At 37.1% G+C, this 267,500-nt stretch overlaps 6 protein-coding genes, 1 long non-coding RNA gene and 1 other non-coding gene across 18 annotated transcripts in view; 3 read left to right on the top strand and 5 right to left on the bottom strand.

The window, feature by feature from the left end:
* atp11a (ATPase phospholipid transporting 11A) overlaps positions 1 to 63,898 on the top strand; it is a 94,760-nt gene extending 30,862 nt beyond the window's left edge. For 2 of the 7 annotated variants that reach the window (XM_046837046.1, XM_046837044.1), the window contains exons 2-30: positions 14,453 to 14,575; positions 16,604 to 16,693; positions 16,810 to 16,890; positions 17,186 to 17,293; positions 18,741 to 18,869; positions 19,171 to 19,274; positions 20,714 to 20,764; positions 21,067 to 21,131; positions 24,438 to 24,519; positions 25,007 to 25,157; positions 25,467 to 25,664; positions 25,900 to 26,073; positions 28,261 to 28,427; positions 29,377 to 29,448; positions 30,066 to 30,139; positions 31,204 to 31,307; positions 36,484 to 36,665; positions 38,167 to 38,418; positions 38,848 to 39,022; positions 39,805 to 39,907; positions 41,485 to 41,630; positions 43,504 to 43,563; positions 43,670 to 43,797; positions 48,222 to 48,357; positions 48,933 to 48,956; positions 50,966 to 51,031; positions 51,121 to 51,224; positions 51,653 to 51,818; positions 59,381 to 63,898. In XM_046837046.1, the coding sequence (XP_046693002.1) occupies positions 14,453 to 14,575; positions 16,604 to 16,693; positions 16,810 to 16,890; positions 17,186 to 17,293; positions 18,741 to 18,869; positions 19,171 to 19,274; positions 20,714 to 20,764; positions 21,067 to 21,131; positions 24,438 to 24,519; positions 25,007 to 25,157; positions 25,467 to 25,664; positions 25,900 to 26,073; positions 28,261 to 28,427; positions 29,377 to 29,448; positions 30,066 to 30,139; positions 31,204 to 31,307; positions 36,484 to 36,665; positions 38,167 to 38,418; positions 38,848 to 39,022; positions 39,805 to 39,907; positions 41,485 to 41,630; positions 43,504 to 43,563; positions 43,670 to 43,797; positions 48,222 to 48,357; positions 48,933 to 48,956; positions 50,966 to 51,031; positions 51,121 to 51,224; positions 51,653 to 51,818; positions 59,381 to 59,650 (3,585 nt within the window). In that variant the 3' untranslated portion in view covers positions 59,651 to 63,898. Of the gene's footprint in view, positions 1 to 14,452; positions 14,576 to 16,603; positions 16,694 to 16,809; positions 16,891 to 17,185; positions 17,294 to 18,740; positions 18,870 to 19,170; positions 19,275 to 20,713; positions 20,765 to 21,066; positions 21,132 to 24,437; positions 24,520 to 25,006; positions 25,158 to 25,466; positions 25,665 to 25,899; positions 26,074 to 28,260; positions 28,428 to 29,376; positions 29,449 to 30,065; positions 30,140 to 31,203; positions 31,308 to 36,483; positions 36,666 to 38,166; positions 38,419 to 38,847; positions 39,023 to 39,804; positions 39,908 to 41,484; positions 41,631 to 43,503; positions 43,564 to 43,669; positions 43,798 to 48,221; positions 48,358 to 48,932; positions 48,957 to 50,965; positions 51,032 to 51,120; positions 51,225 to 51,652; positions 51,819 to 54,915; positions 55,006 to 56,045; positions 56,137 to 59,380 lie in introns of those variants that run through there. The other 5 variants (XM_046837047.1, XM_046837048.1, XM_046837049.1 and 2 more) reach the window with 5 other exon arrangements.
* A 35,772-nt stretch (positions 63,899 to 99,670) lies between these two features.
* On the bottom strand, positions 99,671 to 101,783 carry sox1b (SRY-box transcription factor 1b). The gene has a single exon (XM_046838201.1). The coding sequence runs from the start codon at positions 101,386 to 101,388 to the stop codon at positions 100,357 to 100,359; it is 1,032 nt and encodes a 343-aa protein (XP_046694157.1). The 5' UTR covers positions 101,389 to 101,783; the 3' UTR covers positions 99,671 to 100,356.
* Positions 101,784 to 102,364: 581 nt separating this feature from the next.
* On the bottom strand, positions 102,365 to 200,274 carry LOC124378507. Its single transcript, XR_006924260.1, has 2 exons — positions 200,216 to 200,274; positions 102,365 to 102,800 (listed from the first exon to the last, which is right to left on the bottom strand). It is a non-coding gene; the product is annotated as an uncharacterized LOC124378507 (long non-coding RNA).
* A 2,523-nt stretch (positions 200,275 to 202,797) lies between these two features.
* On the top strand, positions 202,798 to 202,869 carry trnak-cuu. The gene has a single exon. It is a non-coding gene; the product is annotated as a tRNA-Lys (tRNA).
* An 867-nt stretch (positions 202,870 to 203,736) lies between these two features.
* On the bottom strand, positions 203,737 to 234,198 carry arhgef7b (Rho guanine nucleotide exchange factor (GEF) 7b). Of its 2 annotated transcripts, XM_046837091.1 has the most exons (22): positions 233,867 to 234,198; positions 230,290 to 230,373; positions 222,041 to 222,125; positions 221,732 to 221,862; positions 221,338 to 221,539; positions 219,085 to 219,173; positions 215,664 to 215,758; positions 214,267 to 214,362; positions 213,772 to 213,894; positions 212,924 to 213,062; positions 212,529 to 212,588; positions 211,089 to 211,235; positions 210,226 to 210,312; positions 210,057 to 210,126; positions 209,793 to 209,920; positions 209,251 to 209,457; positions 208,593 to 208,683; positions 208,377 to 208,466; positions 206,577 to 206,756; positions 205,904 to 206,003; positions 205,555 to 205,609; positions 203,737 to 205,090 (listed from the first exon to the last, which is right to left on the bottom strand). In XM_046837091.1, exons 1-22 carry the CDS (start codon positions 234,029 to 234,031, stop codon positions 204,968 to 204,970), a joined length of 2,547 nt encoding a protein of 848 aa, XP_046693047.1. In that variant the 5' UTR covers positions 234,032 to 234,198; the 3' UTR covers positions 203,737 to 204,967. The 2 variants fall into 2 exon arrangements, with proteins under 2 accessions (XP_046693047.1, XP_046693049.1); XM_046837093.1 differs by lacking the exon at positions 206,577 to 206,756 and having other exon boundaries at positions 233,867 to 234,197.
* A 3,838-nt stretch (positions 234,199 to 238,036) lies between these two features.
* On the bottom strand, positions 238,037 to 256,396 carry eif5b (eukaryotic translation initiation factor 5B). 3 transcript variants are annotated; one of them, XM_046837089.1, is made up of 24 exons: positions 256,147 to 256,396; positions 248,473 to 248,595; positions 247,994 to 248,072; positions 247,112 to 247,751; positions 246,773 to 246,984; positions 246,299 to 246,449; positions 245,182 to 245,274; positions 245,009 to 245,095; positions 244,851 to 244,919; positions 244,357 to 244,661; positions 244,163 to 244,270; positions 243,929 to 244,039; positions 243,770 to 243,837; positions 243,466 to 243,607; positions 243,245 to 243,376; positions 242,872 to 243,054; positions 242,603 to 242,764; positions 242,373 to 242,504; positions 241,946 to 242,077; positions 241,666 to 241,742; positions 241,375 to 241,539; positions 240,406 to 240,544; positions 240,152 to 240,313; positions 238,037 to 239,050 (listed from the first exon to the last, which is right to left on the bottom strand). In XM_046837089.1, the coding sequence occupies exons 1-24, from the start codon at positions 256,188 to 256,190 to the stop codon at positions 238,943 to 238,945; spliced, it is 3,624 nt and encodes a 1,207-aa protein (XP_046693045.1). In that variant the 5' UTR covers positions 256,191 to 256,396; the 3' UTR covers positions 238,037 to 238,942. The 3 variants fall into 3 exon arrangements, with proteins under 3 accessions (XP_046693045.1, XP_046693044.1, XP_046693046.1); XM_046837088.1 differs by having other exon boundaries at positions 244,851 to 244,922; positions 256,147 to 256,395; XM_046837090.1 differs by lacking the exon at positions 256,147 to 256,396 and adding an exon at positions 251,979 to 252,115 and having other exon boundaries at positions 244,851 to 244,922.
* lipt1 (lipoyltransferase 1) lies at positions 253,373 to 254,713 on the bottom strand. Its single transcript, XM_046837094.1, has one exon. It carries the CDS (start codon positions 254,512 to 254,514, stop codon positions 253,399 to 253,401), a length of 1,116 nt encoding a protein of 371 aa, XP_046693050.1. The 5' UTR covers positions 254,515 to 254,713; the 3' UTR covers positions 253,373 to 253,398.
* A 3,478-nt stretch (positions 256,397 to 259,874) lies between the features above and the next one.
* On the top strand, positions 259,875 to 264,283 carry LOC124377806 (serine/threonine-protein kinase pim-1-like). 2 transcript variants are annotated; one of them, XM_046837095.1, is made up of 8 exons: positions 259,875 to 260,007; positions 261,690 to 261,896; positions 262,027 to 262,121; positions 262,554 to 262,604; positions 262,932 to 263,310; positions 263,482 to 263,652; positions 263,816 to 263,910; positions 264,100 to 264,280. In XM_046837095.1, exons 1-7 carry the CDS (start codon positions 259,932 to 259,934, stop codon positions 263,902 to 263,904), a joined length of 1,068 nt encoding a protein of 355 aa, XP_046693051.1. In that variant the 5' UTR covers positions 259,875 to 259,931; the 3' UTR covers positions 263,905 to 263,910; positions 264,100 to 264,280. The 2 variants fall into 2 exon arrangements, with proteins under 2 accessions (XP_046693051.1, XP_046693052.1); XM_046837096.1 differs by lacking the exon at positions 262,554 to 262,604 and having other exon boundaries at positions 264,100 to 264,283.
* Positions 264,284 to 267,500: the final 3,217 nt, after the last annotated feature.

Here is a 267,500-nt window from a genome sequence, read left to right as displayed (position 1 = left end):
CATTGATTGAGGTTAAAACGTTCAGATCCTGATTATTTAGATTCATTTCTGACACTGTTTTACACCTACAGCACTCCCTCCCTCCAGCGTTTTCTTTTCAGTCACTTGGCTTCACATTTATCCAGCTTCATAAACTCTTTATACCCTTTTTAACCTCACTGTAAACCAGCAGTGGCGTGTAGCGATCAGCATTTTCCATCGACTGATCTCCCTCAGCCTCCATTTTATGTACAGCCCAATGAGAAACCTTTAAAAAGACGTCGATTCTTTACGATAATGGACGCCAGATCTGGGCACTTCAGTATTTCATGCGCACTTAGAAAACATCAGTCCAACATACACCACCTCCCCCTCAAATAGAGCGAGCATGCCCTCGACCTCCTGAGAGTTAGCATGCTAATTGCATCGAGTTAGGACATCGACAGAAGTAAATGGCAAAGAATGCTAAAAGGGGGACCATTATAGGTTGGGAAAGCAGGATCAATTAAAGTTGGCGTGGCTTTTAGACGTTCTGTCTTCTGACTCTTTCTCTCTGTCTGTCTGGTAGAGAGCACAGCTGGAGAGTTCTCAAAGTCTCGACTTCCTGTTAAAAGGCCAGAAATAGAAAGCCTTTGGCTGTTTTAGCATTAGATGCAGGGATTCTAGTTGTTAATATTCTGCAAATTTAATACACTTATATAACCAGGAAACACATTATGGACAAACGTATTGGGACACCTGACTTTTCCAGGCATATTGTGGTTCTTTTCCAAACTGTTACCACAAAGTTGGAGACAGACAATTGTATCGGACGTCTTTAGATGTTGTAGCAATACATTTTCACTTCACTTGAACATGAAGGGATGACAATACCCCAGCGCACAAAGCCAGCTCAATATAAATCTGCTTTACATGAATTGGAGTGGAAGATCTCCTCATATAGAGCTCTGGGCTCAACCCTACTGAACACCTTTGGGATGAATTGGAACGCTGACTGCACCCCAGACCTCCTCACCTCATCTTCATCAGTACCTGACTTTACTAACAGCCTTGTAGCTAAATGACAACAAATATCCACTAGCACACTCGAAAATCTAGTGATTAGCACTGTGCAGGATATTTTTTTTTCTTTTGCTTCAGCTATGTGAGAAACAGTCAAAAAGCAGGAAATCTGGAAATAAGTCATTTTTCCGCTCTAAATGATCACCCACTTGTAGTTATAACATTTGAGGAAACACTGATTTTTTTTTTTTTTTACGAATTCTTTAGTTAAAGTTATTTATAAAATTAACTCTGTTTTGAGATGACGCTGTTTTTTTTTACTTTGGAGGAAATTACGAAAGTAATGGAAAGTTGGCTAAAACTACATAGGTATTATGTAAATAGTCACGTGAGCATCATTTTAAAATCCCTTTTAATTGTATGTTTTCATTTTGGTTGTTTTAAATATTGTTTGCGGATTTGTTGTCAAAAAACATTCTCGTTTCCAGTTTTGTGCCTCAAAAGATTGTTTGTTTAGTTCACATCTTTTGTTTGGCATTTTAGAACAACTTTTTCTTTGATCAAGTTTTTTTCTTTTTTGCTCGTTCTGATTTTTTTTGTTTGTGTTCATGTCTTGTTTTTGGTGGTGGTGGTGGTTTGAGTTTGATTTGTGTTGTCTTTTGTGTTATTTGGAAAGATATTTTTCATCCAGAATTCTTTGCCTAAACTCCCTCGCTAGTTGAAGCCCTGTTCCTACACACATTCTTTTCCACAATGTACCACACTTTTGGCTCAGAAGATTGTTGGCCCGGCGACGTCGCTAAAGACTTGCTTTCATTTACCGCACCTGCCTTGAAAGCCTATTCAGATGTAACCTAGGCTCTGGTCATTGAAGAGTAGTTCACTGGACAGTGGAGATATCGTTTATCAGCAGTGACTGTAGAGGGAATAATGCAACAATGAGTCACACATACACACACACACACACACACACACACACACACACACACACACACACACACAGAGAGACTGGGAGAATGCTATCAGGGCTCTGGTTGAATCAATGGCAGGATGTGTGTGGGTTGTGTTAGAACAGGCCTATATTTTATGCCAGTTATCAGCGTGTAGGTTGGAGCAGATGCTGGTCTGTTTTCAGTGCCCGTGCTCAACGACCGTTACAATGGGTACCGTTTAAAAACGTGTTAATAGTCTTGAGGTTCAGGTTGAAGCTTGTTGAGTTTTTCTGACCAGCATTGCCTGTGCTGAAACGCTATCTTTAGCCAATGACGCCATGCTCGTGGTGCTGTCTGACTTCACTAAGATCAGACCTCTCGCCTGACACTCCTCACATGAAATATTAATTCCGTTACCATCTGTTTTCACTGTGCCCTCTGCATAACCTTGTATGAACCTACAGTATAATCACTTGTTTACTAAATGCAGACGGGTCCTTAAGATGTTATTTAATCCTAATCAGTTTTAAAAGATCAAACGGAACCATTAAAGTTATTCTACCATCCAGTCCACATCCTAGAGACTTTTATACAGGCTGAGACTGAAGGGTTTCTGTTAGCGTGTGGTAAAAACTGTTACCATACAGTGAAAGCTACAAGAATTTCTGACAGTTTGTTACAAATCATGTCGTCTTCATACACGCATGACACCAAATAGGTTTTTTTCCCCCTAAATGTCAGCAATATAAACACTTGCTGATGCTACAGAACATAATATATAGTGTGTATGTTGGGGCTAAATTACACTGTTATAGAAAACTAATCATCAACAGGCACATCTCAATGTTTTTCTCTCCACAAAAATGTGATTTTTTTTATTTATCACATGAGAAAAACAATCCATCATACTTTTTTATACATACTCTTTATTTATTTATAGTTTGTAGATGATTTGCAAAACAATTCAATTCCTTTTCAGTATATGTAAAGAAATATCTCTGTTGTTCCCTATTTTAACATTGAACAGACATAAAAACAGTTTTTAATGTGTGAGAAAATCGCAACTTGACTTTTCCAGGGAAAACGTAAATTTTGCAATTGTCTTTTTGCAGAATACTTTAGGAAGTCATTGATTACCCGGTTATAGTAATAATAGTACCATGCGCAAATTTATTGCAGGCGTAGTTTATGCAGAGCTTTTAACATACAAGTTTTTGGGACTTATCAGTTACCAAAGAAACAATCATTATTAGATGTATTAAAACTGGGGCTGTAGCTATCGAGTATTTTAGTGATCGAGTATTCAACTGATTATTCCATCGATTTATCGAGTATTTGGAACCGAGGGTACTTTTTCTTTATTAAAGAGCAATTCTACATATACAAGAGAAAATAAGACAAGACTGTTAAAATTAACAAGTAACTTTGTATTCTTTTTAGAAAAATCTACATTTTTATTGCTGAAATTGCATACAAGAATATATGTGAAAATTAAACCCATTTAGTGCATTCAATTGCCTTTAAACATCAAAATGCAAATAATTATATATATATATATATATATATATATATATATATATATATATAAAGAGTTGGGAATTGATTAAAATATTCAATCATTATTAATTGCATGATTGTCATGAGTTTAGTTTGTGATTAATCGTATCTTAATCACATATTTCTTGTCTGTTCTAAATGTACCTTAAATTAATACTTTTAAAGTTTTAATAAGTTTCAAATATTCATGCTTTATGCAAATGTATGTTTATTTTTAGTCAAAACCAATTTCGCCATAGATCCTAAAGACAAAATTAAATTACATGAAAATTACATGAATCATCAGGACAGCAAACAGAACTTTTGCTGTTTCCACACGGACGGTTTTAATTGCCGGTTGTGTGCATCATGGCGGATTTTGGTGCTTGATTTGAGACTTGGCAAGTTAGTAAAACAGATGTTTAGTGATTAAAATATTTTTGGTGCAGTATATTTATTTCTTTTTTATATCTTGGTAAAGAAAGGACGTCGTGAAAAATGTGTTGCCTTAAATTGCGTTGAATTATTTAACCCCATAATCATACAGCAGGTTGTGTGTAAAATGACTATTATTCTAGCTATTAAAGATTTGTAGCATTCTTAATCCATACATAATGTGACCCTGTGTTAGAATAATTTAGAAATTCAATGGAAATTAGGTAGTTTATCGATACTGTAATGTTCAGTGCATGTGTATCAATGATCTGTGCTGCTGCCATCTCCTATCACAGCAATCCATATATCCTGCAGACTGTTATTAAATTCCACATGACTGGTTCTGCAGCAGTGTTTTGATGCAATGAATTAATATTTTACTAGCACACTCTGAATATTGGATTTTGTTGTACATGGGAATGCAATTTTGACTAAAAGCATATAATCTGGGTTCTAGCAAGTACAAGTACATGTATATACATTGTTTGTAAATGTACTTAAACAGTCATGTAATATAAAAAACTATTATTTGTTAATATTAATATTTATTTTGGAGGAAAACAGCAGAAGGTTTTTGGCAAAACTTTACCCAGGGGATGTCTGGCCTGTTAATTCTCATCAGTTCATGGATGGCCACAAAACCAGAAAAGAACAGAAGACATCAGGTTTATTGATGTGGTGAAGGTTGCCAGATCTTTGCTTCTACCTCATAACTCTGCTGCCAGACACATGGCACCGTTTTTGTATTCGGAGGCTCAGCCAAGTCCATTTCAACACAACACTGCTCTGAGATCAGCTTTCAGCTTTTATCCATATGAACTGTGGCTGTTCAGCTTCAGCATCCAGTCTGACTCTGTATCAGTTCCTGCAGCTCTTTTGCACTGCACTGACCTTGAACACTCGACAAGATGAGATTATAATTTGGTCAAGGATGAAGAAGCCATGTTAGATTAAGCCACACAAATCTTGAAGCTTGGTTAAATAACAAGGTCATATAAAAAAGGATAAAAAATAAAACGTCAATAAATTTTGTAACATTTGCAATATGAAAGTATAAAAAAGGATAAATCGGGTTAAAGACTAACTTGAATGAACTAACTTTACCTTTTTTTCAGTTATTAAAATTTTTTTAAATAGTTTTTTTTTATTACTTTAGTGATAAATTGAGTTATAAGTTAAGTGTAAAACAGAATAGCATAAAAAGTTAGCATGCATTCATTTAAATATCATATGTGGTTAATTAATGGAGCTGGCTTTGTGCACAGGGACATTGTCCAAAAAGTGTATTTCCATATACCTCAATGTGTGTATATATACAGTAATCCCCGCTTTACCGCGGTTAAATCTCACGCGCCCGGTTTATCGCGGAATTGCATTTGCCACATAACTCATTTGCTATTCTGATTTTCCCGGTGTTTCTTCGAGAGCACGAAATACCTAAAAACTTATAGGGAATTGTTTTTATTAAGTTTTATGTTGAAATAATTAAATTTATAAATAAAAATTTTATTAATTATAAAATTAAGTGAAGTGTTAATACAGTACTTTGTACAAAAAATAACATTTTTGAGGTGGCATCCGTTTATCGCGGTTTTGAAATGTAACCACCACAATAAACGGGGGATTACTCTGTGTGTGTGTGTGTGTGTGTGTGTGTGTGTGTGTGTGTGTGTGTGTGTGTGTGTGTGTGTGTGTATCTTTTTTTTTTTTTTTTTTTTTATAATTAATTTTTTTGTTTAGTTTTTACTTACAATTTTGTGGCTCTTCTTGCACACCATACCAATACAACTAGTAATTTTAAATAAAAATGTCTGCCAGTAAGCATAAACTAATTTCTGTAAATTAATCTCCACCAGCTGTTACAATCGCAGCGCTGTGTTTACATCTTTAATATACTTTTAATCTCCCATCTTTCATATTTCATGTTGGTGATCAAGCACAACCAGGAAAACAATAGTGTATGTTTTGATTAATTGGACTCACTGTGTTATTATTTTTTGAGATCTCATCAATTCATTGACTCGGTGTAAACTTATACACTGGCATATTCGCTCAGTGTGCCAATGATCTTCCATTAAATCAATAAATGCTCCTATTTCCTTACCGTGTTGTTATGTAAAACTTTGAACTCAGGTCGAACTTTAGTGAGTGTGTAATGTAATGATATGCACGAGGTGTGTTTGTCAGGGTTTTCACAATGAGAGGCAACAAATCAAAAAATTTGACGGTACAAGTGCTCGCTTTTTTTTCTTTTCTTCTTACAGTTCTTCTCTTCATTCATCCAGTCCTGCATTTTCACTGTTTCTAAGATGTTTACTGCACTAAGCTCAATTCCTAGCATTAAAACCTCCGGCTAAAACAGAACAGTGAGCAGGTGATTTGGCTTCTCAGCAGTCATTTTCATTTTCGCACACTCAAGGTATGAAAGTAACAACCAACACCTTGCAGATCTTCGGTGGTAGCCAGTGATCAAACATTTTATCTAGCACTTTTCAAGACAATCATTAAGAATGAAGGCAATGCGCCAAAAAATTAGACCTTAACCCACAAGCAAAGTTCACGTTTTAGCACTCAGTGCTCGCAGAACTGAACTGCTCTCCCAAGTAACACACTTATTGCATGTTTGTTTCACTATATAAACACAGAAAATTAGAAAAATCTCTCTGAAATTTATGCATCTTTCTGTGAAGTTAAATGTGCTTGCTTGCTAGCTCTTTGCAGGCTGGACTGAGTAAACTGAATATTTCTGGATATGTCCTGCCAGATCTGCGTGATGAACTTTAAAAATATGGATTTTTACTTTTGAGTTTGTTTGAATGTCGAGACTTTTTGACTTTTTTCCTCAGTTTGAGTTTTTCTGACCAAACTTTCCATGAATATCAATATCATCTAGACTGTGGAAGTATGGCATTTTATTTTAGTTACGCTTGTTGGATAAGCATCTTTGTGTTTTATTCAACTTGGCAAAAATCCCAGTACGTACACTGATCACATCCTGGAAAAGGACTATTTCACAGATGGTTTTTCGAAAAGGCCACACCAACGCCTGAGGTGTGTGTGTGTGTGTGTGTGTGTGTGTGTGTGTGTGTGTGTGTGTGTGTGCGCATTAGCTACTGAGAGCGTGGGTGTGAGGTGAAAGGGCCACCATGCTCTCTTTGTGGATGTGTGTGCACTCAGATCTGGCAAGACTACAAGACGATTCCGTTTTACACCTTGTGCAAAAAAAGAAGAGATGGATAGATACTACGACAGTGAGATAATGGACAGAATACAAATGTGCCCAGGCTTGAGCCCAGTCCCAAAAGTCCTCTAGCTGTGCAACAGGATTAGAAAGTGTCCTTATTGTCTTCCAATAGTCAATAAGTGTATTAATTGATCTATTGGTACAATTCTGATTTTGTGACATGGTGCAGTATCCTGCTGGAAGTAGCCATTAGAAGAAGGGTCAGTTGTGACTATAAAGAGATGCACACGGACAGCATCAGCACTCAGATTGGCTGAGGCATTCAGGCGATGCTTGATTTTACAGAATGTTTCACTTTAATAGCAGTAGAGCTTCACCTGGATATGGTGTGAAACAAACAGTCCTCACACCATTACACCACCCCCACCAGCTTGAACTATTCACCCAATGTAGGTTCAGCTCAGATCATGTTTATGAAAAATCATAACAAAATCCGTCTGCCTGTTAAAGTGGAAATCAAGATTCATAAGGCAAGGCTGACTGACTAAAAGCAGACTAAGAGTGTAACATATCTAAGTGTCTAAGATAATATTTTTTTATTTTAACAGCTATTTAAATGTTCAATATATTTTTGCGTTTACTTATATTTTTTTGAAACATAATAATATACTTATTAAATAATTTGGTTTAATTTTCGTAACAAACTCCATTAAGAATGTAGTCTCATCTTTTCTATGCAACAGTAATCTAAAATGTTTTGTTATGTATCAAGTATTATATCATATATATAATTAAATTTTTGTAATAGCACTGTCAGATAGTCAGTATCACAAGGGGCTTGGGTACGATTTTGACAAAAGGATTTATAGAAAGTTTCTCAAGTTTCTGAGGTCTCATGGTGGTTCTTGAAGTGTCACTTCAAAATAAAATGAAAAATCTAAAAAATCACAAATACTAAAAGACAATTAGTTCCATTTTCCCATTATGGTTAATAACCTGATTTACTTTCTCAGGAGAAAAAAAGGAAAGTTTATCCAACACTCTTTTTTTGGCCAATGAAATTTTGCAATCTTGTGAGCTTGTTTTTGTGTTTTTGGTCCTCAACTTAAGATATAAGTCCCTTATTAGTCCCCAACTTATGATGGAGATGTTTTACAGTGACCCCATCGTAACTTTAAAATATTGTAAGTTGAGACATGGCCTAACCTTCTTCTGTGTCTTAAAGAATGTTGATCAGTATGGGGTAGTATCTTGTAATTTGTTAATATCTTAACAAATTACAGTACATAATATAGCAAAACAGAGCAATTTTCATTACCGTACTGTATAAACTATACAAGTATATATGTATGTGGCGGCCGGCGTGTGGATGAGCATCGGTTTGTAAATAGAGGGCAGAGAATATGCTGGTAGATGTAAAATATTTGTACAATTTTGAAAGTTTTAAGATTGGAAAATTGTAAGCCGAACAATGGTAACTCTGGGACCATCTGTACATTTATGGCATTTGGCAGATGCCCTTATACAGCGCACCTTATAGTTCTTGTCTTACATTTAAAGGTTAAGGACCTTGCTCGAGAATGGGCCAGCTTGGCAGTGCTGGGATTTAAACTCCTTATCAGAAATACAAAATCCTACCCACTGAGCTCTCTCTTCCTTCCTCGGCAAATGTGCTAAGCCTGCTTTAAATATTTAAAATAATTAATGGTCTGATTGATGTTTGTTTAGTGATCTTATTTTTTTCTTTATAGGGACTGGATGATCTACTAAAATGAATTGTGATGGTGATTGTGAATTGTGATTTTAATGCTTGTGTACTGGCATTGCAGTGATGCAATCACAAAATTTTAACTGACGAGATACTAATTTGACTAAAGATGACAAATAATTGAAATAGTTTTTAGTAATTAGCTTCCCTTAGCTAAATAATTCCCATAAATACAGCTCAACTAAAATGAGTGCACAGGTTTCAGGCTATAATAGGTTTTTTCCCACTTATAGCTTGCTGCCAGATTTTGTCTCGCCTTATGGCACCATGAGCTGAACATCAGCTTTCAGTCTTATTCACAAGTTGTCAAGGGAAAACCCCTCGGAATTTATTTGTAGAGTGTGAAGCTGTGAACTCGTTTGCCTTGTGTTTGCAGAAATATACACTTTACTTGCAAAAGTTTGCGGACACCTGGGCATAAGTATGGTATGTGCTTTTTGAGCATCGTATTCCACATTTAGTCCCAATTTGTTCTTATAATTCCCTCCACTCTTCTCGAAGATGTTCCACTAGATTTTGGAGTGTGCTTGTGGAGATTTGTTCTTATTCAGACACGAAGGGGTTAGTAAAGTCAGGTACTCATGTACGTTGAGGAGACCTGGAGACAAAATCTTCTATTCTAAACCATGTAAACCAAATCTTCATTGAGTCATTGCGCCAGCGGTGAGTGAGTAAAGGGGGGAGCGGGATGAGTCAGGAAAAGGCAGGTGCTGGAAGCTGGATTGGCGTGAACCGAGTGTGTTGGTAAAAACGAGAGTAAATAAATAAAGCTCTGCTTGGTGAACATTTGCCTATCTCTCTTTCTTTCAGCACGGAACCAGTGAGTTCGCCACCGTCATCCAAAGACATAATTTAAATTGTATGCTTCCAACTTAACAGTTTGGCGAAGAACCACATATGGCAGGAAAAGTCAGGTGTCCCATTACTTTTGTCCATGTATTGTACATTAAGCTTATAAAGAATACAACTAATAAATAAAAAACAATGCTTTTATGCTTATTTCTCTCACCATTCCTATGCTGTTGTATTTTTTTTAAAAGAAATTCTTTTCAGAATGATATGGTCTGATCTGTCCAAGCGAGTGCACACGTTACATCCTTGCTACTGAGACACGGCCAGAATCCTGTCAGTGATTTTAAAAACCTTAAAGCAATTTGTAAAGCTTAAACTGCTGAGAGAGTTTGTCATTTTTTCATATACTGTAGTGACTGTAGAGTATTCTCATTCCTTTCCAGAAAGATTAGAGGAAAGAGATGGTTTAATGTAAGCAGAGGCAGTAAGGGTTAGATGTAGTAAACCTCACACAAAAACATTTCTACATGAAAAAAACAGCAGCAAAAGATGACCACGCATGTTTGCTTTTGCCATGGGACTCGATTACACCCATCTGCTGATGTTTATATGTAACGCGATCCGCGTGGTTCTCGTCATCTTCGTGTTTTGCTGATGTAAGCATCTATAGTCTATTAGTAAATGGCCTGCTGTCTGTGTGTTAATGCATGTATGCTTGTGTATCCCATTTCAGCCATGACTGTCTGCTAAATGTGCTGTCTTCAGTTTTGTTGTGTTTGGCTGTGTTACGGGAATGATGTCTCGATGTTATTTAGTGGATGTAAATGCAGGGCAATCAGTAGTTAGTACAGTAAGCAAAATAGAAATGGAAAGAGAGACTGAAAGCGATTGACGCGTGTCCATTTTAACGTCATGCTTCTCAAACTCAATCTCAAGCCCTTTTCTAATCTTTCCTGAATGAATGAAAATTTGAAGCAACTCCACCTGCTACTTTTAGTCTCTTTTTTTTTTTAAAAAGGCCACACTGGAGCTTCTGACCGCTCATCAACTGCTTATATACCGCTCATCTACTGCTCATCAACTGCTTATATACCGCTCGTCTACTGCTCGTGTACTGCTCATTTACTGCTCATCTCCTGCTCATCTCCTGCTCATCTACTGCTCTACCTTAATCTAATAAACGCTAAACAATTAACATCTAAAAAAACAGTAAGTAAAAGGTTCTGACAGAGGTGATTTCAAGCATGTGCATCATCAAACGCTGTGCGTATTTGCTTTTCTGCTACAAATATGTATTTTAAAGAATGTGTGTGTGTGTGTGTGTGTGTATGTAAGCTTGTTTACACCACAATAAAACCCAAAAGTTTGCCTAATTAATTTCCTCACAATTCCGACCTTATTTCTCGCAATTTATTTACATTCTCACAATTCTGACTTTATTTCTCTTGCAATTCTGACTTTTATTATCCAATTGGGCAGCGTCACCCCCCTGTGGTGAAAGCTTTATACATTGAAAATGAAATAGGCTACAATCAATAGATCGATCTTTGAAACAATGGAAAAAATCATAGAGGACTATTTCAGGCATGGTTTCACAAACTGCTCTGTCCAGCACCTGAACAGAGCAAATGCAACCATTGTAGCTTTAGCTCCAGCCTGCTATGTACGTGCATTTAGTTGTAAAATTCAAGCAGGAGCAGTAGTAATAGCTTAAACTACCTTTTGGTTGTTAGAAAGGAACTTACACCTGTGAAAAACGGGCTTCTATAGTCTCTGTGTTGGTCTGTGTGTTTACTTCAGTGATGTAGTGAATGTTTTTAATTGGTTTATTATGCAACACAGTTTATTACGATAGACTTGTGGTGTAACAATGACTAAAAGATGAACTCTAAGATGGCAACGTGTGTGTGTGTGTGTGTGTGTGTGTGTGTGTGTGTGTGTGTGTGTGTGTGTGTGTGTGTGTGTGTGTGTGTGTGCATGGGAGGTTGAAGGAGCTGGCACCCAAGAGGTGTGTAAGTTTAGATGCTCGGCTGGTCAGTTGGTAGATAACGTGTGTGTGTGTGTGTGTGTGTGTGTGTGTGTGTGTGTGTGTGTGTGTGTGTGTGTGTGTGTGTTTGGGTGAACGTGGCGCACGTGTAATCTGAGTGCCTTTAAAACTAGGGCATGCTTCTCCCACAAGACAGCTCCATTCCCATCTCCAGATTAACCCCACCTTTTATTAGTGTGTGTCTGACTTACAAGTGTGTGACCACACAGTGTGTGTGTGTGTGTGTGTGTGTGTGTGTGTGTGTGTGTGGGTTGAGTTTATTTTTCACTGTAAAAGAGGATTAACTTTGAGACATGCAGTTATAGGAACATTTTAGTAATGTTGTCCTTCCTGACATCAAGCCAGATCACATCGTCACTGGAAATCTTTATAGCACTTTTATAGTCATGTTTTATTCCTGACTCAACTGACAGTCTAGTAACAGCTAACATCTCTCTGTTCTCATTGGTTAATATGCTTAACCAATCCAGATCTTCCTCTCTGCTGTGTAGCATTTTACTCTGCCAGTGTGTCAGACTCAGACAAAACAGCATTAGACTGTCTGTGTAAACAATAAACATGTATGTTTATATGTGTAGGTGTGTGTGTATTTGTATGTCAATGCTTAGATTAAACCCTGATTATAAGGCTGGAGCCTCACTGACTAGATTTCTTTCATCAGCACACTTATATACACAAACATACACAATGTTAGCTGACTGCTCCGCTGCCTTGTATTTTATTAGTTGTAACCACTGTATCCTTAAATGTTCATCTCACATCACAAACAATGATGTGCATAGGACACACTGTTCCTGAGTCACTTCCTGTCCAGCTTTTCAAGCTTTTCCGTCCTCCTTTTGCGGGAATAGGGTCAAATAGAGTAATTTGAGAAACGTGACGTCACTCAGTGAGGAAAAGAAAGACTGCGAATGACAGGAACTCAAATGACATAACCTTAAAATCATATAAGATTAATATGCAGGAGGACCGTGAAACATTAATTATGCCTGTTTCCCACCATAACGTGCAAGTCTTGAGGTAAGCTTCACTGGATGTAGAGAAGAGGGTGAAGATCCTTATGAAAACCAATAGATAATCTTTCAGTTTTAGTGTGTAATCCAAATGGAGCTTGATTAGCTTGGAGTGTATGAAGTGAATGCCTTTCAAATTTTGCTCTAAATTAAAGCCATGACAATGAAGAATAGAACAATAGCCTTTATTTGTCACATATACATTAAAGCACAGTGAAATTTGTTCTTTGCATATCCCAGCTTGCTCAGAAGCTGGGGTCAAAACGCAGGGTCAGCCATTAAATGGCACCCCTGGAGCACAGAGGGTTTAGGGCCTTGCTCAAGGGCCCAAGAGTAGCAGCTTGGCGATACCAGGGCTAGAACCTCCGACCTTCTGATCAGTAACCCAGCGCCTTAACCATCACGCAAATTTTCTTTTTATTTAAGCTGAGGGGAAAATGTATACATGTCTTTCTTATGAGGTGGTATCAAAAAGTTTAAAAAAGATTTTAAAAAGTTAAAAAGAGTAAAAAGACTAGCTGTATTTACAAGAAAGTACTTTATTGATCTACTTTTACACATTATCACCTTCAAAATAGTCCAAGCGTTCCTGCAACTTCTGGAATATGTCCTGGAAGTGTTCAGACACTCACCATTGATTGACAGAATTGTAGTCCCTTATTCTTTCCATTTCTTTAACATATTCAATATGATTTTATCATATTGAAGTCATTTTGACTTATTTCGTTCCCTGCAGTTTTCACTAACCTGGTCACTTCGCTAATTCCTGGCCAGTAGCTCTAGTATGCGCTCCCATATCACACCTCAGCTTCCAACCAAGGAGGATGAAGTGTGATGTGCACAGGGCTGCTGAACGCATTATGAAGAAAGTGCTATCTGCCCTCTTTTGCATACATGCGCATGAGAGAGTCTCTCTTGTCTAGTTTTGCTCTTTTGGGCCTCTTGCCATGAATGTCAAACCTTGTGAACTCAACTGTAAGGATGACACTTTTCTGTTTACTTGAATACTTTTGAGGACTATTATTTCTTTATAAAGGCTATTGCAGAACACAGTTGGTACATGAATATTGGAGAATGTTTAAGATTCCTGGCATGTATATTCCCAGAGAAAGCATTTTAATAAGCAGGTTATAATTATCTGGTAATTGGGTGCTAGGGGGTGTTGAAAAGTAATGTAAAGCACTGCAAATCTGTCTTTTGTAATTCTGTATACAGTTTTGTTAAATCTTTATACTTTGTGGGAGAAAAAAAGTTACACAGGCATTTATGAATGGCGAAAGTACATTTGGAGTGCCACTGGGATCGTCTGAGCTGCTGACACTGACTAGATTGTCAAGCTTTCAGAGACTAAAGTTCAGAAATAAGTGTCTGATTTGAGACCACCAGAGTCTTTAGCGAGATACTTTAGGGCGAATATACAAGAGGCATCAGGTGTGGCACTAAAAAGAGCACTTCAGAAGCAGTATGATTTAAATATAGCTTTTTAATATAATTAAGCACTTTATTGGTAATTTGATAATCTTAGGCTTTTTAGACATAAATGTTATCCAGTCTTTAATTGGTTGAATTCTATTTTGTAGAAGTGCAGCTGTGTAGGTCAGAGCTTTCATTCCCCATAAGAGCTTTAAGAGAGTCGCTCTCAGACTGGGGAAGAAGGGAAGAAGATGAATGGAAGAAAGATCCTCTTAGCTACTAAGTAAATGAATAACCCTCTCTCTCTCTCTTTCTCTCTCTCTCCCTCCCTCTCTTCATCTCTGTGTACAGTGTGCAGGGGAGGAGAACTGGGTGGACAGCAGGACAGTGTATATTGGACAGAAAGTGCCACCCCCTGGCACTGAGGCCTACATCCCTCAGAGGTTCCCTGACAACAGAATTGTCTCTTCCAAGGTCTGACACAATATTAATCATTTGAACCTTTAACAAGATTGGCATGAGAATAGTCTGTTCTGTTCACAGATTAAATTTAATCATTCTATACTGAACACTGTATCAGTTTTACAGTAGTCACGTTTTCTAAAGTATTTAAAAATCCTATCAGATAGATCCTTATGGGGTTTTTATTATTGTTGAAAATGAACTTGAGGTTTTCAACTTTTTTTTTTTTTTAACTAAGATTGTTTTTTTTTTTTGTGTGTGTGTGTAAACTTTGTGTAAATATGAGACTGCAGTTTAAAGGGTAAGTGGTGTAATGTGGGGACCAAAGTAGCGGGGTGGGTAAAATGGGAATGATGTATACAATTTTGGTGGAGAGAAGTCATTTAAAATGTGGAAAAGTTGAAAAATAAACTAAAAAACTAGTGTAATATGCATATGTGTGGTAAATATTGAAAGTGGTAAAGGGTATAATATATATATATATATATATATATATATATATATATATATATATATATATATATATATATATATATAGACCCAGCCTCGACCCATCTTTAATGCTCTAACTGAGGGAAGGAGGTTGTTCCCCAAAATCTCGCAATACATGGCCCCGGTCATCCTCTCCTTAATACAGTGCAGTCGCCCTGTCCCATGTGCAGAAAACACCCCAAAGATGATGCTACCACCCCATGCTTCACAGTAGGGATGGTGTTCTTGGGATGGTACTCATCATTCTTCTTCCTTCAAACACGTTTAGTGAAATTATGACCCAAAAGTTATATTTTGGTCTCATCTGACCACATGACTTTCTCCCATGACTCCTCTGGATCATCCAAATGGTCATTGGCAAACTTAAGACGTGCCTGGACATGTGCTGGTTTAAGCAGGAGAACCTTCCGTGCCATGCATGATTTCAAACCATGACGTCTTAGTGTATTACCAACAGTAACCTTGGAAACGGTGGTCCCAGCTCTTTTCAGGTCATTGGCCAGCTCCTCCCGTGTAGTTCTGGGCTGATTTCTTACCTTCCTTAGGATCATTGAGACCCCACGAGGTGAGATCTTGCATAGAGCCCCAGTCCGAGGGAGATTGACAGTCATGTTTAGCTTCTTCCATTTTCTAATGATTGCTCCAACAGTGGACCTTTTTTCACCAAACTGCTTGGCAATTTCCCTGTAGCCCTTTCCAGCCTTGTGGAGGTGTACAATTTTGTCTCTAGTGTCTTTGGACAGCTCTTTGGTTTTGGCCATGTTAGTAGTTGGATTCTTACTGATTGTATGGGGTGGACAGGTGTCTTTATGCAGCTAACGACCTCAAACAGGTGCATCTAATTTAGGATAATAAATGTAGTGGAGGTGGACATTTTAAAGGCAGACTAACAGGTCTTTGAGGGTCAGAATTCTAGCTGATAGACAGGTGTTCAAATACTTATTTGCAGCTGTATCACACAAATAAATAGTTTAAAAATCATATATTGTGATTTCTGGATTTCTTTTTTTAGATTATGTCTCTCACAGTGGACATGCACCTACGATGACAATTTCAGACCCCTCCATGATTTCTAAGTGGGAGAACTTGCAAAATAGCAGATTGTTCAAATACTTATTTTCCTCACTGTATATATATATATATATATATATATATATATATATATATATATATATATATAGATAGATAGATAGATAGATAGATAGATAGATAGATAGATATAGATAGATATAGATATAGATATAGATATATATGGGTAAAAAAGGGACAAGTTGTGTAAAAGTGGTGAAACTTGTGTGTTTTGGTTTCGTAATTAGAGGTAAAAGGCATATTTGTTAATAAGGGTCAGGGTAAGGGGCAAAATAATAATAATTGGATACGTAATATAAATGAAGGTTACATTTGTGTAAAATGCGTAAAAAGTAAAAATTTAATGTTGAATGAAGTCTGCATTTGCCAAAAGAAATTTTAAGCATATTTCCCTGTATTTCCTTTAGGTTGCTTTACTGTGTTTTTTTGTTTTGTTTTTTTTAATCTGTCTTCCTATAGTACACTTTTTGGAACTTTATTCCGAAGAACTTATTTGAACAGTTTAGAAGAATTGCAAATTTCTACTTTCTCATCATCTTTCTTGTGCAGGTGAGTCTTGGTGAAATTGAGTCTTTTTTGATAGCAGTGTCCTGTTTATCACAGGTAGACTGAAAGAGATTATTATTTTTTTTTTTTTTGTCCTTTCTCTTTATCGCTGTCTGCAGTTAATCATCGACACTCCCACTAGTCCCATCACCAGTGGTTTACCACTTTTCTTTGTCATCACTGTAACTGCCATTAAACAGGTAAGCAAGTGAAATATTATTTATTTCAGATTGTATGTATGTTATAAGTTTTCCAGGCCCTTTGGCAGCAGATCTAAGTAATCTTATAAGTTATACAAGTTTTATAACAACATATATTGTTAAATGTTCTTCAAGCATTATGATATCTATAGTATTTTATACCTTTTCTCAGAAAGCAGAGTTAAATAATAAAACCTATTCTTGGTTTGCATGTAACTAACTCTATGCATTCCAAAATTATAATAATTGCATGCTTTTGTTATATTTCTTCCTCTCTCCGTCCTTCTCCATGCAGGGCTACGAGGACTGGCTCAGACACAAGGCAGACAATGCCATCAACCAGTGTCCTGTTCAAGTCGTCCAAAAAGGCAAAGTGGTGCGCAAGCAGAGTCGCAAGCTCCAGGTGTGTTACCCAGAAGAAAGCGTGCACATTTTTACTTTTTACAAAGGGCATTGACCTGTGCCACTGACATGCCCTCTGTATAGTCCTGTTTATAAAGGAAGTCATGATGTTCAGTACTGAAGCTTAGTGTGACAACTAATGCGGGCAAAAACTAGCCGCTTTTCTATGTTGTAATGCAATTCAGCTGACAGCATTGTCCCAGTTAGTGTTTGGCAGCAGAGGGTTGGCAGGATGACAGACTGAAAAGTGGTGCGCTCCCACATTTGAGGTGAAGGTACTGTAGTGTTATTTTAGGGAGCTCGCTATGCCACTTATTGAAGGTCTGCTTTTGGAGAGGAAACTTTCGAAAGCTTGTGCCATACCTAGAAATGTGACAAAAGGTATTTGAGCTTTAAATAATTCTTTTGTCGATTGTGGAAGGTGTTTGGAGTCGTTTTTCTCAGTACAATTCTTGGCGTTTGCTTCAAAGAATTAAAAGACTACTAGTGTGTTTTATCTCTGTGTGACATTGTATTTCTGTGCAATGAAAGTCTGATGCAGCGGTTGAATTCAATTAAAAAACTAAGTGGAATAATACAGAAATTGTTGCATTCATAACATTTTTGAACGGTTTATTATACATTTTAGCAAACGATTTAGAAAAGCATTTAACTGACAGAATTCAACAGTCATACATTATAGAGCTTTTTCTGTTCTCCCGCAGTACAAAGAAACATGCACATTTTTGTTTGTGGGAATTACAAATTCACTACAGAACAGCGAATAGAGATTAGGTTGAAAAATACTGCCGTTTTCCTGTAGCACGTGTTTGACTATAATACAGATTACATTTGTTTAAAATTCCACATGAATGAACGAGGAAAATGCATCATACAGCACTTATATTTCTAGTCTGAAATCTGCAGGTTGAAACCAAAAACAGATAAAACTCAAGGAAGCAATTTACACGCAGTTTGTCGTTCATCCGCATAAACCAGTCATCGTCTGCAATCTATTACGTAACATGCAATCTCTGCCGGTGCCAAAAGCCCCTTGGATCGGCCCGTCAGCAGAACGATAGATTTATGTTTGCGTTTGTATTTGTTTGTTCCGAAATGATGTATTTAGGACGTTAAATTACAGTGTTTAAACATCCATTGTCCATGTCATTCTCATTACAGCCGGCACTGGCTGCGTTCCAGAGTGGCGCTCTGTGTGAATAAGGACTGTGTTGGGTAGCACATTCTCGATGAGAGCGTGATAATGACATCATGGCTTTGTGTAGCGAGAACAACGAGTTATTGTTTCTTCATAATATGACTGTGGAGATGTGGTCGTGTGGATGTGTACATTAGAACATGGATTTTTTTTCGAACACGTTGCACCTGTATAACACTTGGTTTTGTAATCGGTAATGCAGACTGCTGTGGGAACGGTGTTGACAACAGTGTCTGTTTGTGCACGGCAGGTGGGTGATGTGGTGCTGGTAAAGGAGGACGAGACGTTCCCTTGTGACCTGATCCTGCTTTCCACCAGTCGAGACGATGGCACGTGTTTCGTCACTACGGCCAGCTTGGACGGCGAATCCAGTCACAAGGTGATTAAGGCACAATGCAGTGTGTGTTACATTACTTCCAAAAGATCTAAGAGGAGGCGTGAAAAGCGACTCACTGCTGAGTCTGCAGGAAAATTCCATTTATTGTTGGTTAGTTCTTTTTTGTCTCGTAGGTGTAGTTGTAGTTGAACTGAACTGTAATTTGAGCTGTGTATTTTTTAGTTCATTACAGGGAACGTGTGTGTGTGTGTGTGTGTGTGTGTGTGTGTGTGTGTGTGTGTGTGTGTCTTGGCATGCTGACTGCTCACTGTTGCTCTGCTTGTGCTCTTCTCCCCACACAAAGACCTATTATGCAGTTCAGGACACCAAGGCCTTTAATACAGAGAAGGAGGTGGACCAACTGCAGGCCACTATAGAATGTGAACAACCCCAACCAGACCTCTACAAGTGAGTCATAACCCCTGCAAATACACTACTGAACCCTCAGCAACTGAAATGTCAAACATGTATGTTGCTAAGACAAACTATTTATTCAATATATCCAAGCCATTGTGCATGAGCTGATATTTAATGCGGGAGCAGCTGAGAGATAAATGCAGACAGAATGAATATGGTCATGTGCTCTAACACAGTAATAATATACCTTGGTTCTTACTAGTAACCTACGTACTATTAATCAATCAGAGACATTTTATTTCAATATTCAAATTTTTTTTATTTGTCACAAAACATAGATATACACAGAATACAACTATAAGATAAAAATATATATATATTTATATTTATATATATATATATATATATATATATATATATATTTTTAAAAACAAACCTTTGAGTATGCAACAAACAGTTGTGTAAATCAACTGTAAAGTTGACAACCAATCTTAAAATAATTAATATAAAATATACAGTAAAAAATATTTTTTCCTGCTTCTAGCGCATCAACTTTAAGGACAAAATGATCACTTGCTGCCAAATATACCCCACCCACTAACAGGTGCCATGATGAAAAGATAATCACTGTCATTCATGCTCATAATGTTCTAATGTCATAATGTTATACCTGATTGGTGTATATTTAGATGTTAAATTTATATTTGGGTGTGTTTGATTAATTGCATCAAGTAGTGCAACTGCGTAGGCTAAATGATGTACGGAAGTAAGTTCTAGTTCTAGTCTTTCTCAAACAGAAAGTTTCAGAGACTCACTTGGCTATGAATACACTACTGAGGTACCTCTAGGTTTGTTCTTTATTTCAGTAGCTGGTTAAGTTTGATTTAGCTACTATTGGATCAAGTAGGGCTACTACAGTATGAAGAAAAGCAGGGACTGTTCCACTTTGAAAAACGCAGCTTCTTTTACAGCTGTAAGTCGAGTAGATTTTTGCACCTGAAATGTTAGCAGCTGATCGTAAAGATCCATATACTGGGTAAGAGCAGTTATTTTTTATTCAACAAGCAACATTTCTTTTGCCAAGCCAGTGCCTTTACTGCTTGTAATGAACTCGTCGTGTCGGGTTTTATGTCCGAGATGTTTTATGAGCTTACTTGTACCTTCGGGAAAGGTGCTTAAGTTCTTCCTCTTGACATTTTCACAAAGCAAGGCTTGCAGTCTGCTCTGCATTGATTGCCATCATGACATCAATCCAGACTGCTGACATTTTCGATCGATTACCACAACATAACATAGTACACATAGTTTTCACTTACGTAAAACATTACAGTCATAACACACCTCTCATAGTGCAAAGCCTGACATGATCCACACCTCATACTGGTATCAGAGCTTTGTTTTTATTCATAGTTAACAAGCATCAGACCAATAGTGATACCGGTATCAGTATTGACTTCATACTTTGTGCATCTCTCGCTCTTGCTGTCTAGATTTGTGGGACGCATCAATATTTATTTGGACCGAGATGAGCCCATTGCAAGGTAAATCCATACACAGGAAGCTGACCCCTAATTAAAGGAGTGTGTGTGTGTGTGTGTGTGTGTGTGTGTACAAGAAAGATTGAATGTGCAATATAGAATTTTGCGAAACATTTTATAGCGTTCACGGAGCACATCTCTATTGGAGTAAAGCCTAAAGTTAACATATCACTGAGCCAGCACTTTGCCATCTGCTTTGAGAGATGCAATCTATTTCACTATATTCTCTCACCTTTTTAAAATTCAGGCCAAGCGCTTGTGCTGTGCGATGCTTCTACTGTACTGAATTTAATCTCTGCTTTTAGACCTCTTGGCTCGGAAAACCTGCTGCTCCGAGGGGCCACGTTGAAAAACACAGAGTTCATATACGGTAATAAAAAATCACTACATCTTATTTAATCTCTTGGGAATAAAAGGTACTTAAGTTAACCAGCGTAGAAAATGTTGAGCTGATACTCTATTGGAAAGGTGCACTTGATGGTAGATGTTTTCTACTATATTAAAGATTATTTTCCTCACATTGAAGGATTTTATTCCTCATATCCCACAGCAGTTTGCCAACGATCCGAGTAATGTTGTGGAATGTCTGCGCGACGAGTCTGTTCCCGTCATTCCCTATAAAATGTCAGGCTTGTTACCTTGAACGTGTTAAGCACTCTGTCATGAGCACTTACCTGTGGCTGAAAACTTACTGCTACAAAGCACTGGACATTAGAGACTCGCTCCATACTTTATGTTTAATTCATTTCAATTTTGTTCATTTTTATTTGTATAGATCTTTTAACAATTGTCTCAAAACAGCTTTACACGGGATAAAGCGGTAATAAAAGATGTATTAGTTTGTTCTTTATAACTGTGTGTTTATGCCTAATGAGTGAGCCAGTGGTGGCTGGTGAAAGAAAAAACTACCTGAGATGGTATGAGGAAGAAACCTTGAGAGGAACCAGATCCAAAAGGAAACCCCGCCTTATCTGTGTGGCTTCAAATATCCCAGTTCACCAAAACACTCTATATTCATGATCCCTCCAGATCTGCTCCTTTACCTAAGAAAAACCACCTGACAAAAAACGTGACGAAACAAATGTTTTTTCAACCTCGACTCGACACTGAGATGGTGTCTTAGTCCTGAACGCTATTTGGAAGGCTGGTCTATAACTGTGGGGATATTTAAATAGACATATATATTTTTTATTTAATGATTATTATAAGCCTTAGATCATATTGTTGTTACTATAGAAACAACAGGGTATTTGAACAATGCATTATTGTTAGAGCTGTTTCAGAAAATGAATGAACCAAAATCCACTATTACACACCACCGTGATTAAAGAATTCGAAAAGGTAAAAGCAGTTTAGATGCACACTAGATTTAAATACACACAAATATATTGTATATCTTCTGTGGCTAACATTGGTACATTTTTCTCTGAAAGTTTTTGCCAGTGCTGTGTAGTTTTAAAGACATTTGTTTTTGCTCAAAGTGTGCTATGAGAATGAAATAGTCTAGCCACAGCAGAAATCCCAGTCAGGCGAAGAAGAAAGGTGTAGAGGGTGAGAAAGCCAGTACAAAAGGGCAAATTCTGAGTAAGAATAAGAAGCACTCAGGAGAGTAAAAAGGATTAAGCAAGAGAGTTTGATTTGGCTCGTTAAACTGTTCTCCTGCTCCATTCCCACTGTAATTACATGACTTTTTGAAGGAACTGAAAAGTCTGAATTAAGACTTTAATTGGTCTTAATTCAGAAATATTAGGTCTTTGTGGAAAAAAAATTAAATTTTTAATTTAATTAATTTGAATGAAAAAGGGTCATTAAGTGGTAATAACATTATAATATAATATAATTTTTAATATCCAGGTGCTGTTGATCTGGTATTTTCACACACTGTACAATGATTTGTATCTTTGTTCTATGCAAATTAGCTACGTATAAGATTTATTTATTTATTTATATAATATGGTTTGGAATGTGTGCTGATTTCTGTGTGATGTATACAATATAAAAGAGGACTTTTAAAACTGATGTATTCATGAAGAATTTATTTTGAATGCAGTATATTTTTTCATCCACGAAAAATCTGGTATAAATGATTTAATAAATCCTCACACAGGATATATTCACTACATTTGAGATCCAGCTTTTTTATGTTACTGTATGAACTACTTGGTGAACTAACTGTAATGTGCTCTGACAGAATATTGATGCTTTAATATTGAAGTAAATCTAGTTTAATCTAATCTAGGGTTAACCCTAAATCTAATCTACCCTAAATCTAAAATAGTCTAATTAGAAATTATGTTTAGGCATATAGAGTCTTATCTTGAGGATTTAACAGCAAGTCTGAGGTAAAAGTTCAAATTCCTGACTTTTGTCTCATTTACACAATCACGAATGCTTCACTTTGTCTGACAGCTAGGCCTAGCCTTGAGGGTTAAGATTATTGGCTTTACTGAAACCTAAGACTCTTCTTGTCCTTTTTTTTTTTTTTTACTTTCTAGCTAACCACTTATATCATGCATTAGATGTTAACTAGAGTTTGACATTGTTTTGTCATTTTTTATTTTTATGGATTTCATGTAACATTAGGACATAATAAATAATAATTGTAAACATAAAGCAGAAGTAGGAAGAAATGTACTGTACAATAGGATCATTATCTCTTTCTTCTATGCTGAAATAGATTACAGGTAATCATACATTGAGATATATGGAAATACAATATATATATAACAAATGTATTGGGACACCTGGTTTTTGGAGACAAATGTGCTTCTTCCCAAAACTGTTAAAGTTTAAGGCATACCATAGTGTATGATCTCTTTGGGTAAAGCAGCAGTAATTTTTCCCCTTGAATTAGGAGACTCAAACCTATTCCCCCGTGACAATCCCTCTGTTCACAAAGCCGGCTTTGGAAAAATATTGTTTACATGGGCTGGAGTGAAAGATGCGCTGAAGTAAAAAAAATGTTTGTTCGGAAATTTTCCGGAAAAGACTTTCGGTTCATTGCAATACTTTTTATGTGTGGAACATAGTGGCGGCCTGCAGGTTTGTTTAGTCTCTGCCTAATATTTAACCAAACAGGCATTTTATTTCAAATTGTTTAAAAAAAATGTAAACTGTTTTTTTAAAACAACAAATGTTAATAATAATTATAATCTGTCTTAATACAAAACGAACACCCAGCCCCAAACGTACTGAAATTTAACCACACCATGACATTAAAAGCCGAGGTACGTACCGAATCGTGATAATCAGTACCTAACTTAACTATTGCCCTTATGTCTAAATGAGTTCAAATCTCTACAAACACACTCACATTAACACTTAGAGGAGCATTTTAGAGGAGCATTTTCCATGTTTTAGAGGTTGTTATAACGGGGACGCTGGGGACGAAATGTTATATTCAGAAAGCACATAAAATCTTCCAGTCAGGTGTCCACAAACATTTCTCACATAGTGTATATCAAAAACTGTACAAAATGCTTGAGGTGGGGTTGGGGAAAATGGGGGGGCACATACAGGGGGTAGACTTTTGGCCAGAAATGTATATAAGATGTATATTATTTTATCTGGGTGTAAGCACAGGATCTCTCACACACACAAAAAAAAACACTACCTTATTACAGTGTCACTCTGGATTTCACAACATGTTTTATTTATTTATTTATTTTTTATTCAGCCGTGGCAATCTACACTGGCATGGAGACCAAAATGGCCCTGAACTACCAGTCCAAATCCCAGAAACGTTCTGCTGTAGAAAAGTGAGATTTCATTATTTATTCTTCTTAATGTAGTTCAATTCCTATTAGTGTTTTCTGAGTAAACCATGCTTGACTGCGGTTTCTAATGCATGTTTTACCTTGTTAGGTAAGCACCGCAGATTGCCTACATAATGATTTGTAATTACTCATGCGGAGACATGCAATATCCAGTTTCACTCAGAAGTATATAGAAGGCAGTTAAAAGTCTTTAAAATCGGATGGGACATCATTTGGGGACACTGAGATCTTTTTTTTGTACGTGTTATCCGTTCCTGATTTCCTTAATAGCTCCTAAGATAACTGTTGTGATCTAATGAAAGTACAAATCATCTGAGGCTGTACAGCAGGAGATTTATTAAAACTTAGTTAACAGTCTTTAAATCTGTATACAAGCACAAAGGGCTGTTTTTTTTCTATATTATCTTGCCTTTTACAATAAATCAGAGGAGCTCTCGGTAATGGCTCATCAATTCTTCTGTGCTTGCAGGTCTATGAATGCGTACCTGGTTGTTTATCTCTGCATCCTGATCAGCAAAGCTCTAATTAACACTCTCCTCAAGTACGTGTGGCAGGCCGACCTGAACCGAGATGAGCCCTGGTACAACCAAAAAACCGAAACCGAGCGCCAACGTCATGTAGTATGTCCAATACTATAGAAATCCATTTGCTGTTCTTTTAGTCAGTGTTTTATAATGTGATGGATAAAAATCCTCTGATTAAAAATGATACAAATAAAATATTCTACTTTTCTGTTTATGTAATAGTACAACAGTATTTTTTCTTATTGTAAAATTGTACTTAAGCATCAGAATGACGTATCTGTAAGGATTTAAGTGCTAGCTAGCTAAATTGCTAGCTTTGTGTGTTTTTTTTATTGTGAAGCACAACGTGTGCAAAAAGACATGTTTCATTGATCAGGATATATATATTTTTTGTTCTCTCTTCAGTTAATACGAGCGTTCACAGACTTTTTGGCTTTCATGGTCCTCTTTAACTACATCATCCCGGTGTCCATGTATGTGACTGTGGAAATGCAGAAGTTCCTGGGCTCTTATTTTATCACGTGGGACGACGAGATGTTCGACGAAGAGCTGGGGGAGGGTGCGCTCGTCAACACGTCCGATCTTAACGAGGAACTCGGGCAGGTTAGAGTTGAGATAGTAGAAAGTATTTCAATTCCAAATTTTTGCTTTTTTTTTTAATAATAAGAATAATAATTTATGAATGTAAATATTGTATTTTTTAATGAATAAATCTAGATTCTTTTAATGATAATTTCATATAAATCAAATAAAATGTGTACTATCAAATTTTATTTTATTTTATTTATTTGTACAAACTTTGCAGATAAACCCTCTCATTTGTATACGTTTTTCTCAGGTGGAGTACGTCTTCACTGATAAGACAGGTACTCTGACAGAAAACAACATGGAGTTTATCGAGTGCTGCGTAGACGGTCACGTGTACGTCCCGCACGCCGTCTGTAATGGCCAGATCATGTCCGGAGCCGACAGCATCGACATGATCGACTCCTCCCCCTGCGCAGAGAGGAAGGTGAGCCTACAACCTAAGACTAGAAACGGGAAACATCTCACGCTTTTGAGGTTTGATTAGTTCAGGTAGTGTTATTTTCCAGTTCATATAAATCAAGGCATGACATACTATTTATTTATTTATTTATTTAGAAATCTTGATGCAAAAAAACCCACAAATCTATTAAAAGGTTATTGTTCATATGTTTTTTTTTAAATTGCCTATTTCATACATTGACAGCTTAGGTGGGAGAAATAATGATGTCTCGCAGAAAATGTCGTGGTTCCTTTGTAATATATTTTAAATACATGAAAATTTAAGCACATGACGTTTTTCCTAATGTCGAATCTCTTACATCCTACACAGAAGGAAAATAAAATCCACCTTTTATGACTTCCCAACTGGTCACGTTACGACACAATCCATTAAAGTTCTGAATCCTCCAAATTTCAGCAGTCTGTTTAAAAATAACCTGTTTTTTTTGTGTGTGTGAAGATTTCAGCTCTCCGTCTAGTTTAGAGGAACAGAAATGAATTGGCGATCTCTACCACTCTAATTCCCGAGACGATAATTAATGAACTCGAGTGACGCATGACAAATGAATGTCTGATTAAGAAAATGGCCTATTGAAGAACGCATTAATTACATCTTCTCCTTTCCTGTGCGGTTATACTTTTAAATGTAATCTCTCACACCATCGTTACGTCTTTCAGCAGAACAAAATTTTGACAGACTCGTCTGTTATGTCGCGCTCGGGTTTGGCATGCGTTTGGTAGTTTTAGCTAGGTATTGTCGCCTTTTGTTTTCGAAGATGCATAATCTTGCTTAAACACTTTTATTTATTCCGCCACTGACAGCCTGTGTCCTAGCAATCATGCATCATTAGGGCAAAGTATTGTTTACCAGAGAAGAATTCAGGCTCAGAAGATAGGGGGCGGGGCCATGGTGTCCTACACACTCTTTGTAATTAGACCCTACGTCGAGATGTTAATCTATTTTGGCTAAAACTGTTGGCACAGAGTTCAGGTAATGGAGGTAGAGAAAATGGATGACATTAGGAGGGAGCTAGTGGGTGGTATTGTTTATTTTCCATGTTTAAATGCATAAGATTTATCAGTCCTGCGAACAAAACCACTAATTCTACCTGTCGTGATTACACATGCCAGCCGTTTTTTAAGGAATTTTCGAATCATCCGGCATCCATGCAATGTATAAAATTTTAAACGGATATGGGTCAAGCGCTTCAGCTTTGAAATTAGAATTAGAAATAGTGGGGGGATGTTTGAAGGTTTTTGCATAAATAACTTTAAACTGTGATTTTGCGTAGATAATTACGGTGTAATAATTCAGGTATACTATTATTAAAAAATGTGGTGCTTGTGTTACTACATATGAAGCTGGTTTTCAAAAGAATTAGAAATGAATGGGATGATAGACAAAGTAAAAACACAGATTTTATTACAGTACACCCTTCCCTTTTATGGGCTAAGGTGTATTTGGTACACTTTCCAATGTAAAATTCATAAGCCATTCAGAGAGGTTGCAGTTTCCCAGGCTGCCAGGAACATACTGTTAAAACACGTTCTCTTTATAAGGAAGACCTTGTGCCAAATCTCATTTCTTCTTGTGTAAATACATACAACTGTAGTGGATGCAGGAAAATAAAGTTTCTTGTTGAAGTACGTAGTTAATTTGCCATCTTTAAACATGGAACCAGACAATCAGGGGTTAAAATATGAGTGCTGTCTGTGGCGTCTCCGGAGTCCATGGTTGGCTCTTGAGCTCAGGTTCCTGTGTGTATGAAGTTTTTCACGTTCACTCTGTGTGTGTCTGAATGGGTTACTTTTTGCTAGCTCACGTTTCCACTAACTTCCCAGAAACATGTCGGATTTGCTAATCAACACACAATAAGCGGAATTAAACACAGGAAGAGTCTGGATTTTCTCCACGTTTATAAATCTGTGCCACTATATAAATGCATGTGTTGCTAGATAGAAGAACTCATGGTTCGTCACAAGAATCTCTATGTTGGTCTGACCTCAAGCATGCGGTTAGTCAACATAAAAACCTTTACAGGCTTCACATATGTTTAGCTCAGCCCACATTATTTCAGAAAGTTCTGGAAATATTTGCTCATTTTGTTCATATTGTGGAAGTGCATCACGATCGAAATTTTTCAGCTCATGTGTATAATTATTTTGATTTCAGGAGCATGAGGAGCTGTTTTTCCGGGCGCTATGCTTGTGTCACACAGTGCAGGTGAAGGAGGAAGAGACGGTGGATGGCATTAAGAGGGGAATCCACCAAGGAAAATCTTCATCCTTCTACATCTCCTCCTCTCCTGATGAGGTGGCACTGGTGGAGGGCATGAAGAGGTGAGAGAACACACACACACAATCTGATGGAAAACGAACACACAAACACAAGGCGTTATAACACAGGATTTAACACTCACTCCACTTTTATCTCCATTACGTAAGAAATGACTGTGCTATAGCATTCAGACCTTCAGAGTACACTGATCCTCCTGAGGCCCTGAGATCAACAATCCATTTTCTTCATTCTTACCCTGCGCTCATACTAACAGGCAGCAAAGTGGGAAGCAGCTGTTCACTTACTGTATAACTAACACAAAGCTGGGACTCCAGTGTCAGTGAAGAGCAACATTTAAATAGTGATTTTCTCTAATTTATGTAGTTGAGTCATGTTATGATAATGGAACAAGTGATTGGTCATGGACACCCAGTTCTGTTTAATTCATTTTTATTTCATACACTTCATTTGGGTTCCAACTCCTTTATTAACCTGACAAGGTTGCATTTATATTGTCAAAGCTATACTAATAATGCTGCTGCTGATAATAATAGTAATAATAATAATAATAATACTGCTGCTGATACTAATAATACTACCGTAATCATGCTGCTGCTGATACTAATAATACTGATACTAATAATATTAATAATGCTGCTGATAATAATAATAATAATAATAATAATAATAATAATAATACTGCTGCTGATCCTAATAATACTAATAATTCTGCTGATAATACTACTAATAATACTAATACTGCTGATAATACTACAGTACTACTAATAATAATACTGCAACTGATACTACTACTACTAATAATAATACTACTATTAGAAATAACCTAAATTATGTTTATAATACAAATACTGCTTTTGTTACTCATGATCATTGGACCTACGTGCAATGTACATTATACTGTTTGTCATGTTGTAACACACTTCACACACCTGCACACTAAACCTGGGTCACTGGTCACTTCTCAACATCCTTTTTTCATATTACTGTCAGGCTGGGCTTCACCTACCTGCGGCTGAAGGACAATCACATGGAGATCCTCAACAGGGAGGAAGAGATCGAGAGGCAAGTTTCCTGGAATAACACATTAAACTAATACTTAATACGATTTGACAGCTACTGTCACAAATACACTGGTGTGTTATTATCACTGCTGTTTGTGTAAGAGTGTGATGTAGTGTTCCGTGTGTTCTGACTTGATGCCCAGACTTTAATGATGAAGTTGTCTAGACATACAGCTGCACCCTAGGTTAATTGGGAGGTGTGTAGGAACAGGTGTGCATGTGCGTGCATGTTATGTGTAAGCCATGCAGACATAATGTGTGACCTTCGCTTCTTCCCTGGAGGACAAAGTGCATGTCTGAAACGGCTGTAATTAGTTCAGCAACATGATGCCGTACAGAGAAGTGCGCAAGGGGATGCGCACACACACAACACACAAACACATACATTGGTGTTTGAATCATAGATCACATATATCTCTAAGGGCCTAGTGTACATTACCTATTGTTCTATGTGTGTGATGCAAAGCCTACAGTGTGTGTCATTTCCTTGCCTCCTTTGACTTAGGGATGTATATTCACACTGAAACCGTACTGGTGTGGTGACCATTTGCTCACGTGTGTGTGTGTGTGTGTGTGTGTGTGTGTGTGTGTGTGTGTGTGTGTGTGTCGTTTTTCCAGGTTTGAATTGATTGAGGTGTTAAACTTTGACTCTGTGAGACGGAGGATGAGTGTTATCGTCAGATCCAGCTCAGGTAAAAGCACTAAGTATTAAAAATCGCATGACTAAAACAATTGTGATAACTATATATATAGTAATATGTACTTTAGCTAACTAAGTGCTTGTAAAACCACAGTGAAGTGCTCAGATTTAATGAATTTGTAGTAATAAATATCAGGCAGTCTTTGCTGAGCTCACCATGGAATTAAATCCTCATTGAGGACACACTATCCTGCTGCCACAGATTTGTAAGCACACAATTATACAGGATGTCTTTTAGATGTGGTTGTGTTACATTTATTTTACTTGAACTACTGTAGGAGACCCAAACCTGTTCCAGCATAGAAATGCCTCTGTGCACAAAGAGAGCTTCATGAAGATATGCTTTACATGGGTTGGAGTGGAAGATCTTAGGTGGCCTGCTACAGAGCTCTGATCTCAATCCCATCAAAAATCTTGATAGGATTGAGATGAAGTCGAATGCTGACTGCACCCCAGGCCTCCTCACCTACATCAGTACCTGATTTTACCAATACCCTTGTGTCTGAATGAGCACAAATCTCCACAATCACACTCCAAAATCTAGTGGAACATCTTCCCAGAAAAGTGAAGGTTATTATAATAGCAAAATTAGAATAAATATGGAATGAAATGTTTAAAGGACATATAAATCTTGTGGTCAGGTGTCCACAAAGTTCTAGCTGATCTGTTTAGGTGAGAGTGCTGGACAGACTCAACATCTTCTGACAGTATCCACAGGTAGTTAATGTACGAAACCGTTACCTAAAGTGAAACAGACCAACATGTAGAGATCTTCCTTCCATGATTAAGAATTCCTAGTGAGCTCTGTGCTGTGTGTTTGTGAGTGTGTTCCCTTGCCAACACACACACACAAATCGATTCAGCACATTTTACTCAACTGGGTCAGTGTGTGATAAGAATGCTAATGTGACCTACATACTCCTGATTTTACACACAACAAGCTGTAAACAAAAACAACAGAACCCGTAGATAAAATCAGTGTCAATTCAAATCACTTGTAGTTTTGTTCCCTTTGATTGTTTTCTAATGATCTAATAATCAAAATTTTCACCTCAGGGGACTTCTACCTGTTCTGCAAAGGTGCCGACTCATCCATTTTCCCCCGAGTCATCTCAGGGAAAGTGGACCAGGTCCGAGCTCGGGTAGAGCGTAACGCTGTGGTGAGCAAAAAATGTTCCTCATTTATCATCCCACCTGAAGTTATTTCTAGCTAGAACACGTAGTAATGCAACTGCCTTCAAGAATCTTGTGTTTCTCTGATGTTTTTTTGCTTGGTTAGGATTTTTTTTTTTACTGCACCTTGGCATCAGAACTATAGGAAAATAAAGCTAAAATCCTATTAGGATTTCAAATGCTAGGGACTTTTTTTTTTTTTTTTTAAATCTATGAATCACTGCCCTTATATATTTAGCCATTTCATAACACAGGTTTATACTGATGAGTGCATTTGTTTGTACCCTTATAGCTCCCATTATTAGGAAAAATCTTACACACATTTTCCGTTGTTTAATTATGCAATCAGCCAATCATGAGGCAGCGTGAGTATAAAATGAAACTCATGATACCAATCAAGAACTTTAGATCATGCTCAGGATTTAGAACAGGGATTCAATGTGGTCTCACTGACTTTGACTGTGCAGCCAGATAGGCTGGTTTGAGTATTTCAGAAACCACATCTCTTGAGAAATGTTCATGCAACACACTGTCTAGATTTAACACAGAATAATGCAACAAACAACCCAATGAGCAACACTTCTTGATGCGCATGAACCATGTTTATGAATTCTAAAATCACTATTTACAACCATGGTGAGCGGAAAAGCAACCCTTGTTCACTGGTGGACGGTAAAGAAGTAAATGTAATTCGTTACTGTACTAAATTATTTTGTGTTAAGTAGCCTTTTTTCTGTATCTATGCTGTATCTGTTAGTATTTCTATTTGGGGAGACTTTTGTTTTAACTTTACTACATTTTAAAATTCCAATTTCTTACCTTTTTTTTTTTATTTTGTGAAATCAGAAGTTCCTTTTTAATTTTGAGTGAATAAAAGCGTAACTGGTCCAACATGCAGCAAACCTCCAATCAGTGCAGAGCGTGTGTTCTGTTTTGAACGGCACTTGATGGGATCTACATATCACCAACATACAGTTCAGCATCAATTTAACAGCAAGCAGAACATTTAGAGAGGAATAAATGATGGAAGAAACTCCTGACTCGAACTCGCCAAAACACCAGTATCCTTATTTTATATATCCAGTTTTTTTAGCTGAAGTAACTGAAAAGAAGGTTTTGGGCTCATAATAATTTTAATATCAATCGGTGTTTGACTCATTAATATTATTTTATTAATAGATCGGTGTGCTGAGAGGAACTGAGAGCTTTTTCACATAAACTGTGTTGATTAAGTAAAGAGTCTTATGACAAAAATGATAATAGGAACATTATAGCTGTAATAAATCATAGTACTTTGGATACATAAGTTGATTTGAAGGAAAATACTTTTCTACTTTTACTCAACTGAATAATTTTTGCTCAGTGTATCTTTACTTTAACTCAAGTATGGTTCGTGTACTTCATTCACCACTGCCCTTGTTAACATTTCTCACATTTTTTTGATGTTTTATGTGAGAACATTACCTGAATCTCTTGACTTACATGATTTGATGCATTACACTGCAGACACATGAATGGCTGATCAGAGGCTTGCATGAAAGTCTGCCAATAATACAGAATACACTTTCACTTTTGTAATTTGTAAAGCATTTTTAAATCTTATTGTCGCTATTTTGGGTTTGGGGAAATCGGATCCCAAGTCAGATTCATTTTGTAAAGTATATTCAGGCTGACACTGAGCTGCTGGGATTCTGACTGTATCTTTCACTCCACCTTGGTGATGACAGAATCACCAGGCCTGCAGACAAGAGATGATGTAAATTTGGATGCTGTTACTATTATGAGTCGGATAAAAAAAGAGCAGTCACAGGGCTGAATAGTGTTGCACTAAAAACAGTGTCACATGTGCTGTAGTAAAAAAGGAAACACTCAAGCCCTAGCAGGTGCACTAGTGGACAAACTGCTAGCAACATTATTTTTTAAGGAGATTTTTTTTGTTCACATTTGCTGGGTTTGTGTGCTATTTATGTAACAATCATCTGCATCCAATGTTCAGAGAAAAAAAAGAGCTCCACCTTCTTTTAACTTTCTCAGAAGAAAGTTGAAACATAGCACACCACAATTCCAGTGTCCTACCTGAACCAATCCATCTCTTAATACAGTGGAACCCACTTATCTCGACCTCGGTTATCTCCACAACCCTATTAAGTCGACGTTTTTGAAGTGGAACCGACAAATTCTCGCTTTGTCTATGCATTTTTTAATCGGTTATGTTGAATTTTTTATGTCGCCGAACCCTAATATCTCGAGCACAAGGGGGGGAAAATTTGCCATTTAACGTCAGTCATGTCGATCGGCGCTGTGCAGCCGCAGAAGGATTCGCGAAAGTGGCGGAAAAATCAAGGCTTAAAGCTGCTACAGGTGTTGTATTGTATACTGGTGAATCTCTGCTGTTAGTTAGTGCACATATGCCTTTTGTTGTTAAATGTTATGCGATGAACGGGAGGCGAAAGCCGCGCTTGGCGGCACGGAACGTGGGATGAGCAGCAAAAACATAGAATGAACAACGGCAGGATCGGGGGGAATCCGCGATGCGCTTTGGGAAGAAAAGCGCAGCCGTTGAGAGAGTGCCGGTGGGAAGGCACATACCGGGATACGCATGCGAGATAACAACGACCGCCGTGAATCAACATGTACCAACAATAACGGACAGTGAGAGTGTGGAAGTTTAAATAGGAGCTGGTGATGATGCGAAACGAGCACAATATGTGCGCGATTGAAGCCGGGAGCTTCAGAGAAAGCAGCCGAGAAAGCCGAAGGGGGCGTGGCAGGTGGATTCCTGACAGTTAACAAACATTTATTGCTTTATATTTATCAATATATGAAAGTATCTGTAAGTATGAAAGGGAAAGTTTATACGACTGTGGTGAGACCTGCAATGTTGTATGGATTAGAGACAGTGGCATTGAGTAAAAGACAGGAGGTGGAGCTGGAGGTAGCAGAGCTGAAGATGTTGAGGTTTTCGTTGGGAGTGACAAGGATAGACAGGATTAGAATGAGTTTATTAGCGGGACAGCGCATGTAGGATGTTTTGTTGACAAGGTGAGGGAGGTGAGATTGAGATGGTTTGGACATGTGCAGAAGAGGGACATGAGTTATATTGGTAGGAGAATGCTGAAGATGGAGCCACCAGGAAGGAGGAAAAGAGGAAGACCAAGTAGGAGGTTCATGGATGTGGTGAGGGAAGACATGCAGCTAGTTGGTGTGAAAAAGGCAGATGTAGAGGACAGGGTGGTATGGAGACAGATGATCCGCTGTGGCGACCCCCTAATGGGAGCAGCCGAAAGAAGAAGAAGACAAACTGATCAGGCATAACAATATGATTACCTGCCTAATATTGTGTCTGTCCCTTTTTTGCTGTTAAAACAATTTTGAACCCATCGAGCCATCACAATTTATGGAATCGGTAGAACAGAGCCTGCATCACATACAGCTTTTTCATACAAGACACCCAATGAAGTCTCCTTTCACTGCAGCCACAGCTGCACCAATCACGAACATCATCTCTAGCAGAAGCATCAATATGAACCTGATAAAATGGCCCCAGGTTTTCAGGTCATTTATGTGCATTTTATCCACTCAAAGAACGTGATATTTACGTTGGCAGTGACGAGAATGGACAGGATTAGAAATGAGTTTATTAGAGGGACAGCGCATGTAGGACGTTTTGACGTGTAGGTGAGGGAGGCGAGATTGAGATGGTTTGGACACATGTGCAGAGGAGGGACATGGGGTATATCGGTAGGAGAATGCTGAGGATGGAGCCACCAGGATGGATGAAAAGAGGAAGACCTGCAGGTAGTTGGTTTGAAAGAAGCAGATGTAGAGGACAGGGGGTGGGGGGGGGTATGGAGACGGATGATCCGATGTGACGACCCCTAATAGGAGCAGCCGTAAGAAGAAGATCCACTCAAAGAACATGAAATGCTGACTTCTTTTTTGCCTTCTAGCATCTAATTGGTTAAAGCAAGAGCCCATACTGTTTATTACCGTAGGCCTTACGGCAATACTTGATGTGACCGCAGAAATCTGATTGTATAGATACTCTAATCTAAACTTGCAGCAGCGCATCCGAGAGAAACGTTATGAAATGAAGCAAATTTTTTATTTGCATACTGCAATTTTGCTTTTACTGTATTCAGTATTAACATTTAATTTAATAAAAATATAACTAACATTTTTATTTTACATTTTATTATTTAAGTATTTTAACGTCAATAAAAGAGAACAATAAGAAAAAAATCTTTTACACACACACACACACACACACACACACACACACACACACACACACACACACACTGAAATAGAAAAAATACTCATTTATGCAATCAAGCATTGCAGAAGGAACGTTCAGTATTGCTATACTCAGCCTTAATTTTAAGTATCACAACTTAAACCAGTAAAGTATGTATTTGTTCTAATGAGTTGTTTCATATTGTTAAGGCATTTAAATCACACACTTGATGGATGAAAAATTCATAGATAGCACGCCACCTATAGATTTCTAAATAAAACAGAAGCAGTATGAGATTTTTGCTCGGCTAGCAGAAATAGATTCCGATAAAGCCATACTCAATTTCTAACGTGATTGCTAGCTAGAACGCATTGATTTGTACATTCCGGTTAAAGGTGCTTCATGTAGAATTGCTGTCCCTTGTTAAATTTTTATCTTAAATTGACAAGCTTTTATATTTTACGACATACCAGCAAACGATCGCAATGTCTGCTGATGACGATAGGTAGTGGAATTATACGTGGCGAAGTGATACTCTACTGCTGTTATAGAAAATATAGGAACCCTTAGGATGTGTCTCAGCCATCAAATCGATTGAGTGGACCAGAATTATATTATATGGGGCAAATTTTTTTTTTTCTTCGATTTCTTTAGTCATATTTGGCTCTTTGAAAAACTGTTAGCACATAGGCACACAATTGTATATGACCTTGGAGACCCAAACCTGTCCCACACGCTAAAATGTAGCAAATCAATGGGGAATAGGATGTTAAAAAAATCACAAAAAAATCTTGTGGTCCAAACATTTGTCCATATAATGTAACTTTGCAGTTTAGACTTTTACTATCTTAAAAGGTTATTTAGTATATTGCCTATTCGTCATTTACTATTTATGTGAGAGTTTGACCTTCTTGCTTCCACGTTAGGAGGGTTTACGTACACTTTGCGTAGCGTACAAGAAGCTGAGTCGGGAAGAGTATGAGGAAGTGTGTCATCTCATAAACAGCGCTAAACTAGCTCTGCATGAGCGGGACAGGAAACTGGCTGAGGCGTATGACATCATCGAGAGGGATTTCATCCTGCTGGGAGCAACAGCTGTGGAGGACAGGTAAGTCAAAAGGACCCAAAAACAGATTGTAAATCAGTTTCGGTTTGACATCAGCATTATCGCTCCATCTTGTACATGTGTGTGGTGTATGTACTGGTGCAGCAGTCATGCGTGCTCAGCCAGTCGATAAAGTCTATCTGTTAGGCTCCGCTGTCAGCAATTAACGCAGGGCTAAAGTCATTAGAGGCCCTCTTGAATCAATTTGTGGCCAGCAGTGTGGCATCTTGATGAAGTAGGGAAACAAGTAATGCTCTTAGAAGTCTGTCGAACCGGAAGTCATGTATAAAGTTATTAGTCGAGCATATTAGGATTTATGAGTCAGTGTTGATGCAGTTGCACCTTTACTTCTTATTAGTTGCTATACAAAGCATTTTTTTCCTCGACGAATAAGTTTGAAAGGGTAAAAGAATACAATACATTTTCTGTATATCACATTTGTGGGCTAGAAACCTGAGTGTGCATTTATATAAACCCCCTCCTTCGCCCTCTGTGGGACTACACATTATATTTCTCCTCAGGCTTGGCAGCTCAGAAAATGTAAAAGTACATGCAGTGCTTGTTGAATGCCTTTGACTTTGCAGCGTAGGAATACAGCAAACAATTCCCCAATCCCCTTCTGGAAGATGTATAAACTAGATGAAATGTAGGGTTAAAGGGCGATGTAGAATCAAAAAAAAAAAAGACTACCACACTCGGTTGTCTGAGCGCAAGTTAAATAAAGGCTTAAAATCCAAACAGCAGCAGCAGGAGTATAGGATTGTGCAGGAGTGAAACGGAACCAAATGAAAGGCGTCGAGCCTGGAGCAGAATGAGTCCTGGCAGTTCTTGATGAGTCGCAGTGCAGCGGGCGATGCTCAGCGGGGGGTTTCGTGCAGTAATTGTCTGGCAACGGAGCAGGACTGCGACTCCTTGCTGCTGTGCGGCTTAATTATCGAGTGAAGCAGCCTGTGACAGGACGACTCAGGATCAGCTCCTTTCACCACTACTGAGAGCAGAGAACTGTTACTGGACTGCTAGTGATAGTGTAACTTCAGCAGTATTGTATACACTACCTTAGACACCTTTTAAAAACAATGTATTTGTGTTAAAGGTTTGGACTCCTGACCAAAAGATTTGTATGTAATTTATGAAGATCCCATTTGCTCTTGAATATGTTCCACTAGATTTTGGAGTGTGCGTAGAGGTTTTTGCTCATTCAGCCACAAGGGCTGTAAGTACATGTAGGCACCAATGTACCAAAGTAGGCACTTCCTATACAATTGTATGCCTCTAACCTTGTGGTAACAGTTCAGGGGAAAAAGCACATCTGGCTTGGTGTCCCAATACTTTTGTCTATATAGTGTATAATTTGCTGATATAGATGATAAACATCCTGTTATATGACGTTTAATCTTTAAGGAAAAAAACATACTGAAGTTTTTTTAATTCAGGTATATACACTGCTTTTCATTTGAAATGCGACAGTATAATCATAAAAACTTTTTTGGATTCTCGTTTCCAGGCTGCAGGACAAAGCAGCCGACACCATCGAGTCCCTGCACAAGGCCGGCATGAAGGTGTGGGTCCTTACAGGTGACAAGATGGAGACGGCGGCCGCCACATGTTACGCCAGCAAGCTGTTCCGCAGGAGCACGCAGATCCTGGAGCTGACTACCAAGAGGACGGAGGAGCAGAGCCTGCACGATGTGCTGTTCGAGCTGAGCAGGACTGTACTGCGGCAGCACGGAACCATGAGTCGAGATACGTTCTCTGGGTGTGCACACAGACACACCCACACGCGCACACATATAAAACATGAAACCTGTCGATAGATTCTATGCTCTAAACCTAGAGATGGGTGGACACACACACCGTATAGATTATATGTAACGCATAAGACATGCGGATGCGGAGACAAACATAGTAGTTTAAATATATTAGAAATCGCAAATGTTTTCTAATCGGTTAAAGGGATAATAGCTCATATTTACCACAAATAGTAACAAATGTAGTATAAGAACCAAGCGTCAAATCACAAATCGATTATGGAAATGCTACATATGCAACAAAAATAGTGATTAAATACCAAGCTCTTTGTATTACTATTATTATAGTTAGTACTTTTATAGAAAATACATACACAGCTCTTAAGCCTGTATAATTAATGTATGTATGTATGTATACGTATATATGTGTTCCGCAGACTGTCTAATGAGTTCCAGGACTACGGACTGATCATTGACGGAGCCACTCTGTCTGCAGTGCTGAAACCGGCGCAGAACGGCAGTACAGGAAACTACAAGGAGATCTTCCTGGAGATCTGCAGAAACTGCAGCGCTGTGCTGTGCTGTCGCATGGCCCCGCTTCAGAAAGCACAGGTAACCCGGAAAGTTCAGTTAACGTGGACCTGGGAAACGTTCCTGATCCGTATCGCTGGAACAACTTGCCTTGTAGGCCCTTACTTTGATCTAAAATCATGCAACGAGTTCATCCTTTTTCCTAGGGAATTCTCTAGAAACAAAACTGCTATTATTTGTAGGTTGACATTTTAGATCCTAAAATTAAGAAGTCTCTCAAGGCTCAGGAGTGGGAGGAGTCAAAGGCAAAATGCCATTGTATTGATAGGACTGGATGAAATGGACATTATTGTAGAAACAATGAAGACTCTGTATTGATCACAGATTCTCCACTTTTGGAAATAATCCAGTTTTTCTGTTCCATAGTTGGAGGTGAGACACTGTATTACTTCCTGTGCAATAAGACCTTGTTCAATTTGGTCCTGGTTATAGTCACTCTCTTTAAAGGCCACTCTGAATTTCTTTTACCGATCTTTAGTTTGCTTGGGTGCATACGAGATTCTGCTCTTACAATTTTAAAGTAAATAGATGTTTTTGTTCTCTTCTTGTCACTTCATCATATCCAGTGCATGACCCCAATCCAGACTGTCTGTCACATAGAGTTTGTTTTACCAACTTTTCCTTATAGTGTTTCACTTCAAGCTGCATCCGAGTGCCTCGTCTACTACTGGTGTTATATTTGATCTTATACAGTTTTACAGTGTGACAGTTTGGATTGCCCCAAACTTATGAGAAGTACATTTCATTTCCCAGAATAAAAATGTACTATCATGTTAGGACTTGATATGGTTTTGTTCTTCTAGATCGTTAAACTGATTAAAACGTCCAAGGAGCATCCCATCACTCTGGCCATCGGAGACGGCGCGAACGATGTCAGCATGATCCTGGAAGCTCATGTGGGCATCGGTAAGAACCCACCCTTCACTTTTAAACACCGTTTCAGTAAATCTACAAACCTTAACTGGGCTTAACTGTTACATGTTACTTGTTGCAACACTGCTGGGCATCCAGCTTGCCACTCAGCAGCTCCTCCATCAGCTTTACTGCTGATTTATCTGTTTGCTGTCGTAATTTTGTGTGAAGCACGGCAGAAGGGAAAAGAGCTCCCTGTGATCAAAAAGTACTTACTGTTATGATGCGGCCCCTCGTGACTTTCTGCTTTAAATTAGGCATCGTGTTAAGTTACCATACGGTAAAACAGATGGTTATAGGTCTCTTAAACACACACAGTAAACTCTGTGAGGATGTAGTGCTGGAAAAGTAAATAATGAGTTTATTTCTTAAATGATTTATGTGCTGGTTGCATTAGAAGAGCAAGTGTGTTAAGGTATTATTTTTACACTGCTTCTGGCCTGGATGACTGCACAGTACTTTGTGATTGTTTTATGTATTTGTGTTCTGCCTGATTTATTAGAATTTACAACAAACGTTGCTCAAATTTTATATGCGATACTGTACCTTGAATTTGAAAAATGTATTTAGAGCATAATTTATAATGTTTTTTTAGGTCAGCAATGTACATTTTATGTGTACAGTAATCCCCCTATTATCGTGGCGGTCACGTTCCAAAACTGTTCGCGTTAAACGAAAAAACGAGATAAACGGACGCTACCTTAAAAATGCTATTTTGTTTTTTGTTTACGACGTAAATCATCCTCCTACACACTTTAAACACTCAAAGAAAATATTTGCAAGAAAATAGCGAGATGAATTTCGTGTAAATTCGTAGAAATACATTACACTGTATCCCATTTATAGTGAGTACATATACAGTATATACATGTACAGTATACAGTCCGTAGATTTTTTTCTGCTTGTTTATTGGTTGAAGTGTCCTATGACATCCAAAAAGTGACTGAGACAAATTTATGTGGCAAAAAAGAATTCCACGATAACTCGGGAGCGCACGATTCGAACCGCGGTAAAGCGGTGGATTACTGTACATCTTCAACATCCATTATAAGTAACCATGAGCACATTATTTCATTAGTAGCTTGGTTAATACACACCTTCGTGGACCGCAAAATTCGCATGTGCTTTTTGAACACACTTCACATTTAGTCCACATTTGCTGTTATAATAACCTCCACTCTTCTGGAAAGATGTTCCACTAGATTTTGGAGTGAGCTTGTGGAGGTTTGTGTTCATTCAACCACAAGTGTGTTAGTAAAATCAGGTACAGATGTAGGGTGAGGAGGTCTGGGGTGCAGTCAATGTTCCAGCTCATCTCAAAGTTGTTCAGAAGGGTTAAAATCAGAGCTCTATATCAGGCCACTTAAGATCTTTCACTCCAGTGTAAAGCATATCTTCATGGAGCTGACTTGTGCACAGCTGCATTGTAATGCTGGAACAGGTTTAGGTCTCCTAGTTCAAGTGAATAAAAAATGTAATGCCTAGTGTGATGTTTAAAGCTGTCAGTTTGCTTCTTTACCTATCTTCTCTGCTTTGGCCTCTAAAGACTTTTCTGTTTATTCCATTTCCAGGCATCATGGGTAAGGAGGGAAGGCAGGCAGCCCGCAACAGTGACTATGCAATTCCAAAATTCAAGCATCTGAAGAAGATGCTGCTGGTGCACGGCCATTACTACTATATCAGAATATCTGAGCTGGTGCAATACTTCTTCTACAAGGTACAGGATTTTCTTTTATGTAGTAAATGCAACATTTATTGTTGTATATTTATGCGTGTATGTTCATTGTTGTGTAGCACTTACAGAAAACTGAACACTGTACACCCCTCACATTTCAGCAAACATTTATTATATGTTCGCAAGGGACAATACGCAGTCAATGTGCAGCTTTGTGTAGCAGTACAGATTTACTGTTCTCAGAAAACAACTCAACATACAGCCATTATTGTCAAAATAACTGCCAACAAAAGTGAGTACACCCTAAATGAACATGTCAAAACTGTGTCTAAAGTGTTAATATTCTGTATGAGCACTATTGTTATCCAGCACTGCCTTAATCCTCCTGGGCGTGGAATTCACCAGAGCTGCACAGGTTGCCGCTGGGATCCTCTTCCACTCCTCCATAATGACATCACACAACTGCTGGATGTTAGACACATGGCGGTGCTCCACTTTTCGCTTGAGGATGCCCCACAGGTGCTCAATAGGGTTCAGGTCTGGAGACATATTTGGCCACTCAATCACCTTCACCTTGAGCTCCCTCAGCAAGTCAGTGGTCATCTTGGTGGTGTGTTTGGGGTCGTTATTATGTTGGAAAATGTCGGATCATTCGGCCCAGTTTCTGAAGGGAGGACGTCATGTTCTGCTTCAGAATGTCATAGTACATGTTGGAATTCATGTTTCCCTTAATGAACCGCAGCTCCTCAGTACCAGCATCACTCATGCAACCTCAGACCATGATGCTACCACCACCATGCTTGACTGCAGGCAAGACACAATTTTCTTGGTACTCCACAGAAAGACGTCACCACTCATGCTGGACACCATTTGATCTAAGTTATTCTAAGCTAACAGGTTGTCTTCAGCAAACTGTTTGCAGCTTTTCTTATATACCAGCTTCAGAAGAGGGTTCCATCTGGGACAAAAGCCATATAAACCGACTTGTTGCGGTGTGTGGCACATGGTCTGAGCACTTATAAGAAGACTTTCCGCTTCTGCAACTTTTAGAGGAATGCTGAAGCACTCATGCGTCTGTTTTTTTTATCCAGCTGGACCTGCACCTGTCGCATTTTAGAGGACTCAACTTCTTTGTTGGACCCTTGCGAGGCCTGTTCCAAGTTGAACCTGTCCAGGAAAACCTCAGTATGACCCTGACAACTGTACTGTAACTCAGTTTCAGGGTGTTACCGATCTTCTTACATTTCTAATTCTTAATTCCTCAGAGTTCTTTGCCATGAGGTGCCATGTTGGACATCCAGTGGTCAGTATGAGAGAATTGTACTCAAAGCACCAAATTGTAACTTCTTTAATACAAGATACACAAATCTGTATTGTCCTGTCAAGCAAAAACATTAACATGATGCATAGGACATGGGGCTTTACATGGTTACACGACATACAGCTGTTATCACTTAGGGTGTACTTACTTTTGTTGCCAACTATTTGGTCAATAATGGCTGTATGTTGAGTTCTTCTGAGGACAGTAAATCTATACTGCTATACAAGCTGCACGTTGATAATGTTTTTTTTTTTTTTTTTTTTATCAGTTTCATTTCAATAGTATTGTTCCTTGAGAAGAAATTATAAAATTGTTGCTGAAACGTGAGGGGTGTACTCACTTTTGTAAGATACTGACTGTCTTTGATTTAACATGTACAATGCATTTCTGTGGTATGGCATTTTCTATATGTTCTATTATGAGAAACACAAGGTAGGAAAATTTACACCATACAGTCTTGGAGCTATTTTTAGTCTGTGAGTTTCACACTTGATAATGTGTGGTGGTGTTTTTTTTGTCACTAGGGACTGCAGCAAGAAAAAAAAAATGTGATCATTTTTTTTTTATTTTTCTTTCTGTGTTTTTTCTCCTCAGAATGTGTGCTTCATCTTTCCCCAATTTCTCTATCAGTTCTTCTGTGGCTTCTCCCAGCAGGTATGCATTCAACTCCACCCAATATTTACTGCTAAACATCCATGTGTCCATATCCATGTGACATTTCTTTGCATTCTGGATCTTTTTTTCTCCTTTCCACTTACAGCCACTTTATGACACGGCATATCTCACACTGTACAATATCAGCTTTACCTCGCTGCCCATCCTGCTCTACAGTCTGATGGAGCAGCACATAAATATGGACATCCTGAAACGGGATCCTTCGCTTTACAGGTTAGTGTTTACACACCAGCGTCGCTGGACGATGTAGCGACATTACGTCAGTACTTCAGCAGGTAAAGTTATGTGTATTCAGAGTTGAGTTATGCACATTCTGTAATTAACACCTGCATGGCTGCCAGATGTTTTTACATGAGAGGATACATCAAATTTCTCAGAAGTTTCTGGAATTAAAATGCGTACTGAGGACTCGTACAAAGACCCATCTCTTTTTTTTTTCTATCTAATGGCATTTTAATATGATGTAATGTAACAGCAAGAGATGATTGAAGACTATATGAATATAAATAAGATAAATGAATGAATGAATGAATATGTTGGAAAAATAAACATATAATTGGTGATATGTTGCTGCTCGAATAGTCATAGTTGGGATTATTACATTAATGACTGCAAATGGGTACAATAGCACTTGGTCCAGCATATCATAATGTTCAGCATGTTTACCGATTATTTTATATCGCAAACTGACATCACACAAACGATTGTAGCTAAAGGATAGAAAATCAAGGTCATGCAATGTCCAACTTTGCATGGAAATGTGGATAGAAGCTTTTCTTTTGTACTTTTTGTGATGGTAAATTGATTCGCTCTGCAACAAAGAAAACTTTAAAACATTGGCACTATGGTTTAAAGCATAATCTGGTTATTGATTTATCTGATGCACTCACTTAAAGTACATTCATAGATCCATGTTAGTAGAACTGGGTTAAAAACTAAACCCTGGTAAACAGGTTAAAGCCCTGAATATCCGTAATAGGCTTCGGGCTTCATTGTGTGATGTTAATTGTTAGTTAGGTGAGCTGAAATATTGGGAAATTCCTTTAATATGAGAAATACTGAAATAAAAGCTCAGTATTTATTTTAGGCATAGATATAGTCTAAAGATAAAGATTATTGGTCAGGAATTTACTAAGAATGAAATAAATAGTGTAGATCTCCTTCTGCCTTATCAATCCGGGCTCTAATTTTGAGCTGGTTATCAGGCCTTTAATGTTGCACATCAGGTAGCAGTTAACCGAATAACAACTGAAAAGAAGTAAGCTAAATATTCTTTTGGAAAACACTGGAGCGGATATAACGTTTGATTCTGCAGGTTAGTGAACATTGAAATGATTTATTTTTTCCTAATCATGTGAAGGCTTTTGACATTTTATAGTTGTTTTGAAGAACTATATATAAATTATGTGGTACATCCTAGCTATCTATAGTATTGGTTGTCTTCTCACGCTCACACACACACACACACACACACACACACACACACACACACACACACACACACACACACAGCTCAGAATTGACCAGAGGGGGCAAGCAAACTGTCCAGGACAGGTTGAAGAGTAGATCTTGGCTGACTGAAGCTGGAACACCAATAAAGGGAAACACTGATGAAAGGTTTTACAGCCTCTTAGCCATCTCACGTCACATTAAACTATACTTACAAAAGACTTACTCATGATTGTGTGTCATTAAACAGCACCGATTAACTACTTTTATTCACTCATTCTTTTTGCTGAGGCTGAAATTATTCAAACTACCAAAAATGCTTGGATTAGCACAAAAATAAAAAAAGCACCATCTCAAGGGTTCGATTTCCCCTCCGTAAAATATATTCGATAAAACTTTATTATTCCTTTTCTATTTATGGGGTTTCTGCTTTTTTATGTGCCTCTCTGGTCTGCTACAATCTGAATTCTTGCAGCCAAAAGGAGACAATAATCTCGTGAGCTTTGTCACACCGCTATCATCTCCCTATTTCGGGGAAGCGCAGTGCTGCAGAAATGAACCTGGGCGACTATTAGATTAGCAGCGCCAGTGCACACACACTATAAATCCCTTCCCATAAATAGACTGCAAGAAGATGTGGGAGGAAAACAGAGAGGTACAGCTAGGACAGGAACAGTAGTCACAAAGCAACCAGTCACACTATGACTCAATATAATAATAATAATAATAATAATAATAATATAGTAGTAGTAACTCATGATGCCGAAATGTTTGCATTACCAATTCATATGCTGCATTGAAATAGAACTGTCCCAGCTGTCTATCACCCCCATGTCCCACTCAAGGATTATGCAACCAATATTTGTTTGCAATAGAAAAAAGGAACCCACTGTTTTTTCTCTGGTTACATGATAACCAGTGTAATATATCAAAGACAGATGTATAATTTTTGCCATAGTAAATTTTTCTGCAGAGGTTTTTAGATGGGGTCCAGTGGGTGCGTTTTTGTAATGCCAATGGGAAAGTTTTCAAGAGTAAGACGTTTAAAGTAATGGTTACCAATACTACACCACCCTGGCATTATGATGTAATATAATAGATCATCCAAATAACTATTTATTATAATTAATTTCATTAATGAAGCATAAAAGAAGTGCACTGATTCGGATCGGACGGAATTCTAGATCTAAATACACATACAGTGGGATAATTCACAGCAAGTGGCACAATATTTATGCAATCCCCAGAGGCCTTTTTCTCCGCAGAATGCATTGGAATTGTGTAATACACTTAGTGAGGACTTATCCCACTTATACCATGGTCACCTGCCAGCACTGACATGATAAAGCGGTAATTTTCATTAATTATTTTGTTTATGGGTCACGTAGAATTTAGTCCATGCTAAATCATACACAGATATAAAGAAGTGTAATAAGATTGCATTTATAAATAACTAAAAATAAACGGTTATTCGAGAGGGAAAGAAACAGGGGGAGAGCGGGAGAGAGATTGCACAATTGAATAATTGAAACGGTTGGTGTTTGAAGTCCTTGTGCTGTTTGTTGTTTGAATTCCCAATTTAACATAATCTCATAAACTCAGCTGGTAGCTCAGTGGTTAAGATGTTAAAATTCTGATCGGAAGGTCTGAGTTCAGATCCCATCACCACTAAGCTGCCGCTGCTGGGCCCTTAAGCAACTGTCTCACTCTATATGAAACTGTATGTTACTGCAGTTACAATAATTTGTAGGCAGAATGATGCCACAGACTGCAACTACGTGTGCTTTTAACGGTTTGAATGCACATCTTCCAGCCAATCAGAATCGAGTATCCAATGAGACTATGGCGTCATTTTCTATAACAATAATTTTTTTATTTGTTCTGTAACGTTTAGATCTTTTCCTCTCCTCCAAACCATTTTTTTTAACCCCAAAATTTAAAAATAGGATAATAATAAGAATAAATAATAAATAATAAGAGCAGTAAGTGGCATCAGTGAAATGCTTTCAGCTTGCTATTAGTCATTCAGACATGGTTTTCAGCTGTATTTTATTAGATGTTCTGATGCTATAAGGAATTGCTCAAATGTTGGTGTGAATCTAAACTTTGGACGTTGTTATAGATTATATTTCTGCATTTCAAACTTTAATCGAATGCATTATTGTGTTGCGGCTCAAAAACCTCTGGCCCTCGCAATTTCAATTTGGCAGCGGACGACTTTGTTTGTTCAGCTTTTTTTCATGTTTTTTTTTTTGCTTTGTTCCAGTAATCGATACTCTGTTTTCCTCTGGCTTGTGGATGTAATTGCACACAAACTATTTTTTACATGGAGCCAGGAAAAGCAGCGTTGGCTCTCGGCCTTGTTTGGATCGTTGCGTTGTAGCGATACTGTTAACTAAGTGCTTAATCAATCTATAGTTGTGCTTTCAAGAGCACAGTCCCGAAGGCTTTAAGCCTACACAGCTATATTAGGGAGCATATAGTTGGACAACATTTAAGAGTGGTTAGGGGTTAGGAGCCTGGTGTATTAAGGGGTTTAACAGGAATATAAAAAAAGTCTTGGTGCTGTAATGCAAGGCCGAGGGGATGTAAGCAAGCATCCATTCCAATCTTCAATTAAAGGAATATGCCAGAGTTTTTGTTTTATTCATTTATTTATTTATTTTTCAAAATGAAACCCAGAGTTTATATAATGTGTGCATACAAGAATAATAAAAAAATAAATAAAACTTATAATTGAGGTCTAAAGGCAAGGAATAAATAAATCAAGGAAAATAAAATTAAATAAAATAATTTTTTGTAAGATAAAAAAAAAACATTTATATGCAAGACCAGAGTATTGTATCTGAAAGACTTTCGTGTGGTGGACAATCTACTGACTGTCACAAATCTGACACTAGAGAATTAATGGATATGTGTTGGCTTGCCAAAAAAAAAAGAAAAAACACTTTTAAAATGTATGTCTAATGATATTAACTGTACATGTTTAGTGATATTTGTGGTCAGTCATGTAATGATTAACGCAAGGTTGTGTTTTTGATTTTAGAGTTTGCTCTGAATACAGGCATTTGCAATATGGTGCAAATGAAAGTGTAAAACTATTTATTTCATTTATATAAAATCATGCAAATGTAATGATTTAAGTTACATTATAACCAAATCTTTCATTGTTTTTTCTTGTTTTTCAGAGACATTGCGAAGAACTCTCTGCTCCAATGGCCTATTTTCATCTACTGGACATTTCTAGGAGTCTTTGATGCACTGGTCTTTTTCTTTGGTGCTTTCTTCTTATTTGACAACACCAGCTTTACCAGCAATGGACAGGTACCAACCTTCATCACATCACAATCCACCAACCGGGTTATTTTCTCATGTGTGTCTTCTCTTTCTTTTGTTGTCCATTGTTTTCATCATTAAGTTCTTTTCATTCATTGAGTAATTTTAATTTAAAAGGCAGAGCAAGAGAGACGAGTGTGTGTGTGTGTGTGTGTGTGTGTGTGTGTGTGTGTGTGTGTGTGTGTGTGTGTGTGTGTGTGTGTGTGTGTGTGTGAAGTGGTAAAAACGAGTCACACATTTTTAACCATTACAGGTGCTTCTTCATTCATGTATTGCACAAAGCATGCAGGGACATCTTTCTCTGTGCCATCAAGTTTGATCATTTTAATCTTTTCGGATTGCCTGTTTCCCGTTTGATTTGGTTTCGGGGATTTTCATTTGTGTTGTTATAACATCCTAATTTTTTCTAAATTTTTTTGCCCCTCCCCTTTCTCCTTTCTCTGTTTTTTTGTTTTGTTTTTTGTTTGTTTTTCTATTTATTTTTCTCTCTTTCTTTTTCTTCCTCTTTTTTCTTGCTCTCTCCTGTCTCCCTCCCTCAATTTCCCCCCTCTTCCTTTCCTCAGCTAATGGCCACAAACACGCAGATGGTAAGCCTGTCCCTGTCTGTCTCTCATCCTCTTTTTAGTTTTAGTTTGGTCTGTTTCTACCCTTCTCATCTTCCTCCTCCAACACTGACCCTCAGTCACATCTCATTTAATCCTAAAACTATCCCTCTGTTCACTCGTTCATTAGGCTCGGGTGCTTCAGGATTAATCCATCGCCTCCTCATGTTCCCCTCTCATTGTATAGTGCAATAGAGCCTGTTTTTGTGTTTGTGTTTCTGTGTGTTATGTCCAAAAACATTCCCAGAAAGGTGGCACTGTAGTCATCCTCATAGGTTTTGTTGGACTTCCTGTCCGTCATATCGCACCTCACTGCAAGGGCAAATAGGGAAACTAGAAGACATGACCCTTTTGGTCATGTGACCCAATAAACATAATGATCATGATATAAATGATTATAATATGCTATACATTCAGGCTGGGCAATATGGCAGTAGAATATGGATATCTTGAATACTGATGGACACTGAGATATGATCATTTTTACAACTTTACAACAAAACTATTTTGATATAATATTTAGTTTTTAATAAATATACATTTTAATTTATTCCAATAACTTAAATTTTTTTTGTTGTTCTCTTTTTAAAATCATTACATATATTATTATACACAGGTTTTATTTTGCTTCTGTTTACTAATGTACTCTATTATGTATTTGGTTTGTTGTTTTTTTTTGTTTGGTTAGCAAACAAAATGTATGTATTTATTTTTAAATGTTAATTACAATTTTCTTTAAGTAAATGTTTTTTTTTCTTGTCAGTATTAGTAGTTTTGTTTTAATTAAAGTGTCCTCAAACGCCTCCCTTTTTTATTTACTATGTTTATTTTATTATTTATTCATTATTTTTTGTTATATATATATATATATATATATATATATATATATATATATATATATATATATATATATATATATATATATATATATATATATATATATATATATATATATATATATATATATATAAAATCTTAATGCATATCATTTATCATTCAAATGTAGGTATGATCTTTTTGCTATATTGCCCACGCCACTATACATAACCATATACACAACGATACTAATAATTTGAAGCAACAGTGCCTTTTGTGCTTTCAGTGGTTATAACATTGCATTTTTGTCCTCTCGCAGTGTGGTTAAGTTCACCACGTGCCTGCTTTGGTATTTACTTCGTGCCTCATATGTTTTACACCAGCATTAGCAACTCATCGGCATCATGTGTTCATTAAAACGCTAAACATCATGTTGCATTTCTCCATGTTTGCTGTTGCTTGTTTTTCATGTTTATTAACTTTTGGAGTCTGTAGTTGGAATTAGAGAACTGTTAGTAAATAGATGCCAGATGAACATATTTGAGATGCATATTACAGGTGCAATTTTGGAATAAAATATTTAAGTGTAAAAAGTTGCTAATAAGCTGATTATTATTCTAGTAATTCTAATGGCCACACACAACAGTAACACAGTATATTACTTGCTGGTTTGTTGCTTCCTGTTTTACCAGTTTGTAGCAGAAGAATTTGTATAGTTTTTCTGGTTTTGTGTTTGTTTGCTGCTGTTGTAGCTTGTTGAGGTCAGTTTAGTTTCGTCTGGCAAATATAGTGCGTCTATAACACGGGTAATCAGGTTAGCTAGTTAGATAATGGGCCCTGGAGGTAATGACAGTTGTTGAGGTAAATCTGTGCGAAAGACATAAATCACTAAGTAATATATATTTTGTATAAATACATATATATGTTATATATATATTACTCAGTGATTTATGTCTTTCACACAGATTTACCTCAACTGGCTATTTCCTGGTTTTAAAAAAAAAAGTTTAAGGTAAAAATAAATGATTCAGTCCAGGAAATGGCAATGACACGAAAATTTCATTTGTAATGAGTATAAATAAGACAATATTGGTTACAACCCAAGCTTCATTTTTTTTACATTTGTGTTGTTTATATTAAATTGCTTTTATTGCTGTATTACTGTGTTTCTGATCCAGATGTTTGGAAACTGGACATTTGGAACTCTGGTGTTCACAGTGCTGGTATTTACAGTCACATTAAAGGTAGTCCAACATACACGCTCACAAATGAAATGATGTAATTTTATCTTTTATTGCATATGGTTAATATTACCTGTGTTCATGTTCTGCAGCTCGCTCTGGACACACACTACTGGACGTGGATCAACCATTTTGTAATATGGGGATCTCTGCTGTTTTATGTGATCTTCTCACTTCTCTGGGGTGGCATCATATGGTACGTCTGACATCCTTCCAGGAAGTAACGCAGTACACTTTAGGAAATATTTTTTACCAGATTAAAAAAATGGATTAGTCCTCAAAGATTTTAAAGAAGCACAATGTTTTAGATGAAAGTCCTTAATCACTAATATGAGTAAAGGTTGTGTGTCAGAAGCACTTTTCTTAATGAAGGACCTGTTTCTCTTGCTCATTTTAGATTTTTTGAGAGATGATTTAAGACTTTTGTTCTGTTCCAGTGCAAATTTCATGCAATATGTTTGCTTTATACTATATTATAGATATTCAGAAATATTAAGTTAACTTGGATGATCTCCTGTATTAAAAATATTAATACCTCAATAATTTTCATTGATTTGAAGCTTCTCTATGTTTAACAACTTTATTAACTTAAAAGTGTACGTGTTTGTGGTCTCCCTACAAAAGGCCCTTCCTGAACTACCAGAGGATGTATTACGTCTTCATGCAGATGTTGGCCAGTGGGCCCGCGTGGCTCAGTATCATTCTGCTCATCATGGTCAGTCTGCTGCCCGATGTGCTTAAGAAAGTGCTGTGGAGAGCGCTGTGGCCCACCACCACTGAGAAAATACAGGTACACTTCCTGCTGCTATATTCACCTCTTCTACTCATATTTTGGTTTTCAGATTTTTTTATGAAGGGAATGGCAAAAACAAAACAGTTTATTTTACATATCCTGCCAAATTACACTCAGTCCATTGACCGGACTGAGGTAAAAAAAAATAATAAATAATTATAAAGTATTCCAGTTTTTCAAACAATAACACATCAACACTAATGTCTTCAATGTGTTCATTTATCAGTTTTTAATGGTAACGGTACATTCTGAGCACAGAAAAAAACAGAATTAAACATATAGGATCTAGAAAACATTAAGGTTTAATTAAATATACAGAATATGTTGGGAATTTACACAAAATTGTCGACCGGTGGACAATTTACTATTGAGTCGATTAAAAAAAGAAATAAAAAGAAATAAATAAATGTTGTAATTGTATAAATATTAACCATTGTTACAATTTCAACCCAGCCATTAGTTCAGTCTGGAAAGAGACACATTGCTACGGAGCCAAATCTTCTGGTTGCTCAATGAAATTATGTTTATTGCTATATTTTGCCCCTAGTGGAGTCACGTTATAGATTTTTCCACATAGCTTTTAATTCAATTACAGTCCACAAGCTGATTTTAGAATAAAGTGCAGTCGGATTAGAACCTGCATCACTGGTGTGCTTTGCCACCAATTTGAAAGCTGGAAAATGAGCACAACTCGATCCCTGTTTTATAAATAACACATTTAGGATTTGTATTTGTATCAGATAGACAAGTGAAGTTAAAAATTAGCTCAGTAAATAAAATCAGAATACTATATTGATCCCCTAGGGAAATTGTTCGGTTGCAGTTGCTCACAGTACATTTAAAGTAAAACAATTTATTTAAATAAAATATTCATTTAGTTATATTTTAAGTGAAATTTAATTAAATGTGTAGCAGCGATAAAACAGATGGCAAATAAGTCAGACTGCATTATAAAAGTTATTGCACATTTATTATTAATACATAATTATAATATAATTATAATAAATAATGAATAATAATGAACAAGTTTTACTATTATTATTATTGCACTGAAATGATTGCACTTAATTATCCAAGATATTAACATTATATAAGTGTGGCAAGAAAACCTATAACTATATATCGTCCCTATCTAAATCATGGACCAGATGTTGAACACATCTGGGAGTGTTATCTTAAGATAATGTTATTATTATATTACTGTACTTATCTTACTAGTAAAAGAGCCACTAGACTAGATGACGAGTTTAGTGATGTGGTCACTTTATTACAAATTACCATCAAAGACAGCAGGTGACCTGAACAAACAAAACAAGGAAACAAATCATTCTATATATATTTTAGCATTCGACCGAATAAATCTTTATATCAAATTAATTCTTGAAGTAATTTTGTAAATAAAGCAATTAGAATAATTAATTTGGGAAATATGATTGTAGAAATATGATTATTGTCATAACATCTGAATCATGAAGAAACGGGTTACTATGGCAACTTTGTCGTAAACAGATATTTTTGTAGATAACCAACTGTATCTATATCATCTTTTCTACAGCAATGTATTGTTTGCGCTTTTTCCGCCTTTGCATTACAGTGGCCTAAAACAACCCATTGGAGATTTTATTGTCCTAATTTATACCTCCATTGTGCCACTGAACATTGTATTGTTATGACTTTTTTGACCACATTTATGGTCTTTAGATTTACCTTTGCTACGGATCAGTCTCGAGAATGCTGGATGTAAGTGAATAAGCGTATGCAGCTCGGGAGGTCCTCGGCTGCAACGTTCTAATCCTTCTTGCTTCCCTCTTTTCTTAGAAGTTTTTAAATGTTCAGTTTGTTGAACAAAAAGCAAGTGTTTTCTGCTTGTTTTTTTTGTTTTTTTTTTTTTGTTTGAATGCTCCTGAACTGAAAATAAGTGTGCTGGTGTGTTTTGAAACAGAGAGGATGTACAGTACGCATCTGTGAAGCAGCAGTGTGTGTGTGTGTGTGTGTGTGTGTGTGTGTGTGTGTGTGTGTGTGTGTGTGTGTGTGTGTGTGTGCGCGTTTTCTAATGAACCTTTTACTTGAACTTTTGCAGCTTCGCATTCCACTTGTCTGTATGCTATAAGGGAGGATCTGGCCACCGCTGTTTGTAGCTACTAGGGCTGATAAAGATGCAAACTTGTTTAATTACTGAATAAGATTCAAGATTTTATTCGTCACAAACATAGTTATATACAGAATACAACTTGCAGTAAAAACTGATCCGCTGCTCAGAACAATGTGCATTACATAAAAGGGTCTATAAATCTAAAATAAGATGAAATACATCTAAAAATGAATTATTTCAATTTTGTTTCATTCACAAAGGAAATCTCTAAGAGAAACATCATCATTTTATCAGACTCGTCTATGTTCAGCATTTCAGATTGTTATTTTTAAATGTATATACATGTATATAACCGTATATGGTAACTACATGAGCTTTTCAGTGGCATTGGTATACTCTATATAGTACACTTGATGATCATTAAAACACATTTAGGACAGAGTTAATTGTGTTATTTATAAACTGAATTTTAATACACATAAATTGTTCTTTTAGGTTTTAAGTCGATGCAACATATACAGTATATACACCAATAAATGAGGGATATTTTAGGGTATAACCTGTAAAAAAAAATTTAAGTTGTTAATACCAGACAACATTAGTTTTCTCATGTTAGATTAGACTAATGCAGTATTATAGTATTTATGCAGTAATTTTTACACGATTACTCGATTTTACACAGAAAACTTTAGCTATACAATGATATCAAATACCAACCTTGTATATCGGTTGGAAGCACCTAAACTAGTTTCCAGGATCAGCTTTTAATAAACTAGAATTATACAGCAAACATGAACAAGGCTGTGCAGCTTAGCTCTAATCCCTCCCTCCATGTTCACTGTTCTAAACCTGTTTTGTCTTTTTTTCTTTTCTCTTCTCTCCTCATCTGCCTCCCCTCCTGTGATGTATGACATCATCCATGAACTTGCCCTTTTCCCTGTGACTTTAACCCCTGATACTTCACCTTTGCCCTCTGAACCCACTTGGCCGTGGTAACGGCAGACAAAGCGCCAGTGCCTTACCGCCGAGCAGTCCACCATCTTTATGCTCTCTCAGACCTCCAGCAGTATCAGTTTCTGAACTGGGCAGGAGGTGATCCTTCCACTCTCTTTGCATGTGTGTGTATGTGTGTGAACGACTGAGAGTGTGTATGGAACTTAAAGTCACTGAAAGGTACCAAGAACTTCTTAGTAGTCGCTAATTTTTGTGTGTATGAGAAGTATATTGGCCAAAGATACAAAAAGATTCTTTTTTTTTTTTTATAAATATTTGAAGTAAATCTTTTATGCGGGCTGATAATTTGAAAGACAATTTCTAATATTTATTGATATACATAATTATTTATATATTTATATATATATATATATATATATATATATATATATATATATATATATATATATATATATATGTGTGTATGTATGTATGTATGTATATGAGAGAGAGAGAGAGAGAGGAGAGAGAGAGAGAGAGAGAGAGAGAGATTCTTTCTTTCAGCATGAAAATTTGAACCGCTTAATGGAAATCACTTGCGGTTTACTAACACATGCATATTTAATTGCGCTTGCATCACTCTAATAGCCGTGTTCTTCCGCGCTGGGGATGACGGACAGGACTTACTGATTTATCGGAAAGGCATTAGTTGAAGACATAAGCCTGCTAAGCTCCCAGTGATGACTGTAAGAAGAGCTCTGGTACTCGAGAGTGACGCACCGTTCCATTTCTGCTCCCGTGCCTTGTACAGTAACTGCATGCGCTGCTACGTGGCCTCACATGCATGAATGCGGACGTCCGTGTTTGTGGGTTGGATGAATGTGAAATGCGAAATGCCTCTATTGCTTCATGCAACACAGGGCTGCATGGTTTGTTACATGCAATGTTTTATGTGTCACATGTGTCCTATTTTTTTGTTTGTGTTTTATGATTAACCTTTCTGAACAGGAACCAGGTGATGTGAACTTGTGTATCGAAGAAACACTGAACAAGCAATGAGGGGGAAAATTCTCCACTGTACACATTCATTTCCTTTAGGCTGAGTCTGTGTGTGTCTGTGTGTGTCTGTGTGTGTCTGTGTGTGTCTGTGTGTGTGTGTGTGTGTGTGTGTGTGTGTGTGTGTGTGGGGCTGTCCACAGAGGATGAAAGCTGATAGGACCTTTCTAGCGCATGGTGAAGACTCCTTGTTACATGGGGTTCAGACCACCACTGAGGCTTAACAGCAACATGGTAAAGAGAACAAACAGGGGCTTGTACTAATATCCAGTCTACCATCAGACAGATCAAATCTAAAATTTTCTCCAAGATAAAGCAAGAAGAACACTTCATTTAATACCTGCAGTATTTACTTTGTATTTCAGTACATAGATCTGGAATGACATCTGGTACACACATTGCAGGATTCAGGCAGGTAGAAAGTGTAAGGTGTTTGGTATGTTGCATTACTGAGTTATTTCTTCTATATGGCTTGTGATGTCACACCTAGGATGGGAAGCAAGCAGTCATTCAACAGATAGAGAAAAGTGGACCCATTTTGCATATATAATTATGCAAAACATTAACAGGCAAACCAGTTGCTACTTGACTTATTCCTTAATAACTTCCCTATTCGATTTTTAATATACAGAATGTGCAGAAAAATACATTTCATATTCATTTTATCCTGTAAGCAAAAAACAAGCTATTTCAAATTTACTTTATTAAAATACATTCCATTATAATGGTTAAGAAATGCTTACTATTGGGGGGAACTTTTAAGGGACTGTGTAAAAAGTGCACCGAAACTAAAAACCAGGTTTAATTCCTTTCTCTTACATTTGCTGAAATCAAATCTCACACTAATTTATATAAAAAATAAAAATAATGTAGTCATTTATAGTCATTTATATTTCGTTAACTGTTTTGATTTATTTCATGATTTTATGGAGTCATGATATCATGCACTTTTTTGTCTCTTAGACGTATTAAATATATATTAATAAATATATATGAAATATTTCATTTATTAGAAATAAATAAATAAATCTATATTAAAGTAAATGTTTTCTATCGATAATTTGTTTTGTGAGGACACTTATTTTAATAGGAGTTGTTCATGTCAGAGGTAAAGCTACCCAGGAGACTTTGCTTTTTAACAATCTGCATTTTTTTGGCCTTATGGCTTAAAAGATTGAAAGAAAAAAACAAAACTGGTGATGGAGTGAAGGTACAGTATAAAGCTGCCATAAGTGATAACAAGAATTCACTAGTTTTACATACATTTCACAACATTAAATGTAACCCTGAACCATAAAGAACTCTAAAGTGCCATTCTTCAATGAATAAGAAATAGTAATTGCTGGCAAATTGCTGTGTTTGTCACGGATTAGTTTCCTAAAACTGCACAACTTTTAGTGTGAGATTTCATACTTACATATACAATTGCCAAATGTTACTTAATTTAAATCGATTTTCATTATATACTTTGAAAGTCCAACATGCAAAGTGTACCAGAAGCGATGTCATATTGGGCATTTACCACACTGTCAAACCAAGTTCCTGTAAAATATTCTGAAAAGGGAGAAGTGATGAAATTTCTTCACATTGTCTTCAAAATCGTTTCTTTAGCATCTCTATAAAAAGCCCACATTAGCATTTATAGCTGTTATTAATTCTAGATTTGATGAGTCTGATGGTGACGGTAGTGAAAAGCCCCTGGTGTGGCAGCGTGCTGTGAGTTCTGCTGTGAGAACCGAAGGGCTGCGGTGTTACCGAGACTTATTACTGGCGTGTAGACATTACAGAGCGTAACTGCTCTGATGTCACTGCGCACTTGTGTACACACACACATACACTCACACACTTTTCCCCTTCCACTGATTATATTTCTCCTAAATCTTTTCAAGGTAATGCATCACTGTATAAATAAAAGCCTGTTCTGTTCACCAACCGCACACAGTCCTAGAGGGTCCCGATGATCAGAGCTTCAATATGAGAATTTTATGAGAAATAAAGGCTATCATTTCAAACATTTTCTATCTACTAGATATAGGAGATAGAGTGCAGATAGAGACCTTGTGTATAGTGGAAATATAGCAATCTGTAATTCAGTTGGTTTGAACTTCTCTGAGGCACTCTAGTGTCGAGATGTGGAACTGCAAGGTCCTCTAAAATGTCTTCTTATGTAACAGGCCATTTTTTATTTATTTTTTTTATTTTTTTTTCTCTTGCATGCATGCAGTATCCTCTGAGTGCGATATGCTGCCCTGTAGTGCAGCAGAACCAGAGGTTTGAAAGGACTCACATCTTTCTAAAAGTGCATGTGTAAGGCTTCACATTCTTTGCTTGGTAGCCATCAAATGATAGGGGAGGTGTGGGAATTGGCAAGACCAAATGGGTGAAACAATGCCCATCAAGAAAAAAGAAAACTCTACACTGACGAATTTCAAAAGGCAGAAACTAAACCAATACAAAAAGAAACATCTGTAAATATACCCTTTTCATCACATAGAGCACTAAAAAGGAAGGATAAATAAATAAATATAGTTTTATTACAAAAGTCACTGGAAACCCACCAGTGAGTAAGTCTACAATTTTAACCCTGAGCTGCAACTTATGAGCCGTTGTGAGAAAAGCAGGCAGCTTTCACATTTTTTTAGTTATAATATAGTTAGTGTAATCCAGATGTTTTTGTGCATAATGACATCAGAATTGATACGGCACGACTGAAGTGATTTGTGTCATTATATCTGGATGTGTACTAATCTCACTGCATAGAGCTCACTGGCTCAGGGAATGTGGTGACAAAGGCAGGTGACAACTTGAAAAAATCTGTCACAACCACGTCCACATTTACTTTTCAGTGTTTAAGCATGCACACACATACACACACACTGATTTGTGTGCAAGTCTCTTTCCCACGGCTCTCATCTTGCTCCTTTTTATATTTACTTCTCGGTCCTTTCGGCTCCACCCTCCATTTACAAATCGGAGCTCAACGACGCCCCCTCCTCCACGTTCACAAATTTTCACAGTGCTACAGTATTCAAACCACAGTAACAAAAATTAAAAATAGCCTGAAGTAATACTTGGTAATAGGTAAATAGGATTAGTTGCCCAATATAATAAGAACAGGAAGAGTTAGACACACAGGAAGGAACTTCAACAATCATGGGATAAAATCCTAATGGTTAAATAAGCATTAACACATATCAGTACCTTCTAGGACTGTACACTCGAACCTCTCGGCTACTGAGTTTCATCACTGCATGTATTTTGGCTTTTGTTTTTGCACGTTCACATTTACAGAACTTGTGTTTGGGGCCTTTTGGGTGTTTTTGGTTTAAGTTGCGATCGTAAATGATACCGTGTGTTTGTTCAGTGCGTGTGCATTTTGCGTTCTACTGTGACAACCCGCTGCCATGTCTCATACATTTCTCTTTTTGTTTTCTATATTTCTCCCCTGTTCTCCCCCCCACTTTTGTTCTCTCTACAGAATGCAGACAAGTTGTATAAGGGTCAGCTGTCGGAGTTTACCCCTCTGTCCTCTACTCGCACTCCACCTGTCCAAAAACGGGGCGGTGATGAGGATCAAAGCCACGTCCATCACAGGTCTGACTCTTCCCCTCGTAAAAAAGTGATGTACACTCGCTGGGGGGGTGGCCCCGACTACTGCACTTTCCGCCCTTTCTTCCGAATCGGGGGCAACCCCAGACTGTCCGGTATGGCGTACGCCTACGCACCCGGGCGCGAAACTTCCATCTGAAATGAAAGTCTAAGCAGCTCGCACGCACTGATCCCGAAATTGAAATTGTTAAAGGCTTGCTAAAGTTTTCCCTCAAAATACACACTCTGTTCGCCAAGGCAGCACACAGCATCAAGGCTGCGTGTTGGTTGGTGGTCTGGAGCCAGGCTTAAACGGGCCAGCAGATCCATAGGAGTGTTCAAAGTGCTGTGTTCAGGGGCCTTTTTTAAGCCTCGTTTCCCCTGTGTGTGTGTTTGTATGTGTTTGTGTTTGCTACCCTGAATCACAATTCCCATGTGAAAAAGACTTGAAATTAACATCCTGGCACTGAGCAGCTATAAAACAGCATACAGCATTCCCTTCTTCATGGAAAAAATCTGAATGTGGATATCTACACACCACTCACTACTTTATTAGGAGCACTTGTACACCTGCTCAGTCATGCAGTTTATCCAAACAGCCAATCACATTGGCAATCACTGGGAAAAGACCAGGTGGGGTGAGTGCTTATTTGAATTGCATAATTTTCCTGTCGGCTCCAACCAGCCTGGCTATTCCTTTTTTGTGTTTGTGTGTGTGTGTGTGTGTGTGTGTGTGTGTGTGTGTGTGTGTGTGTGTGTGTGTGTGTGTGTGTGTGTACACACTAGAGACTGTTGCATCACATTCATGCTGATGTCTGATGTGAACGTTAACCAAATCGTTTCAACCGTATCTGCATGATTTGATGCATTTCACTGCTGCCGTGCGATTGGCTGATTGGATTATTGCAGGTGTACATGTCCGGTGATTGTGTCTGACATTTTAACATGAAGTTGCATGATCTGTATGCAGATCCTCACTCTTGTTTCTTCCTTTTTCTCTTGAATTTTCTTCCCTTCCCTTCTTTCATTTATTTATTTATTTTTTTAGAACAAACCGGTGTTGCTTTTGCGCAACTCTGTTTTTGAGGAACACTCCGTAAAGACGCCGTTATGTTGAATTGTAAGTGGCTGAACTTTCAGCCATTGTTGCATCTTTACTGTATTAGATAGAGCTTGTCTACAATGCCACCTATGAGTGTGTTTGTGTGTGTTGAAAACCTGAGACAAGCTAGTACTTGGGTACTGTCATTTGTACTATAATTGCACCGGTAGAGAAGTTTGTTCACTCTTAATGCTAGAAAAAAAAGTAGTCTAAAAACCAGTGGTCATGGCTGCTTGGTAGTCTGGTGTAGGTGCTTTGAGATGTGCTATAGCTATTTATGTTCACAATTCCCTTCCTCCCAACCCATTAATTTAGCTTTTTTATTTTAGTTCCTAAAGCTTTGCTGACAGATCAGATTATCTACCTTAGCATCCATGTTCTTCTGCCTTAATGCCATAACATTTCCAATGCTTCATACTGTGGTCCGGACACCAAAGGTTGTAAAATAAGAGATAAACGGAGTAAACTAGTGTTTTTCTTGCCTTACACTGTTTTGAGGGGGGCGGCGACCAGGGTGCATGAAGACGGCATTAGATGAATCCCACCGCACTGCCTTAAGTTTACACGCTGCACCAGCAGATCGCTATATGGTGTAGACGGTTCCCTTTTAGGCTGATTCCAGATCAGTTTTTCCTCTATTACCGTTCTGTCATTAATATAGATACAGTATTACAATATTTTTGGTATAGTATAAAAATCTGGGCTTGGATTGGTAAATGGAAAAGCTGGTTAAAGATCAGTGTAAAAACAGAGACTTTATTATCTTATTTATTTATATTTTTGTGAGATTAATAGCACTAATGTGCTTCTCATCACATCTGCTACAGCCAGCTAAGCCACACAAGACTTCTCAAAAAATCTTCTTGAATTTCTTTCTCTTACAGTGACAGCAAGCTACTGTTTGTTTGGCCACTACCTAACATATGCGTTTGGCACTGTAATTCGGAGTTGAGCCCGAGTTTGGAGCCTTGTGTCACTAAGCTAGCTTCATATAGTCATCCTTAAATGTCTGATCATCTCTCAGAGTCTTCGTCTGTTTGTTGATTGTGTCATTTAATCTGATGGTTCACTGGCAACATATCAGATGGCTCCTGTTCACTATGTAGCACTTCCCTTTAATTCATTTAAATCATAGTAGGCAGCCATTTTGGATTTTCAAGCATCCAGCAAACATATGATGATCTGATGGATAAAATAGTGTGTGTATGTTAATATTTGAACAATAGTTGAATAAAGGGTAATTTTCAGTGGCAGGATTTGAATTGAGTAACAACTGAGCATTACGGTTCTGTTGTCTTTGTAAAACTTTGACACATACATAAGGCTTTCATGACAACTGATCTAAAACAGATACAACGGCTAATTCCATGTGTCAGGTGTCCGCTTATATAAACTTATAAAGCTTTTGTCAGTTCTGATGTCGGGTTCACACCTGAATTGACATCTGGAATTCATGAGATTTGTTTTGACATACGCTCTGTTTAAAAGTCATTCACAGTCAGACAAATCACTTTGTAGCTCAGTCTACTTCTGCTTAATATCACTCCAAAGGCCTGAAGAAAACCTGTAATGTAAAAGACATAATTTTCTCCTGTGCTACAGCAATGAATATAATACAATATATTTTTAGAGTGAATGCTACAACGCAGGCAACACAATACACGGCGACACCATGTATGCATTTTGCACAGAGATTTTACATTGTAATGTCAGAGTACACTGCTGACTTATCACCTGAAAATCACTCACAAAAACAAAGTACAGTCCTCTTCCTTTTTTCTCCACAATAAGAACACACTCAACATAATAAATGTAGAATGATTGACATCTAAGTGGGTGCTACAAGTCAATATCTTTATATTTTATGGCCTTTGGAAGCCCCGCCCTCTTTCCCAGCCCGCTCTTACATCTGGCCTCCATTCTGCACTTCTCACTTTTGCATTTAGATATTTGTGTTGAAAATGGTCAAAATTGATATATTTATATTATATTATATTATATTATATTATATCATATATTATATATTATATATTATATTATATTATATTATATTATATTATATTATATTATATTATATTATATTATATTATAAACATTTATGCCTTTTAGATAGACACCCTTATACAGAACGACTTAAAAACAAAGCTTGGTGGTGCTGGGATTTAAACTCACGACCTTCTGATCAGAAATCCAGTGAGCTGCCACTTTTAATGTCAGCGTTATATAATAAACATTCCTTATGCATCACTCTTCTTGATGTTTTATCGGTCTGACATAACAGACAGTACACTGAGATACAAAGTCAGCTGTCATGACAAACATATATATTATATGGTCAAAAGTATTGGGACACTTGACGTCTTCAGCTATATGTGGTTCTTCCCCAAACTGTTACTACAAAATTAAAGACACACAATTGTATAGGATAATTTTGGATGTGGTAGCATTAAATTTTCCCTTGAACTAGGAGAGCCAATCCTGTTCGTGCATGACAATGCCCCTGTGCACAAAGCCAAATATTTGAAATTATGGTTTAACACATGGGTTGGAGTAGAAGATCTTGAGTGGCCTGCTATAGAGCCCTAACCTCAACCCTAATGAACACAGACATCACTCCCTGACTTTACAGAAACCCTTGTGGTTGAATGAGCACAAATCTCTACAACCACACTTCAAAATCTAGTAGAACATCTTCCAAGAAGGATGTAGGTTATTCTAACAGAAATAAATAAAAGCAAAAATCTTGTGGTCGGGTGTCAACAAACATTTGTCCATGTTGTATTTCAACATCAAAAACATCGCTTTATTTTTTCACAATGATAATGCTTGGCAGAAAATAGGAAGAGATTGTATAGATTTATGTCCTTTGTCATGAAGGGTTTATATACAGTAGGTGTCATGTAGCTCAAGGACCACTGCCTTACACTGTACAGTTCTAATCTAAGATATGTATAGATGTCACTTCATTCTTATATATTAAAATGCTTAGAGATAATTCTTGCACATTTCTCACATCTCAACACTTTCTATTGACTCCTTTCCTTTTACATTCCCTTTTTTTTTTGTCTTTTCTCACATCCTCAGACGTTGTCGGAATCACAGCCTCTCATCTACTTTCTCAACGCACTTTTACTGTCTTTGTGTCCAAAAATTCTCATGGCTGTTAATCAATCTCTAAGCTTTTAACCGTTACCCATGACGGAGTTAGAGAACGAGAGAGATATATTAAGAAAGAGAGAATATATTGATTGCTTAGAAGACCAATGTTAAGATAGTTATCCTATTATTATTAAAAATCGAATATTATTTGGCTGTTGTATATTTCTGTGTGTAAAATTGTCGCTGCTTGTGAGTAGGTGCCTTGTGGTTGATGCTGACGCACATCCATTGTGTTCGAAAGATTAAAAAAAGAGTCCAGGATCCTTTGTATATATATATATATATATATATATATATATATATATATATATATATATATATATATATATATATATATATTTTCCTCCAATCCCTTAACAACATGCTATAAAGGCCAAGGTCAGTAAGTTATTTATTGGTGTCATGTGACGATATTTTAGAGACACGCAAGAGTTGCCAGGTGTTACTCTGGAAAGATGTCAGTTTTTCTTTTCCTTTTTTTTTTGGGGCTTTTGAGAGTTTAAATAAACATCATGCAATATCCGAATAGAAATGCTATATATGAATGTGTGTCTGTGATAATGGTTTACATTTCTCGAATGAACTTTAGGAACGAATGCACTAATGAACAATCTAACTTGATGAATGAGTCACTTTCGCTTCTGGTCCAAAGCTGCATTGCTCTACATGTTCTGAATGTAATTTTCATTCATTCTTTCATTACTCAAAACTCCGAGCTAAAAACACACATCATGATCAGTTATTTTAGAAGGGTTGCATGTTAACGTTGTCTACGCTTCATGTATCTTTTTCTTTTTTACATTCTGCTAATTTATATTTGTATATTAGCGTGTATGTGATGCTAGGTTAAGGGTTAATAGGCGTTTGCTCAGTGATTCTGTGGCAGTCCTGTGATTAGACCCCACACAACCGAGGTGTAAACACGGAATTTACTGTATATATTGTGATGCATTTTCCTTCGTTTTAATTCGTCATTCCTAAACATTTTTAAACAGAAAACCTGAAACCAAACAAACTGCATTCTACATGTTGTGTCCCATTTTTGAGTTGCAATTATACGGGTCTGTTTTTACAAACACTATGTCAGACGTTGATCATTAAGAATCCACTTTGATTCATTTTTTACAAAGATTTTGAATGTATTAACAAAGAAGTGAGATCTTTTGGGGGAAAAAAGCTCAAAAGGTTGCTGATGAGGAGTGAAAGGAATATTTAGGCTGATCTGTCATTTATATCTTCCCCCAGTAGTCAGCCTCTTCTTTCGCGTCGTTGTGAACACTGATGATGAAATCCGCAGCACATTTCTGTGAACGTTACTTCAGGAAGGAAGTGTAGGAGCGAATCCTTCACATATGCGTTATATCAGGGGGAAGACACTCGCGTTGCTTTAGATATTTTTCTCATTTTGTTTTCCGACATGCCACTGTATCGTGTAGGATTTGTTTCTATATACGCCGGGAATCAGATGATCACTGGACACTGGTCTCTGTCAAAACACTGGATATTATCCTATACAACTGTCAGATGTATACAATATTTTGTAAAAATAAAAAATAAAGTCTTTTTGCTATTTTTTGTATTCAGATGTTTAAAAAGATGTACCACTCAGTTATTACGCTATTAGTTTGTTTTATACCAAACAAAATTGGAGACGCGACAGACGACGCCGACATCAAACTGGTACACAGAGAAAGGTTTTTCTTTTTTCCGGACAGCTTTAATCTTGTGCTCTTTCCACGATTACCGTTCAGAGTTGCGTTAATCATGTCAATGTGCACGAGGACGCATCACACTGACTTTCAGAAAAAAACACACTGACGTCCGTTCGCTGCTGTTCACAACGTGTGACCAAATACTATTCTAGATGTCTATACTGTTGTAAAAGGCTTTACTGACTCTAGTCGGGCAAATTCAACGCCAGCCTATTCACGTTAACACGAATGTCTATGTGCTTGTTTTTCTTTTTTTTCTCTCAATATTGTCAGCACAAAGCGTGATGTTGCTCTTAACCAAGTCTATAATGTATATTTAAAATGTATGTATACTACTGTAAACTACAGAATATATGTAGTCAAAAATGATTTACTGTACAGTTTGGGGGGTCTTTTTGTATACAGTTTTTAACAGATTGGTATCTGTAGATATATGTGGATTTTTGCCAGCTTTTCTGTAGTTATTAACGGCAACAAAAAAAAGCTGTACAATTGCTTGTAATAAATAAACAAGGAAAAATCTTTATTTTGTGTGAACGTGTTTTTATATTATTACACTTCTACAAATGACAAACATGGTGATGGTTCTGTGAGAAAATGTTTAATGTTTCATCTCTTATTTCATGGAAGGAGTCTCCAGTGTCTAACAGTTATGGGGGAATCTTCAGGACTTTTATGGCTTCTCTGTAATATGACAAGCTGCCTTTTGAACCTCATTACATTTAAAAAAGAAAAAAAAAAAAGAAATAAAGAAAAAAGGAAGGTTTAAAGAGGGAAGTTTCCACACCATTAATCAATTAATTATAAACCTAAAAAAAATGTCTGTGTGTGTGTCTATGTATAATATATATATATATATATATATATATATATATATATATATATATATATATATATATATATATATATATATACACACAGTACAGACCAAAAGTTTGGACACACCTTCTCATTCAAAGAGTTTTCTTTATTTTCATGACTATGAAAATTGTAGAGTCACACTGAAGGCATCAAGGGCTATTTGACCAAGAAGGAGAGTGATGGGGTGCTGCGCCAGATGACCTGGCCTCCACAGTCACCGGACCTGAACCCAATCGAGATGGTTTAAGGGTGAGCTGGACCGCAGAGTGAAGGCAAAAGGGCCAACAAGTGCCAAGCATCTCTCGGGGAACTCCTTCAAGACTGTTGGAAGACCATTTCAGGTGACTACCTCTTGAAGCTCATCAAGAGAATGCCAAGAGTGTGCAAAGCAGTAATCAAAGCAAAAGGTGGCTACTTTGAAGAACCTAGAATATGACATTTTCAGTTGTTTCACACTTTTTTGTTATGTATATAATTCCATATATAATTCCACATGTGTTAATTCATAGTTTTGATGCCTTCAGTGTGAATCTACAATTTTCATAGTCATGAAAATAAAGAAAACTCTTTGAATGAGGTGTGTCCAAACTTTTGGTCTGTACTGTGTATATATATATATATATATATATATATATATATATATATATATATATATATATATATATAAAACACACACACACACATATTAATCTTTATAATTCAATAGATTGGTGTAAGAAAGTTCATTGTACAATTTTTTTGATTGCAGCAGAAAGTGGAGGTAAGTGATGATGATGGTGATTGTAGCAGTAGAAGTTTACCACCAACATATCGCGTCATATAATGTAGTGTAATAACAGGTAATAACAACATGGTGGCAGCAGAGTTGCTGATTTGACACTGAAACGCCCCTTTCTGAATCTCCACAGTTTCTTTGATTAATTCAAAAATTCATTCACTTTTATTCTAATACTAAAGCCATGACAGAACATCTACTGATGTTCGTCTCTCACTCAGGACCACTGTGCTCACTGTCAAACTATTAAAATAATAAAAAACCAGTTGAGTGATGACTCATTCAGGTGCAACATATTAGATTTTGTTTTGATAACTTTGTTGTCTACTTTCATAATGCAAACCATTAATACAAAATATAAAATAAAACAGTTCAAAATGCAAAAAAACAAAAAAGTAAACAGAATGCAGTAATGAGGAATGATCAGAAGAGGGCAGTATAGTCTAAGAATTAATGAATTTTACTGCTTGCTGTGTGTGTGTGTGTGTGTGTGTGTGTGTGTGTGTGTGTGTGTGTGTGTGTGTGTGTGTGTTCCTGTCTGATTTCCTCTTTGTAAAAAAGTGCTTCCAGTGTGAGATGCTTTACATTAGATTTAATGAAATAATACAGGCAAAGCACAAAACTGTTGCAGACCTGATGCAAATGTTGTAAAAACAAAAAGCTGCAAACGAACTGTTAATAATGTAATAAATACTAGTCATAAAACAACGCTTCAAATATAAATATTGCAGTCGATGGTTTAAGTTAGAATCTCCATTACATACATTTCTACTAAAACGCTTTTAAATGCTCATTTCTGATTAATCAGAAGATTCTAAATGTCTGCTTTTCGAGTTTTTTGTTTGTTTGTTTGTCTGTTCTGTTCTCAATTTATCAGCACAAAGTCTGTATACTTATAATGTATGTACAGTAATCCCCTGTTTATCGTGGTGAAAAACCGCGATAAACGGACGCCACCCCAAAAATGCTATTTTATGTTTACGGTACTGTACTGTATTAACATTATATAGTTCAATTAATAATTATATTTGTACTAATAAATGTCATTATTTCAACATAAAACTCCATAAAAACAATTCCCTATACATTTTTTGGTCTATTGAGACCGGGAAAATCAGCCAAACAAATGAGTTATGTGGCAAATGCAATTCCGCGATAAACAGAGATTCGAACGGCGGTAAAGCGGAGATTACTGTATATTACTGTACTTTTTACACTATATATGAAGTGAAATGAATCATGGGCTAGTACCCCAACCCTGTACCAAAACTAGGAAAACTATGCTATGCTATAAAAACGGCAAGTAAGCAGCCAGGCCCTTGCCACCCAATGCGTCTCATAGCATGGAAGGAATAAAAAAAAAAAAGTAGCAAAAAAAAAATCTGTGGATTTTTGCAAGGTTTTTTGTAGTTATTACATTAAAAAACCTGTAAAATTGCTTGTAATAAAAGGAAAAGGTGTTGATTATTAAAGAAGGTGATAATTATTTTTCAGAATCTTGAACAGCAGTGCAGCGCTGAGGTTTGTATTAATGCAGTAGTGTAACTGTATGCACAGACTTGTATAGTTGAAACTCCACATGCTAAATGCATGTATGTTTATTTCAGAGGTGATTTCTATAGCTTTTTTTTGGTGTCCAGTGTCAGCGTTTTGTCAAAGGTAAGGATGTAAAGATCATTGTTTTATTGGATTTTGTGTTGATAAATTGCTATTTATAAAAATCTTGTGGGATCAATAAAGTATTCTAAATAAAAATATATATAATATAAATAATAAAATAATGAGTAATAAAATGTTTTTGTGGCTTTGTGTGAGGCAGCATCCAGGTGTAGATGATTTCCGTGTTACAGCAGGGTCTGTAGTGTGTTATTTCAAACTTAGGAATACCTTTCAAATCTAAAGGTATAACGCCCGTACAGTTTAATACTAAAAAATTAATTCAACAGGCAATAAAACTAATGTCAAGAGCCTCGTTCTCATGCTATATGAAGCTAAAGCTTTGTATCTTGTCGTTTTTGACCTTCGAGTGTGCAAACAGTAAAGCAAAATGAAGCTCCTGATTATATTATATTAATTGAAGCTCCTGTTGATATTAATACGGTCATACCCTTCTGTTGTTAAACATGTTCGTTGGGGCTGTTTGTGGTGTGAAGGTTATAATTAACCATTTTTTCTAAATTAAGATTAATTAGGTTTGGGCCTGATTAAGGGTGCTAATTAAAAATGGCCACGAAAGCACACAACTTCTAGAAACTCCATGTTGAGAGCTCTGTAAAATTTAAGCAAAGCTACTATTGAAAATGGGTAATGGAGCGTGTGTGTGTGTGTGTGTGTGTGTGTGTGTGTGTGTGTGTGTGTGTGTGTGTGTGTGTGTGTGAGAGAGAGAAAAAGAGTGCGTGTGCATGCGTTCACTCAGCTGTGAAATCTCCATGAGGGCTGAAATTGCAGTTATTTGCTGAGATTATTTATGAGTCATTTGGCTTTTATTCTCTCTTTGTCTGCCGGACGGCCCCTTTTATTAACGACTTAAAATGATTCTTAATGGTTCATGAAAACACTGAATTTGCCGTCTGATTGGCGTCGAGCATCCAATATGTTGCTCTAAGGTCTTACTGAATAGGGTTGGATCTGACAGTGATTGAAAGATAGTGATACGAGGGGATTTTGGTGCTCACGTGGACACACGGGCCTGGATGTTGGGAATGTTGTCCACTTTTCGGTGTGTGTGCTAAAAAACAACAACAGTCCTGTCTGGCTGCAATCCTGAGGAGCTGGCTAAGATTCCAGTTTCACCAGTAAAACTGGAGAAGCAGTATCAGGTCCAGTTTCCAGGATTAAAGTATTAGAGTTTGGACAAAAAGAAATCATTGAAATGAATGAGTGATATTTGTTTAGCATCCTTGTTCTGATTTACTGAAAGGTTATCGTAAGGTTGTGGGTACAAGCACCAGTATTGCTAAGGTTTTGACACTTCTGACTTTTGACCCTGTGCTATGATCCAGCTTCCTAACATCACTGGGATATATGAAAAAAGAAAGTGCTGTAAAGTACATGTGACATGTATAAAGCATTTTTTTTTCTTTCTTTGTTCTCTCAATAATTCATGAAAAATTCAAATTCAATTCAATTTTCAAAATTGGTTTATAAATATTACAAGCACCAACCCTGTCCTTAAAGAAAAGCTCCATTCTCAGCACACTTTTTCAAGTATTTGTGATATATTTAGTAAAATTCATTGGTGTATGCTGTGATATATATATATATATATATACACAGGGTGACTGATGGGATTTGGACGTAAAAAAAAAATTGTCTTTATTTTTCTCACAAAAACAGAGGTAGCGACATGGCATTTGAATTACTTATACAGTTATGAAAAACAATGTCATTTTGATGAAGACTGTTCACCTGAACGCAGCTTTCAATCCTTCCTTGAAATTGTCCATCACTTTCGATCAATTGTGAGCACTTCTAGTCGGATGGCATCCTTCAGTTCATTCAAATTACAGGGTTTGTGAGTGTACACACTGCTCTTCAGGTACCCTCATAGGAAGAAATAATACGATGACAAGTCAGGAGACCTTGGGGGCCATGGCACATCGGCGAAATGTGAAAAGAGGCAACCAGGGAACATTCGGAGAACTTGCATTGGTGCGTTGGCAGTAAGTAAACAAACAATGTTGCAACGTCCACTGCTTATTTGTGACCGAATTGGCATTCCAGTGGAGGGAAGGGGGGCTGGGGACCTAGCTATTCCCCCTTCTATCACCACTTACCCTGTACTACCTTGGTATAGATAGCACAGTTACAGTGGTGTTTAAAAGGAGAAAGACTATTTCAACAACCTCAATCATAATGGAAAACACTCAGGTTTAGCTCCTAAAATAAATCAAAGTAACAAAGACCAAGACAGTCAATTTTATATTAATGATAAATCCAACCCAGAAGCAGTGAAGCCAGTGGTGCAAAGGTTTCCAGCATGCAATTTAGATATAAGTTAAGATTCTGCTCGATTAGTTAGTTATGATGAGTGTGATGGTTTTAATGATGATTGTGTTAGTGTGACATTTGAAGCTATTGAAGCTGATCTGTTGCAGCACAGCGTACAGATTTATGTGGAAAAAAGATAAAACAGCCTTTTTAGAGCAACACCTTTGCAAGAATTAGAATCTGAATTTGTAAAGAAATGTTCATTCGTGCTTCACAATCCCAAAATGGAGGCACGAGGCATGAAAGTTTGTCTCTGTCCATGTGCATGGGTAGAAAAGTTATTTTTTTCCCTCTCCTCCAATCAAAAAGTGCTTTGGAAACTGCTGGGTCATCCGCTTATTCCAGCAGTCATGGTCGAACAGCGTCTCTTTGTAATAGACAGCAAGCACAATGCAGCAGTGCCAATGGCTTAAACGCATTGCACACTCAATTTCCTGCAAACTATTTCCTGCACAGTCACATCATTCTAATTAGCTAGCGAAGTACACAACCGAAGAACGAAGGTTATGTCGGCTGTCAGGTAAATACACAGTAAAAAAACGAATTTGAAAGAGGAAACTGAATGATGTTGTTCTGTCTTGTTTACTTTTGGTTTGTTTTGGTTCCGATGGATTTTGTTCTGTTTTGTCTTCTCAAACGAAAAAGCTTTATTAAAGCTAACAAATTATTGTAGTAATGATGGTAGGGAATTCAACAAAGATGTGTTAATGAAAGGAACTAAAACTCAACTCACGATCAGAGGCACTCAAACTTTTTCAAAAATGTTTTGAAGGCCGAGGGCTGAAATTAAATGGTGCATACCAAACTGTATCATATTAAAGTGAAAGTTGTCATATTTCTTTTTATTTATGATTTCATAATTTTTTAGAAGTAAAAATTAAGTAGAAAGCATTATTCTGTTTCTTTTCAAAGTTTTCTAGTTCAGTGAAACTTAGTACGATGGAAAACATAGAAACAATCCCAATTATAGTACAGTAGAGTACAATGCCTAATATGCTTATAATATTAGTGACCTCTAATGAGAGACATGAAACTGGTCCTTATTTTTATTTATTTATTTATTTTAAAGTTTTTTTGTTCAACATGGGTTGCATCCTTGCAATTGAAGGCTTATTGTTGGAAACCAAATGTCAATCGTCGATTTATAAAGCAAAGCCAAGATGACCATTGTTATAACCAGTTTGGTCTGACTTTAATGGATCTGAAGCTGGACACTATGAACACTAAAAGACTTTACCACAGAGACTTCTCAAATGTTTAAAAAACATTTTTGCCAAATTGTTACCACAAAGTAGCAGACACACTTGTATAAGACGTCTTTGGATGGAGCAGCATTAAAATTTCCTTTCACTAATACTAAGAGACTCAAACTAGTTCCAGCATGACAGTTCCCCTGTACACAAAGCCATCTCTATGAAAATATTATTTACATGGTTTGGGGAGGAAGATCTTGAGTGGCCTGCTAGGAAGCTCTGACCTCAAATCTATTGAACAACTTTGGAATGAATTGGATCACTGACTGCACCCCAGACCTCCTCACTTCACCTACATCACTACCTGATATTACTACCCTTGTAGCTGAATGAGCACAAACCTCCACAAGCACATTCAAAAATTCTCCCAGAAGAGTAAAGAATAAAGAATACATTTGTACTCTAATGAGGGTTGCTCAAATTTTGCTCAGTCTAAATACATTTCACAATTGTACAAATAAACTCCATAATAATGTCTTCTGAAATAGTTCTAACTTGTTAAACAGCCAAAAAGACCCAAAGTTTACTATTATTATTATTATTATTATTATTATTATTATTATTATTATTTTATTATTATTATTATTTTTTATATATTAATAATGATGATGATAATGATAATAATATTACTATTTAATACAGTACCCAGGGGTGATAAGGTCCATTTTAAGACACTTTAATATTAAAGCTTGACTAGACAAATCCGATTAAGCTACTCATCCCTGTTACATATCATGAAAGAGCTCCATTTGCCGGTGGCTCTTGGGTTTCAGTCTACACAGCAAATGTGGTACGTTTTTACAAAGAAATGCTGCCATGGGTTTGTGCAAGAATGGCTTGAAGCTTAAAACTTGAAAGACATCTTGATTTAAAAGCCTCGATTTGCATAAGCACTCATCTAAAAGACTGAATATCAAAAGAGAATCTGCCGTATCGTTTCTGATCATAGTAAAGTGCTAAAGTAGCAGAGTGATGCGTGGTTTTTTTTTTTTTTTTGTGGGTCAGTACTGAGAATTCATCAGCATGTACAACACCGAGGGAGGAAGAACAGTCATGAATGTGTGTATATGTATTTTCGGTAAGAAAATTATTTTCAGTTTTTTGTTTTAATTGCATTGAAAGTCTATATGCAGACGGAGGCAGACGGTGCCTGATTAAAAGGATCAATCTAATTTCAAAATAATAATAATAATTGTTTCAGGGACAATCAGGAAGTATTTTTTTTACTGTTCATGAATATTGAACTCAGCAAACAGAATGAAAAAAAAGGTTTTGCCCTCCTAGTGAGTGCAAAAAAAAGAACATTTGGAGGGGGGAAAAAAAGAACTTCCCTCCTGGGTACCTTCTAACCTTCTGCTTTTAGCTTCCACTCCACAAAGGTCTCTCTCTCTCTCTTTTCTCTCTCTCTCTCTCTCTCTCTCTCGCCCTCGCCCTCGCCCTCTCTTTCTTTTCTCTCTCTCTCAACCAATCAGAGTAATTGATTTTATAGCTGCTCTTATCAGACACAGCAGGACTCATCAATGACAATGTGCAGAATATCGCTCTGTCCTCTGTCTCACCCTAACTAGCGAGTGAATAAAAAAGAAAGAAAAGAAAAGCAGGAAAGATCTCACCTATCCACGAAGGCAGATTATGGGGTTAAAATGAGATTTCTACTCAGCTCTGTGTATGTATCTGGAGTTAAAGCATTAGTCATGCTTGGTTAGAAGCTACACTTCTACTGCTGCACTGCTAAACAGTTCATTAAGACTCTTTACACACGGTGCACACCTTCCTCCAGCCGTGTTATGATCTAATGAAAACATCTGTCTCATTTTCTTATAGCACATCACACTCTGGGCCACAACATCTGTCTTCATCTAGCAGAGTGGATGAGTGGGTTTCATGTTGAGCGCTAGCACTCATGGGTAATTGGCTGCTCATTTCAGTTCAAAGCTAAGCGCTGGTTAAAAGCCTAGAGGAAAAGGGTGGCATATCATTAAAGATGTGCTAATGAGATGTAGTGTAGGATGGCACACCTTTGAACAACTAGAGTTTTTAAATCAAAGGTTTTAAAGTGTAGGGATGTGTGTCAGTTAGTGCCAGGCAACAAACACCTGCCAACTGCTGCAAAGACAAATGTGTGCACTACCTATGTCTTCTTCTTCCTAAAAAATCCTAAAAAATAGACAGGTGAGGGCCCCAGGACAGAGCTTACAGAGCATATGTAGAGCAGTGTGTGGTACTAAACATGTCTAAAGTGGTGTGAGGTATAGAGTATGTATAGAATGAGGTGAGGTATTTAGTACATATAGAGCAGTGTAAGATATTGCGTACATATAGAGTGGTTTAAGGGATTGAGTATGTATAGAGCGGTGTAAGATATTGAGTGCATATAGAGCGGTGTTAGATATTAAAAACGTATAGAGATTTGTGAGGTATTGAGTACATACAGAGCGGTGTGAGGTATTAAGTACATACAGTATAGAATGAGGTGAGGTATTGAGTACATATAGAGCAGTGTAAAATATTGCAAACATATAGAGTGGTTTAAGATTTAGAGAACGTATAGAGCGGTGTGAGGTATTGAGTACATATAGAGCGGTGTGAGGTATTGAGTATGTATAGAGCGGCATGATGTTTACATATAGAGCTGTGTGGAGTATTGAGTTCATATAGAGCAGTGTGCGGTATTGAGTAAGTATAGAGCGGTTTAAGTTATTGAGTATGTATAGAGCAGTGTGAGGGATTGAGTAAGTATAGAGCAATGTCAGGTATTGTATATGTATACAGCGGTTTAAGGTATTGCGTATGTATAGAGCGGTGTGAGATATTAAGAATGTATAGAGCTGTGTGAAATATTGAGAACGTTTAGAGATTTGTGAGGGATTGAGTATGTATAGAGCAGTGTGAGGAATTAAGTATGTATATACCAGTGAGGTATTGAGTATGTATAGAGTGGTGTCAGGTATTGTGTACGTATAGAGCAGTGAGGTATTGAGTACGTATAGAGTGGTGTGAGGTAGTATGAATGTATAGAGGGGTTTCTTCTTCTAAGTGTGCAACTTCTCATACAGCTCCTCATATGCCTTTTCTTTAGTTTTCACCACATCCCTCTTTACCTGCTGCCGCATCTCCTTGTACTCATTCCTACTTTTCTCATCACTTTGTCGATCCCAAATCTGTTTGCCAACCTTTTTCTCCTTATGCTTTCCTTCACTTCCTCATTTCACCACCACGTCTATTTGTCTCCCTTTCTAGCTGTCTCCATTATCACTTCTGCAGTAGTTGCCCAATCATCCAGCACTTCTTCACCACCACCGAGTCCCTGTCTGACCTCTAACCTAAATCTCATACTACAGTCTTCCTCCTTCAGTTTCCACCATCTTATTCTTTTCAGTCTTCACTCTCCTTCTCTTCTTCTTCACCATTATAGCCATCCTACAGACCACCATCCGATGCTGTCTTGCTACACTGTCCCCTGCCAGTCTCCACACTCTTTCAGGTTGCATCTCCTGCATAGAATGTAGTCCACCTGTGTGCACCTTCCTCCACTCTTATACGTCACCATATGCTTCTCCTTCTTCTTAAAATACGTGTTCACCACTGCCGTTTACATTCTTTTAGCAAAATCTACCACCATCTGCCCTTCTACATTCCTCTCCTTAAAGCCGTGCCTACCCATCACCTCCCCATCACCTGTGTTCCCTTCACCTACATGCCCATTGAAATCTGCTCCAATTACCAATCTTTCATTTATCCGTGCTTGGGACCGGCACTAAGAGTGCACTGGCTTGTGCAACCCTAATGGCTGAATTGAGTACATATAGAGCAGTGTCAGGTATTATGTATGTATAAAGCGGTTTGAGGTATTGATTATGTATAGAGTGAGCTTAAGTAATGAGCATGTACAGAATGGTGTGAGATAATAAGCACATACAGAGTGGTGTAAGGTAATGAGCACATACAGAGAGATGTGAGTGTATAGAGCAGTGTGCAGTAATAAGCATGTATAATGTAGTGTGTGATAGTGAACAAATATAGTGCAGTGTTTGACTGTAAAAACTATGATAGTGTACATGTACAGTGCAGTGTGACACTTGTATAGTTCAGTATGTGACAGTAAACACTATGATAGGGATAGTGACATTGACATAGTATACATTGGGATAGTGAACACATACACGTACACATGTAAAAATGAGCATGTATAGTATACTGTTTAAAACTTAACACATACTGTATAGTGTAGCATGTGATAATGGACATTATGATAGTGAGCACGTATAGTGTAGCGTGTGATAATGAGCATGTATCGAGACGTGTAATTATCATGTATAGAGTAGTGTGTGGTAATGAACCGTGCGACATGCTGCTGTTCTCACAGATCCTCTACACATGTTGCTCTGCAAAAAAACAGAGTTTTGTCTAATTAACTGATAAAATGCATCAGCGGGGGCGGGGCCAGGCCAGGCATAGAGAGGCGGTCTATTGTACTATAGAGCTTTTCTTCCCTTCAGGCTTTTCAGTGGAGGGCTCAGCTTTGAGTGTGTGGGAACCAGGATGGGTCGACATCATTACACGGCCAATTAAGCTTAGGTCAGCAGAGACTAAAGAGAGAGCAGAGCCAGCGGGATAGACTCTCTCTTCCTTTTGCTTTCCTCTGAGCTGTACTCCCATGTACTCTTCTTTTTCCACCTGTTCACTTCCCCATGTGCATGTGTGCACATGAGGCTCACTTTGGTTTCACGCCGTAAAAGTGCAGAAAAATTGAGTTCTCAGCTTGACAGTTTGATGAACACGCCCTGGATTTAGATTGTTCTTAGTGTGTGATTCTCCACCTGAAATAATGATGGTTATGCTTTATTAACAACTTCACACGAAGCCTGAAGGCGACGTGTTTTTGTCAGATATAAAAACGGCAAAAGGATGGAGCCAGCTGTGGGTCTTACATGAACAGCTGCGGTGGGACAATGAAACAGGTGAATGTGCAAGCAGTGTTACCCATGCAAAAGGGCCTAGTGGGGTTTGGTGGGCATGTGTGGCAAAGGAGTGTGTGTGTGTGTGTGTGTGTGTGTGTGTGTGTGTGTGTGTGTGTGTGTGTGTGTTTGTCTGTCTTTCTCCCTCTCTCTATGTCTCTCTTGTAGCCAAAACCTGCACCTGGCCTGGAGCTCTCGGCAGTCTTGCAGGTGCTTGACTAGCTTTTGTGGTGGTCCATGCGGTGGTTCCTCTTCAGGACAAAACTCCACAGAGGGTGGGGGCCGTGCCAGCTGAGCCCTCAAGCAGAGGATTACGACACCCCAACTCCTGAACCCCTCCCCTACTCACACACACACACACACACACACACACACACACACACACACACACACACACACACACACACACACACGCACTTTCTCCAAAGTATGAGAGGGCACTGTCAGAGAGGGTAGCTTCACTGGTAATTGTATGTAATTAGCTCTTTTAATTAGCCAGCCAGGTGCCTGGGGTGCTCTCTCTCTCTCTCCCTCTCTCTCTCTCTCTCTCTCTCTCTCTCTCTCTCTCTCTCTCACTCACTCACTCACTTGCTCATATACACACTATAGCAATGATCGTCTATCCCAGTCCTGGTGTTCCCTTTATAGCGTATTCTGGTGCTTTCCTTGCTTAATTACCAGTCACTCCTGGGGGTGTCTTAAAGCAGGGACAACACTAACATGTGCAGGACGGGAAAACTCTGAGACCAGGTTTAAAAATGAAAAGCATTAAACACACAGCTCAAAACTGGCCCAATATGTTTTCCTTAATGTACACCATGTACAAAGTTATCTTTACTTAACAATTTTAGTTGAGGTTTGTCATTACATAAAGTTCTTCAGTCATAACAATTTTGAATGTAAATTGGTTATGTCTTAGTGCAGCACTGAAAAATAGATTATCCTACATTAATGCAGTTCTAGGACAGTTACAGTTTCAAAAGACAGACCTTTCTATTTTGTTCCTCAAAATGACTTTTCAACTGCAAACATGCTCAATAATGGAAATGCCAAAGAAAGTACTTCATACAACATATTTTCCAGTGTCCGTCTCATCCTCATTACATAGTTTATAGTTATGTTTGTAGTTACATTATAAAAGAGGGCTGTCGAATCGAGTTTATAAAATAAAAAAACATACTCCCCTTCTACATTAATACATTACATTTACTTATCCCAGGGTTTACATAATGCCTGGAAAGATTTGTCAGTACACCTGAACCAGCCTAGGACAACCTGCTTTCCTTTGTTACCAGGGATCCACTACGACTGGGAATGTCACTGACAGACGTACAACCATCTTTTAAATGTTTACACCATTCATTTGTCTTATAGCGGTTGAGCGTCTCATCACCGTACTGTAATTGAAGTCTTCTGTAGATCTCTATGGGTTTTATGGCTTCATTCACAAGAAAAGTCATCACCACAGTTGTTCCATGCATCACTGCTGTCTGCCATGTTCATTAACGGTCTCTGGACTGGCATGTGTGTACCACCTATCGGTAATAGGACAAACTAGCCACTTACTACTATGATATGTATATAAACATAAACAGAAATTTAAAGTATCTATCTATCTATCTATCTATCTATCTATCTATCTATCTATCTATCTATCTATCTATCTATCTATCTATCTATCTATCTATCTATCTATCTATCTATCTATCTATCTATCTATCTATCTGCAAAATTTAATATCTATCCTATCTTAATAAAATCATGAAGTATTCATTTTGCTTTCTGCTTTAACTGATGAAACTGTCATAACATATGCTGTATCTACAGTGAAATCCACAAAACACTCAATCTTGATTTATGTTTTGCGTTTTAAAAAGCAGACTTAATAAATTCTTCAAAACCTTCCAAAAAACCTTCAAAAGCCACAAAACTCCAAAACTGAATAATATGTAATAATGATATACTCATAACTACTAATGCAATTATTTCAAAATTGTAATTGAATTCAAAATTGTAATAATTACCTAATACCTTTTCTTTTACAGTGTTTCTTAATGTTCCCTCAAAAATTAACTGCATTTTGTTTTCACCAGAGAGCAAATTTCTGTGAAAAAAAAGTAACAGCAATGTTCACACAGTGAGTTTTCATTGCATGAAAGATTTAAGGACTACAAAACACTTAAGCCCTGAATTCCTTGTTTTGACCACGCATGTGTTGATGTGGTTTGTGTGTATGCCTGTGTGTGCGTGTGTGTATACGGTGTGCTTGCTGAAGGGAGTGTCCCTCTTGGGATCCAGCCTGCTGAAGCGTTGTGCAGTTACCTGATCTAAGATGAAAGCTGCCCTCTGGCTCTCTGATGGACAGACTGAATAGCAACACTTACAGCACCGTGATAGATAGAGAGTATAAGGGGAACAATACCAACCAAATTATAGCCTTTTGGTGTGGGAGTCAGTGATCCCCACACACACACACACACACACACACACACACACACACACACACACACACATGCAAACACTGGAATCCCCTTCTACACACATCAGGCAAATCTTACCATGGTATGATGTATGTATGTGAGATGTGAGTGTGTAGATGTACCTTTTTTCGACAGCATCTTCGCTGGACACTCTCCATTGTCTGTGCTTTGCACTTCCACTTTTGGAGTCTTAATACAGATCACATTACAAAGAGGAGCACTGAGAATGTGTTCGGAACAGGATTATTACAGGATTATGATGAGATTAGTGGGATCTCTGCTTCACATGACCCCCCAACCTGAGAAAAAACATCTCTAGGATATCATTTTGGAAGACTAGAGTGATAGAAACACATCTAGAGTTGTAAGTTAATTATAATTATAAAAATATATTGTACAATATATATATATATATATATATATATATATATATATATATATATATATATATATATATATATATATATATATATATATATATATAAAACCATGTATTTATAGGTACAGTATAAATAAACATACGGGTCTAAGTATTTAGCAGCATCAAACAATTACTCTATAATATAGATAAAAATATAATATAAAATAAGTAATAGCAAACAGTCACAAAGCATCATTGTTTATTTACTGGAAATTTCCACTATATCTTGTTGAACTGAGAAGCAAAATGTTATTAAAAAAGGCAAAGCTGCAACTTTTTACTTTTTTAATTCTTTTCATAAATATATCAAACTTTCCAGAATATTTTTTGCATGATACAGAATAAACAATATAAAATAGAAGAGTAATCGTGATATCTTGGGTGTGAACGTCCCATAAACAGTTAAAAAATAAATTAACCACAGAGTTTCCAAACTGACCCCAACTGGGTTATTTTAAACCACATATTCCAGTGTAAAAATATGACTGTAGTACAGGAGGGCATATAAAAGCGGTTTGGTGAAAAACTGTGTAAACACAAACTACTATGAGATTAATACCAGAGCAAATATAATCACTTTTGTCACAGCCCTCTCTCTCTCTCTCTCTCTCTCTCTCTCTCTCTCTCTCTCTCTCTCTCTTCCCTCCTGTTTACTAGCCGTGGCTCTTCGTCAGTTTTATCTGTCCAATCAGCAGTTGAATATGAGATGTCTGAAGTTCAGGCCTCAGAGGAGCTGAAGGTTGATTGGTGCCACATTGATGCATGGAGGCCCAATTAAGCAGAACATGATCCTCAGTCCCTCCCACTCACGCGCAGGGTTGGCTTACGGATAATTGATGAGACTTGGCTGACCTCCAGGACTGTGGGGGGCTGGACAGGTAAGGCCAGGTACACACCAGTTCAAACACATGGGAAAGGCTAGTACACTCAATGTCGTATTTCTCAAATAACAATTGTGTGTTTCTCAACTTCTATTAACAAACCTCAGGTAACAATAAAAAATACAATAGATTTTATAATCCCCCCTATAAGGTAAACTAACATTTAGAAAACAGGCAGAAAAAATAAGTATACCCTGTAATTCACTAACATGGAAAATCACTTTGAAAATATGACCTAAAGAAAAGCTTTTTACATAGGAACTGTTATGTGTTATTTTGTTTTCGAGACAATTTTGTAGAGTAAAAAGAATCTCAACTCAAAAGGGGGCAGTATGACTACACTACAAATCGATTTAAAACACGTGGATTTAGGAGTGTTTTAACTCAAACTGGTTTAGCTTTTTATCATGCTACTGAAGTCATCAAATGGACTTTACTAACGAGGAAATCTCCACTGTGAATGGATTTGAGTTTCAGCGAAACGTAAACACAGAAAATTACAGCATCCGATTTCAGTCTATAAGAAACATTTTTATATGATATTAGTCATGAGGTCATTTTTTTCTGCACACATTCTGCTGGAGATCTGCTAGCCATGGTCCACGTGAACCTGTTTGATAGAGAACATAGAAAGGACAATGCAAATTAAATGTTAGTAATAAGTGTATGTTTTTAATCATTTGCATTTTGAACATGTCATTTGTTTTTAATGTTCCTGAAATTGTTTCGAAGCTTGTTGTTGATGCTTCTTTTAAGCATTATGAAAAACGTGTGGAAAACAGTAGAGAGGATGTAAAAATATTTGAGTATTAATGGATTTGGAGTCTATGATGTTTTTGTTTTGGATTATTTATTTATTAGCTCCACTTATTTATTGCTGTACCACTTTTTAAAATCAAGAGTGATGAAATTTTAATAAGGAACATTGAGAAAAGTGGATAATAGTAATTTATTTAAAAGTATTTTACTTTTCAGACAGATTGATGCTTTAATGACATAAAAACATAGAAAGATTCTTATCTCATTCAAGCACATGACCAAGGACCATGAACAAAGAATATCTGGCTAAAGTGTAAAAAGCGATAAAGATAAAGAAACACAGATAAAAAGTGAGAGAGAGAGAGAGAGAGAGAGAGAGAGAAACGGGAGGCGAGAGTGGGAAAGAAAGGGAAAGAGCCACAAAAATGTAACTAGGAATTTTACAAAGCAAGAACACTAAGGAAGTCAGGAAGTCATGAAGATGCAAGAAAAGAATAATTTATCCAGATGCACCCTTATGGCCCTGTGCCGCCAGCTGTGGTACGTCCTCCATCCCTCAGCACTCCTTTCTTCTCTCTACGTATTCTGGCAGTTGCAGTTTTAGGCGGTTGCTCCATCCCGATAGCCCTCTCACCCCTGCTGAGCGCACCCCATTACAGCTTCGCTCCCTGCACACACTGCCTGACACACTAAAAGCTGGGCCTGGGGAGCGGCCAGGTTAAGAGATGGAAAATGGGGCAGTGGTGGAAGAGGATGGGGCTATTTAGGGCGCTGATTGCTGATTTGGCAGCAGGGGGGAGAGTGTAGTAATAACAATTGCTTGTTCACCTTTTCTTACTTCTTCTTCTTTTTTTTTTTTTTTTTTTTTTTTTTTTAGAAATAGAGGAAGATGGAAAATTCAGATGGACAGAGGGTAAGGCTGTGTGTGTGTGTGTGTGAGAAAGAGAAAGTGGAATAGCTAGCTTGGTATCTATCCATCCATCCATCCATCCATCCATCCATCCATCTTTTTTACTATACTATACTATAGTTTTGGGACACCGGACCTTTCCTGAAGGGTTTCCAAATCTAGAAAATTCATTTGTTCATTGCTGTCATGAAGAATTCTTCCACTTCCTCCATCCCCTAGGGTTTATCTGAACGCATGTGACACATTAAGCAAATCAATTGAACCTCTGAAGACTTCAAAGCTGGTCTTTGATCTCTATGACCCAGGAGAGCTCCGAGACTGGGTCTGAGATGGATCTGTTCATTAGATAAATGAGTTTATCTACTTTGAACAATAAGGTGATTCTTTATAAAAATGTGGTGTGGTGGATATGACAGGTTTCTGCTTTACAAAATCCTGCTGCAAGTATAAGCTGCCCCAGCCTGAGGTAACTGACATTGGGAAGCATATGTGGTGTATTTGGTGGCAGATTCCCTTACAGGAATGTCAGGATGTGCCTGAAAAGAATGTGTCATCCAAGATGGCTACTGGATTCTTTTCCCGCATGTTTTACTGCCTGGGCTCTTCCTGCCTGCTTTAAGATCAAGTAATAGGAAGAAGAGAGGAAGTGACAGAGGAGAGAGACAAATTAGAGAGAAATTCTTTTCTTCAAAAAGCATACAATGCATTGGTGAGATTCCTAGAACAATAGGACTTAACTTCCCTTTAGTGTTATCACATTGCATGCTGTGTTTCTTTTCTCTTTACATACCTTTTGAGAACAAAAATGGAACCTTTTTTTTTTTTTTTTAAGATTTAATCAGATTAATCCTATTAGTTTAAATGTAGACATGTGTTGTCTTTGGGAAGAGGTACAGTTGAGATCAAAAGGTGAAGTCTACATGCAGACAATCAGGATGTTAAAGAAAAACTCTTTAACATAGTGTTTAAAATACTTTGAGAAGTTACAGGTTCCTGCATCTAGGATGTCCTACATAAATTGTTAGCGCACTTACAATGGATTTTAACAGTCTTAAGATTTTAACAATCTCATGTCATATGAATGAGAAATCCATCATGGATGCAGTGTAGTGAAAACAGCAAACGCTGACTCAGCACTTCAGATGGTAAGATTTTTAGTTTTAGAGTATACAGACAAAGAGATGAGATAGCTTACCGAAGTGCTGCTGCCTCACTCTTATTAGAAAGAGTTTGTTGTTGGTTATCAGTGGGCACTTGAATGGCATAATGGATAATGTAGTAAAACCTTTAACCATAGTCAAAATTAACTAACATATACACAAGGAAAGCAATATCAATACAAAGTAACTGCCGAATATTAGTGGACATAGAGCCATAAATTATTATTGGTGAGCCATTCAGGGAAATGTTTATGGAAAATGGTCTCATATGTTGAATCTGGAATAAATGACATTAATTTATCAAAAGCAACTAGTTTGGCATGAAACCTTGTTTGAAATAACAAGACAATTAAAGCAACAGCCAAGCAGGATGAAACCTTGATGGTTCCGATTAAATTATCCAGAGAACTCATGTGAGAACAGAATCTGTGACATTACCGGAAGAAAAGGCAAATGTATTGATGGCTATATATTTTACAAAGTGCTACTCTACAAGGCGTTTGAAGATGGCTGATTTCACTACAAGAGGAAGTGGTTAGAGTCAATGAAGGAGAAAAACAGTTAGAGTGTCTAGAAGTGAACTGTTTCAGAAATAAAGGAGCTGTTGCATATGAGGATGAAATTAGATGTTAGATAAAAGCAGTCCAGGATCTGGTAATTTTATGGGCAAATGATCAAGAGACTCCATGCAGAAAATGCTAACTTTAGTGTAAAAAAATTTCTCTTTTGCTCAATTTTGAAGTTCGTAGCAAATGTGTCTGTGTTTCTCCACGTATAATACAGCTTTAAAAAGTGCAGGTATGAATGATGTAAAACCTGAACATTACATGAAACACTATGCTGATATGTTGGATTCATAAACTCTCTCCCTCTCTCTCTCTCCCTCTCTCTCTTTCTCTCTCTCTCTCTTTCTCTCTCTCTCTCTCTCTTTCTCTTTCTATTTTTTCTCTTTCTCAGAGGTCACTGAGTCTCACACAAAGCTGAACACAGCCTCCCCTGTGCAACGAGCCCTGAGAAATCGTTTCAGCGCCAGCCAAACTTCCAGAATCCCACATCATGGAGAAGAGCCAAGAATTGGGACAGGACATAGAAAAGGCAGCAGAATGAGTAAGAGACTTAAAGGGGAAGAGAGAATGAGAGAGACATGGGGAGAGAATTTGAAATCTGAACAAACCTTAATTGCATTATACATTAATAAAGCAGAATTGTACAGTTCAAACATGCATGCAAATATATAAAAAGGAATATAAACTAAAATAAAATAGCACACATTTGACTGTACTATGCAATATTAAAATGCTAACAATAGGAAGGAAGAATTGATTACTGTGTAATGTTTACTTTTTCTTTAAGGGCAGAGCACAGAGCTTTATTCTTATAATACATTTACATTCACATTTGCACCATTTAGCAGACGCCCTTGTCCAGAGCGAAGTACAAAAGTGCTTTGAGTCTCTAACAATGAATAAATCTAAACTGGTACACTAGATTACAACTTAGGATATATCAGCCTGCAACTCTGTTGGAGGCTGATATACAGGCTGTTTACTTTTTTTATGTAAAAGAAAAAGCAAACTTGGAAAGTGTTAGTTGAAGTGTTTCAGGGAGAGGTAGGTCTTCAATCAAAGCTTGTAGATAGCCAGTGACTCTGCTGTTCCACCATCTAGGGGAAGTTCATTCCACCACCTTGGTGCCAGAACAGAGAAGAGCCTTGAGGTATATTTACCTCTTACCCTGAGAGAAGGTGGTACCGATCGAGCAGTGCTGGAGGACCTCAGACAGGGTGGTGCAGTGCAAAGAGTGATGAGGTCTCTGAGGTAAGAACACTGGTCTATTTTTGGCTTTGTAGGCAAGTGTCCGTGTTTTGAATCTGATGCATGCAGCTACTGGAAGCCAGTGGAGGGAGCGCAGAAGTGGGGTGGTGTGGGAGAACTTGGGCAGGTTGAACACAACATATCACCTTGTCTTACATGTAGCTAAAAAATTCTCCAGAGACTTTTAAAATTAATAGTAGCATGATTTTAATTCGGACGCCACATTTTTTCATCCAAGAGTCCTGTCAGTTTCAAGAATCTCGTCCGCATAACAATATTGAAGACCTGCATTATTATTATTATTATTATTGAATACTTGCTGATTATTAGATATTGAATTCTTAGCCAGCTTGATGCCCAAGCCAATAAACCTCAAAAGACTCAAATGTATCAAATTCATCCATAGAATTATTACAACAAAAGTGAATCAGCATCTAAATTTAAGGAAGTAGATAAATAACTCAGTGACATCTTAACTAAATCTTTTCTATTTTGTGTTTTCTGCTCACCTGACAAGTCAAAAGATAGATAGATAGATAGATAGATAGATAGATAGATAGATAGATAGATAGATAGATAGATAGATAGATAGATAGATAGATAGATAAAGTGAAAGGAAAGAAAGAAAGAAAGAAAGAAAGAAAGAAAGAAAGAAAGAAAGAAAGAAAGAAAGAAAGAAAGAAAGAAAACAAGAGAGAAAAAAAGTCACTAAGTTTGGTGCATAAACAGTGTGTATGTGTGTGTGTGTGTGTGTGTGTGTGTGTGTGTAAAAGAGAGAGAGAGAGAGAGAGAGAGAGAGAGAGAGAGAGAGATTTTTCTCTTGCATTTGTGTACACAGATATTTTGTATGTTTGAGGTTGGTTTAAATCTTGTGATGTGTCTGTCCCTGTGTCCACTGGTTGCCAGTTGTGGCAGAGCTCCAGATGTGATTTCCCCATGCCTTGATCTACCATGAGTGATGTGTGTGTGTCTGGCTCTCTTTTGGAGCAGTGTGCCTGCTGCTCATGTTGATGGCGGCGAATTTGTATGATCATTTTGAGTGGTCTCGGGACTGCTCAGTGCTCTGTGCAGCAATGGGTCTGTGCTCACTTTGTGGCTCCATGGCACGATGTACTGAGTGGTGCTGCCTGCTGCTTTACACATGCCTATGTAGGACTTCATTGAGACTTTGGGCAGCTGTGCCATTGAAATAACACCCTGGAAGCCTATAAGGAACCCTGTGTTTTTGTTTTGATAGAAAAGCTGATTTTTCTCCTCTTTCCATTTTTAACAGTTGCTATAACAGCAAAATTTAAACTTGAACATGTGCCTCCATCTGCCACCTCCCATTCCCCTGCATCAGCTCAACACTGAGAATGTTCTCAAAAGTAAATCATTCTCCACTCAAAAGAAATATTTACATGTGTTTATGTGAAAAATGTGTTAATCTAACTATGTAGCAGCTCTGAAAGTCCATTTTATCAGGTAGAAAATATGTACATTATATTTTCTTTATTTTTGTTGGCAGTATGGGGAAATTTCAAGAAGACTCATCTCAAAATTATAAGTTTTATCTAAAATAGTAAGACTTAGTATCACACAGTTCTGAAGTGAAACATTAAAATATGTTTTATTTATTTCAAAAATCTGTTTCTTAAAATCACCTCACAATTTTTACCTTTGAGAATCCTTTTTATCCTTCAGAAATTTGAAACTTCTCAGAATTTCAACTTATCTCAGGAACATCAGAATCCAATTATGCTGAATAAATACAAGTGCAGTTCCTCACCACCAGAAATTATACACAGCTACAAAACCCATTTTACCATTTTAAATATAAAAAGTGACATGTAAAATACTTCTAAATGAAATGTAGACTTAAATATCAGACCAGCCAACTGCAAAGATTTACCAAAAAAAAAAGAGGTAAAGTTCAATTTTAATTGGTGAAGGTAAAATGCACTTTTATAGGCATGCTGACTTTAATTAGGTGATCAAACAGTGCTGGGAAGAAAAGTGAAGTGCAGTGAGATGGCAATGCTTTTGCAGTCAAGTAGGAATCAAGGCTGGAGATCAGTGGTCTAAAATGCCTTCTAGAACTGCCTGCACACGGGGAACAAACGCTGCTATTTCAATTTCACTTCCTGCGAGCTACAAAAATAAAATCTCACAAAAAATATCTAAACCAAAATATAACGACCAGACCAGATCCACTGACAATCCCTGCTTTTCTATTAATAGTAACATGATTTTTTATTTATTTATTTAATTTTCACTTTTGATTTTTATTGCCGCTCCGTGTCTCCATCCAAGTGTCCTGTCCATTTTATTAATTCATCCAGCATGACAGTTTCTAATACCTGCATTATTATTATTATTATTATTATTGAGTACATGCTGATTTTTATAGCTACTGTATACTAGCCAGCTTGATGTACAAGCCAATAAATCATTAGAGGATATGGGCCCTAATGTGCATTGACGTAAAAATAAAATGCCTTTTCACGCTTACATAAAGTCCAGAAGAGAAGCATTAAGGCACACATGCACGTGTGCATTCCTCTAGCTCCTCACTACGCTTGCCTTCTCCATGGTGACTCAGGTCGATAGCAAAAACAAAGATCAAAACAGATTTTTTATTTTTATTTTTTCCTTCCTTTTCTTTTTTTTTGTCGAAATGTCACTCACTCTCTCTCTCCCCTTGACACTTAGTGGTTCATTTGGCCTTCTCTCGGTGGCCCGTCGACACTGAATAAAGCGCAGGAGAAGGAGGAGGCCGGAGCAGAACTGCAGGGCGCCATTGTTGCTTTTCTCGCGCTGCAAGCTAAGCGGGAGACTGCCGGACTGCAGGGGCCAAATAAAACCGCACAAACACGCCACAGCTGCTGTCCCATGGACTAAAATTGGGCTTTTTCTTTTTTTTTGGCTGATTGGCATGATCAAATTACTTGAAGGTGTTTATAAAGTATTACATGTATATCTTAGATCACTCAAATAATATATAATTTAAGCTATTTGACTACACACACCAATCAACCATAAGATTAAAACCACTGACATGTGTAGAAAATAACATTGATTATCCCGCTTCAGTGGCACCTGTCAAGGAGTGAGAGATATTAGACAGCAAGTGAAAAGTCAGTACTTGAAGTTGATGCTTTAGAAGTGACTCTAACAAAAGCCAAATTGTGATGGCTTGATGACTAGGTTAGAGCTTCTCCAAAAACGACAGATCTTTTAGGCAGTTCCTGGTGTGCAGTGGTTAGTACCAAACAAAAATGGTCCAAGAATGGACATCGGTGAACCAGTGACAGGGCCATGGGCGCCCTAGACTCCATTATGCATGTAGCCTGGTCTGATGAATCATGTTTTCTTTTACATTATGTAAACAGCTGAGTGTGTATCACTTCCCTGGTGATTGTGAGAAGAAGATAGGGTGGCATAGGCAATATGGTGCTCTGAGCAATGTTCTGCTGGGAAACCCTTGGTCCTGGAATTTATGTGAATGATATAAACATTGTTGTAGACCAAGTACTCTCCTTCATGGCAACCGTATTCCCTAATGGCAGTGACTTCTAATAGGATAATGTACCATGCCACACTGCAAAAATTGTTCAGGAATAGGATGAGGAACATGACAAAATGTTCAAAGCGTTGACCTGGCCTCCACATTTTTCCAGATCTCAATCTGATTGAACATTTGTGTGATGTGCTGAGCAAACAAATCTTAAGTCATGTTTTAGTTTCCTAGCATGGTTTCTTTTGGAACCAATTCAGACAGGGAAGTACTAAGGAAAACAATTAATTAATATTATAGAAATATTAGGGCTAGTAGTAAAACTGCCTAAGAAGCTGAATATGAACTTTATTCAAAACAAACAAATATGGAAAATAAATGAATACATGTAAATTTAACAATTACACAGTTGTTTATCTTAACTGAATTTCCGATTTCTCTATAGACATGAGCATTTCAGCATGAGGTTGTATCTACTTTAGTTCAGTGCCCTATTGCCCCCCAGGTAGTAGCAGGTTGATCGGATGATTATTTCTTTGAGAGAATAAAGTGGCTGCTAACTGAGCCACGGCGATTACCTACAGGTAATCAAGGCTGGGACTGGACAAAGCACCCGACCTGGAGCTCCATCGCCTCTACTCAGATTCTGTTACCTGTTGTCTATTCACATGGCATAATAGGGAAGTAACTGGAACCAGCCACTAACCAGCTAAATTTGGCTGTCTGTCAAGTTCATTGTTTTCCTCTGGGCTGAAACAAAACACCACGGGAGATGTGGGTATCAAAGGTCTCAAGGCCTTTAGCCATGACCCTGGAGTGGTGGCAAACCGTGACCTGTACTGCCTCTCTACAATTTCAGTGACTTCAGTGCAGCGATGGTTGTAATAATAACTTGTTCAGAACAACTGAAAACAAAGTACTGAAGATTTTGTGAGCTGGGTTCTGCTGTAACAGCCCTGAGGAGGGGAAAAAAATCAAAAGAAATGCAAGAGATGTCTATTTATAGGTAGAAATAATAATAACAACTCGTTCATTCTGCCTACTTGCTTTTTGAGAGAGAGAGAGAGAGAGAGAGAGAGAGAGAGAGAGAGAGCAGAAAAAGAGAAAGGGTGAAGAACATGTTATAAATAGAGTGTGTGCGTGGTGGATCAGGTAAGTAAATGTGGAGCCACAGTGACAGTTTGTTCACAGTCGGAGGTGATGGAGACAAAGCTCCCTTCCCCAGAGATAATTACAGTTTAGATCTGCTTTCCCCTTCTGCTCTGGTCATGTTTATACAACCTGTTATAACCTTTCCCTTATTTTCCAGTCTTCTCCTCTCACAGCTTTTTATCACATCTGACTAGTAGGGGAAATAAAAACAGCAGCACTTCCAACTAATCCTGTCTAAACTATTGAGGCAATAAAAAAGCCATATACTTCATACTGGCTGTGACTGCTGCTTTACCTACAGCTAAAACAGCTTGAAAGTTGTTTCAGAGATGTTGTGTACTCATTCTAGAGCCTTGAATTAAACCTGGCTGGCTGTTATTTTACACTAATTCAATCACTTTTAAACATTTTGAAGTGCTGGCTTATTATTCACTTTTTCATCTTCTAGCATATTGCTCAGCAGTTACAGTATGAGTAATATTTTGTATCTTTACAGAAACTCAGCAAAACCATCATACACTTGTAAATACCATGATCAGAAAACACCACAGCATTACCTGATAACCTAAAAGGTAAGATCTTATAGAACATCACATTACTTAATTTGCTAGTGTTGCATTTTCAGTTTGCTTTTTCAGTCCACCATAGACACATTTTCTACATTTTACATTCTCACAAATATATCACTGTGGAAAACATACATTTAAAGGCCACTACAGAAAAAACAAAAACATATATACGTGCAAACCACAAATATAATCTTTGAGAGATTTGCCTTCCAGGCAGTGCTTAATCTTTAACATTGTTCTACTATGTATTGTTTTGTACAGAAAAGTGTAGCGCAGCAAAAGAATCTAAAAAATGGTACATCAGTGAAAGCTGTATTCATGTGGTTTTCACTTTCATTATCTGACAATTATAGGTATAAAACTTGGACAGTTTCATATTGCAATTTAATTGACCTCAATAAATCTATTTATTAAAATGATTGCCTAATTTCCAATCCAATGGTTCTTAGTTTTTCTTCTTATTCTCAGTGTCGGAGAAGTTCAACCCTCCTCCTCACCAATTGCTTTGTCAAAACACATTTCATTATTTACTCAAGAACTTATGAGAAGGCCAAAGCCTTCAAGAAGAAACATGAAAGGTATTGAATTAAATCGAACTTAAGTGCCATTGCTTTATTTTGGATTTTTTTCTGTGTGTATGCACAAGCATGCAGTCAGATCATATAACAGGAAGTTTAAAATATCTTTCTTCTCTTGTGTTTTAATCCTGGATCTGTGCTTCCTCTAAACCAGTTTAGCCTTTCTGCAGTGTGGACGGTGTAATAATCAGTGTAAAAGTGGATCAGAGTGGTGGGAGTGTGTGCATGCGTGCTTGTGTTTGTGTGTGTATCTTGAGCCAGGGTATCACTAACATGCATGGTTCCCTGGTTAAGCAAATCCCTGTCTAGGATTTGCATACTTCTAAATACGTATGAGCACACAAACGTGAGAGAGGATTTGGAGACACACATATATGTACACATGCACATCACACACACACAAACACACACACATACTTGAGGGCGCAATGGCAGTAACTCAACCGTTTCATGAGACCTTGTCATACCTAATTGAACACATACATCTCATAAGTGGTTCTGTATGTTGGTTTGTTTGTGCGTACATTCACATAAAACAACTGTACATACTTGCTCAAAATTTTCAGTTTCAGAACCTTTTCAGTAAATGACCTGATTTTCCAAATTATCAATACAAATGAACAGCCTACAAATGTGTAATTTCATAATGTGTAACAAGTAATTCATGGAATTCATTAGTCTGTAGCATATCTTTATTCATAGCAGGTCAACAGAAGTTTGCACTTATTAATTGCTCCATGGGGTAACCAGACTGTTTGGACTGCTTCTCTGCGTTCTTATATACTTCTCTCTACATGGTAACTGTTCCACAATACACAGACATTAATCACATTAATTACTCATTTTGCAAGCAGTCATGTTAGAAGCAGGGCTTTATTTAATTCAGGAGGACAGTTCTGTTTGCCACTTGTTGGTTTTCCAGTGACACAATTTTTGTGTATTTTCTAGTGTATGACTAGAGTGCAAACACATATACATTGTGTACGCAAGTTACATAATTGTCATGAAGTTCTTGCACATCTGGACTTCATTCTCTGTTAGCTCGCTTTTTCATTTCAGCACCTGGACAGCTCCTGTGCTCCAATCCCTGATCCTGGTTTGCACATTTTAATGCTTTTCATTACATACCTGATGTAATGAATTAGCTAATTGACACTGTTTACTGAATTAAGGTGATAAAGCAGGGGAATTGTACAGAACACATGGTACTCCAGGACCAGGGTTGTGAGATTGCGGTCTAAAGTGGTCTATTAAGTGATTTCAATAAACTTATGTTAACTCAGTTATTTTAGCGTAATTAAATTTTATTTGAATAAGTTAGCTAAATGTATGCTCTTTTTTTTTAAATGATGTCAATTAAAATTGTACTTCATTCAAAATAAAAAACAGGAGAAATGGTTGTTGATAAATAACAAATTTAAATTTATTAATATGATTGTTTATCACTTTGGTTTGGGTACTGTGTGTAGAAACCTGGAGAATTCAGAGCACTAATGGCTTCATTACATAATTATGATTGTCTTCAGTGTTTAAAATTTGTATTGTTTGGATGGTAAAATGTAAAAGCTTCCAAAGTATAAACTCTCAGAAAGAAAGTGTACTAAGCTACTATGTACCTTCACTTGTGACTCTTATACCTGTGTCATGTATGTTATACCTGAAGCTATGAATATAGTGAAACTTTTAAAAAGACTTATGATTAATAATTTGACTATATTTAACTCTTCTAATTAATTTTCTCATAGTCTTTCTGTCTATATCTTTAACACTAAAAACCTTTCCTCAACAATCTCATGAAATTCTCAAAAATTAGTAATTATGTCCAAGTAATGTATTATATAATAGGAAAACCTAAACCCCACCCTCTCTTTCCCACACAAATCACATATATTGGCTTGTGCAGATTCCTTCACATTTGCAATCATGAGACCATACTGGCCCAGGAGAATAAAGGCCTCCAAAACAGCTAATGAATGTGAAAGGGACAGAGGTGGGAGGACAGATAGACTGGGCTTCTATGGGCGGGTGTGAAATGGAGCGTCACAGGGCAGTGACGGAGGTGCAGCTGCGCGTGAGGCCTGTGAAACACTGAGAGAACAATCGCGCTCACTGTTCACCAACCGTGCGCTCTCCAAAAGCCCATTAGCATAGGCCGTTCTGCCTGATTAACTCTCATAGCCAGCCAGGGACACATCCTTTGTCCACTAATCAGCGTAAAACATTACATTAAAGATGGCCGTCAAGGTTGCACATTGACATCGAGTGACACCTTTTAGTTTGTCCATAAAATGTTTTTATTATTCCAGACATCTTATAAAGCCTGTAGTACTGGGCAACTAGGGTTGTCTTTTCATAAATCTGTTTTTATTTAATTTAATTTATATTTTATTTCAATTCTGATTGAATTCACTTTGGTCAAATGTGCTCTATAAACTGGACTTCAAAAGCACTCACTCACAAACCTGTTTATTTGAGATTTAAAAAATGGTTAATTAAACTTTATAATGAAAATGACAAATCCTACACTCACACATTACATCCAGCTGATGGTAGCACAAGAATGAACCATGCATTGGATGCCAGTCCATCATTGGATACTATGCACACACAGATTCATGCACTAATTTACACCTAAGAGCAATTTTTCTAAACCAATCCAGTTCCAGGTACAAGCCAAATTTGAAAATGTTGGGATTTTTTTTTTTTTCAAATGAAACATATAAAAAATAACAAATGTTTAAACTGAGAACTGTAACACTTTTATGCACAAAATAAATTTTAATATTTATTTCAGATTTGATACCTGCTACAGGTCTCAAAAAAGTTGGCATGGGGGCATGTTCATTGTTGTGTGGCATCTCCTCTTCTTTGCAAAGCAGTTTGAAAATGTCTGTGCATTGAGGTTATAAGTTTCTGCAGTTTTGCTGTTTGAATTAAGTCTCATTCTTGCCTGATATCGGTTTCCAGCTGCTGAAGAGTTTGTGATCGTCTTTGGCATATTTTTCGTCAAATGATGCGTCAAATGTTCTCTATAGTTGAAAGATCTGGACTGCAGGCAGGCCAATTCAGCACCTAGACTCTTCTACTACGAAGCCATGCTGTTGTAATAGCTGCAGTATGTGGTTTTGCATTGTCCTGCTGAAATAAACAAGAAATAGAAATGGATATCGTCTGGAGGGGAGCATATGTTGCTCTAAAACCTTTATATACCTTTCTGCATTCATAATGCCTTACAAAACATGCAAGCTGCCTTTACCATATTTACTTATGCACTCCATACCATCAGAGATGCTGGCTTTTGAACCGAATGCTGATAACACACTGGAAGGTCTCCCTCCTCTTTAGCCCAGTGGACACATCGTACATGATTTCCAACAAGAATGTCAAATTTGGACTCGTCTGACCATAGACACTTTTCCACTTGAAATAGTCCATTTTAAATGTGTCTTAGCCCACAGGACACGACGGCACTTCTGGACCATGTTCACATATGGCTTCCTTTTTGCATGATGGAGCTTTAGTTGGCATCTGCAGATGGCACGGCGGATTGGGTCTACCGACAGTGGTTTCTGGAACTGTTCCTGGGCCCATTTAGTAATGTGAATGACACAATCATGCCAATAAGTGATGCAGTGTCGTCTGAGGGCCTGAAGACCACTGGAATTGCTTTTTCAGCAACTTTTTTGAGACCTATAGGCATCAAATTTGAAATTAGCTAATTTTGTGCATATAAATGAAACATTTCTCAGCTTAAACATTTGTTATGTTCTCTATGTTCTTTTGTGAATAAAATACTGGCTCATGTGATTTGAAAGTCTTTCCATTTTCATTTCATTCAAATAAAAAAAAAAATGTCCCAACATTTCAGGAATTCAGGCTGTATATTATTGGGGTGTGGGACCATTTCCATACTATTAGAATATAGTGTCTTCTAAAGTACTTCCTTGTATAATAAGCTCCACAATAGGGCTCTATTTGGAAAACTCTGTCATAGGAAACCTCTCTATAGCAGTTTTGTGGGGTGTGGACTTTGTAATGGTTATCCATTATAATCTTTTATTAGTTTGCTACTACTATTGTGATTTAAGTCAGTAAAATTATTAGTGGAATTCATAGAATGCTAATAGACAAAATAATAGTTTCCCTAGGGTTCCTTGTACATTGAAGTGTTCTCGATTATAGCAGGATTCTACTTTGAGAAAACAAAAGTTAGAGTTCTACACTGGTGGTTGCATTGAGCTTAAAGAGTTTTAAGTGTTGTAAACTAATTGTAGAAATGTATGCTTCATATGCTGTAGAATTACAATTTCCCTTCATTGGAACTAAGAGCCTCTAACTTGTTCTAGCATGACAATGCTAATGTGACCATGGTGAGCTCTGTGAAGACTGTGTGTGTCCTGCACAGATCCCTGTCCTCAGTCCCACTGACCACCTGGAATGCTGATGGCAATCCAAGCCTTCTCTTCCACTAATTATCTTGTGGCTGAATTAGCAGAAGCCCTGCAGCCACACTCTAACAGCTTTACCAGAAGTGTAGAGCTAATTTTATTTATTTATTTATTTATTTATTGTATAATAGCTAAATGAAATACATTTGAATTAAAATGATCAATAAGCACATGTGGATGTGGTTGCCAGGTGTCCACAAACTGATCAGTCATCTATTCATTAATTTCTAACATTATTTACTTAAATACTGTAGGAACTTAGGAATCTATTTGCAGTGTGCCACTGCCTGGAGAGCTCAAAATTGTGCTGTCCTTTGAGCATTTATTGCATGCTATTGGGGTTAAGGGTTGTTCTCTGCTTTATAACAAAAAAAAGTGTTTACATAGAAACCTTAACAGAGTGGCACCTTAACAGAAAGAGAAGTTGGGAATAATCTATTGCTCATAATGTATGCAGTAAAGCATTTTCCAGAACTGGAGGCTAAACTCCAGGAACTTACACGCTTTGTTTTCTTCTGCACCTGCACCACTTTCTGTGTTGTGTGTTCAGGAATTTGTTTAAGTCTGTAATGAGCGCTGTGAGGCCAAATGAAGAGAAAGTTCCAACTGTGCCAAATTCCACAAGGGTAGGGGTGTGTGGTAGAGACAAAGAGAGTGAGAGAAAGAGAAAAAGAACGAGAGAGAGAGAGAAAGAGAGAGAGAGAGAGAGGGAGAAAGAGAAAAGAAAGAGAGAGAGAGAGATAAAGAGAGAGAGAGAGAGAGAGAGAGAGGGAGAAAGAGAAAAGAACGAGAGAGAGAAGAGAGAGAGAGAGAGAGAGAGAGAGAGAGAGAGGAGAAAGAGAAAAGAACGAGAGAGAGAAAGAGAGAGAGAGAGAGAGAGAGAGAGAGAGAAAGAGAAAAGAAAGAGAGAGAGAGAGAGAGAGAGAGAGAGAGAGAGAGAGAGAGAGAGAGAGAGAGAGAGAGAGAGAGAGAGAGAGAGAGAGAGAGAGAGAGAGAGAGAGAGAGATAAAGAGAGAGAGAGAGAGAGTTTCTAGGATGAGGGATGCAGAGAATAGAAAGATAAGTCAGGATGAAGGCAGACAGAAAGAAGTTGGGAGGAAAAGGCATGTCCTCAGCTCTTGAGTTTGAAGGAACGACAGATCCTCTGACCTGACCATCAATTTGTGTTTTTAGAAACTTCAGAGCTCTGGATTGAATGTTAAAATGTAATATTGATGGATAAAATCCAGCACCTTCCTGTTCAGTTTTTTATATTTTTTCGTCATTTGACATTCAACAAGATGCTAAAATGAACTGGAGCAGGAGGGGTGAGGGGCATAAACCGGTCTCTCGCCTCACTGTGAGCGCGTGGATTAGGCAAGAGGCTGCGAGATTGCGAAACACGCCAACGTGTAATTGCACGATAAGGCTCGCGCGGAATTTATTGGCCCGGTTGCTGTTTCTGCTCCGCGCTAATCTCGCGCCTCTCCAATCTGTCTTCGTAATCTTCCGTGGCAGAACCGCAACCAGTGGCGTCGGGAGCGAGGGTTTTTTTTGGAGAGCTGAGAAAAATATGCAGGGGAGTGATAAAGTCGATGCTAATTAGGGACATTTAGGACAGGGTTTACAAACGGATGGTGGTGGTGGTGGGGAGGTGGAGCAATACGGGCCAATGATGGCTGCTGTTTCTCACTGCTGAAGTGGGTCTTAGTGCCAGGAAGGATTGGCATGTTTGGATTTTCGTGTTATTGTTCCGAAGTTTTTTTTTTGTTTGCCTTGGTGTGCACAGGAAAAGTGAGCTATAGTGAACTTTGCCAGGAAACACTTGTGTCACATGCAGCCTTTCACCTTTTTGAAGCATTACCCTCATCCTTTTTTTCCTTTAATATTTTATTCATCACCTGAAAATGAGAGTTTATCCTACTAAAATGCAAAGCATATAAACGTTTAGATATACAATGGTACTAAAGATTTAACCCAAAGACAAGGACTGGTACAGTTGAGTACCATTAAGGAAAAGAGAGTTTAAAAAAATCATGTACTTAATGAGAAATGTTTGGTTAAAAAAAATCCACAAAAACTGGACAAAATTTGTTTGCACCCTATATGGTCTAAATTTCTATATAGTTTAGTTAAATCAACAATTATATTATTTCTGTGTTATATTATATTCTGTATTTCCTGTTCAATAGAATTAGATGAGACAACAATGCATACATAAATAAATTCACATTTGCTTTACACTTCCAGGATGTATCTGTATAAATCAAGGTTTGACAAAACACACACAGACTATTTACCTAAATATTCCTACAGTCTATTTTATTCTATTTACATAAAACATACAACCTAATGGGCTGAAAATCCCCGGATGTGGCCCTTCCACTTTCACTTAATTAGTATTCAAGTATTAGTGGTCTGTGTGGCCGAGTTGAGGTCTCCTGGCCTTCTAATCCTTCTCCTTCTCCTCTGCATTCATCACAAATCCAGCTTACATCCTTCCTCAATAACAAACTCAAACTGTCATTTTTCCTTAGGGAGGAAACATTAAATTAACAAGCGAAAAACAGGCAAATGTGCGTTATGCAAAAAATAAATAATTAAAAGAAGAAAAGAAGAAAAAAAGAACAAAATAAAAAATATCCGAATGTTTTTGGAAGCAAATTAGATTTTATTATTTTTTTTAATTATTGGAAAACATTAAAGCATTTTATTTGGTGAAGTGAAAATGTGTTTCCAGAGAGATTTAGAGTGTGAAGTACAGCTTGGCCTTTGCGTATTGGACTTGAATGTGTTTCTCTTTCTCTGTGTTGCGTTTTGTTTTCAGTGGATGCTTTTATTTAAAGAGGTCCCGATCTTTGACCGACCCCGTCTATCAAACCCCTAAACACCCATCAACCCCCTAAAACACGCAACATAAACAAGCCCTGAACAAACCCAGGGTTTAATCTTTTTTTCCCCTGAAAACTGTGTAACTCGCTTTCTTTTTAACTATAAAAGAAACCCAATACTGTTAGTGTGTATTCTGCGCCACGTGACCTTTTTGTTTGCACTTTTCTTTTGAATAATGGATTCAAATTATGGGATAAAATTCACGCACTGTGAATTGTCTATTTCATTCCCGACACATTTACTCAATCCCATCTGTATCATTTATGTCAAATACATGTACAGTAAACAATCCGACACCAAAATTACTGAGCCTATGAAAAAAATTCTGATTGCAAGAAATAAAAAAAAGAGAGAAAAAAAATCTATGCATAATCAAAATAAAAATAAAAACAACAAATCTTCTTATTAATGCAATCTGAACAACTACTGTACTTATTACTACATTATATTTATATTGAAATTAAAATTGGCAAGAAAATTAGTATTAAAATCTTTTTACTTTTTTCTTTTCTTTTCTTTTTTTTTTTTGGTATAATACAGTATGGGTAATTTGATAGCTTTAGTATGCCAGGTGACATGGAATAAATCATTCATTGTTAGGAAAAAATGGATTTGATGTGTAGCCTACTCTATTAAGAAAATAATGTAACACTCAATTTAATATTTATAACAGCAATAATAATAATAATAATAATAATAATAATAATAATAATAATAATGTATGTTATAGCCTATAGTAGACTGAACATATTTCACAATATATATCTTGTCTTGGACTCACAGCGGGGTTTTTATATAGATATTCGATACAAAGACCAAATTAACACCAAATAAGAGCAACAGCTGAGAAATTTATTCGTTTCATCCCAACGCAAAAAAAGCTTTTCTATTTGCAATAATAATAATAATAATAATAATAATAATAATAATAATAAAGTGGAAAAAAAAATAATCAACGCACTATTTACAGTTTGTTCAGACCTATCACTTTTTCCCTCTATCATTTGTGCACAATTTACAAGAATGAAAAATACAACTGCCCCCCCGAACAAAATAGAATAGATTAAATACACAGGCTCAGTCACGTGTTTACAAACCAAACAATTGCAGATTTGGGACAAATAAAATAACCTTTAAAATGCATTAAGCGTTTTCACTCTGATTTTGTTTCACTGGTGATTCCTATGAATGAAAACTTTCACAGATAACGATCATTAAAAACATTTTAAACTTTTCAGTTTCCACATGATTTCCTAGAGTGTGTAAAGAAAGCGGTTCTCCGTTTTGCTTGTCATAAAGCTATGATCTGTACCGTAGGCAAATCGGAGATCTGGATTTCTGTTGTTATGACAGTAGCAATGAACCAAAGCTTAAATAATAATCAACTTTAAATTTACAAGAAAACATTCTGTACAAAAAAAGCAGGTATTTATAGTCTAGAAAGAGGTAAATATTTGGTTACTTGTTTGTGAATATATGTGGTTCAGTTTTTTTATGATTTTGCTGCTCTTTTTTTTTTAAATGTGCGTCAGCGGGACGGTTCCGTTAATAGCAGCTGCGGTGCTCTGGTAGTGCTGCGGCAGCGCATGCAGTCTGCTCTGCACAGCCGCGTCTCCAGCCTCCGCCCCCGGTAAGTACATGCTGATCATCTCGCGCAGGTCGCCGGGACAGGGCGCGCGGGACGCGGCGCCGAGTGGAGGGCTGGCGCTGGGCTCGGGCTTCACGAGCGACCCGAGCGCGCCGACGCCCCCCGCCGCCGAGACGGAGCCCTGGTGCTGCGTGTACGGCATCGCGGCGTAGGTCGACGGCGAGGCGCTCACGTAGCTCGGCGAGTTCGACATGGGGCTGTACTGCAACGCGCTCATGTCGTAGCGGTGCACGGACTGCGCGCCGGCGGTATGCTGATGGTGCGGGTGGTGGTGTCCGTGGTGATGCGGGTGGTGTGCGTGATGGTGTGCGGCCCCGGCGCTTGCATGCTGCCCGTAAGCTAACTGAGCCTCCTGCATCATGGCTGCGGCGGCGGCAGCTGTGTACGCGCCGTTTGCCCAGCCGTTCACGTGCGCGTAACTCGCCGCGCCTGCGCCGCCGCCGTGACCCGCAGGACTGTCTAACCTCTGCGCCGTGCTCATACCCAGTGTCACCCCACCACCACCGGCAGAACTTGCGAGCAGCCCGCCGGCCAGGGAGTACTTGTCCTTTTTCAGAAGCGTCTTGGTCTTCCTGCGTGGCCGGTACTTGTAATCCGGGTGCTCCTTCATGTGCATTGCGCGCAAGCGCTTCGCCTCGTCGATAAAAGGCCGCTTCTCCGCCTCGGACATGACCTTCCACTCGGCCCCGAGCCTCTTGCTGATCTCCGAGTTGTGCATTTTGGGGTTCTCCTGTGCCATCTTGCGCCGCTGCCCGCGGGACCACACCATGAAGGCGTTCATAGGGCGCTTGACGCGCTCCTGGCTGAGTTTCCCCGCAGCGTTTTGGCCCGTGTGCCCCGCACTCGTGTTCGTTTGGGGTACCGGGGAATGCAAGTCCGTCTCCATCATCATGCTATACATTCACCTGGCTTCTTTCGATCCTAGCACGCGAGAAACATTCACTCTTTCGGAGCCAAGCAGCGGCGTCTCTGACCTGTCCTTCCTCTGGACACGCTGGACGCGTAAAACCAATGGATCCCACCCGAGCAAGGAAACAGGTGTACAATCCCAAACGACACAAAGGCGCTACTTACTTTACCTTTTTCTGTTTAGCTTTTGGGGTTTCTCATCCGGCGGTGAGAGTGGGAAGCCTGCACGCTAGTTTTGGGAGAAGCGGAAGAAAAGTTAGTAGCAGAGCGACCATGTGATGCGCTTTGACAGCCGCTAAATGAGAGCCGGGCGACCAATCAGCGCCGAGATGGGGACCGATTTGCATGGCGCGCGGTCACGTGACCCGAGCTCAGCTTCCACTCCTCGGCGCTCTGGAGGTAAACAGTGTTCCACACCGCCGTGCGCGTGCAGGACAAATCATATTTCAATTGATAAAGAAATAATAGCCAAAAAAAACAACAACATACACTCCATCTCTCTTGAGACACAAGAAGCGATGCCGGATATGCTTTGCAATGTCTCCTTACTATTCACTAGCATGTAATTAATCAGTAGTTTGAGATAAAAATTAAATCCTCAGTGTCAGTATACAAATATTTTCTGTGATTTTACACGTGATTCACCAAATAAATTATATATAAAATGGAAAAGGGGGTAAATAAAAATTAATAAAAGTTAATGCAACACTGTAGAATGTTATTTAACATTAAATGTTTATGTAAATTATTGTTGCTGAAAGCGTGTTATTTTGGCGATGATTTTTTATTTTATTTTTTTATCTAAAGTGAGTTTTCTTACTAAACTGAGAGTTATGTCATTATGATACAAGATAACTTAAATAAGAAAACAATTCTCAATTGATGATTAAACATCTCCAGGAGCTACAGAAGGTATCAGTGAGTTATAAAGCAAACATTTGTCTGTATGAAACACAAAACACAAAATAAATAGTCAGGATTTGTTTATTTAATAAAAAAAAATACAATACATAAATTCTATTAAAATTGTAGGCTACATGCAACGTTATTATAGTAGAACTTGTTTTCCATCATCTAAACCCAAAGGTCACCATCCAAAAATAAAACGTGCATAAGCAAATATCCATGGCTATTTCGGGGTATTTGTCGGTTTTTGACACTGCATGTGATCAGATATGTGCTCGCACAGCTTCGGGGTTTCTCACACAGCTCGCAGCTTTTGTTTCGAGCTGCTTTAAAACCCGTGAAAGACTCTTTTCAGTAAATTGGTGCCACAGGTGCTTCCCTGTTGTGTCAGTTGCTAAGGAACAGGTGACTGACGCCCAGCACACGTGCCACATCAGACCACTTTGTCCACAAGTGGCTTTAGGGCATGATGGAAGCTGAAAGAAGGGTTTTCTGCAACTGAAAATAGAAAAAACCCTCATATTACCCTCATGATAATAACAAGTGTGTGTTGTATTAACTACTGCATCGGAAATCATTTGATAAATAAATGTATAAAATGCCCTTTTTATGTCCTTAAGCTAAACAGCACAGTCAATATGCCTATAATGAACGCACAGATCGCTGATGATGAAGGACGCGGTCTCTGTTTTAGATGAAATAAATTGGGTAAAATGAAAATGCTTTCCACTAAATTGGTTGAAATAAAAAGTACATCAAACTCGTGCCATTCTTAATGCAGTTGAACACCTTTTAGCCATGTGGGAGAGCGACTACTCCAAAAAATATCCATCTTGTATTTATTTCAATAAATAAAATACAGTTATATTTGAATCCGATTCATTGATGTTGTAGTGCCGATTTGTTTCTCGAGTATCAAAGCTCTATGAGAACTCTCGTATATAGGCAAAATAAAATCATTCATTTATTCGACTGATTATTTATTTATTTATTTATTGCGACAAAACATGGTTTTGTTGTTAGAGATGCACATTTAAAAAAAACAATATAACATTTTTGTTTTTGACGGTGTTTGCTTTTTTATTTATTAAGAGCTTATTTCATTCAAATAATTTATTATATGGTATTGTTTCAATCTCGCCCACATTAGTACAGAGTCAGTTTAATAGTGAATATTACTGAGATTAAAACTGAGATGATAAAATCTTGAGATCTAAAGAGACGCCTAAAATAATAAATGTAATTGGTACAAGGAATATGAGAAAACGCATGCTCGATTTGTTTGTTTGTGAGTTAATTATATGGTGTTGTTGTTTTTTATTTTTAATTTTTATAATAACCCAATATATACATAATTACACGTGTGTGTAGAGAGATCTTAGAGCTGAGGACCAAAATCGTTAAGAATATCTCATATGTCTCAATTAAATGTTAGTTGAGCATGCATATATATATATATATATATATATATATATATATATATATATATATATATATATATATATATATATATACTGTATATATAATAGTGAAACCCAGTTAACAAGTTAATCATCACACTCATCACTGCAAGAAGAATAGACATAGCCATTATGCAATTAGACGTTATTTGTGGAATTGCACTATTCATTTAACACAATGCTCACAGTATTCCAGCTGGCCAGTAGAGCTAATAAAATACGATAATAAACAATGTGTGTGGTAGTGCAAGTAAACAACAAACAGAAACAAAGGCGACTACACGGCTATTGTCTTCAATCAGATATTCAGAGTAAATCCCATGCAGTGTACCTCTCATTTCCTTCAGTCGAGATTATGTACATTTGCAAGTGACTCTGTATCACATGTTTCTTTGTAGCTCTAATTAAAGTGGAATTAAATAACATTATATTGTTTATTTGAAACAGGCTATTGACCGTAAAAGCTTTATCAGTCATTATAATTGGTTGCAATATAAAGTTATTTGTGCATATTTAACAGTAACAATTTTGTTCTATTACTACTAATATTACTACTACGTATACTAATACTAATACTTTTGTTATTATAATTGTTGTTGTATTTAAATTTTTAGTTAATGCTACACCCAACTCACAGTTAGGTACAATGAGACCGAAGTGAGATGTGTGTGAGATGGCAGTGAGACAAAATAAGAAGAGACTAAGAGTAGGATGAGAGAGATAAAATTGAGGTGGTACAGACTCGAAAGTGGAAAGAAAGTGATATTAAGTTTAGATGAATGAGATGAAAGTTAAATGAAAGTGAGATGAAAGTGAGATGAGAATGAGACAAGATTCAGATTAGGGATGATAGGGTGAGATGGAATGGGGATGATAGTGAGACAATATTTGGATAGGAGTTACATGCAAATGAGGTAAGAGTTAGGTGAGAGTAAGGTAAAATGGAGATACGAGTAAGATGGAGATGAAATTCACATGGGAATGAGGTAAAAGTGAGAGAAGTGTGAGGTAAAATGGAGATTATCTGCGAACGGGGTAAGAGTAAAATAAGATAGAGAGGGAAATTAAGAGTGAGATGGGAGAGAGGTAGGAAGGAGTTCAAAGTGAGATGAGAGTGAAGTAAGATGAAAATAAGAGGTACATGGAAATGAGGTAAAAGTGAGATGAAAATGAGGTAAGCTGGGGATGACAGTTAAGAATGAGATGAGAGTGAAGTAAGATGGAGATGAGAGTTACATGGGAATGAGGTAAAAGTGAAATGAGATGGAGATGATAGTTAAGAGTGAGATCAGAGTGAAGTGCGATGGAAATGAGATTTAAGAGTAAGATCAGAGTGAGGTGAGATGCAGATGAGAGTTAAGAGTGAGATCAGAGTGAAGTGGGATGGAAATGAGATTTAAGAGTGAGATCAGAGTGAGGTGACATGGAGATGAGAGTTAAGAGTGAGATCAGAGTGAGGTGAGATGGAGATGAAAGTTACATAGGAATTATTTATAAATGCGGTAAGATGGTGATGAGAGTTATAAGTGAGATCAGAGTGAGGTGAGAAGGAGATGAGAGTTACGAGTGAGATCAGACGGAAGAAAGATGGAAATGAGAGGTACTGTACATGGGAATGAAGTGAGAGCGAGATGTAATGAGAGTGAGACAGGATGGATATGAGAGTGAAATGAGAGGGGACAGGATGGGGACGCAAGTAAAGGCTCTATAGAGTCTTCAAGGATAGAGAAGTGCTTTCTCTTGAACCTGGGAGCGCGAGCACCTGACAGATGTTGACCGTGTGAAAGCGCGCGCTGCAGCTCTTCAGACTGTTTTAAAGCGTAATTGGGCGCGTGGGGAGAGAGAGAGAGAGAGAGAGAGAGAGAGAGAGAGGGAGGGATCGCGCGCCGAGGGCCAAACTTCCATTTTACGCCCATTTTCCAGTCGCGCGATTAATTTCGGCGTCATTTTCACGTCGTTCACCGACACGCTGAGTACCGAGCAGGAGGAAAATGAAGCGTGAAACCAGGAGGAGAAGGAAGAGGAAGGAGGAAAATAAAAGGCGCGCCAGAAAATAAACGAATAAGCAGAGAATTCAATGCACTGTATGCTTTATGCAGCTCGGAGCATAGCAACAGCTAAACAACCTGTTGATGCCACGGTATGCTCTGATTATTGAGGCAACAAAATAAAAAACTTGCCATCACCATCAATTGCCTCCACTGTTATTTTTTCCCACAATATACGTTTTTAATTTCTTTTTCTTGTTATTCAGAGGACCGGGCTGCGTGATAACACTCACTCTCATCTACATCAGCAGTCAAAAAAGAGGAAACGGAGTGTCACAACTCTGAGTGAAGCGCGCGCCATTCTCACCTCCACCACCGTGAGTGCAGGAACCTCAGCACACTATAAGCATGGAAACTTTTACTAATGCGGCCTAATGTGAACCACTGGGGGGGGGGAGCTTAATGAAAGATTTGTATCCATTCATGAACAAGATAATGTGCATGCAGGAAACATGAAGAAAAAAGTTCTCAACATTTTACGCACGGTAGATTCTTCTTCATTTTGTGGTCTTGATATAAACAGCGACATGTAGAATTACATGTACAAGTTCAATAATTTTAATAGAAAAAGCCACACACATACTGTGAATCCAATCAGATTAGTGGTACCATCAAGACAAGATCAAGACAGAGAATGGAATAACTTTACACACAGTATGGAAAGAAATCATTCCCATACTTATACTGTAAAACTGCTTTCCTTTGTGTTTGAGTGACAATGCAGTGTGCCATTATTTGATATGTAGATATATATTTTGCTGTTTCTCTTTTAAAATCCCATTGCATGAAGATGCATTTTTATACCATATCCAGATCAAACTGGCCAAGCATAAAAGAATTCTTTAAATATTTCAGCCTGAACCACTAATACTGAGTGATCTCTCATGATAAACTTTCTATTATTTTCATTATAAAACATTTAGGGATTTAGATTTCTGTAATTTCTCACAAATTCTCAGGTGTATATAATACATTGTGTAACATACGGATGGACAACAAATTCAAATCACGGCTGAACTTAAACACAAGTGCACAAGATACATATAATTTGCATGCATGTTGTTACTAACTATGGACATAAATATAGAACCAAGTGTTATAATTTAATAGTAGATACGTAATTACAAAATCACAATGACCTGAAAAAAAAAATTAAAGTGTAATTTCTATGAAAAATCTTTTTCAGTGCCACGTTGGTACTGTTTATTAAACCTCATGTGTTGTTTTACATATTCATGCCTCATCACTTGTATATTCGAGCATCAATATCCAGTAATGTTTAATGTTTTTCCTAACTAAGATTACAAAAAGACTATTAAACATGTTTTTTTAAATCTTCTGTTTCTTCGATTTTATTACAGGCATAAGAGATGCGTAGGGCAATAACGTCATCATATATAATGGGTGGGGGGACTGTTACTTTGCTACACAATAATAAATAGAAATAAATATTAAGTTTAAAGCAATTTGAATATACAGTAAATATCCACCAAACATGCTCTTCCCTCTTCCACACAAGTATAAACTGCATACACAAACACACACACACTTCTATTTGCAGCCAAATTAGCATTAGCAGCTCATCAGAAGATCAAAGGCCTCAGAGATAAACATGCACTAAACATGTGCTCTTACACACACACACAGGGATGTGTTCGCAGCGTGTTTCCACCTGCCTGCGCTCCTATCCCTGCTGTTAGCTTGGGAATCTCTAAGCCCACAGGCCTCTCCTACCCAACCTGCCAGCAGGGTCAGCTTCACAGGATCAGCTGAAGCTTCTAGAAACAACACGTTAGCGCACTAGGGGGGTTAACACTATCAAAGGCATTTTTTCTCTCGCGCAGGCGATTCGTGTAAGCTTTCTGTCACAGCAGCTGTCAGGTCTACTGCACGAGCCCTGATTTGACAAGGCTGCCATCGCTGTGACCTAGCCAATGTCTTTCAGTACATTCATGATGTTTGATGCAAGCACGGATGTGAAGGGCGAGGTGACTGAGCCGATTGGAGAGAATGCCTTATCTTTAATTGTGTATACAGGAGGGTTTCTAGGATGCTTTAAATTTGTAGATTTTCGTAACTTTAAAGTTACGAGTGACAGAAACTTTATTTGAAGAGACAGCAAGTGTTTTGAAGAATAGACAAGGAAATGGATCAGCTTAACCTTCAAATATAAAAATGCAGTGAAACACATGCTCAAGAGAAAATAAACGAATAAGCAGAGAATTCAATGCTTTATGCAGCTCGGAGCATAGCAACAGCTAAACAACCTGTTGATGCCACGGTATATTATTGGAGCAACAAAGTCAAAATTCCTACACCTTGCCATCACCATCAGTTGCCTCCATTGTTATTTTCTTTCACAATATATGTGTTTTTTATTCATCAACAATAAAAGGTGTTGTTATGACCTGAATTTGTTTCTCTTGGTCTTGGCCAAGGCAATAAAAACATAGTCTCCTTGCAAAATTGTAACAATTGTTAAGGTTAGAACTATTGGCAGGGGTCCGGAAGAAGACTATATATTTTTTTATATTCTTACCAATTTATTTATTTAAAAATCCGAACACATTGTCATCATTTCCTATCATTAAAAAAAAAAAAATCTTGTCGCACATCTTATCTTGCTGATAAAGATTCAAGAAAAGGTGCTAGGAATGGTTCTCTAAAGTGATGCAAACAAGGTCCTTATGGATATTGATGGACTGTTATTGTTTGTGCCACAGATCTAAATAATGTTTCCGTTTCAAATGTAATAATATTAATGAAAATATTAACACACCACTAATTACCATGATGGCCAACATGTACAGAACCATATAATCAATATATTTATTCTTAACAACAAGTGATATCCCATACCATATACCATAAAGAATCTGCGGTTTACAAGTTCCAATATTAATAGAGTAAATTTGTAAATTGTTACAATTCACACTTCTTTATTTGCATGAATAATTATTATCTTTTAGATTATGGTAAATTAGGTTAGGGTTACATTTTTGCATGTATGAATTACATCTATTCATGGAGTCCTGAATAGAATTTCTATGGTTTTGTTGGAAAAAGTAAAATCAGGTCACAAAATTCTTTACCATTACACAAATAATCACCAAAATACTGTATATAGGTGTGTGTATAAAACCTCAATTAATGGCCAAACGCTTATTTTAATCAACTATTGGACTAGCATGATGTGCGTTTAGAGTGTATGCTTTTCATCTAATGCTTTTACTAAGAAATCTGATCACCATATGTTATAAAGACGTCTCTCTTTGTCTAAAACAAGAGAGCCGCCTCTTCAGACCCCCCAAATATCAACATATAACAGATAAATAAAATTGTTTCCTTTGTCAGTTAATCATTACACCATTTCTGAATGATAGCTAATGAGCAGGATGGGATTTTGGCAGCTTGTATGACCACTTACTAAGAACAGCAATGTTAATGGTCCCAACAGCCTTATTGTATTCAACTACATCTGCCTCCTGGAAACACATCTATAATTAGTCCCTGTGTCACACATTAGGAGGCTAATGGACTTTGGCTCTAATGAGCATTAGACAAGGCATAGGCCCTAGCTCAGGTCTTAATGTAAGGGTCTAGTAACCCTGGGACAGAAGATGGTCTAAAAAGAAAAAAAAAAACAGCCTTTTGCAGTAAATCCTTTGCACAATAGTTATTATGTAGTATGAGAAAAAAAAGGGATCATTGGTCAACCACTTTGTAGCTCATATTGGTAACCTAATTCAGATGTTAATCAGGCTACCGGCTTGTGCCTTTAAGTGTGTGTTAGAAAGCAAAAAAAAAAAAGGAGTGATCAGAAGCCTTCTTTCACATGGCCCACTGAGCAAAAATCTCACATCCATTTCTTTGCCATTTAATAAATGAGAAGTGAACAGATGGAACAGGAACCATGTTGCTCTATATCAAGATGATTTAGTCCCCAGCCACAGGTTGTTAACTAGTTGTACTTCAGTGGCTCTAAATGAGCAGATCTAATCATTCTATCAAAACTGGCTGTAGTTCAGCAACTCTAGATTTCTGCCCATGAGCCATCTCAGGTTTTGTAAAAGAGCCTCTGTTGTGGTTTATCCAATAATTTTTCTTGATATAAATTAAAGCAGCTAATAGAGAGTGGAAAAAGCTTTAAAAGACTTTCATTGGCATGGCATATGAAATAGAATAGAATGTTTAAATAGATTGAACAATACTATGTCAATAAATGTATGTGAATGTGTGACCATTACAGCAGTATGGAAGCGCACAATTGTTCAAGATGCCATTGCACATTGTAGTATGATTTTTGCAGATTTCCTTTACAACAACTGACAAAAACCACACTGAACACGTTTAAGATTAAATCAATCACCAACTGTGTGCTTTGTCTTCGTACCCAACATCAGAGTCTGATCTCCCTAATACTCTTGTAGTTTTAAAATTTGAATTGCTGCTTAGCCTGTTATAAAGCACATCCTCTTACCACGTACATGAACCCACAGATTCCTAGGAAACAGAAGTGTTTCTGTGATTCACAAGGAATAAATATGATGCCATTGCTCCACCGAGAGAATTAATATATCTTGTTTATTAATATTAATCAAAATGGCTACCAAGCATTAAAGTGTAACTGTTGTCACTACACAGTCAGGTTAGTTGCTTATTAAAAAAAAATGCATATCTTCATAAATTTATTTAACCATACAGCCATAACTAAATCTGATCTGGAGTAACTTTTTTTCACCTCTTCTCCCAACACCAGCTCTTCACAGATCAGCAGCTCTCGACTTCTTGACTATCATCGTTTATAATCTTATAATCCTCATAATCCGTCTACAAGAGTCGGCCGCCCTCGTCCAAATAACCATAATCTCATTACACCTCCTATGAAAGTTTCATATTTATCTACTGATTTCAAATGAAAGTAATAAGGCTTCTTAGCCACCCAGCCCTTCTGATCCCTGCCACCAAAAACCCTAATCATATTTCTCTGCTATCTGAAAGCAATCAGTAATTGTGTGTGCAGCACCAGAATGAAGCGCAGCGGCAATAACGGCCAGCAACAGCGAAAGCTGCCAGTTCAGCTGGGCTAATTAAATTAAAAAAGATGCTAGCCCTGGTGCTATAGGCGTGGTGCATTCATAAGTATTTCAAAGGGGGTGGGGGGTGGGGGCTACATTGTAAATGACATTTAAGGTGTTTAATGTTGAAGAATCTTTAAAGAGGGTTGCTATGGGATTATTGCTGAGATGGTTGGTTGGGGTGGATTGGAGAAAACCCTTAATAAGTAGTAGTAAATAGTCAGTTTGGGTAGATATATCAACCTTTCAACAAATGTTGATACACATGTTAATAAAGACCTAAATCACAACTCACATTTTAATTATTTTTTATTGCTTCTATTTTTCACTAATAACCTTTTTAAGTGACAAGTGATTAAAAATCCTGAAAGCCATAAGATGATATTCTATTGTAAAATATTCTAACTGCAACACTGCCTAATAAAGGCCCATAGAGACAGGAATTACACAGCCCCATGCTCAGAGATCAGATTTATCAGTGTTCAGCATTTAGATTAAATTAGGCTAGATTTGAAATTTATATTTTGCTTTCAAAATTTGTTTTGTAGCAGATAATCTAAACTAAATGTAATAAATGGCCAAAAATAAAGCGAAAGTATATCTATGAGGTATAGAACCAGTTCCAATGCAAATATATCTCAAAGATTGGGAAAGAAAATGAGTTATTATAGTGAAAATATTTCCAAATACACCTGCAATGTCAAATATAGTTGAACAAACATATGATAAACCCCCTAAAAACAAGCTTCTAGTCTGGATTACTGTAATTTGTGATTGCCTACTACAGTAGAATTGCCATCCTGTACCACCAAACATACTGTATATAGTTACAAGCCACAGCTGATTATAACAATAAAGGTTGTCATGTGATCTGTTATGTAATTTCTTTTTACCTAAATTTCTAAATCATTTCCTTTTGTCCATTTCCATTTATTCATTAACTCAGCATTAAAGAAATAAAAGCAATGTGAACAAGAAAGGAAAAGAGCTGGCTGTCAAATGCCATATGGCCAGCGGCAATGTGAAGTCTGTCTGTTTGTGGTGCGTAAAGCCGCTAATCTTGTTTTTGCCCTGTTCTGACAGCGCTGCAAATTAGCGCTGACATGCTAACAACACATATGAAACGCTTTTTAGCCCCCAAAGTCAAGCCACACTGACTCATGATGACCTCAGCGCTCTCTCTTTCTCACTCACTCTCACTCTCCCTGGGGCCACATTAGCCATCAATGACATACTCCACTTTCTCCTCCCTCTCTCCTCCCTCACTCTCCTCTTCTCTCCTCCACCAGGAGAACACCCCAGGCCCCTACTCTTTTCCTTTTGAGGATAAAGGGCAATGGAGAAGGGGAGCTTGCCGGCAGTTGAGAGTGAGGCCTCTCAGCTGGGTGGCCCTCCTTCAAACCCTTGCTCTTCTTCCTCCAGTCTCCAAGCGCCATAAATGAGGTCATCCAGTTTATTTCCTTTTCAGACTGACAACCAGCTGCGTTCAAAGTCTTAGCCCACCATACCTGGCCTTTCCTTTTTAGCCGCTTCACACACACACACACACACACACATACACACACACACAGACACACACACACACAAACACACACAGCTTTTGCCCATTTTCATCCCTCATTAATGCTTGAATGAGGTACCTCAGCTGGCTGTTAGAACGCTTTTCACCACACACCAGAAAAAGGAGGGAAAGAAAGTAGTAAACAGGAATGAAAAGATGGAAGGTATTAGAGAATGACCAACTGGTTCAGACTTTCTTATAAGGCTATACACTTTGAACAATCAAGCAATGCAGCTGTATTTCATTCAATTAATGCCAATTATGATGTAAGAGTTGATGGAGTTACCTTCAAACTTTTTCAATTCTTTCTGCAGTCATGCGAATTATGTAAAAAAAAATTCATTCATTTACAAAATGAAAATAACTGATATGATGCAAAGTATAAATGAAAACTACTTATATTTAACTCTTGAAATTTAGACCCCTCAAACATGAGTATAAAAAGATGAGACGCATTTCCAAACAATCTAACTGAAAATCTGGCTGACATTTAAATACCCAAAACAAGCATTTTTTTTTTTACTAAGATCTTGGAGATCTCTATCTTCATAGTCATGTTGCCTTACGATTTCGATTTGAAACATAAAACAAAAACACCAAAACTAAAGCCAAAAGTCACAAGCGTTTATACACTGCTATTAAAAATAAAAATGCATACACATAACAAAATACATAAATGAGACATGCTGATATTGAGCGATGAAATTGTGTAAATGGAAACCAAATTGGATAAAATAATAGTCATATAACAAGCAAATGAATCCGAAAGGCCAACATCAATACGAACTAATTATTTAATTCTGCTCTCTCAGGACCCTTTGCATTCAGTCACGTCGCTAATAGGATTTCTCTACTGTGATGGCCGCCTTCTTCCTCCCCACCCCCTTGGCATTTCTTGAACCTTCTGATACGTCATCCTCCTTCGAACAAACAACATTCCCTACTTAGAAGAGGTCTTCAGGTCTCTCTGACTAGCTCCCTGTTCTGCGACCCACCTTAGAAAAACTTCAAGACCCCTGTGCTTCTGGAGGTGGGGCTGAACAGGAGAGAGAAAAAGAGAGAGAGAGAGAGAGAGAGAGAGAGAGAGAGAGAAAGAGGAAAAGTAGAAGGTTAGAGATCTTTCGTTCATTTGCTTCCCTCTCCAGAGGATGATGATGGCTCTCTCTTTTCTGCCTCTCTCAGCTCCTCCAATACACACACCTCTTTACACCTTCCTCGTCTTCAGCTTTGCCTCCGATCCACACCAGCGTTCCAAGCCGCACAGGATCGATGAAGTTCCATGTGTAAAGATGTATCCTTACTCGTTCACTCCGGAGCTCTAAGATGATCCCGCCCAGACCCCAGTCTCTTTAGGCAATGGAGTGGTTTATTTAATTTTCCCCTATAATAGCAAACTCACTGAATGAAAAGCTGGAGGTGGAAAAAAAATGAGGTGAGAGAGAGACGGAGAGAATGCGAGGCAGCATTGATCAACAAAAGAAAAGAGAATGTGAGGCAAGCGAGAAAAAAAGAAAAGAGTGAGCCCAGAGAAACAAAAGCTAAAAGCTATGACTATTTTGCTATTTTGATTCACCCAGTACCTCCCGCCTCCCCTATTTCTTTTTTTTTTTTTAAATTACATCCAAAGTGTGATATCTATTGTGGTGGGAAATGACAGTGAACAATGTAAGCAGGGTCTTGGCAATTTTCACCGGGGCTTATTCACACAGGGCCAACTGCTGCTGTACATTCAAGCCCACGAAACGCTTTGATAAAAGGCGCATCGGAGGGGGACGATGGGTGCTCATTGTGAGGGACAGTGTAAACAAAAAGGCAGTGGAGAACAGGCCTGGACTGGGTGAGAGGATAAAAAAAATAGCCGTGCTTTATTCTCATCTGGATGGGTGTTTTTGGAGAGTGAGCACATGTTGGTTTTGCCTGACCGTGGCCCAGCCCTCTGTGATCACACCAGCGTCAGACTGGGAGGCCCGGTCAGAGTATTAAAACCAATAAGAGTGTGGTTTCAAAAAACGAAAGAGAAGTAAGGATCGTGATAGATTAGAGAGCACCATTTTGTTTCTTCACTTCAGGCCAAAATTGGACCTTCAATAGCGAATTTAAATTGAACAAATAAACTGTTGTTCATGCGAACAGACTCGAATATTCTCCATATACATGCTTCATTTTTATTCACCGTTCCTCTTGTAGAGAATGTTTTCCCAGACTGAGTTTGGTCTATTCAAGCAACTCCAATCACACACAAACACACAGCTCTACAAGACTGCTGTGTGTCCCATTCATACACAGACTCCACCTGGGAGACATGCTCAGTGTTTGCACAAGATTATATTCCCTATGGGCAACCATTACACACACACACACACACACACACACACACACACACACACATGCACGCACACAGAGAGAGCAGCAGCAGCCACTATTGCATCCTCCTAAACAAACAAGTCCAATGCACAGGGAGAAGCAGACATATCATTATACCACATAATAGAGCCAGGCTCAGACATCAAAAGTCTGTCTGCTGAGAATGTCAGTCAAAACCGATTATACAAGAGTTTTGTACATATTTACACAAACTCCCAAGTCATTTTATGTATTTTTTTTTTATCACAACCAAGAGCCAGAAGATGCCCAGGGCATATCATGTTTAAAAAATGCAATAAAATCACACTAGCAGGACTAATACACAAGTCATTATCATCAGTCACTAATTTGAAACCAATGAACTTTGTTCCATTTCCCTTCAGCAGATAACTTACAGTAAAAAATCTCATCAAAGTCCTCACGCTATAACAAATAGGCCACAATCTTTAAATAATATTAAACTACAACTCTGTAGAGAGAGAAAAAGCGAGCATACTAAGTTGGTACTGCAGCAACAACAGTGTAATTAGTTATGTTTTTATATTGTATTGTGTAAAATAAAAAACAAACATTACTATTTTTGGTTTGAAGAAGCCACAGTGAAACTAACTTGTACAATGTACTATTAATAACACTTTAACCAATGAGGCAGTTTACAAAATGAAAAGAGTGCAATTCGACATGATTTGTTTTCTAGCATTTTTACTGTCAGCTAATGTTAGATGCAGACAAATAAATAAATGAATAAATAAATACATTTAAAATAATAATAGACATTAAAAATTAATTCATAAGATTTTTCCTACATTTTCTTGCCACAGGTTTGAGCTTTTTGTGGTAAATGAAAAAGTACCATTATCATATCATATTATTATCATACACACAATCACCATTATCATATGGCTGTAAAAACCCTGAACCAGCAACAACACCACCTGATGGAAAGCCAGTCATCAAAGAAAACCTACGATGTTTTTCTGATTACGTATGCAGTTTTTTTGCCGGGCTCTATTAGGCTTTAGTGGCTCTATGTCCAGCATACAATGAGGACAAAAAAACAAGGCTATGTGACACAGTGCTGTCACAGCAAAGCAGGAGAGCCACCCAGCATGCAACAGAAGGGACAGCTCAGCTCAGAAACATGCAGAAATACAGGGCACATTAACCTCAAATGGGAAACATCTCGGCAAAGCCCTAAAAATAATTATGCTTATAATATAAAAGTGTTTGTCAGATATGTTGTGTCAGAATTTCAAGCCTATGTACTACTACTTAACAAAAAAACAAGCATTCATAATCTTTATTTGGACAGGTTCATTAGGACCTGAGACAAAATGCAGACTAACTTTTTGCAGGCAACTGTTTTTGTACTCACTCTGTAATAGTCATTTAATCCATCCAGATTTACACATGGTCCAGATGCTTTCTTTTGCGTTGGAAAAATGTTGGCTCTTCTCCATATTAACTGAATTAGCATACATAGCTACATGCAACACTTTTGACATTGTGTAATTTGAAGAGTAATTCGTTTTTTTTAGCTAATAAACTTTTGGCTCATTTATAATTTTATAATGGTACATGCAAAGAAACAAACAAACAAATAAAGAAAGAAAAAAAGAAACATTTTGTATAATGTCAAATATGCTAAATAGGAAAATAAAGAGTTAAAGCAAGAACTAGCGTTTGCAGAAGTATTGTGAGCTGCTGTTTTAGCTAGCATGTAGGCTACAAAGTTAGCTAAATATATAAACTTACTTCAGTGATCTTTTACTTGCAATAAATTATAACTGTTGTTGGTTTCTAATAATGCTGCATTGTCTGGGCAAATAAAGATATACATTTCTAGCTAAAACAAAAGCTGGGTTTACCTTTTACACTTTTTGTTTTCATATACAATTATTTTTCTGTATTATGATGAATATAACTCTCCAGTGACTAAAATCAATAATAGGACAATGAAGGAATTTACAGCATAGCTACAGTTAGCCTGCAGAAATGGCAGTGGCATAACAAATCAAACATGATTATGAACAGATAGAAAAATTACTTAAATTCTTCAAGCTTACTTTCTATGAAACTTTTTTTATTTATTTATTTATTTTTTTATGTTTGCTCATGTAAATGGTTACATGAGCAGTACTTTTTACACTGGGGATCAATCATTAATGGATATTCTGTATCATCTCAGGGTATCATGGAGCCTGTTACAGAATTTGCCCCAAATGTTATTGGGATAATGTTATTCAGTGTTACAGGTAAAAATCTTGAAAAGTGGCTGGAGTTACGAGTCTTAAATTAAATGTAATTTGAAAGCGAAAAAAGTTAATAGCACAAAGAGAAATGAAATAAAAGCTTGTCTGGCGTATTAGCTTTTTTATGTCACCATGGCAACAACCAGATACAAGTTTGAATTCATTTTTGAATCAACAAAGATATTTATTTTATTACCGTAAAGTTTGTGAGCTCAAACATTTTGAATGTAATATTTGGATTGATTTATCCTTTTTTTTTTTTTGCTTCTAGAACATCATTAATTGATCAGAGTAGTGTGACTGAGCCCCAGTTTGAGTCCTAACTGGAGTGTTAATAAAAGACTCAGTAATATTCAGGGTCCCTGGGCAGAAATATGACCAACATACATTAATAATGCACCTTTTGATTTCCTAAGGGGCTCCCAGTTCTACTCAAATGGCTTCCTGCTTACAGTGGGGTTAATATGAGGTTAGTGAAGTGGGGGACAGGGCAACAGGTGGAGGATATCAGCAGTGTATCGTATGATTCCGTAGTGCTCACCGGTGCATTGCCGGGGTCTTTAGATTTGGATAAGGCTGACTGGCCAGATATAATTTGCCCAGTGTTTGTTAACTTCAACATATGCTAGGCTATGAAACCTTTTCTTCTTCTTTTTTTGCAGGACACTTTGCAGGAGAATATACTAATCTCCTGTTTTTTCACATTCTCTTGAAGTCTCAAAAGTCTTTCCAGTGTTTGACTTTCAACTAGATGCCGGTCAAGTGGTTTGTCAATGACACAGAGCGTTCATGGGCTCCAAATAGTTTGGTGTTATGAATACTGCATCATACTCTCTCTCTCTCTCTCTCTCTCTCTCTCTCTCTCTCTCTCTCTCTCTTTTTTTTTTCTCTCACTCTCTCTCACCCTCTTCTACAAACACACAAACACATACACAAAGAAACCCAGTTCAGAAGCTCAAGGAGAATTTTCAACCCTGCTATTTTATAACAAATGGTGTTTTTATATATATTGTTGATGGAGAATTGGTCAGCAGTACAAAATTTCTACTCCCTCAAATTTCTTTTTTTTTTGTTTGTTTACCAATAATGTGTGCTGTATATGCCATAAAATAATTTCTAATATTCTGATTCGCTTTGTTTACAAGAATCATTCTTAGTACCTATCTAAGAAAAAGGTAAGAAAGGTGCTTTATACTTGTCAAATGTACATTACAGCACAGTGAAATTCTTTCTTCACATATTCCAGCAGTTATATAGCTATGGTCCAACTATAAATGTAAAACTGTAGTTCCCTTATATTAGAAAAATCAATAAAAACCAATTTGTGAACAGTAATAATAATAATAATAATAATAATAATAATAATAATAATAATAATAATAATAATATCATCATGCTGTATTTAACTTTAATTAATTAGTATATAATGACATAATAATGTATAAACTAACTTAATTTTATTGTTTCTGCCTCTTGTTTAATTTTAGTTTAGTCAACATCATTTTGTAGTGTTTGCCTTTTCTAAATATTTCTATTATGCTGTACATCCAGTAAATTAATCCAGAAGAGATGATGATGATGATGATGATGATGATGATGATGATGATGATGATTATTTCAGGTTTAGATGTTGGACAGTCGTAAAAAGCATTTTAACTACATGTCGTACACTGTATGAATGTGACAAATAAAATTTGAATTTGATGACAGATTAATGCTATGTTTTGTTTGTTTTTTTACTGCAGGATGGCATCATCTTACATTCCATCTTAAATCCATCATTGGTAGGAATACATAGATTTCTAATATATAAAGACTCTAGTTGAAGAAAAGGGCAGTGCGAAATATGAAACATTTTCATAATATAAAAATGTTGGCTTTGTGCACAGAAGCATTGTCATTCTGGAACAGGTTTGTGTCTCCTAGTTCAAGTTAAGGGAAAATTGTATTCTACCACATCCAAATACATCCTATTCAATCGTGTGCCTCCTACTTTGGGGTAAAAGTTTGGGAAAGAACATACCGTATTGTGGGAAACATCAGTTGTCCCAATACTTTGTCAGTATAGTGTATGTCTCATAACAGTTATTTAGGGAGATTCTTAAATAAGGGTCACCACAATAGCTGCATTAAATCTCTTAATAATGAGACAATTGAATTCTGATCAGAATTCAGAATGGTCAGTGTTGCTAACAGCTAATTCATAAAAACTTACATACTGTATACTCCATGTACTGTGACCCATAAATAAGATGAACCCATTTATTTCAATTCATTTATATACTACCTAATAGAGAAAAATGAATAAAGATTTGATATGCTGCTTTATTTGAAAAAACATTATTTTAACATTGAATAAATGAAGTCTTTCGTGTCAATACATTGTTTTGTCAAAAAAGTAAAATTTTTGCTCTTTCCTGTTTGTTTGCAACATTGTTTTTTTGTGTCTTTTTAAATCCATAAGTAAGAAAAGAGGAACAAAACCTTTCATGTATTCTGATAATGGAAAATAATCTACAATATGGTAACAGAAATATCATCACAAGGCCAGTTTAATTGATTGAACTATAAGTAGGTAAGTCATGTGCTCACTTTTTTTTTGCCACTGTTGTTGTTGTTGTTGTTGTTGATGGGTAATTGAAGAGTAAGACATTTCAGCATCAAAATCTTTTTATCACTGAAACTAAATGCATATATTTCATGAAAAACTGAATGGATGCTAAAAAATGGTAGAGTGGACCTTTTGAGAACGAGAGAAAGAGAGAGAGAGAGAGTGTTAGACAGTGAGAGTAGCAGAGTGGTAGGGTTGCAGTGAGTGTTGTCTGTAATCGTTGTGATTATAGCCTTTACATCCTCTTCACCCTCTGAAGCTGCGAGAGTCGATAGAAAATTGAGACCCTCCCCAGATTGAGACGAAGACCTTATTTTATCCCATTTCTCTCCCTCTTTCTCATTCTTATTGAAACACACTGATGCACAACAGTGCATTTGTGGTCCTGCCAGGGATCAAGTCTTATGCATATTATCCACTAAAGTGTGGGGAGTGTGTCTCTATCTCTCACTCAGACTAAATCACACAGGCAACCATGCAGGAACACACCTCTTCCTATTCACACAAATCTTGTTATTGGATCTGCCAAACCACAGGCCTCACTGCATTACAAAGCCCTCCGACAAACTCAGAGTAGCCCACTAAGTGCTCGGTCTTGCCACAAAACCATGTACATGTCCGTGTAGAGGAACCCTATCATCTTTACATCCAAGTAAGCATCCATTTGGTGATAAAAAAAAATGAACACATCCTGTTTACTTTGGATTTCATGCAATAATTCCAGTGTCCAAACCATTTACTTAAAGTTCATACAAAAAAAGTTGTTAGAAAAACTATGTATATCCCAAAACAAATATGTATATATATGTAACATAAATCTTAATAAATCTGTAACTCTTAATTACAATTTGAAAAGTTCCTGCACCCTCAAAGCTAGTGTTTATTTATTCATTAATAATAATAATTTATTCATATTTATTGTCCTGTGAAGAAAATGACATCACTGAGCTTCTTGCTGTTATGTCATGCAATTGATCATCGCAAAACCTTGATTTTGAGTTCGACATTCATTTCTGTGTTTTTATTGGATGGATGATTTAAAATCAGTATGTTGTCAAACAATCCATATAATCAAGCCATACCAATGTTGCAGAGAGAAGGCTCAGTAAGCAGAGATAAACTCTCTTGGTGTCATTCTCAAACACACCTAAGTTGATTTCTTTCAGTAGATAATTGTTTATTATTGATTCAATTAATCAGTAAATTATTCTCGTTCAATCTTCATCAGTTAACCATTCCAAATATACAATATATTAAGAAAGTGGGAAATTGTCACAGTTGCTGCTGTTCTAATCCAGTGTTGCTCACGACTTTAGCAAAGAAAAATCATAACATCAGTCAGCAACTGCTGAAGTTGTGAGAGTATGTTGGCTTGACACTAACCAAGAAAAATATAAGGCCGTGATTCTGAAGATATCATGAACTTATTAAAATAGTGAGTAGAGGTAACAGAAAGAAGAAATGCCCCATAATGCTGATGTTATCAAGCTTTAGGATGATTATTTTTTTCATGACACCAACAAATATACCATGGTAAATGAGTGAAAGTGATAGAGAAATAATGCTATTCATTGTTATATTTCTTGCTTTTTTACACAGGTGGTTAAAAAACAGCACGCTTTCAAATCCTCTAAATAAATGTTTGGCCCCCTACCCATAGAGTTCAATTGACACTGCTACTATAGTTGTTCCTCAATCTAAAAAAAATAAATAAATAAACAAAAAGCCCTGCTTATTTACTGAAAAAATCACCTTTAGATGTGATACAAAAAATATTTCTGAACTGGACCCAAAGTGTTGCCATGTACAAAACCTCAAAGCCAATACTGGAGAGGCTGAGGAAAATATATCTAGCTGGAGATCAAAGTGTGGCATAATTGGATGTAGCATGATGTTCCTTTGTCTGCTAAAACACACACCCAAGCAGACAGCTACAGCTTCACTGGAAAAATTAGCTGCAGCCACAAGAGCGTTCCAGAAAAACGTCGTGTCTGAGACATTCCTCTGCATAGTTCGGTCTAATGATCTGTGCTGAATGTTGGACTGCAAAGATACAGCGTCTGCAGATGCCAAGCGTTTCGAGGCATAACCAAGCACTAAGCTCCTCAGGTTTTGCATCAGACGAGCCTGAGGCGAGTCCTTCATCTTTCCTGTGAGCGCAGATCCCTGCAGCTCCGAGATCAGTGATTATTCTGCCTCGACAAAGCCAACCGTCTTCAAAGTGGGACACATCGGTAAGAGAGGTTTGAATGAGGCTGTAATGAGTAATCTGGGACAGGAAGGAGAGCTAAGCTTGTACACGGTTTGGAGGATGACTGGGAAGATTAGGGAGCTGACACTACTGCTTGAGGCAATGTGTTTGTGTGTGTGTGTGTGTGTGTGTGTGTGTGTGTGTAAGAGAATTACAAAGACTGGAAATAAATATGGAGAGCAAAAAATAAGACAGCGGGCCCTTCACATCACACTCATAAGTACAGCTACACATGCACAAATGAAGCACTCTCATTTTCCCCCAAACACCTCTGAATCCATGTGCATACACACACACACACACACACACACACACACACACACACACACACACACACACACACACACACACACAGGACCTGCAATCCTTTGAACTTCCACTCAACAAAATGCTCTATTGAATCAATGAATAATTTGGCCAGGTGTCCGTAAGGATGAGAGAAAGAAGATAGATTATGCGTGGCCAAATCTTTGAGGTTGTCTTCACAACAGCACTGAGCGTGATAATAAATTACAGACTGTACACCTCCATTTCCAGAGTAAAGATCTGTTCTTGGTACTTAGATTTTTCTTCACTTCCCCATCAACAATCAGCAATGCTACCTGTGATCTAACAAATATTACGTCGACAAAAATTGCAATCAAATCAATGACCATAGTACATTTAAAAAAGCCTTTGCATCTATCTATCTATCTATCTATCTATCTATCTATCTATCTATCTATCTATCTATCTATCTATCTATCTATCTATCTATCTATCTATCTAGTTTTATATAGTGTTATATAGTTTGGGGTAATATATAATCTAATATAATATAATTACAACATCATTGCTTTGTTGTGAAAAAGTAGAATGTTTATCATTTTAAATTGATAATATATTTCTTTGGAAATTTAGAATCACAATAAGAAAAAACTGGCAAATCTGTTTCTCATAGTTTGTTTTTCATGCCATTAATTGTGAATGCTTCAGCAATTCATTTTAGCACTATAGAAACACAGCAGCTTTCTGACCTTAAATAAGGGTACAGCCTTCTTCATTGGTGCTCTCTGCAAATTAAAAGTTGTGGCATTTGAAATTTTAAGTTGGAGAGTGAGGATTGTTGAAAGGCTGTTGGATGGATGTGGATGTCCTTGGGATGGGAAATTAGTAATTATAAGTCTGGGGGAAGTGGATGAGTGTGTATGTGTGTGTGAGTTTGTCTGAGGGTTTCGAAACGGAAAGGTTGTACAATGGCCATGACAGTCATATGATTTAATGAAAGAGAAGCTTCACTAGCTTTGGCAGAAAACAGGAAAGAAAATAAAAAACAGTTAGTAATAAAATGGTTTATTCCAGATGCTGAATCAAATGTATGGAACAATTTTCTTTTATTTTAATTGATTTGGATTTAAGAATTTCGGTATGATGTAGAAGTATATTATGGAATAGGTGCTACATTTTGATTTATAATATGAATAGGAATTATTAGCAATAAAGAATATCTAATCAATCATTTTTATGATTATGGTGATGTTTTTGGGTTTATGAATATGTTAGTGTTATTATTATTATCTATCAAGTATCAAAAATAACAAAAATGTAATGCAAAATTAAAAGTGAAAAAAGTATTGTTAAAATCTTTCTTTAAAAAAGTGTATAAAATTAGACTTTTGTGACCAATTATTATATAATCTTCCTCTACTTCTTATTCTTCTTAATATTATATTATCTGTGTTATGCTGTGTTGTTCATGTTTTTATTAATATATGTATACAGTAAAATAAATAATAGCATTCATTATAGCATTGACAGCAAATATACTGTGTGTATGTGTAAATTTTAAATGAAATAACAAATTTGTTTTTTAATAATTAACAGCCTATAAAATGTCAGACATGGCTTAAATTTTTTGGAAATCCTCTAAATAAGATTAGGGCTGAAGTAGGATTCGAATGAAGACATTTTCTTATGAATACATTTGTGTACATTTACATTTTATATTTTAATAGTACACCCTAAGTGAACATGCCACAGTGTTAATATTTTGTGTGAGCACCATTGTTATGTAGCACTGCTTTAATCCTCCTGGGCATAAAATTCACCAGAGCTGCACAGGTTGTTGCTGGGATCCTCTTCCACTCCTCCCTAATGACATCACAAAGCTGCTGGATATTAGACACATGACACTTCTCCACTTTCTGTGTTAGGATGCCCCATAGGTGCTCAAAAGTTCAGGTCTGGAGACATGCTTGTTTTTTATTACCAATCTTTTTTAACTGCTTCTCTGCTGTTCAGAGTACAGTGTGTACATATATATATATATATATATATATATATATATATATATATATATATATATATATATATATATATATATACACACATACTTTATGAAATATTTTAATTAATCGACAATCTTGCGTAAGATTCCAGACTTTAAAATTGTATGTTTTTATATAAAGTGAATAATTACACTTAACCTTACTATACTACAGGTCTTAATGCTCTTCTTCTTTAATTCCCTTCTTGGTGTAGTCAAATCTTTGCTGCATGGACTAAATGTGTTTCAACAGCTCAACAAGAAAATGCCACCCAATGCCTAGCTCACTTAATAGGCATCATGCGGCATTTTTTGCCATGTAAGCACTGACAGGTTCATTGTATTGGTGAAAAATTTTTAGTATTACATCTCGGGGCAATTTATCTGGATTTTCAACTCTCGTTTTACCTGCCAATATAAGGTTATGACAGTTCATTATAAACAGTTACACAAACATCTATCCCAGATGATGCGACAAACAAACCATTTTGCCTTTAGTTTGTGGTTTACCAAATCTTCTGGTATCCATGCCAAAGCTACACATATTGATTTAGCTAAAAAAAAAAATTTCACACAGCAGTGCACTACAGCCAATAATTCTAATCCCACATCCTTGGCTGACTTTATGGAACTGTCACTCCCACGCAAACAGCTACCCTGATAGTACTGCATGACAGGCAGCTGTATTGATCATCAGTCAGAGTGTGTGTGTGAAGGATCTCATGTCCACTGAGGGGGAAAAGAAATCACAAGCTCTCCACTAAAGATATTGGGGATCTCTTTGTAAGACAAAATGTCTGACGACAGATTGTATGCAACTAAACAGTTGAGTTTAATTTTCTTTCGTTAAACTTCACAACAATTGTGGCACTAAGCTCACATTATGGGTTGAAGGTGCTGTTTTTATCTTTCAGCCACACCACGTGAAATGTTCATGCTTGGCCTTGCAGACTCGTCACAGACCTCGACAAAAAAGGAAGAAAATGTTGAGCTTCAAACTGAGTTGCAGAGGCAGCAACAATAACCTTGAGATAGAAGCAAATCCTCAACCTCCCTCATGAGGTCATTATTCACCGAACACTTGCGAACAATGAGCACACACACTCAGTCTCTTTCACCTAAGCACAAGACCAATTTGTATGTATTTTCCTGGACTCCTTTTATTTTAGTCTTTCTCTGTTTCCTTTTGCTACCCTCTCTACCTTTCTCGATCTCATTCGATTCTTCTGCCCACATTCCCCTCACCCTCTTTTACCCTTTCATCCTCTTTTGCTCAAGTTCTCTCTCTCTCTCTCTCTCTCTCTCTCTCATACTACCTCTTGCGGTTTGCACTCGTCTCCTCCAAGGTCTGCCAGCACAATAGCTGAACGTCAGATTTGCATTTTTGCCTGCCGCCTGTGTCTGACATTGTAAGAGTGAATAAGAGTTCACCCTCCAGGCCACTCACCTCTCTCTACACAGCTAATTACAGCCTTCACAATTAGCATGCTAATGCTAGTCACAGCATGAATGTCATCCGCCGTTAATAAAGCCTTGGCCTTGCGGCTAACTGCCTGCCAGCTAGTGTATTATCCCATATTATCCATTCATTTGTACATAAACCCATTTTAGGCTAATTAACTTTGGCTTATGGTTGCATTTAAAGTAAAATAAAAAAAAGCTTGAGTGATTTGGTCAAGCTGCATAGCTTAGCAAGCTAGTCAAGTCTATCATTATTTAAAGTTCAGCAATCAGCTTTGCCTAGGCTAGAGGGAAAAAAATTTATATACAGTCCAGACAAAATAAGTCACATATTGAAAAAAGATTTCCTTTTGTCAAGGCACTAAAATCTTTTGCTGGTTAGGACTTATACACTGTGATAGTTCTATTGTAAACTGAATGAGAGCTATGGGTTAAACTATGACAGATTGGGATTTGGTAGGGTTAAACTGTTTATATAAGACTCCCTGTGGACCAATTTCGTATTACTACTGTGCTTAAATCACTATCATATGGACAATTTGTCTGTCTTCCCACTCAATTCTCTTTTCCAGTTAAGAAAACAAGTCTGATATTAAAACACTTGTGGAGGATTTTATGCTAAACGATAGTTAATCTAGTGAGTTTTTAGGGTAATTTGCAGAGAGTCAACAACAAACAGTCATCAGGCATACAGTCCTGCCGATGCTGCTAAAACATTTTAGATGTTTGAACGCATTGCATGCAGCAGATGTTTACATGCAGCACCAGTTTAGGCAAAATTTACAGCCAAACAACAACTAAATATCACACAAAAGGACTGAAAACCTGAGCCCAAACCTCAGGCATTGAAAAAAAATAAACATGTTTCGTAGCTTTTTGGTAGGTCACCACTGTGTTACACTTTGTCTATGTTTCAGAAATGCGCTTTATTTATTTATTTTTGCTATAAAACGATAGGCTTGACTTGACATTGCTATAACGTCATGCAGACTAGTGAACATCAGCCTGTGTAAATGCTCATAAACTGGATTATGGCATGTTACTCAACCATATGAGTAGTGCATTTTAATAATTATTTATGAGAATATTTAGAATATTATTTAATAATACTGTTTTGTGCTCCTATTGATTATAACTCCATGTTTTTTTCATATGACATGAATGCATAGGATCCTAAAAGTATGCTAACTGTTTATAAAGTTTGCTTTGTTTGGGGTAGATATATAAAACAGACATAATAATACAATCTAATTCTAACAGCAGGTTTTTCTTTTTTATTCAGAGCCACATAGCTATTTGATCAGATGATTTTGGCTGTCAGGTTTGTGCTATCTTTGTAGATAACACTGGACATACGATTAAATGGCAGATTATAATAACACCTTGTATTTGAATTATCATAACTCCAGAAGATCATTCATTTTGCTCAGTGAGATGCACATGATGGAGAAATCACTCTAGCATGACATATGGTGAATTTATTAGCAATTTATTACAGTAATTTACTTAAGACTTAACCTGTTCCATTTAGACACAATTATGGAAAGCGTTTGCATTGTGTGGTTTTGCTGGCTGTCTCTGGGCTAAGTGGAATTTTGTGTTTTGTACTATCACAACTCTATTTTTACATTACCTCCTGGTGGTCAATTTGGTCGGTAAAGTAAACATATTACTAAATGTATAATGCCTTTCATTCAGCCAAATGTTACTTAGCCTAAACCACCGACAGCTGTGGTCAAGACTACTCTCTTCTATGACACTATTGTTCCTTCCTCCCCTAATTCTGCCTTAAGTTACAATGGGCTTCAGGACAACAAGGAGGCTCAGGTGACAGTGAGACAGAATGAACTGTCATTTGTAATAGAATAAAAAAAAATCTGTCACCCAGCATTTGTAAACCTGTCACCAATTGGCCAGATTAAGTGAGATGAACCTGAGTCTGATGGAGGGTGAGAGCAGGGTATTAAGAGTACGCTGGGCGTGTGTTGCATGAATAGGAAATTAAAGTGGCAGAAGGACTTTCATGTGATTGATGCATTTTTGATGCATTTCTTAATATCCTTTCAAAAAGGCCAAAGAGCCTGTTGAGAAAGAGGCAAGCAAAGAGGGGAGGGTATATGTGTGTGTGTGTGTGTGTGTGTGTGTGTGTGTGTGTGTGTGTGTGTGTGTGTGTGTGTGTGTGTGTGTGAGCTAGAAAGAGAGAGTCAGAACAAGGGAACACGAGAGAGGTTGTGTGTGTGTTTTTGTGTGTGAGTGTGTGTGTGTGTGTGTGTGTTACCAGATGGAATTATAATAACATATGCACCCAATGCCTCTGTTGAGCTTCACCATCAAGGGCAAGGGTGAAGAGTATGTAACAGCATGCACTCATAATAGCTCGTATTTTCATGTTGACGCCCACTCTCTAACTCCAATCCAGGAAGCGGCTCCCACTTCACAGAAGGCTTCTTATAAAACTTCGAACAAGCGAGAACAGCCTAATGAATTCATTACTGAAGCTTTCACTCAGGTCAGGGGTTATATGTAGTGTTTTTTAGTGTTTTCATTTAATCCAAACTCTGCAAGGAGACAAATAATTTTTTTAATTTCTTACATTAAAGTGCTTTAAAGTGACTTTTTTTTGCTGCATGAATGAAATAAAACACACTTTAGCATCAATGCACTGTAGGTAAGATTAACAAAATAATCAGCAATGATATTAATTGATGTTAGTGAATGGATAAAAAATTTGCTGAATAAATAAATGTGTGTAATTACATTTATAAGTAAGAGCAAGCCCATGACTTGATGTTCTGTCAAATCTGTCAAAATTATTATTATTATTATTATTACTATTATTATTATTATCATCATTATTATTATTATTAATATTATTATTATTATTATTATTATTATTATTATTATTATTATTATTATTATATTATTATTATTATTATTATTATTATTATTATTATTATTATTATTATATTATTATTATTATTATTTTGTATTACAGAGTTATTTATTATATTAATCTGCAAATTCCTATACATTATCTTTTTATATTAACATCTAACTCATTTCAAATGAATAATCCATTTACTGGAAAACACCAATCTGCTATTAACATGTACTGAGACATTGATTATCCTGTGACAGTGGCAGCTTACTAAGGGTCAGATATATTAGGCAGCAGGTGAACTCCAAAGAGAACTCCAAAACGACAGGTCTTTTAAGTTGTTTTTAGGACAAAGTAGTTAGTGCCATTGATGCCCAAAGCTCACTGATGTTAATGGGAGCAATGCCTAGCCTCTTTGCTACAATCCCAGACAGAAAGGTGTAACAGAAAGGTGTCAGAACTACATAGCTGCAGAGCAGTCAGGGTGTCCAAAGTGCCTACAACAGGCACATGGACATCAGAGCTGGATCATAAAGCAATGGCAGAAGATGGCCTGGTCTGATAAATAAAATATTATTTAATATTAATTAGATTCATTTGTTTGTGTATCTTGGCTTGGGAAGAAGGCACCGTAAGAAGAATGCAAGCTTGCATTTTATTGTCTCTCTACTTGTATCTGCACAATAACAATCAAGTTGAATTTAATTTAATCTAATCTTATAGATGCAGTCTCATCGTATGATTCTCTGGACAATGTTCTGTTGGGAGACCTTGGGTTCTGGTTCTGGCATCTATATATGTGTTACTTTGATACATAACACCTACCTAATCATTGTTACAGACAGTGGCCTCTTTCAACAGTATAACCTGCACCCTGCAACAATAATTGTTGAGGAATAGTTGACTTGGCCTCAAAATTCTTCAGATCTCAACCCAATCAAGTCAAGTCAAGTGAAGTTTATTTCTTTAGCGCTTTTCACAACAGACATTGTCTTAAAGCAGCTCTACAGAATATAAGAGTTAAGGTGAACAATGTGTATTTACCCCTTGATGAGTAGTCATGGTGACTGTGGTGAGGAACAACTCCCTTAGATGTTATAAGGAAGAAACCTTAAGAGGAACCAGACTCCAAGGGGAACCCATCCTCATTTGGGTGATATCAATCGACCATCGATGGGATGTACTGGACAAACAAGTCCCATCCATGGAGGCTTTACCTTTCAGCAATTAAGACTACATCTACACAAATCAGATAAAATTTGAAAACAATGTTTTTGGCTAAAAACACCCCACGTCCACACTTTAACCTTTCACCTGTCGTTTATTTAATTTCCAGCTCTTTGAAATGTTGCAGCAATGACTAAAAACGAATCATCGTTTTAAAACTGATCTGTTTTTACAGTCCACACTGCAATGAGAAAATGTCATAAAAAAAAAATTCTGAATTGGAGAGCTTTTCAAAAAGCTACGGTTTTCACTGACTGAAAACGATGTCTCAGTGTGGACAGAAGGCCAAAACAGAATTTTGGTGCCAAATCTTCAGAGGATGAAATATTGAATCTGAATCTAAATCTGAACTCAGCTGAGCCTGAACTGTACATACATATTTTTTGTTCTGTTTTTGTTTTTTCTTTTCAACCTTAAAAGTTTTCAATAGAAAGGTTCAAAACTTGTTATATTATAATGTTCTTCCCTTTTAAATATAATTTTGCTTTATCCAGGGAACTGTTGTGTAAATATTGTAAAACTCACACAAATAAAATTCACAGCCACAAGACTCCATGAAATAAAACAATTTGCAGCAAATAGAGTAGCTCAGACCAAGGAGACACCACTCCCCTTAGATGCTACCTACTGAGAAACAACTTTCTTTTCTTTTCAACATGATTTAATTAGTCCAGCGCTGCACCAGCAACTCCTGTAAGATTTCAGCAGGACTAAATTAATTTTACTTTCTCATGCAGTGACACAACAGTCTGAACTGCTCAGACACCCTGTGTTGTGTTTCTCAGCATGAGAAATGATTGTAGCATTATCCAGACTAGTGAAAACAACATGCCTTAGGAAACACACACAAAAAAAAAATCATTTCTTTGCCATCTTATTGCAGAATTGCAGGATAATTGCTCTACATTTCAGATGTATGAGAATTTTCGAAATTTAAAGCAATTCTACAAAGTGGGACCAGCTTTAAACAGAGTATGTGATTGAAGAGATCTTGTTCTAAAGCAAATAATTGGAATTAAATATTATCTAATTTCTGGCTTATCTAATTAAATACACTGGCTATGACACAATGGGAAAGTACAATGCAAACAATATACAGTGTCACACAATTACTGCTGTAATATGTATATAATGGTTGTAACATGCAATGAAAAAAATGTGGACTACATATCCTGTAAATCAGAAACAAGTACTGAACTTGTTGTACTTGTTACTCACTCAAAGCCTAAGAAAATTAATAAAATGTCCGCCTTTATTAGCTAGTTTCAGGTCTTCTGTGAGCTTTGTGAGATCAATCAGAGTTGACACCTGGTAACTCTGCACACATCTTTTATAAAAACAGTGAATTCATGTGAATCCTTTCACATCGTAACATCATTCTGATGTTGCTGAAGTGCTACAGGAAGTATCTTTCCTAAACACTGAGCAGTGAACTATTAAACTGAGCGTTAAATATTCCTATATGAATAATTTGTAATACAATTCATAACTTGTTAATTGTTAACAAACAAACGTTGATGCTTTCTTCAAACATTTATCTGTGCTGGTCTAACCCTAACCCTAACCCAATTTCTCTTTTTAAAATCATGAGTAGAATTTATTCTATATCAAGTCAAAAAACTAAACTGAATGAAAAAAAGCACCAACAAATGACCAGCGGTGCTGGTTAAAGCGAGAGAGCAAAGCGAAAGCCGTCTCATCACCTCGTCTGTAATGAAACAAGCCCCGACGGAATCCTCTCAACATGGTATTAATCAGAGCGCCGTCTACCCCCCACCCGCACCGCCCGAAAATATCAGCCCTCTGTGTGACAAAGGCTCCCCTCAGCTTCAACAAGCAGATCATTATCTGCTCCGGTAGGAAATTAAAGACGGAGGGATGGAGGGTGGTGAGGGGGTGTCGGGCCTCGGCCCCGTAATATGCGGATATGCAGATTGGCAGGTGGAACGGCAGGACGAGACTGGCTAGCGCGAGGGCTACTTGATTAATATGCGACTCTGCCGGATGAATACCAAATCAGACACCACTGTCTTGTGCTGTTGGGGGTTGGATGGGGGAGAAGAGGTGATGGCGGTGTTGGTGGTGGTGAGGGGGAAGTACTCGCAGTAAAATGTCAACATTGGCGTTCCATTCTCCCGTGCGTGTTTGGTCACAGATATATAAAAAAAAAGTGATCAGTGTTCAAAAGAGGCTCAGCAAGAGATTATAAGGTCCTCGTTTTTAAAGAGCAGGGAGTATTTGGGATCATGATGGGTTTGTTTAAGGAGCAAGAGCTGCAGGGGGCCTGATTAGAGGATGTAGAGACGAAATGATTTCTGTGTCACGCTGCTGGAGGGAATGCCTGGTTTCCAGACAGAATGATCCTTTCAGAGAACCTGGTCAAACAAGTGTTTACGGATATTGAGTGGATTATGTAGAGGCAGGGGCCTTTTGAACTATAATAGACAGTTGCTTCTGCATGTAATTTAATTCAAGGTTGTTTTATATTACTGCATAATTGAACAGTATATTTAGTCTCCATAAATATAGTCAACATCTATATACTCTGGATGACATACTTATAGGCACAATTACAAATAATATACTTTATATAGTAGAAAATATATGGACACGTTACGCTTGTACTTGTTAAACATCCCGTTTATGAGTTATTTCTTCTTTTTTGTTATTTTAAACACCACTCTTCTGGGAAAGCATTCCACTAGATTTTAAAAAGTGGCTGCAGGGATTGGGGCTCATTCATTTTCAAACTTTTTTTTTTTTTTTTGTGCTTTTTTTTAACTGAAGACATGGCAATTGGAAAAAAGTAACACCAAAATAACCAAAGCTGCCTGTTTAAAATTCACTGCACTGCACTACAGTCAGGCTCACTAATCTGTCTATAAATCTCCACAATGTGCAGTATAGCTGTATCCAAAAGATTTGTTGGTGTATCTGCAGCTTGGTCAGTCTAAGTTTTTATCAGAATTCTAAATATCACAAGCCCTATTCAGCTTGCATTATACAAATAAATGCACTAACATATTATGTACTTCAGTATTTAACTAACTTCTAATTTACCTTAATTTAGAATTTTCCATTATTGTACTTTTATTTCATTATTTATGATTATTTATGATTGTCCCAATGATTAATATATATATATTTATTTATTTATTTATTTATTTATTTATTTATTTATCTATTCATTCATTTTTATTATATGCATTTACTGAAAGCGTTTTTGAAAACTTGCTTTATGAGACATAATTTGGAGGCCAAATCCAAAGACAGAAGTAAAAAAATTAAGAATTGAAAAAGGAAGGAAGGAAGAAAGAAAGAAAGAAAGAAAGAAAGAAAGAAAGAAAGAAAGAAAGAAAGAAAGAAAGAAAGAAAGAAAGAAAGAAAGAAAGAAAGAAAGAAAGAAAGAAAGTTTCTGTGTCAAATAAACTTACGCAAAACCTGCTTGCATCCTTTTAGACTATTGCTCTGTTATCGGCCTCTGTTTGTAGGGCATGTTATTTTATTCAAGTAGCTCTCATACTCATTGTTATAATTGGGGACTGAGGTGAGAACCTTGGCTGTGTCTGATTGTGGGTCTCACTGGCACTGTATGGAGAGAAGAGGGGCTCTGCAACATTACCAAAAGCTATAATTTCCTGCAATATTATTTCGCATTTGTTCGCTTTTCTCCTCTCGCTCTCATCCTCCTCCACCTCTTGTGGCCATCTCTGCGTTGTTAGAATGTAATTAAGAGTCGTGACCCCTTGACCTCACGGCTTTTACAAGCTGCTTGGAAAATGCTCTGAAATAGCAGATCTTTAACACAATGTGCTCTTTCTCTCTCTCTCTCTCTCTCTCTCTCTCTCTCTCTCTCTCTCTCTCTCTCTCTCTCTCTCTCTCTCTCTCACTGTGTGTGTGTGTGTGTGTGTGTGTGTGTGTGTGTGTGTGTGTGTGTGTGTGTGTGTGTGGAGTCTTTCTCTCTTTGGAGGTTCAGTAATAGAATAAAATGATTAATCCAGTAATTGTATGGCGAGTGTACTCTGCATTGAAACTGGGGTATTTCTCATTTTGAGCATGATAATCAGGGGGTGGTGAGGTGAGGTGAGGTGGGGGGTCTGGGTTTGCTTCCGTTGTCGGACCTTTCCCTGAGGAACAACCTGTGCATGTATGATTAGGATGAAAGCAACACCCTGAAAAGACGACTGAAAAGAACAGACAAGCAAAACATACTGTAAATCAGTGGTGAGATTTTTAAATGTAATGTGAAGTTTTGGCTCTCACTCTGTAGATAAAGTTATTTATAGGATACATTTACCTATTTATTATTAGCTTAATGTGTTGCTACAGGATTCTGTAAAATTCAGTGCATTTTCCCAAATCCTGTAATATCAAGTGTATTTCTTTATCATTTCTGCCAGACAAGGTGTATTTACCTGTATAATATTGCATAAAAGTGTCTCTATAAGATTATGCGCAATTATTTGAAGCATTTTTATACAGTACAGAATTATTTTTGATTATGCATGTATTACTTTATAAGGTTTAGAAGAATGAATATACTCTATAGGATTCTATCAACGGCAGTGTTTATTCATATGACTTACTTTTGTCTATTTTTCTATTAGAAACTATTGGATTAACTGTACTTTTACCCATAAAATACCTATATATTTGTACAGCACATTCCAAAAAAAGTGTAGCAAAAAAGAAAGCATTTCAGAGAGAAAGGACATTTAAAGAAAAATTGTATATCAAGGATAAAAATCTTTAGCAATTATTTTTTGGTTTGCTTTATTGAAACGAATTCTGCATTGAGTCGGGAAATTATCCTTATTAAATAAGCCATTGTGAATAAGGAAGGTTGATGTGTGTGTGTGTGTGTGTGTGTGTGTGTGTGTGTGTGTGTGTGTGTGTGTGTGTGTGTGTGTGTGGTGGTGCGGAAGATGGATCTTCAGGTATTCTGTTTGTAAAAGAAGTGGGAATGGAAGACTGACTTTTGTTATAACAAAACATTCGCATCTGCAATATAACTGCCAGGAATGGCAGAAACACAAACACCCAACACACACACACACACACACACACTCACACAGATATAGATACACACACAGACACACACACGTTTGCCTTATTATCTCTTGTTTAGAAAGTGTGTCAATTTTTTTTCAGATTAAGATTTGGCACATTGAAATGACCAGCAGCTTGGCCTGAGTCGTACCGCTAGTTGTTTATAGCAACGGTTACCATGGAGTCAGTCTGAATAGACAGCGTGCTGTGTGTGTGTGTGTGTGTGTGTGTGTGTGTGTGTAAAGAGAGAGAGAGAGAGAGAGAGAGAGAGAGAGAGAGAGAGAGAAAAGAGATAGACAACCAGCACTTCTCTGGAAGATACTGCTTTTGTGTGTGTGTGTGTGTGTGTGTGTGTGTGTGTGTGTGTGTGTGTGTAAAGAGAGAGAGAGAGAGAGAGAGAGAGAGAGAGAGAAAGGGAAAGTAAGAGGGAGAGGGAGAGAGGAGAGAGGGAGAGAGGGAGAGATAGACATCCAGCACTTAGAGCCGGAAGATACTGCATCGTATTTACATGACAAAAAGCTGCAAAATAAGACACATATCTGCTGATTAAGCCAATAAGCCAAAAGACATATTAGAAAATGTTTGAACTGATCTGAATCAGCAGAGAAAAGAGATGAAATGAGCAGCTTAAACCAATACTATTATACTAGATTTAAATTATTGTTATATATTTACAGAAACACCATGTATTGTTACATGATCTGAGATGTTTACAGCAACATTATGTTCATATCATATTGTCAGGATATTGTTTCTATAGTATCACCTCTAATCACAGAGATACAGTATAGGGGTACAGTATATGGAGGATGCTCTACTCCAGGGGTCCCCAAACTTTTTTTCTGTGAGGGCCACATAATCTTTTTTTATTTGAGGGTTGGGTTGGTCTGTAACAGAAAATTACATTGGCCAGAATGACTACCAGTAATATTGAGGAGATTTGATTATGATTTTAAATGTATTTATTATGCCTCCTAATGCTAGATTAGTTTATTATTTTGTTCTGGTCCATACAGACAAATGAGCAATACTTTAAAAAAAAAAGTTTAAAAGAGTTTTGTTATAGAAATAAAAAAAAAAATACTTACTTATGCATATGCAAATAGTTGGTGGGTGAATCTAACAAATAATTAGGCTTGTTCCAGCAATATAAAAATTAGTTCCAGCAATCAACTAACGGTGACTCAACCTCTATTAATAAGTTAGAGAAATTTTTGTTTGAAAAGCAACCTTTATGATCCAATACATACATGATATAATTAAAACTTATAAATAAAATAAAATGATCTGGCATTGTTCATAGGTTCTTTCCAAATGTGGGGCTGTAGTTTGGGGACCCCATGTTCCTAAAATGTATAATCTAATGTGTTAAAGAATTTATTTAAATGTATTTTACATTTATTTAAGGAGTCTCCAGTGCAAGCGCTTTGTAATAGTGAGTTTTCCATTACAGGAAAGACTTTACAATTTCTTCATGACAAATTACTTTTTTTTTTTGTCTTATTAAAAAAGAGGTCAGTGAGAGAAAGACCATCAACAGCTGCTAGAACTAGAAGTGATAAGGATGACCTGCAACATTACCAATGTAACAATAAATGTTAAAAAGCAAAATGTTATTCATTAAAGTATTGAGCTGCATTACACCTCCCCCTACATATCGTACATGTTTATAGCCGGGAATGATTACACTTCCATTGTGAGTGAGTTCCATGTGAACAGGTTTCCCATTCATTTATCAGTACAGTACAAATTCTTTTCAGGGCAGTCACACACTCTGGGAGAATCACTGCAGTATTCCTGAAAGGGAGCGCTCATAGTAACCGCCCTCTTTAAAAATAGCTTTATCTTTTATCAGCCACATCCTAATTTACAGCTGAGTCACTCGTAATGGCTACCGTCCCCCCTGTTTAACCCATGATGATCTCCCATAATTCTTGGCTGTCACTGTCAATGGCTGACTCCAGCACCCTGACCAGAGCGATTAGCCATCCTCCTGGCAAAGACAAAGATGGAGGGAAACCTGGAATCTCCACCATATATTAACAAGCAAGCTTGGTTGGCCATGATAAGAGCTGTGACATGATCAGCTAGATATTGAGCAGGGTGTGTGTGTGTGTGTGTGTGTGTGTGTGTGTGTGTGTGTGTGTGTGTGTGTGTGTGTGTGTGTTTAATATTGAGTTTGTGGGTAGGAATATTGATTAATATGCAGCTAGTCCCTATAAGCTTTTTATTTATAGAATATATAAAAAAAAAGCTTAAAGGTTTCTAAAGAATCATGTAGAGGACTTGCATTATTAGATTGTGTGTGCAGAAATAACCGAACATTTTGTCTATATGTGAAAAATCCTCACAAAAAGATAAAGAAAGAAATGCTTATGACAGAAATGCATTTAGAAGATGACAAGTTTGAATCCTCACAATGGCATAGCCTGATTTTGTGAGCTCATGTATGAAGATGAGGGAGCTTTCCTCTGAAATGTTAAACTGCCTTGTGATGCAGGATGAACACAGCATGTGATGTGATATTAAGCGTTGCGATGAGGTGGTGTGATTTGGTATGATGTGATGCGATGTGACTTGATGTGAGGTTGACATGAGGTTGTATGATGTGAGGTTACATGAGGTTGTGTGATGTGAGGTTACGTGAGGTTTTGTGACATGAGCTGCTGTAAGATTAGGTGAGGTGAGGTGATGAGTTACACACACTCTGTAGATTGACATGATGGCTGTCTGATTGCTCTTTGAGTCTGAATGCAGCATCATTATAGGTATTATTTAAAATTGCATGTGTTATGTGAAAAGAGATTATGGATCAATGAGATAGATATGTTCTGTGATTGGAAGCTGCTGTCGATTCCCTGCTATAGCTGCTGTCAAAGCTGATTAATAAGCTGTGTGTGTGTGTGTGTGTGTGTGTGTGTGTGTGTGTGTGTGTGTGTGTCCTCCGTTCAATGCATTTCACTCACTTCACTGGCCCGTCTAATATGTCTCAATTTGTTCTAGCAAAAAAAAACATATGTGTGTTTTCTAATAGCTCCTGTGGGAGGAGGGATAATCTACACCCATGCAAAACTCTTGAGTGTTCTTGCAGTGTTATATTTTCTGGAAAATGTTTTTTGTTTTTTTTACACTGAAATATTTTCTCTTGTGCACACCTCTCACTAACAAGTTAAAGCATTTAAAAAATTAAAATTTCAATTTCATTTGCGGCATTTGAAAAGCTACAAAAATATCACTATTTAAATTTGAATGATAATAAAAAAAATATTACAAGAGTAACACAATTTTCTAATAGATGTTCCAGAACACTTACTGTCAAACTATAATATGTATTAAAATGTGTGCCATGTTGTTCATTAATCAATTAGATTTCGTCATAGTGGGAAATAATTCCTGAATAACTGCTCTGGTATAAGAGTAATAAAACACTTTGTGACATGACACATCACTGTTACACTGTGGTTTATCTGAATGCTGCAGAACACCTGCAGTAGCAACAATGTGCAAGTACGCAATCGTTTCACCAGCTGCAAGTGGATTGGCAAAGTCATAGTTAGCCAATTAAGCATTAGGGATAATTAGATAGTAGCCAACTAAGAGTCAGACAAAGAACAAGAAACAATGAGAAATGCACACTGTGTATCCTGAATATAGACACTGTCATAAATAAATACAGACTACTAGTAAAGTTATTCCTGTTCATATTGGTCAAAGCCAGTAGCCAAAATAAAGACTCAATACCAGTAACTCCTTTACTAGAGGAGACATCTGCCCCCCTGTGGCATTAGGTGAAGAATGAAGGTCATGCGTTTAGGATGATGGTTTGATTAGAATATGTTTATAATGAGTATATACTACATTGAGGACTGCTTACAACAAGCTCAAAACACATTTGTCTGATACTGATATTATAATTATTAATTACAGTATGTGGAGGCTGTTTTATTCTACACAGTATTCAGTATTCTTACCCTAAAAATTCAGCAAAGCATGTTATATTACTCTTTTCAGATAGATTATGCAACAATCTGCTTCCTGTGTTGTTCAACTCAGAGCACGAAGTCTATGAGTCATTCACTGTACTTATTTATCAGAGGAGTAGGTGTTCTCTGGAGCCTGTGATGTGAATCCTAAACCAAAAGAGCTCAATTAGATCAACTCCTTCATAGAAAAGAGTTGCAGCACTGATTTCGTAATTCTCTGGTTACCAAAGAAACCAAAACTGCGCTTGCCAGGAAGGGACGGAGCGAGAAGGTTATTTCTGGCAAAGCCATCATAATAATATAATAATGTGATTGTTTAATGATACAAATTATAAACAAACATTAAAATCTCAAACATTTAGGCTTCAAATATAGCCCAAATTAAACTATCAACTTACTTATGACCTATCTCAAGTACACAGTATATACGACAGGATGTATAGATGGTGTTGTCTATTATAGGAGCTCTCTAGGGACCCCTTTAATAGTAAGCAGCCCTTAGTACAGGATTCATGATTACAATGTATGAATTAAAAAGCAAGATCATATTTTAATTAGCTTTTAGAGCCTTATGGTTGTTTCATCCGTAAAATATACACTAACAGTGAACATTTTATTCAAGTTGATTTTACTGGATGAATAGATAGTATTGTTGTTGTTTTTGTTGTTGTTGTTGTAGTATTATACTCTGAACAGTGTAAACAGATTTGTGTAAAATCATCAGGAGATCAGCAGCTCTTGAAATCCTTAAACCAGTCTGGTACAAACAACAATCCATTGTATGTGCAGGTGTATATTAGTGTATTAGAGTTCCTATTAGTGTTCAAGTGATCGCTGTATATATATATATATATATATATATATATATATATATATATATATATATATATATATATATATAAACTCTAACTGGTTCTTGTGTCGGGGTCCATGAAGGGTACATTTTCTTTTTTTTCTTTCATTTTAAATAGTATATTATAAGCAAATATAGGGCGAATTTCTATGATGAAAAATATCATTTGTTAGGAAAATCCCATTTAAAAAGCAAGAGGGCATGTAAATGATAGTTTCAGGACTTCATGGTGCAGCCTCTTGACATAACCGTGTATGAAATTGTAGTTCCGGCTTTCCCCTCTCCAAAGCAGTGCTCTTTCATACAAGAGCAAAATATAGGGCAAGAACAGCTGCAATTGCAAGTGCACGAGCCCTGGCCGCTTCCATTTCGCCTCAATCACAGCGAGTAGGAAACAAGTAAATTACACAGGAGCGCAAAGACAGTAGCGCCCATAATTTCGGGATAGACAAACCCTGCAATAGAAACAGCAAAAATCACCCGCAAGTACAGTGAAGTAGTGCACGCACACAGGCCCTTTGACACCACTGACACGCGCCTAGCAGCCTTTGCATCCACTTCCGGTTTTCTTCTGTCTCCATTAGCATGTAGCTAATAAACTATCCACTAAATAGTATGTTAAAAAGTTCTCATACATTTAATTTTTTTCTTGATTTACATCGGTTTAATTGTATATACACTATATAAACAAAGGTTTGTGGACATCTGACTGTGCTTTTTTAACTTCCCTTTCCACTTTTATTCACGATATGTGCTTATAACAGCCTCCATTCTTCTGGAAAGATGTTCCACTAGATTTTGGTCTGTGGTTACTGAGTTTCTTTTTTTCATTCAGCCACCAGGGTGTTCATAAAGTCAGGTACTGATGTAGGTGAGGAGGCCTTGGGTGCAGTCAGCATTAAAATTCATCCCAACTGTGTTTAGGCTTCTCAAGATGTTCTACTTCAAACCAATGTAACCATATCTTAATGGACCTGCCTTTGTGCAGAGGAGCATTGTCATGCTAAAACATGTTTGGGTCTCCTTTTTCAAGTAATGAAATGTTACAGCATGCAAAGACCTTAGAATTGTGTGTCTCCTACCTTGTGTTAACAGTTTGGGGAAAAGCACATACTGTATACCTGAAAAAGTGAGTTATGGCAAAAATTCTGTCCATATAGGTGTGTATCGGTACACGTATATGTACCAAACGTTTTCGGTACAGCGTTTTTGGTTCGGTAAAAATGTGTAACAAATGCAATCCTATTTACGTGCAGAACATAGTTTAAATCTGAGTTCCCTTATGAACGTATTAAGTGGCAGTCCACCTTGCACTTTAAAAGCAGTTTCACTTTTTATCATTATTATTATTACTATTATTAAACTTGAAAACATACACAACAATGCCAGGGGTATAATAAAGAAACTAGAGTTATCACATTGTCACTGTGGCTACTTGCTACCAGTAAAACAATTTGTAGTGCGTTGGAAAACTCACTTTGTTTTGCACATGCACAAAATCGTGGCCACTTCCTGGTTATTAACAACGTTATCGGTTACTCAATGTAATCAATACAGGGTGGTGCAAAATAACGCATGTTTTTGAAATGGGTAGTAGTTGGGAAGGTGGAGGTTGGTAACCACCCCATAACACCTGTGAGTATTTCAGAGGGATCAGTTTTAGTAGTCATGGCGCAGTGGAATGTGGAGCATCGCATTTTTGCCATTAAGCGTTTTTTTTTTTTTTAAATAACTGTTCTGTTGTTACTGTCCAACGTTTCGGTGATGTCCCTTAGCCCCCACGCTCACCAGATTTGTCTGTCTACGATTTCTTTTTTTGGGGTTACCTCAAATCGAAAGTCTATGTTCTAAAACCTCATACAGTAAACAAGCTGAAAGTTGCCATTCGCAAAGAAATTGCATCTGTGCCAGAAGAAATGTTGGTAAACTGCATTTATTACAGAACTGTACCAAACTCACACACACACACACACACACACACACACACACACACACACACACACACACACACACACACTTACTCAACTGTGTGTTACTGAACTGTACAACCTGAACTCAACACACACTCAATACTCATTTCAATTCATATACGTCCATGTCTTCAGCACCACCCATATTATATTATAATCATATTATACTGTTTACATCCTATTTTGCACACCTTTCAATTGCTGCTCTTGCTGTTTATGCACAACATTGTGTTTGTTACAGGTACACTTTTGTTTACAGTTCTCAGTTTTGCACATTGTACTGTTTAACACATTTTACAGTAGGTTTACTGGTAGGCACTATTTAGAATTTTGTGTATCTGTCCTACACTGTCTTGTATTGTCTGTTTGTGATTTAGTTTGTCTTGCAATGTTTGCACTTTGTTGCACACGATGCACTTTATGTGACTAGGACAACTTCCTTTTTTCCTTAACTGTGTTCTGTATGTACGTTGTGTGATGTAGATCTATGTTGTTTTATGTATCACCAGGGTTCAGGAAAATTGTTGTCTTATATCACTGTGTACTGCTTCAGCTATATATGGTTGAAATGACAATAAAGGCTTCTTGACTTTATTTGACTTGACTTGACTTTTGCTGTTAATACAAAAATTTTATATTGAAAATCAACGAAGTTTCACTTATTTTAAAAACATGCATTTGTTTTGCACCACCCTGTTTTATAAAAGTGTTAATTTGATTTATTCCATTTTATTTTTAAATTGTATTTTTTATAAATATTAGAAATCTTATTTTATATATATATATATATATATATATATATATATATATATATATATATATATATATATATATAATTTAACCAAGCATTTATAATATATATATTATTTAACCAAGCATTTTTTTCAAAAATGTCAAATTGTCAAAATGTAAACCGTTGTTCACAAATGTAAAAAAAAAAGCTAATACAAATGTACAAATGTACTGAAATGTAAACATATCTTGATTTAATAACTGAGGTATGTACAGAACTGTGAATTTGGTGTCCTGTTACACCCCTACCATATAGTTTTTATTATCATATATTATATTAATAGTCAACCATGTAATCTATGTTTTACAGTATATGGAATTCTCTCCCTGTGGTTAAAATTGTAATTTTATTTTGTTTGTTTCCCAATCAGAGTCAGTATCACACCAGTTGGTCCAGATAAACCCTCTTGTAAAATGCTTAAATACAGCCTAGTTTATTATATAAGCTGTACCTGGCTTTAGTCACCTCAAGTAGCTTACCTTTTGACCTATTGTTTCATGGCATATAGTATTTTGCCCTTTGATACAACTAAATCTAAAAACAAAATTCATGCAGTAGGGAGCAACACTGATTCAATGAATGTTTAAAACATTATTAAAGATTTTGCAGTATTGTTTTGTTGACAGCTTGCTATTAGGCTCCTCAAACTGTGCTATAAAATACAGACTAATAAACCCTGTGGTTTTTTGTACAGCACACTATTATATCCAAATGACCTTCTTAAAAAAACAACCATGAAGAATTTCCTATCCAATTAGAAATTCGCTATTAATCTACATGAGGGTAAAAACACACGAGGAAAAACAAGGAAGGAAAATTGATGTAAACACCTATTGTATTTGTGTGTAATGACCTTTTTAAGGCTAATTGGAAGTGCTGAAAAAGCAGTAAATATTTTTGTCATAACGCACCGTTTCTTGGGCTAAATACGTTTACAAAATATCTAATTAATCACATAAAGAAATAAATTAAATTTGATTATTATACTTAGCTTTTTCCCCCTAAATTAAATTTAGGCAGTGTATTCAGAGTGGTATGAAATTGAATTGTTGCCAAAGAACACTAAAGCATCTGACTGCTCATCTGACATGCCAGGCATTTTCTATTAATTTAAAAATAAGCATGACAATTAGATTTTGCATTGGTAATAGAGCGCCAGAGAGAAAAAGGCCCTTGAAAATAGACTATTGAGCAGCAGCGATTCTGAAATAAATAGCATCATATTCAAATCATTTTCCTGAGAATTCCATGGACAGTAGATTATTTTATCATTTGTAGCAAATTTTAAGGAAATATAATGTACATTTATACTGGTCACTTTTATAATATGAAGAATATTTTTTTTAATTAATTAAGGCATATACACCTGTGTAAAAATAATCATTGTATAATCAATGTTTACAACCTATCTGTATACAATCATAAAAAAATACATTTTTATAATTTTTCTTTCTACTTTCTTGTTTTTTTTTAGAAATGTCTTTTATTTTTTGCATTTTGTAAACTATCTGCTGAAATGATAAAGGATTTCAATTTGGATGCCGTAATGTCGTTTCATATCATTCTCCGGTAAGCAAATTTACTGATTTAAGGAAACAATCATTTTGGGTAGTGCAATTATCATACTGTGAATATATCATATTATCTGCCCCCCCACACACTTTCTGGTGCACCTGAGTGTGTTTTTAAAGCTAAATCTGTACAAAAATACCTTCATAAATGCCATCTTCCCATATTCCCCTGAGCCCTTACAACCAATCAGAAGATGGCTAATGACACAAAATAGCTCCAATATCCTGGTCCAGCTGCTGGGTCTTAAGTGCTACACTGGGGGGAGTAATGTGGTGGTAATTTGACAACACTTTTACTTGGTATTAAAGTAATTTAACAGTGTATTTTTGTATTTTTTTACATAAGGAATCAGTCTGGCCAAGCGAATATGGATCATTACAGTGATACTAATAGATCTGGGGATTGGTGAGGTATTTCTGAACGCATTGCTTGGACCTGTAAAAGCACAGGTGAGCTGAAACATCATAAGACATCTTGGCATAATTACTGATAAGTATTCTGCTAAAAATGGCATTTGATGTGCAATGCCATGAACATTTCAAACTTGTGTTAGTGTTCTGTCATCTTCTGAGAGAAATGTACCATGTACAATCCTTCTTTTAAGAACTGTATTACTTATACATGTACAGTGGTTTAATTGTATTGGATCTGGTACTGTATATAACATGTGAACAAAAAAAAGCATCAGCTCCATGGTCCTCCTTAAGCATAAAGCTTTTAAGCACAAGGGATATGTTTAGTTGTTGTTGTTTCTCCTTCATTTAGGTATTAGCACTGTGTTAAAAGTTATCTTAAACAGTGGGAATTTCATTTCAGTGCTCCAGGCAACCCCTTCCTTGCTCCAGCATCCTCACAGAGTAAAAAAGGAGGGAAGTTCGTATGTCAGGCACAGACAAAAGAGGAAACACGAGAAAAACAAATTAACCTGTCAGTTCCTGAGCGAGTCGTCAGAGAGGCACACTCGATGCATGATACTAATCTCTTTAGTCCTTGCAAAACGTGGATGACACAAAGGAAAGAGACCACTTGCTACAAACACCACTTGTTTTATGAAAACAGCGTGTCATAAACACACGAAAAAAGAGAAGACTTGCTTAGTTATACATAGAGTCCCTGTTTAGAGCTTTTCTGTACCAGAAATGAGAAAGCTGAAACTGAATGTGTATGACTAGCATTATTAAACACCCTCAGTGTTTATCATTTACATTGGTTCAGACTTTGGTATTTAAGAAACACAACAAATTCACATCTGTCTATGTATTAATGCCAATAATGAGATATTTTTGTTAATATTATGAGCATTATGTATGATTGGCTAGCTAGCTAGCTAGCTAGCTAGATGATAGATAGATAGATAGATAGATAGATAGATAGATAGATAGATAGATAGATAGATAGATAGATAGATAGATAGATAGATAGATAGATAGATAGATAGATATTTACTTTATTAATGTTGTGGGAAATTCATACATGGCGTAACGTTTTATTCCTTAATACCACATTCGACAAATTTTACCATTTATATTTACCATTAATGTAGAACATCCACAAAACTATTTAATTTTAACTTACCTTTTTTCCAGCTACAAACAGCAGATACCTTTTGCTTTTGGAAAGCACTTACAGTGGTGGAAAATCTTCTGATAGGGAACATTAAATAAATAAAGAATCTTCTGGTGGAAAAAGTCACGATTACATTGACAAACATTATTCCTTGTTAATTTATAACATTAAGTTAAAATCTGTTTATTACTGTTAGACATTCAAGTCTCTTCAGAAACAGTACTATATTATAATCCATTCAAACCTGTAATGTAAATTACAGGTAGGACTATTTTCAATGTATGATTGTTTCAGAATTTTATTTTATTTTTATCATTTAACAGCCCTTTGGTATGATACTAACACAGCATAGTTATATTAGAGTAATGTTACAATAAAGCTTGTAGATACAACTCTCTAAATTTAAACCTATTAAATGGATGGACATTTTGTTATAATCTGAAATGCAAGTCATCTACTGTATATCAGTCATTCTCAATAGTCACTGGTTGGGTGAATTTACTTTCCTTTCTTCAAGATAGTCCAGTTCAAGTCGATTTCATAATTAACTACCATTAGCCTACCTCATTCAGCATTATGACTCTCTGACATTTTGAAAGCCCAAAAATTGGTATCAGGCTGACCCCTTCTTTAATATTTAAGGCCACCAGTCCAGGGAGCAAACATATAGAGTGATTTAGATCAGAGGAAGAAGAAAGGCAAGCAGACTGATAAGACCATCAGATGTCCCCTGTGATCTCTCTCTCTTTCTCACTCACTCAGTTTCATTCCTCACTCCTCACATCTGAAACTGCAGCACTGTGTGGCCTGAATAGTGAAGTCACTAAAGCAAAGCAGGCACAGCGGATAAATAATAATGACCCTATAGGAACATGGAGAATAAGAACTCTATCATTTGGTGTTTTTTGGTTGTTACTGTTAGATAGTAATATTTTACTTTGAACAAAATCATGCGTTCCTCAAGTATTGATGTTTGGGTCAATATTTCTTCCAAACGTTGATTAGAACCGATTTATTTAGGACGTTTGCTTACATTTGTTTGCAAAAATGTACATCAGTGTGTAATTCAGTGTCAGTGAGGCATGCACAGCTGGGAACAAATCTTAGTGTCTTTTACATAAAATCTATTAGAACTGATAATTACAGCACACTTGCCCATAACACCATTTAAAAACCCCACTCACCCCAAAACACAGATGTTAGCAAAGGGTTTTTTTTTCCCTTTCTACTCTTGTCTATTCTAAAACACATTTTTTCCGTTAGCTAATTAACGCAGAGGCAGTAAAGTAATGAGTTCTCTCTGTCGACTCTTCTCTTTTTAAAAGAGGAGCCTTGCCTATGATCTGCACATGGCCAAACCATCAGGACATTGTCAAGGCAAACAATAGCCTTATCTGGCCCCTATTCAAGCCACCTGATTAGTTGGGAAAAATAGGAAAAGAAAGAAAAGGCCATGTCCTTGCCCGGTAGCTGTAAATGTCAGCAAAAGGCCAGGGGACCCACCGTATCTTTATATATGTTAGCATATTTTACAGACGGCCTTCCCACTACGTAGATGACATGTCAACCTTGGCATGGCTGGATATGCTCCTGGCAGTATCAGAAACCAGCAAAGCCACTGAGAGACAGAATTGGAAAAGGTCTATAAAAAATGCTGCACTGAATTTCACACTTTTGCAAACCAACATATAATGACAAATCCTTTTAGTTTGCACTGCAGAACTGTGCAGTGTCTAGTGGCACTTTTAGCAGATTTAAGGATTTAAACCCATCAAGAAAAATTGCAAATGGGATAATGTAAAGTACATCAGCAAGACTGATGTATTGTGGGTGTAACATTTGATAGTAACTGAATTTTATTAACAGCATTAACTGCTGGGGGGAAAAAAGGCTGAAGAGAAAAAACCTGTGTTAACCTATGACAGCATGATCAATCCCCACTTATGATGAAACCTCAATTAACATAACAATTTAGGATAACAGGCCATTAGCAGGGCACGAATTAAGGGATTATTAGCAGCGAATTTTCCACCAATTTACCATGTTAGAGAATAATTAGAGGGCACCAGAGATTTTCTAGCCTGTCTAAAGGGAATTCTTACACGGAGTTCTGGGAACACTGAGTAATATACAGTATAAAAGACTTGTATTTTTTTTTGTGTGTAAAGGATGAAGAAGGATGTGCCCAAATCTGACCTGGTGCACTGTAATAAGATTGTAAAGAATGCACAATTAATTTTCAGACAGCGTAAAAGAGACAACGCAACAGGGGCTAAAAGGAGGCCATAACACAATGACATCAACAAGACTTCACTTTGAAAGCAATGTAGTTTTTTTAATAGTTAATGTCTTAACATGTCATAATGGTATCAATGTCAAAACAGGTTTGCATGTTGGCCAGAACACAAGCTAATAATCATCAGACATCAAACATCCAAAACATTCTCTTTTTTTTGTTCTCTGAAGCTCCCTTCAGCTCACAATTGCTGCATTCCCATTTCCATTAAACTCAATATACTTTTAAGCCAATTTAACCATATTAAACTCAACCGACTGGGACAGAATTACAAAGTTTTCAACAGTTCTGCATACTGCAGATACACACAACTTCTCATTTTGTTGGTCTAGACGCTGAGGTAACTGAGCAGGTGTCTCCACCGATGTCTCTTTGCCCCAACCCTTAACACACTACTTCTATTCACAAGCTAGTTAGCGACTCAATTACTAGCACAACACAAAAAAAAGCTCCAGGCCAAAAAACCTGGGGCCACCCACAATCTCCTAGCCAACAAAAGATGCCTCTGTCCCTACCACAGGAACCCCCCTCGAGTGGCCAGTTGACATCGGGAACCCCGCGGTGATCATTCGGGCACACTGCGTTGCTACTCACTACACCGCTAATTATTCCAGCAGATTAGCAGGCCAATTATTATTGTACTTGTGCTAATTAGGAATTATTAAAAGCATTTATCAATTAGTATTCGCAGCTTGGGCCTGGATGGGAGAAGCTCATTAAAGTGGCTTGAAATGCATAGAAGAGGAGGAGAATCTTTGGTATGGAAGTGTTTGTGGTTTCTCAGTAACATGATAAGCTGCATTTGATGTCTTATTAAAGAAAAGGAGAATGACATAGAGGTGGGGGAACAATAATGTATAGTTTATATAAATGTAAGTGATAATAGGTGTTTACTTTATTAATGTTGTGAAAAGAAGTATGACCAAATGTAAGCATTTGGGAATTTCTGTAGTAGAAGAAGAATTAAAAACCTTCAGTATTTAATTTTTTTTTCCAAACATTTGGGTTGGCATCACACAGCCACATAAAAATCCCCCTTGCTGAATATTTTCTTCCTAAAATATGTTCGGTCTATATTTTATTTTTTACTTAAATAAAAAGTTTGCAAGCATTACTAAGTTCGCAAACTACTGTTTACATCAGAAACTCTTTATAAAAAGAAAAAAATTAGACATTAGTAATACAGTAGGCAGAAAGTCCCAAATGTTAAAACAAAAAATCCTCAGCAAATTAGCTGTAGCCAGAAGTCAAGGGATCAAAACTGGCAGGGATCTTGTGTTTTAGTAATAGCATAGTTTCTGCACTGTTAATCGCATTTACTGTACACTTTTCAATTTTCGACGCCTGTGTGCTCATGTATGTGGAAGAAGGTAGAATGCACTTTCTTCCAAGTGCGTTATACCATCCTGAGCAGGTGTGGATCAGAGTATGAACAGGTGAGCTGGTGCTAAAAATGCAATATTTTTTCAGATTTTTCTTATTTAACAAAAAAAAGTAATATTCCGTTATTAATTATATTTACTATTTACATGCATGTACTGGGTTTTTTTGCTATGAACTTTACAGTTCCTTTAATCCAATACCATACTGCCAGTATTTGAGTCTAAGAAGATCCCATTTGAGACACCATTTGAGCCTGTTTTCTTCTCTTTTTCGACCCCTGAATGATGTTCTCATTCTGAGTATTCTGTAATGCAGACGGAGTGATCCTGAGGAAGTACACCTCTAATGGGGTTCTATGCACTCAGTAATTCCTCAAGCCATTCCTCTGTATTTAGATAAGTCCTGCCAGTCACATCAATGTATTATAAGTAAGCAAGCCTAAAGAAAGAAAGTATGGGGATGGGGGTGTCCTGAGGGCACACTGGATAGGGGGCTATGGTAGTGTAGGAAAGCCCCCCGTTAGGCAGTACATTTCTCTAGTAGCATACTTCATTACGACCAGAGACCTGTGATTAGCTTGGCTTCAATAAGGGTGGTCAAGAGACGCATACCAATTAGGTTACTGTGAGCACTTTTTGTCACATTGCTATGGAAACCAAACCTAGCTCCCCACCCCCACGCCCAATACTGACACACACATTCACAAATACCACCCAAACAGTTTTCATATAACCCTCTTTTTAATAGCCAGGGTAATGAGGGGAAGTCCAAAGAATGGTCTGGAAAGCAATTGAAGTGTCGGCAAGCTCATAAACAGTCGATCTGTCGCCCCGTTTCATTGTACTTTTAAGGTTATTTTAGGTCTTTTTTTTGTACAAGAAAGAGACTAGGCAAAGTTTGGGGTTTTATGGAAGCACTGTATTGTCTGAGCTGAAAAGTCAAATTTTATGGTGTCCAGCACTGCATAAGTTCACGTTCACAAATTTCTTTTCAAAGCAATCCAGATTAAACGCTTGTAACAATCAGTAAGCATATCAGATGTAGCAATTCTTCACAAACTCATTTAGCTCAGATTATTATATCTGTAAAAATCTTGATTATTTCTTTTTTGCATTACCATTACATATGTATTTAGCATGAAGACCTCATTACCATAAACTGATTAGAATAAAGACCGGATTGGCCAGAAAGATTAATGTGAATATTGAAATCCTCCTGTCTATTTCTATCTCTCTTTAACGACTTTTTTCTCTCCCTTTTACACTTCCGTGCTCGTGGTTGCTTTCTGAGTCAACATTGTCAGCTCAGCTCCGCTGGGACTTCTGCTTTTAATCGCTTTAATTAATTTCCAATCAAGCAACAGTAAACTAATCAACGGGATGCCAAAAATGGTGACAACTCTGTTATAAACACACACAACAAGGGAACCGATATCCACAAAGAGGAGGAGGAGGAACACAAGAGAAAATCAATTGTGAGAAAAAAATGTATAGAAAACCCTCATGCTTTTTTTTCAAAAGTGTGTGCATCGGCAGTGTCAAAATGATTTCCTTCATTCAAGGACAAATTTTCTTTCAGAATATAAGCATTCATCAAACACCGAGTAGTGTTTTTAATGATGTACAGAATATACCAAATACCAGTCCTTTTGCTACAAATTCTTTTACCATCTCAAGATCAGAAAAAAACATGTTTTAGAAGTTTCAAAATTAGATAAGCACAGCCCATTCTATTTGTCTACTTATTTCTTGCTTCAAAGGAGTGAAAAAAATAAAAGTTGATGTATTCTTCTATGTATTCACAAACCTGTTAAGACCAATTAAGCTTGAACTGAGGTCATACTCAGACTTCATGTTTCGACTGCCACAATGCTGTGACTAACACGCATCAGACTCATTGACTATGGAATGGTAAAAAAAATCCCTAATCAAACCAAATTACTGTTACTTTGTATTTTAAGTGGAAATAAGAATGAAAAAAAACACTTTAAAAAGAAAAAGGAAAATTTCTACTGAAATATCTACTCATCGAGCAAAAAACTGCTGCAATAACAATAACAGCATCCCAAAACTATTTAGAAAAAAGTGATTTAAACTCATAAAGTACGTATTACTACATACACACTGGCACCCTTCATCTGCGAAAAAATAATACATTGTGTACAACAATTACTCTTTTTTAGCTAATGCCTCAAAAATACTTTATAAAAGAGACAATTTACTGCAACATGCTTCCACAAGGTCAATGAGTTCTTGGACACTGGTATGTCTATGTTCTAAATATAAGTGTGCACCTATTTATTTTCGAGAGTCTGGAGGAAATATACTTTTTTAATGTGTGGCTGTGGATGTCTCATCTCTGCTGACTCACTTGAAATATTTCCTGCTTAACCTTATCTTTTGTAAACTGTTGTTAAGTTGACTTGGGGTAATTAAAGAGAGAGAGAGAGAGAGAGAGAGAGAGAGAGAGATTATCTAATGAATAAATATGTTTACCATAAGAAATGAGATTTCATTTTGATTATAAGCATAATTCCACACATCAGTCTTTCTCATGACCTGAGGTAAAATACACTCATGAGATGATTAACATGAGTCTGAGATGATTATCATTGTCATCTCTTTACTCCTCTGATCCCTGTTCACCCAAACATCACTGGGGAATCATTATTAATTCATTGTGTTTGTGTGTTTTGGTTCTATTGCCTGCATTTTTAATTAATTATCATTTAACTTTTTTGTCATCTGTATAGAATTATATAATCTGTATATCTGTATATAATTATATAACCCAGCCATTAGGGGGGCACAAGCCAGTGCACTCTTAGTGCCGGTCCCAAGCCCGGGTAAATGGGGAGGGTTGCGTTAGGAAGGGCATCCAGCGTAAAACATGTGCCAAATCAAATATGCGGATCACAAAGGAGAATTTCATACCGGATCGGTCGAGGCCTGGGTTAAGAACGACCGCCACAGGTATCGTTAGCCGACAGGGTACCGGTGGAAATTGGGCTACTGTTGGCCGAAGGAGGAGAAGGAGAGGAGGAAGACGTCTACAGAGACGGCAGGAAAAGGAGCAGTGTAGGAGAGTAGAGGTTCGGGTTGGTACTTTAAATGTTGGTACTATGACGGGTAAAGGGAGAGAGATAGCTGATATGATGGAGAGGAGAAAGGTAGATATGCTGTGTGTTCAGGAGACCAAGTGGAAAGGGAGTAAGGCCAGGAACATTGGAGGTGGATTTAAACTGTTTTATCATGGTGTGGATGGGAAGAGAAATGGTGTAGGGGTGATTCTGAAGGAAGAGTACAGTAAGAGTGTAGTGGAGGTGAAGAGAGTTTCTGATAGGGTGATGATCGTGAAGGTGGAAGTTGAAGGATGATGATAAATGTCATCAGTGCCTATGCTCCACAAGTTGGCTGTGAGATGGAGGAAAAGGAAAGATTCTGGAGTGAATTAGATGAAGTGGTAGATGGTGTACCTAGGAAAGAACGATTGGTGATTGGGGCAGACTTTAATGGGCATGTAGGTGAAGGAACAGAGGTGATGAGGAGGTGATGGGTAGGTATGGTTTTAAGGAGAGGAATGTGGAAGGGCAGATGGTGGTAGATTTTGCTAAAAGGATGGAAATGGCAGTGGTGAACACGTATTTTAAGAAGAAGGAGGATCATAGGGTGACGATAAGAGTGGAGGAAGGTGCACACAGGTGGACTATGTGCTATGCAGGAGATGCAACCTGAAGGAGATTGGAGACTGTAAGGTGTTGGCGGGGACAGTGTAGCTAGACAGCATCGGATGGTGGTCTGTAGGATGGTTTTGGAGGCGAAGAAGAAGAGGAGGAATGTAAGGATTGAAAGAAGAATAAGATGGTGGAAACTGAAGGAGGAAGAGTGTAGTGTGAGGTTCAGGGAAGAGGTCAGACAGGGGCTTGGTGGTGGTGAAGAGGTGCCGGATGATTGGGGAACTACTGCAGGAGTGATGAGGGAGGCAGCTAGAAAAGTACTTGGTGTGACATCTGGAAATAGAAAGCAAGACAAGGAGACGTGGTGGTGGAATGAGGAAGTGCAGGAGAGCATTAGGGGAAAGAGGTTGGCAAAACAGAAGTGGGATCGACAGAGTGATGAGAAAAGTAGGCAGGAGTACAAGGAGATGCGGCAGCAGGTAAAAAGGGATGTGGCGAAAGCCAAGGAAAAGGCATATGAGGAGCTGTATAAGAGGTTGGACACTAAGGAAGGAGAAAAGGAGTTATACCGATTGGCCAGGCAGAGGGACCGAGCTGGGAAGGATGTACTGCAAGTTAGAGCAATAAAGGATGGAGAGGGAAATGTGTTGACTAGTGAGGAGAGTGTGTTGAGAAGGTGGAGGGAGTATTTTGAGCAGCTGATGAATGAGGAAAATCACAGAGAGAGAAGGTTGGAGGATGTGGAGTTGGTGAAGCAGGATGTAGATAGGATTAGTAAGGAGGAAGTGAGAGCAGCGATTAAGAGGATGAAGAATGGAAAGTCGGTTGGACCAGATGACATACCGGTAGAGGCGTGGAGATGTTTAGGAGAGATGGCAGTGGAGTTTTTAACCAGATTGTTTAACAGGATTCTGGAAGGGGAGAGGATGCCTGAGGAATGGAGAAGGAGTGTGCTGGTACCGATCTTTAAGCATAAGGGAGATGTGCAGACCTGCAGTAACTACAGGGGAATTAAGTTGATCAGTCACACCATGAAGTTATGGGAAAGAGTAGTGGAAGCCAGGCTGAGAGAAGAGGTGACCATCTGTGAGCAACAGTATGGTTTCATGCCGAGGAAGAGCACCACAGATGCCTTATTTGCTTTGAGGATGTTGATGGAGAAGTATAGAGAAGGACAGAAGGAATTGCATTGTGTATTTGTGGATTTAGAGAAAGCGTCGACAGAGTGCCAAGAGAGGAGTTGTGGTATTGTATGAGGAAGTCAGGTGTGTCAGAGAAGTATGTAAGGGTGGTGCAGGACATGTATGAGGACAGTGTGACGGCAGTGAAGTGTGCAGTAGGTACGACAGACTGGTTCAGAGTGAAGGTTGGACTGCATCAAGGATCGGCCCTGAGCCCTTTCCTGTTTGCAGTGGTGATGGACAGGTTGACGGACGAGGTCAGACAGGAGTCTCCTGGACTATGATGTTTGCAGATGATATTGTGATTTGTGGTGAGAGTAGAGAGCAGGTTGAGAAGAGCCTGGAGAGGTGGAGATATGCGCTGGAGAGAAGGGGAATGAAAGTCAGTAGGAGTAAGACAGAGTACATGTGTGTGAATGAGAGGGAGGGCAGTGGAGTGATGCGGTTGCAGGGAGAAGAGGTGGAGAAGGTGGAGGAGTTCAGGTACCTGGGGTCAACAGTGCAAAGTAATGGAGAGTGTGTTAGAGAAGTAAAGAAAAGAGTGCAGGCAGGGTGGAGTGGGTGGAGAAGAGTGACAGGAGTGATTTGTGATAGTAGGGTATCTGCAAGAATGAAAGGGAAAGTTTATAGGACTGTGGTGAGACCTGCGATGTTGTATGGATTAGAGACAGTGGCATTGAGTAAAAGGCAGGAGGCAGAGTTGGAGGTAGCAGAGCTGAAGATGTTAAGGTTTTCGTTGGGAGTGACGAGGATGGACAAGATTAGAAATGAGTTTATTAGAGGGACAGCACATGTAGGATGTTTTGGCGACAAGGTGAGGGAGGCGAGATTGAGATGGTTTGGACATGTGCAGAGAAGGGACATGAATTATATTGGTAGAAGAATGTTGAAGATGGAGCCACCAGGTAGGAGGAAAAGAGGAAGGCCAAGGAGGAGGTTCATGGATGTGGTGAGGGAAGACATGCAGGTAGTTGGTGTGAAAGAGGCAGATGTAGAAGACAGGGTGGTATGGAGACGGATGATCCGCTGTGGCGACCCCTAATGGGAGCAGCTGAAAGAAGAAGAAGAAGAAGAAGAAGAAGTCATCTGTATAGAATTAAAAAATGCTCCTCTCTGTTTTTTATTATTTTGCTATGACTTATAGCTATATAACTTGATCAGAGTGTGGTATTAATTGGTGGCCCAAATGATCTCTGCAGGCAAGCTAAGGTTATAAAGTAGCCTACAAACCTTTCTTAAAAAACTGTCTGTTAAAGCAGAGCTGTCAATGTATTCTACTGGCAGAATATTTGAGTTGGATTCAGCCACAGAGACGTCTGAAGGGTTTCACAGTTCACCACACATATAACGAATTAAAGAATGAGAAAAATGAAGTAGGGCATACAAATTTTTCAATTTCCCAACCTTATTTTACAAGTACAATTGATTCAAAAAGGCCCCTCTACATTCTTCGATTACCCAAAGCTTGATAAACTGGAGTTTCTGCTTGAAAAGGCATTTTATCCACATATTTTATCTCTGAGATACAGTATTTTACTCCTACTTAGTAGAAATCTCTATAATTTTTGGAAAGTGCACTAACACGAGGCATATCTCTGAAGATGTCATGAAATAACTTCAATGATAAGATGATAACCACAATCTATATGATCTGCACATTTTATTTAGCATTATAAAAAAACTTTTTATTATATAATTGGTTTGGTAATTTTGGACCTAATTCCACTGATGAGGTTTCAACCCTCCCCATGAAAGAAAGCTCTTAATTGATTGCCAAAATCAAACAATGCTAATTGGGTTTCTGCCGAGTCCTTTAATCATAATTCAGATGAGTGCCTATAATTAATCTAACGAACGACCGTCTGACCGTGACTGGAATGGGAACTGATAGTTTAATGAAGAGCAGGAGAAGTGAGAGAAGGATGAGCAAAGCCAGTGAATGTGGTCTTTCTAACTCTTTGAGTGGATGGTCAACTAAAATCAGGACCTAGAGCACTGACCAAATCCATGACCTTGGCATGAAATATTGAAGAACGAAGTATCAGTGTTGCAGCAGTGTAAACTAATAGCATCAAAACATTTTTATGATTCTGTTCTCAAGCTCTGTATTTACTCAACAAGGAACTGTTTGTTTGTTACATTTTCAGGCAGTTGCATGAATATACAGAGCTAGTCAATAAGTTTAGTTTCACCTCCAGTGGTTTGTCTTTATTTTTAATATTGACAAAATCCAAACTATGTAAGAACATGTAGGGAATTATGTAGAAAACAAAAATGTGTTAAAACCCATAATGTTTTATAATTAAAATTCTTCAAAGTATCCACCTTTTGCTTTGATGATAGCAGGCAGTACCTGGAGTGGATTTCCAACAATCCTGAGGAGTTCCCAGAGGTGTTAAATACTTGTTGGCTGCTTTTTCTTCACTCTTTTGTCCAACACATTGGTGATTGTGGAGGCCATGTCATCTGATGCAGTATTCCACCACTCTTCTTCTTGAACAAATAGCTCCTACATAATCATGTGCTTGTGGTCCTTGCCCTGTTGGAAAACATTCTATCATCCCACTGAATGCAAACCAGATGGGATCGCCAAATAATGTGGTAGCCACGCTGGGTAAGTGTGCCGTCAGATTTCTCACCAGCAAAGTATTTCCGTATCGTCACACCTTCTCCTCCATGCTTCAAGGTGGGAACCACACATTTAGGAACCATCAATTCAGCCTCTGTGTGTCTAACAAAGGCATGGTGGCTAGAACCAAACATCTCACATTTGGACTCATAAGACCAAAGGACAATTTCCCATTAATCTAATATCAATTCCTTGGGGTTTTTCGGCACAAGCAAGTCTCTTTTGCTTGTCGTTCTTCTGAATTAATAGTTTCTTTGTTGTAATCTGACAATGATGGCCTGACTCAGGCTGTCTCCTCTGAACAGTGAATGCAGAAATATATGCAGAAATATATCTATGTAAGTCTGGGATGACAAAATAACAAGGTGGCCTGCACAGTTGTTACTTCCCTAAATTGGTACTTTCTCTAAATTATTTTACCTCTTACCCCACAGAAAGTTTTTTTATACTTTTTAAATGATTATTGAATGGAATCTTTTTTTCCTGTTATCGCTTACATTAAACAGCCCTAAACAGCCATTCCCTTACCAGCATTTTTTCCCTCATTCTCTTGAAGTTTCTCCAACGTTACAGAGGAACTACACATTCAATTAAATCAAAGACTTTTTCTGTAAATTTACAGTTTTACATATGACTGCACTGACACTGAAGATTCCTTCCAAAAATGCTTAATGTCTAGCCACTCATACTGTAGACCATCAGTAGAAATTCTTTATCTACATAACTGATATTCTGACTAAACTACCCTGACTTTCTCCCTGAGTGCTACATCTATTTCTGTTTCACCATCCACCTCTCTATCACAGTCACTCTTATTCTACTTTTCACATCAGCATGGTTTTTAGCATCTCTATGTCTGAACATGATTAACAGAGCAGTCTTTAGACTCATTCAGCCAAAGCAGCAGTGAAGCAGATTTAGTGCACCAACATCACTCCATTCACATAAATATAGTCATGCTATCATAATTCTTAGAAATGCTCTGTCTGAGATATCCTTAAAGAAAACTTTACCATTTCAACAATCATAAATATTTTTTTCTGATCTGTTCATTTGTAGTGTCCACCACACACCAAGTTGTTACTATAGAAACAATAACATAATAGAAAGAAGCCAATGGTATGAAATATAAATATAACTACTATTAGAGCTTAATTATTATTAAAAAACTTTTAACTTTTAGCTGATACTAAATTGAGCTTTAGTATGGAAAGTGGGGAAAAATACAGCTTTTTTATTGGAATTAGAAAAAACATTAAAACAAGTTAGATGTGTTCTACACTGTAGTAGGATAACAACAATAACACACCAATAACATCAATATTAAGTATGGTATGAGGCATATTATTTTCTGTACTATTATGTGTTATGTTATATACAGTATATGCAGGTACTGTGAAATTGGAGAACATAAAGTTGTGAGAAACCTGTCATCAGCTACAAATAGTATTGACACATTGTTGTTTGGATTCAATTTTTTTTGCATTAGCAGAATTGTATTGCCATCACGTTTACAAATTAGATGAAATTCTTACAAATTCATTCTAGTCATTTTGCCATCATTTCAGTTCTGAGGTAGGGCATTCAAATGCAGTTTGAAACTCATTGGTGGAAAATCATATATTTCGAAAGACAAAGGCAAAACAAATTGTGCACACTGCGATGAAATTTCAAGATGCTTTCAGACTACAAACAAAGCAACTCTTTCAGTGGACATGGTTTAATTAAACTGCAGTGGAACATCAAGTACACTACTTTTTCTTTCTATCTCTATGTCTCTCTCTAAAAACCAAGTCTGTCTTTCTCATTCTGCCAAGTATTAACGTGGCGTGCTTGTCACTTTGCCCAGATGGAATTAAGAAACGCGAAAATGAAATAGCTGTCGCATAATAGTGGAATTTCACTGAAATTTGGCACGAAAGTGATGAAGGCAAAAAAAAAAATGCTGCATTAAAAAGAAGGAAGAGAAAAGGATAAAATAAGAGACACACATAAACCAAAAAAGAAAAGTGTCACATCATTAGAAATGGAAGTGGCGGATATGTGGAGGGGGGTGTGATTCTGAAATGAAGGGGAAGAGAGAGTGAAAGAGAGATTTGGAAATCTGAATCAGTCTTAAAGGAGGTCATTTACACATGCAAAGGAAACAGGATGCAGAAAAAATAAAGCTTGTAGTACTGACTACTGTAAACTGGCATATTCATATAACACTGTCAACATGTTCCCACACAGGTTGTCTTGCAAGGACTAGAAAATTCAATGATACAATGATGACACTCTGGAAACTGATAAAATCTTTCTATTTATATACTGTATACAGTAATCTCCCATTTATGGTGGTGGTTACGTTCCAAAAGCATTTGCCATAAACGAAAAACCACGATAAACTGAAAAATGCTATTTTATGTATACAGTACTCTACTGTATAAACATTTTACTTCATTTTATATTTTATAATTATATTTTTGTTTATAAATTGAATTGATTCAACATAAAACTCCATAAAAACTATAAGTATTTTGGTCTATCGTGCTCTCCGCGAGAGACCGAAAAATTCAGCAAAACAAATGAGTTATGTGGCAAATGCAATTCCACGATAAACCAGGGGGCACGAGATTTGAACCGTGGTAAAGTGGGGGATTACTGTATACAGTATATAAATAGAAAGATTTTATCAGTTTCCAGATTGTCATCATTGTATCATTGAATTTTCTTGTCTTTGCAAGACAACCTGTGTGGGAACATGTTGACAGTGTTATATGAATATGCCAGTTTACAGTAGTCAGTACTACAAGCTTTATTTTTTCTGCATCCTGTTTCCTTTATACAAACAAATATATATATATATATATATATATATATATATATATATATATATATATATATATATATATATATATATATATATATATATATATATATGTGTGTGTCTGTGTGTGTGTGTGTGTGTGTGTGTGTATATAAACATTTGAAAAGGATACTTCCATCCAGTATGGCTATTTAAAATTTAAGAAACATTTCATCATAATGCCCAATAAAATTTCTTTAATTCTTTTAAAAGTGAACTGAATGTAGAAGATTTTTTTTAACAACTGCATTGATTCTTTTTTAAAGACCACACTATAAATATTGCCTTGTGCATATGTGTCTGGTGAAATATGGATGTAATATGGTTTCATTTTTGAGGCAGTATTTAGGTGCAGGAGCAAACTATTGAAAACAGACAAAAATAAAATCAGTTGGTAGTCACTAATTTGTAAATTATGACTTTTTCTTTGCCCCTTTTAATGAGTACAAGATGTGAACAATTAAAAGTAAACCTGTCCTACTGATGTCCTACAGCAAATTTGTCATGTCCAAGTTTTAATAGGCTTATATTGTGAACAGGATTTTTTAAACCTGGATTAGAGATAATCGGTTTCAGAGTTTATTCTAAATTGCAAGTTTCAACTAAAATTCTTAAAGGTTCAGCTTTTTCCACAATTATAAAGATCTAAGTGACTAACAAGATTACAGTTACTTTTTATTGTTTAACCTTCAGTGATATAATCAATTTTTTATGTTTTGTTTAATAGTGCTTTTTGTTTACCTTCACACTTGCCGTACTTAATCCAAACAAAAGTAAACATATGAATTTCATTTGTACAGAAGCTGACAAAGGTTTAAAAAATCTTTTTTTGTTGTTTCTACAGTAAAGTATTCTTTAAATTCTTTGTTCAGCCCAATTAGATATATCCAGTTGACAACCCCTGATCTAAACCATTAACACTCAATAAACCAGTAATAAAAGCTGATCCCGCCCACTGAAATCAACAGACTGGAAATAAGAGCAGAAAGGAATGCAGTGAAACAAAAAAAAGAAAAGTGACACAAAATTAAACAATGAATTACAATATACAAAAGAAAAACAGTTAATTGTGAATAGTAAACGTGTAAATAAAAGTGTTTTTTTTATATTCTATGTATATTGATTCTAAATAATGATCTATAATTTAAGGATTTGCTTGCACATAAGGGCTCTGGGTAGTTTGCTGTGATGCCTTGGTAGATTCCATTTATTTTCTATGATTAGACCTTCTGTTCACAGTGATGCTTCCTCTGAATTTAATTTCCCATTTAATTACTGATTTAAAATTAAAGATTGCTCTGTGCGAAAAAGGGAAAACCTTTTTTTTCTCTTTCATTCAAAGTGTTGAGCCAGTATAAGAAATGCCTGAGTAACAAATCCTCCCAAAATGTTTATCAAATCCCTGGTCTAATCTGGATGTAAACAACAGCAGTGTGCCGTTATTTCATAGCATTTCCGATGCATGTGACAGGCCAGACTAATAGGATTTAATAACAGTGCATTTACATGTCACTGCTGTGATGTGGTTAGAAAATGAGGGAGGATAGAAAAAAAGGAGGGAGGGGAGGAGAAAGTGGGGATATTTTGGACAGCTTTTGAAGAAGGAAAAGTGTAATTATATTAGATGGGTGGTGTCCTGACAGAATTATATGGCTCATGTCCACTTTTTATGATTTGGATCTTGTCAGGTTTCATCCCTTCCATCTATCCTCTTAAGAAGTGAGCTCATCCACTTTTTTGTATATATATATATGTGTGTGTGTGTGTGTGTGTGTGTGTGTGTGTGTGTGTGTGTGTGTGTGTGTGTGTGTGTGTCTCACACTCTCTTTTTCTCCCTCTCTCACTCTTTCTCTCTCTTATACACTTACACACAAATACACTCGTGAGGTTGAGCGCCAATTGGCCTGCATTTCCTTCATGGCTTTGATGTAGTGGAAGTAGCCTGCAATCCCCGTCTCCAAATGCGTGTAACATTAACGTTGAGTTAGTCGACTGATCTGAGGAATGGGACATTTTTATCGCTCTCTCGTAATGTGGAGCACTTTCACATCTCTGCCATCTGCAATTTGTTGTCCACTTGAGTACACTGTCTTTAAGCTCAACAAACTGGTGGGGAGCAGGAGTGTATCTTTACAGGAATACTCCAGCAAAACACGCTAGAGCTGTTGCTAGCAATTAAAAGTTGGTGAGGAGCGCTTAGCATGGTTTTAAGTGCATAAGCTTTATTTTAGTAGCATGTTTAAAAGAAACAGTAAACAATTAATCACATGTAAAACACAAGACATGCAGGTCAAATCCAGGCAATTTCATTTGACCTATCTGTACTTCAGTGAGGAATTTATAGTAGTGAAATGGCCTACCTAAGCATAATTCACAATTATTTCAATTCTGATGATTTCTTGCTAAAACTGACTTAAACTGACTAGCACCAGCCATTATTTCACCATTTAAACAATCTGTTTGTGAATTATGTGTAGGTAAGCCATTTCACTACTATAAGATCAGATTGTTTTCCTGATCAATCAATTACCTTGTTTCCCTGAAATTAAAGACATATCTCGAAAATAAGCCCTAGCAAGATTTTTCAAGGTGCTTGTAATATAAACGCTACCTCGAAAATTAAACCCTAGTTTCTTAATACCAGCCAGCATTTACAGTAGTAGGTATGTTGAAACAAACGATGATGTATTGAATTATAAAAATATTAAAATAAGATAATAATAATAGTAATATAATATTAATATATTATAATAATAATAATAATTAATATATAATTATAATATATCAAATATAATGTTGTCATTAAATAACTTAATAACAGCTAAACTAAAAAAACATTTAAATAATGTTCATGTTAATAATAGCCAAAAAGAACACCTCATACTATAAATCTTGATCTACAATTTTTTTACAGTATACTTTTATGGTTCTGACTCACCACCTCCAGACTGTGCACACTGTATTGTTCATAAGTTTATCATTCAGTGGGACAATGCAGTTTCTCTTCACTATATATAATACAATTTTATTAAAAAATGTACAATCAGAAAATAAAATAAAAAAGTTTATTGTAATAAATATATTTTTTAAAACGTAATAGTTCATCAAGTTTGGAAGTTTTTTATTAGTTTTTACTGTAAATACAGTATATATGTGTGTGGATTTTCTCCTTTGTAGCTTTTCTGGGTGTAGAATTGTTTTTGCCTGACTGAATGTATATTTGCCTGTCATTTAGTATTTGTAGATATTGTAAAATATTAAAAATGCACATTTTAGCATGTGTGTAACTTATAATGGTTGGCCCATGATGTTTCTACCTCAAGATGTAAAATGAATTTACACAGTGGTATTATAGTTTCACAAACTAAAAATGCAAATGCCCCTGTACAATTAACTTTGTTGACAGTTACTTCTGAGGAACCTTACAAAAAATTTAATTATGGCATGTGCAACAAAAATTGGGCACCCTCACATTAAAGTCTCAGAACATAATTACCTTGTTAAAACTTATTTAAATTATTAGGACTCATTAGTTAGGTCAAATCTTCAAACCTTGCACTTACAAAACTTACAAAACTAAGAAGCTTCCTGAGGATATATATATATATATATATATATATATATATATATATATATATATATATATATATATATATATATAAAACAATTAAGCTAGTTAATGCCTACAAAGCAGGGGAAGGCATATCAAAATGCTTCCATGTCAAACATTTTTACTGTAAGAAATGTCATTAAGAAATTGCAGTTATGGGGAACTATGGAAGTCAAGGCAAGACCTATGGAAGACCCAGAAAATTCTAAAATGAAACTGCTGAGCAGAATGGCTGAAAAGAATCCCCATATTATAATAAGGTCTTGCAAGAAGGTATAATTTACACAGGAAAGATGTTTCAGAAACATAATCTGCATAAAAGATTAATCACAATGAACACTTACCGGCTACATCATCACAAACCTCAACATTAAAAGTGTATACTACCTAGGTAAGTTAGATAAGGCATTGTCGAAACAGGTTCAACGGGGTAAAGAAGTAGAAAGAAAAAACTCACAACAATAATCCAAGGTATGTTTGGGTTACAGGGCAGTAGCATTTGATGAAAAAAATACCTTGCCAGTTAATACAAAAAGGGCTGGGATCTATTATTTGTAAGCCAGTGGCTCGGGCAAACATTGCACAGGTGTATGGGAGAATGGATTCTAATAAATTTCAGCAAATTCTAAAGAAAATGTAACACATTCAGTCAAGAAACATCTGAAAAATACCTCAAAATCCACCATGAACTATTTCAGTAAGTATAAGCTAAAGCATTTTGGAATGTCTTTTTTGTCTTTAGTTCTGCATGGAAGAGTGGGTGGAAAATCCTAAAACGAGTATAGAAACACTATTAGCTGTCAACAAAAGGCACTTGCAGGCTGTATTATCTGCCAGAGAGGCTATTACTAAGTACTGAATTAGAGTACTAGAGTATCTAAGCCTTTTTGCATGGCACAATAAATATCTTTAATCATAAGATATAAAGTACTTATGCATTGATATTTGCATAAAAAACTTTTTTTTTGTTTGCTGTAAAGGCTGTGCTTACTTTTTAAAAAAAAAAAAACCAAAAGAAAGAAATGCTATTTGTTCAAAGATCCCCAAAAATCTTTGCATACACTTATATTTGTTAACCAAATGCTTCCCAAATTGTTGTCACCCTGTGTATTGTATGTTAAAGAGCTTGTAACTTAAGCTGCATTTATTACTGAGTAGACACGTAGCTTGACGTACAGTACCATCAAGACAATTCACTGGCCAGAAATACATTGAGTAATAATTTTTACTTGAAAAATCAGACTATTCTTTATCAAACCTTACAAAATGTTAATTGGAACTGCAGATTACCCTGTGATTTACAATGTTTTAATTAAAAAGGCCTCACATTTGTTGTTTGTTGAAATTAATTTTCATTCTTGTAAAGCACATGTAAAATCTTGTTTACAGGTTAAAATCTGTACATTACTATACTGTTAAATACCATAAATTGTGGGGAAAAGTTAGTGCCGAATTAGCTATCAACATCTATTAACATCATCTAATGACAATTTAATAATTTAATTTTAGCGAGTTGAGCCTGATCAGCCATGTCAATACACTCATTAAACTTCCAAAGGTTTTCCTCAGTGAGGTAGTTTTTACTTAACGTTAGCTAGCCAACAACAACAAATTCCCATGTAGGTCTTTCACATACAAAGTGTTTATATAAACTTATATTTTCAATAATTTATCTAGCTCACCTGACAATTTTGGTAAATTTCACTTAAAGGTTTACCTTGAATTAGCTAGCAAGTTAGGTAATAAGAGGAAACATAGTTTCATATGTGCTTTTCAAACTTGCGGTTATAATTACTTTCACATTTTTAAGATTTTTTTAATAGATTTTGTAGTATGCTTTTGGAGATTTATGCTCATTCAGCCACAGGGATGTTAGTAAGTTCAGGTACTTATGTAGGCTTGGGGTTCAGTCAGCAGTCCAATTCATCACAAAGGTGTTTAGTAGGGTTGAAGTTCTAATTCTGTAGGAGGCTACTTCAGATCTTCCACACCAACCCATGTAAACCGTATCTTTATGGAGGGGTGACATTGCCATGCTGGAACAGGTTTGGCTCTCTTAGCTCAAGAGAAGGGAAAATTTGATGTTACAGTGTTATATTTTTGAACTTGTAGTATGGTACTCACAAGTGTTATTGTATTTTAATGTAAAATGTACAGTTATAATCCTGAAGGTTTATGTTCAGTTTTGTTTAATATTTTGAGTAGAAGCAAAGGCTGCTAAGAGCATCAGCACATCAGTGGCTTAGACTGTGGACAGATATCTAAGTGGTATATGCTGTATATGCTGATTCCCCTTTATATTTGTCACTGTGTACTTAGTCTTTCCCTGTAAATCGCATACTCATTTAAGCTTTTCTATTCTTTTGTCCCTCAAACACAGTTGCAAAGCAGTTCCTGTTTAGTGGCATGTGAATAGGCTTATCACACTGAGCTTATCAGCCAATGACGTGCTGAGAATTTTCTTCTTTTTTTTATCAGTTTTGATGCACTGCAAAAAGGGATTTTGTTAGAATACTGCCATTTCCCAACCACCATGGAATTTCAAATAGTCTGAAAGCAGAGGAGGGGAAAAAAGAACATAATTAAATCTTTATTTCGTTTTCTAATTAATGATAGTGACTTTGGAGGGGGTATTCAGGGTGGTAAAACAGTATGCTGTGTTCCTTAGGCATTGTGGTGTACTGCAGCTTTGTAATCGCTGCCATTAAAATCATAATTAGGGTGTTAATTACGTTATTTTATGAGTAGAATTACCATAACAAATGTGTTCTTCTCCAATAATGACGCCATTATTGACTTTTTCAATTTGACAAAATGCCCTGAATTGAAGGGAGCACTGCATAACTTTGGGAAATTTATTCGGTTTGCATGGCTTCACTTTCGCTTCACTCATTTTAAAATGTTAAACTGGCTTTGGGCTTGGAAAATAAATGGTGTGTGTAAATACATACATATATATATATATATATATATATATATATATATATATATATATATATATATATATATATATATAAACATTTAAACACATTCCATATATAACAATGTATTGTAAATTTAGTAACGAAGCAAAGAGATAATGCAAAGCAGCTCCATGGGTAACTGTAAGAACAAATATTATTTCCAGGAATCAGAATTTGCTTTTGGAGATTGCAATTTAACTGCTATTGTTAAGTCTGTGCATATAATTGCATGTATGTGATATCGCCCCGTGTGAACAAAATTATATTATCACAGTTTTCTATTACTATAACTAGTATTTCTATTACTTCTCCCTCTAATACCAATCTAGGTGAAATTCCTCATCATCTTGCAATATCAGTATTAATATCTCACTGCTAATGGGCTTGATCTATCCAATATGGTGACAAACTCTCTCCTCGTCCATCTGTCAATTTAAGTTCTGCTGAGCGCCATTGCTAAATTGCGGTTTGGAAGACAAGAAGGGACTTGCGAGAGAACACAAAAGGATTGCGGTGCTGACCAGAGCGCAGGTGGAATTGAATTGGAAATCTTCCACAAGGTGCGTTAGCATAACAAAAGGGGCCACGTAGCTTTAGACAAAAGCAGAGAGGTTTTAATGTAGAAAATCAATCTTTCCAAGGAGAGAAGTTATTGTGCGAGCAGCTGTACAGGTGTTCCTCGCTGGCTCCTTAATCAAAAGTGTCAAAACTTAGTTTTCTTTTCCCGACAAAGTTTCGTTTCCTGACACAGAAAATGCCCATGTGTAAAGACAAAAGAAATGAGAATAATTCTGTCTAAAACACCTTCTTGTATGTTGCATGTATGGCTAGCAAACAAGCTACTTAATTATAAGCATTGTATATGTGCAAAATATACACCTTTCACAGAATATGTCCTATAATAAATAGCCATTTTCTTATCAGAAAGCATCTTTGTCCTTCAGACGAACATGTCACTGGAGAAAAGGGTACAGTCAATCCAATTAAGAGCATTTATAAATCAATAGACACTGAGTTTGTATGAAGTGTAACAATAGCAGTAGGAAACCTCAGGGCTAGGCTATGCAATCGTGTACACAAAGCCTCCGAAGCTCAGCGCTGAACTACAGATCCCACTCGACGCCCCAATTATATGAAGCGGAGGATCATCTCTATTTGTCACGTCGCTCTATCCATACATTCAGCTTGCTGGGTGGCCTTGAGAACACTAGGATAATAATAGGTAATGTTTGCTAGTTGCCTGCGCTAGCTCCGTCCTTGGAAATTCGTGTTCTTTCCTTACAGGTTTCAAGTTTGTGTAAAATGTGTCCAACACCAAGGCCAGCAACGAGGCCACATGCTAGCGGTTTCTGAAAAAATTAAAGAAGACGGCTCCAAAACAATCACGCAAAGTTTAAATTCCAGAGAGAGACCTGTACTTAAAGGTGTTTGTCTCGATAAGGTTAAGTCTACATTTATCGGTCGACAACCAGCCACATATTACCATAATAATGATTTAAGCACTAGCTAATCCCTCTCTGGTAAATGAACATCTTCATTTTCCCAAGCCAGACAGAGGAGCCACGGTGAGCAAGTGTGTGTGTCAATCCATGCTGTCTGGCAAGTCGTCCCGGTGGGACTGTGTTGTGTGTGTGTGATACCCAGAGTGTGATGGGTAATTTTCCAAATACGCCCGTATCGTTCGCGCCCATTCATTCTCCTGCATTCAGTTGCTCACCCCTCACTATTGTCCCCATCAGCCACACACGGATATAATTTCCCTCTGTTTCTGGGCATTAACCTGCACACAAAGCTCTAACTATTACTGACTGATAGCACACGTAATGCTAGGAGGACAATAAATAAGGAGTCACTGACACTGGAAACTCCTCAGGCTATGAAACAGTGCTAAATTGCAGCACACACAAACAGAGTTAGCATGTCGACTCAACAAACAAACGTCTCTCCCCCGTTTCCTTTTTGACCACCCAGTTGGTTGTGTAGGAAGAAGCTCTAACCCGTCATTCCTTAGGGCCGTGACCTCTGAGGAGTCCATATGCAAACGGGTTGATTAAAAATCAGCGAGACACTGAGGTAGAACGGTATGTGGCTAACGCAGAGGATCTCAAATGACCATATAGTCCTGGAACAGCTCTCTCTCTCACAGCTCCTATTTCAACACGGAGGAACATTGTGCGACTGATTAATTGATACGATGACAATATAATGAATTATAATGAATACACGAGGTTTTCTTCAAAGGCTAAAGAAGAAAGAGTATACAGATTGTGCTCAGTGTTCATGAGGTTACGGGTATTTCGTGACATTTAAAAACCATAATAACCTTTTAGATGACACTTCAGCAACCACTTGAAATTTTCATATTTTTGGGGGGAAATTCATGCAAAACTATATAAGAGTAAAACCTTCTACTTTTATTTATGAAGTATTGTTTGTGCCATATTTTTAGAAAATCTCATTCAGATTGTTTCTTACAATTGCAAAATACTGTCATGTAATATAATAAGTAAATACAAATTTTAACAACAGAGGTCACGGGTTTGGGATATTAGCTTGAAAATGCAGGATAAAATAGTTGTGTAGTAATACTAAAAAGATGCGTGATTAATTTTTTTATATCACAGTTGCAAAAAATCTGTGTATTATTTTCTCAATAGTTCCGAAAACTATTTTCCATAGATATTCTTGAATTTTGTCTTTTAGTTTCTATTTTTGCTACTTGATTCCTAAAGGCAAAAAAATAATCTTTTGAAATCATTTTAAATCGATTTAAATCCTATCACAACACAGTCTATGTCTGTAAATCATAGTCTCCCTCACGTGAAATCCTGAAGCTGGAGCTTTTTGATGGCTGTACCAGTGTAGGGGATTTGTAATTGGCTTGACTGGAACATTTTTGGATTTTCAGGGTCTTAGTTCAGAATGTTGGATGACATTCCAAAATTCCTTGGCAAGAGCCTATACATGGAGAAGAACACTTGGATTAGGACAGCCTATGATGGATTCTAGATTAGTTTTAAATGTGTGTGTGTGTGTGTGTGTGTGTGTGTGTGTGTGTGTGTGTGTGTGTGTGTGTGTGTGTGTGTGTGTGTGTGTGTGTTCCTGCCTTGTTTGGGTAGATTCAGATAAAGTTAAGTCTGATCTTTTCTGAGCTTTTAGACACAGCTGTCCCTATGCCAGTTTGTGGATTATGTCTTAATTGAATTTAAAACATGCTATAATTTAGTAGATTGCGAAAATGCAATTGTAAATGTGTTCTTCAACACAAGTACTGTAGCTTTGCACCTTATTTGAAGGTTCTTCTTCTCACTGTAATGATAATCTTGACCACGGTACTTAAACATGTGTCTTTGAAACACACAAAGAAAGCAGCTGACCGGCACAATGGCCTCCCTTGACATCACTCTCGTGGAATCTATACTTCAAGGCCCATCGATCTAAATACACAAAAGGAGTGTGCCAAAGCGCGAGCGACGGTTTACAGCACACTTTCATCCTCCATTACACTTGCAATATTTGTGACAGAGCTTGCAAGGTCCAAAAAAGAGGACAAAAAAAAATCAATCGCTGATAAATTAGACGTGCCTTATCTTCATGGAAGGCAGGGTTTGATATGGTCGAGTCCTCAGCTGTGAATGACAAGGTTTGACTTCGCATAGAACCATGTATAAATGGAAACTTGGTGCTCTGGTTGAGCTGCTGAAAACTGGGTTCTGACCAAAAATGTTTTTTTTTTTACTTTTTTATTATTGACTATCATAAAGTTTCTCTCAATTGCTTAGACTATGTAAAACTAAACATAATTTATGTAGAACGTTACCACCATAAAATAGCAAAAAAAAAAATTTGTCAATTTATGTATAAAAAAAATTATAATTTAAAATTTTTCTAATTCTAAATTCCAATTAGCAGTGTTATTGCCACTGAAGTGACATGGTGATTATTATTTATTTATTATTGTTTTTCTTACTAAAGTATGGCCATGAATCAATATTCTGCAGTAGATGGTATGTCAAAACATTAAATTTCTTAAAATCCACACTCATGGGAAAAAATGTCCAAAATCCAAATAGCAAAATATTAAGCTTTTAAAGGTCTTTTCATTTGTCAGGAAATTAGCTACATTTTCCCTGAATAAAAAAACATCACTGAACTTCCAATGGTTTCTACACACCATCGGTTGTTAACCATTAAAAACCAAATTACCAAATGATTTCCATTACAAAATGTGTTTTTGTGGAATCTGGATGATTAATAATGTCTAAATGGACCCTACTGGCCCTATTACAGACTGAATAACTTGCAAAACAATTTTCATTTTAACCACTGCCAATTCTACGAGAGTTTCTATTGTTTTCTTCAGCAGGGAAATCAATCCAGATTACATTTATGAGCTTGTTATCAGGCTCATCTACATCAGGTGTGTCAAATAACCAAATATGTGACTAATCAGCCTAAAATGATATTTGGGGAAAATTTGTACACTCAGACATTTCTTTTATTAATTTTATATCATACATTTATGCATAATTTCACATCATACATAATCATTTTCATGATTTTAACTTTGTGTACAAGAAGACTTTTCCTGATTCTATTATTTCCTCAAACAGTTTACCTCAGCAAAAGTCAACAAGCAAATGGTGGCACAGGAGGTCTCAGGAGTGCATTTGTTTAATTATCGCTAATTTCATGAGCAATAATTAGTTGTTGTCAAATCAAAAGATTAATATTTGCCATTGTGGGCTTGGCCAGGAGTGTACAGTACCTTATGGAACTATTAACGTTAGAGGCAGAGAAATCAGTTCAATAAGACTACTGTGTCCATAAAATCCCTCATTTCAGTTGTGGAATTATGTATAAAGACATACTAAAATGACAGGAAATGTGATGGATGTATCATCATTCAGTATTATCTTAAGATCATGCCAATTAAAATATACAGTACAGACCAAAAGTTTGGACACACCTTCTCATTCAAGAGTTTTCTTTATTTTCATGACTATGAAAATTGTAGAGTCACACTGAAGGCATCAAGGGCTATTTGACCAAGAAGGAGAGTGATGGGGTGCTGCGCCAGATGACCTGGCCTACACAGTCACCGGACCTGAACCCAATCGAGATGGTTTAGGGGTGAGCTGGACCGCAGAGTGAAGGCAAAAGGGCCAACAAGTGTCAAGCATCTCTCGGGGAACTAGTTCAAGACTGTTGGAAGACCATTTCAGGTGACTACCTCTTGAAGCTCATCAAGTGAATGCCAAGAGTGTGCAAAGCAGTAATCAAAGCAAAAGGTGGCTACTTTGAAGAACCTACAATATGACATTTTTCAGTTGTTTCACACTTTTTTGTTATGTATATAATTCCATATATAATTCCACATGTGTTAATTAATAGTTTTGATGCCTTCAGTGTGAATCTACAATTTTCATAGTCATGAAAATAAAGAAAACTCTTTGAATGAGAAGGTGTGTCCAAACTTTTGGTCTGTACTGTATATATAATAAATAGAGGCCATACAGTAAATATAAGGTCAAATCTTATCAACCATGTACTCCCTGTGTACAGTGTACTGTTAAACTGATACTGAACTGTATGTTGGTGATAAGTAGACACCAAGCACCAATCAAAACAGGTTCAAAACTCTACCCTGATTGGTGGCTTGTTGCGTGTTTGACCAGTTACGTTTTTATTCACTTGTAGTTGAGTAAAAAGTAAGATATTTGACTTTGAAATGTAGTGAAATTAAAGTAAAAGTCTCCCAAAATGGAAATACTTTTGTAAAGTACATATACACGAAAAACTACTTAAGTACAGTAACTAATTAAAATTACTTTGTTACTGTCCATTACTGACTGTGTCAAAGATAATTGCTATGTCACTCCAATGACTCTTAGACACTTTACATAAAAACTTGTACTTTGGAGATGTCAGTGTTACAGATTTAGACATTGTCCCATATTTCAAGTCAATCAAAGCTCTATGATTGTGACCTTTATATCCAATATCAAATATCATACATACATCCATCCATTTATTCCTTCAACTTCAGTAACATTTTTGTCTTGATCAGGATCAGTGAAATACATACCTGCAAGGTGGAAATAGACAATCTAGATAACATTCCTTTCCATATTTGTTTAATACATTATCTTCCATTTCTTTTTTTTACCTTAAACACTAAATGCTCTTGTCATTTTATATTTTCTTTTTTTATTATTTTTTTTACATTCATGATTATGCGCTTAATTAAACACTGTTGTGGTTCAGTTTGACTCATAAACAACACGATTCATAAAATGCAGAGGTGGGGTTTTTTATAACAATTATTATTATAATTTTTTTACAATTGTTACAATTATTGTGCTTACAAAGCATTTTTCAGTTCTTGTGTGCAACTCTTCACACGATCCACACAATAGCACTCAATACCAGCCAAAGTGTAAGTGAGTTTTGTTTTTCACTGTTTTGATACAAAAGGATATGCACCTTTTTTTTCTTTTTTTTTGGTTTTGTTGTTTTTGCACTTCTCATATCAATTATCTGTTATATATGATAATTATCTGTTACAAACCTTTTTATATGCTCTTAGACAAAAGTATCAGTACAGCTGACTTTTCTAGCCACATGTGGTTCTTCCCCAAACTGTTACCAAAAAGTTGGAGGCACACAATTGTACAGGATGTTTTTGTATGTCTTTGGATGCAGTAGCATTATATTTTTCTTTGACTTAAACTAAGAGTTCCAAACAATGACAATGACCCTGTGGACAAAGACATCTCCATGAAGATATGGTTTACATGAGTTGGAGTGGAAGATCTTGAGTGGCGAGTTAAAGAGCTATAGACATTATTGTAATTCCAATTCTTATGGTGTAATTAGGGAGTTGATATGGAGTATGAATGCCAAGATACGTATTCTGGGTGTTAGAAAGTTACTTCTGCCATTGCAATAATTTTTCTGAATGAATTCATGTTGAGACATGGTATATTTTTTATAATATACTGTCTATATCTACATTTTAAACATATATATATATATATATATATATATATATATATATATATATATATATATATATATATATATATATATATATATTTGTGCTAAGATTATTAAGAAACTTGTTGAATAATGGTTAATAAAATAAGATTTAACCACACAACCCCCCAACAATCATCTCAGAGTCATACCAAGTCAAATGTGTGCACGGTTTATATAAGGGTTAAATTGTATAGTCACATTCATACAAAAAGGCAATAGCTAGAACATACCAAAGAATCAGAAAAATTAACATAATAAGAAAGACTTATTGCTAAATGCAGGCTAAATGATAAATACATTTACTATTACATGAACTTTACTTGATTTGAAGACAAGGTTTTGTGAGAATCGGTGTACACAATACAGTAAAGTCCCCTGGAGGCTTTGCATTAGCCAGACAACACGTAAATATTTACAATGGATGGATCACTCAAATGCTTTCTCTCTCTTTCCTTCTCCCTAAATCTGCCCATACACACCATCACCCTGCCAGGTGCTAATATTGAAGGCAAACACAAAAAAATGAGACGGCTCAGGTTGCCTGAAGTACTAAGTAAACACACTCACAGCTGCTTTGGAGTGAAACTAGAGCATTGCACGCAAACAAGCTGTGAACAGTTTACCCACAGTACAATTCAACAGCATTAGGAACGTAAGAGCAATCCAAGAACTTGTAGCATAATCATTCATAGTGGGTATATGAACAGTACACTATCCAAGTGTGCAATTATAATAATCAGATTTTAAAGGTTTCTTTATTAATTTGATCAATAATTTTTAACAAGAATGACATGCTGTATTTCGAACGCTAATCCTACCACTATCTCTAATCTTCAAATACATTCAAAGATAGCTAGTTAACTTGTGCTAGTGGTACACTAATTGTTATGGCATATTTTGACATACTTTCCTGCTTCTAAATAGATTCATAACGAATATTAGGATGAACATTGAAATTTCAAATCGTATATTCATGCAGATTTATAAGCACTGGAAAGTTTTTTGAAGATGCAAAGATATCTTTTTTATTTTCTTGGGGAGTAAAAGCATAGCAGTTATTCCAGTGTAGACGCAAAGAGCCATGTTGCAAACAAGCCTTTTTAGACATAACAGTCAGGTAACTGTGATCAATCAGTCTCTTAACATCTGCAGTTTATAATTGCTGAAGTTTTGTAGTTAACCTGTAAAATATCCACTTGTTCAATATATCTTTCACATTATATCATTAGTTAACTTGTGTCTAGGATTTCATTTTATTTGGTTCCTTAATAAATTGATGTATTTCATTTCATTTATATTAGAAAGTACATTATTTAATGTGGAACAACTCTGACATCATTCAATCTTTTCTTGTTGCCATTTCTTTATTTTTCATACTATCTTGAAGTTCATCAGACAACGAAATGCAACGTCATGTAAAATCACAAAGTTCACCGAAAAAGAGACTTCCCAATGTCAAAAATGTACAGGGTACAGGGGTAAGTGGAAGCTCAGTGTTTAAGTTCTTGGTGTTCTGATTAAAAGGTTGTGAGTTTAAATCCAAGCAAGTTGCTGCTTTTGCCTCGGGCAAGGCCTTTAACATTCAACTGCTCAGTTGTATAAATAAGCTAATGTAAGTCTTTCTGGATAAGGGTGTCTGCCAAATGCCATAAATGTAACTCCTTCCAAAAAGAAATTACATTTATTTGTTTTTCAAAAACTGTTTATGCCGAGCATTTGTTGTGCAGTTCTTTGTGAATTAGTTTTTTTGTGATTTCCCTTGTAGCCCAAAGTATTATCAGCATCATGAAGAGACATATGACAATATACTGTTTTATAACCACTAGGCATTCAACTTTTCAACAATTCCTAAATGCATTAAAACACAATGCAACGAATTGTCATACCTTTTTATAAATAATAAGAAGTATGTTCATAATATTTTATGAATGTATTATATCATTATGTCATTTAAATATTTAAATTTAAATTGCAGTTTTCATAAAGATTTGGTGGTTTCAAAAAGCAAAAAGCAAAAGAATACTATTTAGGCTACAGATCAGCAAAAAGTATATATTTGAAAAACCATATATTAGCATGGACTTAAAATTCCACTTCTGTTCTATTGACTTCACAGTGAATAAGACTGCAATAATACGAATTACTTGGATAAAGTAAAGTTGTCGTATCTAAAAAAAAAATAATAAAAAACAGCCCATATTTTCAGTCAACTGCTGAAGTATGTCATAATAATGTAGCATGTCGTCTGAAAATTGTGTATGCATGCTGATGGGCGAACCAAAGAAAGTAGAAATCGCCAGCAATAGTTGCCATTTAGAGTGATAACATGCTGTGTGTCTGTGTGTTTGTGTGTGTAAGAGAACGACAGAGAGAGTAAACAGGGCTAAAACCATTCTATAATCATAGGTTCTCTCTCTCTCTCTCTCTCTCTCTCTCTCTCTCTCTCTCTCTCTCTCTCTCTCTCTCTCTCTAAAAGCTAAAGGATAATTTCTTCTTCTCAGTATGGGAGTCTTACACATACACATACACACATACACACAATTCAGCAGCTGTTTGTGTTCGTGTGATAGCCTCGATGGCAGTGCTGGCACTGGCGGTTTCCAGCATTCAGTCTGCAGTAATCAGCACAGTGATGCTGGCCAGTGGAGTTTCAGGCGCATGACTGGCAAAAAATGTAACATCGCTCCAAAGGTGTCCAATAGAAATAACAATAGAATCTCTATTATTATAACTGCAGAGCTTTGTGCATGTGTGTGTGTAGACATAAAAGATAAAATAATTTTAATTATTACTAAAGCTATGTACATCCTTCTGTTTGTGTTTGTTTTTGTGTGTGCGTATGTGTGTGCTCTCTCTTTCTCTCAAGCAGTTCCTGTGATTAAACAGGTGCTTGTAAATTAATTAGCCTGATGAAATGCACCTCTAAACAATTATCATACACACACACACACACACACACACACACACACAGCCCCTGATAGGCCTCAACACACGCCTCTTACACAGGAACATCATTTTCCCCACTGCATCCCCCTCCAGCAAACACACTCTCACACACACACACACACATTTTTTCCACCCTGGCACCATGCCACCCTCATGCCTCAGAGGGCTCAGTAAATATTGAACACTGACAAAATAAACACCAGCAGCAGATGGTAAGGGGGTCTCACTTTTCTTAGGTCAGTTCGCTGCCTTTACATGCCAATTCAGCACATTTTAACCCACAAACAAACTGATCTCAGATCAGCGGGAAAGATGCTCCATCTATTAACCAACTGCCATAGCCATTACACACCATATTGAGTCTTTAGCCTCAACGCTACAGGCTAGATCGACATAAAGAGGGCCCTGGGGAGAGCTGAAGCGAGGAGAACGAGAGCGTGAGAGAGTCATCACTCCCTCCCTTCCACTGAACACTGATTATTTACCTCCTAATTGAAAAGAGGATGGAGGGATGGGAGGCGACTCGTCCCAGAGCACCTGCCCCAGTGATAGCTGGATAATTGATTTCAGTAAATGCGGGTTAAATGTGACACATGCGGGATGAGGGGGTTGACTCAATGGAAATCTGGTGCCCGCAAGTCGTTTATCATCGGCCTGTTCGGGCGGCTTGTCAGCATCGTGATGACGGTTTGGAAAAGAGGATTTTCTAGAGATAGACAGGAAGAGAACTTTTGTCTTGCGTTCACATTAATAGACACAGACGCTTGTGGAGACTGAGCGAAGAGCTTTCACTTTCAGACACACTCACATACTCACATACAGTACATACACACTATTATACTCAGCTTAATCTCTTCCTGCATCTGTAGAATAGTTATGACTATGAACATTAGTTAAGACAATTGAGAAGAGTAATTGAGGTCATTATAAGAAAGAATACAAATAACAGGATGCACTATTATGGAATAAAATAAAGCATGACCTGATGGCATGATGAAACTGATTCTTTTTTGTTTTGTTTCTTCCAGCAATCATCCATTAAAGAATGCCCTACATTTTAGCAGTTTACAAAATATATTTATTGTTGCTAATAGTTAGTTACTGTTATTACTTACATTTTAACAGCTATAATGACATTGACTTTGGAGTCTCCTTCCACAAATTCTCTTCAACTATTTACAAATTCCTGAAAAATCTGTGGAATCCATGTGTATGTAAGCACAAATAAGTCCCTTTTAAAACACATCCCATGTCTATGGTGTATTTTAAATTAAAGAATTTTAATAACTCTGACTGAAGAATTTGAAAAAATAAGACACATTATTTTTAATTAATTTAATTAAGTATTTTTTTTATGTGTATTTTTTGATTAAGTATTTTTTTAAATGTGTATAAAATGTGTAAACTTTTGTATGACATGTTATTGGTTTATCAATAATAACATGGTGGCTTTCAGAAATTACAAATTGTGCGATTGTTAAAAACTTTGATTAACTAGACTAGACAACTTGATAACAATAACCAAAGTACTTCTTCGTCATTATAATAATGTATTTTAGTTTGTTACTTCGGTAGGTCGAGAGGTAGAGAGGTATGTAGGTACTTTTTATTGTCCAGAGTAAAATTTTGTCTTTGGCTTCACTATCCAATACAAATAAGGACATCAACATAAAAATGACACATAACACTCTCAAAATATAAATGATAAGAATAAGATAACAATATGCTGATGAAAACATCTACAAAACATTGCATTGCAATCTACTCATTTATCCTCTACAATACATACAATCCATATTTATAATAAACATGCTGCCTCCCAATTCTGCTATTACATACGATGCATGTTTCCATTCAGCAACAAAACATAAGCGATTACACACCATTATCATTCTCTCTCACTATTGTATCTGATGCTATGAAAAGATGCTGAACAAACAGAGGTTACCCCAGAGGTCCCAACTCAGCAGGCAGGCTGCTCGTTACCTCCTTTTTTGTGTTTTCTGTTTATAAACTCAAATGAAATGAAATTTCAGCAAGCAGGATGAAGGAACGTAATTGCATTGACAGCTCTAACAAGACTCCAGGGCTGCTTTTTCATTGTGTTTACAAGGCACCTGTGGTGCTGAAAATTAATTACAGTTTGACCACAAGGATTAATGTTGTTTAGATAAATTCTTATTTTGACCCCCAGTGACTGTGAGAACGGTGGCAAGAAGTCTTCAAAGGGCTTTGCACTGAATGCAATACATGACTACATTAATATACAGTACAGACCAAAAGTTTGGACACACCTTCTCATTCAAAGAGTTTTCTTTATTTTCATGACTATGAAAATTGTAGAGTCACACTGAAGGCATCAAAACTATGAATTAACACATGTGGAATTATATACATAACAAAAAAGTGTGAAACAACTGAAAATATTGTAGGTTCTTCAAAGTAGCCACCTTTTGCTTAGATTACTGCTTTGCACACTCTTGGCATTCTCTTGATGCCTACTTTGAAGAACCTACAATATGAAATATTTTCAGTTCACTTTTTTGTTATGGATATAATTCCACATGTGTTAATTCATAGTTTTGATGCCTTTAGTGTGAATCTACAATTTTCATAGTCATGAAAATGAAGAAAACTCTTTGAATGAGCAGGTGTGTCCGAACTTTTGGTCTGTACTGTATATATAATATATTTAAACTTTTGGTCTGTACTGTATATAGGCTATTAAAGAAGGTGAACTCACCCTTCAGAGTTATGTATGCATAAGCAGGGGTTTCCTGTTCTTTTTTTAATCTGCTGAAACTTTTCAGCGTAAATGATTTACCCTAAGTATCCCACGTGATGTTAAGCAAGTTGCCAAATATCATTTCTCTACTTCAAACTCTTCCTTGCACACAAGTTCACATATTAAATATGCTTTAGATAGCTAGCACCCTAATCTCCGAACTGGACAGATTTGAAAACATTTTCACATTGTAGTGTGGACTGAGAAAATGGAGATATTCAAAAACAATAGCATATTTTACTTACGTGATGCAGTCACATTACTCTTTCAACTCAAAACAAACAAGATGATACTGAAATTGATGTTCCTGCTAATTCATAGGGTTGTCCAGATTGCACTTGCTTTTTTTTTTTTTTTAATGGGACCAAATTTTCACTCACAATTGCATCAATTCAAAGAGAAAATTAATAAACATTAAAAGAAAATAATAAAAACGATGCAGGTCAAAGCGTCTTGCTTTTTTACACACACAGAGTACAGGGATGTAAGCGTTTATAGATGTTTCAGTATGAATAAGCAATTTTTAACATGCCAGTTTAGACAGAGAGGGTTTTAAAATAAAATTGCAGATTACAAATCTATCTTAATTAAAGTGGATGTAGTCAAAAAACAGCAATTATTTTACATGATTAATAAACACGAACTAAATCAAATATTGCTTACAGTTAAATGTATTTCTGTCTGAATCTGACTTAAAGCTGAATAATTTCTCCTTTTAGAAATGTGACTAGTAACAGTACAGAATTATTTCTGGGGTTTTTTGTCTGACAGTGCTTGGACCCCAAGACCTTCAGGACAGTTTGTCTGTATTGATCCAGTTTCGAGGTGAAACACAATGCCATTATCTGTATTGAGTCCATTTTTTCACCAGACACAGCTGAAAGGTTTTTCGATGTTGTAGTTTTAGTTTTTTGAACCTTACCACTATTGTCTATGGAAAGACCAGAAACCGAGATGTGCTGGAAAAACTTTTTATTTTTCTTTCACAAAATACTGTATAGCAAAATATATCAACAAATAATCGTATTATCTCTGATGCAGTGCTGATAGTCAAAATATTATCCTTCAATTGCTATTTGTATTATAAAGGACATATGATTTTAATTTATAAAAAATGCAGAATGACATTGAAAAACATGAACAACATGCACAATGAACTCACATCTTTAAACATTTTTGGGAACACTAGCAGACAAGTATGAACTATATGAAGCAGCAGTTCTGCTGGGAACTTTATGGATGTGGTTTAAACAAGTCAGTCAAAAAACTCTTTAGATATTTTTTTCTTTTATTTATTTTACATTGACTAAATATTTTATTACATCCATAATTTAGATCTGAATTAATGAATAGTTGAATAAAACTATGCATAATTATATTTTTCGACATAATAATAATTTTATAGTTAGACTATAAAGGTTTTAGTTCAGAATTTGTTATTTCTACTGACAGACTTCAAATGCTGCAATTCTATTTATCCAGCTAAGAGCTTTTGTGTTAAAAATCTACAGTAACAAATTTTTTTTTTCCAAATTAACGGTATATGTAGCTACACATTAACATGATGCACTTGCATGACATTTTGTTGCTTTCTACTTCAGAGGTCTTGAGATACACCGTTTATGAACTGCCCAAGAAGCCATCAGGCCACTTAATTGCCAAGCCGTTTGCAAGGTTACATTTGAAGTCATTAAACTGTCCTCTTTTTTGTTTGGGGGGGTCATGGTAATTTGTGGCCCCCAGCAAATATGCAGGGTGTCGATGGTTCCTCCCAGCACTTGCCTGCTCTCTCGTCGCCTCTTGATAGACTCATAATTACAGACTGCATCACTCACTGTCACTTTCCCTCTTCCTTTCCCTTCCATTGCCACCATCCTTTCTATTCCTCATTTCATCATCATTACTCAGCATGACATCATGGACATGGGATTCATTTATTCAACATAAGTGCTGCTTTTGGAGCTATATGAAGGACGATAAAATTAACATCCAAAGATGCAAATGTAAAAAATAAATAAATAAAAAACAGAAACATCATGAAGGAACATTTCGTATCCAACATTACTTTAGGTTTGGAACATAATTGTGGAACCTCTACGTCTGACCTTGGCAGCAAAAATAAAGCCTAATATTCCTAAACCTTCAATCTCACAATGCCCCTTGAAGGCTAAGGTTGCATGTTGAGGGCAACTTCGTCCCCCTCACTCTCTAACCCCATATAACCTTCACTAACCCTGTGATTCAGTTGCTCACCACGCTGGACAAATATACATAATGTCCTGTCATGCGATGTCAGGTGAACGGTTGACTTCTCACCACCTCTGCTTCAGGTAAATTATCACAACAGCAATCTTCTCCTGCCACCCATTAGCAAATCGCTCTCATTTTTCCTGCCTTTCAACTGAGAAAATAATATCTAATATCATATTATGTCATCTTGTTCGATAAAAAAAAAAAGCCTCTTAAAAATTAAGGACACTTCCCAAACTTCTTTGTTACTCTTTATTTGGATTTATTCATATTTGGTGCCGGATGAATGGTAAATTAATTACATTTACCAACCAATTTCTAAATAAATAAACACACAAGCATTCACAAACAGTCGCTCGCACCTCATCCCATCATTCTTCGACAGGAACTGGCAAGAAAAGCATTTTCTGCCCCCCCAACCCCCCCGTTCTCAGCGTGTGCTGCCAAATAATAAGATATTTTGCCCAAGCCTTCATGTTTGTGCCACTAGTCCTGGGTTGCCAGATTCCCATTAGCATATTTGGGCTTTGGCTCTTTGTTTTTACCCTGACCTGTATAATACGTGTCACATCCACAATACAACAAATCAAACGTTTGTTAATTTCCCCCGCTTTCCTCCGCAGCTGCTGGCGCCCATTGTGTCAGCCAGATTTTAATTAATATGATAAGCAATACTTGCAAGGCTGAGATGCTTTTTTTTTCTTGTCCTTTTTTTAATTGGGAGGGATGGGGGAGGAGGTGAATGGAATTGAGGAAGAAGGGGGAAGCGTGATGAGATTTTTGGCTCTTTTTTTTAAAAGAAAGTAAACAAGAGTCAATCTAAGTCATCTAATGTGGGGTATTCCACCTGAGGAGGCCGAGATATGAAAACACTTCTCCTGACGTGATTTCCTGTTGTATTGTGTAAGACGATAGGCCGGTAATTTGGATTGGCGCTTTGTAATACAGAGCCATTTACTTAGGGATCAAAAGGATGTCAGACGGAGCACGGAAGCTCTTTCACACGCACATAAAACACACACACACAAATGCACACACACACTTTTGTGCAGACAGCTGACGCTTTTCCAGTAGCAAGAAGGGATCTCACTGAGAATTCAAGCAATCATAAATCAGTGAAATACTTAACCCACTTCCTGATTCCTGCTTATTTTGGGTTTTTTGTTTTAAAAAAGCTCTAATTTACACTGTCTATGAAAGCCGTATCTATAAAAAATAATCTGTGAATATGTTTATAACATACTATTACACTGCTGTAATGTTTAATGCATAGACATGTTTATTATGCACTGTTTGGTTGCACACTTAAACCATCCCTAAGTGCCATTTTAACTGAACCGTCAAGTTTACACAAATGATTTCATTGCTAAATTATTTTTATTTTATAAAATAAGTTATGAATTATTGCCATAACATATCTGTACATGCATTAAGTTTAATTAAGATTGCATATACCTGTTTCCTTGCAGTAGTTGTGTGTATGTAATTGGCAGATATACCATATTCTATTTACAATAACATAAACCCGAGTTGTATTTTGTGCTAAATAAAAGCCGGCATATTTGAAATTAAATAAAACACCTCTATAATAAATAACAATCAAACATCTCCAGTGTTTTGTTTCTCATATCTGATAGAAAAGTTTGAGCAGAGGCCTAAAACTACAGGATCACAAATAATAAACAAGGCTGAAAGGAAATGCAATGCATTTACCAACCTGAGGTCTAATGTTTTTTCAGCATGTTCACTTTTCTGGCTAAAATATAGCGCATTCCTTTAGCTGATACTTCTCAGTTACTTTCAAATACATCAGTCGTCTTTGTTGTATACTTTATTTATCATTGCATTAATCAGCGTGTCTCCAGCTTAACAAAATAAGTAATGCAGTTCTTAAGTGCAGGTTTATATTCTGGTATAAATGCTACTAATATTGCCTTCATACTGAATTGTAATAATTGTACATAAATATCAAGAGTGAAATGTACATTGGAGGTCAAGAAGTAAATGCTCCTATAATTCATTTTTTTGTACTGTTATCATACCAAAGTTTATAAGCTATATATGTAATGATTGTCCATTCATAGTGACAGCATTTCTTCCTGTTATAGACAGCTATAAAGAGTCGTTCTCTCACTAAACTCTCTTTTCTTCTCTTCTGTGAATTATAAATGTGCAGCTAGCTTTTACAAAATCCTCTTAAAAGGAAACTTACTGTAAAAACCCCTTCCAAATATACTCCTTACAGAAAACTCAACCAACACATACTTTTTAAATCTGTTTATTTTAGAGGATCAATGATACAGGTCCCTGTGCGGATCTTTACTATAGAATTTGGCAGACGACCTTATCCAGAGTGACTTACAAAAGTGCTTCGAAGTCATCATTCTTATGCTGGTTCATTAGGACATGTACTAAGTACACCTAAGAATAACTTCAAGTGGAAGTTTGTTCCACCTATCAGGTGCCAGAACAGAGTTTGGAAGCATATCTTGCTTGCACTCTGAGAGATGGTGGTTGAGCAGTAGTTGAGGTTTTGGATAGAGCATGGTGCAGTGCAAGATCAGATAAGTGCTGTGAGGTAGAAGGGTGCTGGTCTATTTTTTGTAGGCGAGCATCTGTGTTTTAAATCGGATGCTGCAACTACAGAAAGCCAGTGGAGGGAGCATAGCAGGGGTGGTGTGGGAGAACCTAGGAAGTTTAAAAACAAGTCGTGAGGCAGACTTGAATTCTCTGACAGCTTAAAAATCATAAGACTATCGAGTAAATAATTATCCAGCCATGACTGCATAGCTGTGGAGTTAACAAACTTCACATCCACAGGCAGATCCAGGGAAAATTTGTATTAATATGACAAATTGTAATAATATGACAGTGCTGGAGCTCATCAACAACTATAAAGGTTGTTCAGCATATTTCTGGTCTAATCAGCTGTTATGTAAATTGAAGGAATCTGAACCTTAAAAGCAAGCAAATATAGGTAACAGTGCATTTAATTTAAATGCAATTTTAATAATAAAAACCATAAAAATCATAATAATAGATGTACTGTTAATATGAGAGCCAGCATTTTAAATAGTTTTTTAATTGGGTGGAAAGTGCAGTGATAAAAAGCTCTAATGGCTCTAATAATAGAAGAAGATGGTGCATATTTGGTAGTAGTCTCAGACATGCACCGAAAAAGTTTCAGATCCTTTGGTTGAAAATGATGTGTAAGTGCCATGAACTACATTTGTGAGTATTATAAGTTTAATACACATTGATGCTACAAATCCTCCTGTCCTTTAATGCGTAAACAACAATGTTTAATGTACATCTTTTCTGAATGAAAAGTAAGGCCATTTTTTCAAACACATTTTACAACATAACTGTATTACTACAATCACAAGGACCATCATAAACACCCACACACAAACATATAGATACCAACCAAGCACAAAAAAATAGGCCAACTTAGCCAGACCCCCTTCTGGTAATAACACACAACTGCCCCAGTATATGGAGAGTCACTTGCAGGAACCGCCACTTCTGCCTAACAGCTGCAATTATCCAACTCTACACAAACTACCATTGATCTCTCCTGAGGTGGGGTGAGATCTGAGTATGTCCCACTCGTCCTGAGAGCTGTCGATAGCCTACGCTTATCACTGAAGAGGACGATGAGGACTTGACTGAACGCCGGAGGGGTGCTATGCTAATATCGGCTCCGGTTCGACGTCCGATACTGCACAGACCAATAGTAATCTGTTTTATTGGCGCTGTTTTGTGTGTTTGTGGTTGTTTGGAGAGGTATAAGGAGGAGGGGGATGCTTAATTGCGAGTGTTTGGAAGTCTCAACTAAAATCTGAGATAAACACTGAGGTAGATGAAGCCCTTTTGCCAGGGAAGTGGATATAGTCTTTCAATAAGATTGATTCATACACAAAACGTAGAAAGGTTATAACTATCCGTCTTTTTCTAAGCACCACTGCTACATATTATTAGGCAAAAAAGTTTGCTGTACTACATATGGCTACTGCTACTAAGGTGATCACTTAACTGTAATAACACAAAACCATTTTTAGTACTGAGGAGCATAGACTTTTACCACTTACTTGCTAGCTTGGACTGGGAAACATTAAATTACACATCCAAAAGAAATGAAACAGTATGTGATTCTATATTTATATATACCTAATCAGGCTACATCGTATAGTGCACACCAGCATTACAAATTCAGTCCAATTAGCTAAGATCAACTAATGTGTTAGCTAGATAGCTGACATGCACTTTCAAATGTCCCAGAGAAGTTGTAATGGGTGTTGGGCTATCTTTCAATTTAGCCTATCACAGAATTTTCTTTCCTATTTCTAACCACATTGCCATTGACAAAAAAGAAGACATAAATAAATAATAAACTACTTTTTTTGTGTGTATAAATGGTGGTAAATATAAATGGACATTCGGTGCAACCCAGATGTGGATGAGGTTTCCTCTTGAGTCTGGTTCCTCTCAAGGTTTCTTCCTTATGCCATCTCGAGGAGTTTTTCCTTGCCACAGTCGCCACCGGCTCGCTCATCAGGGAGAAACTTACTTATAAAGAACTTTTTATCATATATATATATATATATATATATATATATATATATATATATATATATATATATATATATATATATATATATATTTGATAAAAGATATATTTTTATCACCACATTATCTGTGTAAAGCTGCTTTGAGACAATGTTCATTGTTAAAAGTGCTATGCAAATAAAAATGAATTGAATTGAATTGGTTAATACAATACAAACCAATAACTATCCAAAAGTGTTTTGAAAAAGGTTTTCTTTCAGCATAGTGTACTGTTTACACACATACATTCTTGCACTTATAGTTCCCCCTTAGTTATCCTATAGCATAAAGTTGGTTTTACATTATAATTGATTATTATACATAACACTGTATGGGTAATCCTGAATCTAACCTTGGCTGATTTATATACTCTACTGTATAATAATGTGTTCTCCATGTCTCCATGGTTACAGTATAAAGATGCTCTAATGATAGATCTACTGTACAGTGACTATTCTTTTCTGTTGTACTCATACATTCTGCAAATCGAGTTTGGGGTAATAAGAATGTTTTTACTTGTTTATTAGCATCTTTCATGTAAGTTTTGTTATTGTCCTCTCTGTAGCTATCCAGTGACTCTCGTTACCTGCTTCCATCATCATTCTGGCAAACAAGCACAGCACACACCCTCACATACTGACATTTTAAAGCATTCTTGAGGTAATACATACATTTTTTCTATCCATCTTTATGTTTTATTCACAAATGGAAATTGACACTACTTCCTTCCACTGGTGCTCTCCTTATAATGGTGGCTTTTAGCTCAGCATCACAGCAACTGAGACAGACAGAACTTCTCATCGGCTCATTTTTCTCACAACACAACAAAACCAGCTGTTCATTCACATACAATTCAGGTTCTAAGACCTTAAACTGTTAATATACAGAAAACTATAAGAAAAGAACAGTTTGCTATTAGATGATTACTTCTCTTAATTTTGTTATCAGTTTGGTTCTTTACTCGTTTTAAAGCAACAAGGCTTCTAAACCAATGTATTGGTTTAGATTTCTGTCATATTTGACCCCACATAATAGGGTCATCCGCCTTCCATTGATACATTCATACATCTTTTATCCCTGAGCTGGCTTTATTATTTGCAATATGAGACTAATCACTAGCATCACTAGGGGCTAGTGTCTTTCTGACAGAGGCAAGCGATGGTGATCTCGATAAGTGATGAGTATCATTATTGCTACACTGCATGCTTGTTTCCTGTTCACTGTCAGGAAGTTGTAGAAGGAAATCGATGTTCAGGGGCTATGCTAATGCCACGTGTCTCTGATTGTAACATGTATATCACAGCCTTCACATTCTCTATTGTGGAGTTGTGGAGATCTACAGCAAGGAGCAGAATGAGAAAAGGACAGAATTAAAGGGGCTTTGTATCTCCACCATGTCTTTTTTTTTTAGATTTATGATGGCCAGTTACAAAAGGCTGACCTTTTACTATTAGCGTATCAAAATGGGCTGGGAAATTGTTGGTTTCCGTAAGAACAAAGAATTTATTGCACTTGTGCTGGTGAAAGAGGTTTCTCTTCATGACTCTCTTTCTCATACACACATGCACACACACACACATTAAGTACAGGTACATTCAGGCCACTGAATAATTATTGTAATAAAAATCACTCATTTGGTCGTTAATGTGTTTTTTTTACTCAAACCATCTGACCTACTTTAAGGTTTTGCTTCACAGTCTACCATTTATATATTTAAGGTGGATGTTAAGTATAGAAAATTGGCCTAAAGAATATAAAGCACTGTCAAAACCAACAGTGCAAAAATGGCTTTTAAACCTATATAATACTGCCTAGTGCATGCTGAAAACATTTACATTTTGACCTACTGTCCATCATTTTCAACTGTCCTTTGTTTTGTTTTTTTAAGCAGATTATGTATTTAACTGTGGTCAATTTTTTTATTTAAGTGCTGCATCTCTGAGTCTTAGCTTCTGTTTCTGGCCATGAAGTGATCTTATTTGGCCACATTTGTTGGCAAGTTGCTGTCGCACAATGACAGTGAAATAACAGACTGTAAACAAAATAATATGATGCACATGATCTAAAAGACCATCAGAACAGAGTAGTGGACTGATTGGATTTGTGTAACACAATGCTGGCCACAGGCCAATAATCCCTCCACTATTTTTCAGATTATTGACATTTTATGGCATTCTTCATCCAACAGTGTGATGTCAAGCACATGCTAAAAACAATGGTTTGAATAGAATCAAGATATCAGACTACATTATGTCAAGGTGTGACCTTAAGGTATACATATAACCCCGATTATCATGTCAAATTCAGAATTGACTTGTCTCTAAATGATTTCCATTCTTATGAAAAAATACACATTCTATTGTTCAGAGTTGTGAGATTTAGAAACATATTAATGTACACAATCTAGAAATACACTGCAACCTGTGATTCGCCCACAACATCACTTTGACCTTTATGTTTCTGCAGTTAGAAATTGGAATATAAAGAGCTTTTTTCCAAAGTGTCATCAGAGTGCAAGTTTTTAGCATTAAATTAAAGGTACTTTCATGTGAAGGTGAACCATATATGATTCGATTCAAGGTGCTGTTTTGAATCAAGTTTGATTAGATAAAGTATTAAACATTGTGTCACTTGCTGTATGTGTCAATCACTGTGGTCATGATTCAAGTCATGATACTTGATGTTATTGCAGAGGATACAGTGCAGGCAGCTCAGGTTTAACATGTAGGCCAGTGTTTCTAAACTTCCAGGACCTTGGAATTTACTGACAGGCAACTAAAGTGCATGCATACTCACACACACACACACACACACACACACACACACACACACACACACACACACATGCACACACACACCATGTTTTCTTCTACAAAATAAATTTTTATTTGAACCAGAATGGCCCAATTTGGCTGCTGTAAAGCCCAGTGAGTGAGTTTGACATTTAAAGACCGACTTTGGACAGTACTAAAGGCCTGGATATGGCAACCAGGCTGCTATGGTAACCAGCATCGGGTTTTATGCGTGGGTCTACAATGTAGTAACTAGTCACAATGTTACTTTGTAAGTTTGTGCACTCCGTTTGGTCATTGCTTCATCCTGTGCTGTTTTTCTTACGCTTTGAAGCAGCAGTGAAGCAGTTTAGGAATTCATTGGAATTCATCTACAAATTAGGAAGGCGGGAAAAGAAAAACAGGAGCCATGGCAGATTCGGATCAAATAATTTATGTAAGAAAGACACAGGAGAGCAGTGAGAGGTGCGCTGTACTCTGCAGGGATAATTTCACTAAAAGAAATGAAGAAAGTGTGCTGTTTTCCTCCTGCCGAGTCTAGCCATTAAAGTAGCAGCGTTTTGCTTCAGTTTGTTTTTCTGCTACACAGGCTACCTGTCGAAAACAATCAAGTGTGGACCACATACAGTCCCAAATCATGTTAACTGAGAGAAGCAATGAATGCACAGCCTCGGTAGTACTGTTGAAAACGGAGAAAAAAAAAGGTCTGGGACCTGAACAACAGGTGATTTCAATGGAGCTCAATTGAACAATTTAGGGGAAAGGAACGATAGTTACGTTCCAAAAATCATTGGACCAACTTATATGCCAAAACTATGCCACTGATATGCCAAAAGAAGAGCATGTATATTGCATGCTAGATATTGCTGGATATTGGTGAACCCAAGAAACTATTCACTTTATGACTTTTACACACTAATTGATTCCTTTTCTCTGTTAAGGCTCTGTAATTTCCAGGTTGCAAAATGCTAGAAACAAAACAGAAACCTGAAACAAGAAACTAGACACATCTATTTCATGGCAAAATCTGCACTCCACAGCCTTGCAAAGCTATATCTGAAATGCTGTAATTATCTAAAGTCTAGAACAGAATTAAAATTACACCCTGCACATTTAAAGCAAAACCCTTTAAAAGTGGTATTATTTGGATTTATACATCAGGAATAGAAAACTAGAGAAAAATATCATAGTGTTTTAGTTATAGAGAGGAATATCAATGTAAATGTCAGCCATTCAGTACATATCAGTCTTGTATTTGCTTGTACTTTGAGGTTAGTCATAGAGATGGTTAGAAAGCCGGATTCATCTTGTCTAACTGGCCTTTTGTACTGGATGATGTAGCAGGACATTACATGTGCAGTGTGGCCTGATGATTGTAGTTCATTATGGCGTGTAATGATTCTGACCCGGAGGCACTCGGAGGTCATGCTAGTTCTCCTTGCAAAGGTTTTGCTACAAGGAGTTACAAGGTTGTAGAATTCACTGATTCATTAACAATGTTATAGTGGGAGTTTGTGCCTCACATTTTAGGTTTTTGTTTGTTGTATGTGGTCACCCTGTTCCTTGTGGGTTTCCTCCTAACTCAAAAGCATGCCTGTATGAGTGTTTAAATCGGATTTTGCATTGTGTTCTGCGATGGACGTGTCCCATTTCTGGTCCTGTGACTCTGTGATCTACCGCAACTTTGACCAGGATAAAGCTACTCAAGAGGAATTAATGGTGATAATATTAATAATGATAAAATAATAATAATCATTCTCATAACAACTATATGCTATAGATGTGAGTACCATAATCTAATATATTCTCACAAATATATACATATATTGGCATAACAGGTAGAGATTAAAACCAGCTGCATAGTTTTTGTGTGATGGAGCGTCACCGCCCTCTGCTGGTCAAATAGTAAAACTGCTCAAAGCTGTGGAGCTAAAGCTTTGTGGCATAAATAATGAGCGTCTGGCTGTGTTTAAATTAGCTTGCTATTGACCTCATAGGTGGAATAATTCAATTAAACGGCAGGAAGTATTGATAACCATTTTCTTGTGCAGTTTATGACTGAGGACAATTAGTACAAGTAAAACTACATTTAAACAATAAAATTGGAATTTTGGGGAATTGGAATTTTGGGAAAATAAATAAATAAAGGTTTTCGTTCTGATATGTTTGTTTATTTCTTTAGTTTTAAACGATTTAAGGGGTCTCTGGCTGCAAAATGTAAGAAAAAAAAAAGAAGAAGAAGAAGAAAAGTTGAGCAGTCCCAATATGACTTTAATGAACCTTCAAATGTGTTTGACAAGTGTAAATAAAGTGAAAAGTGTGCAAAAGTGTAAGGAACAAGTGTAAACGTTTTTAATATACGCTAACTTCATACAAATACTTGTTTAAACTGAATTTCACGACATGGAGTAACACCGCGTGTATAGCTTTATTTGGACTGTTTTTCGATTCAACACTGCCACCTGCTGGTCATCAGCGTGACTTGCACTATGTATTACTACAATTGAGCCTTTGCATTTAGGCGATGTCACAGCACTTAACCCTTCATCCACATTAACATGCAACACGAGTTATAACGTGTATTCAGACCTACATTCAACCTTTCTTAATCAAGCACATGCTCAGTTTTCCCAGTTCAGCATGGGTTTGTTTAAATCGGAATAACAGTGTAATATCTGGTCGCTCCAAAAACAAGCTGAAGGCCTCAAACCACACCTAGTTGACTAAATATTGTGTATTATACTAAAAGTTAAATTTTTTTGATCGATATCGAAGAGCGTAAAGATTACCTAATACATTAATAAAAATAATTTAACAAAGCATCTATATTAGGTGGTTCAAAATACAATTTATTCACTTGCAAGATCTGTATAGAATGAGGAATCATACATGGAGAAACTGGCAATTTGTAGTCCACGGATTCACAACTTTGCTTGTATCTCTGCTACACATTATAGAGTTTTCCTTCCTCCTAATACATCTGATTCAACCTGCATTAACAGTGGAAAAGTGATACTGTGAGCAGGCAAAATTGTGAAATGTTTTGGACTGAGGTGGTGTGTGTCTAAATAACAATGGCCAGAAGGGGGCAGCAGCATGACATGATACTGTAGCGTCAGAAGATTTGTGAATCCTACCAGTCCTTATTCTACTGGTAAAACTAAAATTTTAGGTAGGGGTGACTTAGGGGTTTTGTCTAAAAATATGCATTTCTCTATTTTCTACGTATTTTATCATTTTGATTTTATGTAGATTCCCAATGCTAATTATCTCATGATGTGTGGAGGTGGTAGCTCAGTGGTTAAGGCATTGGACTTTAGACTGGAAGGCCACAAGTTAAAATCCCACCACCACCAAAGTGCCACTGCTGGGCCCTTAAGCAAGGCCCTTAACCCTCCCCTGCTCAGTTGTAAGTCACTCCTGGTTTGAGATATAACCAAATTAGTTTAATAGTACTGCCAATTTAATGCACACTTACATTCACTGATTTTTATTCACCATTAACTACACACCAATCCTAGCAAGGATTATAGTGGATCCAAAACCTCTCATGGGAATCCGAGTGAGATGCACACTTGATGGGACACCGGTGCATATCAGGGCATCATGAACACAAATCTACAGGCAGATTAAAGTACTGGCACTTTGAAAGTCAGGCAGACAAAATAAAGAAATGAAAGTTTGCACGGAGACCCTGGAGCTATGCCCTGGCACCACCACCACCACCTTACTACGCCTAATGGACACCTGTATTTTTATTATTGGACAAATGATGTTCATTAATGTATTCCTCTACTCATTAATGATGAATGAGCTTTATTAGTGGTTGGACCACAAATTTTAGAAATACACAATATGGACAATATAATTATATTTTAAAAGTATGTGATTATTATGGACAAAAGCATGTGTTATTCCGCAACCTGTTACTAAAAAGTTGGCGGTGCACAATGAATAGGGTGTCGTATGGTAGTATTAAGCTGGTTTTGTGCACGTTTTTGTGCACAAAACCAGCTTAATGAAAATATTGACATGAGTTGGTGTGGAAGATCTTGAATGGCCTGTAGACCTCTGACCTCAACCGTATTGAACACCTTTGGGATGAATTGAAATACTAACTGCATCTTACATCAGTACTTGACTTTACCCAGACCTTTGTAGCTGAATGAACAGAAATCTCTACAACCACACTTTCGAGTCTTTTGGAACATCTTCCCAGATGTATTATAACAGCAAATTGGGACTAAATGTGAAAAAGGATGTTGAAAAAGCACATAGTGTCTTTTTTTCATGTTTAGAAATTAGTCTTTTGTCACAGATTAGTTATAGTTATTGTACATGGGAATATCCAATCATTAAAATCAATGTCTTTAAGAAAGAAAATCAGTGTAACATGGGTAAGAGATTACTTCCCTGAGCCACGTTGCCTTCTCTCCTCCTTACTCCCTTTTTCTTTCCCTCTTTTCATTCTTGTTCTATTCTATTCTCTGCATGCCCATTACGCTGTGCCACCTTACAATTGCTGATCCTATAAGAAAATAGAAGAAAGCGAAGAGCTTTGAAATCAATATTCCTTTCTTTTCATCTTGGCTTCTGCCAAAGTAAAAGTCAATACAACTATCAGGAAGGACAACTTCTAAAGCCTTGACCAAATATTCTTCTTCATCAACTGGGACAGGCTCCGGCTCCTGGCTATTTGGAAACATGCTTAGTGCCATGGTAGAGTCCATATGTAGTGAAATGGTAAAAGTTTAACTTCTGTTTTAGGAGTAATCCAGTGAATACTACAGTAAACAATGGGTTTTTTTTGTTGTTTTTTTTAAACAGTCAAAAAAATATAATGAAATAATTTAAAGATTTGAACTGGTTCTTAAAGGGGTTCCATTGTTTTTGCAATGATTAATAACACAGTGAAAATGGTTCTGAGATCATTCCATTTTAATTCAATGTTTAATGTATTTTTTTTTTTTAAATAAGATGTAAGTTGGTGACCTTATGATATGCTGTGTTTATTGGGAGTTGTGTGGACCAAAAGGACTTCTGCTGCACTTATGGTGTCTGCAAGGAAAGCACACATTTTCTGATACAGTATACATAATTTGTTATTAGTGAATATTCAATAAAGATGAAATGACTAATTATGTAATTAAATTATTCACATTATATATATGTGTATACTGTATCTATTAGTAGCTTCAGAAGTGAACCTTGATTACATCCTTATGGAGAAATGTATAGTTGGAAACTTTTATTAGAAAATATGTTCAATAACTATTAATTATTAATTTTAAACAAAATTGCAGTATCTATTTTGTAAGCTGATCAGTAAACAATAAAATGTCACACCTATGCTTTAGCATCAAATGCTGATATAAGATAAAATTTTGCTTATGAGCTTTACAGGGAAGATGATTTTATATGAGCTTGTTTTATTATAACACATTATGTCATGTATTATGCCGACAGTGAAAGGTGAGGAGTCCGAGTTGCACCCTGAGTTCTAACAACCCTGAGGACTAACTTCAAATTGACAGCGATGAGAAAGTCTCTGTAATGGTTCCTTGAGAGAAAAAAAAGCACCTGATTTTTATATTCTATTCATTCAAATATCCGAGAAAGAGAAATAATCAAATAATCACCAAATCTATTACAACCAAGCATACTTCATTTCATAATAACAACAAAAAAATTTACTATCAAACCATACATCACATGATTTTTTTTTCTTTGACGCTTCTTTGCCCCAATATAGATCCATTCCATCAATATGGCATAAAGACATATCGTTATGTCAACATATACCAAGCTACACTTCCAGCTTATACAGTTAATAAGCATTTAATTTAGCCATTACAACTTTCACGCATCAGCTCGCAGAGCCATAAGTTCACCAGATTCACCACACAGCTGTCATACAGTAACACATGGTACTCACTTTCCATTCTGCTTTGTTTTTATGTCTGTCCTCTGCCTTTTTGCAGGTACAGTCCACAAGAGTTTCCTCTACTTTCCTTTCCATTGCGACTAATTAATATACTCCCAATTGGATCCTGGAAGTCGTAGTGTGTGTGTGTGTGTGTGTGTGTGTGTGTGTGTGTGTGTGTGTGTGTGTGTGTGTGTGTGTGTGTGCATGTGAGAGAAAGAGACAGAACAGCTTCTCTGCCTCCAGCTTGACAGCATCCAGTGTCCATGTGAGACGCTCCCTCCCACGTTCCCTCCTTTTCTCCTCTCTCTCTCTCTCTCTCTCTCTCCCTTTCTCCCTCTGATCTTTCATTCTGAGATCTTCCTCTCACAGCAGCACTTGGAGTATGGGAGTATTATGCACAGGACTCACAGGTACCTCTCTTTCCTCCTCCTTTCTCCTGAAATGTCCAGAGTCCAAAGAAGACAGCGATGTGGTTCCTTAGTTCAGAAGTTTTGGAGAAGATTGATGACTCAAACAGAGATGGAGAGAGATAACAGTAGCTCAAGGTGGTGTGAGAGAATAAAGGATGGAGTGTGCATGCACCAGCAACTGAGTAAATCAGTCATCGTGTTGCCTTTTTATCCACAGCCATGCTCTGGTTGCATGGTCGTCTCCACCTCTTCCCTTCCATGAATAAATTATTTCACATACAAAAGGGTGTGTATTGTATATGAATTACTAGGCATCTTAGTCAACAAAAGGCATTTTCATAAGAATCCCCCATTTCATTTTAGCTTCAATTTGATTACCAGACGAAGAATAGAAGCCCTTTGGCCAACCCCCTGAAGGCTCTTTTCTATTTTCTCTTTTCTTTCTCTCCCTCTCTCTCTCCTTTTTATACACGTCTATTGAAAGGCTTTTATTGCCTTCCTTTCAATACACAAACAGGAAAAGACTTTTTAGAGTAAACCACCGATGAGAGAGAGCGAGAGAGAGAGAGAGAGAGAGAGAGAGAGAGAGAGAAGAGAGAGAAATGATTGCAGAGCTATTTTGCCCAGTAAACACAGCTAAAGAGAGCGCACAGTCAGCGCTCGCTCTTGTTTTCTTCCTTTTCATCTTTTTGTAACACGTAAAAGGCTAGAAATTAATGACACGATAGTGGAGGAAGAGAAAAAGAGAACAGACTGTTTGCAGCCTTGCAATACAATGCAAGTGAAATCTAAATGATGGCAGGCCATAGAGTGGAGTGGAATGGAGCCTGGCATGGAGCGCATGGGCTCAGTGGGGTAGGAGCAGTAGGGGATGGTGTATAGGAGACCTGTGCGTGGGGGGTGTATATACCTGATTGATCCTGGCTGGTGAAAAAAATATATAAAGCCACCTTAATGGTTTTGGAGCACTACAATTATGCTGCCGGTCGCTTTTGTTAACCGTCCGTGGTGACTTGCGGCCATTGAGAACATGGCCTATCGATGGCAGCCAGTCTCTCTGGCTTTCAGTGGAACACAATGCAGTCTATTCTGTCTCTTACCCTGCATTCTGTCTGGTGTGGGAGCGATTATAAAACTGTGCATTAAAACTGAATGTGGTCTACTGAGTAGCACTAAGGGAGGGATTGATGGTGGAGAATTATGGACAGAGAAAGTTTTTACAGGTTAATTAGTGCAATTTGGAGTTAGTCAGGAAAAAAAGGGATCGAACAGGCAGGAAGATAAATCCAAATCTAAATCTGTAAAACGAAGTTGCTGGTAAGAAGAACAGCCATCTAGAGAAGGGGTCTCCATCCTTTTGTACATCATAGCCCAGATCGGTTTTAATAATCTTCTCATGGACCGGCTACTGGGATGTGTGTGAGATGTGCCCTTTAAGAAACAACAAGATTTAACAGAGTGACATGCACAGCATAAGTGATAAGAGCAAAAACTTAATGTAGACTACGGTGAAGAAAAATAAATGGCCGGGTCTCAAAAGAATATTTATGGATAATTTCCCCTGACATTTCTTGCGACCCAGTAGTAACTCTTCCACGGCCCAGTACTGGGTCATGACCTAGTGGTTGGGCACCTCTGATCTAGACAAGAAAATTCATCCAATACCTAACACAATCTTTTCTGTTTTGATCAAGAAGACCAGCATTACGTCTGTGTTCGAAGATCAGGAAAATGTATGAATTTTCTTTTAATAGAAGTTTATAATCTTCTAAGATTTGGAAGTTGTCCATAGTCAAAGCAATAGAATTGGTACATAGTATCCATCATGTATATCATGCTAACACAAATAGGTTTGGGATCTATGAAGTCTACAATCAAGATTATACCTTGTGAGGAGTTCAATTAGTTGGTAGAGAAATAAAAAATAAAAAAAACACAAGTCATTACAATTTGTTTGAGTAATTTTAAGAAAAGATAGATCTTTAAGTGTAATGTTTAAAAACAACATAGCTCTGTGCATTCAGGTAGATGGGGGCCATTTTTGGATTTGCCATCACTGTTTTACATGTATGGGCAGCTATAGAAAGCCAGTAGATAACGAGCAGAAGTGGTGAGAGAAATTGGAAGAAAACAAGTCATACAGCTGCATTCTGGACCAGTTGCAAGTGTCAGATAGCAGGCAAGGCAACACGTGCCAGGAGTCAGCTCCAGTAGTTCAGTGTTGAGATGACAAAGGTCTAAACAAGTGCTTTGTTTGATGGAAATGTCTGATCTTCTGGATCCTACATATTGTAAAGGAGTAATGTATGTATGGCAAAATTGGGATTAAATCACAATGTGTATCATAAGTTCATATTGCTCAAATTGTTTATAACTCAGCATTAAACTTCTATCTTTGCTCCCTGTTTTCATTAATTATTAAGTAGAATCGGCCATTTAAATAGTGTTGGCTCAGTAAAAATACAGTTAGAAAAGTAGACGCATACCCTGCATCAGAGCACCAGAGAACCCAGAAGATTCCACATTGATATGGGACATGTGCAACGCCTCACACACAGGAGCCTGAGCTCAGGATATATTAATGTTACGCCATATAGCTAAACTCTTTTTATTTTTATAAATGTTTTTAATTAAAAAAATCCAGTGAAACTTTCTGTATTGGGCCAATGCTGAAGTTCCCAGAGACATTCCTAAATTCTAATTATTGGATCACTTGCACACAAAGCACTCATTGTAAACGAGATTATCACAGATAATAACCTTGATTCCCTCTGTCTCAGAGAGACTTGGATTAAACCAAATGATTACATTGGTCTAAATGAGTCTACACCATCAAGATATGCCAATAAGCATGAGCCCTGTCAAACTGGTCATGGGGGTGGTGTAGCAACCATTTATAGTGCCCTCTTAATGTTAGTCAGAGATTAGGATTTAGGTTGAAATTATTTGATGTGTTAGTTCTTAATGTTGTTCTTTTAGACATAAATAGAAAACCCCTACTATCTCTCGCTCTGGCCACCATTTATAGACACCCAGCACCCTACATTGATTTTCTTTAAGATCTTGTTCATTTTCTTTCAGACCTCTTGGCCAATTTTGAGTGCTGCTTGTAGGAGATTTTAATATTCACATAGATGATGCGAATGATGCCCTAGGACTATAATTTGTGGATTTACTAAACTCCTTTGGGGTTGAACAAAACATCACTAGACCGACTTATCATTTTAATAACACACTTTACTTAATAATATCCCACGGAGAAGACGTCACTGATAGAGATATTTTACCTTGGAGTGATAATATCACAGACCATTATCTTATACTTTACACACAACCGGTAGAGCAGATTAGCTGTGTCTCACTACGTTAAGATTCATAAGAAACTGCCTGATCTATCTCATCTTACTAAACACCCTAAATGCTAATAATCTTGAAGAAATGGCTAACAACATAGGCGCTATCCTTACTAGCACATTAGATGCCGTTTCCCCCATCCGATTAAAAAAGTTTAGAGAAAAAAACACCTGCACCATGGTATAATAGTCAAACTAATCCCTCCAAGCCTGTAATCTGGAGAGAAAATGGAGAAAAACTAAATTTAAGGTTTTTGGAATTGCGAACAAAAACATCAAACTCATTTAAACCACCAAACTCATTTAAACCACCGAAACAATCCCAGGTTCCTTTTCAGTAGAGTGGCTAGATTAACAACAAATCAGATATATGAAAAGAGTATACCATCACAGTTAAGTCTTGAGGACTTTACAATTTTTTTTTTTAAGTATTAGAAACATAATCGTGGAGGTCCAACCTCTGACAGCATCTTGTGATCCAGTCTCACCTAAAGATTCACAACTACAATTACAATGTTTTACAAGTATAGAACAGAAAGAGCTGTATGATCTTATCACCAAAGCCAAATCAACAAAATGTCTGTTAAATACTATTCCAACTAAAGTACGGAAGGAAGTGTTACTTCCAGCTGGTGAGCCTCTTCTCAATATAATTAACTTCTTGCTATCTTTAGGTCACGTCCCTAAACCCCTTCAAGTTGGCAGTTATTAAGCCCCTCATTAAGAAACCTAATTTGGATCAAAATGAACTATCAAATTCACCCCCATTTCAAAACTTTTGTTTATGTTTATGACTTTGAAATATATTGTGTCTGCCCAGTTATGTTCCTTTTTACAAGAAAACAATATCTTTGTACAGTTTCAGTCAAGTATCAGGCCCCCAACATAGCACAAAAACTGTGCTAGTTAAAATCACAAAAGACCTGCAAATACACATAATTGCCTTTAATTCTTAAGTTCTGTAAAGCTACTTTGAGACAATGTCCATTGTAAAAAAAAAAAAAAAAAAAAAAACACTATAGAAATACACTTGAACTTGAACTAAGTTCATAAAAAAAAATCTTACTAACTAATCAATATTGAATGATGTGTTCTCCTTGCACATTCAAAACAGCCTCAATTCCTCATTAAATAACTCCACAAGATTTTATAAACATTTTAAGATTCTGGTACAGGCTAATGTGAGTGTATCAGACATTCCCTACACATTAAACACCATCTCAAACACCAGCAGGTTGGATCAGTGGATTCATGCTGTTGGTATCAGATTCTGACCCTATTATCTGTGTGACTCAATAGAATTCAAAGTTTCATCCATCCAGGCAAATGTTTTCTTCTGTATAGTTTTGGTAAAACTTTGCCCACTGCAGCCTTAGTTTTTTGTTTTAGTTCTTGACTGATAGATGTGGATCCTGCTGATCTTCTGCTATTGTAGCCCATCTGTCTCAAACTTTGACGTGTTGTGCATTCTGAGATGCTCTTCTGCTCAACACAATGTTCAGAGTGGTAATCTGAGTAACTGTAGCCTTTCTGCCAGCTGGAATTAGACTGGCGAATCTCCAATTCTCTCTCATCAACAAGACATTTATGCGGGCAGAACTGGCATGTGTGTGTGTGTGTGTGTGTGTGTGTGTGTGTGTGTGTGTGTGTGTGTGTGTGTGTGTGAAAATCCCAGGATATCAGCAGTTATAGAAATTCTTAAAGGTTATGGCACCAACAATCTGCTATGACCATCCTCAACAATCCCATTCTGACTGTTGATGTAAACATTACCTGAAGTTCCTGGCTGACACGTATCTATGATCTATGTGATTTTCTGTATAACACTGTTGCCACACGATTGGCTTTTTAGTTATTTGCATGAATAAGTAGGCAAATGTTCCTAATAGCGTGGTCTGTGACTGAATGTATTACACATGTAGTGAGGGTCTCACCTTACTTTCTCAAGGATTTGTAAAGGCTCTTCTGCTTGCACCTAAAAAATAATCAAAGCTTTAGAGTAAAAGTGGGGTTCCAGGTAAAACCCTTTATATAGCCAGAGACCCTCAATGATCAAATCAAGTGCACCTGTTACTCATAATGGAACTGTTATCAATTAAGTCAAATTCCTACCAAAGTACATTTAGTTATATTTAAAAAATGTTCTGCATTTGCAGAGTTGGGAGATATGAGGAAAACTAAAAGAGCACAGGGATGATTCTGTCAATTCTGTTTCCTTATCCTCTTTTTCTCAACTTCAGCTTTGAACAGTAGTTCTTTTGACCCAGAGGCCATCAGTCAAGTTGAATTCCCTTTTGTTCTCATCTTAAAAGAGACCGAAGTATAAGACTAAACCCTCCTCCTACATGTTAAGGAAACCTGACCACCGAGTTCGTCCTTATCACAGGCTTGACAATAAATTAAGACGCTCTTTCTGCATGTGTTTTTATGCGCCTTTGTACTCATGTACGAATATTAAACTCTAGACAAAGGTGAATGATACATTATTCATTTGTGGGCAAAGGCAGCAGCGGCCATCTGAAAAGAGGCTGACATTTGAGCTTTTCACCAACATCTGCAAAATTACATGCTTCCCATTGTGAGTCAATGAGGGCCAGCCAGCGTCCATAAAAAGAATGAAATTGACTTGTCACCGCAATAAAGGCACAGTATATACATCCTAAATCCTCAGGTGTATATGTGTATGGGGAGAGAGAGAGAGAGAGAGAGAGAGAGAGAGAGAGAGAGAGAGAGAGAGAGAGAGAGAGAGAGAGAATGAGAGAGAATGAGAGAGAGATTGAATAGGCTGTTGTCGTTCATTCGGTATGCTTATGAATAGGAACTAAGCTATCGGCAGGCCGGCTTTGACCAAACGCTGCTATTGTGAGGGGAATAAAGAAACAATTTCTCTTTGAAGTTACAGACAGCTTTAGCATCAGTGCATCTGTGCTGCAAATACAAGATGGAGCAGTCAAAACTGTTTTCAGATCAGTTCCTATGCACACTGCTGTGTTGTCTTAAACATTTCATCAGAAATGGTAACCCTGATATTAAGAAGTGAAGAACCTATTCATGGTCCTGTGGTTACACCTCATTTGTAGCCCTACATCTGGCTCTAAAGGTGTTTTCTGGAAAGAAAAGGAGTCATTAATCTTTACTCATCTCACACAGTGTCTACCTGCAGCTGAAGCCACCCAGCCAGGGCCAATTAAGTGACAGCTAACATTTTCTTTCACTTTCTTGTTTTCCTTCGCCGCCACAGGCTTTGTCCTCATGTAAATGTCTTCGGAACGTCATTCTCTTCCCCAAATGTCACCATCGCCTCAGTGCCCATACAAAAAGAACCTGCCTTCTTCCCGCCTGGTCCATAGCCAGCGATTAAAATCTCGCACAATGGCTTGCTATCCCTGAGGATCGCGTGTCTTTTGAATCTTTTGATTCTGCTCATTGTTTGTTATAATAGGCAGAAGGTGGATGTTACAGTTTGGGGGAAAACACATCTTTTCACATTTCACACCCACACGCAAACAGCAGTCACACCAACAACAAGGAACACATAGATATGAATGCATATAAAAAATAGCAATTGCAGTTCAATAGAGAAAAATGCATTATTAATGTTTTAAACATTACAATGAAGAATGTTTCCTGGGTCAGCCTCAAATACAAATTAGGTTCTTTTTTCTTTTCGGATAAACGCCTTTCTTACTACATTGAAGAGTGAAGAAATTGTAATTATACCAGGTATCTAGTTCATATCCAGAGCTCAAGGTTACAGTTGGGATGGAGTTTTGCATGTTCTCCTCATGTCCACATGAATTTCCTCTGAGCTCTCTTGTTCCTTTCCAGGTTTTAAATGCATGTTGTGGGAAACAGGGGGAAAACTTCAGCAGAACAAAATATAGACTGCAGAATCCAAGTCAACACCAGACAAAATGCTTCCCCCCATATCCCACCAATATCCCACCAATGACCCACCAATGATCACCTGAATCTGCTGGCCACTCCCTGTGTGTGAAAGGATTCTACCAAGCTAAAATCCACATACTGACAATCTCCACAGTTTCCACCTCAAATCTGGATTAGCCACACACACTGAATAGCAAAGGAACAATAGAGGAATTAACAAGAAGTGTTTCAGGCAGGCTTACACCAAGCCAATATTCTTGGGCAGAGCAAAAGGGTTAATCTGAGAAAATGGGGTTTGGAACAGTGAAACATCTAGTGATAGAGCGGTCAGAACTGCTGATCTCAGCTCATCCTCCCCACAGTACATGTATTCAAATATGATTGAAAAGCAGTCCACACTGTATTAATGCTGATGCAATTGATCCTGGCCCTGAACAGTCAAGAAATTACATATGACTACAGATAATCTAAACTTAAAACTATAAATGCTATAATAACCATTAAATGTGTAAGAAAATGGTAAATTGTAGAGAAGCGTTTTAGAGAGTACTTGGAAAAAAATAAAGGCGAGTGGATCATGCATTGCCACTCAATTGTTTTTTGTGTAATATAGGGCCCATTAATAGGTTCCCTGGTGGTCTAGTGGTTAGGATGTGGCGCTCTTACCGCTGCGGCCTGGGTTCGATCCCCGGTCAGGGAACCAACCCCAGCCATTAAGGTTGCACAAGCCTTAGTGCCGGGCCCAAGCCCGGATAAATGGGGAGGGCTGCGTTAGGAAGGGCATCCAGCGTAAAAACATGTGCCAAATAAAACACGCGGATGGTCCGCTGTGGCGACCCCTAATGGGAGAAGCCGAAAGAAAGTTATAGGGACTTTTCATATTTCCATGAGGCAGTTCTTCCTTTTAAGAGGTTTCTAATTCCCAAATACACGATATGGACAAGTTTGTGGACACCTGATCATAAAACTTTCTTTTTTTAACATAATACCTCATATTGTCCGTATTTGCTGTCATAATAGCCTCCAGGTTTCTGTAAAGATGTTTCTACTAGATTGGTGATCATTTAGCCACAAGCGTATTGTCAGGTCGAGGTTTAGGGTGAGGAGGTCCTCGGGTGCAGTCAGCATTCCAATACATCCCCAAAGGTGTTTAATAAGGTTTAGGGTGGAGCTCACTTTGGGCAAAAAGACATTGTCATGCTAGAACATTTTTATGTTTTATTAAATTTTAAGCTACCGCCTCCAAGATCATCCTGTACAACTGTGTGGCTCCAATTTTGTGGCAACAATTCAGGAAAGAACCATATATATAGTAGCGGGGAAGGTCCGGTGTACCAATACTTTTGACCATATAGTATGTATGTATGTATTTGATGTTTAATCCAATCAGTCTCACACTGTACAGATTCTGCAAAATTTATTCAACTTTTTGAATGAACAAATATGAACTTTTTCAATGATGATATTATATAATACCATTTTGTTGCTGTAATGTATTTGGAGCGAGACACTGTGGTACAGGACTATAAATGTGGTCATTAACATTAATGTTCAGATCAAAGAGGTATTAAAGGATAAATAAGAAACGTTTTTATTTAAATTCACATAATTTATCATATAGATTAAAGACGTCATAAAAAAGCAGAGCTGAATGAATAAAAATGTAGGAAAGACAAGAAAGTAAGTACATTAAGGAAAAATTCACAGAAAAATTCCTACTGGAAAAAAATGATACATAGACAATGGTAAAGAATCAACATTTGCAGTAGACATACATTTTCATTTCATTTAAATACATAAATTAGACAGACGACATGGAAGAATGTTGTCAGTTAGTAGCGCTGCATATTAAAAAATATTGGTTGCATATGTACTCGTCTTAATTGGTCTTGGAATTGCAGAGAAAATGCCAAGTAGGTTTTGGTAATGGAATTTACCAAAAAAAGATTTAAAGGCACATCTGCACTTTTGAAATATAGCCTGAATTTTTTTGTGTACAAATTTCTTAGCAGAAAAACAACCAATTAAAAATGTCAAATATCACTTAAAAAAAAAAACAGTCAATGTTTGGCTGGTGCTAGAGTATAAGCTGACCAGAAAAAAAGAAAAGATCATTTACCAAAAAAAAAAAATATCAGTTTCCTCTGAATGTCTATAGTACTGTACCTGCTGTGTTTTCTTGCTGGAAATGCACCTGTTTTTTCACAGTGTTGTTACATATTACTAAGAATATCCTGTTGATGGACAGACTTTCTTAATTCAAGGACTCCCTGAGACTCAGAAAGCTTTCTGTCAAACTGAGAACCATGTGACATTGAATTATTTGCAAAAAATGGTACATGCTGTCAGTGGAAGTATGGGAAGGATGTGTTGGCAAAGACAGCAGTGAATAGGAAACTTTTTCTAAAACAGGCTAACTCATATTTAACAATAATTATATATTAGTATGTTTTTCTTAAAATGAAAAAAATTTAATTAAATAAAAGGCAAACCCATTAGATGTATTTGGCCACTTTTATATTTGCTCCTTGATATATATCTTGTAGTTCAGGCTATTTGGCAAAACCAGCAAATTTGGCACTGGAAAACTTAAAGAGCCTTTACTTAGTGACAGGATCCATTTCATCTTGTTAGTATCTCCATTATGTTCAACTCTACACTCAGTTGAAAAGGCTTTCTTGGTCCAAAGTTATGCCCAGTTTCTCAGCTGCATCATGCTGTTTTCAGTGTTACAGTGTTTATTTGAATCCTCTGTCCAGGCTGGCATGGACCACATGCATAACAATCTTCAATGAACTTTACAGATTTGTTTCATCCCATGAAGGGTCATTCATGTTCTTTAATACTCTCCTGACTACCTTCTCCAGCTCTTTCCTTGCTTTTTGCTCCTCCTCCAAACTGCTCTTCATCCTCTTGTTATCCTGGAGACAGAAACCATTTAAAGAATCTGTGTCATGGCACCAGATGGAATTACAAGTAATTAAATCCCAGCAATGCCTCTTAAATAATTAAAATATAAGGCCTTTTCTGGTGATAACTCACTAAACAAATCTTTAAAGATCTCACCAAATAAAAGTGTTATCTACTTGCATTAAAAGCAGAATAGCCCTTGCAAAACATACAAAGGGTTGGTTCTTCATCTTTAAGCACAAATGTGTGAGCTAGTTTTAAATAGCCTATAGGACATCCAGTGAACATCGCTTGATTAAGTCTTGTTTAAAAGACATTGAGAGTGTGTTGGTGATTCCTAGATGAATTTCATGTCATTTGATGTTTGCACATGGGTAACTTCCTGGATTTAAAAGAATTATGAAATGATGCCTGATTTCAAATTACCACAGCCTTAAAATCAATTTTTTTTTTTTTATAGAACATAAAAATGTACCTGCTTGAGTTCCTGTACTTCATCCCTCAGTGCATAAACAGTGTCCACCAAACTCCTATGATGAAATTGATCACAATACAATATAGATATTAAAAACCTAATGGCATCTAATCTCAGAATGTTTTTATGTACAAAAAATAAAGTTCACAAAAATAAGTAGACAACAAAAAATCCTGTATAAGCTTTTATACTTAAAAACAAATTCCTTACAAAGTGCAAATAATCCCACTCCCAACCCCAGATGTACTATATTTAGATTTTTGAATCTGATTGCCTCTTACATTTTATGATTTATTAATATTTCCCTGAATTGTGCTCAATACTCATTTGTAAGTTCCAAAGATCTTACCTCTCTTCAATCACTGTCTGACCATTGCTTTTTATTTCTTCTACAATGATCTTCTCCTCTTCAGGGAAAAGCATATGCAGTCCTGAATCCTTTCTTGAACCTGTTCCAGGGGGAAAAAGTAAATCTTGGGATTTGTAGGAGGAAGACATCTGGATAATTATCATTTACTTACAGGTGTTTCAGGTGACAATGACTTCAGTCATGCAAAGATATTTCAGATTACAAAAAAAATAATTAAAAAGTATATAAAACTTATAAATCCATTAAATGTGTATTAACTTGCTGACATCCATGATCATATCTTCCATGTCCTCATGACCAAAAAAGCAACACAATTCTCTACAGCACAATATTTTACATTGATAAAGCTGTTTTGGAAAAGCGACTATAGCTTTTTACATGAAATGCTGGAAACGTGGCCCTTGAAGATCTTTCTTGAAAAAAATAAATCTAAAGCATAATATAATCCAGTGGCCGAGAGAACTGTATACTAAAACAACACAGTCACAGAAACGCATATAATATTCAAATAAGATGAAATACACAAAAAAGCAGAGGAAAAAGGCAGCTATTCTACAGAGCTAATCTGTAAGAACAATAAAAGTAAAAAAAAAAGGGACGTATTCACAATACTCTAATTTTTCAAAGCGTGTTCATTTGCAGAAACCCTTACGAGACGTGGAACCCATCCTGTAGCTATGGGTTGTCCATATACTGTCATAATCCGAGTCTTCGGATTGGTCAGACGATAGTTCCAGGCGCAAGACACTGGCACGACAACCGGCAGCCTCCACACGCAACTGGCTGGCATCAGCAAGCACGTGATTATGCATCAAATCAGTGCCCTGCCATGCTAATGGTTTGGGGGCGGGTCACAAAATCAAACCAATCAAATGGAAGTGAGAGGGAAAGTTTGGGGTGGAGCAAACCAACCAAGGAGATAAGGTAATGTTATGGTGGGCCGAAATAATTGAAAATTGAAATAAAACAATATTCAAATAAAATAGAAATAATGGAACATTAAAGTAAGTGCAAACACAAAAAAACACGAGGAGAAAGTGAATGAAGGGGAAAAAAAGAAGAGAGAAAACAGAGAAAGTGGTTAAGAAATCTGAAGACGTGTCACAAAGAAGAGCAGAATCCCTACATATTAGTCGTTAAATAACAGTTAATGCAAGATGCAGGGTCAGATTAGTGGAAACACGATTACAGGATGAAGTACAGCATTGATTTCCTTTAGACTAAACAGCTGTTGTGCCACAAATGTTAAGACGGCAGAAATAGGTTGATGACTGCGATCGCATTATTCCTTAAAGCAGCCATTTTCAGACTGATACTGTCAAAAAAAGTATTGCTTTGTTGAAATGCTGTTCTACAAGATGGCATAATAAACCTAGTCCTATGCATCTGGTTTTTAAGACCTGCAAAAATGACCTGGAATAATAAGAAATTCAGTTTGTACAGCGTTTTTATCAAGAGACATGGCCACAAAGCGGATTTAAGAAAAAAAATAATAATTTCAATGAATGAATTTGTCCCTATATCTTAATCAGTATAAGTTTAACCCTAATGAGCGAATCAGAGGCTATGGTAGTGAGGAAAAATTCTAAGAGATAACATGAATATCATCCCTGAAAAAAAAAAACAGACTAGCTTAGGTAACACCCGATATTTATTCATTATAGTTTCATCATTCAAATTTCCACTGATGGAGACCTGAGTGCAAAACAGTTTGTGGCAGTCCTCTGTCACTGTAGCACAACGGAAACATGAGTTCTACAGAGAAAAGTCCAACTAGTGGGTAACCAACAATTATTAATCGGGTCATGATCAATCCTAATCATAAAAATACTTTATACCATAGTGGCTGGAGAATTCTTGACTCGAACAAGTTAAAAGATCTGACAGTAGTGAATAATACGAGACAAATCAGTTTAATTTTAATGCATCTGTCCTCTTATGCTATTCATATAAATCATAAAATTCATATTGTCAACAACTCACCATGTTTTTTTTCGCAAAATGCAACAGATGTGAACACAAAGTGTTGTTCATAAATTCATTTGAAAAGAATGCAATTACTGGCCAATTGCTGTGGCTTTAATTCTTTGCGTCATAGACCACAATCAGAGGATATGTAGTTAAGGAAATGGGATGAATTCATCCATCCAGATTATATATCAACTGGGCTATGTGGAGGAAAAAATAGTGCTTAATAATGCCAAACAGTAAACATATGAACTGAGAAAGGAATTATTCAGTATAATGGGCTGCTCTACAATGAAACGGTCTCTGTGATGACCATCATTGTGTATTATCTGTTACATGAATTCATACTGTGTGGCATATGTGATTTTAAAAAAATCGAACACCACCGTGCACACATTATATAAAAACTGTGCAATTACATTTGAAAAGAACATCAAGTCATACACAACGAGCTTAACAAGCTCCATTTATAGCATGTTCTTACTTGAGTTGAGTGTTTGTCTTGTCTTGGCACTTGTGCAGTACGCCTCTATTACTTTCAGGATCTGTGCATCCTCCTCCAGGGCTGCAGTGCCTAAATAGGCATTGGAATGATCAACATGAGGTACACAGTATAATAATATACTGTACATATGCACTCTAAAATAATGAATGTGTTTAAAATATCTAAATATCTTTAAATGACTTAATATCTACTTACTTTTCCTCATAGAAAACTCCTCATCTGAGGGCTTTCTCTCTTTCCGTTTGTGCAGAAGCTTCTTCATGCTCTTAGGGCTTTTACTGAGATCCTGTGCAAAGGCAAAAAAATCGTCAATAAATTCTATTCATAAACCACTACATTTTGAAGCAGCCAGTATGAGCATGTGCCCAACTAAAGGAATAATTAAATTTTGGAACAAACCGTAATAAACATACGAATATACCCCACAAAAATGTATATATATATATATATATATATATATATATATATATATATATATATATATATATATATATATATATATACACACACACACACACACACACACACACACACACACACACACACACACACACACAGTATATATCAAATATTTGGCCTAACCTAAAAATGTAATTCTCCACATGATTATGAATAAAAAACAAGCACTAAGAACATCATCCTTCCAGTGAAGCAGGGGGGTGGTAGCATCATGTTAAGCACTGGTTGCTGATGAGCTTTTAATAGATATTTAAGCTTTCAGGTCTTAATAATGTTCTTTGCTCAGATATGTTCAATACCAAACTCTGTAACTTTATGGTGCTTAGATGACACTTTACTGCACATGTGTATATTAGCTTCTAATATCAATTAACAACTATTCCAGTATCCAAACCTCTTTATAACAGAGAGCTGCCGATGCTTTTAAAGGTGGTGCTGGTCGAAGGCAGCTCAGGCTCCAGGGTTTCTGGGTTTTTGGTGGTTCTAACGGTCCCCACATCATGGTGCTGTGCGGGGTGCCGTGTGAGGAGGGGTGAGGAAGGGTGTGGTAGGCTCCACGGCTCTCTGAGTGTCTTGAAGGAGTGGGCGGGTGAGCGGGGAGCTGGGGGGAGGAATCAAACACAACACTGCTGAGATCTAATCTGCACACCAGGAAGTTTTTTGTTGTTTTTTTTAAGAAGGTTGTGTCACTTTTTTTTAAATCAGTTTATACCAACACATTGTTACAACTTACAGGGTTTCCGCAGGTTTTACCAAATAAATGTAAGACATTTTGAGACCATTTTAAGACCATTAAGATTGAAATTTAAGACTGATAAAACCTTATAATTTACAGGTTTTTTCTAAATGATAAATAATTGTATATATTTTTTTAATTATTGATAGATTTACACTATAGAAAGTCTACTCTATGCATGTATGTGTGTGCACACTGACTGTATGGCATGGTTTTAAACTGGAAATGCTGGTTGATGTGCGTTTGGTTTGGTGTTGAAGATGCTCCATCCACTCCTGTAAATCCTGAGGGTTATTGCAGATCACCTGGATCCTGTCAATCATACTGCCTACAAAGGGTATGCACAGACACACAGTCATACAATCAATGCACATAAAGCTACACACATCATTCCATATATTACAAGGCTGGATTAATAATCAAGAATGTGTAATAGCTATAAAATTATATAATTAAAAACTCACCAGATATTTCAAAAGCATTTCTTGTATCTTCAATTTTGCTAACAGCCATCCCGATTAGAGGAAGTTTTCCCTGTGGACCAGCATATGTATTGTTGTAACTTCCTGCAGGCACTTATCCAAAAGCAATCTGTTGCACTCGTTTGTAAATATACACTTCTGGTAAAGTTACCTGGTAGATAAAACAGCTCATCCGAGGGCTGGCAGAGAGCACCAGCAGCACATGAGGGAAGAGCAGGAGGTAGCGCTCATTTTTCTCCTGAAATCATGATAGCAACCATAACCCAATATAACATAGTTTACTTCATGTTAAAGCAGGGTAAAATCAACAACATGCAAAAAACAGGCTATTTGTTTACTATTGGAGAGCAACTGTCAGAAAAGCAAAGCTTATGACTGTTGCTAGCTGCATTATATGGACATTATATAGTATTGGGACACCTGAATTCCAACTTCGAACTGTTACCACAAAATTAGAGGTACACAATTGTATAAGAAGCCTTTGCATGAGCATTCATTTTCCGTTCATTTGAACTAGGAGACCCAAACCTGCTCCAGCATGACAATGCCCCTGATCCATGAAGATATTCTTTTTTTATATGGGTTGGCATGGAAGATCTGGAGTGGCCTGCTATAGAGCTCTGACTTCAACCCTACTGAACACTTTTGGGTTGAATTGAATTGCTGACCACATCCCAGACCTCCTTCAACCTACATCAGTATCTAACATTACTAAAGACCTTGTGGCTGAATGAGCACAAATCTCCACAATCCAACTCGAACATCTAGTGGAACATCTTCCCTGAACAGTGAAGGTTATTGCAACAACAAATGGGGACTAAAAGTGGTATGTCCATATAATGTATAAATACATTGTGTAATTAAGACACCAAGAATAAATAAATGATGCTGGTCACTAGACTGACGCAATAACATAAAATGTGATGCCACATGACCAGGTTCAGCTAATGTCTTGTTAATGCAGAGACAAATTAAGATGAACTTGAGGACAGTGATGTTTGCATGTAGACTCACCTCACTGCCATGGTTCTGCATAAAGACCTGAGACATGTAGGTGACGTTGCCCAAGGTCTTAATGCCCTCCCCTTCCCAACCACGCACCGGCTCGTTCAAAATCTGCAGTTCCAGCTCCTTCCTCTTTCTCACCTCCTGACAGTGCGCCTGAGACCAAGCACACACACAGACATATCAAACACGTTCACAACTCACAGGATGGCCCACATGACTGTATTTTCTATGAGTGGTATTCATAATCCCACAATGCTATTTGCTCCAATGTAGCACAGGCTTTTACCCAGCAGTCATTATTGTGCAGGCGAATGGGGGAGACAAAAGCCGTTTTCCAACTATTCCAACAATTCATCATTTAACAATAATGCACGCGTTGACAGTGAGCGAAAATAAAAATCGAGGACAATAGTGGACCGTATGTGGACAGTCCTAATAAAATAGCACGCTATGTCCACTTTCTCTCTTTTCATCTCTGTGTTTCTCTATTCTCTGTAACAGAATGATAAGAGGTGTTTGGGGGGATAAGCTGAGCTGTGATAGACAGCCTGAGAACAATGCAGAGAGAGAAAAGTGCGAGTGGGATGGAGGATTTTTATACATTCATGCCAAGCAAAGGATTTTGCAAGCATGCAAACCTCTTAACACGGTCCCTGTACAAAACAAACCATACTATAGTCACGTCTTATTCCAACATTAACGTTACTCCCTGGACTTGAGCTAACCCATGCAATCTGAATTATGCTTCAATAAAAAATAATGCACGAGAGAGAATAGAACATGTTTCAGGAAAATAATGCTTTACAAAAAATATCAATAAAATAAAGAAATTTTATATTTCAATAATCCAGTTCTTATTAAGCACAAATAAGTTATTTGCCATAAACGTTTCTAAAAAAAATATTTTAATTTATTTATGTATTTTTAAAAGAATAATAGATTCACTGCAATTTTCTAGCGGTCCAACAAACCAATAGGTGGCACTGTAAATAGCAAAATGTGATTTTTTTTTTTTGTGCCTTCTCAAAAAAGAAAACTGTATTATGTTTGTCTATTACATTGTGATTGACTCAATAGTCTTGAGCAACATACTTACAAATATAAATAACTAAGCTACAACCTATGCTGTACTACAAAAAAAATAATCTCTATTCCTAAAACTTTTCTTTTTGTAAAGAATAAAAGAAGACGAGTCATGTGGTCATTAGAGGTCGAACGATTCATTGGTTTTGCTGATTAATCGGCACCGATAGTTCATTGCTGGAACTATCAGCTATCGGTAATAATCCACACTGCATTTGTACAACCTCACTTTAAAAGCATTCGTTTTGTAAAGCATGGTAATTTCCTGCCAATTCCCACCCCTTCATGACATGACTAGACATTAACAGGCATGTTTTAACTGTTTCAGAGAGAGATATTACTTATCAAACTGAAAAGACTTACAGAAAGACTCTTGAAAGCAGTCAAGCTTTTCTGAATGTCTGGATAGTCTGGGTGAAAATCCTGAGGACATGAACAAAACATGACATGAGTCTCCAATATAATAATAATAATAATAATAATAAAAATTAAATAATAATATTATTATTATATATATATATTTTGATTTCACACACACACACACACACACACACACACACACACACACACACACACATATATATATATATATATATTTATATTACACACACATAAATCCTATCTGGAAGCAAATCATTATATTGTGGATTCAATATCCATATATGATTTCACGACAACCCCTCAACACACACACACACACACACACACACACACACACACACACACACACACACACACATCTATACAAATAGTAGCACCTCCATGTGTCTCTCGAGCTCTTTGAGCAGTGTGGGGTATTTGTCCAGTCTCATGAAGGGTTTACTAAGATTAGTGGTAAGGATGAGAATGCCAGGACTGCTTGCTCCTTTACTCTCCATGAACTCACCCAGCTCCTCACTGTACCCACAAACACACACACACATACACGCTTATATATACATATATTTACTCTTTAAACTTCTCACAAATTCAACTGCAAACAAACACAGAAGAGAAATTATCACCTCTTTAACATAAATGAGTCCTGTTTATTAGACACAACTTTAAAATATTAACATAACTACACACATTCGGTCTCATGATCAGAATATTAAACATAGATAAGATTGTAGGGGGTTGTGCAAGGTACAAAAGCAAAAATATTAAAGTGTGCACATATAAAACTACAAAAGATTCACGATATCATTAAGTTAAACCCTATGTTCTAAGTGGGCAAGAGAATTGGAACATCTGACTTCCATTTACAACTTCCCAAAATTTTGTCTATACAGTATAGTAATTACAGAAGCTATTTTGTATTTGGTCCATCTGTCTTAGAAAACATAAAATATAAATTTGTAATACTAAAATGGTAAGGTTTTATTATTGAATGTATTGATTTGTATGTAAAACAAACATTTTTCTCCACTCCAGTTTAAGTGAGACTGCTCATGTTCAACATTTTAGGCTCAAAAAACATCAAATGCATTTGAATACTAAACATTTTGTAAATAGAATGCATAATGTAATTCTTTTTATAGTTCTGGTGAACTGCATGTACATATAGAACATATGTACATAATGCACCCATATGTCCACAGACAATAGTGTGTACGCATGTATATACCCGTGTTGTGTGAGAACATTGACAGCAGAAGGATGGTTGGAGCAGTAAGCTACATAAAGGCTCTTCATCTGGGGCATGAGGGACAGGAAGAAGCCCCCGATCCTCTGCTGGCTCTCTGGAAATCTACACAAACAGAACATATGAACATTAAGTCGGTCAGTAATTTTAGGTATAAAACCGTATTAAATATTACACAGAAAAAACACACTAATAACTCCTGCCGTATTTTGACTATTGTGCTGTCATGCAGTGAAATACATGCTCCATGATACCAAAAACTAGTAATGTATGAGTGAAAGGAATACGTATTTCAATCCGATTTGTTGTTGAGGCGCTCGGTGTAGTACTTAAAGCTACCAGTAGATGGGGTCAAAGGCTCACAGGAAGAGTCTTATTATTTTATGTTTCACTTAAATCCCCTGTGCCACCAGTCTCAAAGGCAAAAACATTAGGAGAGGAAATAACACAAGCACAAACACATCAGCTTAGTCTTACTTGGTGCATTCCTCTAGTGACTGCACCAGGGTCTGCTGGAAGGAGCTGATCTCTTCTAGATTGCCCAGAATGTGAGCGATATCTGTCAAGGTCAGTCTGAGAAAAAGAGATAGAGAAGTGTTAGTTTGCTTGTTGGCAAAGGTTTATTCAAAAATTGTCAATGTGTCAACAGCACAATATTTTTTACAAATCATTGAAAATTATATAAGCGAACAACAACAACAAAAAAACCAGGAGAACATAACAATAATGGAAACCTCTAACGAGAACTTTTAACTCTTAATAATTAACAGTATATCTGTTATACTGAGGAGTATTACATATGTTTTTAGGTGACAGCTGATTTGCAGCATTGATCTTGTGTAGGAAGGTTGCATTGGATATACAACTATATTTGCATTCCATGAATCCGAGATTTGCATGCCAGTTTCCATTGAAAGAATATCAAAATACAGTAACAGCTCACAAAGACGTTGGCATGACAATGACATCAATAGAGTCATTGTAACATTGTTAACATTGTAACAGCCTCAAACAAAATGAAATCGATAACATATCAGAATTTCTACAGTACAAACATTATCCACTACGTAATCTTCCTTTAAACTGAGAGCCTTTGCACATAAACGATTCTGCACATCATAGAGACACTGTATGCATTTAAACATTGTCTCTGTTTGTGAAATATTATTAGAATTCTTATTATTATTTGTTGTTTAAAAATCCTGAATGCTTCTAAACATGCCATTAAAATCTGAGAGCTTGGTAACCTTTAATTTAACTCAACTGTCTTCACCTCCTCCAGTACAAATTTTCAGAAAAGTAGCATGGGGTAATGAGATAGCTGCCCCAATGGGTATCTATTCGTGCTCGCTACAGTTCCATTGACCAAATTAGTAAAACATCTGCATTAGAGATGTGAATTTCCATAACTGAGCCGCTGCGATTTGCATCTCGATACATATGAAGCAGCTACCGGTGCGATACAATTCACTCCTATTACGATGCAGTGCGATCCGATTTCAATTTGATTCATCACAATGCGATTCAATGTAATATGACGCAATGGAAAACATACGATGCTATGCAATTCAGTACGGTACAGATAGTTCGGTATTATGCTTTGGTTCACAGGCAGCAAATCAATTTATTTAAGTGCCTTCTAATGCATGGCTCTCTTTTACAAACTGCCCGTTATAGGGCTCTATTAAAATTTTTATTTTTTTTAAAAGATGCGAATCAGTGAATCTCTAATCCCTAATCTGCATATAACCATCAAATCTTTTTAACTGGAAAGCAGCAAATAGAATTTGAATGCAATTTAAAATGAGTTGTGAATGAGGAATCTGTAAATTGATTGAAATTGGTGGTTTTTATGAGTCCTGAGGATGAGCTACCTGTCTGTGGGCTGCAGTAGTCTCAAGTATGTTGAAAGCAGTGTTTGGAGCTCTTTGCCATATTCCGTTTCAGTCTGGACAATATTCTGGATCACCTATAGAAAAAAAGAAAAAAAAAAAGAAAAGAAAAGAAAAGAAATATATATATATATTATAAATGCATACATAGATACACAGCTAATACTATGAAATTAAAAATATATATATCTCACAGTATTCAAACACACACACACACACACACACACACACACACACACACACACACACACACACACACGATTTTTAACATGCTTCTACATTTTATTTAAATTCTCATTCTTCTAATTTGAACACAATAAAAAACTGTGAAGCACAGTAAAGGGCCCAAACTCAGCTGTAAAAGAAAGAGAGAGCAGAGATCACATTCGTAATTCATTTATTTCTGCCTGAAAATGTAATTAGCCACACCAGTGGCCTAAAAAAATGTGATTAATTAGCCTGCTAGCCCAAGCACCAAACCACACTCACACACACTACTTAAAAAAAAACAGCACAACATATTTCACATATAAAAGCTCTCGCATTGACAGCTGACAGCTTTGACGGACGGTTTAATACCCCGGACTCATGCTCTCATCTTTGAGTGCACAGAGACCAGAATCTCTAAAGCAATTACAACACACAAGAGTCATCCTCTCTCTTTTTTCTTAACCACAACCAATAGAGAAAAAAGAAAGGAAGGGGAGAATGACAGAATCAGGCCAGACACAGTAGAAATAAGTCTGAAAGCCACCTTCTCTGATGAAGAAGCCACAATAGATGGAAGGCAGACTGGGAGAAGGCATGGCCCTTTTAGAGTAATAGCAGCTTGACATTTAAAAAGCGTTTCATTTCTGAAAGACAAACATAACACAACACACCAGGGGCACTCTCGATGAAAATGTGCAAGGATCATATGTGTCTGCTGTACAGTTCTATTCAAATGCAATATAGTTAATTTTTCTGCTAAATAAACCCCCATGAACTTCTTGTACCCTGGTGTGAAAACCAACACCAGAGCCTCATTCTAAAAAGTCTACCAGACATATGAGGATTTAATACTCCATGCAACACCAACTCCAGCACTTCTTGAGGGATCACCAAACATTCCTAACCTGTGAGACACCAACAGGTCTTCAAAAGGTGCCCAATTCTTTCGCCCCAAACAGCATGATTCACTTCTTATTCTTTCCCCACAGCTCGTGAGCAATCGGAGCTCTTACTTCACCACAGAGACGTAAACACTACTGCTGCTGATATGATTTATCTCCCACTCTATCAAGCATTTTTTAATTCCGGATACAGAAGTTCGTATTTTTTTTTAAGCTGCCTTAAACAACTTGAACAGCCATCGATCTCTATGGTATGGGAGACAAAAGAACTCCACATGTATGCAGACTTCTATTTATAACAAAAGAAACAGGAAATGGTAAAACGCAACAGAATTTGAGTGCAAATCCAAGGATAAATATGAGCCTGGATTTCTTATAAATACTATCTATACTACATATGCTACTGATTGAAAATATGTACTATTTTAAAAGTATAGATTTTAAAAAGATCTTTTGCTTCTATAAGAAGTAGTGTCAAGATTACATTTGCCATCTCTCTTAAAGGGTGCCAATAATTGTAGACATGAGCGCAGCTTGACAACGTGCAGACACTAGACTAAATCAAATTTACTTAAACCTCTGAACTCTCTAACCATGAAACAGGACCTGACTCAAACACACGCACACACGCACACACACACACACACAAACACACAAACACACACACACACACACACACACACACACACACACACACACACACACACACACACACACACACACACACACACACACATCTATGGGCGCTAGGCACAGCTGTCCCAGAAATCAGTGAGAAGGAAACAATGACCTACATTACAGCTCCACACTCAGACATACACACACTCACAAACCACTAACACAGTAACACAGCAATTTACACTCATCCTGGTTGACTCCCAGACACAAACATCAGTAGAGGAGAGTTTACCAAAACTACATCATGAATTCAAACACACTCAGACACATCACACGTACACACTATTCTGCATGATGCAATATGGTTCAATATGAGCTTCAATGATGCGTTAATAAAAGGATAATAATATCATTTAATAATATAATTATATATAATTAAATTATCTTAAATAGCTTTAACCATGTGTACAGGACTATTTCTATAAAATATTAATGTATAATGTCTCACAGATGTCAGCCGACACAAACATATGAGTCGCCAACAGCTGTGACACAATCAGCACTACGGTTATTCACCTACTGTACACGTCAAGTCAAGTCTATTTCTATAGCGCTTTTCACAACAGACATTGTCTCAAAGCAGCATTACAGAAATCAACAGTCAAGGTGAATGATGTGCATTTATCCCTGATGAGCAAGTGAGACTGTGGCAAGGAAAAACTCCCTTAGATGTTATGAGGAAGAAACCTTGAGAGGAACCAGACTCAAAAGGGGAACCCATCCTCATTTGGGTGATATCAAGAGTTTGATCATAAATCTTTCAAAAATACAGAACACTGGAGAGTGAGAACTAACATGAGCACTGGAGTATAAGATTATAAGTGATGTTCTTTCTACAGTCTTATACAGTACAACTGCAACTGGTTAACATCTGCAGTGTCTCCAGTGTCAGAGGTGTGGGTGGTGAGAGGCACACAAAATAATGAACAGTTTACAGAGTCAAGAGTGTAATCAGCAATCAGGATGCATTGGGCACCTTGAATTTTTACTGTTAGAAACGCTTATACTTAGAAACACTGCATAAATCAGCAATTCATGAAGAAATTACATAAAGAGCTACAAAAAAAATATGGAAGATGGATGAATTAGGAGAAAGAAAGAAAGAAAGAAAGAAAGAAAGAAAGAAAGAAAGAAAGAAAGAAAGAAAGAAAGAAAGAAAGAAAGAAAGAAAGAAAGAAAGAAAGAACAGAAAAGAAAGAACAGAAAAGAAAAGAAAAGAAAAGAAAAACAAAAAGGAAAGAAAGCCCAGAAAGAAGGAAAGAAAGAACAAAGAAAAAGGAAAAAGAAAGAACCGAAAGAACCGAAAGAAAGAAAGACCAGAAAGAAGGAAAAAGAAATACCAGAAAGAAAGAATAGTAAAAGTCAGAAACAAATGAAAAACTATGAAAGGGAGGGACAGATGAGTGTAAGATTGTGTTTAGTGTGTGTGTGTGTGTGTGTGTGTGTGTGTGTGTGTGTGTGTGTGAGAGAGAGAGAGAGAGAGAGAGAGAGAGAGAGAGAGAGAGAGAGAGAGAGAGAGAAAGAGAGAGAGAGAGAGAGAGAGAGAGAGAGGACATACTCAGCTCAGACACAGTAATACGATTTTTAGAGCATTACAGCTGCTGCACTCGTACCAGGTTATAGTAGGTCTTAGTGGCAGCGCCGGTCTCGAATGCTTTGGGAGGACTCTTCAGCGCCCCAGGCTTTGGAGAGATGGGCTTGTCTGCAAAACAAACAGAGGAGGGAAAGAAAAAAAACAAGATGTGACATACTCCAGGAAGCATGTGGAGACATTTTGTTTCTATTAGATCAAATATTAGAGGTGAGCTGCTCCTGAAGGGCAAGATAAAAGAGATAAAACATTAATCATCGAGGGCAGAGCAGTTCACAGCGCACTGTTTATCTCTTTCAGCTCAGTGTGAAGAATACCAAGAAAAAGCATGTGTATGTGTACTTGTCTCAGGCGCAGTGGGGTGCAGTATCAAACACTGTACATGTGAAGAGGAAAATGAGAAATGTGGCTGTGGAGGATCGAGAGAAGAAAGAAATAAGGATCAAAGTGATGGGTACAATAATGAAAAAAGAAGGAACAAAATGTATGGTAGACATAGAGACAGAGATGGATAAAGGTATAGAGACAGAAACAGACAAACAGATAGAGACAGAAATAGACAGAGAGATAGAAATAGACAGAGAGATAGAGACAGAGACAGATAGAGACAAATAGAAAGAAAGATAGACAGATCGAGACAAATAGACAGACAGATAGATAGAGACAGACAAACAGATAGAAAGATATAGACAGATAGATAGAGACAGACAGACAGACAGAGACAAAGACAGATAGAAAGAGACTGAGAAAAATAATGAAAAAGGAAGAGATTTTCAGTGTGGCCAGAACATATGTTAAGTCTCTCACACACACACTCACACTCACACGCACTGCACTGCACTCACGCACGCACACTCACACACACACACTCACACACACACACTCACACTCACACACACACTCACACACACACTCACACACACACACTCACACACTCACACACTCACACACTCACACACTCACACACTCACACACTCACACACTCACACTCACACACACACACACTCACACACACTCACACACACACACACACTCACACACACACTCACACACACACTCACACACACTCACAGCTACAGGCGTTTGTGTGTATAAGAGTGTATACAGGTGAGCACAAAGCCAGGCAGCTGAGCGAATAGAGGGAGCAGCAGAATGTTGCTGTGTTTAACTGAAGGGAAACAGAGCTCACTGCCTGCACCACTTCCTCCCTTTGTCTGAGGACATGGTTTCCTTCCTGATCGGGATGTTACTGAGGACTGTGATGTCATTCTAAAGAATCACCATTTATCTGCATTATACAGTGATTTGAAACCACAGAGGCATATGGAGCAAGCTGGCAGAGTGTGTGAGAGAAAAAAAACCTGAACATTTCACTAATGGCAAAGCTGAATATCAATGTCACCTGCTGAATAAAAAAAACCCAAAAAAACAATGGAAGTGAACTTAATGATCTCATATTACAGAACAGAGCAGAAGGTTAAGCTAAGAGTGACACATTGGGTCATAGTTCAGGAACATGAACAGGAAAACCTCACCCACACATCCATTTGGCTAATAATAACTTAAACGCTAGCAGTCGGTCAGCTCTCTGCTTCTTCATTCCAACTGGTCCTTGTTTACATGTTCCTTTAATACCAGCATTTTAATCATGAAACTGAGGACACAATGCTTCCTGCAATTCAATCCACAGCCTTATAAACTCTGTGCTGTTGCTCTCACCACTGAAACACAAGCAATCTGTGTAAAGATTAATCGTCCTTTTAACTGCATACACTGTGCTCGGAGGAAGTTTAATGATGTTTGACTTATAAACTCAAAACCAAAAACGGTTTTAAAAGGCCCTTTGGTAATGTGGAGCCATCACAAAGTCCGATTTTTGAGGACACAGACACTGTATCTAACCTAGCATGATCATCAGGACTGTGAGGTTTTTATTTTTTGGAAGGATATAATAAAAAAGGTATTGAAACCACAAATACAAAAACCACCAAAAGAGTTATTAAAACCTACATGGTTTAAAGGTGCAAATGAGCTGTATATACATTTTCTAAACACAAAAATGAAAACGCAATTTCCTCCTCCAATTGTTCTCTCATCACCTTAAATTTTGCATGCTACGAGTCAGAGCTTCATGAGTGATCAGTAACTCACAGCACTTCTTTCTAACATCATAATAAAACGAACACAATTATATATTGTGATCTGATAAAAAAAAATTAATAAATAAAAAATTAATAAAAGATCAAAAGAAACGCTGTATAAACTAAAAACTCACCACTTCCTTTGATCTCTTTGACGTAGTTGCTAGGGAACCAGCCGGTCTTGCTGTTCAGTGCGCCTTCCCACCAGCCTCCGTCCTCCTGCCGAATCACCTGGATGATGTCACCCTTGTTGAAGCATAATTCATCCTCGTTCGTCTGCTGGAAATTAAACCGTGCCTTCACCAGCAGCTGAACTGAACTGTTCTCAGACATGTCCTGATACGTGAAAGAGAGAGCGAGAGAGAGAGAGAGAGAAAGAGAGAGAGAGCGCAGCAACAAATAAAAGATATGATACATACATGATAGTTCCAACTAAAATCTAATTTCTTACACTTAAATCTAGCCTTAGTGTATATATTATATATATTTATTTTGTATTTTTACTCTCCTGTTTGCAGTGGCACTCACCAGAATACAATACTGGCTGCGCACTCGTTTAGATGATCTCCTGCGGGAAGGCTGACAGTTCAGTGAGTCAAAGGACTTGATTCGTAGAGAGATGTGTTGAGCACATATGGAGTCACTGCCAGATCCAGTATCTACATCCAGAGAATATATGCAAACTTAATTCCAGAAAACATGATTAAGAGTAGATGATTTTAGTAGTTAAATTATTTCAGGTGCTCAGACACATTAAGATTTATCTGAACACACACACACACACACACACACACACACACACACACACACACACACACACCCACCCACCCATCCTACCTGCTGTTGCGTTGTTGAGCGCAACCAAGGAATTCAGCACCTTGGTGAAGTTCTGTCCCTGAAACAGGTCATCAGCCTCAAATGTCTGAAAATTGAGAAAAACAAAGTGCTGTAAAATCGCTCATTTACCCTCATTTACTCCAGCTTGACAACCTGTATAATAAAATAAAATGATAATAAATAAAATAATAAATAAATAAATAAATAAAAAACAAAGCAACCACCTCCATTTTCTGGTTTAACATCTGGTGGTCACATTTTAGTGGTTATAAATTTCAGTGCTCAGTTCTAAATCTCAGCTTTTTCTGAACTGAGAATTTCACATTAAACCATTTAAAATAATAATAATATTAATAATAATAATAATAAAATAATCAACACTAGGCATTTTTAAAACCCTATGAACAGACCTACAACCTTCTACACTTTTATCCTCATTACAAATGCACAAGATTTTTTTTTTTATTTCATCTCATTAAAAACCCGCATAACTCCAATTTTAAACAGCTAGCTGGAAGCGTACCTGCTAGCAAAACAGCAAGGTTAAAATGAGTTGTTTCAAGATATTTGTACACCAAATAACCAGTAACCAAACTGGTCAAAACCACCAGAAGTACCCATTCTGTTTCCACCAACAGCTAGTATAGCATGCAGTATCAGCTGATAAAATGTTCAGACTATTACTGTTCAATTAATCAGACATTTACATTCAAAATCTGTGGATCTAATGATACTGAATTCCCAGTGGTGGACGAAGTACACAAACCATTCACTTAAGTAAAGGTAGAGATACACAAGGTAAAATACGACTCCAGTAAAAGTGTCCCTTTAAATTTTCACTTGAGGAAAAGTACAAAAGTATTTGCCTTCAAAAGTACTATGATTTATTATGGCTATAACGTTCCTATTCAAATTTTCGTCACAAGACTCTTTACTTCATCAACTCAGTTTATCTGAAAAGACAAACACTGATTGATATCTATTAAAATTTTCATGAGCCCAAAATCATCTTTTCAAAATATATATAAAAAAAAAAAAAAGAAGCAAAAAATGAGGCCACAGGTGTTGCAGCAAATTAGAGTCAGGAGTTTTATAATTTATTACTTTCAGAATGTTCTGCTAGCTGTTACACTGACACTGAACTGCATGTTTGAGATAAGTAAATACAGTAAAATACAGTAATCCTCCGTTTATCCGTTTGGTTACGTTCCAAAACCTCCCGCGATACACGAAAAAACACGATAAAAACGGACACCAACCAAAAATGCTATTTTACAGTACTGTATTAACATTTTACTTCATTTTAAAATTAATAATTATATTTAATTAATAAATGTCATTATTTTAACATAAAACTCCATAAAATAATTCCCTATACGTTTTTTGCACTATAAACCGGGGGCCCGAGATTCGAACCGTGGTAAAGCGGGGATTACTGTACCACCAAGCGCCAATCAAGACAAGTTAAAAACAAAGCGTGGGCTTAATCCTGATTGGTGGCTTGTTGTGTTCTTGACAGGTTAAGTTTCTATCCACTCATAAATAAAAAGGAACAACTGATTTAGCAAAATGCAGAATTAGATATCGAACTTTGAGAAAGGTAGTGAAGTTAAAGTAAAAGTCGCCCCAAATGGAAATACTTTAATAAAGTACAGAGGCACAAAAAAAGCTACTTAAGTACAATAATGAAAAAGATTTCTGTTATATTGAAGGAGGATTGAAAAATTAAGCAAGCATGACACGAGCTGTAGCTTAGCATTTCTCTATTCCGAAGAACCATGGACAAACATCATCCACTGTACACCATCAAATCCTTTTAAGATCATGGTCATCATGCGTTGAAAAGCAGAAGGTGCTGAGCACAGTCCATATGGTACTCTACAGAACTGTTATAGGCCTTCAAGGGTAATGAAAGCGGTCAATCCTCTGATCTCCTCATGTAACTTCTGAAGTACTTGGTAATATACATTTGTGAGGTCAAGAGAAGAAAACATCACTGATCCATGCAACTCAGATAGTATATCCTCAATCAGCGGTAAATGATGACTGTCTTGTAACACAGCCTTGTTTGGTTCCCGTAAATCAATGCACAGACAAATTGTGTTGTTCTTTTGTTTTGTGACTACAATGAGAGAAACCGACTCGGATGAATCGATCTTCTCAATTATGCCATTCTCCTCTAGCATCGAGTTCATTTGATACAGCTGCTCGAACTGACAGGGGTAAGTGGATGAGTTTTTGTTGTACAGGCTTAAGCTCAGGACACTGTGTGTGTGAGATTTTTAGCGTATCCAAATTAGCCACAGTTGGTATGAGAGCAGTATAACCAGTAAAAGCAGGTAAAATATTGAATTCATTCATGGCTTCAGCATGTTGTCTGAAGCAGTATCTCTCCGAAACCACGTTCAGATTAGGAGAAAATAACTGTTTTAGTGCTTCTAAAGATTCGTTGTATGTATCGGCAAGGTATTATAATCCCTTTATATAAATATAAGTTTAATTACTAAGCAAAAGACATCTTATTCTTGTACTCATCCCCTAAAATTACATTTCTTCCAATACTGGAAAAGCAGAGGAGCTCCTGGTGTCTTTTGTATCACCATATCAAAGGGATCTAAAACTGTAAAAGCTACAGATAAACCGTATGCTTGTACCTCCAAACAATGCTTAGAACAGCTCATGCAAACACAACGACGACATGCGAAATGTCACACAGAGTCTGTTGTTCTCCAGTTTTGCCACAAATCTTTTACACAATATCACACAGAAGAGAGAGACTCATAAATTTGGATCAGCAGCACAATATTAATGCCAGGACACCTCTGAAGGTTGATGACTACAGCTGAAAATAAAAACAAGCTTTAGTAACATATGCTTCCTCATTGTAACCTCTCTCACACATTCCTGATAAGATAAGATAAGATTAGATACCTTTATTCATCCCACAGCAGGGAAATATCTGTTATAGCAGCAAAGTAGAGAAATAATACAAGTATATACACATCACAGTGTATAAATAGGAAAGAAAAATGAAAAGACACCCCCAATAAAGTTACTTACACTTTCGAACATGTTGCACGTAGGGAACGGTATAAATTTGTGTTATTGCACAGTAAAAACATTTACAGTGTGTATTATGGTGACTGGTTCACTGGGAGCAGCTCTGATTGTACAGTCGAATCTGCATGGAAAAAAGACCTTCTGACTTTTGCTCCTTCAGACACAGGATGCAACAGTCTGTCACTGAAGGAGCTGCTCATAGACGAAACCGTTTCATACAGGGGTGAAAGTCTTTCTCCAGCAATGATGATAGTTTAACTACCATCCTCCTTTCTCCCACCTCCTGTACAGTGTCCAGGGGAATCCCCAGGACTAAGCTGGCTCTCCTGATCAGCTTGTCCAGTCTCTTTCTATCTGCAGTAGAGATGCTGATGCACCAGCAGACCACACCATAGAAGATGGCTGAGGCCAGTACAGAGTCAAAAAAGGTCTTCAGATGAACACCCAGGTATTTGTAAGAGTCCACTTAGTCAATGTCCTTTCTGTTTGTTTGTACCTATGGAAATCCACCACCATTTCTATTCTTCCCCGCATTTATCTGGAGGCAGCTCCGTGGCACCAGTCCACAAAATTCTGGATTAAACCTTTGTACTCCCTGTAATCATCATCATCCGTGATCAGGCCGACAGTCGCAGAGTCATCGGAGAACTTCTGCAGGTGACCGGTTGCTGAACATGAAGTCTGCAGTGTAGGCGGTGAAGAGGAATGGAGCTAGAACCGTTCCCCTCAGGGCCCCAGTGTTGCAGACAACCATGTCAGAGGCATGGTCACGAGTCCTCACATACTGTGGTCGGTTTGTGAGTTAATCCAGTATCCAGGCAGACAGATGATGGCCCACTCCCATGTACTCTCAGGAGCGCAGGTTGGATGGTGTTAAAAGCACTAGAAAAGTCAAAAACATGACTCTTTGTGCTCCCAGCCTTTTTCAGGTGTGAAAAAGCCCTATTAAGGAGAAATGTGATGGCGTCTTCCACTCCAATTCCAGGCTGGCAGGCAAACCAGAGGTCAGAGACAAGTAAGCACCAGACTCTCCAACGTCTTCATCAGATGCAAGGTCAGTGCTATTGGTCTGTAGTCCCCAAAGTCTTTTGGGTGTGATGTCTTTGGTACAGGTACCACACAGGATGACTTCCACAACAATATGGCCACACAGACGAGCATTTTCAGTCATCACTGGGAGAAAGTCTGTATTCGTAGCTGTCTGGATTTTCAGACTACAGACTCAGTGTTGCTCCTGCAGTTCTTCACAGCACTCGGGCCAGCCTTATAAGCTCCTCAGAGTCCCATTAGAGCCACCGCCTTGAGGCCGGATACTTTGCTTTTATGTGAGCATCCATTTGTTAAACATGTAGGTCTTCTAAAGATGCACACAATTCACGAACGTCACCAAACAGATATTGACAGATATTAACCTTTTGAATACTTCTTTATATAGTTTAGATTCAAAGCAAATGCGTTAAGCATGATGACAAGAGGACCTGGATGCTAAACTGTCAAGGAATTTTTGCTATTAGGAACTGTGTTGCCATGGCGAGGCAATCAAAATAATGCTCAGCATGAACTGGAAATGTGGAGCAGTTCCAATGTACATAAGGCACTATGGCACAAAGTTCACGCTTGAATTTAATATAGGAGCAGAGTCTCATAAACATGCCAATCGTGACTGTCATAGCGCCAACTAGTGGCAACAGGAAGAGATGATTAACTTGAGTATTAAAAAAAGATTATGGGATATAATTCAAGTTAAATTTGGTTGCCATATTAAGTTATCCATGAAAATGCTATGGTGAAGCAATAATTTTAATTAAATTCTGTTTTATTTGTTTAACACATAACAATGGACATCCCGGATTTCCATTTTTAATTTATCCTCCATGAGTTGGATTTGGAGTTGAAGGTGACACAGAAAAGTTCCTTAAAACAAAAGGAGGAGGAAACCCAGCGAGGACCCAGACTTAAAAAGAAACCCATCCATTACAACCCATTCGGTGACACCAAAGAGTGCAAGTATAAATAATTGAATATGGGAGGAAGTGTAGCATGAATTCACTCTACATCATGCAATAAAATGTGCTGTTCAAATAGAATATATATTTAGTTATCCAACAGTAATCATAAACACGTGCATACACCTTCTGCAGATGTTGTAAAACTCCACTGTATGTCATGTGACGTGGTGCAAAGTTAGAAGTTCATTTACGCAACAACAAAACATCTAAACCCCAAATTACTTGCTTATAAAAAAAGGCTTCGCTACGACCTTGGTGCTTGGACCCACTTATTACTGCTTTCAGCTACAGTTTGCTGATGTTTTCTAATTTGCTGTTGCATTTTTAGATTTGTTAATCTTGAATTTTTTTGCATGGTCACTCATTAACGTTTTGCTCTGACTCTGCAAAATCCAGTTTTAATTTTCAAACCACTGGCAGCTGCACTCTGTTAAAATCCAAAGCAATTAGAATGATTGACAGAGTTGTTAAAAAACAACACTGGGAGGTGCCGAGGTTTGCTGATGACAGATTTTTGCAGTGTTTTCCTCTTATCAGGAAAAAGCCTTAACCTGGAGAGTAATCAGCATAAGATAATCGCTCTTTAAGACGGAACGAGTAAAAAAATGTAATCAGTGAATCCCTACTGTGAACCTATTGTTTATTTCATGACTTCAGGTCCTTTTAAGTCGGGTCTGAAATGGAGCAGAGTTTATCGCCTCGAAAACATCACATGATACACAATTTAACCCATTAAATCAATTATAAACACCTTCTCTTCCAGAAAAGTCATCTCACAGTATTACATTAGGATGGTATTAAGGTAAAAACAAGGTCAGAAGCATGGCATAATCTACAGTTCTGCCAATCAGAGCAATACTGTACTGGCCAATCATGTGAGTCCATGCATGTGGAAGAGGGCAGACGACGCTGTAACAACAAGTGTGTTACTCTGCCCTGTGAGGCAGTATGAGCAGCTGAGATTATGCTAATGTTTGACTTCACTACCTCTACTCCATTTAAAGAAACAATCTGATTGATGCATGATAGATGTGATAAATAACAAAGATTTCTTTCGTAAATGATAAAGATCTCATTACATCATTGTGTTAATACTTTACTTGCAGTTGAGTAATACAGTTTACTGCTGGGATTAAATGACACATTCGACAAAACTTCTGCAAACGAGTTCTTCCTACAGACACAATACAATAAATTCAACAGCTCTGCGGTATAACAGCAAGAAATGGTTTTCACAAATGGCAGTTTATACTCCACTGTGTTTATCATATACCAGTTTAACAGGAACTAGACCACAGTTTCAGCCTCCCCCACTGGGGAAAATGATGTTATAATTATCTGACTGTAAAGCTGTACTGCCATTAACCAAAGAATCTGTAACGAACTGTACCAATATCTGTAAATTCTCCCAATACGACAGGTGTCTCAATGTGGTGGGGAGCAACATTTACTAAAGTGATAGTCGACAGTGATTGCACTGTCTAACCTTTATTTTTGTTTTCCTTTCTTGGGGTTTTCCCTCCTTTCTTATTCTCTGAAGAGCCTCTCAGTGGCCTAGAGTGTGCCTGTCCCTGAAAGCCATTAATGAACTGCAAGCCAGGCTCTCTCTCTCACACAAACATCTCTATTCACGACAATAGGGGGCTTGTCTTGACGCTGACCATGGGCCAGAGTTAGAGATAAAACCAGTTCCAACGCAAAAACGGTGAAGCGATTAAAAGCAGAGAAGAATTGGCAACATAGGTTCTATCATCAGGGTGCTCCATAAGGAATACATTGTTTGACGTATTTTGGACATCTTTTACTCTTCGGAAATAGAGACGTGTAAAGACGTGTGCCTCCATGTGACAGCGATCTTAAAAAGTCTACCATGCATTTCCTACTGGCTCTTTCAGATTAAAGATTGATGATTCAATTGATTACATTTCTGCCAAAAGGCTTGTTTTGTAGGACCTTATGCCAAGGGGTTGCCTTCTAGCTAAAGCTCTTAAGAAAGCAAAGAAGCCTTAACTATGCGAGGAACTTTGAGGAGATCTCTTTTGCACAATATCACAATGTATTAAAACAAACCAGTAAATATGTGTCATAGAAATAACTCCATGACTGGTTGAGCAATTGAAGCTTGCCAGAACCACAATTTTGCAAAAACAACCTACAGTACCCTTGTCTTAAGGAAAACAAGAGCTTAGAATGTTTAGGGTGCATGATCAGAAACACAGTATGTTAAAGCAATCAATTTCACAACATATTTCAATCATAATTCTATAGCCTCATTATTATGATAACAATACATATAGCATGTATTGTGCTACTCCGATTCTCAAATTCTTCAATCTGATTGGTTAAGGGGTTGATGGCTAATTTTCAAAAGCAGCAGGTTATATCAATGCTATCGCTGTAAGCATTTCTATAATGACAGCTCATTAAAAGGAGCTTTGGTATTGTTCACTTCAAGTAATAAAAAAAAAAACAGACACTGTTTTACAGTAACATACCGTTGATACAGTGGCGCTTTCTGTAAACTGATGTAGATATAAACAAATATTTATAAATAAGGCCTCATCAAGCTTTCCAGTTTCACAGTGAAAAAACTGTGATTCTATTTTTTCTTTTTAATTTCATGAGAAAAAAAGAAAAACAACGTACAGCTGTTTATAGCATGTATAACAAGTTGTTTTGTGACTCTTTCACTATATGAAATGAATCAACACTGCAGGGAGAAAATCAGTTTGGATTGTTAATAGTTACTCGGCTTTACAGCAGGATGCACCCCACAAGAAATCAGTGGAATATAAAAATAGGGATAAATGTAGAGATAGAAATTAGAAGCTGCATGGTGTAGATCCTAAATAGCACTAAATCCAATTCGAATCAGGAGCAATGCTCTGATTTGCTAATTAGTGCTGCACTATGCAGATGTGTTTATATATTGGTTGCATCCTGAATGAAGGTAAGTTCTAGTTTGTTCCTACACAGAAAACCTGAAGGTAACGTACAAGTCACAGCGTGCATTGCGGATTGGTTCAGTTTATAGAGGATCAGTTCGGGGTGATTCCCAGTTTTCCCAATAATTGCATTTTCCCAATTTCCCATCTACAAGTATAACATACACAAAAAACAAAAAAAAACAGCGCTCGATCTGAAATAAGCAGTAAACATAAACAACACCAGGCTGCTCACCTCCACTCGGTATGAAGCGCAGGCTTTGAGGAACTCCCTGATGTTGCTCAAGCACTCGCCGTCGTTCTTCGGTTCCTGGAAGACCTGCGTGAACCAGAGCACAATTGCTAAAGAATGTCTGCTAGGCGCTCGAAACCTGGTTATTCACTTCGCAGTCTTCGGTTTAGATCATCCTTAACGAAGCAGGAACATTTATGGACATCTCCACTAGAGCTGGGAAACCATACCTATCCACAGTGTAGGCGTTAAAGAAGCGGAAGTGACGCAGGATGACGGCGACACGCAGAGAGTGGAGGAGTGTTTGCCAATGAATGCGGCACTTCGAATTAGCCGTGGGGTCTGATTTTTCTCCTTTACTTATAAATGGTTTCTTTTCTTTCTTTCTTTCTTTCTTTCTTTCTTTCTTTCTTTCTTTCTTTCTTCTTTTTTTTTTTTGCAAATTATAATTATGCTAATTCAGGGATATACATAACAAGACCTGTCCAATTGCTGGCCATTGACCTAATAATAATATTAAAAATAATAAAAATAAAAATAATAAAAATAATAATTATAATAATGCTAATAATAATAATAATAATGATGATGATGATGATGATGGTGATGATAATAATAACAATAATAACAATAACAATAATAACAATAACAATAATAATAATAACAATAATAATAATAATAATAATAACAATAATAATAATAATAATAATAATAATAATAATAATAATGATGATGATGATGATGATAATGATAATAATAATAATAATAACAATGTTAATAATAATAATAATAATAATAACAATAATAATAATAACAATGTTAATAATAATAATAATAATAATAATAATAATAATAATGATGATGATAATTATAATAATAATAATAATAATAATAATAATAATAATAATAATTAATGCTGTACATGGGTGATTCATCTAAACATTTTCAGTAAAAGACCACGATCAAGACAGTTTATTTAGAAAGTATATTTATATATTAGGTGTTACGGAAGTGTGCAAATTTTTTCTTTTTTTTCTATCTTTCTTTCTTTCTTGATATGGGAGGCGGAGCTTAGAAATTTTGGCATTGACATTAACAAAGGCATGTAGCATTATTTGGTATAACCAAATGGTATTGTTTATATAACAATCTAAATATATGGTATATTTATAGTATAATAGAATTGCAATACATATGCTTATATAATATTCTAGTTTATGTTTCTATATAATATTACAAAATAACGAACATTTTAATGTATTATATAAATCTATAATAACTACATAGATGTCTTCAAGACAGCAATCAGGCCAGATCTTTAATGGAAATCATTTGATGGGTTTTATGCACAGAGTTCATTCAGTTTATAAAATAAATAAATAAAATAAAATGTGAGCTGTTATACTGAAACATTTTAATAATCGTATTTCATTACACGTGATTAACTGGTAATTAAAGCAAATAGGAATCAATAGGAACCAAATGAACAATAGGAACTAGTGTTTGTATCACTAGAAAAGCATTTCATATACTGAGGCTTCATAAAATCTTAAACGCTTCCTAAAGCGTTCTGTTACAATGAAAGGGCTTCTGAAATCACTGATTGTTTTATGCTCACACACGTGCATGCAGACACTTAGTATAAGTGCAGATATGAATCTATGGAAAAGCTCAATAATGTGCAAGTTTTTTGTAAATATAGAGGTAGGTAAGTAGTGGGTACATATTGTATATACAGTGGTGTGAAAAACTGTTTGCCCCCTTCCTGATTTCCTATTTTTTTGCATGTTTGTCACACTTTAATGTTTCAGATCATCAAACTAATTTCAATATTGGTAAAAGATAACACAAGTGAAAACAACTTGGGTTCTGTAGCAGGACAATGATCCAAAACACACCAGAAGTCCACCTCTGAATGGCTGAAGAAGAACCAAAATGAAGACTTTGGAGTGGCCTAGTCAAAGTCCTGACCTGAATCCTATTGAGATGCTGTGGCCTGACCTTAAAGAGGCGGTTCATGCTCGAAAACCCTCCAATGTGGCTTAATTACAACAATTCTGCATAGATGAGTGGATTAAACTCCTCCACAGTGCTGTAACAGGCTCATTGCAAGTCATCGCAAACGCTTGATTGCAGTTGTTGCTGCTAAGGGTGGCCTAACCAGTTATTAGGTTTAGGGAGCAAACACTTTTTCACACAGGGCCATGGAGTTTTGGATTCTGTTTTCTCTCAATAATAAAAACTTCATGTTGTGTTGTGTTCACATGTGTTATCTTTTACTTATATTTAAATTAGTTTGATGATCTGAAACATTAAAGTGTAATAAACATGCAAAAAAAAAATCAGAAATCAGGACACTTTTTCACACCACTGTATACAAGGCAGTGGTAACTTGGAAAAACATTCTTTATAACTTCAGAGAGCAGAAAAGCATTTCAGATCGCACAACACACCCTGAGGTAGATGTGCTACAACAACAGAGGAGAACAATGAAGTCCACTAATGTCAGCTAAGAACAGGAATTTGAGGATGCAGTGAAAGACTCACTGAAACTAAAACGATTCAGTATAAAACTAAGAAGAAGAAGAAGAAGAAGAGAAAAAGTCAAGACCATATCTTTTTTTGTTTACTTTCCTTTCATTTGTTTACGTTCCCTTCATGTGCTCCTTTCATGTGCTGCTTTTCTGGCCTTCATGGTTGTAAAAAGTGTTTCCATTATCCTCTGAGCTCACTCGTTTGCAAATCTTTAACGCACGTTATTGTGTTGTTTGTGTTTTTTACTCACTATTCTCTTCCTAATGAAGTGGTCAGTGCCATATGATATCATTGGTGATAGACCTTTATTATACTTTTACATGTCTGAATTTGTCATCATGCGATACTGACGATATACTCGGTGATGTTTGCGTGTAAATTTTAATCATTATTGTATTCTGCTTTGCAGTATACATTCATTAATTTGTTTGTTTGTTTAAATGTACGTTTATATACATTTATGTTTTGCATCATAATTTACAGCACAATTTAAACACTATGTGCACTTTGTACAGAAGGGTATCGGTGCTTGTTTTTTAACTGGAATTTTAGTTTGCAAATAAAATTGATATTCTATATTTAATATTTTATCGAGTTTTTATTTTTGGGATCAGTGCTCGTGTTCTGAGGAGTGTGTGCTGATGTGACTCATCTCAAAAAAACATAGTGTTGAATGTTACTGTTATCATATCGTGATTAATATCGTTATCCAAAAATATCGGGATGTCGGTTTACGTCTATATCGCTCATTATTAGCAGGTATGGGTGAGTCGTACTGCGCAAATGCGAGTTTGCGTGCGTGTGTGTGCGCGTGTTTGATCTCGCGTAAATAAAACAATTTAGCCGTAAAACCCGACGTACACGCGCACCACGCGCGTCGGCCCCTTTCTCCGCGCGCGCGCTCTCACGCGACGCATCGCGGAAAAAAAAAAAACCCAAAGGCGCGCGCAGCTGTCTACAGTTCCGAGTCAGATCAAACGCGTTCGCGGCGCACGAGCGTCAAATGAGAGCAAAACTGGTTGTTGTGTTGTTTTTTTTCTTTTACCGTGAGGAGCGATCCGGGGCGCAGTCGCTCGAGCAGCCTGCACAGCACCACGCCGTCTTTCAGCGAGCTCTGCAGAAAGCTCTCGGGGTCCGAGACGCGCTTTTTGGGCGATTCCAGCACACCGAGCGCGATGAGCCACGTTACTGTCTGCTCGGCCGGATTCATGATCGCAAACGTGATTTCTCGGATTTGGAAGAAAAGAAATAAATCGGTCGCATCAGATCATGTTGGTACTCTTTCCAAGCGCGAGACATATGAGGTGTAGCTCCTGGATGTGATCCCTCCTTCTTTCTGGCTGCTGTGTGCATGCCGATCTGCCCTGATTCGTCTAGTAAGGGGTCTGGTTGCGTGCTCCAATGCGTTTCCTAACCGCTTGGCAGGATGCCAGAGAACCCCCTCTCTCTTTTCCTCTCCTCTTCATTCTTCTCATTTCCTTTCCTATAACCGAAACCAACAGAAGAAGAGTAACACGCCTATATGGAGAGACTGACAGTGTATGGAGATGTGGATCTGTTTTGATCATGAAAGAAAAAAGGGTTTTTATTTTACTAAACCAGTCCCATCTCCAAACACTGAGAAATAGGCAGGTCTCAACCAAATTTTAGATCTATGACACCTTTTAAAAAACTGCACTAAAAAACCTAAAAGCTTTAGGAAATGGACATGGACATGGGGAAACTAATGGGAAACAAATTCACGGTGGTGTGCACGCATTTCTGATTGACACTATACAGAAAATAAGTGAATAATACAGTAATATTGCATGTGAGAAATGTGGGGACATGGTGGCTCATTGGTTAATGCTCTGGGTTACTGTTTGGGGGTTCAAACCCCAGTAAAGCCAAGATGCCCCTTTTGGGCCCTTAAGCAAGGCCCTTAATTCTTTCTGCTCCAGGAGCACTGTATCACTGTCCCTGCGCTCTTGCTAATAAGATGGGATATGCAAAGAAAGAATTTCACAGTGCTGTAATGTGTATGTGACAAGTAAAAGCACCAAAACAGTTTTCTTCATAAGCAATCACGCAATAGATTTTAAAATCAGGAACAGTTCTCTACACTGTAAATGCATTGTCTACACTTACGCTATGCTTTCATGTTTTTTTTTTTTTTGTCAAAAAGCCCATGTTTTTAAAAATAACCTTGTAATTCTGATTATTGGTCTAATCTAGAACGTTGTGGCCACTTGTCCAAAAATTACACCACCCACATGCTTATGTGGCACGAAAACCATAGTGCTGACAACCTAAATAAAAATGTTATAGGCCTCACACACAAAGAGTACAACATGCAGGGAAATGCACCTTAACGGCTGCCTGTTGACATAAAACGAAATTCACATGTAATAAATATTTACAAATAAGGGATATGCCGTGTATATTAACAGGAATACAAGGGGATGTGGGTGTTGTGCAAACAGATCGACAGTCCAATCCGATTTGTTGTCCTGTTTAGGATTGTTTTAATGTAAAAATCCCTGATGGAATATGAGCAATGATACAGTTCTCGCCCATCATTTACACACATCATTGTAGAATGATGGTTGTGAAATCATATAATTACATTTTATATGTGATTTTGTGAGCAATATTTGGTCACATTTAAAGTCACCTGATCATATGGTTACATATAAAAATCAGATATGAAAAATGAAAACCTGAAAATCAATCAATAATATAATATTACAACATGAGAAATGTGGAATATATTTAAGCTGACCTCTTAAAATGCATTGGGATTCTTTTTTTCTGAAATAAACCCTGACAGGATATTGCACACTTACCACCTCACCTGAACAATGTGACGAGTTGATAATTTAACCACGTTCAGCCCAAAAATGCAATACCACACAATAATTTGCTACAGTTGATTCCAAATGGCATTAGAACCTAAAGTATAGCTGCACAGCACTGTTTCACTTTTGGACCACAATACATTTGCCTTGACACAACTGATACTTGTGTCTAAACTCAAGCATATTTTGTCTTGATTTCTCTGCTACATGAGAATGATCTTTTTCAATCTTCACAAACAGCCTTAATCCTGACAAGTAGCTGTTTAAGGAAGCAATAATCCAGTGTGTACATAGGCTTGTTGTTGGTTTACACCGCCCCCTGCTGGAAGCTGGTGTTCCCCTAAATTAGACAACTGAACACCTTACGGATGAATTGGAACGCTGACTGCACCCCAGGTTTCCTCACCCTACAACAGTACCTGACTTTATTAACACCCTTGTGGCTGACTGAACACAAATCTAGTGGAACATCTTCCACGCAGAGTGAAGATTTTTATAACTGCAAATGGGGATTAAATGTGGAATGGGATGTTCAAAAAGGGTATCTGACCACCAAACCCATGTGTGAGTACTCCAAAAACTGTTGCCACCAAGTTGGAGAAAACAACAGGGATTTGTGCCCATTTTGTTTTATTAGATGCTACAAGCATCATCTGAAAACCAGAAAATCTGATTTCTAGCACTACAGAAAAAGGTCTGTATAGGGATGGTGCACACTATGTAACACTGTGTTAATGTTCCCCAAAAAAAAAAAGCCCTGGGGTTTAAAAGTTTCTCAACTGGTTCCAATAATATAAAGATTTCCAAAATAATAGGAAAACATTCTCCAAACCATTTGAGATTACAGTATGGATATTAAAAAACGTGAGAACATTTTAGGGGAAAATGTATTTTTTATTTATAATGCACAACACATGAACATCGAAGATAACTTCCCTGTGACTAGAATGTATTGGCAACCAGTAACTGGTAGCTGAGTAGTTCTAACTACCCAATAATTTTGAGTAATATAGCAAAACAATAATATAGGAACAAATTGTTGACACTATTTGATCATTATAAATGCTATACAATACAATATATGCTGTACAGAAGAGCCACTGCCCACTAACAGTGCTGCCATTGGGTCATTCATCTCTGGTGAATAGGAAGTGGTATTAGAACTCACACACACTCACACACACTCACTTACACACACACACACACTCACTGTGTGTTACTGTTACTGAACTGAACTGTACAACCTGGACTAAACACATTCATCACTCATCTCGATCCACTCCATCACCATTTATATATTTATTATTATTTATACTATATTCAGTACAATGTTTATATTCAGTACAATGTTTACATGCTGTTTTTGCACCTTTTATACTACAGTATAATGTTTACATGCTGTCTTTGCACCTCCTTGCTGCTGTTTTTGCACTACATTGCTCTTTCTGTTTGTATTTTCTCCTGGGTATAGTTTTTACATTCACCTCACACAGTACTGTATATGTAAGTATACAGTAGGTTTACTAGTCGGCGCTATACTTGGTTTTTGTCTTTTGTCTTGTCTTGTGTTGTCTGTCTGCACTCTGTCTGTCTGTACTGTTCTTTTGTTTGCACTGTTTGCACCAGGCTGCACTCGATGCACTTTATGTTGTTTTGTTGTTTTGTGTAGCACCAGGGTTCCGGAGGAACGTTGTTTCGTTTTACTGTGTACTGTGTACCACTGTGTATAGTAAAAATGACAATAAAAGCCACTTGACTTGACTTGACTTGACTTGTAGTTTGGTTGGCAGTAGCACAGCAGACATCAGACAATTTTAATATAAACACATTTCAAGGTAGTATCCATTAAATCTTGAAAACGATTAACGATATTACTAGAAAGAAATACTGTGCACTTGTTGCAATGGTACCGGTCAGGAGGTGGGATAATTAGGCAGCAATTCTCACAGTTGGGGTGTTGGAAGCTATTCCCTAAAGCGGTGTCCTCTTTTAGCACAATAATGTGCCCTGTTACACTGTAATAATTGTTTTAGGACAAAACAGTTTAGGGTTTTGATTTGGTCTCCAAATCTCAATCTGATCAAGCATCTTTAGGATGTACTGGACAAATATGCCTGATCTGAACTCTTCAACATCTTGGTGCCAGATTCCACTGCACACCTTCAGAGGTGTTGTGCAGTTCAGGGCTTGATGAGATGGAACTGTTCTGGTAGTACAGTAAAGAACCTACATAATACTACGCAGGTGGGTTTGATGTTTTGGTTGATATGTACACACTGGTGCGGTATACCATATTTAAAAACACTTTCCTCCTTCACCAGGTAAAGACAAAAATAATCAGAAACATCTAGGAAAAACTCAACAAGTCTCACACAAACTCCTATAAATATGCCATCTCTTTATTGGTAATGAAATTGCCAACAATTATTCTTGCATTTATGGGAAATGAAATTCTTACCAAGCAAACAAAGTAGCGACAGACACAAGGCGGCATTAAGTGATGTGATAAAAGCCTTGCGACAAATACTGGGCTTAATTGACAAAGGAGCAAAATACACAAACATTTCAGGGTCATAATGGGAAACTGTATAAAAAAAAAAAAAACTGACATGGTGTAACTCAAAGTCTAAAATTCTTATTATTTTTTAAATTTAAGTCTAACCAGTGAAATCACCACTTGCCATTTTTCCTCGCTTGGACACTTTATGGTGTATTGAACACACAGACTGTGTGAGGTGTCAACGCCGCTGACACCGTAATTCACACAAAGACCGACTGAAACCGAGCCTGCAAAACTGGCACTACGCCTTAACCCAAACGTGTTTACGTTGCTATTAATCCATCAAAGCCAGCAGGAGCCGATTAGCACTTAATAATATCTATGCTAACACTCGTTTACTTTCACACCTTCTTGGCCATGTTAGCAATTTTGGGTGACATTCATCTAAAGCTGCTCCATGCTTCAGAGAAAAACTAAACAGGTGGATCAGATACAACAGGCACGTTTGGAATAGTGTGTAAATGTTTCTCTAACGGTCACTGTTAAAAACAGTGGTAATAGTTTCAGTTTCTCACAGAAAAACTTTTCTTCCTCGTCTTTTTTTTTATTTATTATTTTGTCTCCACCACTCATAAAGGAGAAGATGAAGGAAAAACAGGGATGTCTTGACCGTGCACACACCCACACTTATGTTTTAGTTTATTTGTGTGTGTGTGTGTGTGTGTGTGTGTGTGTGTGTGTGTGTGGTCTCAGCATGTAGGTCAGTTTGAAAGTCAGTGTTTTCTCAGATGATTTCAAAAGTCTTCTTCAGCTCCATGATTAGCTGCCAGTCTGACTTCTGCATCTCGTCTCTGAACCAGTTCTTCAGCGCGTCGATAGACTGGCGAGTAATCTGTGGATAAGTAAGAAAGTAAACAAGCAAATAAATAAATTACTCAGTTTTTCTGACTCTCTATTGACCTGAACAATACATTTGACTAAAGATCAAGACCTGTATTGTCCCAATAGAAATCCAACCCCTCTGATATCACCAAATGACATCTAATCAACATGGCTGCTTACAGCACAAACAGTACACAAGTGAATGAGCTCATTTTCTATATTCGTGAGTATTTGTTTTGGACCAGAATTTTTCTAGTTCAAATAAACTTATGATTAAAACAATATAAACATAATCCCATTTATAGTACAATATAGTAATATTGTACTATAAAGTTGATGCCTAATACATCTATTCAGGCTATAAGTTACATAGCCATGTTTGTTAGATCAATTCAAGTAAACCTTTTAGTGTCATGCCGACAGTCAATACAGATGATTTGTGTGAGAGTGCACAGAAACTGTCCATTTAAAAATAAATACTGTACATAAACACTAAACATTTCAGCAGCAATTAGTTACCATCGAATGAGGGACATAAAGCTAGTCCTCATTTTTTTAAAAGTCTTTCCAAATTCTAATTTACTTATAATTTACATATTTTAATTTTAAATACACATTTTTGCTGCTTAAAAATATAGTATTTATAAAGCAAAAATATGATGTGTTCAATTACAAATGGAGATCTATATTAGTGGGTTTTCCCCCTATTGCCTATATCATGTATGATATGACAGGTAAATTAAAAGGTCACAACGAGCTAACATTGGCCTGCTGGACAGAGTATGGACATCTCTGCTTTAAATCAACGAGCAAAGAGACCGATTTGCCTAATATAAAAGCCTGAATATATAATGTGATGTTTTGGGGAGGTACATTTTTATGACTTTTTTTGTTAGCTTAAAGCACACAGGCTGAAAACTAAAGCATAGAAGTTGATGTCTTAGTGACATCACCTCTGTAACTAGCATGTTTACAGTAAGTAACATGGAGTCATGATTTTAGCAGCGAGCTACATCTGAAATAAAATTTAAGCGATTCCATGTGCGAGATGGTTTTTACTCAATGTCAATCTAACCAGCCAGTGTCACACATTATGTAAACACAGTCTCACCTTGCTAACTATGAAATCTACAGCCTCGAAATGTCGGCCGTACATCTTGGGCGACTCTCCAGGAATCGGCTCAATCTTCACACAGATCTCCTGCCCTTTCTTTGCAGTGTCCACTGACTTATGATTCACCTCAATACCGGTAACGATACCAATATCCACAAACTAAACAAAGAATACAAAAGTCATAGACATTAGTTAATGGAATAGAACTGTTATAATAGAAATAGTGTGTTAATAAAACCATGCACACTAACCGCTTTGCTGGGTACACACACTGGGGTGCCCGTCCTCAGCACACCTGCCTCCACTATCACCCCCATGACTATTGGGTCTCTGGAATTGAAGATGTACTGAGGCAGAATGCGCAGCTTACAAGGAAACACTGCTATGTGCCTAATGAAAAGACAAAATGAGTAAAAGACATGGATGAGGTTTAGGTTATAATTAGTCATATTTACCATCTTTCCTTACTTTCCTTACAGTAGAGATTATTTGAAATGTCAGGTAATAGCCACCAAGCAACCAAGCTTTAAAATACAGTCATTTTATCTCCATCTTAATTCTTAGTAAAGCTCGACCGATTTTACCGATACCTAGATTGGATTGTACTTGGGTAATTAATCGTTTATCGGCAATCAATTTTAAAATGGATACTGGACATAAAAATTAATTAAAATAAAAAAAATAAAAAAAACTTCATGTAAAATAGTTCTAAAATTACAAAAAAACAAAAAAAACAAATCATGAAAATGTGCTAAATTAAATAAATATGAATAAAATGTTAAGAAAAATAAAAAGCATGCATTCAAATTGAAACTAAAAATATCACTCCAAATAAATAAAAACAATTGCATCCAAACAATAAATAAATAAATGAATAAATAAATAAACAGCACATGGTGTTAGTGATTCGTCTCTAAAGGGCGCTCTTGCACTGTATAATGACAGCGTACCCTCTCAGCCGCTGCAATAACATATGCAACCCGGAAAAACTATAGGGATGGATTTTTGATGCTATCTGATTGTTCCAGCTATCGGTGCGGATTAATCATCAAAACTAATGAATCGGTCAACCTGTATGGCGTACTTAACTTTTAATTAAAATACTAAATAGTTAAACTAAACCATATTCCGGAGATTTGATTACAATGATCAGATTTTATTTTAATCCCTTAATCAGATAAATCCCTTTTGTAATAATCTACAAAACAAAGACCACATACTTGAACTCCTCCTGCTTTTGCTTCTTGTAGTCTTCCCTGTATTTGGTGAAGGCATCGAACAGATGATAAATAATTTCGGCGCTGAAGATCCGCACACCGAGACTGTCGGCCATCTCCTGAGAGTCTCGCTCAATCTTCACATCAAACGCCAGGATCACTGCATATCTGCAGGAAGAAGAGTGTAACAGTTCATGACTTTTCAAAAAAGATTCCATTAAGCCATTGTGTGGAAAATATTCAGCATTATTCGTAAAGAAAAAATGTTTACAGAGACGTAATGCAAACACTTACTGTGGGTCGTGCTCCAGCATTGTAGATGCCCTCATTACATCTTTCTTGTGAACGGGACCAATATTAATGCCAGCGTACTAAGAAGAACAGGGAAAAATTAATCAAGAAATAAAATCACTGGACGCAATTTTGGTGAAGTCTACAGAACAGTACACAACACAGCCTTGTGTATACAAAAACGTGAAATCCTGGAGAAATAGCTTAACATTAAGCAGTAAAAATAAATAAATAACAAAAAGTTAGTAAATTATTTAGATTCAGGATTGATCTTTGTACTTACGGGCACTTTAGAAGTGCGCAGAAATTCCAGCAGAGCTTCCAGTGAGCCCAGGGTGGATGCCTGTACATAAACACCTTTCTCCTCCAGCTTTATTGCATTCAGTGTCTGCTTCAGCTCCCTAATCAGTTCATCCTATAAGGACAGGCACAAAAACAAATATGCTGTTAAAGAAATTGCTGATAAAAGATAACATGCTAATACTTTAGAGGTCAGTATGGGCATTCTTATTGTATCAGACCATAAAAAAATGTATGAACTAAAAACACACTACAGTAATTGAAGGTTCTAATAGTAAAAATATGATTTGTAGTCTAGAATAAGTCTATCATCATTTAATCATTGTCAGTATTAATAAGATCCCAAAAAAATGCAGTGTTTTATTGGATAAAACAGTGAAATGAAGAAAGGAAAAAAAAAAAGTTCTCACCCTCAGTACAGGGATCTCGTCATCTTTATGAGCCACAAGCAACGGCAGGCCGGCCAGAGTTTTCTCCAGATCCTTCCCCAGGATCTTCACTCCCTGAGATGTATTCACCTCCTTGTGTTTCTCATACTGATTCTAAACATAGAATTTCATTAGGAAGTTGTTAGTACATTACAGCATTATAAACTTATAGCACATTATAGCCTGTAAACTGTGAAAAGTATGAACCAGACCTTAACACGAAGCTCCTTCAGAGGTGGTGGCAATAGCAGCCCTCTGATCTGAGTGACGATGGGCCCCTCTACACCTGGCACGATGATGGTCTCACCCTCACGCAAGCACCCGTTGATCAAGATCACGTCTATCGTTGTGCCCATACCAGGCAGAGCTTTGACCTACAACAGCAGGAGATATAATCTGTGTTATAGCTCTGGTGCTGGTTCCAAAAACCAAAAGTTATTTATCAATCTATACCTTGGACAAAATAAAAATTTCAACTCACCTCCATGACCTGTGCTCGGAGCTCGTCGCAGTGGGCCAGTCTACGTGCCAGCATGGTCTGTGTGAGATCTACCAGCAGGGCGATCAGGTTACCCATGCCATCGCCTGAATGAGCAGAGGTGGGCACCAGAGACACAAACGTGCGTGGGTCCTTATTCTCAAAGAACAAGGCTGCATTCAAACCCTGTGTTTATACACACAGACACAAAAAACAACATATAAATGATCTTTTCTTTAGTGTAAAATAGTGGTTTACTTTACACTTTTATCCAAATTGTAACTATGTGTATGTAAGTGATCAGATTAATGACATTCTGTTTAAAACAATATGGTGTTGAAAGTAAATGGGAAGAAGAAGAGAAGTGTGTACATACCTGCTGGGCGAACTCTAGAATGACAGCCTTGGCCCGCTCATCAAACTCATCCTTAGTGTTCTTCTTCTGCTTCTTTAGTGTAGCAACCACGTCTGTGTCTGGGCTTTTCTTCCAGTCATATAGACGGTCAATCTGAGAGACAGAAAAAGATAGAATCAAAATATTTGCCAAAAATTGCTTATCTGATCTCGTGATCTCATATGCGATCCCCAAAGTCCCACCTTGTTAAGAGCAACAATAAAGGGGCACTTCTTTTCCTTCAGCAGGTTAATAGACTCGAGGGTTTGTGGTTCCAGTCCGTGCATTATGTCCACCACCAGGATCGCGATGTCACACAGAGAACTGCCTCTGTTTCTCAGATTACTGCAGAGATAGAAAGATGGCAGTGAGGGAAAAAAAAGGATGGTATGATGGAAAGGAAGAAAAACACACAAATGCAGGAAGCAAAAAAGCAGAACGATAGAAAGAAAGGAAGATCAGATGCAGAGTAACCTCACACACAACAAAGGTTCTACTGGTGCTCACCTGAAAGACTCGTGTCCAGGGGTGTCGATAATCAGCATTCCTGGAATTCTGATATTTTCGTTGTCAAACTGAAGCAGAGACAAAAACAAATTTGAAACATTTGCTTTTAAAGTGTTCGAATAGTGCAGACTGTGTGTTAATGTGTAATGGGGTACTCACGTTTTTCACCATCCTGGTTTGCTCAGTGATTGTTTCCAAGGGAACGTTGGTGGCACCGATCTGTTGGGTGATTCCACCTGCTTCTCCGTCCTGTACGTGTGTGTGTCGCAGCTGGAGATACAAAACAGCAAAAGTGAGCTTCGATAAACACACCTTATAATCCAAAAATAGAATTGGCGGACACGGCATGTGCGGCACCCACACACATGCGCACACGCACACACACACACATACCTTGTCAAGGATTTTTGTCTTCCCTGTATCTACATGACCCAAGACACAGACCACAGGGGATCTCAGTTTGTCCAAGTTAATGTTCTTGAGGTTCTCCTGTCTCCGTTTCTGCAACACAGACAAAGATTTGTATCACTCTATGTATCCTAGGCTGCTGTTTGTGTTTTACTGATGTCACATTTGTGCATTTGTACCTCGATGCGTCTCTTGGCCTTGTCATACATCCTCTCCTCTTTGGTGCGATCATCGTCCGAATCGCTCTCACTACTCGACTCGGAGCTCTCGTCTTTCCGACTTTTCCCCTTTGCTGTCTGGCTGTCCTTCTCTTCCTCTTCATCCTCTTCCTCGCTCTCTTCCTCTTCATCCACCTCTTCGTCCTCCTCATCCTCGTCCTCCTCCTCTTCTTCACTGCCGTTCTCCTGGTCGGCAGGAGCAGAACATTTGTGGGATGGCGAAGAGGCTGCTGTCTCCTTTACTTCGATGTGAACCTTCTTCAACTCTGTGTGTGTGAGAGAGAGAGAGAGAGAGAGAGAGAGAGAGAGAGAGAGAGAGAGAGAGAGAACAGTAACATTAATCTGAGTAGGAGTACAAGTTGGCAAATTTAGTTTTACTCACCTACCCCCTTATCATCACTATACATTCTAAAAGCTGAGAAAACCGTTTAGAATGGGCATGACGATTATCTTACCTCTTTCTTCATCACTGGCCATGGCCTCCCAGTCATCCAGGTCTGCACTGTCAGCATTAGCTTCAGTCTCTGCTGAAATAAATGGCAAATGTTCACAACCCGCCCTCAACAGTGCATGCATAAGCTCAGAGGCAAACAATATAAGTGTTCAAAATTACCTGGTTCCGCTTTGGAAGCGTTCACATCCATCTCCATGACGATCGGCTCAGCCACTTCTGACGTGGGTGAAGCAACTTCTGAGGTCTCTGGAAGAGCACAGAGAAATAATCAGCTCTATTCTCTAAGAGAGAAGTAAGTTTTAAAAAACACAACAGTTTTTAGAAAGCGTTACCTTCAGAAATGTGTGCTGTTGGCTTCTTTTTTCTTTTGTCACCGTAAACAGGCTTCTTCTTTGGCATTGAGTCTTTGGATGGCACTTCAACACCTTGAACAATAAGCATGAAGAAGCATTAACACGCTTATTACACCAAAGAAAAAAAAAAGGAAAAAAGCACGCAAAAATATTTGTATAAAACCAGGAATGTTGCCGAGATGCTTCTTTTAATTATTACTAAAGAATTATTATTATTTGAATAACATTTCAATAACCAAGTCCAAGATACACTATACTGCCAAAAGTATTCGCTCGTCTGCCTTCACATCCAAATGAACTGGAGTAACATCCGACTCTTAATCCATAGGATTAAATATGATGTGGGTCCACCCTTTGCAGCTATTACAGCATCAACTCTTCTGAGAAGGCTTTCCACAAGGTTTAGAAGTGTGTTAATGAGAAATTTTAAATTTTTGGATGCAGCTGCTCGACCATGAAAAGCCAGTCTATGAAGCTCTCTACGCACTGTTCTTGAGCTGAACTTAAGGACACATGAAATGTGGAGGTCTGTAGCTACTGACACTGTAGAAAGTTGGTGACCTGTGTACTACGCATCCCAGCATCCGCTGACCCGCTTTGATTTTACGTGGCCTAACAATTCGTGGCTGACCACTAACAGTTTACTGTGGAATATTTAGCAGTTAGGAAATTTCACGACTGGACTTATTTTCACAGGTGGCATCCTGTCACCGCACCAAGCTGGAATTCACTGAGCTCTTGAGAGCGACCCAATCTTGCCCAGGTGCTTGATTTTATGTATAAAATCAAGCACCTGGGCATGCAGTCCGCTTCTACAAACATTTGTGAAAGATTGGGTCGCACACACGTGTATACACGTGTAACTATGAAAGTGATTGGAACACCTGAATTAAATGATTTGGATGGGTGAGTGAATACATTTGGCAATATAATGTAGCTTCCACTAAATTGGACCAGCACATCTGAACTCATTAGAGGAACACAGCTATGAAAAACCCAGTTTTCATGCAAACACTTGATTTCAACGGCAATACATTCAATATGCTCCAGATAATACTATCATTCAACAACTTAAATATTGCTTTTCCTCTCTCACCCTGGGCCTGCAGTGCACGGAGTGTGGCCTCAGCTCTGGCTCGAGCCTCTTTCTGAGACTTGGTCAGGAGCTTGCCCTCTTTCTTTAGCCTCTCCTTCCTTTCCTTGTCCTTCTGCTTCTTTTTCTCCTTCCTCTCTGCTTCCAGTCGTTCCTGTGGGAGAGAGAATATTTTGCCAGTGGAGGTTAATATCTATGACTGATGTATAGTATAAATATCTGCAAGGCTTCCAGAGTTATGTGATACACAGACACACACACACAAATATATAAATATATTTATTAGATAGATAGATAGATAGATAGATAGATAGATAGATAGATAGATAGATAGATAGATAGATAGATAGATAGATAGATAGATAGATAGATAGATAATCCAGTCTTCTCAAAAAAATAATAAAAAAATAATAAATACAAATAAATAAAAACCTTAGCCTTTCCAAAGTTATAGGAATGGACTTGTGTTTGACTGACCTGCTCGAGCCTCTGTGCCTCCAGTTCTGCCAGGCGTCTCTCCCTTTCCTCTTCCTCCCTCTTGGCTCGCTCTTCCTCCTCCTTCATTCGAGCGAGGGCCTCCTGCATGGCCTTTACTGTGGCTTTGCTAGGTCCTTTCTTTTTTTCCTTTTCTTCCTTTTCTCCTTTCTTCTTCTTCTTGTCTTTTTTCTTCTTCTCACCTTCACCTTCATCTGTGGGGGAAAAAAATAAATTTTTACAAATAATTAGTCTTAATATGTAGTGCTAATAACTGTGATGAAAGTCAAATATTTTCAAAATGTCTAATGCTTTGTGAGTAATCTTTATAAAAGACCGTACCTTCGCCCTGGTCTTCAGCCCCGTCTTGCTCCTCCACCTCAGTCTTTTTAGTCTCTGTGGATGGAGCAGCTGCAGCTTTGCCAGCAGGCTTGGCTGTGTCCTTCTTAGTGGCCTCTTCCTCCTTCTCCTTTTTCGCTTTCATCTTTGCTCTTTCTTCTTCCTTCTTCTTTTTATCTCGCTCCTTTTTCTCTGCCTTCTTCTGCGCTGCCGTCTTCATCTTGAAAGTGCCGTCGTCCTCTGCGTCATCGTTGTCACTCTCAGCCTTTGCTTTCACCTTCTTTTTCTGTTTGCGTGACGCCTGAGAACTGTCATCTGACTGCTCGTCGTTATTTCCACCGGCCTTTTTTGCACGGCCATCCTCATCGTCATCTTCAGAGTCCGACACGCCCTTCCGCCCCCCCTTCTTGTTGGCCTTGGCTTTGCGTCGTGATTGTGACTCGTCATCAGACTCTGAAGCAGCAGGAGCAGCAGCGGGAGCCGGCGCTGCCTTTTTGCCTTTCGTCCTGCTCTCGTTCTCCATGTCGTCTTTACCCTCAGCTTCTTCACCCTCATCGTCTTCGTTCTTGCCCTTCTTGGCCTTCTTCTTGTCTGCCTTGGTGGGTGCTGGCTCCACCTCGGGTTCTTCTATGGAGTTCGTTTTCTGAACACAGAGACGATGAGCTTATTAAAAACAAGCCTGTGGCTTTCTGATTAGCTAGAAGAGTTCAACTGATTATGTAGAACAATCAATATAACTAATCAGCTAAGCTGTGCTTCCTTTAGGCTTAAATATTATGTAATGAGGACATATGGCTGCACCACTGGAAGCTGATTTTAGCATATCCTGTAACATCAGACATCAGCATGTCACCTTCAAGGCATGTTATACAATCTGGTAGTTACCTTTGCTGGTTCTTTGTCTTTTTTACCACCCTGCACTTCAAGGGATAATTCCTCCAGTTCTTTCAGAATGTCATCCTCACTGCAAAACACCAAATTTAACCATCAGCACATTCAACTAACACTTCACTCTGGTTCGGCTACGTTCAAACAACAGATCCGACATACAGAATCCTTCTCTTCAGATCAATTAAAACATATGAGAAAATATTTACATGAATTCTGATCTACTTGCTTAGAAAGATGTTACAGTGCCATGTATCTGATTTAACTAGCACACTTTGATCTTTTTTTTTTTTTTTTTAGATTTAAAAATGTCGCATATGCCAGGCAGAGTCCAAAAAAAAAAAAAAAAAAAAAAAAAAAAAAAAAATTTTAAAAAAACTTGTGCCACATTTAAAGAAAAAGATAAGACTTGGGCTCTTTTGGACTGCTGTGTGAACGTAACCATAGTGACGGAGCAGAAAAGCAGATACACTTACTCAAAGTCATCTTTCTTTGCTCCTTTCTTCTTCTTGCCCTTGCCTTTGCTCAGTTCTTTTGCTGCACTGGCTCCCTCGATCTCGGCTGCTAAGGCGTCAATGTCAACAGCCTCGTCTTTGGCCCTATAGACAAAAAAAAAAAACAAAGCTAATTAATCGTCATTTGTTCTCTACAGACTGTTCATTTGGAATTTCACTCATCATTTAATTATTTAATTATATCATTTATTTATATGCAAATTGAAAGCAAATAAAAAAAGGTGGCATTGAATAATAAATATATATATTTATCTACAAAGATTTAATAAAAAATGTAAAATGCTGTTGATACTCTGACATGATCACAATCATTTAGGATATCAATTTGCATTTCATAAAATAAACAACAATGACGACATGTACCGCAGCACGCAATTTATTTTCCTATAACAACATGAATCCACTATTTTGCGCTCTGAAGCCAATAAAACAAAAATCACAGTGTCAAGTTACTAAGAAACCTATAAGCATGAACTCCCAAGTCTCTGGAGACTCCTTCCACGAGTATGAAACGTTCACCTCATCCACAATTACACTTTTCCCTGTTTACTACAAGCACGTTTTTGAATAATGTTTTTGAACCAGTGTTTTTTTTTTATTATAAATAAACCAACTGTTTTAATTAGCGCCTATCAGAGCTGCTGTCTATCGGTCTATCAACAGCTTCTGACTAAGTTCTGCGTTATAAATCGTTTTAATTCACCTGACGAACATGCGGCACATTACATCCTTAAATCGCAATAAAAGATGAATCGAGGTTTAGACCTTTATTTAGCATTAAACTAGTAAAGCTTAGGTGTCAACGTATAGGTTCTTACCTACAGCTGCTCCGACAAAAATAAGGAAAAGACACCCAGAGCCCTTTATATACAGGAGCCTTACACAAAGTTGCATCAGCAATGGAAAACACCTAACAGAGACGAGGAAGTCACGAGACGGGAACGAGACAGGGCAGGACCCAAACACACACAAACACACATACAAAACTGCTGTTCTCAGCACACAGATACTGGATGATGAAATGGATGGATAATGGATGGATGGATAGATAGATGGATTGCAGAGTACTGATGGAAAAATAAATCTGTGCTGTACATACACAGTATATTTACTCCATTAAGCAGCAAAAAACATCATCCTTCTAAAGAAACACAAGAAAATCCACCCCTTAAGGACATGACAAGAAGGCCAAAGGATTTGTGATACTCAAAGTTGGATACCTAACTGATTTCTTTTGTTCATTTGTTTGAATAGAGAAATAGTGATATTATATGGGATTTAATGGTTGCATGACTATACTTGGAGATTAACTCTTTAATAGACAGGCTATTCTTGTGCAGAAAATCAAGCAATAAGTCATGAGACTGCATTTTCAAGCACTGTATATTCCAGAGTGTGTGAATTAGGTCCATCTTTTTACAGTTTAATAAAAATAAGGACAATGCTCAGAGGAATGATCTATCTCCCAGTTTAGCCCTTCGTCCAAAACCGTGCAAATGAAACGATATTTTTAGCTCCACGAGCACATAAACTAAGTTGCTTTTGACTCAATCTTACACAATCAGTAAGCTCAGTGGCTGAGCTTTTTATTTATACAATTGGAAAATATACATTTTCCAATTAAGTATGTAGTTTGCATGTATATATATATATTTTTTTTTTGGGGGGAGATCAGTATTGGCATTTACTCCAAGTATTTAATACATAACACCAAAATCTAATCTCTCAATATTTTATATGACTTCATCAACTGTGCGCACCCGCACACACACACACACACACACACACACACACACACACACACAGAGGCAGGAGGCTTCTGTGTAATTCTGTCAAGTGTGTACAATAAAAAGGTTGTTACTCTTTTGTCCAAACATAAACCTACTAAACTAATTGTTTATTCATTTGATCTTGTGTCATTTGATTGGACGAGGTGTACCCAAGTCTGTTTATTCAATATATTTTAGAACCTTTTTAGGGGCAATTCTAATTAAATCTAATCTAGGCTCTGTGCTCTAAGCTCAGCTTAGTGGTTAAGGCATTAGATTCTAGATCGAAGGGTCATGGGTTCAAATCCCAGCACCACCAAGCTGTTACTGCTGGGCCCTTGATCAAGGCCCTTAATCCTCAACTACTCAGTTGTAAGTCGCTCTGGATAAGAGAATCTGCTAAATGCTATAAATGTAAATCTTTCAGAGCAGATGTCCCACACTCACAGCTGCTTTTGGTCAACTCACCACCCGTGTGTAAACCCTGACACATGTGAGCCAGCATGATTTTCCAGATTGTTCCAATGACCAATCACTGCCTAGAATTGATCCCAACAACCAATCACCATCCAACATTGTTTGTCCCACTTGTGCACTTCTTTAAAAACTATTTGTTTTACTATATTTACAAATATCAACTGTGTTTTTTCTCATATTTGTGTTATTAACTGCAATTACAGTAAATACATAGTTAATGGTGCCATGACCAAAGATGACTGCTTTCTATAAAAATACATCATTATGTAACACTTCAATATGCAATGGACCACAAATTCTGGTAGATGCTGAACTTCATTTTGTTCCTATGTATGTGTACTATGCACTACTGTACTATCTATCTATCTATCTATCTATCTATCTATCTATCTACATATTTATCAGCACTGCACAATGCTGCTATTTGCACTTCTAGTAGATGCTGAACTGCATTTTGTTGCTGTGTACCTGTATGCAATGACTATAAAGTTGCATCCATCCCTGCAAAATCTATAAATATGCTAATCAGTCCATGATGCAATCAGGTGACTTCTGAGCATGTGGAAACAAGTTTCCTCTTAAACTCAGGAGCAGCAGTGACAGTGTCTGTGTTGAGATAAGGGGAAGATCACACGCCTACCGCCGAGAAATTATCATGAGGCTTTAGGATTGAAGTGTACATCCTCTCTCGGAGACGCAGAGGGCCAGCAGAGGGCCAGCAGAGGGCCAGCAGAGGGCCAGCAGAGGGCCAGCAGAGGGCCAGCAGAGGGCCAGCAGAGGGCCAGCAGAGGGCCAGCAGAGGGCCAGCAGAGGGCCAGCACGCAGCAGCGTGTTAATGTACAGACAACACAGCAGTACAATGAAAAGCGATGATGTTGCACATGTTCATGTTCCTCCGCACTGTCGGAGGAACATCAGGTGACCAGAGCAGATGCTTTTCCTCACTCATAATACACCTCTGACATATAACTTACACAATCCACAACTAACATTCATCTCTCTGCCACCATGAACAAACATCTCAAAGTCGGTATAACATTAGCTGGGTAAGACACACAGCAGGCCTGGTCACACAGGCTAAGCTAACTAGCTATCGCCACATGAAACCCCATGGCTCAGAACGAGAACCTTCTTTAACCATGTCCCCTACAGCTCTTACACGCCTTTCACTTCTACACCGAGTCCATCAACCTGAGGTCCTTTTCTAAACGTATACATTACCCGTCATCTCCTTTAGTTTTCTGTTTCTTTCCCATGGTTACTCTGTAGTAATTTCCCCGCTTAGCACTGCTCTATGTGGAGTCACCGCTTAGCGCATATGGTTGCTTGGAGCAGCATTGCGCATGCGCCGATTGAACTCCCACGAATGCCCAAATCGTTCCATGTTTGCTATCATCGTGCACTATGTAGGGTGGGAATGTCAGTGAGCGCAGCGAGAATAATAGTGCACTAGATGGTTAGTAGTGAGCGATTTGGAATTTGCCCGAAAATAATAGAGGTAAAGAGGTAAATTAATTACTGTATTTAAATAGATTTAAATCCTTTATTGATAAATAATAAATAAATACGTTCCATTAATACTAAAAAGATATCAAATATTGTTCGATAAATAATTAACGTTCATTATTCAAATATATATTTTTATAATCTATTGCTTATATAGAAATACTTCTACTACTAATAAATGTATTTAAAAGATTTAAAAAATTCATTAAATTAATCCTAATACATATACAATTTGTCATTTTCTATTTGTTAATTTGCTGCATCGTATTTTATTCCAAGTGTCAAGGATTTTATTTTGTAAAACTCTCTCTGCAGTATTTATTTCAGTTTACGAATGAGGGTGTTTTCACTCATAGGAATGATATCCCTGATATGTGATGTGGTTTTATATATATTTTGGAGTTTGGGTTTGTAATAGCTCTCCATGATCCTGCTGATCTTTCATTAAAATGGTGTCCATTTCAATAAATTAACTCCTGGATGTAAAACATTTGAGCTTTAAGACTGATGTCACAAATAAAATCACTGAGGTGGGGTGCAAACACTTTCATTATACACAACATATCATATTTATCCAGACACCCTGCCTCTGGATGGAGTTCTCATCAATAAGAGACCACTCTGTGCAGATTAACAGCCTAAAGATCCATGAGGTTACTGAGCAACACAAGAACTATGAGGATGGATTTGGACTTGGATTATTAATATCAACTGCTACAATGGCATAAGATTGCAATTTGCATCTACAGTTCTGCGTTTCAGTGCTCATCGCTGAACAGTACACCTCAACAATGATAAAACTATAATGAATCGATATTCATTATATTGATTTTTCCATTGCTGCTTATTAGGGATGAACTTCTAGGCACTAAATGTATCATTTCATGTTGTATAACGTCTTAATCTCGGTAAATGCTCTATACAAATTCAACTAAATTGAACTGCATATTTAATATATTCAGTATGCCTGGCCTTATTTCATTCTATTAACATCTGTCCCAGGTGTTTGGATACAAGTGTTAATAGTAAGTATTACACTTCGAAGCCATTCATTGAGTTGGGTACTTTGCACTGTTTCCATAAACACACCAGGTGCTTAGACATGGACCTTCACAGAAAACCTCAGCTCCTTTATTTACATTACTAATACAATGTTTTCACATAGACTTAGTGTTTTTTGGACATGCTGAGAACAGGAAGAATTTGTTCTCAGGAAAGCTGCCACAGCCACAACAAACTCATCCGGACAGAACCGAATGCCAGTCAAACTGGCACACAACTCTTTTACAAAGTCAGCAGGCAGCCACTCATGGGGTACGTCCAACAGGCAGGTTTCAACGACCCCATTCTTGATGCCCATCTCCAGTCCAATGTTGGTGCTCTCCACAGTTAAAGAGGTGCGAACGCTGAATTTCGGGGTCTTACCATAAACCCAATCCCAGTTTTGAAGATCAGCGGTCATCTTGTGAATGCCAGGCATTAGAACCTCTGATCCCGGGTCGACTGTGAGGACAGGAGTGTCAAGATCGAACTCATGATTATAACGAGAAGCAATGGCGTCCATGAGGGAATCAGGGTTGAGAGATGGGTCGTGATCTGAGAGATTTGCAACAGGAGAAGGGACACTGGGGGTGGCGTTGCTTTTAATGCCAGTGCATGAGCTTTGTAGGACCGCTGAGAGGACAGAGCGGTCTGCAGAACACAGCAGGGTGCAGTGATGATAGGCGCTTGTCCTCCCAAGCCTGGCTGCAGTCCCAGAGATTTTGTAACACCCGTTCAGGACAATGTCAAACCTCTCTGTAGCACAGACATCAACGTTCGGCCTGAGAGCCTTCAGTGCTCCAGTGACGACCCCGAGGTTCTTTTGGCGGTCGTATTTCTTCTTCGAGGTGAAGAAAGTCATGTTTATGTTGCCCAGATCGTGATACACGGTCCCACCACCGCTCCGCCGCCTCGCCACCGGGATGCCGGTCCTCCTCAGCAGCTCCACGTGACACTCCTGCCACGGGTTCTGGTGCCTCCCGATCACCACCGCCGGAGCGTTCCTCCATAAAAACAAGAGGTTCCGGCTCTGCAGATCGACACGATCATATATCCAATCCTCAAAAGCCAGATTCTGGAAAATGTCCGTGGAGGAAGACCTGAGGACGAGTCCCGCTTTACCGTCAAAACATGAGTGTAACGTGCTCACGTGTCGTGCGAGCCGGTCAAGGTCACGTGTTCGAAACGAGCCTCCAGTCCTCAGAAACATTTCAGGTTTTTTTTTCTCGATTTCTATTGAATTTAAAATGCCGACTGTCTGATGCACATGTGGATATTAGACTCGTTTGTATTTTGATAAACTGGATTTGAACTCGCTGTTTGAAGATACCCAATCAGACTCGAGTTTATCTGCTCAGGGGGCGGAGTCTCCGCGTTTTACATCCGGGGTCAGACAAGGGCATTTTCCCCATTTGTTTGTCTTTTTACTTTTTTTATGAAATTATGAGCAACTTATTAATATACAAATTAATTTGACTAATATTCTTCTTCTTCTTCTTCTTCTTCTTCTTCTTCTTCTTCTTCTTCTTCTTCTTCTTCTGCTTCTTTCGGCTTCTACCATTAGAGGTCGCCACAGCGGATCATCCCTGTCCTCTACATCTGCTTCTTTCATTCAACTACCTTCATGTCGTCCCTCACCACGTTCATAAACCTCCTCCTTGTTCTTCCTCCTTCCAGGCTGCTCCATCCTCAGCATTCTTCTACTGATATACCCCATGTCCCTCCTCTGCACATGTCCAAACCATCTCAATCTCACCTCCCTCACCTTGTCTCCAAAACGTCTTACATGAAGTAGAGAGAACCATGAGAACAGCCAGAGTAACATGAGATACTACTTTGGCCAATGAATAGTAAAATTATTCAATTTAATCACAAAGTGCAAATGACAAGCAAAAAAACAAATTAAGTTCAGGATCCAGGATTTTGATCTCAAAGAGCAAGGACTTAATTCAGCAGAAAGAAAGTCAGGCAGTTCCATTAAAGCAATCAAAAACACAATTAGTGCACAATCTATATGGATCCTCTCCTGCAACCTGTGGAACACTCATCATTTTCCAACTATCCACCACCAATATTTTCGAATAACTAGGTTCTTTCAATCTTATCTTCAATGCAATGAAGACTTAAAAGCTCAGTGTGGACTTCCAGAAATCAAACAGCAGGACACACCCCTGTCTACATCAAATGGAAGTGAAGTAGTGCAGGTCTTCAGCTTTAAGTTCTTGGGAGTCCACATCTCTGAGAATCTGTCCTGGTACCAAAACACTTCAGCTCTGGTTAAGAAGGCACAACAGCATCTATAATTCTTGAGGATACTTAAAAAAGTTAATCTGTCCCCTGTGATTTTAACCTGTTAGGATGCACTTCAACTTTTGGGACTTACAGCTGAAAACAATGTAGCTTTTACTGCTGCATCACTGAGAGCATCCTAACTAACTCCATCACAGTGTGCTTTGGCAGCTCCACAATGTGTGAATGCAAAGCTTTGCAAAGGGTGGTTAAAACTGCTCGACGCATCACTGGCACCCAACTGCCTGCCATTGAGACAGGCAGTTGGGTGCCAGTGATGCGTCGAGCAGTTTATTTCGCTTTTTGCACATTCTTCACATGCCATAGCTTTATTACTATGTACTTGTACTTTCAACAGTTTCTGCAAATATATATATACATTTATATATATATATATATATATATATATATATATATATATATATATATATATATATATATATATATAATACAATATTTTTTCATACAATCACATTATTGTATTATTCATTAATAGTGATAAATAAAGCATTTATGTCCATTACTTCACATTTTCTGTTAAAAATGTTCTTACCTTTTCCAGTATGACGATGCCGCTTTGCACAAAACCAGGTCCATGTCGATATGCTTTACATCGGTTGGAGTAGAACAACTTGAGTAAACTTCTACAGATCCCTGACTTCAATCCTATATGTTCACCTTTGTGATGAAGTAGAACACTGACTTTACTAACGGCGTTTGATGAATGAGCATAAATCTCGACAATTACACTCCAAAATCAAGTGGAAAGTCTTTCCAGAAAGTTGGATGCTACTCGAACAGAGATCTAAACAACTTGGAGTGAGATGTAAACAAAAAAAACCTAGGAGTTTTATTTCGCAACTGTCCTTTATGACGTCACCGCTTGCGTTGCGGGGGCGGTGGGGGATTAAACATCTATTAAACATCTACTCAGAATCAACTTTTCTCTTCACCACTGTGAGGCGCTGTTTCACAATAACCTTACAATAAGGTTAAATACATCAACAGAATCTCGACTTGATTGACGCTGGAATGTTCCCAGGTAGTCTAGTGTTCGGTAAGACAGTTGAAGCGCTGCATTATGGGATCTGTAGTTTGTGTTATCAGAGCTTCATATCGCCGGGCCATTAATAACAATAATAATAGATCTTTATAAAATCTTCTGTGAGTTTGACACCCCTGATTTAGAGTGTCGGATGCGCGCTTATTACACGGTTTTCTTATAGAAGCTACTTGTGTGTGTGTGTGTGCAGGGAGATGGAAGGGCAGGGTCTCACATGATCAAGTATATAGTGTTTGATAGCAACAGATTTTCTATAGCGCTTTTCACAACAGACATTGTCTCAAAGCAGCTTTACAGAATTGAACAGTTAAGGTGAATGGTGTGTATTTATCCCTGATGAGCAGCTGATGAGCAGCCTATTTGTGATTTACATGGGTAAGGAAACTTACTTTGCTTTCAGGATATTCCAAATGTACACACTTTCTCAGACCAAAACATATGGACATTAAAAGTGACAGATCCTGAATAATAAACAATCGTTGAACACATTTCACATTGCATTAAATAAAAGGAACTATAAATATAAAATTAAATTAAAACCATATTAGACAAGATAAAAAGATTAGAATTAGTACAAATATATTTAAATGTGCAAATGGGAAAGACAAATTGTATGTAATGTAAAGAAGTGTGACCATAACAAACCAAAAAACAGTAACAGTAACAATAAAAGGTGCTGTGTGCAAATGCAAAATTGGAAAAACAAAACTGAGCATAAGAGACAGCCCTGTTTCAGCATCGACTGATGTATACATGCTGCAAAGTGGGAAAAGAAAACCCTGTAATGCACTCTGTGAAGCACACTACCCTCTGAAGGGTCTCATTTGGAGCAATTGTCTCACCTAACTGATATGCACAGAGTCAGAACGTTTTCTATAGCCACAGTATAGAAGGTTTTCAGTATTACTAGTGAAAATCTGAATTTCCTCAGTTTCTAAAAATGACACAATCTTTGTTTGTAAGCAGATCATGTCAGGTTCTTAGAGATGTGACATAATAATCAGCCATTTTATTAGATTAATTGAAACACCTGAATTTGATTGAAGTTCTTTCAGTACAACTGATACAAAGGAGGGCAATAACATGTGAATTAGAAAAAAAGCAAACAAATAAACTTCACTTCTATAGCTGATATTATTAAACAATTTAAAAATTTATCTACTTTAACAGATTTATTCAAAACATCTCTTGGCAATTCTGCCTTTTTTTTCAGTTGCATTTTTATTTATTTTAGTTGCACTTTGATCAGCATTTTGATCCAATACTAATCATGTCCACTTTGTTTTTAGCTTGGTCACAGGCACAGTCTCCCTCTTGACGTGGCACTGTTAGGGCTTGTGTGTCTCTCTGTCCTTGCATAATAGAGCTGTTTGAATGGTTTGAGGTGTCCACATCCATCGTAGAGTTCGAGCGGCCCAACCCCTGCATCAATCTCTATAAGTTCTGTAGAAGTCACGGTGGAACTGTAACTGAAGTGTAGGCTCGAATGTCCAAACAGTTCAAGCTGCATGTCACTTCCATGAGCGAGGTGTATTCTATTTCTGGGATTTGAACTCATGACCATCCAAGCTGAAATTCAATGTCTTAAACTCTAAGCTGGAAGTGACAGTAACTATTTCAGTCACAGCTCTGCCTCTGAATCAGCCTATAGGTTGAATTTGAGAGTGGAGTGTGGTGATATAGTTTCAGAGAGCTTGTCATGGCACTGGATAATTAGCACTGGCAAATTGCACATCAGCGATTTTTTTCATATATCTGCAAACGGTCAGAATCTTCACATCTTGTACGCAACTTTAATAAAGTGTCCCTGGACAACAGTAAATATCATTAACCTTTAATAATGTCTTTTTAACCAAAATGTCACATTCAATATATTTTACTTAAATATGTTTTTCACAGCTCTCTCAATTTTTTTTGGTTATTCAGGCTAGGCTTTTCCATATGACATGAAATATCACCAAATAGTCCCAAACTGTATTTTTTATAAGTGGTTTAACTTTACTATAAAGTGTTATTGGCTGTTAAATTGTTAATTAACAAGTTATTGTAGGTGTTTTCTTTCTTTTTTGTTCATCTTTTAGTTTTTCTGGTCAAAAGTGTGTGCATTCTGATGAAATGCTTGCGCTCTGTTTCAGTGTGTGTGTGTGTGTGTGTGTGTGTGTGTGCTCCTTCACGCACCCGCTGCTACATCCGCATATCGAGAGATTGAACGAATGAATGAAGATTGGACGGATGGAATGAATTAATTTATGAATAAATAAATTGAATGAATCAAACACTTGTGTTTTTTTTATTACAGACATTTGTTAAAGTATTCTGAAGTAAGTAGAAAAGTGAGCTAGAACATATATTTGTGTATTACATGTATTACTCAAATGGGGTCTAACTAATGTAAAATAATTAGTAAAATCTTCAATTTATTGACATTTTTGTAGTCATTTTTTATTTTTTTTTTATTTAATTGATTGCAAAAAATGTACTAATATAATTTAGGAAAGTGTAAAAGAGTAAAAGTGTAAAATGTTGATGTTCATGAATGTTAATAATAATAAACAAAATAAATTGACAAAATAATAATAATAAAATTAATAATAATAATAATAATAATAATAATAATAAGCAATTTCATATTTTGCATTCCTTTTCCCTAACTGTACTGGAATTAAACCGAACTGTGACTTAAACACCGAGGTACGAACCGAACCATGAATTCTGTGTGCCGCTACTCCCTTAATGTCTAATATGTACAATAAGTTGCTATTTTGAGAAAAAGAATATCTTGGCGCAATAACTGTTTACGAAGTTGTTTAAAATGCTGTTGAAGATGCTAATCAGGTAGCATAATTGAATGGAGTGATTGAAAGTGATTTTCTGCGTTCGCAAGTGCAGAGAGTTTGCACACTTTCCATTACATAGAATGTGTGGCCTATTTGTGATTGTATTTTGATACAGTTTTAAAAAATGCCAAAACTGGATTTTTCATACACGGGCTAAAATGTACAGATTTTTATGATGAAACAATTTTTTGTTTATTTATTAATGATGTGGATGTAGTTATTATTTATATTGTATTTCATGGCCAATACTTAGGGGCAATAACTCCCCCCCTCTTCTTACCCCCTCTTCTGGGAGTGTAACTGTCTATTATGACATCACAGAACTCCGCTCATCTAGAAATATCGGGGCACCTTTTCATTGGTCTGCCAAACCGCCATAAAACACCACAACAACAACAACAACAACATCATCAGTCAATTGTTCTTGTTAAGTATTAGATGCGAGCGATGGAGAACTCTTCCTGTACGGATTATGCTATGTGTGAAGCGGAGAAAGCAATTGATGAACTAAACAGTAAGAAGTCTCTCATTTTTCTAATAGAAACTACACACCTGGTGTGTGAGGGGGGGACATTAGTGGTGTGTCAGTGTTGGCTGTTGGCTGTTGGAGTTTCATCAGAACTGTTCACTTGTGAAAAAGTCACTAATTGATGAGCGAAAGTTCATTCAGTGTTCAGTTCCGGACATAGAAACATTTTATATATATAAAACTTTTATAAACATAACATATATATTTATTGATACATATTTGTATAAGCAAATCAGCACATTTTAATTACTTAACACCTGATTTGCATTTCAATGTGGCAATCCTGATGACGTTATTCATTTTACTGTATTCAGCTGTCGTTTCGTTATTAAGTTAAGCCTGTGCCTATGATATTTTGCCTTAGCTAACATATTACATGGCAGGTTTAGCAAACTTTAGCTAACTTATTACATGGTAGCTTTAGCTAACTTATTACATGGTAGCTTTAGCTAACTTTAGCTACCTTATTACATGGTAGCTTTAGCTAACTTTAGCTACCTTATTACATGGTAGCTTTAGCTAACTTATTACATGGCAGCTTTAGCTAACTTTAGCTAACTTATTACATGGTAGCTTTAGCTAAATTTAGCTACCTTATTATGTGGTAGCTTTAGCTAACTAATTACATGGTAGCTTTAGCTAACTTTAGCTAACTTATTACATGGTAGCTTTAGCTAACTTTAGCTAACTTATTGCATGGTAGCTTTAGCTAACTTTAGCTACCTTAGTACATGGTAGCTTTAGCTAACTTTAGCTAACTTATTACATGGCAGCTTTAGCTAACTTTAGCTAACTTATTACAAGGTAGCTTAAGCTACATTACGATAACATTACATTGTAGCTTTAGCTAACTTTAGCTAACTTATTACATGGTAGCTTTAGCTAACTTTAGCTACCTTAGTACATGGTAGCTTTAGCTAACTTTAGCTAACTTATTACATGGTAGCTTTAGCTAACTTTAGCTAACTTATTACATGGCAGCTTTAGCTAACTTTAGCTAACTTATTACATGGTAGCTTTAGCTAGCTTTAGCTAACATATTACATGGCAGGTTTAGCAACCTTTAGCTAACTTATTACATGGTAGCTTTAGCTAACTAATTACATGGTAGCTTTAGCTAACTTTAGCTAACTTATTAGATGGTAGCTTAAGCTAACTTTAGCTAACATATTACATGACAGCTTTAGCTAAATTTAGTTAACTTATTACATAGCCGCTTTAGCTAACTTTAGCTAACATTAAATGTCAGCTTTAGCTAACTTTAGCTAACTTATTACATGGCATGTTTAGCAAACTTTAGCTAACTTATTACATGGTAGCTTTTGCTAACTTTAGCTAACATATTACATGGCAGCTTTAGCTAAATTATTACATGGTAGCTTTAGCTAACTTATCACATGGTAGCTTTAGCAAACATATCACATGGTAGCTTTAGCTAACGTTAGCTAACTTATTACATGGTAGTTCAAAATAAATACATTTTGTATGTAAAAGCTCTAAGAGGAAAACTGATACAAGAGCGGTTTTAAAATATTATCCGTTCGTGTCTGATTTGTTTTGCTTTGTCTCTCTTTTATATATATTTTTAAATCATTTTTCAGTGTTTGCTGATACACAAAGTATATTGTCATCATTCAGCCATATAATTTTTACAATATTTTCTTCAGCGAGGTTGGTTTTACCTGGAAACTATTCTGAAGCATCCTACTCCTTCACTCAAAGCCAAAGCGAGGGGAATCCTCGGAAAAGAAAAACGGATATTACAGGTTCTCCTGAAGACCAGACTGAGGGTACACCAAGTAATAGGAGTAGTACAGAGATGGACGAGAGCAAGACTCAGCCGTTTAAAAGAAAAATCGACCATTTTCGAACAGGTCCCAATTTTCTTTCATGTTTCTACTGATAGAAATATCACAGAGCTGGAAATCTGATAAAAAAAAAAAAAGAGAAAATCTGGTTTACATTGTATGAAAAACATGTTTAAATGAATAAAATCTTTAACAGCAAAATTTAACGGACGCTACAAGGTGGAAAATTTGCTGGGAAGAGGATGCTACGGCCGTGTCTACAACGCTGTCCGGAAAACAGATGGGAAAAAGGTAAATATCAGCTCATTCATGCACAAAAGAAAGCAACACAAAAGTAGAGCATTTTATATTGCTGAAATACCAATGATACATTAACGCATCAATCATTGCTTTCATCACTGGAAATCATAGTCATATGCAGTTTTATATAACTAAAAACCTCAATTAACGACTACAAATGATTTCTTTTTTATTATGATTATATAATTATTATTTAAAATAGTGAAATTAAATAGCAAAGAAAACAACTGCATTACTGCAATTGTATTCTTTCTGGTTTTTCAGTAATATAATTGGACATGATTTAAAATCATGTGCTACATTTTTTAATTAGTTTGTTAAAACACTAAATGCTTAGCTTGTCAACAAGCCACAAGTGAAAACCATACCAAGGGTAGATAATAACATTGTTATGACGAACAAAAAACCTTTTCTGTGTTGCAGGTGGCCATTAAATGTGTGTTAAAATTCAGAAATGAATCGTACATCACAATAGTAAGGAAGTTACTTTACTTTTTTGATATTCCAAAACATATTGAGAAGTAACCAAAAACGATTTAAAAAAAAACACCAATGCAAATGCAGGTGAAGTAAACAAAAAAATCGAACTGAGCCACTAGAAATGTGAACGCATTAAAATGTGAATGAACATCAGCTGTTTTGTGTATGCAAAACATTTACTTATACAAACTAGGGTGATTTCAGCATTAACATACTTGAATCATCTTTGGATTAACATTATGAATTTTTTTATAAATCGATTTTTGATGCGTTTTGATCAGCATTTCGATCCGATACTAATCATGTCCACTTTGTTTTTAGCCCGGTCACAGGTGCAGGCTCCCTCGTGAAGCGGCACTATTAGAGCTTGTGTGCAAGCCGCCTCGCTGTCCATACGTGATAGAGCTGCTCGAATGGTTTGAGTTGGACTCATTCATCATCTTGGTCCTCAAGCGGCCTGACCCCTGCATCAACCTCTATAATTTCCGTCAAAATTTAGTTGGAGGTTTAACGGAGGAGCAGGTTCAAATGATCATGAAGCAAACAGTTGAAGTTGCACTTCACTGCCGTGAGCGAGGTGTCTTCCATCGTGACATCAAAGAAGAAAACATTCTTGTGAACCCTGATACTCTTCACGTGAAACTAATTGATTTCGGGTGTGCTGACTTGTATAAGGAAACCCCCTATACAGAATTTGCAGGTAATTGTACCCTCAAAATGAGCAGATTTGATGGGAATTCAGTTCTGGATCATTTTTACATTTACAGCAGATGCCAAAAGTGCTTTTAAGTCTCTTTCAATAAATATAAACACTCGTTCACTATGTTAAAGACGTTTTCCAATCTTTCTGACTGACAATCCTTTTATTCAGGCACTCCACTTTACATCCCCCCTGAATGGACCTCCAACGGTACGTACATGGCGGAATCGGGCACCGTCTGGGGTCTTGGCATACTCATGTACTCCCTGTTATGTGGGACACGACCGGATTATATTCCTGAAGACTATTCTGATTTGAACATCCCTGATTATCTGTCTGAAAGTGAGAAAATATAGTTTGTTTACATTCAAAGTTATTCAAAAACCTGAAAACTTTCCTAGCAAACTACCAATAATTAAATCTATAATAACAAATAAATCTGTAATAATAATATACATATAATATAAATATATAAACTTTAATTCATATATATCTGCACACACAGATTCTCGCAACCTGTTAATGTGGTGTCTAAAAAAGAAACCTGAGGAACGACCAACGTTGCAGCAGATCCTAGCACATAAATGGTTTTGAGGCCAGGTTAGTAAAGAACAACAGAATAGACTTAATTATTGTACGCTAAATGATCTTTAGTCTAGTGCACCTGGACTGAATTGAATATTCTAGAAAAACAATTGACAATATTAAATGCAAGGAATTGAACAAAACATCATATGAGAGTTTTTGATGTTGACATAAGGATATTTGTCTCTTTTTCTTTTAAACCAGGGTTTACCAAGGTGGATGAGAATCTCTTCAGTACCTTCATGACGTGGGAACTACAACAGCAGATCTGAGTATTTCTTTCAGTTCTAGTAGAACCTCGAATATTTGAGCACAGAAATAAAGAGATGATCAAACCCAGTGTGGAGAATGACTGATAAATGCATAGATGTAACCATGCTACTGGAGCAGGCTCAGCGGTGAACAGTGCATGGTGTAGTTACACTCAAATAGATAACACAGAGAGATGATAGAAGAGTGGAGAGAACCTAAGAACATCTCCAGTATGCATGTTTGCTGTGTTATAAACAGGCGTGAATACGGCTGGGAGAGACATTGTGATGAGATACAGGAAACTCAGAGAAGACGGTGATGAGGAAGACAGAAGAATTCATCACATCTTTACATAAACACTTAAGCAAAATCAATGACTGGTTTTCTTATGATTTCTTATAGTACTTAAGTCCAGATGAAATTTGATTTTGCTGAGCTTCCATTCTTCAAGTTATCAATATAGGACAGAATTTTTGGACTTTAAAGACATTGGGGATTTTAAAACATGGTTTGTGGAAGCATTTAAAAAACATTCTAAAAGCTTTCTATGGTTTATCTTTGGATCATCTTCTTCTTTTGGCTGCTCCCATTAGGGGTCGCCACAGCGGATCATCCGTCTCCATACCCCCCTGTCCTCTACATCTGCCTCTTTCAACCAACCACCTGCATGTCTTCCCTTATAACATCCATAAACCTCCTTCTTGGTCTTCCTCTTTTCCTCCTTCCTGGTGGCAAAATAATCAATGTGATTCAGTTATACTGCACAAAAGACAATTTGTGCATATTTTTCAATTAAATTTACAAAATATTTTTGGAAACGTAAAACTTCATGCATAATAAACAAGATTAAAATTTTCATTAAAACAAAACTGAAATTAAACCAATAAACAGGACAGGACAATTTCAGACCTTGAATAAGGAAAAAGGTATTTTTTGACATGAAAGGCTTTAAAAAGGCAATGCTACCAATAAACAGTATTTTGTATGACTGTTTAAAGCTAATATCCAAATCTAGAATAGAGTCAAATAATGCGAGGGTTAATTATTACTTACAGTTCTCCGAATTATACTTTATCTAAAATTAGTTCTACAAACAATAAATAAAATTATGCCAAGATCTGTATTAACTACTCTTAAGTAGTGCTTTTTTATCCTTAGTCAGATGAGGAAAAATGGGTTAAATTTATCTGGTCTCTTGCAGTAGTCACAGTTAAATTCATGTCAGTTTTATTTGTTAAAACTGTTAAAAATTGTTATCCATTATACAGTACGTTTTTTTCCCACAGGATTTACAGTAATTGTAGTATTCATACAATTGTATTTTTTGTGTACTTTATTGCCTCATAGTATAGATATTATATAGTTACAAACCCGATTCCAAAAAGGTTGGGACACTGTACAAATTGTGAAAAATAAAAGAATGCAATAATTTTCAAATCTCATAAACTTGTATTTTATTCACAATAGAATATAGATAACATATCAAATGTTGAAAGTGGGACATTTTGAAATGTCATGCCAAATATTGGCTCATTTTGGATTTCATGAGAGCTACACATTCCAAAAAAGTTGGTACAGGTAGCAATAAGATGCCGGAAAAGTTAAATGTACATATAAGGCCAATTTGCAACTTATTAGGAAAAATTGCTAATTGAAAAATTGCAAAGAGTTTGAAGTTATCATCATCCACAGTGCATAATATCATCCAAAGATTCAGAGAATCTGGAACAATCTCTGTGTGTAAGGGTCAAGGCTGGAAAACCAAGCTGGCTAAAACTCTAAAGGTCAAAAAATAAGCCATATCTAAACATAATCCAGAAGCGCAGGCATTTTCTCTGGGCCATGGCTCATTTAAAATGGACTGTGGCAAAGTGGAAAACTGTTCTGTGGTCAGACGAATCAAAATTTGAAGTTCTTTTTGGAAAATTGGGACGCAATATCATCCGGACTAAAGAGGATAAGGACAACCCAAGTTGTTATTAGCGCACAGTTCAGAAGCCTGCATCTCTGATGGTATGGGGTTGCATGAGTGCATGTGGCATGGGCAGCTTACACATCTGGAAAGGCACCATCAATGCAGAAAGGTATATCCAAGTTCTAGAACAACATGTGCCACCATCCAGACGTCATCTCTTTCAGGGAAGACCTTGCATTTTCCAACATGACAATGCCAGACCACATACTGCATCAATTACAACATCATGGCTGCGTAGAAGAAGGATCCAGGTACTGAAATGGCAGGCCTGCGGTCCAGATCTTTCACCCATAGAAAACATTTGGCGCATCATAAAGAGGAAGATGTGACAAAGAAGACCTAAGACTGTTGAGCAACTAGAAGCCTGTATTAGACAAGATTGGGACAACATTCCTAATCCTAAACTTGAGCAACTTGTCTCCTCAGTCCACAGACATTTGCAGACTGTTATAAAAAGAAGAGGGAGTGGATGCCACACAGTGGTAAACATGGCCTTGTCCCAACTTTTTTGGGATGTATTGATGCCATGAAATTTAAAATCAACTTATTTTTCCCTTAAAATTATATTTTCAATTATTATTTTCTTAGTTTAAACATTTGATGTGTCATTTATGTTGTATTCTGAATTAAATATTGAAATTTTAATCTTCCACATCATTGCTTTGTTTTTATTTACAATTTGCACAGTGTCCCAACTTGTTTGGAATCGGGTTTGTAGATACGAGAGGTACTATAGTTAGATACGAGAGATACTATAGTTAGATACGAGAGGTACTATAGTTAGATACGAGAGGTACTATAGTTAGATACGAGAGATACTATAGTTAGATACGAGAGGTACTATAGTTAGATACGAGAGGTACTATAGTTAGATACGAGAGATACTATAGTTAGAATCGAGAGGTACTATAGTTAGATACGAGAGGTACTATAGTTGAATCTGAGAGATACTATAGTTAGATACAGAGGTACTATAGTTAGATACGAGAGGTACTATAGTTAGATACGAGAGATACTATAGTTGAATCACGAGAGATACTATAGTTAGAATCGAGAGATACTATAGTTAGAATCGAGAGGTACTATAGTTAGATACGAGAGGTACTATAGTTATATACAAGAGGTACTATAGTTAGATACGAGAGATACTATAGTTAGATACGAGAGATACTATAGTTAGATACGAGAGGTACTATAGTTAGATACGAGAGGTACTATAGTTAGATACGAGAGGTACTATAGTTAGATACGAGAGATACTATAGTTAGATACGAGAGGTACTATAGTTAGATACGAGAGGTACTATAGTTATATACAAGAGGTACTATAGTTAGGTACGAGAGATACTATAGTTAGATACGAGAGATACTATAGTTAG

The sequence above is a fragment of the Silurus meridionalis genome, chromosome 24 (genome assembly GCF_014805685.1).
Source record: "Silurus meridionalis isolate SWU-2019-XX chromosome 24, ASM1480568v1, whole genome shotgun sequence".
NCBI lineage: Eukaryota > Metazoa > Chordata > Actinopteri > Siluriformes > Siluridae > Silurus > Silurus meridionalis.
Note: the sequence above shows the minus strand (reverse complement) of the source record. Positions and strands in the feature narration are given on the sequence as shown.

Excerpts from the sequence above, each read along its gene's own strand:
- arhgef7b (XM_046837091.1), bottom strand. The coding sequence starts at position 234,031 with ATGAATCCGGCCGAGCAGACAGTAACGTGGCTCATCGCGCTCGGTGTG. Across the intron at positions 230,374-233,866 it reads GCCCCGGATCGCTCCTCACG|GTCTTCCAGGAACCGAAGAA; the intron begins GTAAAAGAAAAA and ends TGGTTCACGCAG. Across the intron at positions 209,921-210,056 it reads AAATGCTTTTGAAATATCTG|GCAGTATGATTGACAGGATC; the intron begins GTGAGTTTTTAA and ends TACCCTTTGTAG.
- sox1b (XM_046838201.1), bottom strand. The coding sequence starts at position 101,388 with ATGTATAGCATGATGATGGAGACGGACTTGCATTCCCCGGTACCCCAA.
- eif5b (XM_046837088.1), bottom strand. The coding sequence starts at position 256,190 with ATGGACCTGGTTTTGTGCAAAGCGGCATCGTCATACTGGAAAAG. Across the intron at positions 244,923-245,008 it reads CGCTTCCAAAGCGGAACCAG|CAGAGACTGAAGCTAATGCT; the intron begins GTAATTTTGAAC and ends CATTTATTTCAG. Across the intron at positions 239,051-240,151 it reads TAGATTTCATAGTTAGCAAG|ATTACTCGCCAGTCTATCGA; the intron begins GTGAGACTGTGT and ends ACTTATCCACAG.
- LOC124377806 (XM_046837095.1), top strand. The coding sequence starts at position 259,932 with ATGCGAGCGATGGAGAACTCTTCCTGTACGGATTATGCTATGTGTGAA. Across the intron at positions 262,605-262,931 it reads ATGAATCGTACATCACAATA|CCCGGTCACAGGTGCAGGCT; the intron begins GTAAGGAAGTTA and ends CTTTGTTTTTAG. Across the intron at positions 263,653-263,815 it reads CCCTGATTATCTGTCTGAAA|ATTCTCGCAACCTGTTAATG; the intron begins GTGAGAAAATAT and ends CTGCACACACAG.
- lipt1 (XM_046837094.1), bottom strand. The coding sequence starts at position 254,514 with ATGTTTCTGAGGACTGGAGGCTCGTTTCGAACACGTGACCTTGACCGG.